This window comes from Drosophila montana, unplaced genomic scaffold (genome assembly GCF_035044405.1).
Source record: "Drosophila montana isolate Dmon_TW-CO22-7 unplaced genomic scaffold, ASM3504440v1 contig_3848_1, whole genome shotgun sequence".
In the NCBI taxonomy this organism is placed as follows: Eukaryota; Metazoa; Arthropoda; class Insecta; order Diptera; family Drosophilidae; genus Drosophila; species Drosophila montana.
Genome location: NW_026998720.1, coordinates 4,088,935 through 4,332,727, shown reverse-complemented (window position 1 = coordinate 4,332,727; position 243,793 = coordinate 4,088,935). Strand labels below are relative to the sequence as shown.

General features: G+C 39.7%; 43 protein-coding genes, 5 long non-coding RNA genes and 1 other non-coding gene across 65 annotated transcripts; 29 read left to right on the top strand and 20 right to left on the bottom strand.

Annotated features, from left to right (window-relative positions):
* Positions 1 to 358: 358 nt before the first annotated feature.
* Positions 359 to 1,112, bottom strand: LOC135438695 (uncharacterized). The gene is made up of 2 exons (XM_064697105.1): positions 1,025 to 1,112; positions 359 to 965 (listed from the first exon to the last, which is right to left on the bottom strand). The coding sequence occupies exons 1-2, from the start codon at positions 1,073 to 1,075 to the stop codon at positions 513 to 515; spliced, it is 504 nt and encodes a 167-aa protein (XP_064553175.1). The 5' UTR covers positions 1,076 to 1,112; the 3' UTR covers positions 359 to 512.
* Positions 1,113 to 2,966: 1,854 nt separating this feature from the next.
* On the bottom strand, positions 2,967 to 3,949 carry Npc2c (Niemann-Pick type C-2c). Its single transcript, XM_064696935.1, has 3 exons — positions 3,789 to 3,949; positions 3,611 to 3,724; positions 2,967 to 3,542 (listed from the first exon to the last, which is right to left on the bottom strand). The coding sequence occupies exons 1-3, from the start codon at positions 3,874 to 3,876 to the stop codon at positions 3,256 to 3,258; spliced, it is 489 nt and encodes a 162-aa protein (XP_064553005.1). The 5' UTR covers positions 3,877 to 3,949; the 3' UTR covers positions 2,967 to 3,255.
* Positions 3,950 to 13,774: 9,825 nt separating this feature from the next.
* Positions 13,775 to 14,540, top strand: Npc2d (Niemann-Pick type C-2d). Its single transcript, XM_064696648.1, has 2 exons — positions 13,775 to 13,928; positions 14,003 to 14,540. Exons 1-2 carry the CDS (start codon positions 13,823 to 13,825, stop codon positions 14,428 to 14,430), a joined length of 534 nt encoding a protein of 177 aa, XP_064552718.1. The 5' UTR covers positions 13,775 to 13,822; the 3' UTR covers positions 14,431 to 14,540.
* A 1,492-nt stretch (positions 14,541 to 16,032) lies between these two features.
* Positions 16,033 to 17,478, bottom strand: Npc2e (Niemann-Pick type C-2e). The gene is made up of 3 exons (XM_064696647.1): positions 17,327 to 17,478; positions 16,554 to 16,661; positions 16,033 to 16,481 (listed from the first exon to the last, which is right to left on the bottom strand). Exons 1-3 carry the CDS (start codon positions 17,394 to 17,396, stop codon positions 16,096 to 16,098), a joined length of 564 nt encoding a protein of 187 aa, XP_064552717.1. The 5' UTR covers positions 17,397 to 17,478; the 3' UTR covers positions 16,033 to 16,095.
* Fancl (E3 ubiquitin-protein ligase Fancl) lies at positions 16,115 to 19,362 on the top strand. The gene is made up of 3 exons (XM_064696643.1): positions 16,115 to 16,285; positions 18,199 to 19,142; positions 19,205 to 19,362. The coding sequence occupies exons 2-3, from the start codon at positions 18,216 to 18,218 to the stop codon at positions 19,241 to 19,243; spliced, it is 966 nt and encodes a 321-aa protein (XP_064552713.1). The 5' UTR covers positions 16,115 to 16,285; positions 18,199 to 18,215; the 3' UTR covers positions 19,244 to 19,362.
* ohgt (ohgata) lies at positions 19,358 to 22,002 on the bottom strand. Of its 2 annotated transcripts, XM_064696637.1 has the most exons (6): positions 21,749 to 22,002; positions 21,250 to 21,684; positions 21,090 to 21,191; positions 20,531 to 20,963; positions 19,965 to 20,467; positions 19,358 to 19,901 (listed from the first exon to the last, which is right to left on the bottom strand). In XM_064696637.1, the coding sequence occupies exons 1-6, from the start codon at positions 21,768 to 21,770 to the stop codon at positions 19,594 to 19,596; spliced, it is 1,803 nt and encodes a 600-aa protein (XP_064552707.1). In that variant the 5' UTR covers positions 21,771 to 22,002; the 3' UTR covers positions 19,358 to 19,593. The 2 variants fall into 2 exon arrangements, with proteins under 2 accessions (XP_064552707.1, XP_064552706.1); XM_064696636.1 differs by having other exon boundaries at positions 20,531 to 21,191; positions 21,749 to 22,000.
* A 237-nt stretch (positions 22,003 to 22,239) lies between these two features.
* On the top strand, positions 22,240 to 23,294 carry LOC135438351 (uncharacterized). Its single transcript, XM_064696645.1, has 3 exons — positions 22,240 to 22,504; positions 22,624 to 22,720; positions 22,778 to 23,294. The coding sequence occupies exons 1-3, from the start codon at positions 22,385 to 22,387 to the stop codon at positions 23,185 to 23,187; spliced, it is 627 nt and encodes a 208-aa protein (XP_064552715.1). The 5' UTR covers positions 22,240 to 22,384; the 3' UTR covers positions 23,188 to 23,294.
* mtTFB2 (mitochondrial transcription factor B2) lies at positions 23,215 to 25,099 on the bottom strand. The gene is made up of 4 exons (XM_064696640.1): positions 24,482 to 25,099; positions 24,157 to 24,296; positions 23,783 to 24,099; positions 23,215 to 23,728 (listed from the first exon to the last, which is right to left on the bottom strand). The coding sequence occupies exons 1-4, from the start codon at positions 24,999 to 25,001 to the stop codon at positions 23,290 to 23,292; spliced, it is 1,416 nt and encodes a 471-aa protein (XP_064552710.1). The 5' UTR covers positions 25,002 to 25,099; the 3' UTR covers positions 23,215 to 23,289.
* A 49-nt stretch (positions 25,100 to 25,148) lies between these two features.
* On the top strand, positions 25,149 to 26,105 carry LOC135438352 (protein NDUFAF4 homolog). Its single transcript, XM_064696646.1, has 4 exons — positions 25,149 to 25,391; positions 25,457 to 25,548; positions 25,610 to 25,844; positions 25,905 to 26,105. Exons 1-4 carry the CDS (start codon positions 25,247 to 25,249, stop codon positions 26,039 to 26,041), a joined length of 609 nt encoding a protein of 202 aa, XP_064552716.1. The 5' UTR covers positions 25,149 to 25,246; the 3' UTR covers positions 26,042 to 26,105.
* Positions 26,089 to 27,520, bottom strand: LOC135438348 (superkiller complex protein 8). Its single transcript, XM_064696641.1, has 5 exons — positions 27,368 to 27,520; positions 27,022 to 27,313; positions 26,731 to 26,969; positions 26,480 to 26,667; positions 26,089 to 26,420 (listed from the first exon to the last, which is right to left on the bottom strand). Exons 1-5 carry the CDS (start codon positions 27,368 to 27,370, stop codon positions 26,147 to 26,149), a joined length of 996 nt encoding a protein of 331 aa, XP_064552711.1. The 5' UTR covers positions 27,371 to 27,520; the 3' UTR covers positions 26,089 to 26,146.
* A 416-nt stretch (positions 27,521 to 27,936) lies between these two features.
* Positions 27,937 to 28,792, top strand: Lipt2 (Lipoyl(octanoyl) transferase 2). The gene has a single exon (XM_064696644.1). The coding sequence runs from the start codon at positions 28,053 to 28,055 to the stop codon at positions 28,737 to 28,739; it is 687 nt and encodes a 228-aa protein (XP_064552714.1). The 5' UTR covers positions 27,937 to 28,052; the 3' UTR covers positions 28,740 to 28,792.
* LOC135438345 (tRNA (guanine(10)-N2)-methyltransferase homolog) lies at positions 28,736 to 30,440 on the bottom strand. Of its 2 annotated transcripts, none has more exons than XM_064696638.1 (4): positions 30,305 to 30,440; positions 29,455 to 30,247; positions 29,194 to 29,392; positions 28,736 to 29,133 (listed from the first exon to the last, which is right to left on the bottom strand). In XM_064696638.1, the coding sequence occupies exons 1-4, from the start codon at positions 30,431 to 30,433 to the stop codon at positions 28,779 to 28,781; spliced, it is 1,476 nt and encodes a 491-aa protein (XP_064552708.1). In that variant the 5' UTR covers positions 30,434 to 30,440; the 3' UTR covers positions 28,736 to 28,778. The 2 variants fall into 2 exon arrangements, with proteins under 2 accessions (XP_064552708.1, XP_064552709.1); XM_064696639.1 differs by having other exon boundaries at positions 28,995 to 29,133; positions 29,190 to 29,392.
* Positions 30,441 to 30,625: 185 nt separating this feature from the next.
* eIF3a (eukaryotic translation initiation factor 3 subunit a) lies at positions 30,626 to 34,698 on the top strand. Its single transcript, XM_064696635.1, has 4 exons — positions 30,626 to 30,767; positions 30,891 to 31,975; positions 32,035 to 34,297; positions 34,364 to 34,698. The coding sequence occupies exons 1-4, from the start codon at positions 30,719 to 30,721 to the stop codon at positions 34,411 to 34,413; spliced, it is 3,447 nt and encodes a 1,148-aa protein (XP_064552705.1). The 5' UTR covers positions 30,626 to 30,718; the 3' UTR covers positions 34,414 to 34,698.
* A 507-nt stretch (positions 34,699 to 35,205) lies between these two features.
* srl (spargel) lies at positions 35,206 to 42,742 on the top strand. Its single transcript, XM_064696493.1, has 7 exons — positions 35,206 to 35,522; positions 38,350 to 38,472; positions 38,537 to 38,645; positions 38,705 to 39,508; positions 39,581 to 41,487; positions 41,550 to 41,695; positions 41,769 to 42,742. The coding sequence occupies exons 2-7, from the start codon at positions 38,360 to 38,362 to the stop codon at positions 41,999 to 42,001; spliced, it is 3,312 nt and encodes a 1,103-aa protein (XP_064552563.1). The 5' UTR covers positions 35,206 to 35,522; positions 38,350 to 38,359; the 3' UTR covers positions 42,002 to 42,742.
* LOC135438250 (uncharacterized) lies at positions 36,367 to 38,203 on the bottom strand. Its single transcript, XM_064696494.1, has one exon. The coding sequence runs from the start codon at positions 38,079 to 38,081 to the stop codon at positions 36,528 to 36,530; it is 1,554 nt and encodes a 517-aa protein (XP_064552564.1). The 5' UTR covers positions 38,082 to 38,203; the 3' UTR covers positions 36,367 to 36,527.
* A 7,653-nt stretch (positions 42,743 to 50,395) lies between the features above and the next one.
* LOC135438527 (serine/threonine-protein kinase 32A) lies at positions 50,396 to 83,695 on the top strand. Of its 3 annotated transcripts, none has more exons than XM_064696868.1 (9): positions 50,396 to 50,547; positions 78,346 to 78,667; positions 79,765 to 79,820; positions 79,876 to 80,041; positions 80,291 to 80,361; positions 80,446 to 80,572; positions 82,144 to 82,269; positions 82,424 to 82,605; positions 82,665 to 83,695. In XM_064696868.1, exons 2-9 carry the CDS (start codon positions 78,613 to 78,615, stop codon positions 83,268 to 83,270), a joined length of 1,389 nt encoding a protein of 462 aa, XP_064552938.1. In that variant the 5' UTR covers positions 50,396 to 50,547; positions 78,346 to 78,612; the 3' UTR covers positions 83,271 to 83,695. The 3 variants fall into 3 exon arrangements, with proteins under 3 accessions (XP_064552938.1, XP_064552936.1, XP_064552939.1); XM_064696866.1 differs by lacking the exon at positions 50,396 to 50,547 and adding an exon at positions 64,156 to 64,311; XM_064696869.1 differs by lacking the exons at positions 50,396 to 50,547; positions 78,346 to 78,667 and adding an exon at positions 79,273 to 79,357.
* On the top strand, positions 64,597 to 65,594 carry LOC135438599 (uncharacterized). Its single transcript, XR_010437906.1, has 3 exons — positions 64,597 to 64,762; positions 64,885 to 65,497; positions 65,567 to 65,594. It is a non-coding gene; the product is annotated as an uncharacterized LOC135438599 (long non-coding RNA).
* LOC135438626 (ubiquilin-2) lies at positions 75,234 to 76,612 on the bottom strand. Its single transcript, XM_064696998.1, has one exon. The coding sequence runs from the start codon at positions 76,462 to 76,464 to the stop codon at positions 75,271 to 75,273; it is 1,194 nt and encodes a 397-aa protein (XP_064553068.1). The 5' UTR covers positions 76,465 to 76,612; the 3' UTR covers positions 75,234 to 75,270.
* LOC135438529 (uncharacterized) lies at positions 78,826 to 79,739 on the top strand. The gene has a single exon (XM_064696871.1). The coding sequence runs from the start codon at positions 78,909 to 78,911 to the stop codon at positions 79,335 to 79,337; it is 429 nt and encodes a 142-aa protein (XP_064552941.1). The 5' UTR covers positions 78,826 to 78,908; the 3' UTR covers positions 79,338 to 79,739.
* A 1,004-nt stretch (positions 83,696 to 84,699) lies between the features above and the next one.
* On the bottom strand, positions 84,700 to 88,872 carry lost. Its single transcript, XM_064696864.1, has 6 exons — positions 88,661 to 88,872; positions 86,536 to 86,706; positions 85,752 to 86,467; positions 85,621 to 85,689; positions 85,350 to 85,566; positions 84,700 to 85,284 (listed from the first exon to the last, which is right to left on the bottom strand). Exons 1-6 carry the CDS (start codon positions 88,722 to 88,724, stop codon positions 84,917 to 84,919), a joined length of 1,605 nt encoding a protein of 534 aa, XP_064552934.1. The 5' UTR covers positions 88,725 to 88,872; the 3' UTR covers positions 84,700 to 84,916.
* A 145-nt stretch (positions 88,873 to 89,017) lies between these two features.
* Suv3 (Suv3 helicase) lies at positions 89,018 to 92,255 on the top strand. 2 transcript variants are annotated; one of them, XM_064696861.1, is made up of 7 exons: positions 89,018 to 89,272; positions 89,541 to 89,870; positions 89,928 to 90,431; positions 90,486 to 90,795; positions 90,856 to 90,990; positions 91,048 to 91,677; positions 91,734 to 92,255. In XM_064696861.1, exons 2-7 carry the CDS (start codon positions 89,555 to 89,557, stop codon positions 92,140 to 92,142), a joined length of 2,304 nt encoding a protein of 767 aa, XP_064552931.1. In that variant the 5' UTR covers positions 89,018 to 89,272; positions 89,541 to 89,554; the 3' UTR covers positions 92,143 to 92,255. The 2 variants fall into 2 exon arrangements, with proteins under 2 accessions (XP_064552931.1, XP_064552930.1); XM_064696860.1 differs by lacking the exon at positions 89,018 to 89,272 and adding an exon at positions 89,332 to 89,362.
* A 955-nt stretch (positions 92,256 to 93,210) lies between these two features.
* On the bottom strand, positions 93,211 to 96,911 carry Syt14 (Synaptotagmin 14). Of its 2 annotated transcripts, XM_064696862.1 has the most exons (6): positions 96,662 to 96,911; positions 96,317 to 96,478; positions 95,927 to 96,256; positions 95,628 to 95,857; positions 95,038 to 95,241; positions 93,211 to 94,978 (listed from the first exon to the last, which is right to left on the bottom strand). In XM_064696862.1, the coding sequence occupies exons 1-6, from the start codon at positions 96,699 to 96,701 to the stop codon at positions 94,208 to 94,210; spliced, it is 1,737 nt and encodes a 578-aa protein (XP_064552932.1). In that variant the 5' UTR covers positions 96,702 to 96,911; the 3' UTR covers positions 93,211 to 94,207. The 2 variants fall into 2 exon arrangements, with proteins under 2 accessions (XP_064552932.1, XP_064552933.1); XM_064696863.1 differs by lacking the exons at positions 95,628 to 95,857; positions 95,927 to 96,256; positions 96,317 to 96,478; positions 96,662 to 96,911 and adding an exon at positions 95,362 to 95,484.
* A 599-nt stretch (positions 96,912 to 97,510) lies between these two features.
* trus (programmed cell death 2 like trus) lies at positions 97,511 to 99,650 on the top strand. Its single transcript, XM_064696865.1, has 3 exons — positions 97,511 to 97,686; positions 98,032 to 99,113; positions 99,169 to 99,650. The coding sequence occupies exons 1-3, from the start codon at positions 97,579 to 97,581 to the stop codon at positions 99,422 to 99,424; spliced, it is 1,446 nt and encodes a 481-aa protein (XP_064552935.1). The 5' UTR covers positions 97,511 to 97,578; the 3' UTR covers positions 99,425 to 99,650.
* On the bottom strand, positions 99,631 to 101,407 carry LOC135438528 (F-box only protein 9). The gene is made up of 3 exons (XM_064696870.1): positions 101,131 to 101,407; positions 100,389 to 101,075; positions 99,631 to 100,332 (listed from the first exon to the last, which is right to left on the bottom strand). The coding sequence occupies exons 2-3, from the start codon at positions 101,048 to 101,050 to the stop codon at positions 99,693 to 99,695; spliced, it is 1,302 nt and encodes a 433-aa protein (XP_064552940.1). The 5' UTR covers positions 101,051 to 101,075; positions 101,131 to 101,407; the 3' UTR covers positions 99,631 to 99,692.
* Positions 101,408 to 101,746: 339 nt separating this feature from the next.
* Positions 101,747 to 103,718, top strand: Polr3C (RNA polymerase III subunit C). Its single transcript, XM_064696970.1, has 6 exons — positions 101,747 to 102,098; positions 102,165 to 102,666; positions 102,722 to 102,827; positions 102,888 to 103,237; positions 103,301 to 103,468; positions 103,530 to 103,718. Exons 1-6 carry the CDS (start codon positions 101,824 to 101,826, stop codon positions 103,695 to 103,697), a joined length of 1,569 nt encoding a protein of 522 aa, XP_064553040.1. The 5' UTR covers positions 101,747 to 101,823; the 3' UTR covers positions 103,698 to 103,718.
* An 8,326-nt stretch (positions 103,719 to 112,044) lies between these two features.
* Positions 112,045 to 115,434, bottom strand: LOC135438532 (uncharacterized). The gene is made up of 2 exons (XR_010437893.1): positions 114,997 to 115,434; positions 112,045 to 112,368 (listed from the first exon to the last, which is right to left on the bottom strand). It is a non-coding gene; the product is annotated as an uncharacterized LOC135438532 (long non-coding RNA).
* LOC135438531 (uncharacterized) lies at positions 114,365 to 116,312 on the top strand. The gene is made up of 3 exons (XR_010437892.1): positions 114,365 to 114,571; positions 114,824 to 114,969; positions 116,179 to 116,312. It is a non-coding gene; the product is annotated as an uncharacterized LOC135438531 (long non-coding RNA).
* A 383-nt stretch (positions 116,313 to 116,695) lies between these two features.
* Positions 116,696 to 128,288, bottom strand: side-IV (sidestep IV). Its single transcript, XM_064696872.1, has 16 exons — positions 128,134 to 128,288; positions 123,156 to 123,664; positions 122,762 to 123,081; positions 122,483 to 122,686; positions 122,267 to 122,418; positions 120,434 to 120,578; positions 120,145 to 120,275; positions 119,918 to 120,077; positions 119,215 to 119,384; positions 118,913 to 119,036; positions 118,675 to 118,835; positions 118,064 to 118,205; positions 117,868 to 117,991; positions 117,419 to 117,804; positions 117,112 to 117,341; positions 116,696 to 117,017 (listed from the first exon to the last, which is right to left on the bottom strand). The coding sequence occupies exons 2-16, from the start codon at positions 123,521 to 123,523 to the stop codon at positions 116,784 to 116,786; spliced, it is 3,051 nt and encodes a 1,016-aa protein (XP_064552942.1). The 5' UTR covers positions 123,524 to 123,664; positions 128,134 to 128,288; the 3' UTR covers positions 116,696 to 116,783.
* Positions 128,289 to 136,791: 8,503 nt separating this feature from the next.
* LOC135438364 (uncharacterized) lies at positions 136,792 to 138,935 on the top strand. Its single transcript, XR_010437873.1, has 2 exons — positions 136,792 to 137,500; positions 138,596 to 138,935. It is a non-coding gene; the product is annotated as an uncharacterized LOC135438364 (long non-coding RNA).
* An 8,124-nt stretch (positions 138,936 to 147,059) lies between these two features.
* Positions 147,060 to 152,942, top strand: yrt (yurt). 3 transcript variants are annotated; one of them, XM_064696603.1, is made up of 10 exons: positions 147,060 to 147,965; positions 148,584 to 148,731; positions 148,792 to 148,968; positions 149,183 to 150,233; positions 150,294 to 150,428; positions 150,566 to 150,685; positions 150,770 to 150,924; positions 150,984 to 151,168; positions 151,384 to 151,989; positions 152,148 to 152,942. In XM_064696603.1, the coding sequence occupies exons 1-10, from the start codon at positions 147,747 to 147,749 to the stop codon at positions 152,301 to 152,303; spliced, it is 2,952 nt and encodes a 983-aa protein (XP_064552673.1). In that variant the 5' UTR covers positions 147,060 to 147,746; the 3' UTR covers positions 152,304 to 152,942. The 3 variants fall into 3 exon arrangements, with proteins under 3 accessions (XP_064552673.1, XP_064552674.1, XP_064552675.1); XM_064696604.1 differs by lacking the exon at positions 150,566 to 150,685; XM_064696605.1 differs by lacking the exon at positions 151,384 to 151,989.
* A 704-nt stretch (positions 152,943 to 153,646) lies between these two features.
* Act87E (Actin 87E) lies at positions 153,647 to 155,483 on the bottom strand. Its single transcript, XM_064696455.1, has 2 exons — positions 155,342 to 155,483; positions 153,647 to 155,116 (listed from the first exon to the last, which is right to left on the bottom strand). The coding sequence occupies exon 2, from the start codon at positions 155,093 to 155,095 to the stop codon at positions 153,965 to 153,967; it is 1,131 nt and encodes a 376-aa protein (XP_064552525.1). The 5' UTR covers positions 155,096 to 155,116; positions 155,342 to 155,483; the 3' UTR covers positions 153,647 to 153,964.
* Positions 155,484 to 158,027: 2,544 nt separating this feature from the next.
* On the bottom strand, positions 158,028 to 161,834 carry Ir87a (Ionotropic receptor 87a). Its single transcript, XM_064696827.1, has 3 exons — positions 160,453 to 161,834; positions 159,844 to 160,372; positions 158,028 to 158,546 (listed from the first exon to the last, which is right to left on the bottom strand). Exons 1-3 carry the CDS (start codon positions 161,832 to 161,834, stop codon positions 158,028 to 158,030), a joined length of 2,430 nt encoding a protein of 809 aa, XP_064552897.1.
* A 7,937-nt stretch (positions 161,835 to 169,771) lies between these two features.
* On the top strand, positions 169,772 to 177,315 carry yellow-e. The gene is made up of 4 exons (XM_064696832.1): positions 169,772 to 169,889; positions 175,373 to 176,072; positions 176,137 to 176,269; positions 176,335 to 177,315. Exons 1-4 carry the CDS (start codon positions 169,878 to 169,880, stop codon positions 177,107 to 177,109), a joined length of 1,620 nt encoding a protein of 539 aa, XP_064552902.1. The 5' UTR covers positions 169,772 to 169,877; the 3' UTR covers positions 177,110 to 177,315.
* A 2,749-nt stretch (positions 177,316 to 180,064) lies between these two features.
* LOC135438499 (protein new-glue 3-like) lies at positions 180,065 to 180,580 on the top strand. Its single transcript, XM_064696825.1, has one exon. The coding sequence runs from the start codon at positions 180,065 to 180,067 to the stop codon at positions 180,578 to 180,580; it is 516 nt and encodes a 171-aa protein (XP_064552895.1).
* Positions 180,581 to 182,312: 1,732 nt separating this feature from the next.
* yellow-e3 lies at positions 182,313 to 183,674 on the top strand. The gene is made up of 3 exons (XM_064696823.1): positions 182,313 to 182,690; positions 182,749 to 183,136; positions 183,199 to 183,674. The coding sequence occupies exons 1-3, from the start codon at positions 182,313 to 182,315 to the stop codon at positions 183,672 to 183,674; spliced, it is 1,242 nt and encodes a 413-aa protein (XP_064552893.1).
* A 212-nt stretch (positions 183,675 to 183,886) lies between these two features.
* On the top strand, positions 183,887 to 184,433 carry Dpm3 (Dolichyl-phosphate mannosyltransferase subunit 3). Its single transcript, XM_064696904.1, has 2 exons — positions 183,887 to 184,117; positions 184,185 to 184,433. The coding sequence occupies exons 1-2, from the start codon at positions 183,968 to 183,970 to the stop codon at positions 184,317 to 184,319; spliced, it is 285 nt and encodes a 94-aa protein (XP_064552974.1). The 5' UTR covers positions 183,887 to 183,967; the 3' UTR covers positions 184,320 to 184,433.
* Positions 184,434 to 184,855: 422 nt separating this feature from the next.
* Positions 184,856 to 188,085, top strand: GILT1 (Gamma-interferon-inducible lysosomal thiol reductase 1). The gene is made up of 4 exons (XM_064696902.1): positions 184,856 to 185,017; positions 187,117 to 187,251; positions 187,323 to 187,682; positions 187,741 to 188,085. Exons 1-4 carry the CDS (start codon positions 184,958 to 184,960, stop codon positions 187,918 to 187,920), a joined length of 735 nt encoding a protein of 244 aa, XP_064552972.1. The 5' UTR covers positions 184,856 to 184,957; the 3' UTR covers positions 187,921 to 188,085.
* LOC135438557 (uncharacterized) lies at positions 186,157 to 187,107 on the top strand. The gene is made up of 3 exons (XR_010437897.1): positions 186,157 to 186,368; positions 186,556 to 186,781; positions 186,861 to 187,107. It is a non-coding gene; the product is annotated as an uncharacterized LOC135438557 (long non-coding RNA).
* A 1,173-nt stretch (positions 188,086 to 189,258) lies between the features above and the next one.
* CCHa2 (CCHamide-2) lies at positions 189,259 to 196,357 on the top strand. 2 transcript variants are annotated; one of them, XM_064697140.1, is made up of 4 exons: positions 189,259 to 189,453; positions 194,052 to 194,132; positions 195,653 to 195,894; positions 195,965 to 196,357. In XM_064697140.1, the coding sequence occupies exons 2-4, from the start codon at positions 194,057 to 194,059 to the stop codon at positions 196,070 to 196,072; spliced, it is 426 nt and encodes a 141-aa protein (XP_064553210.1). In that variant the 5' UTR covers positions 189,259 to 189,453; positions 194,052 to 194,056; the 3' UTR covers positions 196,073 to 196,357. The 2 variants fall into 2 exon arrangements, with proteins under 2 accessions (XP_064553210.1, XP_064553209.1); XM_064697139.1 differs by lacking the exon at positions 189,259 to 189,453 and adding an exon at positions 193,339 to 193,473.
* A 617-nt stretch (positions 196,358 to 196,974) lies between these two features.
* LOC135438713 (WD repeat-containing protein 36) lies at positions 196,975 to 200,063 on the top strand. The gene is made up of 3 exons (XM_064697128.1): positions 196,975 to 198,243; positions 198,308 to 198,745; positions 198,807 to 200,063. The coding sequence occupies exons 1-3, from the start codon at positions 197,079 to 197,081 to the stop codon at positions 199,985 to 199,987; spliced, it is 2,784 nt and encodes a 927-aa protein (XP_064553198.1). The 5' UTR covers positions 196,975 to 197,078; the 3' UTR covers positions 199,988 to 200,063.
* Positions 200,064 to 200,893: 830 nt separating this feature from the next.
* On the bottom strand, positions 200,894 to 203,999 carry Droj2 (DnaJ heat shock protein family (Hsp40) member A4-like). 2 transcript variants are annotated; one of them, XM_064697136.1, is made up of 4 exons: positions 203,816 to 203,999; positions 201,821 to 202,947; positions 201,613 to 201,754; positions 200,894 to 201,556 (listed from the first exon to the last, which is right to left on the bottom strand). In XM_064697136.1, exons 2-3 carry the CDS (start codon positions 202,919 to 202,921, stop codon positions 201,644 to 201,646), a joined length of 1,212 nt encoding a protein of 403 aa, XP_064553206.1. In that variant the 5' UTR covers positions 202,922 to 202,947; positions 203,816 to 203,999; the 3' UTR covers positions 200,894 to 201,556; positions 201,613 to 201,643. The 2 variants fall into 2 exon arrangements, with proteins under 2 accessions (XP_064553206.1, XP_064553205.1); XM_064697135.1 differs by lacking the exon at positions 200,894 to 201,556 and having other exon boundaries at positions 201,578 to 201,754.
* A 145-nt stretch (positions 204,000 to 204,144) lies between these two features.
* mRpS21 (mitochondrial ribosomal protein S21) lies at positions 204,145 to 204,635 on the top strand. The gene is made up of 2 exons (XM_064697138.1): positions 204,145 to 204,383; positions 204,442 to 204,635. Exons 1-2 carry the CDS (start codon positions 204,237 to 204,239, stop codon positions 204,556 to 204,558), a joined length of 264 nt encoding a protein of 87 aa, XP_064553208.1. The 5' UTR covers positions 204,145 to 204,236; the 3' UTR covers positions 204,559 to 204,635.
* A 151-nt stretch (positions 204,636 to 204,786) lies between these two features.
* Positions 204,787 to 210,189, top strand: LOC135438714 (mucin-2). Of its 5 annotated transcripts, XM_064697130.1 has the most exons (10): positions 204,787 to 204,855; positions 206,238 to 206,339; positions 206,398 to 206,786; positions 206,898 to 207,338; positions 207,520 to 207,648; positions 208,618 to 208,924; positions 208,981 to 209,078; positions 209,141 to 209,270; positions 209,334 to 209,488; positions 209,547 to 210,189. In XM_064697130.1, exons 2-9 carry the CDS (start codon positions 206,252 to 206,254, stop codon positions 209,450 to 209,452), a joined length of 1,701 nt encoding a protein of 566 aa, XP_064553200.1. In that variant the 5' UTR covers positions 204,787 to 204,855; positions 206,238 to 206,251; the 3' UTR covers positions 209,453 to 209,488; positions 209,547 to 210,189. The 5 variants fall into 5 exon arrangements, with proteins under 5 accessions (XP_064553200.1, XP_064553202.1, XP_064553201.1 ...); XM_064697132.1 differs by having other exon boundaries at positions 206,931 to 207,338; positions 209,334 to 210,189; XM_064697131.1 differs by having other exon boundaries at positions 207,529 to 207,648; positions 209,334 to 210,189.
* Positions 210,190 to 210,341: 152 nt separating this feature from the next.
* LOC135438716 (uncharacterized) lies at positions 210,342 to 210,834 on the bottom strand. The gene is made up of 2 exons (XM_064697137.1): positions 210,702 to 210,834; positions 210,342 to 210,631 (listed from the first exon to the last, which is right to left on the bottom strand). The coding sequence occupies exons 1-2, from the start codon at positions 210,794 to 210,796 to the stop codon at positions 210,415 to 210,417; spliced, it is 312 nt and encodes a 103-aa protein (XP_064553207.1). The 5' UTR covers positions 210,797 to 210,834; the 3' UTR covers positions 210,342 to 210,414.
* A 2,072-nt stretch (positions 210,835 to 212,906) lies between these two features.
* On the top strand, positions 212,907 to 214,327 carry Lip3 (Lipase 3). The gene is made up of 3 exons (XM_064696495.1): positions 212,907 to 213,051; positions 213,107 to 213,826; positions 213,894 to 214,327. The coding sequence occupies exons 1-3, from the start codon at positions 212,968 to 212,970 to the stop codon at positions 214,272 to 214,274; spliced, it is 1,185 nt and encodes a 394-aa protein (XP_064552565.1). The 5' UTR covers positions 212,907 to 212,967; the 3' UTR covers positions 214,275 to 214,327.
* On the bottom strand, positions 214,260 to 216,363 carry CheA87a (Chemosensory protein A 87a). The gene is made up of 2 exons (XM_064696501.1): positions 216,114 to 216,363; positions 214,260 to 214,647 (listed from the first exon to the last, which is right to left on the bottom strand). Exons 1-2 carry the CDS (start codon positions 216,333 to 216,335, stop codon positions 214,330 to 214,332), a joined length of 540 nt encoding a protein of 179 aa, XP_064552571.1. The 5' UTR covers positions 216,336 to 216,363; the 3' UTR covers positions 214,260 to 214,329.
* A 148-nt stretch (positions 216,364 to 216,511) lies between these two features.
* Dic1 (Dicarboxylate carrier 1) lies at positions 216,512 to 220,568 on the bottom strand. Of its 2 annotated transcripts, none has more exons than XM_064696497.1 (3): positions 220,416 to 220,568; positions 217,237 to 217,659; positions 216,512 to 217,175 (listed from the first exon to the last, which is right to left on the bottom strand). In XM_064696497.1, exons 2-3 carry the CDS (start codon positions 217,635 to 217,637, stop codon positions 216,674 to 216,676), a joined length of 903 nt encoding a protein of 300 aa, XP_064552567.1. In that variant the 5' UTR covers positions 217,638 to 217,659; positions 220,416 to 220,568; the 3' UTR covers positions 216,512 to 216,673. The 2 variants fall into 2 exon arrangements, with proteins under 2 accessions (XP_064552567.1, XP_064552568.1); XM_064696498.1 differs by lacking the exon at positions 220,416 to 220,568 and adding an exon at positions 217,729 to 217,857.
* Elp6 (Elongator complex protein 6) lies at positions 218,022 to 223,613 on the top strand. Of its 2 annotated transcripts, none has more exons than XM_064696499.1 (2): positions 218,022 to 218,180; positions 222,766 to 223,613. In XM_064696499.1, the coding sequence occupies exon 2, from the start codon at positions 222,795 to 222,797 to the stop codon at positions 223,548 to 223,550; it is 756 nt and encodes a 251-aa protein (XP_064552569.1). In that variant the 5' UTR covers positions 218,022 to 218,180; positions 222,766 to 222,794; the 3' UTR covers positions 223,551 to 223,613. The 2 variants fall into 2 exon arrangements, with proteins under 2 accessions (XP_064552569.1, XP_064552570.1); XM_064696500.1 differs by lacking the exon at positions 218,022 to 218,180 and adding an exon at positions 220,732 to 220,887.
* On the top strand, positions 222,321 to 222,394 carry TRNAI-AAU (transfer RNA isoleucine (anticodon AAU)). The gene has a single exon. It is a non-coding gene; the product is annotated as a tRNA-Ile (tRNA).
* Positions 223,614 to 243,793: the final 20,180 nt, after the last annotated feature.

Genomic DNA, 243,793 nt, shown 5'->3' with positions numbered 1-243,793 from the left:
ACGTATCCTTTGTTCGGTGCTGCACTTGTGTGTGTGTGTGTATGCGTGTATGGACGAGGCAAGCCAGGGAGAGTAGTGCAAGGTTTTCAAACCATATATCAAATTTTAATTCAAGATATGCATTGAAAACTTTAAGAAATCGATATTTATCGATATTATGCAAAAAAAGGGGAGCGAGTTTTTTAAAAATTATGGTTTGGTGTAGGAGAGTAAAAATAGCGAAATTTGATGTTTCTTGCACGGAATCTCGGCTTAAAATCGGTATTTATCGATTTTGAGAAAATTTGGTAGTTAGGAAAACTTTATTAAGGAACTCTTAGTGAAATATTCTAGATCTTTGTATACTAACGAGGGGCAACATTTTCAAATTAGTGTTCGTCGCTTTTATAAGTTCTAAAATATGATCCGTTAAAATCGATTTCGCAAAACAAGGCAATTAAAGCTACGTTCCTAATTTCAAATCCTTCTGCCTCCACTAACAAAAGTAGAAACTTTACTTCTTGTCGCATAACTCATTTTATTTGCGTAGTCAACTGCATGGCAAACACTTTGGGTATCTCGCCCGTGACCTCGACTATTTCCGTAAAGAATTTGTAAGTGCCTTTGACCATCTCCTCCGGTTTGATTACACTAATCACACTTATGTTTAGAATGGAGTAGTTGCCCACGCGTATGGGACACTCCAACACTTCGCGCAGATGTATGGAGCTCATAAAGAAATGTCGATAGGCAGGATTGTTGAGAAATGCACAAAAATCCATGTGTTTCAGTTCGAAAAGCTTTATAAAATCCATGTCGTTCTCCAATTTTCGACGTAGGCTTATATTCATAATAAGATAATTGCTGCCCATCTCTCGATCGAGCTTTACATAGATATCGAAGTGAGTTCGATCCTCGTGTATGTGGGCAGCAGCCTTCATGAAGTGCCGATCCCCGTGGATTCTGATGCGCTCAATGTGCACAGTCTGTAATGCAATTTTATAGAAACAATTTTAAATGCGCAGCAAAAATTTTGATCTATTACCGTAGTTTCAGAGGCTTCTTCGCTTCCAGACGAATCATCGAGGTTTCGCATGTGAGCTAGTGCGACGAGCCACAAAAATACTAGTAGCTGTTTCATATCGAAGTGATATCATGCTCCGAATGCATGAAATTATAATCACAATTTTATTTGACATGCTTAATTTAGTTTTTTATTTAGCTGAGCTGATGGGTGCACGAACGAAAGTTACCCTACAAACTAACCTAAACAGGTTAGTAAGATCTTAAAAAATAGAATTCATAAAGTTATTTTATTTACTGCTTAAACTCTGTTCACAATATGAAATAAGAATATATTAGGTTTAAGGGATTTGGCCATATCCAAATCGTATTATATATCGTTATATTATCTAAATGATCTTATTCTCAAATAACGATTTTATATGTTTACTCTTTTAGGGCAAGCTTCAGTTTATAATTTGTTTTAAATATATTTTTTATTTTTAACAAATCATACAGGTTTTTTATCTGTCGCTTCCCAACCAAAGTACCTTCATAAATATATCGAATATCTCTTAGAACTAAAGACTGACCTTCAGTACATTATCACGCCCTATATCTATACTGAGTTCTCAATCCATACATATATGTTATACAAAGTTGTCTATTTCAAGCTGCTTGTGGTGATGCGGCTTACTTCAGATAATTTTCTGATTATTTCCTTAAGTTGAGCTCTACCAAATCCTATTTAATAATTATAAAACTTTAAAATTACAGTAAATTTTAGATGTATAACTTATAATTCCGATAACTTTTGCGAACTTTTAAGAATGTTAACGTAATTAAGTTCTTTTTGAAGGCGCTTTATCGTGTTTTCTAGTTTATAGGCAATTTGTCAACTACACGTATTGCCATAGTATGTCACCACCTAGTCGACGTCTCAATTAGCTAACCGGCGGATATGTGCGCAATCAGGGCTCATTCATTAAGCGAAACAAGAAACAAACGACTGTGGAACAACCCACAGCTCGTAAATATATGGTACACACACACACACATATATATATATATATATATATATATATATATACATATGTATGTATATATATATCAATATATGTATTTATATATAGTCAGTCAGGAAGCAGCAAAGTGTTGAAAAGCCAATTAGCGTTGCTTTTGCCAAATGACAGGAAGGAAGCCATAACCACAGCGACAGCCACATCCAGTGGCAGAAGCAGAAGCAGAAGCAGCTGCAGCTGCAGCAACAGTGGCTGGTTGTGCGTGTAAATTGTGGAAATGGCAACTGTTTTGAATGAAAAGTTGAAAATTTATGAAAAACCGCACGCAGCGTCAACACCTCGATAAGCCGGAGTGTGAGTTGTGACCACTCAGCCAGCCAGTCAGTCAATCAGTCCATCCCTCAGTCAGTCAGTCAGTCGGCCAATCAAGCAGCTCTCAGTGATGCTCAACTGCTGCGTGCTGCGTGCTGCTGTGTGACAGCTGCAGAGATGGGCGCATGTAGGAATTTTTGAACACGACGCAACAACAAAAATTGGAAATAAAATAATCTAAGATTCAAACAACAAATCAATAAAAAAAACAGAAAAAAATGTATAACAGGTATATTCCCTGCTTTTGCTAGACTAACATTTCTTATAGTTCCTATATAAGCAATAGATATAATATTAGAGTCTGGAAAATATATCTCTTTATTTTGGCTAATTTATGTTAAGGCTCGAATTTTTGACTATAAAAATAATATAAACTGCACTGGATATAGTCGTTAACTCTTGTCGTCGAACACGCGTTCACAATTAATGCTTGAACAATAGCACGTCGTGTGGAGTCTCGATAGAAATCACGATACGCGCTCAGCTCTAGAAACAGGTGTTGCGTAATTTTCTGCTTCATTTAATTAAGCCGCTTCCATGGGTGAATTTTAGGGGGCGTTTGGAAGGTAGGGGTGGAGACTCTTGTTGTATGACTGGCGATTGGGCTTAGGCGGCTTAGACTGCCTGCCTCACACATGCACATGTGGGCGCGCTTTAGTAATTAACTCACATGTCCATGTGCATAATTCATAATGTTTTGCCTTAATTATTTATTCATAATGTCTAATAGTGCCGCCAGCAGCAGCAGCTTAAAGGTTAGCAGCTTAGTTCCTATTAATTGGCACAAACAAGTGCCCCGAGACCAGCAATACACACATTGATACAATGTTCGATAAACACAAAGATTAACAATAAAAAAAACTTAGTCTATATAAAGTTTCTAGGGTTTGCGTACGCGTGTGTCGGCCAGAAAACAGGCGACCACCTGATCTGATTGTTCCGCATCGTGGAGCGAAACCTGCAGCCGGGTGGGCACCTCCGGCTGATTGCTGGCGACTGGGAGTAGGAGGCGATAGGTGACATCCTCCCCAGCGTCCAGTGGACAGTAGGCGCCATGCAGCAAATTTTTGCACACATTGCTGCGCTGCCCCTCCAGTTCATAGGGTATGGTCACGCCCAGCGAGGTCAGGTGCACCCGAGCCGTCAGCTGATGCATGGAATTACGTGCTGAATTTTCAGTAATTTTATAGATTAAACAAATATTCCTTAATGGGAAACGTTTTCGGCTTACTCACTGGCTACAAACTGTATGGCTATGGTGGACTCCAGACCCTTCAGCAAATCACAGGGTAGCTCATCGCAATCATCTATTTGCACCATCAATGGCAGCGGATTGTTTGTATTGGCACCTGTGTATGCGGAATACACCTAGTTAATAATAATTGTGTAGAAAATTGCATCCTGTCTACTCACATTGCCGGACGGGCGTATCAGCGATGGCAAATGTCCAGTTCAGTGCGCAGATCAGGCACAAATATAAACAAACTTGATTGGCAGACATTTTGGGCTTAAATTCTTTTTTTTTTTAGCAAACAACAAACAAATTTCTTTCGGCTATTTTAGTTGTGCTCCTCCAAAGCTGATTGCGTTTTAATACCATTTTGAGGCATTCGCTGGCTTTTATAGCAACTGGAGGCAACAGCTGGGTAGCATAGTTCGCCTGCACTTGCTGCCTAATCTAATCGGCCCAGTTTAGAGAATATTTTATAGTACCATATTTATTATACTGATTTGCTAGGGGCTTGCTAATCTATTGCCAAATACGCTTAATTGTTTGTCTGCCATTTGAATAAGAATTCAATGAAAACAAATAATTGGGGAACGCCGAAACTAAGTTCTCAGCTCAAATAAAAAAACGTTTTTTTGCTAAAATTCATTAGAGATCTAATTCATACTCTACCGAAAATGAAATTCACTGCGAGCCCAAGGCTGTGTGTGCAGAAGCCCAATTTTCTTTCCAGTCGCTAAATTCTTATTTTCGAAGTTCTACTTTATTGAAAATTCCAATTCTCAACGGGCTCACAGCCTAATAATAAATATATTTTTCCGAGATTTTGGCAACTGATTTTCTGATAATGAATAAACTGAATAGTATATTTTATAAGCAATTTGTTAATAAAGAAGACTTCAAAAAGAGACTGCTTTCTTACTTTTAAATAAATCCATGTAGATTAAACTATTTATTAAAATTCATAATAAGTTAAAAGCAAAAGCTTGCAAACTTTTCAATTGGAAATTTTACCTTAATTTGTATTAATATTCAAATAATTGCGTATGAATCATAGTTTGTATGATTATGGAGCTCTTAGGATATAAAACTTAACCATGACTCATAGCAGTTACGTCCCAGTTTCTTGAGCCAAACAATTAAGTACTCTTACGCCTACAAAGAGCCTTGTCCCCTTTTAAGATACTACGAGTACTGCTGAACTTGAGTGCCTGCTATTTCCGATAAGATGATGAACCCAACACCTGTTGGTTCCTAACTAGTCCGAGTACAGGCAAACGCGCTATTTGCGCTTATCATTCGGTAGCGATAATAAAATTAGCAAGCGATTAGCGATAAGCGAAAGCAACAAAACAAACGAACATTTTTCTAGCATATTTTCAGGCGGTGCCACGAGAAAATCCCTCGCTCCATTTGAGATAGCTACCTGAACTGGCGTCCTTGCTTATTTATGTATACTTACGCGGGCAGCTTGAAAAGTAATCGGCCTTAGCAACGAGAATATATAAAATATATTTTCTATAAGCCCAAAATGGATCAGCTTCAAAAACATAGTCGATCCTAGCACTTTCGCCTGTCTGTCCGTCTGTCTATCTATCTTTATGAACATGTCGATCTCGGGGAATATAAGCTAGAGACTTGAAATATTAAACGTAGATCATGGCTCAAGGCATGAGCAGTTCGAGTTTATTTTAAATCATCGATATCTAACTCTGTTTGTACGAAATCGATCAAATCGAGTCTTATAATTGGATTTTTGACCATATCTCGGAGCGTGTACGAGCCAGAGACACTAAATTTGGAGTGCTAGTTCTTGTTGAACATCAGATAATCAGCTTTTTGGATACATCCGCGCACTCCCTCAAAAATTTTAGAGCATAAGCGAGCTTTTCGGTTTGATACATACATACTTTTCTCATAATAATCGAACTGTACAGTTTAACCGGGACGTAAGATTTTCCTGTTGGCGCCGATTTCTTTTCAGCCTACCCTCGTATTTATGTTTGCCCGTCGTCGACAACACATTAACGTCAATTTATATGCATAGGCAATTTGAAACAAGTTTTATACAATTTCTTACACCCACTTGACTTTACAAGTAGCACCACCAGCAACAGCAGCGGAAGCAGCTGGATGTCAAGGGGTGAACCACTCGGCGTGCACTTGTGCCCAAATTTCATCAATATTCTCATATTTTTCATAAATTTCAACTGTTTTATATGCAAATTAGCTGAGCGATTTTCCACAGATTGCGAGTAAGTTGATTTTGTTGTTGTTTTTGAAAATTGATTTTTAAATGTTTACGTCTAGATTATTAAAATGCTTAAATGATTGGCATGGCTTGTTTTTAAGGGAGCGTTGCAGTTTTTTTTTTGAGCATTCAAGTTCATGGACAATTATTTTAATTTGCATTTACTTAATTAGTTTGCGCGTCAATGAAAATTGAAGCGATTTTTCAACAGAGCTTTGAGCTGGTCTTGGATTTTTGTGATGTTCAACGGGATTGTTGTACTGATAAATGTTATACTCTATTAAATGTATTATACTCTATTATCCTGTTAAGAATCAAACAAACATCAACAATCTTTTGTGGTTTTAGTTAAACTGCTATAGGTGAAATTTCCCAAATCGCAAAAACAAGTTTGAAGCAAATCGGACACAACTTAAAACTTCGCCCAAAAATCTTTGAACCGCATTTTCCACCGCGAAAGCTTGGATTCTGCGAAATGTGTGAAACACGTCTCAAATGATTTTTCGTATAGATCTTTGGAAATAAATTTGAATCCGAAGCATTACCCACCAAATAATTGAATCCCATTTCCACAAAGGAGGAATGAGTTTTTCGAAAAGTGTGAAACATCCCTTAAATGAATTTTAACAAAGATCTTTGAAAATGAGTTTGAAGCCGATCGGATGGTAATCAAAAAAGATTAATACAAACGTTTTCCGCGATATTCCCACACATGCGGGTGGAATTTCCAGAGACCCCGTCTTAACGTGCACCTTCATCACATAAGGTAACTACAGTGAAAATTTCAGTTTCCTAGCTCTTACTGTTTGGCCCTGATCTCTAATGAGTCAGTCAGTCAGTCAGTACAAACAGTCTTATATAAAGAGATTAAATACAAAATAAGAAAAAAACTGCAAGTATATCGATTATTTTCTTTTGGTTTTTATCGATATGTAAATATAAATATCAAAAAAATTGATAAATTCTCGACTAGCTTTTCTTTTCTTAAATTTTTGGACCATTTCCACTACGAAACATGCCCTCGAACCAATTGGAATATGTGTTTCATAGAATTGCATGCAAATTCAACTGCAATTTTCTGCATCAAAGTTGGTTTTTTTCACAGAAATGTTTCAACATCCAAATGTAAAATTACAAAAAAAAAAAAAAAAATGGTGCTAGCTGAAACTGAAATTATAGAGCAGTAAAAGTCAAATCACTCGCATTATGTGCAAAAGCTTCAAAGTAAAATTTTAATTATGCATTGGCCTCACTTTAAATGCACAAAGAGTTCCACATATTTATGCAAATAAAGTAACATATTTCTCTGGCTTGCGACAGGCGAATGTTTGTGCACAGTTTCAGGCCAGCAAATTGAGTGAAGGGTAAGGGTTGAAGTAAGGTGCAAGGGTGCGGGTTACATTAAATGCCAACACGTGAGCCTTGTGCTGAAAGGTAAAAATTGCTCGACAGCAAACTTGTCGAAACGCATGTTCTCCTGATTTCGGGAAACATGAATTTTGCATTCATTTAATTACAGCACCCAAGCAAGGCATTGCTGGGAGCATGCGGTGTGCAACTGGCAAATTAATTAGTGCTCCTGACTGCTTGGAAAAAATTTAATAATTTTTGCATGACAGCCTATGCAAATTGCTGGAAAATATCAAAGTGCGCGCCAGGGCGGAAAACTACGCAGGTGAAAATTGCAAGTGAATAAAGAAAAACGCTGCTCAAGGGCAGTTGGTCATCTGACCAGAATAGACCAAGTAAAAGTGCTCTAATCGAGAGTACCCAACTAGCAAATACCCTGCATAAATCGACAATGCATTCTATAATAATTACAGTGTTTATAGTCTGATCTTTATACGGTGGTTAAATATCTGATATGTACCAAAGCTCTTTATATACCTTTCTATATCTCTCTCTCTCTCTATACCTTACTTTAGATAAATTTAATATTAAATAACTTATTCTTCTGAATAGACTCAGATTTTTGTCATTGGGTTCATATATGCTTCCCTTTGACCGTTAGATACGTTAGCAGAAAACCCTTATACTTTTCCGTAAACATTCACTGGGTAAATGGTATAGAAGAATGTTAGAGAAACCTCAGAAAAATGGTTTGTTAGATTGTTAAAATATATCCAGTTGAGCGCACTCGTCAGCTACAAACTATGGCAAACTTCTACAGAAGCAACATGAAATAAATCTAGGGGTGGTTTGATCATATGAGAAGGGTTGCTCGCTGCTCAATTAACTCGTCATTCAGCGCACCTGTTGACAGGGTGACCAACGGGCGACAGGCCGGCTGAAAATTGGGCGTGACAGACGAAAATTCCTATATTAATTGACAGCACACGACCGGATCATCAAATATGCTTGTAAAATTTAATGAAAAATTAACAACACGAGAAATCAAATTGTCGCCTAATTGAGACACAATGCAACCAACTGGCAGCTATTAAATTACGTGTAAACAAATGTCACATTGAGCACGCCTCGAACAGCCCCAGCGATTGCCTCTGATTGAGGCCAAAAGGCCATGAGGCGAGCAGGCGAGCAGGCGACCAGGCGACCAGGTGAGTTGAGATCAGGCAGTACGCGCCTTGGCCAGGGGCTTGGCTTGACAAATCGCTGGGCCCTGACGCTGGCATTTCACGTCAGCTTTGATTTGACAAATTAATTGGGTTTTTGCTGAAAGAAGACTGATACCAAACAGCTTAAATCTTAAAGTCTCGAGAGAGACACAATATGTTCCAAAATGTATTTTACGCAAGAGTATAAAACGTTCTTTTAGATTTCAGAATTATTGGAATATAATTATAAGAATTTTTTAACTATACTATATACAATTAAAACGAATTTGAAAAACATAATGAAAATTTAACATATTAAGTGCAATACGGGTATTATTTTTACTATGAAAAAGTTGCCTAAAATCTGTCAAATGGTTAAAAATTAAACATTTTTAAGGAAAACTTAGCCCCCCGGCATATAAATATATACAAATAACTTGGGCACCCACCATTGTAATTATCTAATCATTTTAAATTGTTGCATACGAATTTTGAAAATATTATAGAATAAACCAAGGTCTTAACCAAAATCTGAGTTTATGGAAGTGTAAATCAGGTTCTCTATCCGAACCTAAGGAAAGGCTCGAAATTATCTTTATTACCCAGTGCCGACCAGTGATTTCTTATAAAATATTAATATTTCTGCTTCTGTAACATCCAAAACTTAATTCCCAAAACAAAATCAAAGACCACGTTTTGTGAGTTTATATATAAAAGTTTAAATTTTGACTATTGTTTCCTCTGGGAGCCATATGATATAGTTAGTAGTCCAATGCTAATCATATTATCCATTACTAAGTTTAAGTGACTACAATACAGAAATACAGATATGATTCGGATAGGGCACAGCAAAAGGTGTGTTGATACTAGAATGAAGAATATAAATATATATATATATATACAGCCCTGCGAGCATGAGTTGCATTTTTCATGGCCACATTAATGCGATGGATGTACAAACTTTTCCCTTCATTTGCCTTTTTCGCTTGAACCTATGCACTCCAAAGATTCTCTGTGTTGAAAACGATGAATCGTTAATCCAAATTACATAAAAAAGTTGAGAAACTGCCGAAAAAAAAGGCGAGTTGGCAGCTCTCACCAGGTCGTATTATCGATTTCAAAAGGCACATCGCCCAGCTAAGCCCGATTAATACTTTGGGGAATATGCAAAAAAAAAAAAGAAAACCCAAAAATAAACTCGCACAAAAGTGCAAACGGAAATGGGAAATGGAAAATGGGGTAAGTAGCTCGGCTGTGAAAGTATGCCGTTAAGGTATGGGAACACGAGCAGCTCGCTGCTCAGATTTTCCGGTTCAGATAATTGCATTAGATGGAACTGAAAATAGAATATCGCACATATACGGATGTACATATATATATATAAATAAGTGCGGCAAAAATCAATGCATGATGGTAATCAAATATTGCGGTTCCATTCGCAAAATAAGAAGCTAAAAGCCTTGACGCTGATAAGCACACACACAGACACACACACACACACACAGAGAGACACACATGTGTGGCAAGGACAGTCTGAGGACATTTTGTATAGGATTTTGGCATTGCTTTGACATATTAAATAATGCCACAACAATTACAACTGTGCAGCATCTGACAAACGACGCCGCTGACATCGAGCATCTCCGCAGGACGCACGTCCAGGTGGCAGGGATGGTAGCAGGAGCTGCGACCGACCCACTGCCAGGGGCGGGGGCAAGCCGTAGAGATTTCGGAAGCATATATGCGGAAATCTCATGCTGCGCTGCCCACATGTCAACCCACCACCCGCAACGCAGCATTGCAAGATTTTCCGTTTTTGTTTTTTTTTTGCGAAAAATAAATTTGCGACGGTTGCCAGAAATATTTAGTAAAAATTTATTGCTCATATTTGATAACGAGTAATATTTTAGGTATCGAATTGGTTCCAGCTTGAATTGCGACTTATTTCACACTATGAAACCGGAACCTGAACATGATCCTGAACAGAACCCTGTTCACATTATTTTTAACACAATTGGTTAGTGGGTATTTTAAATTTTTTTTTTTTGACATTCGGCTTACAATTTTCTCAGAACAATGAAATGTAGAACTTATAAATTTTAATAAATTTAAAAATATAAATTTTATCAACTTAAATGTTTTACACAAAATTGAAAATGTGATTAAGCAAGATTTAAACCGAAAACTAGGTTCATAGCTTTGTATAAAAAGGTTCAAGATCCAAACCTAAAAAGACAAATCGGTTCTTTGAATGGAACCACCAGCAATTATTTTTTTTTGCAATCAATTTCCGAAAAAGTTTGGTTATTTGGCAATTATGTACTTTACATTTGACAAACTTTACGAGCACACCTCGCGCACTTACCTTTGGCAAATTTTCACTCTGTTGCGGGCAAATTATATTTTTCAGCTTACTTTTAGTCGGTTTCTTGTAATTTTTTTTTTGAAGTTTTATTGACAATGGCTTTGGTTGGAGTACAAATGTCTGTTTCTGGGTTCCTTTTGAGTTTTTAGTTTAGTTTTTTTTCTTTTTGTACTTTTATCAGTAAGCTTGGGCGTCTGATTTTCTAGTGTTCGAGGATTTTTTTCGCTGTGGCTTTGTGGTCCCATAAAGTACTTTGGACTCAAATTTGTCGTGTTATTTGCAGTGCATTTCTAAGTATTTTCAAGTGAGAAGAAGTTATATACTTTAACTTTTTTAAAATCACGGAAGGTAATTTAAATTACGTTAGTATTGTATTCTGTGCATTGAAAATATTAATAACAACATCTAGCTAGTAGATACATTTAGCTTGCAACTAGTATATATTGTAGGTTTTCCATAATTCAGTCCATGGATTAATCGATCAAAGAACATAAAGAAACAACAAGTATGACGGCTAAGAATTCGACTCACACAGTTCTTTGCTGCCGCAACTCAAATTCTTTCTTAGATCCATACAAACATATTTCTTATCTGAAAATTTATTGAAATGTTCAATCTTAAATAACTTACAAAACTTAAAACTTTCAACACTTAAATATGATATACACATGTAAACGTAACTATTGTAAGCACTTAAATCTAATTTGAGCTTTAATAATTATTTGCCACTTTCATATATTTTAAAGTATTTTGTGTCTGATCCGTCAATGTCGCCCATATAAATCGATAGCTATCGATCTCAACTATCGTACTTCTTAATTTTAATCCCCAAACGTATGTTGCAGGAATCGCTGTTGGCAGCTTTAATGTGCCGCACAAAAGTAGGCAATACATTTTAACCCCAACTAGTTGCAGTTCATCATCATCATCACATTGCGTTTTAGACCCCTAAACAGAAAGTTTTTACAAATCTAACCTTATAACTTATCAAAACAGAAGCTTTGTTTAATAGCTTCAAAGATTGAAATTTAAATGAAAAGTGAACTAAATATATTTCGATATATTACAAATATATTAATATAAAAATTAATTGCGTTTTTCAAATCTATGACTACAATATAAACCTAAAAAGTTAAATATATTCCCGAGTCAAGAATCTACATAGTGAATTATGACACGTCTTATAATCGCCGACAAATGCTTACTGGAAGTTCTTATATATTGATTTCGCAGATTTTTCGATAACATGAAATAAGCTTGATTTGCGCATGGTATATATATATATAAGGTTGTTTCTAGAAAGGCGGACAGATTAAAAGACAGAAGGACTACGCAGACGGCCAAGGCTTTAATATTTGATCTTTAAAATTATGTATAGCACATTATAGAATCGAAAAGTTCTCCTTCTGCTTGCTATATACAGTTGAACAGATTGGGCCAATACGCCAAGTACATCAGTTTAGTATGTATTTCAAATACACAGGCTATAACAAGGAATTTAACGGTTGATCGACCTTAGCAAATCCAATTTGCTCTATAGTACTTACATCTGCTACCACATTCATCGGGTTAGTTGTAAATTAAACATTGTCGAGAATGCTAAAGTACCGCGCATTGTTTTTGCTGCTGGCTTTATTCTGTGTGCTGGCTAAAGCCAGGCGACGGAATGTCGGAATATCGAAGAAAACCCTGAGAATTGTGGGTGGAAGTACCCTTATAGAATCTATAATGTATTCTGCAGTATCGATACAGATTAATAAAATCCATATTTGTGGTGGTTCGATTCTGAACTATCGTTGGATCCTAACGGCCGCGGAATGTGTAAGGGACAGGAATTTTGAAATGGTGATGGGCATAGATGATCTGGAGGATGAGAAGCAGGCAGTGAGGCACAAGCCACTTGAAGTGGTTATTCATTGTAACTACGACCAAACACAAGCTACCAACGGCATTGCGCTAGTGAGAACTACTAAAACGATTGAACCCAACTGGCATATCCGATACAGTAGGCTGAAGTTAGAGATGCCGCCAGAGGGTGGTAGAATTCGTTTCGCCGGCTGGGGTGGCTCATCCAAAAATGAGCCATTTACAAATAAACTAAAGATGCTAAGTGCCAAATCCGTGTCCCATAACAACTGTCAAGATAGCATAGATCCACATTATATTTGTGCACATTTTCCAAAAAACATGGGCGCCTGCAATGCGGACACTGGCAGTGGTTTATTTTACTTTGAGGATCTGATAGGCGTGGCCGGCTCTAAATTATCGTGCGGTGGAAATAGAAGCGATGAATTTGCCTCAATTCCATACTATTTTGACTTTATACGCACTACTATTAGCACTTGTGATAAATTTCAGATTGGAGGTTTTCGCCGCAGTAATCAATAAAAATACAATTATTAGTGCACTTAAAGTAAAAAAATACAATTTGGAATCAACATTGAGAGGCCTAAATATCAATTTGCAAAGGATCTATATGTTATTAAATGATATTTTAAAATATTATTCAAAAATTTGTTTAGTTTTTTAATATGAACCGAACCACTGATCATTTTTGTTTGTTTGTCAGTCTAGCTTTTTTATTTGTATAATAAACTAAATTAAACAAAAGTATATCTAACATATAAATAAAGTCTTTTCAAATCGCACTACTACATAATACGTTTTCGCATGTTTGTCGGTATAAATATATATCGCATATCTAATGTATGTGTGCAGGAATATTATAATCTTCTCGAAAGTAACTCTTATTTGTTGTTAACTTACAAACTACGAATTTGGATCGCCTGCTAATGAAGAGTATATCTAATTTGTGCCTTGTTTTCATGCTCGAAGCACATTGAAGCAATGATTGGTGCTCCTTTAAAGAAAAACTCAATAGTTTCCGAGCCAATTTCGGTGTTAACAAATCAAAAAACGCGTTCGATCGATAAGATAATCGTTGGCAAGAATCACTCAAATCAAACTCATGTGTTGGCTATAAAAACGAAGTCCGTACACTAATTCGCTAAATATATTTGGCAAGTGCTCAAAGCAAGTTATAAAAAAATGCAGCCGAACACTTTAATTAGCCTAAGCATTTTGCTGTTGGCTTCTCTACTAAACGGGGTCCAGGGCGACGACGATAAGATACCCGCCACAGAAGTCAAACGCTGTACGTTGTTAACGTTTGATACAATCCAAAGGCAGAACCTATTAACTATGGTAATTCTCTATTTTGTTTTCCAGGTTCGGGCAACAAGCCTTTTCCGTTGGAGGTGCGAGTTAGCGGCTGTGTGGTGCCACCATGTGATGTAATCAAAGGGACTGTTCAGACCTTTGAGATTGATTTTGCTGTGGACAAGTATATTACGAGTGCTACGGCTCTGGTAAAGGCCACTACGCTGGGTATCATAACGGTGCCCTATGAGCTGCCAGAGGATGTGGCCGCCGTCTGTCCGAATCTAATGTATGGCGCCTACTGTCCACTATATCCCACGGAGGATGTTACCTATAAATTTGAGTTCCCGATTGGTGAATATCCCGAAATTGGTGTCAAAATTGAGATCAATCTGGTGGATCAGGATCGCGATATAGCCACCTGTTTTGTGTGTGATATCAAAGTGAAGAAGGGCTCTGCAGGCTCTCAGGTCTACGAACTGAACTACCTTAACTAAGAAACAACACCATGTTCAACTCATTTATATATTGGCATAATATACTGTGATACATACAAGTTTTTTTTTCAATAATTTAAAAAATAAAATACCAATGCTTAAAAATGTAATCCAATACACTTTCTCTTAACACTTGTATACACAAGAAAAACTTTTCCGCCATAAGGAAAAGTCTTCATTATTAATAAGCACATGAATTTACTTCTATATTTACAACACCCCATCATATGCCCATAAACGTAATCACTGACGATTTAATTTACGCCTGGCTAAGTGCAATCGATCATAAAGGTTCGACGCACCCTACAGTAACTAGTGTCAAGTTAATTGAGACGCTAAGCCAAACGTAATACCCCATATTGATAAGGCCTAAGTACTCGTATATGGGCCTAGCACACCTGTTCGCGCATGCAACTAACTGTTTCCCACCCGCTGGAAAAGTAACCCGAAGGCCGCAGTGAAATGTACCGGAGCTATCAATACCCAAACAATGATTGACTGAAGACCTTATCAAGGTACATTTCAAGAATAAGAATCACCGTGCACTGTACGAAAATTTAATAACACCACAGACAGAATGACAACAACAAATTTTTATTTGTTTGAATCTTTGAAGAATATTCCATAAAAATTACTTAGATGTAGAATTTAAATAAAATATATAATTTTTTTGATACTTCCATCGAAAGATTAAATAAGTATTTCCCACTACGTGGCTCAGATGCTGTAGGATGTATGTACTATATGCTCGGGGCTTCTTGCATATATTTCCATTTCTCTTCATGTCACATTCGTAAACGTTTCACGTATACTTTTTTAATTTTAAGCTTAAGCATTTCTAAAATCCCTGAAAATTCGCTGCGGCATATTTATCTTTTCAAATATAAACGAAAAAATCGGACAATATTTTTTGTTTAAAGTTGCTCCAGACCCTTTTAAGCAGGACAGTTTTTTCATCTTCTTTCCAGATCAGCTTAAAATATTTCGATTAATTTTAAAATTAGGTATTTTAACATGTTCTAATTTAAATTGACCTTACCATAAAGTTAGTAAATAAATAAATATATCCATAACAAATTTCTTGTATCCAAAATAAATAAATAAATAAATATATATAAAAGAATAAAAATCAAATTATTAACAATTTTTATTTATTATTAAATAATACTTCTTTTAACGGATATTTAAAAAACATGTTTAAATTTAAACCAAATAAATTGTAAAATGTAGAAGGCGAATTAAATAAAAGTACGAACAACAATAGAAAATTTGTTTAAAAGTTTAGCAGAAGGAATATTACTGCTTGATTTCTTGGAGTGTTGATTTGCACCTACAAAATCTAAACCCTATCAACCATAATTAAGACCTGTTGACCATATGGCCAATTCATGAGGCCTGCTGCCGGTCAATAAATGATTATCATAACGGATTTTATTAGTATGTGAGCTACCCAGGCAATTAAAATTAATTTATAATTTGAGTGCAAATGGCAACGTCACAAATCTTATCAATTGAATCGCAGCTCGTTAAGGCAAGCGCTGATTAGGCGGTACACTGGAAGGCCCATAAGCGATGACGTCGAATCAGTAAACAAACTTGGGCTATCAGTTGAGAATTCGAAGTTTATTAGTCAAAAATATGACAGGCGACCAATTGCTAAATCAGTTAGTCTAGAAGTGTCGTGTCGGGTACAGCTACATTTAAAACGTTTGCCTTCGATATGGTATTGGGCTCGGGCGAATCCAAAAGCAGCTCCTCGTGCCGCGATGAGGGACCTTTGCGGATTTTACAAGTGACCACAAAGCAGGAGATTGGATTGTCATTGGCATCGTTCAGTGTGACGGTAACATCGGCGGTAATTTCGGGGAACGCGGGCTCCACGTAAAAATTAAATCTATACGTAACATCCTCGTCCTTGTCAATGGGGCAGATGGCGCCATACAACAGATTGATGCACACATTTGATACCTCCTCGGGCAGGTCATAAGGCAAATTCATGCCAAAAACTTTCGCGGTGACTTTTGTTGTGATACGCGCAATATTGTTCTTATCTGTTAACGGGAAAGTTAAAGGATTGATTCTTATTATCAATACTCCGAGTTTCCTTTTCCTAACGCACTTACCGCCTAAAAACTGAACATCCATTATAGCGAATTGTCCCTTATAGACCACGCACGGCGGCTCTTCGCAGTCTTGGACAGCAACGCTTAGTGGAAACGGTTTATTTTTACCTGAAATTTAAAAGCTTTTAGTGCAGTTCTTAAAAGTATGCTACGGTTGTTTTAAAAGCTTTGCACCCCTTGATTAGGTTTTTTTTTGAAAGCCTTATCGGCTAAGTGATAGCTATATTGATTTAATTGCTATACGCATATATATATACAAATTATATACATCCTGATTTAAATGCTTTCAATAATGAATAACGTTTTTTTTTAATCAACAACAAAAAAATACCTAAGGCGTATAGATAGGCGATTATCAGGTAGAGGCGCAAAATTGAACAAAAACTTGCAGAAGCACATGAGTACTACGAGTACATGAGTACTTGGAGGAACTAACCTGACTGTCGAGGCGCTACGGGACTTTACCTTGAGAAGCATATTCATACTTAGAGATTATTTAAATTTTGCGAACATTTTTCAATTCGTACTTAAGAATGTGATCAAATTTTAATATCAAAAGTTCTTTGCAAATGCACATGTATTGAAGCAGCTTATCCCAGGACAAAACGGTTTTTTATATCCGGAACAATATAGATTATAATTAAACTTTGAAATGTCTCATCCCGAAGCTTAAAAAAATATAAAGATTAAAAGCTTAAAGTTTAAAATTTTTGTGTTGAATACAACTTTTGTTTTGTAGTTGTTCAGGATGTAATTTTTAAATTAATACTTACATTCCTTGACAGTGGTAGCGCCACAAAAAACGCACAGATACGCTAGCGTTAGCAAAACAACTCGAAACATTTTGATAAAATTGAAACTTCTGCAACAAGACAATATCGCCAGCAGTTAAATACAGTGAATGAAACTATTGCCTCAATGGGGGAACGTTAAATAGCAAAAGTTTAGGACTGATGACCAAGTTGTGTGAGGTTTATCAAACGCGACGCAGATTGCTATCGAGGGCCAGGTGTTACAAAGAAAGAAAACAAAATAAAAAAAATTCATAATGATAATGATGAAAATACAATGTATTCTGCAGGTGTACGCCTGGCTTCGCTTAAATCAGTAAATAACGTAAAATTTGACTGATAAGTCTACGACCAGCAACTTAACGCCAATACGCAACAATTAATAGGCATTTGAGATAGTTGACAAATGCCGAGATTAGTTCAAAGTATTAAATAAACATTGCCGGCACAGCTGATCAAATGCATGACCTCAGTATTTCTAAAATTGCGTGAATCATTAGCTCAAGAAACACTAAGATTTGAAATTAACTGGTAATTTGTTTAATTTGCTATCGTTGCAGAAGACGATTTACCAGCTGCCTATCGACCATCCACCGCAACTTATCGATTACTTCGATAGTCTTAGCGCTTAAAAGCGGTCATACTTTTTAGGCTGGCCAAACTTGTCTTTACATATTGCATTTAAATTTCTTTTCGAATGACTTTGGAGATAAATAATTTGAAGCGGGATTTGGCAGTCCAATACCCTGGCTTGTACATTGAGTGCAGAAAAAACAGCGCCCATAGCATATACGGGGTTATTTATATAAATGATAAGTGGATACGCCTAAAACTTTATTTACCGCATTTTCCAGAACTGCGCGACTTTCAAATGCATGTGCAACAGCACTTGGAATACAAAAGCTACAACAGCGCCAATTTCCAGATCCAGACAAATTGGCAACTATCGGATCTACTGGCAAATCTGGCACAGCTTCTACCCGAAACAGTTGCCTTGGACGCCTGCCCGAACCAACAAAAAACTAATATCTATACCGAGATTCTAGAGCTTCACAAACCACAGGAGTATCGCCTTCAACTGAATGAGAGTTTCTCGCGCATTCGCTTTTGTAGTTTTGCCGAGCATGAAGCGCATTACCTAGAGTTGGAGCTGCCCACGTTGCGACTCATAGAACACAGCCTGCCTGACTGCGTTCAACTGGCAGATATATTGGCCAGCAGCTCGCGTTCACTTACGGACATATTGCATCTCTATCTGAAGCTGCTGGAGGATCTGCGTCCCTTTTACGAAAGCTTTTCCAGCATTGATGAGTTGTGCGATGTTATACAGCCTTATCCTATTACCACTAAAAATAACACACGCGTATTTCCACTGAAAGAGCGTGTCTATCTCAAACTAACCATAGCCGATCCCTTTGCTAGCTATGCTTCCATGGCTGTGCAGATTATAGGACCCACCGAAGAGGTGGCCCAATTACGCCATGTGCTTAGCGATGGACTCGGAAACTGGGACATTGAACTGGACATGCATAAGAACCTTTTGAACATATTCGATTTGTGCTACTTTCCTATGCCAGCTGATTTTGAAAAGCCGCAGAAGGATGAGTACGAACAGCAGCGTTGTAATATTTGTTTTGTCTATCGTTTGGATAGCGGCGAGGTGCCAATTGTGTCATGTGATAATCCGCGCTGTGTGCTAAAATGCCATGCTGCCTGCCTGAAGGAATGGTTCGACACGCTGATCGATGGCAAAACCTTTCTGGAGGTGTCCTTTGGCCTATGTCCGTTCTGCAAGGCAGTAAGTATTTACTAACATTATGCACATGCAAGTAGTTTTCTAATCTTTACGTGACTTTTCAGAAGCTGTCCACCTCTTTTGCGGCGCTTTTGAAGAACTGAACCCATTTTCCAAAATATTTTTGTTTTGATTGTATTTATGTATTTACTAAAATACAACATTAATTAATTTAAAAAGAAGAAAGGGTAATACACATAATTAATCACGCCGATATCTTAAATATGAATTAGTTTTAATATAACTTGGTAAATCAATCTTTATGTTTGCATACATACAATCCCGTCTATTTGACGATTTCGGTTGCATTTTAAATGTACTAGACGAAAGTGTGAAACGAATTTGAAATGCTCTGTATAAGCTAGAGATTACCCAGCTCCTGAGATGGCCGACGACGAACGTCAGACCGTCGACAACAACAGAAGCCGCCAACACGTTTCACCAGTCGCCAACCTCATTCTAGTTCTCTGGAAACGAGGCGCAGCAGATTGCGTACCACAAATGTGCTGCCATGCGTGGGCGTACGTTCACTGGTTTTGCCAATACGGACACTGGAGCCAGCCAGGCCAAAGAATACCTTGGGGGCCAGATTTGGTTTAACTGCCTTAAATTCCCAGCCCACATGTTGTGCGCAAAACTTGCAGATAATTATATGCCACTGATAGCCGGGAAACCAACTAAACTCGATGGATGGCTCACCGCTATAACCAATGGCGTGTGCAATGACACGATAGACCGTATTGGTCTCGTGAATATAGCCAGCTGGAAGAGAAAGGAATATATCAGTTGATGCGATCTTTCAGTAAATGATCACAATCAGCTCACCCGAATTGCAATATTGCGTTTGGACGCCATGCTTGGACATGGCAAATAAATCCGAACAATAGGCCAAACTGCTGTTGCAGTAACGGCAATAGAAGAGCGACTCCTGCTTTAATGTGGTATCAATGATCTGCAGTCTTATATTCACCGAATCCGTAAGAAATGTCAAACGCATCATTTTCTCTGTGAGATGCAAATTGCGCACCAGCCAAAATGACAGCTGTATGGGACACTTTGGCATGGTATCAATTTTATGTATTTCTAGCTTTTGGCGTGCCTTCTCCACAATATGCTCAAATGAATACTCTTCGCATGCCTCGTATGGCCACGGTGTGCTGGTTAGTTGATAGCGTCGAAACTTTTTCTCCATCGAGGGTATATCACGAAAACGATTTAACGAACCCATATCAATGCATTTGAGCGGCTCGGGCAAAAAATATTCTGGCAATATTTTAACCTTGCTGTAGCACTTCATGGTCGGGTTGCGTGCAATGTATTGGGGCGGCCTGAAAAAGATTTTCCAAGATTAACAAAGATTCACCGCAGGATTATCATCCAATGGCCCTCACCCTTGTATATCGTCGCAGTTGATGACGATCCGTTGCAGTGCACGGGACTTGTAAAAAACATGCTGTCGTCCACTTTCCCCTTTCTCATAGATCTGGCAAGTAACACCGTAAAGCTTATGTGGGTTATCGTCCGGTGGCTGCATCAGTGGAAAGCCGACGCCAAATATGACGCCATCGCGACCACTGTCCTGGATCTCTTCATCGATAATGCTGCCATGAATCATAAACGGCAACACCTCGCCGGGGAAAAGTATATGCTGATGCATAAATATAAGCATGCGATGTGTGCTGCCAACTTCCAGATAGTCCACGCCGGGCACACGATTTAGATTTGTGCCAAAATATGAATGCTCCGCCGGCAGATTTGTGTCAAAACGTACGCCCTCCTCCATGTCAACATCCAGGGGAGCTGGCGGTGATTCTGGGGTCTCATCTGGAACAGTATTGATCACATCAGCGTTAGCCTCATCGCTCGCTCTGCCACGAATGCGATCCTGGCTAAAAACCATGCTACGCACGCGCTGCAAAAAGTTTTCACGTCGCAACAGTGTTGCAATACCTCCATCCCGATTGCGCGCCTGGGAGACCAACATGTCTACCGCCGAACGAACACGATTCGCCGGTATCATCCAACGTGGCACGGCCTCCGCATCTGAATCGTCTGTTTGTGAACGTGTAATTGTGTTATTTAATCGGATTCGTTATGTCCTTTGACCTACCTTCACTGCCGGGACTGTCCAGCGACATGTCACTGCCGCTGTGCCTTGAGCTGATGCTCGCCCGGCTCGGACTGTCATTGGGCAATGAAGCCTGTTCCTCCTGTTGCTCTGGCTGCTCCTCAACCTCAGCAGGCGGTGTTGCATTTGGATTTTCCGGCAGTGCAGCCGTACCTGGGTCTTCTCTCAGTTCGTTGGCACGACGCATCAGCTCTGTCACATCAACCATTAACTCACTTACCTCCTCGAACATGTTGTCCACCTCCTCAATCATATTCTCAAGCCTCGCACGACTATTCACATGGACCGTTGACACGGCGGCTATTGCACTAACTACAGCTCCATCTCCACTACCGTTTTGTGGCATTTCCTGCTGCACTTGCTCTGGCCCCAACTCTACCTGCATTTCAGCTGCAGCCGAGTTGGTCTCATCGATTTCTGCGCATATAGTTGGCCACATTTTAATGTTTTATTAAATTGAGCATTGGTTGTTTAGACCTACCTGCAGTCTCTTCGTCATCCATTTTCTCTAAAGTTCAGTTTAGATTGTGTATTTTTTTTTTTCGTTTAGAAGAGTTAAAATTTTATGATTTTCGTGCTGTTTTCTGTGTTATTGATATGTATACAAAGACACAGCTGAAGGTTCTCAGACAGGGTTGCCAAGTGTCCCACTGTGTGCGATTAAAAATTTTTTTTTATGTTAAAGGCGCCGCATAATTGGTGATGTGATTTAAGAAAATATTCCAAATTTTAAGCGAATAATTCAAAACAGTTTAGTGGTGGATTTTATAATTTTTTTAAACATATTAATAAAGTTTATGCTTGCACTGCATAGTTGCTTATAGTAGGCTGACAGCTCTAGCAGAGCATTAACATTTGTCACCATGTACACCGACCCTTTAACATGATCTTTAACATGCAAAGTACATACTAACACATGCTTGTAGCTCAGCTTAAAGCTGCTGCTCAGCGCTCCCCAGCCATAGCTCAGTTTTAAGTATTTCGCTGTGGGGACTGGACGTAAAATCGCCAGCAAACCCTTTGACCAAAACGAGATTCCAGCTGCGCGCGCCAAAGCAACCGTCTGAGAGGCGTTTTAATTTGCATATCGAGTCGAAACTAATCAAAACAAGCAAAAATGTTCCAATTGCATTTTTTGCTATTTTGTGCATTGTTTCTGATTGTCATTGGTGTGGGCTGTGCTCAAATAGCATATGTGGAGGATGCGGACATCGATAAGAGAAAAATGAATCTGGAGGTAAACGATCAACACGACCTTCTCAGCTGATAAGACGAGCAAAATCAACATTAAACACAAACAAAACCTTGTATTTACGCACAATTTCTCTCTCTCTTTCTTTCTCTTTCTCTCTCTAGGGCCGCAAGCCGCTTTACTCGCCCGCTCGCTGCGCCCGCTATCAACTCTTGTACCCTGGAGATCAGCTTAATGACTGGATATGCGATTGCGCACCAGGTGAGCAATGACATAATAACAATATTCAATTATAACGCATGTACATTACATTACCAGCGGCGCTTTATCATCCGGAAACCGATGCCTGCTATCCGGCGTACAGGCAAGGCCCATGCAATGAGACCGAAATGCTGGTGCTGTACAAGGAAAAGATCATACCCGAATGCGTTAGCAATCCCTGTCGTCAAGATGGTCATTTTCTGATACGCGATAAATGCTTTGAGTTTGGTAACGTCAATAACAGTAACAATCCCTGCCCCAACAAGGAATACACCTATGTGCTGGGCGTCAATCCAAAGACTCTGATGGTCGACTGTGTCCAGCTGTCCATGCAGCTAGAAACGCGCATTTCCGAACAGGAACCCAACCAACCAGTGGCTCCGCCCGATTACCACATTGAGCTGGCCGAGAAATGCGCACGCGGTAGTCGCCTATCCACTCAAGGGCGTTGCTCGGCTGCGCCCTGAAAGTGGGTCAAATCAATATACTCAACATGATTTTTAACTTTTTAGTTGATAGCAACAATAACAACTACTTATATATATGTTAATCGCGAGATGTTCACGAATTTAAACGGGTGATTTGATTTTCCTACGACTCTTTATCTGTTTCGGAGCAGGCTCGTCTGTCACCTCAAGGAGCTCATCTATGCTTTCACTGCTGATATCATCCTCTTCGAGCAGATTTACGCCATCCTCCAAGCTCTGCTCATCGTTGACTGTTTCCAGCTTAAGCAACGTGTTCTCCATGGAGGCCAGAAACGAACTCTCACTGTATTCCGGCCATTGCCGAAACTGCGTGAATAGAGTCAACATTTGACTTGGTGTCAGATCACCAAATTGTGTGTATATGTTAATGCCAGGATAATAATTGCGGCTACTCATGTTGGTGCTCTGCATCGTGTACTGCGGCAAGTGCTGAGTGGATTCATCGGCATAGATGGGTGAGACGTTTTCCAAAGCGTTCTGATTGATTATCAGCCGAGGCCCGCAGCCGGGTACCCATTTCCTGGAGGGAATTCAATTGTTAAGTGCATGGCATGTAGCTTTACAGCGAACTCACTCTAAATTGGGTATAATGCGGTTGCGTCGACTCACAAAATTTTGCTTGATAAAGTACCATAGAGCAGGCAGATCCTGAACTGGACATATTTCATGCAGGTTGCGACGCGGCACAAATTTAACTAAATACAAATACTCAGGATTAATGGACCTGACCTTAGCCAATTTGCTGCCTTTGCTTATATTATATTCGGCCTGTACCGGTAGAAAACTCTCGCGTGGCAACTTGGCTATAAAACGATGCTCGAAAAGTATTTGAAACAGCACCGAGGCGGAGCGATAGATCAGATAACCGATCTCATTCGAGCAGGTCAAATGCTATAAAAATAGTATAGATAAGGAATTGGAAAGGGTATAGCATGTAGCAATACGCACAATATAAATTGGGGGCGGCAGCGCCAGAATCATTTCACAGCGTCCCCAGTTGTAGAGGCTCGTCTGGAATATTATCGAGTTGATCAAGTGCTTAAAGAACGGATAGGAACCCACGGCGCCAAATACAAGCATGTTAACATCTGCAAAAAGAAGCCGTATAGAATAGTTAATCGAAGTGCCAGAAATTAAACACATATTCATACATAAAACTGATCAGCAATACTTGTTTCCATGTTAAGCCACAGATTGATTTCTTATAAGGTATACAATAATGGGATCGGAGATGCTGCCTTCTATGTTAAGGATTGCTCAGAAAATCACTTGCCTTCGTTAAATGCGCGCTGTGGTGCGTCGCTTAGCAAATCGACCAGGCGCGTGCCGCTGTCCATCTTATCCATGAATGCCAGCTTCCATAGTGAAACAAAATCGCCGTGCCGCACCTTGACACGATCCGGATACAACGCATGCAACTCCTGTAGACGGGGCATAAAGTGTTCCATCGATTCGATCAGAATGATCTTACGAAACTGTGTTTCCCGGTCGAGCAAATGCTTTGTAAAGTGACCCGGTCCGGGATTCAGTTCCAGCACAGTGTCACATTTGGTTTGCCTCAAATGTGGCTCCAAGCAATCATTGATCTGCTGAGCTATCTGGGCATTGGCCACATACATGTGGGGGGCACTCTTTTGCTTTTTGGTGAGCAGCTTTTCTGGAAATTCGCCGCTATAGCGTGTCACCCGCTCCGCCTGCTCGGCACGCTTAGCCTTCGTGCTTTGATAGCAGTTGCTCAGCTTTTGAATGCTTCTCGTGCTGCACAGCTTTAAGCTGCAGCGCAGCGACATCATTTTAGTTAAGTTATTCAGAGTAAATAAATAATTCTTTTAGAATTTCTGCGCCGTACCATCGGTCTGTTTTTGTTTGTTTACAGCACTCACATCTTTTTGGTCTTCGCAGCACTGCATCGGTACTTTTCCAACACTTGTTTTGTTGGTTATGTTTACAAATACACCAGTTTTACAGCTGCTTGAGCTTTGGGCAGAGAAACCAATAAATTTAATTTAATTGTTAATTAAAATAAAACTATTTAAAAATGGGCAAGGCCATGTCTATGGTGGCACGCAAAGCTAATCGTTTTAATGTTGAGAATCGTGCACATCGCTTGCTGGAACGCGAAAAGCCGACACCGGCACCAAAATATGAGTCCAATTTGCGCGACATGGAAAGAACTTTGGAATGTAAGCACTCCTGCCAGCTAAAAGAATATGTTTTGTACGCATTTTGACTTGTTCTCTATCTGTAGTGGATCCAAAATTTGTGGACAAACTCAACACAAAGGACGCTGGCTTGGACACACGACTAAAAGATGTTTATGTAACATCGCAGGATCAATTTGTGGGTTAAACAAAATTCATGCTACGAGCTATTTAATATAACCATGTTAAAATGTAATTAGATTCAACGAGTTCTGGAACGTCAAGAAGCCGCTACCAAAGAAGAACGACCGCTGCCTTTGGAGCGCACCACACCCGATGATTTTGAGTATGGATATATGGAACCAACACGCACCTCACAAGGCCGTTGCACTCTGCGGCAGGCACTGCAGTTTATCAACGATCATCAGCTAGATCCCGAAGAGTGGACAGCTAAGAAAATAGCGAATGAATACAAAATAAAGGAGTCGCACGTCGGTAAGTTTAGCGAACTTTATCTGTATCTGAATGCTAAAGGCTAACTCACTTTTCCTGTAGAGAATATACTTTACTATTTCAAGACGTTTAGCGTCTATATACCTGATCAGAAATACAAGGACAAAATGTTGACGCAATCTAAACCAAAACTTATACAGGATAAGCCAAGTATAGTGGACGATGATAGTAAAACTTAGTTAGAATGCAAATTCGAAAAAATCGATTGTCTTAATAGTTAAAATACTTGTTATTAATTTAAAACTATGTTTTATTTTACAAACTGCGACTGCGCTTCTTATGGATCACACAATGGCATTGGATGGACAGTTATAAACGTTGAGAGACTTGTCTTCTGAAGCTGATATTACTTTGTCGTTGCTAGGGCTGTAGCGTACTCCCCAGACTTGATCTGTGTGCTCATTAAAGGTGTGCAGACATTTACGCTCCGCTGTATCCCAGACTTTTACACTGCGATCACTGGACGAGCTGGCAAAGTGCTTGCCGTCCTCCGAGAAGGAGACGCACAGCACCCAGGAGGCGTGGCCAGAAAGTGTACCAACCACATCGGAATGTGCACTGAAATTTGGATAGCTTTAAAGTATTCTGCTTGACTGAAAAGAAAGAAATTAACTTACACATCGTACAGCTTCATGTGTCCATCATCAGAGCCGGTTAGCAACATTTGGGAGTTTGGCGAAAAACAAAGGCTGCGCACAGGCATGGCGTGGCCTTCAAGCGTTTGCGCTACTTTGCCAGCAGCCACATCGAAGATGGTAATGATGCCATCAATTGCGCCATTTGCGATGTACTTGCCATCAGGACTCTAGAAATGTAACAAATACCCTTTATAGTAGTTTCCGCCAAGATAAACAACTTGTATACATACATATGCAATGCTGAGAGTGTATTTGCCATTCTGGGCATCCAGCACTTGTTCGGCTTTTCCAGTTTCCACGCTGTACATAGAGATCTTGCCATCGTTTAAGCCAGAAATGACATACTTGTTGCACGGCGAGAAACCCACCGTCCACAAATCAACTGGACCGAATGTTAACATATGTTTCTTATCGCCAGTCCTGGCATTCCAAAGGCACATGCTGGAGTCCAACGAGCTGCTGGCAATTGCTGTGAAAATATCTATTGTACATTATCCTTTGAATTATCGACTAGCGCTTACTTTGACCATCAGAGCTCACGGCAACGGACACGACACCAAGAGCATGTCCCTTTAGCTTGTGTCGCAGTTTCAGTGTATTATCTTCACGTACATCCCATACTTTCACCAGGTCGTCCAGACCCCCGGTCACAATGAAATCCGTTGGTTTTCTCTCTTTTTTGTCAAAATCAAAAGGATTTTCTTCCTCTACCACATCCTCCCCGTCGTCACTAGCCGGCTCCGGGTCGCGTCCCCAGGCGCATGCCCAGAGTGCATTGTCGTGTGCATTTTCCTCTTTGTGTAACAATGAAAACTACAAAACAATTTTTTACAATTTAGTTTTATATTTGCCTGGTATATCACTTACCATTCTTAATGGAAATGCTTACAACTATTATATTTTGGCAAAATTAGCTTACGACAGAGTTGCAAGAATAGTTCACCAAACGAGTCACTAAATTGAACTAAATCATTAGAGTCGATTTTTGGATCTGGAGCTGGCATCAATTTATCGCATCAATTTATTTTTTTAAGCCCATAACACAATAATTTTTATTGCAGAATTGTAAAATAAAATCAAATGGTAGCTGTCTATACTCATAAATTGTTTGATTTCAGCCTTAAAATATTTTTAACAATGGGGGATTATACCTGACAAAAGATATTAGGGTTCAAGAGAAAGACTTCTTTTAGGGCAACGGGGTTTGTCCCACTGTTGTACAAATATCTTAAGCACGGCCCAATAAATATTGATAGTTTTGATAGTTCGAAGGTTAGATAGGTGATAGCGTTTAATCATTGTCTCTGAATTAAAAAATGTAATAAATACTGAGAATCTATTTGCCCATATTAAAATTCGAAAACAAATGAACATAGAACATAGGCTGTGAATAATTTTGTTTTGTACAATTTTCCATCAAGATTTATTTGATTATGTACTTAAAAACATCATTAGATGATTCCGGTTCCGGAACCAACTTCGAAATATCGACGCAGAGACCTACGCTAGTTTGACGCACGTAATTTGACCCACATGTTGTAAACAAAACAAAATGCCTACAGCTCAGCCGATAGTAACTGTTGTACGCGCTGGACGCCAAAGTTACGCAGCTGGACTGCGGTTGCAAGAAGAGCTGGCAAAACAAAATGTCTCGCAGTATGCGGAATTTCGTAATTTTCTGCTGCTCCTGGAACATGATCCCGTCTACACCATAGGCATACGAACCAAAGGCTACACATCGCAGGACGAGGATCGACTGCGCAAGCTGGGCGCGGATTTCCACCGCACAGATCGAGGCGGTTTGATTACATTTCACGGTCCCGGCCAATTAGTTGCCTATCCAATTGTAAATCTGCGTCAATTCACGCCAAGCATACGCTGGTATGTGGGCACGCTGGAGCGCACTGTGATTGAAACCTGCCGTCAAATGGGCATAGCAAATGCGACCACCACGAAGGATACGGGCATTTGGGTGGGCGATCGTAAGATTTGTGCCATCGGCGTACACGGTTCGCGTTACGTCACAACACATGGCATTGGCCTTAACTGCTCGACTGATTTGAAATGGTTCGATCACATTGTGCCCTGCGGAATTGAGGGCAAAGGTGTAACTTCTCTCAGCGAGCAGCTGGGACGGCACATCAGCATGTCCGAGGCGACTGAAGCGTTGCTGGACAGCTTTGCGAAGACTTTTAAATGTTGTGTGCAAGAACAAACACAGGCACGAGTCACAAATTAACAATATATACCTATGTTTTTGTGTATTTTAGTAAAGTATTTAGTTGAACCGAGCTTTGTTTAACTCGCATTTCTTAGCACGCCCATCGCTGTGAATTTTACCACGCATTTCCATTTCTTGGCGACCCTGCTCTCGCAGTGCCGCTTTTCGCATGCGGCGTTCCTGACGTGACTCCAGTGCGCCGTTTGCATTAAAATAGCGGTCTCTAAATTCCTGCGTAGACGGAGTAGCGAGTTGTGTTACACTGTCACTGGAGCTAGCTTCTTCAATGTATTCCATATGTTTCTCATAAGTAAGCAAACGACGCGCTGTGTTGCCTGCCAGTTGTTGCTCCGAGTTGGCTACTAGGCGCAGATGTGTATGTTGAGGTAGCATTGTTTCGCTGTAGTCCTCACTGCAAGCAGGTTTAATTAAAAACTTTAATTCGCTTGGATTTGGAGACTAACGTACGCACCGGTGAAAGGGCAGCCAGCAAACAAGTCGTCCGCCAAGTTTTAAGTGTGTTGCGCCAAACTGCAGCAGATCTGCATATAAATGCTGAAGGGAATAATGTGAGGTTGAGGGATAATGCGCCATGGTTGCCGTTCTTGTATTCTCCTTGGGGTTAAGCTTATTCTCCACTTTTTCAGTTGCCTCGCGTATTCCATATGGAGCTAACAATAAATAAATAAACTTAAGTTCTACTAAATAGCTAGTCAACAATCGGTGTACCTACGATCGGTGATGATGCTATCAAAGGTAATGCGTCTATGCCAGAGTGGATTCGAAAAGTCTGCGACCAACACATCCATGTAGCGATCCGCACAGCCATACTGCTGGAGGTTGGCGCGTATGCTCTCATCTTTGTCGCGCACTTTTTGAGATATGCGACTGGGCCTGCAGCGTGCATGCACCATCATAAAGTCAATATCAGCGCCTAGGACATAGCCTCCAAATTTCGCGGCACTCACCAACAGCGAGCCGGTGCCCACAAACGGATCAAAAACCAGGTCCCCATCACGCACCATTGCCTGGTTGGCCATAAGAAGACTGAGTTGTGCATCCATGCTGGTATTGCCAATGAATTTGCGTTGCTTTAGCGAAAGCTGCTTAATTAAATGTCGCTGGCCCTGGGCCATCATGCGTCCAAAGAGAATATCTTCGGGTGTAACAGGCACAGCAGTAGGATCCAAGCCCCAAAACTCCAGATACCACCACTCGACTTGTGGATTCTTAAGATCGACTGTTCCTTCGATTGGAAGATAGTCCATGGTCTCGATCTTTTCAACCTTTTCCTGTTGGCTAAAGTGCTTGTTGTATGTTTCTACAGTAATCTTAAAACTTTCCGCTTTGAAACACTCTTTAAGCGGTTCTTGATGCAAGTCCACGTGAGCTCGTAAACGTCTATGGAATTCAGGTAACGTGTGCGCGTGCGAGAATAGCTCGATGATAGACCGCAGTGCAATCGATCGGGAGGCGTACTGCAGTGCTGTTTCATCATTGGGAAACTCCACTAGCCAAAAAGGTTTCTATCAAATATTTATTTTATTAAATGATTTTCAAATCGAGAAGGCGTTGTTAGTTACCAAACGATGTTCCGACAAATTTCGAAATTGTAGGCCAAACAATTTAACAAGCGATTCGAACTCTGCGACGCGAAAGTCAACGTGCTCCTGGGCAAACCAAAGTATATATTTTTTCCATAACTTTGTCATTTTTTCTAAATTGTAAATATTATTATGAGCATTAGCATGTGCATTTGTTGTTTTTTCTTTATTTAGCTGTCAAAATATCGATATATTCGTATGAGCTATCGATTGCACGGATAACGTGCAACTCTGTCAAACATCAACTCGGTCATTTTGCATAAATTTCGGAGGCACACGTAGGCGAGCTGAAGATTTTTATAAATTTTCTGCTACATCAAGCCTCATAGCTGCCCAATCATAGTGAAAAATACAAGTTAAAGTGTCAGTGCATTAAATTGTAATCAAGTTAAAATGGCACGTTACACTCAACGTCCTGAAAATGCTCTGAAACGAGCCAATGGTAAGTGCATGAAAATTTTCCATGCGGCAGCGAATTAGCTGACCAAAGCGAAATGTCAAAAGTGACACACGCTCTATTGTGAATGCCAATTTGAAACCGTTTCTTTCTCTTTCTATTGTGAAGAATTTATTGAGGTGGGAAAACCTTTGCGTGCCCTGGACACGTTGCAGGAGGTTTTCCGCAACAAGAGGTGGAACTATGCCTACTCGGAGACGGTCATTGAGCCGCTCATGTTCAAGTACCTGTACTTGTGCGTGGAGCTCAAGAAGTCGCATATCGCGAAGGAGGGTCTCTTCCAATACCGTAACATGTTCCAGCTGGTCAATGTGAACTCACTGGAAAATGTGATACGCGGCTACTTGAAGATGGCCGAAGAGCACACTGAGGCGGCTCAAGCGCAATCATCGGCCGCCGTCGCGGTGCTGGAATTGGATGATCTGGATAACATTGCGACACCGGAGAGCATCTTGATGAGCGCCGTTTGCGGCGAAGATGCCCAGGATCGTTCGGATCGCACCATTTTGTTGCCATGGGTCAAATTCTTGTGGGAATCTTACTGCCAATGCTTGGAGCTGCTGCGCGTGAACACGCATTGCGAAGCACTCTATCATGATATTGCGCGCATGGCCTTCCAGTTCTGCCTGAAGTACAATCGCAAGAGCGAATTCCGGCGCTTGTGCGACAAGCTGCGCAAGCATCTTGAGGACATTTGTAAGAGCAGCAATCAAACAACGGGCGTTTCTATTAATAAGGTCGAAACGCAGCAGCTGTGCCTGGACACCAGGCTCTACCTGCTGGACTCGGCCATTCAGATGGAACTGTGGCAGGAAGCCTACAAGGCAATTGAGGACATTCACGGCCTGATGGCCATGTCCAAGAAGACGCCGGTGCCCAAAACCATGGCCAATTACTATCAGAAGCTAGCTATGGTATTTAGCAAGGCTGGTAATCAGCTATTCCATGCAGCCGCTTTGCTCAAACTATTTCAGTTGACGCGTGAGCTCAAGAAGAACTTGACCAAGGATGATCTGCAGCGTATGGCAGCTCATGTTTTGCTGGCTACGCTATCGATACCATTGCCGTCAGCGCATCCGGAATTTGATCGCTTTATCGAGGCGGATAAGAGCCCACTTGAAAAGGCACAGAAACTGGCTGTGTTGCTGGGTCTACCCCAACCACCCACACGTGTCTCCCTTATTCGTGAAGTTGTAAGTAAATAGACTTGCATATTGTTGTTTAGTATTGGTTTTACCATTTGTTCCTTTAGGTGCGTTTGAATGTGCCGAATTTAGTGTCGGACGAGTTCCGAAACTTGTACAACTGGCTCGAGGTGGACTTTAATCCACTCAACCTATGCAAACGCATTCAGTCTATTGTGGACACCATTGAGAGCAGCGAAACAGAGAATACACTCCTTACGCCATACATTCAGTCGCTAAAGGATGTGACTATTATGCGTCTGATTCGCCAAATCTCACAAGTTTATGAGAGCATCGAGTTCAAACGACTACTTGAGCTGGCGCCTTTCTGCAACATCTTCGAGATGGAGAAATTGTTGGTGGAGTCTGTCCGTCACAACGACATGCAGATACGCATCGATCACCAGCGCAACAGCATTTATTTTGGCACCGATCTAACTGAGAGTCAGCGCGAATATCGTCCTGATGGACCGACGTTGCAGTCGATGCCATCAGAGCAGATCCGCTCGCAATTAGTCAACATGTCAACTGTATTGACCCGAGCCGTGTCCATTGTCTATCCAAATCGGGAGCGTGATCAGAGAGCCAAGCTGCGCACCCAAATGGTACAGCACTATCATGAGATTAAGGATCGAGAGCATCAGCGCATTCTGCAGCGTCAAAAGATCATCGAAGATCGTAAAGAGTTTATTGAGAAGCAGAACAACGCGCGTGAAGAGGAAGAGGCGCGTCGCCACGAGGAGGAGTCGCGCAAAGCGAAGCTGGCCGAACAGAAACGACTGGAACAGGAGCAAGAAGAGCGCGAACGCAAGCGTCACGAGAACGAAATCCAGGCCATCAAGGAGAAGAGCCTTAAGGAAAAGGTGCAGCAAATATCACAGACTGCACACGGCAAGAAAATGCTATCCAAGCTGGACGAGGAAGGCATCAAAAAGCTCGATGCTGAGCAGATCGCGATGCGTGAGAGCGAGGAGCTGCAGCGAGAACGTAGGGAGCTGCAGTCCAAGCTTAAGTCGCAAGAGAAGAAAATTGATTACTTTGAGCGTGCCAAGCGCATCGAGGAGATACCGCTCTTTGAGAAATATCTGGCCGAGAAGAATGTCAAGGACAAAGAATTTTGGGAGGCTACAGAACAAACTCGCATTGAGAACGCAATTGCCGAACGCAAGGATGCTGTCAGTCAGCAGGATCGCCTTAAGCGCATGTACCCCGATCGCGATGAGTACCTCGATGCACTCAAAAAGGAGCGTGCTTCCCTTTACGTGGAGAAGCTTAAGAAGTTTGAAATTGCTCTCGCCGAGGAACGCAAGAAGCGTCTGGCTGATCGTGTGGTGCGTCGTCGGGAGGAACGCCGCCAGGCATATCTGCGTGCTAAGGAGGAGGAACGCTTCCGCAAGGAGGAAGAGATACGACATGCTCGCGAAGCTGAGGAGCGCGCCGCAGCCGAAGCACGTCGTTTGGAACGTGAGGCCGAAGATGAGAAACGTCGCCAGCAATACGAAAAACAGCGTGCCAAGGAGGAGGAAGCCGAACGCAAGATCCTGGAAGACCGCGAACGTCTCGCCCGCGAAGTCGCCGTCGAGCGTGAGCGCAGCGAAAAGGAGCGTGATGGGTGGCGTCCACGTGCCGACCGGGCTGAGCGCCCCAGTGCTGCACCAGCCGGAGGTGCCAGCGAGTGGCGTCGTAATGCTCCTCCAACTGATCGCAATGAACGCACTGATCGCGGCGATCGTAATGATCGTAACGACCGTAACGACCGTAATGACCGTAACGACCGTAATGATCGTAATGATCGAAATGATCGAAATGATCGCAACGATCGCCCCGAGCGCGCAGAGCGCAAGGATAACGATGGTGGTGCTGATTCGTCTTGGCGTGTGCGCCGCGAACCAGAATCGCAACGTGGACCGGGTGCTGGGATGGAACGTGCTGAGCGTGGTGGTGGCGGTGCTCCATCTGGCCGCGATGACAAGTGGCGTCGTGGTGGTGAGCGCTCCGACCGTCTTGGCGGTGACCGCGATCGTGATTCCTTCCGGCGAAACGACGGACCCCGCCGTGACGATGATCGCGGTGGCTTCCGTCGCGATGATCAGCCCCAACGTGAAACAGGCAGCAACTGGCGCGATTCGCCACGTCAGAACGATCGTGATAATCGCCGTCCGACTGGTGAGAGACGCGATGTGCGCGGTGCTGGACCTAAGGAAGGCGGTGGTGGCGTCAGCGGAGGTGGTGCTGCTGGTGGTGCTGGTGGAGGTGGTGGTAATTGGCGTACTGCTCCATCTCCACGTGAGGAGAAAGCCCCACCCAAGCGAGAACAGGCACAGGACAAGGGTGAGTTTTAAATAATCCAATATCATAAATACACAAAAATTAATATAATTTGTTTTTCCTTTGCAGAAAATAAAGCCGGCGACGATGGCGAATGGACTAGCGTTAAACGGCGTTAATTATTTATATAAATATCTTCCGCATTGTCGTTAAACACACAGCAGATTAACCTGTACCCACTTTTTTTAATATAATATATGTACACATAACGTATTCTCATTGAAACGAAATATGCGCTAATCGTCCCGATAAAATGTTAATGCTTTGGGCACATTTTTAAAAAGCTCTGCCCAAAAGCCTAGCAATTCCTCTTTCAAAATATTTATATTCGTATGCCAGTAGCCCGACCTTGTCTCTCTGTCTGCCGAATTAAAGTCCATACTAATAAATCTGAATAGCAACAACTTTCGAGTTTCAACGAAATTATAATTATTTTAGATAGGATAGATTTCAGGAATACATCTGGGTAACTCCCAAAAGTAATGAGTATAACTATGAAGCGGTGTGAACAATTTTTGGAGTTCATAAAAAATCGTATTGAGCTCAGAGAACGTTATCGTTGCTTGAGAAATGGAGCGTTAATATACGCCACGTTTTATTATATTAATATTTATTGAAACAGTGAAATATGCATTTACCAGTTTTGCTCTGTTGTGCACATGTTATTCATGCCCATGAATTGCTCGCAAATTAAAATTGGAGCATGTTTTAAATCACCTTTACATTAATGCCATTTTGAAACAGACTGCAACAAAAATAAAAAAAAAATCTGTTAACTTATAACGGCAGTTTTCCCCTTTTTTTACAGTCGCTGTTAATAGCAGTTCAGTTGATGTTATTGAACAGGTCGCTGTCTGAGAAACAGCTGTAAAGAAAAACAGAGACAACGGTCACATTCTTCAAATAAAATTATTCCCCGCGGTTCGCGTCCACGTGAACACATTTCAGCAATGTGATTCGTAAAGTTATTAGATAAAAATCCTATAAAAACTGTGTAGTGTTTGCTAATTAATTTAAACTTAAATAATAAACAAAAGCAGCAACAAAGTCTTCAATCTTAATCAATTTAAATAATTGAAATAGTGTGTGCGTTGGCGTTGCAGACGCGGCGCTCAACATGTGAGGTTAAAGCAGACAAACAGACAACGGCAACAAATAATTCAAGACAATTTAAAAACATTGATTTACCTATCAATTACAACATAGGGTAATACAGCATCCTTTAAAGGTAATATACTATTAGTGTTGAAAATCAAACATGGACAGGTGCTCCTGCCGCCAGCAAGTGCAAATGATATTAGAGCTTAAACAAAAAAAAATTCGCTTGGAACTGCTAGCGATGTAGAGGGCTCGCATTTCGTCGTCTGCCATCTCCTGCCACTTATTTATCATGAAAACAGCTTTCTAAACAAAACGCTTGAGTGTAGTGAGTGTCTGAAATGTGATAGTAAAGTTTAACGAATATCGAATAGATTGTTGTTGAGCATCAGCATACATATGCGTGCACCTACACAGTCGAATACAAATATTTTAAAAGCAAAAGCACATGGTGCGGCGGCGGCACTCACACACACGTGGTCGTGCCATTAGCGTTGTGTGTGTGCGTGCGTGCTGTATTTGCCTATGTATGTATGTGTGTGTGCGGTGTTTGTTGTTATTGTTTTCTCTGATGCTAGTCGGTTTGCTCAAAAATGATTTATGAATTCCCCTTAAATGTGATCACTAAACTTATAAATTGTGTCCATTTTTAAGATATAAAATACTTTAAAAACAAATATAAACATGGGGATGCGGCATTTGAATTGCGGCATCTCGAAGGGTAGAAACAACAGCATGTTGCTTGCTAAAAACGTGCCACGCTGCTTTTTGCCATTCCTTTTTGTGCTACTATTTGGTGCATTTTCAGCGTTGCCAACTTGTTGTCGTATGCGCGCCTAAATGAAAATGTTATCGATTTCGAAATTACATGCACGTGGATACAACGGATACGGACGTCTTTTGAGTGGACCCTTCTCAGTCACAATTCAATTATTTACTTATTATACCAGGCGCAGAGTGGCTACCCTTAAAAATTACCAAAATAGAAGTTTAATTTCAGTTTGTCATACATATGTAAAAATTTGGAAGTTTTCGTGTGTATTTTGGTTTGTGGTTGACATATTAAGCAACATATATCTGCACTGTAACCATTGGTAACATACAATTGCGTACATCGTCATAAATTTAATTAAATTTAAGTATATTTGTTTGGTTCCTTTGAGTGTCTTTGGCGACGGGTGGCTATCATATCGTGCTTAGTCCTCATGCGTTGCATCAGCTGCTCGTGATTTTTCTCCAGCTGCTCCAGCTGTTGTTCCAATTTATCAGTCACGCCCGGCTCCAGCACCAAATAATTCTGGACCTGCACGTTTCTAGCTGCCAAACTGTTGAGCTGCGAGGACAATTGCTCTTCGTTGCCGGTCAAGATAAAGTAACCAGTATTTCCTATAATTTTGGGTGGAGGTGCATCTACAGGTGCCACTGAGAGCTGCTGGATGGCAGTCGATATGTCAGCCACTTTGGCTGACTGTTTGGGTTTGTTCGGAGGCTTTGAAAATTTTGGTCCTTCGTTTGCCCTTACCTTCATTCCTGTGTTAGCTTGCATTTCTGCAAAGGTATCACATTTTTGTGTTGTCTTGGTTGTGGCAACCAATTGCGCGGATTTTGTTAGTTTGGTTGATGCAATTTGTCCTGTGGTCTTATTTGCAATGCTTGGCTTATTTTTTTGTTGCTTTGCCTCGTTTTTCTTTATTAGCTGTTCCGTTGCCTTAATTTTGGAGTTCTGCTTGTTGAGTTGTTTTATTTTCTTGAGCACATCCTTCTCCAGCAGCTTCTCCTTTTTCTCCAGCATTTGGATTATGCGCCGCCGAGTCGCTACCGAAGGTGGCTGCGTGGTTTTGCTGTCATCTTCAAATTTGGCCTCCACTGGCAGCCCTATTGGGTTATTATCATTAGTGGTATTATTATTATTGATAATATTATTTCGTCCAGGCGATAAGGAGCGCAGATGGTTGGGTGGGAGACGCCTGTTGGCATTCTTGCAGACTTTCTTCTCATTTGCGCGTTTCTTGCCCGCCAAGAGCTGATTTAATACCACTTTGCAGAACTCGCAGCTACAGGTTTTGTTTGCTTTATTATCGCTGCCCGGGGGCCCACTGAGAGCAGTCTTCACGGTCTCATCCAGTTGAGCGCTTGATAAATTCATTGGTTCGGCCACTTTAGCTGGTGGAGTTTTGTAATTCATCTTTTTGTTGAAAACTTTCGAGAGCTTCTGAATTTTGGTAAATGTTGCAACCGCACGTCGGGTTAAGGACTTGCTGAACGAGCCCTGCTCATTGGGCGGTGGTGGTGGCGGCATGGCGCCCTCTGCTCCGTTGGCAACCTGCTTCTGAATATTCTCATCGACGAGCAAATCGAATACTTTCTTATCCGACTGTGTGGTCTTGTCCTTAACGATAATTGTCACTGTCGTCTTGCCCTCTGGATTTAGTTCTGCTCCCTCTGCTGCTGGCTGCTGCGATTGGGTGGTCTTTGAGCTGGTTGGTTTTGCAGATGGCTGTTTGCCGGCGATTTTAGGCTCCGGCTTGACACCACTGCATGACGGTTTGATATCCAGCGTGTTTGTCGCCAGCGGAACAACATTTCCATTTCCATTCTGAGCCTCCGGCGAAATACGCGCATTTTTCTCGGATTGGCGCTTTGCCTCTGCCGCCTTGCGCTGACGTCGAGTAATTACCTTTTTGGGCATTACACTCTTTTTTAAAATAAATTTTAAAAAAAATTTGGATATATTGCTTGAAAAATCGACTGCGCTATAAATACTTGTTGTCTGCTGCGCTCTTGACGTTGGTCGAACAAACTCACAGATTTTCAGCTATTATATGCTAAGGGATATTAAATACCAGGCCTACTTGCTTTTTGAATTCTTGCTTTTTATTAACTAAAAAGTTGAATTATTACAGTGTAAGTTCTACTATTTTACAAAAAATTACAGTTTTTCTCACTTACAATTGCAGACCTACTTTTATGAACTCACCTATTATGGATTCACGTATGCTAAATGTGTTTCACGAGGATCATTACGAGGGGAACTTTGTCAAATATGATCCAGAGCCTAGTTTCTGGTCAGCCAATGATGAGTATGTGCTTGCTTTACAAATAAATACCACATTTACTCATGTTTATCTTATAATCCATAAACAGTTTGCAACTTACGGACACGCTGAATGGCATTCTGCCTATTGCGCCCACAGATGAAACGCTGCTCAGTCCAAATGAGGCCGAGGAGCAGCTGCAGCATAGAAAAAACTTGGTAATGTCTGGAATATTCATTTTATAGAATCACTCTAATTAACCTGTTTTCGACCGCAGCTCATCTATAGCGACTTTGTGGAGCAAGAGCTAAGCGACGATGCAAACGGGCTCAATGGTCAGGTCTATAGGGCCATCACAGACTGCGAGGCCGAGGCGGCTTTTGAGCAGCAGCGTCAGCTCAGCGCGTTGATTGATTCTGATGACGAGGACGCCGCCCGAGAGCCGGAGGACGACGATATACTGAGCCAGTGCAGCAATTCCACATTTCGCACACGCACCGACAGCTCTTCAATAGGGGATTATGAGTCACACTCCAGCGATTACGATGAGATTGATGAACGCCTGCTGCCTGTTGAAGCATTTCCCTTGCAGGAGGAGCGCAAACAACGCACACTTAGCACAAACACTCTCTGCTCTGAATCGGATGCTCTGGGACTGAATATTGATGTGAATAATTTTGATTTGGCTGAATTTATCACAAAAGATGATTTTGCCGATAATTTAAATGCACTGTCTACGAAGAATGCCCACCATGTAAAACCCATGGTAGACGCAGCAACTCCTATTAATTTACAAACAGCTTTAGTCGAACCCAAGAAACCACAAGTAATTGCAGCTGAGAGGCCAGTCGCAGTGCTCCCGAAGCCTGTGATTATATCATCCAAGAGTCGTGATTCCGATTATGACTCGGACTCAATTATCGATGTAGAGACCGTCGATGTGATCGATGTGGATGAGTCTTTGTGGGTGGCCAAACAAATTGAAGAGCCCGCCGCCACAGATGATTTGTGCTATGTGGACAATGTAAAGGCCGATCCATCCTGGTGTCCTAAGCAGGCCAAGCGTTCAGTTACCGCTGAGGTGAGTACAAAAAGGTGTACAATAAACATTTTGAAGCATGTTAATCATTCTTCAAATGATGTCTCCACATAGCACAAGGCAGCATCAGTTCACAATCAAAACGCAGCCAAGGCAGCGAGCGTTGTAGTTCCTCCTGCAGCAGTAGCGGCAGTGACAGCACCAATTTCACAAGCAGCCGCTGTCAAAGCGAAGCCAAAGGCCAGCCACAACATTTGCCTGGTGCCCAACAAAAAACAATGTGACTTTCTAAAGCGCAAAGTGGGCGCCAAGGCAGCAGGCGCAGTCACGACCAGCAAGTCCAAAGTTTCGACTAAGAAAACTCAAGAGGCTACCAAATCCCCAACTTGCAGACAGCAGCCATTGACGAGGCCCACGGAGTCGCAACCAATTAATACGGGTCTTGGTCTGGGCGGCAAGAATTTGGCGCTGCTAAAGCATGAACGTGATGCGGCGACTGCCTCGCTCAGCGCTGTGGCAGCAACGCCTGCGCCCAAACGCAAGCTCAATCTAGAGGAGTACAAACAGCGGCGCTGTGGTGCAGTTGTACCCACCAAACAGTCGTCAGCGTCGGCTTCCGCGCCTGCCAAGCAAACAAAAGTGGAGCCTTGCAAAGTGATGTCACCAACACTTGTTCAAAAGGCACAAAAGTCGCCGCATAAAGCAGCCATCAGCAGCATTGTGAACAGTCTGAAGTGTCCGCCGAGCCAGGTGGCAGTTGCCACAGATCCCATAACTGTGGCCAAGAACAAAGTTCTACGCATGCTGGAGATGAAACGAGCACAGCAGCTAAAGATTATCGATTCGCGGGTGACGGCCAAGGTGCCAAGGGTGACGAAATTGCCGCCTCTCAAGGATATTGTTAAGGACACATACTGCATGGAGACTGAACCGGAGGTGGAGCCAGCACAAACTGCACAGGTCGTGACCAACAGTAAGATGCAGGCGGACTATGAAGAGATTATTATTGTTTCGGTTAGCTGCAACACGGATATTACGATACCGCCGCATCAGGCAAGCGTTGCGCTCAGGGACAATAGGACAACAACACCCTCATCGCGCTCACTGTTAAAATCGTCTGTGCTGTTGTACAACATCTCCAATGGGAGCGAGGCGGGCAAGGACATGACCAACTCGCTGATAGCCAGTATACAGAGTGAAGTCGTCAAGCAAACGAATTGCGAAGCGCTGACTACACGGATAGCAAAAGCGACGACGACAGTAGATCAGAATGCACAGCATGGCGAGGATATGGTCATTATGCATCTGCCCAAGAATCGCACACGTAAGCCCATGGCCAGCATGGGCACACAAACTGAACTGCAACCCGAATTTCCATTGTTGACCTTGCCCACGACGAGACAATCGCGTGAGCGAACTCGTCGTGCCTATCGTAAACGTCGCACCGCTGATTCCGCTTCGAATGACTCGAGTTGCAGCTCATCCTCGTCTTCAACTTGTAGCAGCCTCGCTTCATATCGTTCACGTTCTAATTCAAATTCAATTGAACGTTTGCGTCACTCTGACGCGACGCCGGCCTGTGGCAGCAGTATTGGTGGTGGCGGCTACTCTTCGCGCAGCACACGACGCCATCGGAGCTCGGTCAGTTCCTCGTCCTACTCGGAGGCGGGCAAATACGAACGCCAGCAGCGACAACGCCGCACTAGCTACAACAAGCGGCGTTCCAAAAATCAGACACGGGACAATTGCTCTACCTCGGGATCAGAATACAGCGACCGTGAGCGAAGTCGCAGTCCGCATAGGCGCTCGCGTTCGCGCTCCACATCAGCTACGCGGTATGGCAACAATAACAACAACAGACGTGGCTATGTCGATCGTAATGTATCACAGCCAGCTGTTGAGGAGCGTCGCATTGTTTATGTGGGCCGCATTGAGCCGGATACCACCAAGGAGTTGTTACGTCGCAAATTTTTGCCCTATGGCAGCATCAAACAAATAACCATACACTACAAGGAGAATGGGTGAGTTATCAGAATAACGAAAAGTTAATATCTGATACTAATTCAACTCTAAAATCGAACAGCATGAAGTACGGCTTTGTGACCTTTGAACGTGCGCAGGACGCCTTCACGGCAATCGACACAAGTGCCAGAGATGCGCAAATAAACATGTATGACATTAGCTTTGGCGGACGACGCGCATTCTGTCGCGCCTCCTATGCAGATTTAGGTGAGTTGATATCTAGTTAATGTATTTGACTATTAAGTTACATTTAATTATAAATACATTACACAACTTACAGACAATGCGGGCATCAACAACTACCATTCGTATGTGTTTCCTAAGGCAGCGCCAGCTGCCCCACAGCAGGAGGATTCCTTTGAAGCCCTGCTGCTTAAAGTGAAGGCAAAGTTAAATGCAGGCAAGCCGTCAGTAGCAACAGTTCCAACCACCCCAGCTGCCACGGATGCAGCGACAGTTGCCACAGCAGATTGCAAGAGCAACAATAACGATTCGGTCATAGGTCAAATTTGACATCTTTATTGTAATTTGCAAATGGATTTACTTTTATATTTATGATTTGCTAGCCAACATTTTGAGTTTCAACCTAATATCCCTATATTATTATGTACATATATATGTATAGAGCATGAAGTTTCTAACTGTCCAACCGAAAGCCTGATTAACATTCATAAAAAGTTTCATTATTTATTGTAAACTAGTTGGCAATAGCATTGCAACCCACATAAAACTCGTGCCACTCCTGACAGTGGGCGGTGTTTTCAATTTACAGCGAATTGATAACAAATATGGAAATTATTAAATGGAATTGTGATAAAAAATACAGTCATTGATTGCATGTAAGTTAGCTGAAGCCACAGACAGCAATTAATATTGTAAAAAATAAAGAAGAAAATAATATAAAAATTTAATGGAAATTGAAGTTTATAGCCATAACGTAACAATCGAAGCAGCAACCACACAAACACAGACAGCAAATAGTTAAATACTTACAACATGCAACAGCTATATGAAATATACAAATAATATATGTACAATGTATTAACTGTATAGTGCTATATAGAGAGAGAGCAAGGCACGCGCATGCTGCATGCGACGGTCACAAATTAAACTGTTGATAACAAAACTTTGATATTAGTTTGTAAAAGGAATATTTTGTACGTACGTAATTTTAATTTACTGGATATGTTTTTTTTGTATAGCAATGAACCAATCAACAAACCACAAACAAAATAAAAGCTGCCTTGATTAATATTTCTGCCTGTCCATAAACATGAAAGTCAATACAACAACAGCAGCAACAACAAAATTAATATTTATAATTTAGCTTTCATTGCCTAATTTCGTATGAATTAGTAATTGTTAACTATTATAAATATTTGTATAAAATCTGGCTGGATCAGCCGTAATATACAGGCGCCGGAGCCTAAGGCCCAGCTAACTAATGTACTTTCTCTTAGTTAATTGCAACTGCCCATTCAGAGAACAATTAATTTGTTTGTTAGCATAAAGCAAAATTCTTAAAAAGATGCAAAACTAATTTCCTGATTAAGTTAACTCAACTATGTAATTAGGTGAAAACAAATTTTGTTTAAGTTCTTTTTGTACTACTCTTTTTGGATAATTTAATAAATGCGTTAGTTGCAGCATATTGAAATTAAAGTTGTTTAAACTACTCTTTAAAAATAAATTAAACTAGCTGCAGCGGGTCAACATTTGCTTGCAATACTGTTGTGCACTTAACGTTCTCCAGAGTCTTTTGCATAATATTAAAAAAAATAATAGCACGTTTAAAGTCTTTTTGTCGGGAAAAATGTCTGGCAATATGTTAAAATAACTGCAGCAGGTCAACGTTTGCTATATTTAACTCAAAAGAAGTCCCTACACACTTGCAAAATGTTGTGCACTAAATAATCTCCAGAGTCTTTTGCATAATATTAAAAAAACGATATGTTTGGCACGCCGATGATTTAATACCCTTGTTGACAGTTGCCTTGTGGAAAGAGTGATGCCTCGTAAAAGCTGAGGCTGATGAAAATATCTTGAACAACAGCATATTGATTGCCACACAAAAACTCATTTTTCTACCCATTCTTTCCAGTGAACTATATAATATAGTAAGATTTGGCTCATATTCAAGCAGCCTAGTTTAACTCATAAATGTCGGGATTGGTCTAGATATCTTGAAAAACATGGAAAGGACCTACTTTCGACCGATCTTTCCTATGGCAGCTATATGGTGTGGTTGTCCGATGTCGATAGGATATGAAAGTGCATTGTTGTTAAACTAAACTTGGTCAAGTCTTGATAAACAAAAACGTTTAGACAGACGAACGCTGATATATGAGGAGGGAGATTTCTCCTTCTATGCGTTACACATTTCATGACAAAATTTGATACCCTCTATAACATTTTATTAAATGCAAGGCTTAAGTGTTTGTACGGAAAAATGTCTGGTAGTAAGCTAAGAGCCACTATTGACAGGGCTTATTGTTTTCATGAAAATGACGTTTTAGTTGATAGTAATCTAAAGTTCTTTTATTTTTCTACCCCTGGAGAGGGGTCACGAAATGTGCCGTCAGTCTGGTATAGTTGCTGCTTAAATAATAACTCGTCACTTATTTTTTTAAAACCGTCTACATAGAACTTGGCCCTGTGGTCCGTCTTTTTGTTGCAGGTCAGTTGGCCAGAACGGACAGTTATTCCAAATGGTTGACACAGGAACAGTCCGTCGGAAATGGAGATAAAGCACATATCCAAGGGTATTAAATGTTTGGCTTTCTGTGCTTAAGCGTAGACTTTAAAAATAGTTTTAAACGGAATATGTGTGAGCCGTGCCAGCCGCGTTCTCTTTAACCAGTCAGTCGCCCTGGGCTATTTGACGAATTGTGTAACTGTTTGCAGTATGTTGCAACTAGACAGAGTGTATTTTTCGCATGATAAAACAAATCCTTCATTTACTTTTACAAGGACTTTGGTAAGCTTACCGTTTGGCTGCTGCCTTTCAACGAGTTCCCTCGTCAATATGTCAGCTTTAAACTAAATCTGGTGTTCCTCACGGCAGTCATTTTGGACCTTAACTCTTTACTCTTTTTATAAATGATTTCCCCTCGGTTATATCACATGCCCATGTACTTACTTATGCGGACGATGTGAAGCTTATTCTATCATACACTAATCCCCTACATCACTCTCGTCTACAAGATGATTTGAACTTCAATTGTACTACACCTCATCTTGTCAGTTATATAATCGACAATACTCCATTGGAAAGTATACTAACAGTTAAGGATTTAGGCGTTCTTTTTGATTCTAAACTTTGATTCAATCTTCATAGAGCTACCATCGTTAATGAGGCCAAAGGTGTACTCGGATTCATTAAGCGTTGGTATACAGAGTTTAACGATCCTTACATAACCAAACTCCTACACTACATCTTTCTTCTTCGCCCTATCCTTGAATAATCTTGCTCTTGCACCTGGTCTCCATAATATAACAATAGCCAGTATCGTGTTGAATCTGTTCAGAAGCAATTTCTGCCTTTTGCCTTACGAGGTTTAAATTTGGACCGCAATCTTCGGTTGCAATCCTACTTCTTACCGCTTTACAGCTTCTTTTTCTTGATCTTCCGTCCTTAACCAACCGTAGGACGATGTTGTCTTTCTACATAAGTTGATTGTCGGCGACATAGATTCTTCTTGTCTGTTAGGGCGTCTTCAATTTTCTGATCCTTCCAGATCTTTCAGGAACTATCGCCCCTTATTCCTATCCACAACAGTTTACGCTACGCACAATTCTTTTCACGTGTAATGCAAAAATTACAATACTTCGTATCACGTTTTTTCCACCGAACTTTCTCTCCCCCTTATAAAATCGTGGATTTTAGGATACCTACGGGAACTTACTGACCATTCCCAGCTATGAGCAGGGGCATAGCTTTGCCGGAAAGGCTATAAAATTTCCCTCTCCGGGTCGGTGATTTCCCATTACTATCTCTTTATCCTATCTATTTAACACTCTATATATCTAGTATAAATTTCTTTACTTTATTCTTTTTTTTTCTATCTTTTTTTTTTCTATTTATTGTAATTTCTTAAATAATATAGTAAATTCTGCTTTTTTCAATGTTTCCTTAAGAACACTATTCTACTACTACTAACACCTTCCTTCTTAGCTGTAGGCTCTAATAACGTCACTGGCAAAATTGGCTGTGAAAAGTTGCATAGCTGGCCTAACGGGCGAATAAAACACCTCCATCGGTCGGTGATGCTATTAAAAAATTGTGTATTTTTAATAAGGCTTTTAGCATTAAATTTTGAGAATTTGACGTATGATTAAGAAGACACTCATTTTGGTCGACCATTAATAAATAAATTCCACATAATCCAACTGCGGTGGCTCAACACTAAAAGAAGCACCTTGCCGCTTAGATGCAAAAGAGCTGTATACGTGCACTGTATTTTGCCAATATGGCTTTATGGAGTGCAGATTTGGGGGATCGCAGCCAAATCCAATTATAAACGTATACAGGTATTGCAGAATCGGGTACTACGTCAGATAACGAACTGTCCCTGGTACGTACGTCCATAAAGACCTCAAACTGCATACAGTCGAGGAACAGATTGGAAGGCACACAAGCAGATACAGCGAAAGATTGCTGAGACACCGTTCCCTGCTCGCAAGAGGACTACTCCCTGCCCGACCTTTAAGGCGACTTAAACAAACGGCAAGGTTTTTTGCCAAAACGATTGGACGACAGTAAGACTACCCGCATCTAAAATCTTCATACAGCGGTATGGGGTTCGGTTTTTAATTACATTTGCCATCCACTTAATAGAAATTAACAAAAAAAAAATATTTAAATGTTATCCAATTTAGTTAAAAATGGGATAAAAAGGGATTGCATCACAATTCTCAATATAATATTATATAATATACATAATATTAAGATTTGCTTATAATTCAACAAGCTAGTTGGAAATGGGATTTATGTTTGCAGTTAAGATAAATTATATTTTCGCTCGGGGATGAAATAGATGTTTATAGTATATGATATAATATAAAATGCGCTTCATATTGGTTGAATTTAAAATGATTTTGTTTTTTTTTTTTGTGTCGCCATAAATATTTATAGCACGGCCCAAGCACAGTTGCTGTCAAAGCACATTAACTTTGCCAACGTAAAATTGCCTCATTAATTTTGTTATAAAACATCGCTTTCCTATAGAGATAGCATATTATATTGCCATCAATAATACCTACGCATATTTATATAATATAGCTTCACTTGGAAATATTTTCATTATTTCACTTTTGCGCCTGGAGACTCTCAGCGAGTTTGCCAGTGTCGGTTTCTAGTCAACAGTCGCAGCCAAAATCGATAAAAAAAATTAAAGAAAAAAAGGAAAATCATATTCAGTCGAGCAAAGGATACATCAACAAAACGGCAACCGTTGTTGGCGCCATTTACCGACGCCCAAGGCCCAACGCCCAGCGCACATTTGCATATTTAATTTGAAATGTCAAAGAAATCACAACGTTTTGCCTCCGCCCACCCTCCGACGATATTATGCCGCCATGAATATGCGTCTTTAAACAAGCTCTAATGATTATAGTTCGAGGACCCGGCTTGAGCAGGATGCGAGTGCAGGCACTCGCTTCAATTCCTGTTCGTGCGGTGGATTTCATTAAAAATTTAACATAAATTCCCACTATTTCTGACGTCTTTGTTTCTAATGTGCTTCGCTCGCGTCGTTGGCCTGGCCTGGCCTGGTGCTTGGCTCTTTGTGCAATTGATGATGCTCATGTGTGCCACACTTGAGCCCAAGTTATGTGACAATGACAGTGGCAGCCATCAAAGTGCACACGATGTGACTTCACTCACATCCTTAACATCCTGACAGTTCGCGTTGTCCTTGCCGTTGTCGCCATTAACGTAATTTCTGTCTCGTGTTCATATTTGCGAGTTCTCATACCCTTGTAGGGGGTACTATAATTTTGTCATGAAATGTGCAACGCTAGACGGAGAAATCTCCGACCGCATAAAGCATATATTTTCTATGTCAGCATTCGTCTGTCTGTCATCATTTTGAAACTTTGCATAGTTCCAAGTTTCTCTTGCAGGGAGTATTTACGTTGGAACCGGCCGAATCGGACAACTATATTATATAGCTGTCATAGGAAAAATCGGTCAACAAGTATATGGAAAACTTTTTTGTTTGCCTAGATATCTCGACCTGGCATGAATTAGTAAGTTTACGGGCTTCACCCTTCTCACATATCTGCAAAACTGTAAGGAAAATATCTACAAGGGTATTAAATATTCGACATGCCGAAGTTATCCGTACTCTATCGCTTTTTTTATAATTCTATATTTCTATAATTTTAATATGCTCCTTTTCAGCTGCTGTTACTCTTCACATTTTGCCTTGCAATCACTCTCGTTAGCTGTTCCAGTCAACAGGTTGGTTCGCCTGACGACAACTTCAAAGGCTCGAAGCAAACCCAACTGAGTTGCAATGCTTTCCAGCCCGGTGCCCGTGGCATTGCCTCCACCTGCTCGACACACAATAAGGACACCGAGGCAACAGCGAAGCCATGCGAGTGCCCCATACGGGACCCAAATGAGTATAGAGACGTGGTCGACATATTTTGGTCCTAACTATGGTTACCCTTTTGAGGATGTCCTTTTGAGCGCAACTCGTGTCCTGTCGATGTCTGTGGTGAGCATTAATGTATCGTGCGTTATTATTGTCGGATTTAGTGTGCGCCCAGTCGACAAATAATGCAAAACAACTGAGCAGACAAAAGTTAACTGGACGAGTTAGCAAGACGGGAAGATACTCTGTACTCCGAAGATAGTAATAGGCGTTTCCTTAAATGTAAGAGAATGAAAACTAATATGTCAAGAACCTATTCAAAAAAAAAAATTGGAGAACGTTGAATCTTTTTCTTGGTCTTTAATACAAAAGGTTGCTTGAATGATATATTATTCCTTATTCTAGGGGGTCACAAAAGCTTGTTAACGCTTAAAACAACACAATGTGGGCCAAGTCAAAGGTTTCAGTTGCTATAGAAAATTTTTTATAGTTTTTGTTTTGGCACGCAATTAAATGAGGCGTGTCGACCTTTGCGCTGCTTGGCTCAATGTCAACTAATGACCAAGTCAACAAATACACAAATATAAGCACACACACACTCTCTCTCTCACACACACACACACACGCAAACACACTCGCAGAAAGAAATAAAACGTCTATAAATGCAATCGCTTGACAAAAGCATATTTATGATATTTATGCAACGATATTAAAAACAATGACACCCACGGGACGTCAAACATTTGCAGACGTCGGGCTGCAAATTGTTTACGTTAAATCGCGCCGCACCAGCTGCCGCAACTCACATGAAATGGTGTTATATTTGAGTTTAGAGCACATTCGCCATTGAAATGCCGTCTGTGCCAACTCTAATGATTGGCATTTCAATTGTACAATTGTCTGCGGCACACACTACGTATACGCAATGGAAAATAAATAACAGCGACTGTGCGGCGCGTTTGTCATTGCACAAACAAAATTATTGTATTTGTGCAGTCCTCTCAAGTGCACATTAAATAAACAATGGCAAGATATGTATATACAGAGACACACACACACAAACACACACCTGCACAGGTGCCAATGGAATTGTTGCTATTGGTGCACTCTATAATTACCACAAAGAAATAAAGAATAGATTAAGTAAAAGTTTAGATTAGCTAGATGCACATATTTATAAACAAAAAATTATAAAAAAAAATATATACATTTAGCAATAGTAATATAAGCTATATGTAAGTATTTTCAAGTTGGGCACTCTTAAAAAATAAAGAGAAAAGCGCATCTTCGGTTTTTATTATTATTTATTGTTACTTTTATTTAATTTATGAGCTATATCGAATGTGCGCCAGCAGCAAGTAAATATTGTTTTAAATACTCTAGACGTTTTCTTTTGTTTAAGCTGAAAGCAATATAAATTTACATGCATTCAGCAGATAAAATGAAAATGCCGCAAAATAGTCAATTTTTTATTTGCTTTAAAGCAAACATTTATATGTTCATCTTTTTCAATTGACCCTAGGCAGCCGAAATAGTTGAATTTGTGTCGATTTAATTAACTGTCCAGCGCAGCCTTTTCAATTGTTTATTCGATTGCATTGTTTTTAAACAAATGTGTGAATTGAATGGAAGAGAAAATGAAATTAAATTGTGTGTAATTGCCAGGCTCAAAAGCTAGATAAGTGTAACAACAATTTGCTATGAAGGGATTTCCTTCCTGGCCACGCCAACAGGAACGCAACGGCAAATACATGCGATAAATGCCTGGCCAATGTAACAAGCCGTTAAGAGTTTGGCCAAAACAAGTAAGCAAAAAGTGCACATATCAAATGTGCGGATGTACATGACTAGTAGATACCCAGCATATAAATGCTTAAGCATTTGCTTGCTTTGACTTTCGGTTACATGCACTCAACAAAATTTACAGAGTATTGCGGAAAAAAACGACAGCAATTATAGCTTGTTGACTGCTTGTATAGTTCCGGCTATTGCAATTGCTGTTGCCACAATCGCTCAGCTTCAAATTGGGCGCCCAGCAGCATCACCTCCCCCTCCCCTGCCCCCCTCCCCCCATTGAGCCGCTCTTTCGCCCTCTCAAGCGCCTGCGCGTACTCCCGGCTAATGGCATCGCCCGACAAGTGTCTGAATGTACGCTTTCAGTTTGTTTTTGGACATGGAACGTGGCGGTACCAAATGTAAGCACACCCACGCATTGTCGGACATTTAATAAACGTTACCAAAAAGACGACAACGCGACAGTCAAACTGTGTCTGCGTGGGTGTGTGTGTGTTTCGAGTGTGTCAGACTCTGGCGCCAGCAATGTGCAAATAAATATCACTTACACACATAAACATCTCAGAAACAAGCCGAAGGGGCTTGAGACATCCACTGGCGCCGCTCTGCATGCTAAAGCAACTTAAATACACGGCTCCAACGAAATACGGAACGGAATAAGCAAACGTGAGTACGAGTCTCTATGTGTGCACAAATATAAACGGTTTTGGCATTGGCAATCAACAGGACCAGGTCCAATTTGTGCTGCTCTAATAAGTCTTCTGTTTATTTGCAGCTGCCTTTTGTTAGCCAAATTGGCACAGAAGTTGGCCCGTTTTGTGTACCTTTTTTGAGCCATATACGAGATGCCAAATACATGGCATTTTAAAGCACTTCAGCTAGTGGCATGCCGCAAATTCAATTAAAGCCTTTGCTGAGGCACTCACAAAAGTGTCGAGAGCCGGGCCGATGGGGCGTGTATGTGCTTGCGTGGGCCACACTTTCAGGCTGTGCACTAATTGAATTTGGCCAGAATGTAGAAAGCTATGCTCACAAAAATAAAATAATTATTTATTTCGATGAGGCCTGGCCTGCCGCCACGAATGGCCCACCTAACGCCCTTTATTTGATCAAAAAGCTGTATAGCCTTTGACAACTTGGGCAGGTTAGAAACTGATAAAAAGGTAAATGCCCACAAAATTAAGAAAAAAAGTTAAGCATGATATGCCAAATAAATAATGCTCAGCACTAGAAAAGTGTAATTTAAATAGGGTAAAATTTATTTCGCAAATAACAAAACCTCTAATGTTAGAGCAATATAACTTAGGAGCTGATTATACTCTGCTTTACAAAGTTTAAAAGAGTTTATTGATGTCGATCCCGCTTCAGCTTATGGCTTCCTCTGAAGATGGGTTCAGGTTCGCTCCCACCACAAGAATACATACATAAGTTAGGGTCAAAGTTAAAAAGTAGCTGTCTGGAACTTCGACTTCGTCCGACTTTCTGTATGCTATGATTGGTACTTGACTCGTATGTGTGAAACCTGCCCCTATATCCACTCGTATCCAAAGAGTGAAACCTAATACCTAATACGCCCCTTTGACAAGTCTACGCACAGCGTATAGCAAAGGTTTTTAACAAACTGCACACGCGTCCTTTGATTAATGTGCGCCATTAGTTTAAGCTAGCGGCAAGTTTTAAAATCCGTAGCAAGCTTTATGGCGTCGCAAGGTGGGTGGCTGGAATTTTCTTTTTTCGAAAGCTTGTTGCGGAATTTGTGGGGAAAGCGACACGAAACTCATTTCCCGTCAGGCCGGGCCATGCAAATTGTTTACGGTGCGGTTAGTCTTAAACAGGATATTGTTTTCCTAACTGCTTTCGCTTTAAAGGGAAATTAGCATTTAATGTAGATTTTGGCTCGGGCCGCAACATTGAATATGGTCAAAATACTTTGAAGTTGGGCCCACTACAGGCGTGAACCATGTTTTTGACAGTTTAATTATCAGTCAAAGGACTCGGATGCCTGTCTCACCAACTCACCTACTCCAAACACATCTCTATCTATTTAACTAGGGCTTTCAAGCCCTTAAATGTTGCTGCTTTGTGTTTTGGTTCTATTTAAATGCGAATATTCAAGTTTAACCTCATCAACATTGCCTTTGTTGCTGTGTTTTGAGTGAAAATTCAAGAGTTAAATAAACAGGGCAAACATTGAAAAGTTAACTTTCCTATTTGTATTTGCATATTCCATTCGGTTAAAAGAAAATGCTGCTAACACACTTTTGACAGTAAGTGTAGCACTTAAAGTCAGAGACCGGAGAAATACCAATAGCATCAGCAAAAACCAATGGCAACACGTACTTCTTAGGTAAACAGTGCGAAATTCAAGTTAAGACGATTGCCCAAGATTTGGGATATGCTTTGCCGCCGTACTCACCCACCATTTTAAGCTGTGGCTGCACGTGACTCAACTGTTGGACTTGTTTTTTAGGGGGGCAAATGAACTTGACACGGCCATAAAACGCAATATGAAACAACTGAATGTGTTTAACTAGAGCTTAGTTGACTGGTCAATACCCTGTAGCCAGGCTTTGAGCTAGTATACTTAACCAACCTTTCATTATGCAAGCTTTTCAAGCACTTATGCTTTCCTGACTCTTAGCTTAATTAGTCGATAAAAGGTCGAAGGTCTCTCTCTGTCTTATGCTCTTTCTATCTCTCTCTTTGCGTCGTCATGAAAACTTGAAATCTGTAAGATTTTGTATCTCTTAGATAAAATAGCCGTTAAGATTGACAAAATGTATACTATTATGGCAAGTGGTTTTTATGACCTCTTCGGTGGTCTCTCTCTCTCTCTCCCTCTCTCTCTTTGTAACACAAGTAGAAAAAAGTTAAAAGGTTTCAAATTAATTAGAATATTTGACGCAACAACCCTGCATTAGCCGGTGGCTTGAATCTGGAACCTTGCTTTGTGTTTCATGTAGATAATTAATTTATTGATGACTGACTGTACACTTAATAAGCTTGACGTTATTTACTCCCGTTTGTTGCTCACAACTTAACATCCATAACAGCCGATTTTAATGACTACAGGGTATATGCAATAAAATGTAACAATGCCGCGTGGCGATTGTTTAATGGCCTGTATGTACCTAAACATATATTGAATTGGATGAGTATCAATGGCAGTTCGATTTGTTGATAGCGCACGTTGCGGCAATTTCGTTCTTAAATAATCACAGGCGTGCTTCAAAATTAATGGCCAGGCCAACAAATTGGCCAAAATTGTGGCCAAAAGAACTTGGCTAAGAAGTTTGAGCATAGTAAAAAACTTTGGCAGGCAATTACTTTTAAGTTTTCCTCGAAATCCTAGCAATTGTAAACAACTTATATTCAATTGTCTATCTTATCAGAAATATGATGAAAAGCATATCTTGAAAAAATTTCAGTAAGACTTTTAACTGAAATAGTTATCAAGTTCAATACGGCAAACTTTTCTCTAATTCACAAACTGAAATTGATATTTTTATAAAGAGAGAGGGGGAGAGAAAGCGACAGGCACATTCGTTTCGGTTTGGCAAATATTTGTGTTTTTCCTTTTCGTCTATTCTGGCAGGGAACTGTCAGGCTGAAATGTTGACATTGCTTTCAATTACGTCAAGCATCAAATTGGCCAAAATGAACAAAGTGGCCAATTGGTGTAGTCTGGCTTAAACGCTGTGCAAACAAGTTTTAAATGCTAATTGAATCTATCCTACATTTTTTGGACTGACTGCTGCCAAATGAGCTTAGAGCTCACATACTAAATTACCGTGTCTGTGTGCGTGTCTGTCTGTATGTGTGTGGTTTGTGGGTGCGAGCTAATCACTTTAAATCATTTAACCAGCTAATTTGCATAACACGGTACCATGTCAACGGACATTAATTAACCATACACACACAACTCCAAAGCCAAAGTCTTTCACCGGCATTTGGTTAGAATTCACTGAAATTAAACATAATTCGTTAAAAGCAAGTTTGAGGGTTTATTCTGTTTTCAAAAGATAAGTAACTATCCCATTCTGCGGACTTTCTAGCATTCGCAATATGAATTTAGAGCTTTTTCGCACAGTAAATAATTAAAACTAACATTTTTCAATTTGCTAAGTGCAACACACTAAGTTTCAAAGTTTGATTTTCTAAAGTTACACGAAAACAAGTTTTTGGGCCCTAGGCAGGGTTGCCGGCTACTTATTATACACATACATACACTCATATTTACATACATACATACACTCTAAGCAGATGTGGCTGCTCTTTTTCCATTAGCCTCACACTGTAAATAATATTTTCTTTACTAACTTTTAAAACACTTTTCTGATAATTATGCAATTTTCCGATTTTAAGCTTATTGTCCTTCAAATGCATGTTTCTTTTTTTTAATTTGGAGAAAGTGAGTGGTGAGATATTAACAAAGCTAAATATATATATATATATACATAAATAGACATAAATACTGTGGCTAACATCTATATTTATCGATTAGTAGAAAATGGAGAAGAAAATCTTCAGCATGTTTAATCTTTATAAGGGGTATTAAATGAAGTATATTTTAGAGGTGCGATGATAACATCCGTTCCCTGTTAGGATAGAAGGCTAGTGACGTCACACTATCCATGGCTTGCTTGCACAGAGGTTCATACGGTCACTCTGGCAGCAGGTCCCATTTTTGTTGAGAATTATGTTACAAGCTTTAAACAAAAGAGAGAGAGAGAGAGAGAGAGAGAGATCAAATAGTGAACGGAATTTACAAACATTAAAATAGACATATATAAAAATAAATCAAACCTCACACAAACACATACAAGACAACAATGTTTTAGGAATTTAAAATGGCTGCAGGATATAAACATGTTCACTATGTAAATCGTTTTAGTTATGACAAAGCTTTGGCATTGCGTAAGCTTTAAAATGCTTTTTGGGCTTAGTGGATGGTATCGTCAATATTTTTAAAACGCCTTCAGGACATAGTTTTAAACACATTATGGTTGACAAAACTTAAAGTTTTAAATAGTTGTTATTTGCGAAATTTGAACTTCCTAACTTTGCTAACAGTTTTTGATTGCTTTCAGCTGAAACTAAATCAAAAACCAGCGATCTCGTAGTTTACTCTCACTTAACACACAGTGACTGTCGCTGCTGTCAGGCTGATGTCCTTTGGCAGGATTTAAGCGCCAGGTGTCAATAAAGTTCGTCTGCCATTTATCGTTTGTCAAAGTGAAACTTTTACTGCCTGTAAACACCTGCAGTTATTTACTTTGCGCTTTGTTTTTTTTTTTGGCCATTCTTAAGCCTGGAAACATTTTAAAGTCGTTTTTTGCTGTCTGGCAAATATTTGGGATGCTGCTCTTCGAAGTGTCGGGTTTGAGATCTGATACACAGAAGAGTCAGAAAGAGAGAGAGAGAAAGAGAGGGAGAGGGAGGGAGAGAGAGAACAGCATTAATCTTATTTCTAGTTTATTTACTTTTTGCCTTTTGCCTTAGACTTGGTCTCTTGACTGTTGGCTTCAAAAAACACACCCGTCTCACTGAATTGAACACCCTACCCTGTTGAGCAGAGAGGGGAAGAGAGACATGACATCACGTTCGAGTGTTTTGTTATTTTAGTGGCACAGCAAACAGAGGCACAACAAGTCTTATTGCCAACGACATATCGACTTTGGTAGCGTGTGTACATGGCCTAGAATTGCCTTTGGGGCGAAAATTACACACTTCAGTTGGTTTGATGCCTGTGCGCTTCATTAGATTAAAATGAGTCTAGGCCCTGGGCATATACCGGTGTCATATACTTAATGAAGAGAGTCTTAGCCCAGGTTGTTCAAGCAGCTGCCACTGCCGCTCAGCTTATAAGCCAGCCCTCAAAACGCATTAGCTGGTAAAATGTGTGCAACCAAATACAAAATTACAGCTAAAGAGCTTAATTAGTCGAACTTTGAAAGGCTCACTTCTGGATGCAAGCCATGCACTCGCTTGTAGTGGCCTAGTTTGGGAAAAGTTTTGCCCGCTGGCTTGGTCAGATTATTAACAGTTTGCCAAAATTTTGCCCCGAATGTGGCTAATTATCTGATGTATTTATTAAAAAGAGCAAATAGAACAAGCGCACGTGGCATCGCGTTTAATGGAAGTTGGGTACACAAAATGTGGCATACGGGCTCTCGAAAATGTATTAAAAGCTTGCGGGTATTACCTGGCTTTATACGGGGCCAATATTTTAAGCTATCAGTTAATTACCCATTCTCATTGGAACCCCATTTTTACCAAGAGTCGCTAGTGTTTCGTAATCAACTCAAACGATATTTTAAATGGATTTGTATACATGAGCTTAAAGTTAAAAAGCCTTGGTCCACCATTTTCCACCAAAGGGATAGGTTTTATGAAAAGTGTGAAACACTTCACTTGCACAAAGATGACACGAGGTTATACACAGAGAAAATAGACTCTGGCTTGCACACTTTGCTTTTCTGCGTCACTTGATGCTTGCAATTCTCAACAAGTTAAAGCTTCGCAAAGGGACAAGGCGTTTGCTATTCAAGACTGCACTGCAGAGTCTGCTGATAATAGAACTTCTTGGATAACCTATTAACTTTTGTTGGCTTTTATTTATATAAAAAATAGCCCGAGGCATCGAGTCGGCAAGCTTAATAGGGTAAAGAGTATCTTCTAAGCTTGAATAACATGTTAACTTCCCATAAGTGTATTTAATCTTCGGCTTGCTTTGCTTTGATATTTCCTCTTTACCATTTTATTTTTTTTTGTGCGCCATAATTGTATGCCATGCACAATAACGCGGCGCGTTAGTCGTACTTGTAGTCAAGAGTCCTTTGGGTTCCGTCTCAGACCTCGAACACAACAGTTTAATACTGGAAAAGAAAACATGTTGCGGGTATTTGCGTGTTTTGAATGAAAAGCTTTTCAGCGGCAGCCTCTTTAATGCGCTCTGCCAAAAGGATCGCCGCTTTGTGCAAGACAATCCCTTGCCCCTGCCCACCTTCCCTCACCCACCCACCCATACACACACACACACACATACAATGGAGCACACTCTGTTCTTGTGCTGGCATTATGTGTGCATCTCATTAACGGATGCAATGAGTGTGGCCAAATGTGGGCGGGATCTGTGAAATCCAGCACATAATCTACTTATTGAGTGCAATGGGTGGATAAATGTAAGTATAATTGGCAGTGAAATGATTAAATAACAAATGGTTTGGACGGAAAATAGTAATTAGCAAGACGGCAAATAATTATTACTGTAAAAATGAAGAACATAATTTCCTGTATAGTTGCCCAATAAATCGCTCAGTTGCATTTGCGTTTCCCCAAGTTTTCTGAAATACTAACAAAACTCAGTTATTTGTCCCTAAAAATTGATTAATATCATAAAATATTATATTATAAACTTTAAGCATTTAACTTTGTGCCTCGATGACTAGGAGCTCACTTCTAGATCCTAGATAATATTGCAGTAAGAGACCCTTAAATTAAAATTAATTCTCTTGTAGACTGAACACATGTTTCAAATAAAGATATATTTATTTTAATATTTTAATTCTTTTTAAAAACAACTCCAAATTAATAATAAAAAAATACAGTTTATTAAAAGTTTTAAGGTATCATTGAATTTTCGTAATATATTAATATAAGGCTTAATATTTTTATATGCAAGAAAAATTGTTCTCATTTTATGGCTGAAATGCGGATTGGTTTTAGCCGAAGTTAGCTTGGGCATTAATTCATATTATTATTATTTTTTAAACAATCTTTTCTGCGCTAACCAATAATAATGATTGTGGATGTGAAATAGTTACTCATTGCTTTCCTCAATTGAACCAAATAACCTTAGATATAGGATTGTATAAAATCTTTACTGCGTTTTATTCAATTCAGAGCGTTTTTATTTGTATTCATTTCTACAAAAGAGATATATTATCACGTAAATTGTGTGGAAATGCCACAAATATTTGGCAATCGATCAATTGCATAGTCAAGCAACTTAATTAAGTATTTATGAGGTAAACGCAATGAACGCTAGAAACAAGTAAAAGAAAAGGAAAATAATTTATTCGACCAGCCCGTTTCTTGGCTCTGTCAATTATGCATGTGGAAGTTGTGTGGAAGCTGCGTGCTACTGGCCATGGCCATAAGCCTGCTGGCCATTTAGAGCAACCAGCTGGTCAGCAGCCGTTGTTGCTATCATTGCTGCGATAATTGTCTTTAATGACATGCCAGTTAGATAGATGGCTGGACAACCATTTGGAGTCATACATGCCACTCACTGATGCATGGCCATTGAATATTCGGTCAGAGATGAATGTGACCATCATATGAGACCCATATGATAAATGCAACCACCCCAAATGGTCGGCAGCAGCGGGCACTTATTTCTGATATGTGTTAGCCCCACACGACAATTCTGCGGGCCTTATCAACGTGCGTGCCGCTCTGAATGGCCATGGTTGTGTCTTTTTTTTTATGTCGCCGGCGGGCGATTATTATTGCATATGCTTGGCTGTTATGACATCTGTTTCGACCACTTCCCGATCCCAGCGTGATGTGAAGAAGACAACATAATAAAAACGGCATGACCATAAAAAGGTTTGTTTGCTTCCAGCAAACGGCCACCACCCACAATTTATTGTCCATTGGAGTCCTGACTCTCTTGTTTATCACAACTGGAGGCGTTCACGCGACCGTTGGCAAAGTTCAAAGCTTGTTTGCCATTAACCAACAACAACAACAACAACAAATTTAAATCTCATTTTGACTGCTGCCATTTGGCCAAAAAGTGTTGCAATATGTGTTACATGTGCTCCAGGGACGTAAAGTGCCGCAAAATGTGTGTGCCTCAATTTCAACATTGTTGCAAAGACAAACAGAAAATTTGGACAATTTTTCCTGGCATACGTACTACATATGTACATATGTATGTTGGGTAATAATTTGAGTACAAAATTCTGCTGTTCAATGAATAAAGTTACGGGGTGCCATCAAATCCTTTGTGAAACTGACTTTAACTGTAAATCAAATATTATCCCATTACACTCTGTTCTCTAAGTATAATAGAGTATATTGGTTCTATGCAATGTGCTTATAACAGTAAATTCGTACATTTATCTGTTCGAAATTGACGCAATTATTTTGGCTTTAAACTGGGGGTTAAGTCTGTCGGTATGTATGAACTCAAGGATCTAAGAACCTATAACAGCTAGAGACTTGCAAGTTTAGCTGTTGGTCCTCCTGGTGCCCGCGCAGATATAGTATGTTTCCGATATTCGATAACTTGCCCCGTTTCCAATTAATCGATAAAAATCGATATCGAAATCCTGTTTTTTGAGGAATTTTGGTAAATAATAAGATCTGGAGTCACCAAACTTGACATGCAGCTTCTAGAATAGTATATATATATATTAAGTATCTTTCATTTTATATCTGTCATCATCTCCCCGCTACTAACTCATAGATTTAGATCAAATAAATACACCAATTTTTGTACCTCCCTCCAATAAAAGCCACAATTTAAATGCAATTGTCATTTTGAGAATACACGAATATTCTATAGCCCAAGATCTACAGTAGAAAATTTCATTAATGATTTCATTCATGCGCGTCTTCTTTGAATTCTATCAACAGCATTGCAATTCCGATTGTTTTGTTATCTGTGCTGCTATTTTAATCCGTTTTTTCTCATCAAGACTCAATTATTGGAGTGGCTGTTGAGTAGAGGCAGTAGCAAGTAATGCGGTCAGTTGCGGGTTCGAACTCAACCGTGGACATTATTTTCTTTTTAATTTATTTTTATTACTAGTAAAGCAAGTTGCATTTGTTGGAATATGAGGATTCAGGGTATCCCCTAGTCGGGAGCTCCCGACTAGAACCTCTTATTTGCTTAAATTAATATTTGTTTAATTTAATTATGTATTTTCAACACTTTTCACAGCTTTTGTTTAACAAACAAATGAACAAAAAAATATCTATTATTAATTAAAAATGTATTGCTGTACTTGCAGCTTTCATCCTGTCTGGCTTTTTATCCTGTGTGGATAAATAATAGTTATAAATTAAAGTATATTCATGAACGTCAGCCAAGTAATTTGAGTAAACAAACACGGGCTGGCCACCATCCACAAATAAAACTACAATTAAAGTTGACTTTTCAGATAATTATTGCAGGTGTGGACTTTGCGAGCAACTAGTTTAGTCTAGCTCCTCCGTTTTGCACAATCTTAATTACCTTGATTACATTCACACTGACAGCAAGTTGTTGCCATTAATATTTAATGCAATTAAATGCATGAATGTAAATACTGTTAACGACTCGCAATTGTGGTCAGCGCTAGAAGAGGATTTGGTTCGCACTTTTAATGTTGGTTGCATCATATAAGACCCTGATTCAAATCCATGCAGTGGCAGCGTCTAAAACAAGGTCAGAGATGGCAAAAAGTGCAACATAATATGAAAGGATTCCGTGGAAATAGTTTTTTGTGAGCCTGCGGTGCTTGTGTACCGACTAGAGTGCACTTTTTTGTAGTATTTGTTGAGCTTAACGCTGCCAAAGTGGGATGTAGTTGGCTGCTTGCTGCAAGGCAAACGATCCACTCAACGACGTTAAATCAATTGAGAAATGGCTGGAAATTAATGCATTTAAGGGCCAGAAATAACGCGTTGAACTACGACGCGCTGGGCTACGAATTAATGCAATGCAATTACCGCGATGTCGGCTCATTAAACATTTTTAAGGCCATTTAACCATCTGTCATGAGCTACGACCAAGCTTAGCTCTCCGCCAATTCATCGTGCGGATTTCAGTTTCCAACCAATTTCTGAATAAATTAAGCAATTTTACATGGCTTATGCACAGCATTTGTTAGCTGCGCAGCAATTAAAAATACAAAAGGTACGCCACAGTTCTGCTTACAAATGTCAGTCGAAATAAGGGATTGGGTATATGCGACGGAGAAGTACCCTGCACTCAGCTTTCAAGTGAATAAATTACACCCAGAGTGTGGTATAATATCATATCCTGGTTGGCAGCAGAAAACAAATTGTGGCTGGTTCGATTCGCGTTAAATATGTGGTGTCTGCGACGGGGAGGTGCCCTGTACTCAGCTTTTCAGAGATTTAATTGCACCCTCTGGTATATAATATTATATAATATAATATTGAATTTAATAAAGTATCTTTTCCAGTTCAGTTCAATGTCTCGCTTGAGGCAAAAAAAAAAGAACAACTATGAAATTGCAGGCTAACCCCGATTCTGCTTGATAGCAGCTTCCTGCTGATCCAAAGGTACACAGACTTTGTAAATATTTACCAAAATGTACAATGTACAAAATAATGTAGCGATTGATTGGTTTGGCAGGCAAAAAAGAAAAACAATTGTTCGATAGGTAGTTGAGTAGTAGATGTGTTTCGGTTGTATTTTGACTGGCATTCTCCATTTTCACACACTCAACACAAGTCAAATTCATCATTCGACAATTCCCATAAGGAATTTCGCTACACTTTTTAAGCAATGGCAGAATGCATGGCAAAACCCCAAGCGAATGTGAAAACAAGTTTTGCAGAGAAATTCTTTCAAGGAACAGTAAAATGTTTGTTTTTGGTTTTTGTGCCGACAGCATTTCAATTTTATTGGATTTGAGTGTATTCCAAGGTTGAATCCATTCGATAAACATTCGCTGCACGATTCCATGAATTTAACTTAATTTTCTGGGAGGCACACTGATTTTTCTCGTTTAGCGTCGGGCTTATTGTTGATGGCCGAAGCACGGAAAGTGCAACTGTTTCTGATGTCGACTGTCCACAGAACATGCCTCATGCCCCATGCCCCATGCCCCAAGCCCACTCATCAAAGGTGGCTGTTGCAGCAGCAAAACTTTGTCTGGCAATTTCAAAGCAACATGCAACTTAATTGGTATTTTCCTTTGAGGCTTCGTTTATTTTATTTTTTTTTTTTGTTTTTTTTGTATGTGTATATTTTTGCTATGTTGCGGCTGTCATTTGGAGTGGCGCGCTCAGCAACATGCAACACTTTAACGCAGCATTCAACAAAGAAAATTAATAAGGCTTGCCTGACTTTGACGCGACCTTATTCTTTGCACTTTTCTATATGATACGATAAAGGGAGCTGGATAAAGCAAAAAATCAAATATTTTCCGCTATGAAGCACACGAATAACTCGTTTGGCCAAGCTTCGAGCTGGGAATTTATTAAATTCTCAAATTTCTCAAGCACTTAAAGGGGAAATTCTATTACAGGGCTGGATCTGCTAGCATGAGAAAAATCTCCAATAAAAAGTAATTTAATACTTAAATAATAGAATAAAACATGTTCACAAACTTCGACTTGTTTTTATTTAATAAATACGCTGCCATGTAATATAATACTACAACAATCTGGCTGAAGGGTAAAACATTCAATTCTGGCTTAAAGGACTCATCGAGCTGCTTTATGTGTCTTTGCTAAAGGTCTTGGCAAATAGCTCGTTACAGCCAGGTAGCAAAAGCAGGCGAATCGGGAGGCAAATGCAAATAAAAGCTTGAATACGGTTCTCAATGCTAGCGGCAAGTACGAAATGCATTCAAAATGTTAAAAGAAGTTAAGAAAAACACAAGTACCGCGCCCTCAATTCGGTTTATTTACATTTAAGGCAACAAATTGAATTAATTTACGCCTCAAATCCAGCTGTTTCTAATTTATCTGCTCGGCAACGGCAAATCTAAAATTAAAAGTTTACATTTTCTTTTTGACGTCAATTTTTTATGTCACCTTCCATGATAAGCCCAGATACAGTCTATGTCGTCTGCGGGCGACGTTAAAACAAAAGCAACAACGACATTCGACCTAAATCTAAGGGGAAAACAAAAGACAATAAAAAATACACCTAACCTGATACTCTTCAGTCGCTGAATTTTTGCATACACTTTGATGTAAACACGATAACTCTTGGGCGAAAAAACAAAATTGACGAAAGCTAGCTTTTTGATATATATTGCGTTTACTTCAAGTAAAGCTAAGTAAAGTCTGAGTTTGACTGAGTTTTATGCGGACATTTTCAAAACTCATAAATTTAAAGACTTGAAATCCGAAAACATGCACGTCCAAGCAGATAACAAATTCAAATGCTCTCGGCAAGGGTAGAAAAAGTTGGCAAAACCTCGGATAAAGCATTTCCATGTGAGGCGCACACAGACGCAGACGGCCACTTGGCCGGGCTAAAAAAATGGCGCTTTAAGGCCCTTTGTTGACACAGACACACACCAACACGAACGCACACACCAACACGAACACACACACCAACACACAGGCACCCGAAGAGGCTGTAACACACTTTAACCGCATTGGATTATTGGGCTTGCCGCGCATCGGGCACACAGTTTCCGACTTGACGGAAATTAAATTCAACTTAAAGCGGGTTTGTCTGCATTTATTTGGTGTTTTATTTTTATTTTAATTTTGGTCTGCGAGGCAATATCAAGATAATCAACAATGAAATTGTGTAAACAATGCGTGCTGCGCACAGAAGTATGCTAATAAAAAAATTATGAATTAAAACGAATACATTGGCCAAAAGAAAAGATGGCTGGCACACCTGAGCCCAGGTGGCACGACGCACCAAGTCCAACATATCGCTTACGCAGAACAAAGTTTCCAAAGCAAATAGAGCTTACAAGAGCTTAACACACATATATGCATAAGTAACGAGAAAATCTACTCGAAGCATCATTGGATTTGACGCACCTGCCACCCCTCAGCCCACACAATATGTGAGATAAGACATTTACTTAACTAATGTAGACAAAAATGTCGTTAAATATATTAGCAATCAATTTGCGTTTAAAGCACAGCAAAGCAGCTAACCCAATTTCTATGGCCGCCTTAAGCACAGGCATACGAATAATAATAATAATAATGATAATAAAGCCTGGCTAGCCAACTTGGCTAATTGGCGCTCATTCATAAAGCGCGCAGTCCAAAAAAAAGAAGAAACCACACAAACGATTCTCTTTGACTCTCTTAAAAGCTAAGAGTCTGCGTGCTAAGCTAACGTGTTGTGCGCACAGTCTGGCAACGCTGGCAGCATAATAAATAATAAACAGTCAGCGTGGCAAACAACAGTTGTTAGCTGTGCGTTAGTTGAATTTTGGCAGCTCCCACAAACGGTACTGCGGCGCATTAGCTTAAGCAAGTTTCACAATAACGGTACTTCTGACAGTGCGTGTGTGTGTGTGCGCGCGTAAGTGCGTGTACTTTTCTTAACAATCGCGTGACTTTAGCTGGCAGAGCACAGTCACACCTAAGCGGGAGTTCAAAGTGAAATAACAGGACTATGTTTACGAATTGTTGTGGCCGCTTTGAGACCGCCTGACATGCAACAACAGCAAATTCGCAACAATGTTCACGAGTACAAAGGTACACTTAGAGAAAAATGAGGCTCTTAATTGGAATTCATATCGTTTTGTTCACATAATTTTATGTGTATATATTTAATTCTTAAATGGATTTTATATTAGAATTGATATTTATTGTTAAAAATGCGTTATAATTAACACTTGAAATTAGTATAAAATGATTCTTACGAGAAGTTATTTATCAGAAGTAAGCGCAAAGCGTTTTTAATGACAGTTCTAAATTTAGAATATTTAGTAATCCTTGATTTCGATATTAAACATTATTTTTACAAAAACACAAAAACCTTCGCTTAGATTAGGCTTAAAATTCAAATTACAAGAATTGTCATACTTATATATACATATATAAGCATATAGTACTTCATATAAAATTAAACCCTTTCTTAGATTGACTAGTCCATAATTTTAAAGTGTACCATAATTGTAACAAAAACAATAAGAAGAAGGATCAGGTAATATGTATCGAACTTTTCTAAGATTCAAGTCCAAATTTGGTTTTCAAATTAAGAAACATTGTACTTGATATGATTTTTCTGTTAGTGTATGTAAATCTGCATACCATATACTTACACAGAAATAGCTAAGATGTAACGAGTGCAATTTGAATAACTTAACTTGTGCAATTTGGATACTCGGTTAATATGCATATATGAGTGGCTTCAGCTACCCGGTAATGCCAATCGATAAATTCTGAAGGCGAGCCCTAACCACAGCCAAGGGCCCCAAGCCACGAAGCTTAAGCGTTTACTCAAGTCATAAGCATAAGAATCTCAAATGGCGGAGCTGCCATATCAAAAATATTTTAAAATGTGGTCCCGACTTAAGTCAATTTTGTTTTCTTTCCGCAAATAAGTGTACGCATACATGTAGAAGCGGGTGTGTGACTGCGATTATGTCTCTGTGTGTGTGTTTGTGTTACGTTTTCTTTTTTCATGTCATTGAACCCTGGTCCCCTGTTTTTGGCTGTCTCTTGATTTTTAGAGCGGCAGCGCCTGGTGGTTGCTTTGCGCGCCCGTTGGGGTTGCTAAGTATTCTAATCCATGTTGTGGATTGCCGTTTGTACCTTTGACATGCGATTAATGGAGCATCTTCAGCCGGATAGGTTTGGCCAGCAATAGCATTTTGATTTATCTATGCCCATTTAAAAACGTGCTTGGCTTCAAAGTGGCGCAACGGATTTTAAGACCGTAAGCTTTAAAGGACTTTTCCGTTTATACAACTTATTTTAAAACCCACACACACACACTCCGAGAAAGAAAAGCACAGCAAGCGGCGACTCTTGGGGATTCCTATATATATCTATATTTGATTGTTAATATGGATATAAGCATTCAATTCGCGCTCTTAGGAGACTGAGGATGACGTCATCAAAATTTGTCATCGTTGCGGATTTATTTTTGCCGTACAGAGAAAAAAGTTGGTAGCTGGGTGCTGAAATACGAACATTAATAGAATTAAACAGCAATCGACCTTAGGTTAAACTGCAGAGAATGAACTAGTACATTACTTAAATAAAAAACTGCATTTCAAACAAAGCTTTTTAATATTTGAGATGCATTTTAATACCCTTGTGAAGAGTCTTATAATTGTGTAATGAAATGTGTAATGCCTAAATGATGACATCATCGATCCGTTAAAAAATATATATTTTCTAGATAAGCATCAAAAGTCGAGTTGATTTAGCCATGTCCGTACGACTGTCGCTCCGTCTGACTGTTTCTATGCGAACAAGTCTCTCAGTTGTAAAGCTATCCGGTTGAAGGTCCGTCTTTCTGTTGCAGGCAGTACATACGTTGGCTCGGACCTCTATATCATATAGCTGCCATAGGAACGATCGGTCGAAAATTAAGTATTTGTATGGACAACTTTTTTATTTATCAAGATATCTGAAGAGTTGATTCTGATGTGAAACATTTTTTTCTAAATTAAGATATCTTGACCAAAGTCGGGCTTTATTAGTTTCATTATGATTCTCATCTCGCATATGCGAGATCTTATCAACATCGGACCATCATATCATATAGCTGCTATAGGAAAGATCTGTGGAATAGTAGGCTCTTATAAGCAAAATATTCTGTTTCAAAGATATTTCAACAAACTCAACATTACAAGGGTATTAAATCCTCGGCGTAGCAAGATATCCTTAGTTTCTGTTAAATTGCCAAACATAAACTTTGTGCAATTTTCTGTACACAGAAAATTTATATACTAACAGCTTTTCAATTATTTGTATTAAAAATATACTTTTTAAATAAGTTATTGAATTTGCAAAACTATGGGGTTTCCGTAAAATCCAATCAATATTTTGTATCAAATGGCGCAATCAGAACTGTCTTTCAACGACAACAACAACAACAACTGCAACAATTCACACAAGTGGCAAAAAATTGGATTACTTATGGTACATCTTTTTTTCATATGAAAAGCCGCATCAAAGTTTCAGTGCTGAACAAAAAACTCATGCACGTATAAGCAACCAAATAAAAAAATTATTGTTTATTGTTTTTTGTTTTGTTTTTCATTGATTGATGCAGCTGTGCGGAATCCGGAATCCACGCACATCGTGTGGTCAAGACATCGTAAAGCAGCATGCATATGCCATCAAAATTTTAAACAACAAATCGCACATGTCAACAGAACCGTTAACAAGTAAAAATGCTTCAGTCGGGAATATGCGATTAGCAGTTATCCCGTACACGGCTCGAGCGAGAAGTGCTCGCTGCGTCTGCCAAAAAATCAAATTGCCAAAACATCTTAATCGAAAAGCTATTAAAAATTATTTAATTTATTCGTAGGGAATTTTGGCAGTTATAATACCCGAGCGAGCATACAATATTTAATGGGTACAGGGTATGGGAACGTCAGGCATAATGTGAATACCGCTTATTTAAACCTGAACCATAAACAGAAACTGTCATAAAACGTCGCCGTTTACGAGCTTATTATACAGATTTTTTGTGGTCCCATTTAATATGGAACAATAACGAACTTCTACATAAAGCTGTGAATATTCAGTCTTGAGATATCGGGCTTAACGGGCAATATCAGCGTACATCAATCGGTTATAAATAAGTGCAGGTATTGGTTCTAATGCCAGAACGAGAGCACGTATCGCCAGATAATCCAGATATACACACACTATCTTATCCAGTTGGCAGTAAACTATATTGCCTGATATCAGCAACCATTTTATTATTTTAGCCCATATGGCAATAAAGCACATTTATTTATTTTATTTTACGCAGCACATAAATATGAAATCGAAAAAAATAAAACAAAAAAGTAAGGTTATTACGGCGCGCCGAAGATTCAGTACCCTTGTAGACATTTCCCTTTGGAAAATATATGTGAGTTTATTGAAATATCTTTGAATACAGAATATTTTGCCACTTAAGATCCTGCTATTCCACCGATCTTTCCTATAGATGATACATGATAAGATCTAGCAAATAAATAAGAATCATAATGAAACTAATAAAAGCCAAGTTTGGTCAAGCTATTTTAATATAAAAACAGGTCTCCATATCAGAACCAACTTTTAAGATATCGCTATAAGCAAAAACGTTTCCCATGCAAGTACTTAATTTTCGACCGATCTTTCCTATGGTAGTTGTATGATATAGTGGTCCGATCCGGCCGGTTCTGACATATGTACTACAAAGTTTCAAGACGATAGCGTTAAAAGTGAGAGACTAGTTCGCACAGAAACAGAAAGACCGACAGACGGACGGACATGGCTATATCATCTCGGCAGTTGATGCTGATCTAGAATATATATAATTTATTTGGCGGAGATGTCCTTCAATGCGTTACACATTTCATGACAAGACTATAATACGCTGAGAAAGGGTATAAAAGCATGTTGATAAAATGAAATTCTGTGTTGCCTTTTAAATTGATGTCCAACATATTCATTAGGGCCATACAAATGGATATGGAAATGTCAGCGAGTCGTCAGGCGAAATGCAAATTTTCAATAGCTTTTTTCTGTTAGCAGGGAGATAGAGGGGTGGGGGGCACCCCTGCCCTTGTCCTTGTCCGAGGGCCCTATTTAGCCCGATATGCCGTCATAAAGGGTTCAGGCACGGCTCGTTGGCCACAACTCGAACGGGCGGCTGCTGGCGCCAACAGCTGTTTAATTAGTTTTTCCGACAAGAGCAACAGATTTTTGCTCCATGACCTAATGTAAATATGGCAAAAATAAAAAAGGAAATGTAAAGCCGCCATTAATTAAGGAGTCCTTTCCAATTCGAGCAGGCAACCGGAATGCCAGCGGGTTGGCGAGTGTGGGCAATGCAAAGGATCAACAAAACTTAGAAATTGTGCCGTCATTTTGATTGATGTCCCTTCGTTTGTTTTGATAGCAGCAGCCAAATGGACGAGTCCCCCTTTTGTTTGGTTTTTTTATGGGATGAATAATCATATATTCTGCCTACGTAATCTTTGATTAATGAAGCCTCGCGTCTTCGATTACACATACGTCTGCTAACAAAAAGAATTTGATAGTTAATCTCTAGCTAATCCACACTGAAAATATTTTATATTAAACGACAAAAGTAACTTTATGAATTATTCACTATTTAGACACCAATTTTACCCTTGTAGACATTTCCCTTTTGCAGATATGTGAGTTTATTGAAATATCTTTGATAACAGAATATTTTGCCTTATTAAATCCTATTATTAAATAGATCTTTCCTATAGCAGCTATGTATGTGATAAAGTGGTCCGATATTGTTAAGATTTTACACATATATGAGGATCATAATGGAACTTAATATAAAAAAGGTTTCCATATCAGCTATATTATATCATGGTCCGATCCGGCCGGTTTCGACATATGTTGTCGTCTGCGTTCCTGGAGTGTCTCTCATGGCTATGACACCATGTTCAGTCGGCGTTCGCCACACGAAATAATCATCATAATCCATCTAGGCATCCCTGTCATACTTATCATAATTAAGTACCACTTACTCATAATGACGACAACAATAATGTGGCAGGTAACAAATATTACCACCAACATACATAATGCTTCATCATCATTTCATCAAAGAAATTCATTCTTGAACGTCAATAGCTACAAACTAATGGATTTGTGTGATTAGAATATACCAATAAAAACTTTAGCTCCAAAATATGCTTGTGCGATTGTGAAAAGAGAAACATAATATGTACTGCCTGCAACAGAAAGACGGACCTATGTAAAGTTTCAAGACGATGGCTTTAAAATTTAGAAACTACTTAGTTCGCATAGAAACAGACGGACAGACCCACGGGCATGGGGTCGGAGGAGGAGACACCTTCATGCATTACACATTTCATGACAAAACTATAATACCCTCTACAAGGGTATCAAAAAATGTGAATGCCAAAACTCGTATAAAAAAGAACATATAGAGTTTTGAAAACTTCAAAAACGGTTAAAAATTTGGATTTGAATAGTTCCCAAAGCTCTCTTAAATACACTTTGCCTTACAATATGTAAAAAACTGATTCAATTAATAACTTTGATCTTATCTTTGCTTTGGTACCGTATTTGTCTTTCATATTGATGTGGCTTTCAAGTATTAACCATTTATTAAATGCAATTTCAGATATCTTTTTCTTAGGGTCTTTTTCCTCATCCATTTTGGGTTAAAAAAAAAGGAACGTTTGAAATTGAATACCTCTGAGCTGCTGCTTTTTAAGGTCAAAGATGTCTGCTTATCGTTCTTACATAAATTTTCACGACTTTTTAATACCCTTTTTGAGTTGAGTTGGGGGTATAATTACGCGTAGACACCACCGCTCATCGACGTCCATTATTGAGCTATTTTGGCGTACCCAAATCACACAATTGTTAATTATGTAAAATCAATAGGCCAGCCGCAGCAGGGAAAGGCAAACAGAAACGAAAACAAAAGCGGCTAAGTAAGGAAATTCAGTGAGAGGGGGGACCATTGATTTTTGTCAAGCACTGTGGCGTAAAACATGGCATTGACTGGATTCTGTGTGTGTCTTGCTTTGAGTAAATCTAGCGAAACTTGGCTTAAATCCTGCAATTTAAAGCCCAGGCATGCCCAAAATATACTTACACACGAGCTGAACGTTGGCTCGCCGTGAAAGAGAGAAAAAAATATATATGTAAATACACTGGACTTAGAGCGGGTTAAGGCCAGGTAAGAGTTTGGGGGGAGGGTAGGGGTAAACTAAATGAAGTGCTTTGCTCAAGCACCTGAGGCGCCATCCTGCCAGAAATACTGGCAACGAATCGGAAAGCAAAACGAAACAAAAGATTTCAGGCAAAATCCTTTAACCCTGCTCTTCCACGTATTTCATCTCCATATAATGAGTTTAGAAATCGGCTGCAAGCACATGCTAAAATTTTGTTTTATGAGTCTTGGGGGGGATTACTTACGGCTTCTCACTTCCCTGAACATAAAAAAAAAGGTGAAGAACACGCGCAAAAGGATTTCCGTGTAGTCAACTTCAGTTGAAGTCCGCATCATGAGTATATACTTAAATAAATACACACACATAAATCTTAAAGTAAATAGAAAACGTGTTTTTTTTTCAGTTTTTCCTTAAGACCGTTTGCTGCATAGAAAATCGAAAAAGTTTTTACTGGAAAATCATAAGCTCAACTACATAAATCGAAGAAAAAAGACAAGTAAGAGGCTATAGTCGGGAGTTCTCGACTAGGGGATACCCTGAACCCTCTTCCACCAATCATAACAACAACTCACCTACGATGTGAAAAGAAAAGCTATAAATACTTGTGGCGTTGATAGCTATAAAAGTTAAGATACTTGACACATATATATACTATTCAAGAAGCTAAATGTTAAATTTTATGATTCTAAAAAACAGTATTTCGATATCGATTTTTATCGATTGCTTGGAAACTAGGCAACAAACAAACTCGTACTGCTTGGGCACTAGGCGGACCTATGTTCCAAATTTCTAGTCTCTAGCTCTTATAGGTTCCGAGATCCTTGTGTTTATACACACGGACAGACGGACGGCTCGTCTATTGATGCTGATCAAGAATATATATGCTTTATGGGGTTGGAGATGTTTCCTTCTGCCTGTTACCGACATTTGCACAAATACATTATACCCTTTTTACCCATTTTTGATGTGTACAAAATATTTTCCTTTTTTCAGTTTAATTATCAAATCGATTTGGCTTAAAACAAGTACGCAACCTTGGTTCTTCTTGATAGAAATATCTTTGTGCATCCCAAACAGCTGTTTTTCTGCTGTCTGCAAATAAAACATGACATTAATGTTTCTTTGAAATTGAAACCAGCTCTAAGGACTTGGCAAAACTTTGCTTATGACACTTTAACGTTTCCGCAAAGGAGCACACAACTTTTTACACTGTCCGGTTACCAAAGCCGCACTCCGGAGGTTTCTGTCCGGGCAACAAACGTTCGCTGCTCAGATGCAGATGCCACAATCTTGGTGGGGGGCCAACTGCAGATGCACTGACTCAATAAAAGATGTTGGCAAACTAAATAATGGCTGTCAGCAACTGAACCCGGCGGATGCAGCAAATCAAATGTATCCAGACTCAACCAGAGCCACGTCAGTTAACATCTCAAGGTGACACTTGGCCCCTGGCCCCTGGCCCCGCTGCGGCTCTCAATACCGGCTGCTGCCTCCTCCCCAGGCTAAGACTCCTCCTCCCCATGCTTTATCAAGCAATCACATTAAGCAAATGCTACTCTCAGTCCTACTGTTGTAGTGTCCATTGTTGTTGCTGCTTTGTCATTTTCATAAAATATTAAAATGCAAAAAATGAGCGGTAAGACAGATGAAAAAAACCAAGTCAGAGAAATCAGGCGGGTATTTTCCCATTCACGTTACACTGCTCGCTCGCAAATTAATGGTGCTCAAAGCAAAAAAAAAACTTTTTAAATATCATAATATTATATTCATTAAATTTATTAATTACTAGATATCTAGACGTTTTTAAAGTTCTATATTGAAGTAAGGAAAAGGTTTTGCTTAGAAATAAACTTCAAATGAAAGGCAGGGAAAATACTTGATTTTTTGAAATATTCCTATTTCTAATAACTAATAATTATATAGTTATGTTTTTGGCAGTTAAGAGCGATGCAAACACGGAATAAGCAAAAATTACGTTTGTTTTTGATTGCTTGAGAAGTTTACATATGTAAAAATAATGAGAAAAGCCATTATGAGAAATAGACCTACAATTCTAGATATGAAACATTTTCAAACTATGAAAAATGTTCTAAAGTTAGGTCCAAAAAAAAACTTTTAATAAATATAGGTAGCGAAAAATGTTCTAAGGTAAAAAAAACACTGAAGATAGTCTAAAATTTATGAGAAATAATCCTAAAACTTTACTTCTAAAATTTGTTAAACAGTTGAAAACTTTCCAAATAAAGTTAGCAAAAAAGTTTACATGTATAAAATAAATTCTAAAAAAAATTTTTTATAAATTTTAGAAGTATTTCTAGTTTTTTAAATATAGTTAAGAGTTGTCTGCTGTAAAAAATAATACTGAAAACAAGCATAGTCCCAGAAATATTCCTAGATTTGCAGTCCTACAATTTTTTACTTTAAATAGGTAGCAAAACAGTTTTATAAGTATAACAACAATAATGCTGAAAATAGGCATCCATTATGAGAAACTAAGATGTTAACTTTTCATAACTTTCAAAACAAAGGTAGCAAAAAGGTAAATTTCACTTCGAAACTTTTCTTTATTTTTAAATCTTTCTTAATATAAGTAGCAAAAGATGTTTTTATAGGTACAAATATTGAATATAAAAATATTAATTCATTTCTGAATTATCAACTTTTAATAACTTTCTAAATATAGGTAGCAAAAAAGATCTGAGGTAAAAAATAATATTGCAAACAAGAATATTTCTAAAATTTTATTTATAAAATATTTTAGCCCTTAACAAATTTTTAAATGGAGGTACACAAAAAAGTTTTTAAAGGTAAAAAATACTGAAAGCAAGCATATCCTAGAAATATTCCTAGAATATCAACTCTAAAATTATTTTAAACTCTTTAGAAAACAATTTTTTTATATACTTGCCAAAAAATAATGATATATAGTCCTAGAATTTCATGTCTGAAATTTTTGCAAAGCTATTGACAACTTTCTAAATATAGGTAGCAGAAAAAGTTTTCAATCTTACAAAACAATACTATAAATTTGTAATTTTTTTGAAAGCTATTTCTTAATATACTTAGCGAAAAAATTATGAGAAATAATCCTAGAATTCACATCAACATTTTTTTTTACGTTGTTGAAAACTTTCTTAATATAGGTAGCAACAAAATAATTCTTGATTTTTCAAAGAACTTTTTAGTAACAAAATAAATTTGTTGAATTATGGCCTAAGATGTAAATTTATTCAACTTAAGGGTGCAGAGATACCTTAGCAATTTGTAAAACCAATATGCTTCTTTGTCCTTTGGAAACAGTGTATATATACCAGCGAAATGTGTACTGTTGGTGTATGTGTGTGTGTGTGTGTGCGTGTGGGCTTGTAAGTGTAAAAACTCCGCAGCTGCCGCCGTCGTCGCAATGTCCGCCGGACACGTTCCTTCCGCGCCATTTTGTCACCTAAGTCGCCTCCCCCGAGATGCCTCCACCGAGCTGCCTCCCTGTAGTGTGCGTTTTTTCTTGTTCTTGTTGTTTTTGTTGCTCCCCGCTTGTGTATTTAAATAGCATTACAGCATAAATTGCTAAATCTTAAGTTTGGTTTAGTTAAACGAAAAGGTAGTTATAAAAGGTCGGTCGCAGTTGTGGAAATGCCTGAAGTCATAAGCTGAAACAGATGAGAAGCATATATTAAAGGCCGTGTTTTACTGCTTTTTGAAATACTGCATTTCTGCTCATTTCATTTTAAGCTGACCCTTCAACTTGAACTACCTTCAACTGCTCAGTTGGCAGCACAAAGTCCGGGATTATCCATGACAGGATAATATTACTTGCATTCGCAAAAGTTTTTCCCAGCAATTTGCAGAAAATTAAAGTTGTCGCATAGTTGAAATAAGCAAACGGCTAGCAAATTAATTTGCTTAAATTTGAAAACTCAGCACGGCGTAAACAATTAGCAGCAGGTGCTAATTGGAATACGGATTAATCAATAAACCGCTGCAACTCAAAGGCAAAGTTTGCAACAAACGTCAAAAATTAATTCAAAGATATTCAAATACAAAAATATGGTATACTCATAATACAGATACCCTATTGCGCATATGTGTACGACAGTTTGTCAAGGTATTGCCACAACAATTGATATGTTTGCGGCCATAGAAAAAAAACGAATGAAGAAAATAATAAGGAAATCGAATGCGGCAACTTGCGGCACGCGTTGCTGATGGAAACTGTCAGGACATTTGCGGCAGAGGCGCATTGATGGATGACTAAAAAGGATGACTAAAGCATTGCCCAGCGAGACAGAATTGTTTCAATCAATCATAAATGAAATTGCGACAGCAAATGGACGCGCAAGGATTTGTGCGAAAAACTGGAAAACAAACGAATCGCGTATACTCTAACAGAAGTTCTAGGTTGACAAGGATTTGTCAAAGTAAATTTGTGCATCCCAAAGTATATATAGATATATATATTTCTATGGTTTCTATGGAACGCTTCGCCGTTCGCCCATTGTCTGAGAGGGAACTGGGAAAAGGGCTTCCCACAAGTTTTCTTTCAGACACACATTTGCACAACTTTATTTGGACCCATTTAAAGTGGGTTGCGGGTACAAAAAAAATAAAGAAAAAAAAGAGAAATTGATAAATATAGATTTATCATTTTGAATGCTATTGCAATTGCTATTGATTGACGGATACAGAGCCAATGCACCAAACCGGAGCGTCTGAGCGACAAAAAAAAAGGAATATGAATGGAAATGGGGGGAAAAAAAAACTATTGAAACATTGTGTAGATTGATTCCAATTTTGGGATTACTATGTATTAGCGATTCCACTGCTCCAATAGCTTGACGGCCGTCTGTATGTCGCCAGCGGACATCAGCAGGGCGCATATGTTGCGCTGGCGATCCGTGTGGCCCAATGTGGTCAGCTGCAGCAGCTGGGAGCGGAAGCGCTGCTCCCAGCGGCTATCGTTGCTGGACATAAAGTCAAAGAGATTTAGCGAGGACACGGCTGGCGGTGCGGCGGCAACTGTTGGTGCCGGCGGTGCAGCTTGTTCGACGGCTGGTGCCAGACGCTTTCGGACGCGTATATCCAGCTGACGGCGCGCATTGTCCGCCAGCTCGTTCAGTTGTCGCGCATGTTCGAGGGTTTTGTTAAAGTCACCCAACTGCAGGGACTGCATCATGTGATCGCATTTCTGCGTCAGATCGGCAACCATGCGCTCCGCGTTAAGCGCAAATCCATCAACCGTTTCCGGTTTGGTTTGGCGCCAGGGATTCGGCAGCGGCATCTTATTTTCACGTCCGCGCTGTGGATTATCAACGCCACGCTTGCAGTGGCATGTCACCGCCTCCTGATAGTTCATGGCCACATTATCCTCATGGGCCTGACGCATGAAATAGTTGAGCTTGCCGAGCAGGCTGTAGCCGCCAGGCACCCACTCCATGCGCATTATGTGCATATCACGTTTGCGTCCCAGCTCCTGAACCTTGGCTGGATTGAAGACCGTCGAGAATAGCTCACGCAAATTACGATCACTGCTGAGAAAGTGACGAAACGATGCGTTCTCATCTATCATGGTCTTGATGCGTGTGTCCGACTGCAACATGTCGCGCAATGTGCCCGGATCCTCGAGCAGCGGCTTGAAGATGTCTCCGCTCTTCAGGATCCAAGTGCGGGCGTTCGATGGAGCCGACGGGCCAGAGCTGCCGCTGCCGTTGCTGCTGCTGTTGCTGCCAGCGGCATTGCTGCAATCGTTCACAGGGGACGCACCCTTCGACAACTGACGGAAGACGACATGCACAGTGACGCCCGAGATGATGCCATGGCTATCGACGGTGCCCTCGTCGCGCAGCACCTGTCCGCCAAATACCAGAACAACAATGTCTATGGCCTGCTCAAATCGCACCGCAACAAGGACACGCAAATTGCTGATCAGCTCGTTCTGGCGCACGGAAATGACAGCAGAGCCGCTGCCGGTCTTGGCAGTTATATCGATGGCCTTACAACACATGGCCACAGGATGCGTATCGAATGCAGACGGATTCCAAAGCAGACGCAATCGTTTATTTTAATTTGTTGTGTTGTATATTGTATAAATAAAAATGTTTTACTGATGAGTCTGCATGACAACTGACTCAGTTGCCGAATGTTCGAATGTTTTGCGTTAAGACGAAACGTTTGCTGCGGTTACTTTGTGCTGCCCTTTTTCGAAATACATAAGCACATGGCCAAGCAGGCCCCATTCGAAATTTTCGAAATCGTTAACTTTTCGGAATTAGAGATGGACGCTTATCAGAATTTTCCCATCACCGCACAACACGACACGACAGCTTCAAAGCACGCACACATATGTTTCGTTTTGCTTTCGTATTATTTTCGAGATCAAAATCATACAATTTTGTCTAACAAGAGCTTTTTAATAATTTGTATTCTCTTGTAGAGGGTATTATAATTTTGACATGAATTGCGTAATGCATAGAGGGAGACATCCTCGACCCCATTAATTATAAATATTCTTGATCAGCATCAACAGCCGAGTTAATATAGCCATGTCCGTCTTTCCCTCTGTACGTATGTATGTTTCTATCTGAACTAGTCTCTCAGTTATAAAGATATCGTCTTAAAACTTTGCATAGGTCCGTATTTCTACTGCAGGTAGTGCATATGTCGGAACCGGCAGGATGGGACCACTATATCATACTGCTGCCAAAGGAACGATCGGTCGAAAAGTATGTTTTTGTATAAAAGACTTTGGTTTTTTAAGAAGATATGTTGACTAAACTCGGCATTTATTAGTCTCACTGTCCTCTTCATATACATATATGCAAAATATTAACAAAATTGGACCACTATATCATATAGCTGTGTGGAAGGCTTTACTGTTATTCTATCGAATAGCAAATCAGACACAGCGTAGCTCCTTCTACTTCTTAATTGTTCGTCGTGCGATACAGAACTGAACTCTCTCGTACACAATAATGTTATATAGCGTGATAATGTTAATGCTTATGTTAAAGTGTGTGAATGACAATGTTATATGGGATTGACTGATGTATGTATGTATGAATGTATATCTATGTTTCTATGTGTGTTTATCCTGCTACAGCTGCAATCGGAACAATGGAACGAAAATGAAATTCTTATATGGAAAGCTTGTTTTTTATCAAGATATCTTGGCGAAACCTTGTACTAGTACTAGTTAAACTATGTTGCTTATGAAATAAATCTTATCAGGATCTGACTACTATTACTATATTATATTTTTATATTGGCTATTTAGGAAGAGTCGTTCGAAAAATGCATTTTTGATGGCAAAGTATTCAATTTTCCAAGATATTTTCGTCAATCTAAGCATTCACAAGCTTCACTCTCACATATCTCTAAAAGTGTTAGGCGATATTTACTAGCCGATTAAAGTTTGGGTTTTAAATTTACTATTTTACGCTTCCTTCCTACCTTTTGAGGTTGTCAACTCTTACTAAACTTTAAACTCCGACAAGTTTATCTAACATTTATAAATTGGTTTACTAACAATAGTGTCTACAAACAACTAGGTTGTCATTTTTCAAATACAATTTAAACTTACTTAACATTATTTTTTAGTTAAATTGTATGCAAAAATAGTATGAAAAGAAATTTATTTGCGTAGGTAAATGCAACTGTATATTTGTTGTTTAAACATGCCAAAAAACTACAAACTAATTTCTGCATATAGAACAAATATGTAAATATGCATTAAAGTAAATAACAGATCCATTAATAAGAAACAAGACCTTAATTAAAAATGCAAAGCGCCTTTATTATCGAAATGTTTACAGATTATTATTTAAAAAAAAAAAAAAAATGTGGCTTTATTTACATCGATCTCTTGCCATCTTTTGTGGTCTTTTAGGTGCACCGCAATGAGCTGCCATAATAATAACATTCTCAATAACATCAACAAAGAGCTGGCATAGTTAAGCTCGTGTGGCACATCCAGTCCGGGGCAGGACATGACAGCGAATCAATTGAATTCAATCAAATTGCCACAAACAAGTCTAAAGGGAGACAGAGCAGGAGCAGGAGCAGGAGCAGCAGACGGAGACGGAGACGAAGACATAAACAACATCAAATAGATAGTAAAACCGTCAGGAGGGCGGCACATTAATGTAGCTACAAAATGGGCGCCAGCTCGTCGACCAGATCCGACACAAGTCTGCACCAGGATGATGATGGTGAGTTTGGCACACGAAATATCCATTAGGATAACGAGCACCGGCTTAAGTCCGGTATTCTGAGTTTATATACATAATATATTATACTAACTTAATAATTTAAAAACCATTTGACAAATCAATTCTTAATCAAAAAATCCAGCCAACTGAGTAGCTCTGGGCTAGAAATTCAAAGAAATAAAAAAGTATTTGCAACACAGTCGCTCGCAGCGCAACAGAGTTTTGAAGTTGGGAGTCGGCCATGGAGCATCTGGACGAGCTGTGCCTGCAGCAGATATTGGCATACCTCCGACTGCCCGATCAGCTGGCCATGCTGCAGTGCGATGAGCGCTGCTATTCGCTGCTGAGCAGCCTCTGGCGCCGTCACCTCACCCGGATTGAGCTGAATTTGCTTCAGGTGCCGGTGTGCTTGGAGCACTTTGAGTTTTTGCTGCTCAATGCCTGGAAAGAGCTGCGCGTGCTCAGGCTCAACTATTTGGATAAAGAGAAGTTTGAGGTGCTCGTCAGGCATAGGTTTCCCAAGCTACAGATGCTCCAGATTGATGCGCTGCCTCCCTTTTTCCTCTGTCATCAAAAACAGCAACAACTCAGACGGATTATGATCCTAAGGAAATATGAGGATAATGCCGCTGGGGCGTGTGTTGCCCAGCAAACCCAGTTGACCTGGTGATGACTACAACAAAATAAAAAGTATGCCCACCAAATAAGTAGGAGCTTCCAATTTTAAGGCCATCTGCATTGAGCTTCATTCGATCGTAGGGTCTATCTAACGTCTACATCTAGATTTTGACCCGAATGAGAGATTGACTGACTGACTGATTGACTGACTGACAGCTCCATTTTTAACTGAAGTTTTCTTATGAGAACAAGTGCAACATGCACTAAGACAGGGTCTTGGAATATTCCTCCCGGTTGATCATCCGATCTACTTCAAATTTATTTGCATACCTCCTTTAAATATTTATTCATAAGGAAATTGGTTTAAACCTTTTCCTTTCTAAAGAAAAAGTATCTAGGCTGGTATAAACAGCTGCCAGGACAAAATGCATTAATAAATGACAATAAGATAATATTTTAAATATCTTTATGTATTTCAGTTAATTTCGATCATTTTCAAATCCTGCGCGCCATTGGCAAGGGCAGCTTTGGCAAGGTAAGAGACTTCCTATTAGCCTTCTGTTCAGCTCTAAATCTGTGCATCCCTGCAGGTGTGCATTGTACAGAAACGGGATAGCGGCATCCTTTATGCCATGAAATATGTTAGCCGCTCAGTATGTGAATCTCGCGGCGCTTTGGGCGGTGTGATCAAGGAGGTGGAGCTGCTGTCCTCATTGGAGCATCCATTTCTAGTGAATTTATGGTTCTCTTTTCAGGGTAAGTGTATACACACACACACATACACACACACACACACACCCGCATTCACACACAGACTTACATATGCAAATGGTTGAGCTACCTGTAGAGCGAGTGCCACCGCCGCTGATTGGCAATCAAAATGCAAATTAACTATGTGCATTTCTTTTGATGTCTGAGCATTCACTTCTAGCGCGTATCTTGTTCATGTTCTTGTTCTTGTTCTTGTTCTTTTCTGTATGTGCTCCCAACGCCCAACAATCATAGATGAGGAGGATTTATTCATGGTCTGCGACCTGTTGACGGGCGGTGATTTAAGATACCATTTACAAAACCGAGTAGGTTGTTGTTGCCGCTGCTGCAAAGTTTGCGACACTTAGCCAACATATGTATTTCGTATTTCTCTAACACTCTCTTGACAGGTGGAATTCTCCGAGCAGAGTGTGGCCTTATTAGTGTGCGAGCTGGGCAGTGCCCTGGAGTACCTACAAACACAGCGTGTGATCCATAGGGACATTAAGCCTGATAATATTCTATTAGATGATGCAGGTGAGTTCAGCAAATAAGCACACAAACACACACAAACACAAACACACGCACACGTACACAGTCAACAAGAAGTTTGGCAGCCAATTTCAAGTAATTTTCCGGCCAAGTTGCCCAAAAGCATCCATAATTCATTAAATTGTCCGATGTCCGTGTTCAAAAATTTATTGATTTCATGTGCAAAAAGCAAGCAAAAGTTTTATGCCCAAGTGAATACTTGAGAGCAGGTTCAAATTATTCATATGTGCCCCCGCCCTGTCAGGCTAAGCATCCGGCCGTCTGCCGCCTGCCGCCCCGCTGTCCGCCGCCTGTCACCTGCTCCTTAACTACTTAACATATATTATTTATTTACCTACATCGTATTTACATATAGGTTTACGTTTGTATGTGTTAAAGCATCTTGTTTTATCTGTGTTTATGCTAAAGTTATTTGGGCAGTGCAAGTTGTAGAATAATTTCATTATTGCAATTTTTATGCTATTGTTATCTATTGGTTAACAACAAATTAATAATAGAGAAAGCTTTAACATTTAATTTATAAGAAACCCTTGGTTAAGTGCAGGAAATTGATATTGATATATGTACATTTAAGCAGCCTACATCATTATAAGCACGATTAACACCTTAAATAATGTATTTATATTAAAAATTAGCAAATGCAAAATATAATGCTTTTTACTTTTTAATGCTCTTTGGCCCACACACCAGCACATATTACTTTTTTTAATAAGGTACTTTTGTTAAAATTATCTTTACTATTAACTACGTACGTTTGTGTATCCGATGTAAACGATGGTAGGAGGTTTTGACTATAGACGATAACCCTGAAATACCTTAAATTATCCATATTTGCAAAAAAGTGAAAAAATTTACCTAAATAAAAAGTCCTCGTTTTGGTACATACATGTGTACGTATCACATGAGACAACATTGCGTTGACTTCTTGCATTTGTTTACTTTATACCATCCCTATGATAGTAATTTAAACTTATTTCCATCACTAAAGTAAAGCAACAAAATCCTTAAAATAGTTCGCTCGCATTCGAACTGATTCATTTGAACATGACATTTTTTTGTCAACTTGTAATAGGTGTATGTATGTATATATACATATGTATATCCATATATGTATATGTATTTATGCCTAATTTATGCTTTTCACAATATTGAAGAAAACTAATGTTTACGTTCAATATACATGCATATAATTAATTGTTCCTCTTAACGCAAATCATTAAAAGCAAGTCAAATTGAGCTGATCAGGAGAACTCGACTGTATGCTGGCATGTACTCTGCAAAAAATGTGTCTTGAGATATTAAATGAGGTTCGGATATGAACTTCTGCCTGTTAAATATAAATTTCATTAATTTGTAATGGGCTTAAAAAGGATTTATGAAATACACACACAATATATTACTGGAAAAGGAGAAACTATTACAAATATCCAATTCAATTAACTTAAAATGTCACACATACCCACACTTAACAGACACACACATACATACACCCTCACACACACTGTTGATATTGGTATATGGGTAATTGGAAACCAATTACGTGCGCTTAATTGCAGGACACGCTCATTTGACTGATTTTAATATTGCAACGCGGTTGCAAAAGGACTCCCTCGCCTGCAGCATGTCTGGTACGAAGCCATATATGGCGCCAGAGGTCTTTATGTGCGCCTTGGAAGAAGTTGGTAAGTTGAAATTGTGAGCACAGGACGGACGAGGGTATGTCATCTATTCCGGGACGACAAATCAAATTAAAGCTAGAACTGATGCTGTAGCAACAACAACAAAAAAGAAGATGCTTAATTAAATGTTTCCTGTCTTTGGTAATCTAATTTGCAGCTGGATATAGCTATCCAGTGGATTGGTGGTCCCTGGGTGTTGTGGCCTACGAGATGAGGTCGAACACACGGCCATTTGTCCTGCACTCGCACACGCCGCTGGTGGAGATTAAGAACGTGCTGAACACCTCGGTGCACTATCCGCATTACTGGAGCCACGAATTTATAGATCTTTTGCAAAAGGTGGGTGGCAAAAAAAAACTAGCATCTATTATATCTAATTATTTGCATCTCTCCTTTAGCTGCTCTGCGTGCATCCTGGCGCGCGGATAAGCTCACAACAGGAGCTACATCAGACGCCGCTGTTGCGGCCTACGGATTTCCAGCAGGTGCTTGAGAAGAGTATAAAGCCCGCATTTAAGCCACCCGAAGATCATCTTAATTGCGATCCCTGCTTAGAGCTGGAGGAAATGATTGTCGAGACGCGACCACTGCACAAAAAGAAGAAGCGCCTGGCCAAACAGCGTTCTGCGCAACGGGACAGCGATCCCGAAACCGCGCTCGTCAAGGAGTTCATAGTGTACAATCGCTTCAAGGAGCTCAAGCGCAAGGCCATGGAGAAAAAGGAGAGTGACTGGCAGCGCGAACTGGAGCTGGCCATGGCCAATTCAATAGTGAACAGCCTAGCGCCCATAAAGGAGAAGCCAACATCGTCCCTTACCACAACAGTTGCGCCCACAGCTACTGCTTTAAATGTTTGTGCACGATGCACAAGCTCTCCCCCCGCACAAACCAAGGATAGTGATAGTATTGAATTTATAGACCGCACACCGTCTCCACAGGCGGCTCAGATGACGCCAACGCCGCGCAGATTCTGTTGCAAAGCGACGAGCACTGTACGGGAATAAAGACCCAAATTCGATATTTGATCTCCAATGCACAAACTAGTCCTACTTAATGCCGCAAGGTTTCTTGGCCAACACTCACGTATAGCTTGAATAGCAAAAGGAAAAAGCCTGCTGTCAATCCAAAAGATACAAAAATTAATACATATACATCTGAGCTACCAAAAACCTTCTACAAGGATTTAAACAAATATTTTTCGAGCAAAGAAAACCTTATATAGTACTTTGTAATCCACATGAAACTAACACCAACGCCGGTTTGCACCTTTGTATGTACATATTATAGTATTTTATAAGTATTGCGATCGCCTGGCTCCAACTGTACATTTGATGTAATGTATTTCGATATTGATGTACCTATTTTTTAGATGTTAGCCGAAAATCAAAATAAATGGTAATGTCCTCTAGACAAGCGTTAAGAATCTTCATATATATATATTGGCATTGGCATTAAAAGTTAAAATTCGTTAAATCTTTATTGCAAAGGTGACGAAAAAAATGAGTTAATTACAATAATAAGCTTGGCCAATTCGATTTTTTTGTTTTCCATTTTTATTTCAAGTTATATTTCATTCATGTTTCACATAAGTTTTTATTTGCTTTAATGCGTTTTCTTTGTATAAAAAAGAGTAAATAATTACGGTTTGTATGTATAAATTTTTTGTTTTTCACAAATTTGTTGATCTTCATGTTTGTTAAAATATATATAATAATTGTATGGGTATTGGTATTGGTTGTTTATGTGTGTGTGTGTGTGTGTGTGTGGGAGGGGGGCAAACACTAACCAAAATTACAATAATAATATTTTATTGTTCGTTTCTATGTTGGTTTCATTCAGCAAAAATGCAACATGTTAATAGTTTGTTAATTCAATTTCTTCAATCCACGTTTTTTTTTGTTTTTTTTTTTTTAAATTTTGTATATATATATTTTTTGTTTTTGTGGTTATTTAGAATTCACGAATAATCAACATTTGTTACACTAATCTCCAAGCCATAAACTGTGCGTGCTCCCAGCGATAGCAGCTCAACTGTTTTCGGGGACGCACGCATTCAGCTGCTGGTTGGGGCCATGTATCAAAGGTTGGGAGAAAAATGTATAGAAAATCGTAAAATATGTAACATATTTTTTCGGTCTTGTCGTTGAGAAAGGACAAGTTAGTGAAGTAGGGTTAATAACCTAGCTTGAAATGATGATCCACTTGCAAATGTAGAACGAGTATTCCATAAATATTATTTTTGTTTTTTCATTTCATTTAACGAATTTTTTTTGTTTTTCTTTTTAGCAAAAACAAATGCAATTGTTTAAAAAAAGCGTCAGAGTTTTCTGTTGGAAAAACGAAATTTAGCTGTCGCTTGTTTGTATGTTAGAACGAGAGAATGAGAAGAAGAAACTACAAGCTGAAAATTATGTAAAATTGTGTGGGTATGAGTTTTTCTATTTTTTTTTTTTTAGTTTGATTGTATGTGTGTTTGTGTGTGAGTTCTTTGTGTTGCTGGAGCTCAATTCAGTTTGTGTTTGTTTTGTTTGTGTTAGTTTTCTGTTGTGTCTAAACAAAATGTTACTCTTTTTCGTTGAACTCCACACGTGGCGCTGGCGGCGGACATCCGCCTTGGCCGTTTTGTGGCAGAACTACCGACATGGTCATACTATACTGTGGTTGTGTCCACAGACTCAATACGTGAAGCGGCTCCTTCACCGGCAGCGGCATTGCCGTCCTCACCATTCACATTAGTATTGCCACCCTCGCCAGCGCTGGTATTGCCACCGGCATTCTTTTTGGCGCCAAAGTTAAGTAACTCTACGTTGACATTAATGGTTTTCGTTTGCACTGGTGCATTCACATTCTCAACTGGCGGCTCTTCTGCGGCTCCAGCAGCTGGTGCTGAGTCGCCACCACCGGTGGTAATGGTCAGCGAGAGATCGTTCAGCGACTTGAGCACCTTGTCAACATCATCTTGGGTGCTCGGAGCGCCATTGCGATTACCAAAGTGCAAGAAACACTTTCCAAAATGACCTGTAAATCAAATACTTCAATAATTAAATACATTCAGCGTGGGGTTATGCCACTTGGCTACGTACCCTTCCATGTAATCGACAATGGATTACATTCGCGCTTACGCAGCTCGGACTTCAGGTCCTTGACGCGAATGTCGCGTGTCAGGTTTGTCAATTTAACACAGAAATCACGATGCGGGCGATTCTTCTTCTTCGGGCGACGTTCACCCGCACCACCCTCATCAAATTTACGATCTTCACTCTTAACACCAACCTCGACTCCAGACTGATCGCCCTCAGACTGCAAACAAGAATAGTTAGCCAGGGCTTACTGAATTCACGGGCTGTTGCTTACCTTGTTTGTGCGTCTGCGACGGTTGATGAAACGACCCTTGCGGCGTGGTGTGCGCTTCTGCGCATTATCCTAAACAAGAGAAATTTCCATTTGTTTATAATAAATTTTTTAAATATATTTTCCAAACATACGCCTTGTTGTTCGTTGTCAGTCTGTGAGGTGGTGCGTCCTGGGTTTCCTCGTTGGAAGCGACGACGCAACGGTCCACGACGGCGTCTACTGTTCTGATGCTGCTCAACATCGGTATCCTCCTCCTTCAGGGTTATCTTCTTACCCGCTTTCTCCAGCTGCTCCTTGAGTTGCTGCAGCACAGGCAAAATCTTCAAGCGACGCTCGGACAACAGTTCCCAGAAAACACCATTTGGACGCGGCAAACGCTTAGCCACACGTATCACCTCGGTGGGTGTTACAATAATGTCCACTGGTGTATCGTATTTTTGGAACAAGTTAACGGGAAGCGTGTCAACGACCTGCACATCATGCACAATTGTTACAATGGCCGTTTCCGGCGTTATGACGCCCAGCTCAATGAGCAAGCCAATGTCCAAATCAGCAAAACCGTTGCCACGTCCAATGCGATAGCCATCACGTGATACCACCACCGAACCAATGACAACCAAATCAAGCTTCAATTGGCTGTCCAGACCAATTTCCGAACGGAACTTCTGTATATCCTGGACGCGCAATGCTTCTTTTTTTTGCTCATCGGTGGCATCGGCCGGCACATCGACTTTAAGGCAAAGCGCGGGCGAGTCCCGTGTGCTGGGCAAATATACGGATTTATTGGCCAGCATTGACTGTTCCTTAAAATCATGCAAGGCGCGATCAATGTTCACTTTGATGTGCTCTATAAAACGAAAGCACATTAAATATATATTGTTAAGCGAAATTTCACATGAGCAGAACGTAACCTACGTGCTTTCTTGAACTCCTCCTCCTCAATGAGCAATGCAGCGGCCTTATCGGCATCAACGAACGCAGGAATACGGTTGAATATGCCATTGAAGCCGATTCCAACTTTGCCCTCCTGGATTTTCTTCCAAGTTTGAACGCGCAGCGAGCGCTTTGTCGGCTCTGCGGGCTGAGCTGTTAAAGACACGCCCAGTTATTAACTTTTCATATTGGTAGTTTTTTAATACAATAATTAGAATGTTATGCAAAATCCATATTTATTTCGTATTTACTTAGGTGGTCAACTTCAAAAGAAAGCATATTTGCATTCATACTAAACGTTTATATATTCCAAAGAACACACATTCTGTTTTGGTTCAAAAAAAAAAAAACAATAAATAAAATTTTCCGTTAAGACTTTTCAGCTCCAAAACAACGTTCACCTGACGGAAGCCACATTTTTTTTTTTAAAAAAGATTGAGTCAAGAACATTAAATAGAGTTACAAGAGTTCGGTGTATACGAAACTAGCGGAACAGTCAAAAATGATTCCAAACTTATAATATGCAAAGGTGGTCAATCTCACAGGTTTTATTGAATCGAAAATTCTAAATTTATATATGCATTAATTGTGTGCCCAAGCATGTTGCTTTCGTTGTTCATGGATGGTGTATGAGGGGATCTAAAAATAAACACAAACAAATGCGGCTGCCGCGGTAGATTAGAAATTTTGGCGACAAGAGAGAGAAAAAATGAGCGGCGGCTAAGCGAGTGACTATTACATGGAGAGAGTGAGTACAAGATCTCGCATTACCGGCAACAAAATCATTTTGATTTGTCAGCAGTTGTTTTCTTATCGCTGACCCGTGATTAACGCATGCATGTTATCACGCCAGGTTCATGTCGGACAAAATATTTCTATGTATAACTGATAAACCGGTTTTCACGCCCAGCAAAGATATTTGACGTAGACTAACTAGCACACACAAACAGAATTATAGTCAAAGGCAACAATTTAACTAAAAAACGTTTTTAAATAACATTTGGAATCGCCACCGAATAACTACAAAAAAAAAAGAGTTGCCACTTGACCGAGTTACTATATGCATGTAGCGTACATACTTACACATATCAAAATTAAGACAGTAATTAAAAATTCAGAGCAGAGCAAACACCATGTGTGTGCGTGTTCAAACATCTAATAGGCAAAACATTAAAAATATCGATATTGACGTATGACCAATAAGTTGGCAACGCTGCGACAGCTCACACATACACACAAGCGCGCGCTCAGTCCTAAACACACACAAACTCAAATAGCATTTCTCAGCGATGAGCGCATCAAGACGCGCGAATTTTTCAATTAATATGTATGTACATATGTATATGCAAAAGTATAGTTTTGTTGATGTTTGCAGGAGGAGCCAGGGGTCTGTGAACATACATACTTACATACACTTTTAGTTCGACTGACATTAACGCAAGAGCGCAGAATGAAAAAAATAAAAGAAAAACATTCATATGGGCCAAGAGCAACCAAAATGGTAACCAAAATGATTCACTGCGTACTATTTGGGAGTTCAACTTAGTAATTGCAGCACTTGTAGCATTTTGAGCATAAAATTGCGCGCAGCGATGACGTAATTATTAGGAGAAAACACAAAAATGAATTGTCGAGCAACAAAATAAGTGCTCATATATATACATATATATGTATGCATGTACATACCCACATATGCACACACATACATACACATTTGTAATTTGTTGTTCTTTTTGCTGTACTTCTTTTAGATTCTTTGCTCGTTTTCTTTACGTTTTACAGTTTCTAGCAGCGAAATGGCAGACATTGTGTCAACTCTCATTTACCGCTAGAATCAATCAGGAAAAAAAAAATATGAAAGAAATATGGCGGCAATTTGACAACTTTATGTCATTGCTATAACAAAAATGGCTGTACGAAAATGCAGGAGCGCTGCGTCTTTGCCCTTGATCCAATTTTAATGCTCAGAGGGGAAAATCATAATATTGAAATAAATATTCAGCCCGGCAAATAAGTACTTAAATACATACACATCTATATATTTATATGTAGATGGGAATGATATGCTCGCCAACAGAAAATTCTTTCCCTCACCCCGAAAACTTACTTGTCGATGATACCTCCGCGGCGGCGGCAGCGGCAACGGGAGCTTCGTTGCTTTGATTTTCCATCGTTTTTCGTTTATAAATTGTGTACTTAAACTGTTCTTTCTTAGTTTTTCTTTTTTTTAACAATTATTTTTCTTTCACAAATTTACACAAGTTACAGAGCAACGTCTACCTTCTCCGGCTGCTTCCAACAAACCACGTTTCTGTCCCGATGAAATTGTATTATATCGATATCGGTTTGTATCGACGGTCTCTTTTTTTTTACCACGCGCGAAACAACCGCTATGGATTTCAGTATATTTTTCAATTGATTTTTAATGTTGAGAAACAAAAATGCACAATCAAAAATTAAAAAATAACACAATTTTAACCGGAACAATCAATCACTAACACGTATTGCGATGTTATGAGAAACTAATGCAATCCCAATTCAATTCAGGTTGACAATAAAGTCAATGGTAATTTGTTCAATGTGATATAGGATTAATTTTAAACTTCTGCTTGTCAAGTTAACGCCATATTTTTTTGTATAAATCACCCTACCAATGTGATAAAAATTTTCTGTCAAAGTCGATAATATATTTCGCGATCAACGATTTGCCGATAACTGGGTATGTAGCTTAAATTTAAATAAAAGTGGTAAAAAGAATGCTGAATGGCGGCATAAATAAACAAAGATATTCCGATGTCGATAGATTCATGTGTGTGGTATTGTGGTATTTTTCAACGGTGGTATTTTGTACAACAAAACAAAACAAAAAAAGCCGCGAGTTGTGAACAGCGTACAGCGTACATTATGTCACAGCTGTTCTTTACACAACGTGGAGCGGTCGGTCGCTCGAGAAGTTTATTATTTGAATTTCTTCAATTAAAATCCAGACGGTACGCGCTCGATGCAAAACCCGAGGCACTATGCAATATCAACTGGCAGGCGTCTGCTCTGCGCAGTGCGCTTGAGGATCGGCTTTGGTTCTGCCACCGAAGAACGTTGCGTCCATCGTGCTGCAATTCACTTCTCGCGTAATAAAAAACATGAAACGAATGTTTCTGCACTATTTAAGCCGGTCCAGGTGCAGGCCAATATCGATGACGAGGATGTGGGATCCGAGCTGGTTGGCAAGCTTGAAAAGTCTGAGCTGTTGAAGATTCTGAACAAATTCGCGCAACGTCGTGAAATCAAAGCCCTGTGTAGTGAAAATGGGTTGGATTGTAAGTTGTTTCCGATAGTATCCAATTGTTCCATTGTGTTTAATGCCTCCCCTCCAGCCTACCTACAGCAACAGGCGTTTGGCTCATTTCGTCGCTTCTGCATTGAGGCAGAAAATCTGCCAGTCGACGTGCATATTATTTTCAGCGACATAATGCAAGGTGCTGGCCACATAGACGACATCTTTCCCTACTTCTTGCGTCATGCCAAGACTGTTTTTCCTCATCTAGACTGTATGGACGATTTGAAAAAGATATCAGATTTGCGTCAGCCGGCCAATTGGTATACCAATGCACGTGCCATTACACGTAAGATCGTTTTCCATGCTGGACCCACAAACTCTGGCAAGACATATCATGCCATGGAGAGATATTTGGGTGCCAAGACGGGTGTCTATTGCGGACCACTAAAACTGCTCGCCACGGAGGTATATAACAAGGCCAATGAGCGTGGCACACCCTGTGATCTTGTCACTGGTGAAGAACGTAAGTTTGGCATCAGCGAGAACTCACCAGCAAACCATGTGGCATGCACCGTTGAAATGACCTCCGTGAATACACCTTGTAAGTGAAAGCCTTTAACGCCTTAAACCTAGCTAACATTTGATATATAAATAGATGAGGTGGCGGTTATCGATGAGATACAACAGATGCGTGACCCACAGCGCGGCTGGGCTTGGACACGAGCATTTCTGGGACTGATTGCTGATGAGGTACATGTCTGTGGTGAGGCGGGCGCTCTGGAGTTGCTAGAAAAAATTTGCGAAACCACAGGTGAAACGGTCGAGGTGCGTCGCTATGATCGCCTCACGGAACTAACTGTGGAAAGTTCAGCGCTAGGTTCCCTGGACAATGTTATGCCTGGAGATTGTATTGTTTGCTTCAGCAAACATGATATCTATACGGTTTCGAGAGAAATTGAAGCGCGGTAAATGTGCAGAACATTTTTTACTTATCCATTTGCGTAATATATGAATTGAATTTATAGAGGCAAAGAAGTCGCTGTTATCTATGGTGGTTTGCCACCGGGCACAAAACTAGCTCAGGCTGCTAAGTTCAATGATCCAGAGAATAGTTGTAAAGTAATGGTGGCCACTGATGCTATTGGCATGGGCTTAAATCTGTAAGTTTGTTGGATTTCTTACACTTTTTACTGTTATATTAAAGTATACACTTACAGGAGCATTCGGCGCATTATATTCTACTCGTTGGTCAAGCCCACGATGAATGAGCGTGGCGAACGTGAAATCGACACAATTTCTGTGTCTTCAGCTCTCCAAATAGCGGGACGTGCTGGTCGCTATCGCACTCAATGGGAGCACGGCTATGTAACAGCCTTTAAGTCTGAAGATCTGCAAACCCTTCAACGTATACTTAATCAAACGCCGGAGCCTTTGAAACAGGCAGGCCTTCATCCCACCGCTGATCAGATAGAGCTTTACGCTTACCACCTGCCAAACTCAACGCTAAGCAATCTAATGGATATTTTTGTGAATCTCTGCACTGTAGATGATTCTTTATACTTTATGTGCAATATCGAGGATTTTAAATTTCTTGCCGAGATGATACAGCATGTTCCTCTGCCACTGCGTGCACGCTATGTATTCTGTTGTGCGCCCATCAACCGTAAGATGCCTTTTGTGTGTTCAATGTTTCTGAAGATAGCTCGGCAATATAGCCGCAACGAACCGATTACATTTGATTTTATCAAAAGAAACTGTGGCTGGCCCTTTAAGCTGCCAAAGACTATACTGGATCTGGTCCATCTGGAATCCGTGTTCGATGTTATGGACTTATATCTGTGGTTAAGGTAAGGAGATTTGTTCGTTTGTAAGATCTTGTCTAATTATTTACATTTCCTTATAGCTATCGATTTATGGATCTGTTTCCCGAGGCCGCAAACGTGCGCGAAGCTCAAAAAGAGCTGGACGAGATCATACAACAGGGAGTCTTTCAAATAACTCGGCTGTTGAAAAACACAGAAGCAGGACAGGATGGCGAAATACCCAACTATACTATGCGGCGTGTTACACAAATAAAGGAGCCGCGCTTGCCGAGCTCATCCCGTGGGCGCCTAACGGAAAGACTGTTAGCTCAGGGACTACTAACACCTGGCATGCTGAGCGAACTGCGTAAGGAGTGGGATGCCCAGCACCATTCACAGCCACAAGCAGCGTCAAGCCTTAAAGACTCTCAGGAGTATAACACAGACAGCGACGATGATGATAATTGTTCAGCAAACTCAAAAAAGACGCGGCGAAAACGCAGAAAGTAGTAGATTGTTAAAGTAATATGGAGCCATAAGCTCCAAGTAGCTGTTGTTATGTTATCATTTTATTTTAAGTCACAATTATGTAATATTAAAATTATTATTTTAATAATCAACAATGACAATTTAATTGCTTTAAATTGAAAAATAGAAATTTGTAATCTATTCCAGGAAAATCCAATCACGTCATTCATTGTTTTATGGAGGGAGTTTCTACAAAGAGGCTGAAGTACTTTACAAATAAACTTCAATTTATTTGCATGACTTTCCACTGATGTATCATAATAATTGGTTAAAGTTAGATGCACACATAGAAGCTTGTATAATAAATATGTTTTTATAAAAATGACTTGACAAGATTTAAATATTCTTTATGTGTTCCAACTTCATTGGTTCTTCCTCAACTGTACTTAGCCCTCCAAACTTATCTATGTATTATTTAGATTAACTTTTAATATCGCAAAGTTCAGTAACAACGAACACATATTCATATTGAATTTGTGATAATAAAATATTGGACATCGAAAACATAGAGATTTTTAAAAAGATACAAATATATGTAATAAAATATTTAAACTATCTTTTAAGGTTTTTAGGTTGTTGCATATGAGCATTTGTTGTACATAGTTTAATACTTGCTTTGACAATTAAAAAATCAATTTAGTACCGACATTTATTAAAGCTTTCAATTTTCTATCTGTAATTACATGGTTCGACCCATGTACTCAAGGTAAATGCCTTCCGAGCAGCCCGATAGTAAACATGCCTCACTAAACTCTTTGGTTAATAGTACATAGAATTTGTTCTTTGCTAACTTCAACATTTAATGTTGTTTTTATAAATATTTTGTTTATATTTTTTCATATATTTTCCAAGCAACCTGCATTAAATATGATTAAATGGTGCTGGATTTTCCAATTATATTTATAAACTTGATCTGCCTCTTAACATTCACTCGGATGTACAATAGATTTTTGTGCGTATTTAATTTGAATCCTAAGGTACTGGTATTTAATATATCCATATAAAAACTGGAACAATACGCAATGATTTTCTTGTTAAAAATCTCAAGAATTTCGTTTTTTTTTTTGCATTTGTAATGTGGTTTGCGTTGGCTACAATTGTGGCTGTTTTGCTATTTATTTGCAGATCGTTAGCCAGAACACTGTGAAATGTGTAATACGACGAAACATTAGTAGTTATATAGCTGTGTTTATTTCAATTTGGTTTATTCTGTTTATTTTCTTTCACTAACCATTCCAGATGTTAAAAGCTATTTCTTTGTCGTTGTCACACATCCAAATGTTCTGTCTAACACACATGTTTAACAATGCTAGTATGTATGTTTGTATATAATTAGTTTTTGCTTTTCTTATGGATTTCTTAATAATGGTAATAAAAAAAGTGCTAGTCCTTTGGGACCATCAAAACCTTTGCGGTTAGATATATTGTGTTAAGTTGCAGAGAAATAGTAATTACAAAAAATTGACATGCGAATACATGTCGCTGTTATTTTGTCTTTTTCATATCATATCGATTATCACAAACAATTATAAAGTTTAAATTTTAGTAATAAGTTATGCATATGCAGTTGCGTACAAAATTTTAGTATTCTAATTAATTGTTTTTGCTTATCTGTGTTGCTTCTTTTTATCTTCACACATTTTATAAGAAATGTGTGCCAAATTTGATTTGTTTCCAAATTACAAAAAATTTGTTTAGCCTTCGTGGACTAACATCTGGCTGCTAACCAGACTTTTCAAAAATTACAATATGTAGTTTTCGGGGGAACACAATGTTACCAATGTTAACGATCAAAATATGCTCCACTTAAAAAAACCCCAATCAAAATGTTTAAGGTTACCAACCGGTTACTAGAACTGACCAAATTCTAGACAAAATCAAGCTCCAAGCCGGGCTCAATGTCGACTGCAACCGCATTGTCTGCAGGGAATTGAACCTCATCCATCTCCTTACGCGCTTTATCCTTGGACTTGTCCTTGAACGCAGCAAAGCCCAGTTTTTTGAGCGCCTTACTGCTGAGTCCTGAGGACTGTCCCAACTGCTCGAATCAGGAATCCACCAGTACATGCCAACGCGCCAGCATCTCTCCCTTGGGCATTTCGCAGACATCTGCCCAATGCGCACACTCCTCCGGTCCTGATGAGTTTAGGCCCAAGCTAAACCAGCCGACCATCTCGTTCTTCTTCATGTGCCTTTTGGCATACACCGAGATCATGAGCGTCACATCATTCAGCTGGAACAGCGCCACTTGGAACGCAAATGTCTCCTTGAATAGCGGATTGGGCCCCCTTCGTATGGACGTTTTGGCGCGTGAAATCTCCTGACCAATGCTGCTAACCATACACAGCTTGACATATGTATCCGGCGCCTTGTTTAGCATTAGGCTGCGAAACTGGCTTCCCTTGATAATCTCCACACTAAGTCGACCCGTCACACCGTTGTAGCTAAGACCCAAAAGCAGTTCCGAGACACCTCCATGTTGCATGGAGGATGTGGAACCAGCACTGTCCGATCTGGCCAAGCTCAATAGGTCGCTTGTTGATCCCAAAAGCGATGTTGTGTTGCGTGGCTCCAGCGGCAGCCACAGATTAGTCTCTAGTTCCAAATCGACAGTAGCAAAACTCACATAGGCCTCGCCTATGAGACGCTCCTTACGCAGCCGCTCACATCCATACAGACGCACCCGAAGGCCCATGTTGTTGACATCCTCGGGATTTACACGATGCAGCAGAAAACTTTCCATATACTGTGGGTTCTCGCCACTGCGTATCTTAGTCTTGTGCTTTTGCTTCTTGTTGGGCAGCATCAGAAGGCGCACCTAGAAAACATTAAACACTTGATACTTTGACTTGATTCTTAGCCGAATTAATTACCCACCTGGGTGTGCGTCTGCTGGCCATTACCCAATGGTGGCAGGCATCTTGCCTGCATCACGTGCACCGTCATTTTACGCATGGGCGCATCGTACAGCAAGGACATCTCCAGTTCAATGGGTCCTCGCGGAGCTGTGCTCTTCGGATCGTTGATCAGGATATCATCGGACTTGATGGAACGCAAGTCGCTGGTATCGAAAAGAGGTTCCTTAAAGAGAATTTTATACAATTAAGAATTAAGTTCCGACACATCATTGTTATACCCTCAAAGAGGTTATTATCAACTTTGCATAAAATGTCTAACACATTTAAGGATAAATCTCCGAACCTGTAAAGTATATATTATTGTTCAGCTTTGTCCGTCTGAGTGTCTATAGGCAAACTAGTGTATGTTAATGGGAGTCGACCGCTACGGATCGCAATCCAAGGAACTTTTGGTCGAAAGCAGAGCATTCGTATGAAAAGCATTTGTCTCTTTAAGAAATGTGAGCCAAACCAAACAGGGGAAAAATCGGGTATGAAAAGTCTATTATATGACTACTATATCCCTGCAAGGGTATTGAATCTTCGGCATTCCAATAATATTAAACTTACATCATCGTTGTTGTTGTTGCTGCTGCTGGTTGTGGTGGTGTTGTTGTTGTTGCAGCTCTGATTGTAGTTATTGTTTGCAATGCTATTATTGTTGTTGTTACTTAAGCTAGCAATTGGAACCACCATCACGCTATCCCTCTCTTTCTCGGGCTTCGGTGGCAGCACGTCGACTTTGTGCTGATATTTCTGTGACTTGGCATAGGAGTTTCTCAGTGATGCTACCGGAACAGCTGTGAATGGAATATATAAATAAGTATATTGTATGGGCATCCACTTGAATTATAATCACGTATTTGTACCTCTGCTTTCGCCTGTCAAAATGCCAGTGTGACTGTCAACAGACGCCTCGATGGAATCATTGGAGCTGCACTCGCTGTGCGATGAAGGAATGCCGACCTTGCCCCGCTCAGCAACTGCCAAAGGGTCACGTGTCACTGTGACCCTTTGCAGGTCAGCTTGATGATAATTGAAATTGTGACCTGTCAATGGATTCCTTTGGTCAATGCCCATGCCATAGCCGACAAATTTGCCATTTGGTAGAATGTTATTATTCTGCTGATGCCAGCGAAGGCGTCGCAGCATATCCTCCTCAGAGTCGGAGCTGGTGTTCTCATAGCGACGTTTCCGTGCTGAATAGGCAATTGTTTTAAATTATTAATCCTATGGTGCTCCTCCATTAAAGAACTTACTAATCTTCTGCACACATTTGGCCGCCAAGTGTCGCTCGTCACAGCAGTTGATGCCATGGCGATGATGAAAGCAGCATCTGCGACTTATATAGAGGAACAGCAGGAGCAGTAGCACTAATACGCCAAAAAATGCGCCCAAAAGAGTTGTGACCTCAACAGTACCTTCAACAATAGACAAACATTTATTTGAAAACCAAACCAGTAAAAACAATCCACATTCATTATCACATCAAAAGGCAACCAATGGAAGCCGACGTGCGCACAACAGACCTACCCCACCATACCACTCCGTCGGTCACCCAGTAAATAACAAATGAAAACTGAAAATTGACATTGACAACTTACCCAATGAAGCAGTGCTATCCACACCAGATGCAACAATCATGTTGGTTCATGCGTGAGATCGTGGTTATTTAAAGCTTCCTTTTAATTAATTTCTAGAATGCTTTAATCATATATGTAGCTTATACAAAAATCGCGTTTGATTTCTATTGAACTAATTTAGAAAAGCTCATGAAATGACAGCACAGAGTGTACCACGGTAGAAATTCAATCGATTTTTCACAGGACAATGACTGTTTTGCTCGACAATTTCTATATGACAGCAACCAATAATAAATTTTCAAATTTAACCAATTACTGTAATTAGTTTTCAAATACTACGTTTTTATAAGAATCTAGGTACACTATTAATACAATATTTTTACAAGTTCAAATCGGACTTTTACAATTAAAATAATGTATTTCGTTTAATATAAACATTTTTTTCCGCGTCAACGGGTCGTGCGGCACCGACTGTAGTAAATTTTCTAATAATTTTACACTGGCTCTTCGAGCATTTGTAATATTTTCTCACGTATAGCAATCACGGTAGCAAATATACGTGAAAGGATTCGAAAGCTTTCCCCCACATCCTTTGTGTGTGTATAAGTAACAGTGAAAGCTTTAGTTCGACAAGTGTCATGTCCAAACAACTGTTGCATTGTTATAAATAATTTCGGTTATTGAATTAAACAATAATACTTAATATAACAAAATGACTCAATTAAAAAAAAGGAATTTATGATTGTTTAAAAACGGTCGCTAAAGTTGAGTTTAAGCGCAATTTTTTCCGTTTTATATATCGATGTCAGTGTGCCACCACTTATCGATGATTTGCTAACATCGAAGTATCGATAGGAGCCACACCGTTGGACAAGTATGATGGCTGAGAGGGGTAACATTTTTTGTGTCCAGCTAAAAACGATTTAAAACATGAAAAAATGGCAAAGAATAAATCAACAGTGTATTTAGGCTACGATGATGAAGAAATTACGGCCAAGCAGGTTGCGTTACTCAATAGCTGCACAAATAAAATAGGTGGAGAACCCGTAAGTACAAGCGATGAGCGATTTTGTAGTTCCTTTCACAGGATTTTAACAAATATAAGAGAGTGAATAAGGACCTATATTTACGTATGTATGTATATAGTGGTATATTTATGTTATGGGACATAATTTACACCGGTCATTCATTTTGACCCATTTAGTTGAATCCATAATTATTCTGTGGCTGCTCACTTAGCAATCCTTGTAGGTTGTCACAGCTATGCAAATGAAGCTCATCTTGCACACAGACATAAGTACCATGCACATACATACATACATACATACATACTTACGTAGTGAAGCACATGCAGAGACAGCACATAATTAAAATTGATTTTTTACCAATAGAATTGGCCGAGACATGAAGTTACCGTGCCCGCCTGCCCACTGTGCGGCATGGTGCGTCCTTTAATCGTCCAGATGTATGCGCCCCTGGACCGTTCGCAATTTCATCGCAATCTCTATGTATTTGCCTGCGTGAGCCCAGCTTGTTCGCAGAACCAAAGGAGTTGGGTGTGCGTGCGGACTCAGCATTTGGATAATCAGTTTGATGTCATCAGCGAGCAGTCGCCCAAGTCGGTCAGCAAGCTGAACAAGAAGAAGAACAAGTCAAGTGCCTCGCCAAAGGTGAACTGGTGTAGCGGAGCTGATGACTGGGGCTGGGGCGAGCCGGAAATCGTGGACGAGGCCATGGATCAGACGGCGGATGATGAGCAGAACGAGCGAAATGGCAATGTTCGGCCAAGTGCCTTGCAATATGAGAAGGCCGATGATGATATCGAGATCTCAGGAACTGGGGCGCACGATGCAGCCAAGTTGGGCGAAGATGATGATGACGATGAGAGTACCTCTCTTGAAAATGATTTGGTCTGCGGGTTTGGTCAAATAGATATGAACTCACCAGAGAAAGCTGGCGAGGATCCGAATGCCAATTGTGCTGCTGCAGTTGTGGCTACAGCGAGTGGCGATGTAGCAGGCGCAGGTGCCACGGCATTGATATGCGCGGAAATCGAGGGACCCGAAACGGATGTTGTGTTAGTCGATACACCGAAAAAACCGGAACGAGATCTTATTGCGCTGCTGAAGCATACCTCGTTGCCGGCCACCCTGGGACCCCTGTCCCAGATCAAGGACCTCACGCTAAAGCCCATTTACATTGCTGTGGATGTCGAGGCCAATGCGAAGCAGGAGGAGTATGAGAACTATGGTGGTTTACTTTCAATGGATCACATTCGCGATTTATATCAAGAGTACAAGCTGCAGGATGAGAATCCAGCGCGCTCGCCAATTGCCGACGTCGCATCAGTTGCGGGCAGCAGTGAGGCGTGCGAAGAGCAGGAGGCGTACGAGAAGGCGCTGCCCGCCCATGGTGATGTGGTGTTTCACAATTTTATCACAACTATACAGCAGAATCCAGGCCAGATATTGAGGTATGTATGGAATGCTTAAAGTAAGCGTTTGCTAAATATACTAAATCCTTTGCAGATATTCCCGTGACGCATATCCACTGTTGGTGGCACCGCTTAACGAGCCGCTGCCAAAGTGTCAAAATTGCAAGGGTGAAACCATATGTGAGGTGCAGCTGCTGCCCACGCTGATCCCAAAGCTGCGATTCCAACAGAATTCCTGCAATGCGCCAATCGAATATGGCAATGTGTTAGTTTTTACTTGCCTCAAGAGCTGCTGGGATACGCCCGATCAGATGCGCTATGAGCACGTAGTGGTGCAGTCCGAAACATAGATCAATTACGCAGCCAGTCCAAAAACGAAAACAATTTATTTCAATTGCAAATTGCATTAGCTTAGATAATGAAAAGCTAAGCTTCTTCACTTATCCTAGGATGATTTTATGCTCTAGTTGTTAAGAACGTTGTACGCTTTTAGACAGCTAATGCCGAATAATCGCATAGTTGCTAACGACTCGTTATTTCCATTCACACTAAAAACTTTTAATTAGAGAAACGCTATGCAATTTGTTTTATTAACGTGGTCGAAAGTCAAAGAAAAATTTAAGTCAGCGGCGCATCTGCATCCAGATGATAGCTCTTAACGGCGGAGAACCACAGCGGCGGATACTTGGCAGCAGTTAATTCGAACGCAGAGCTCGTCTCCACTTTATTACGCTGCTGCACCAAGGTGTAATTGGACCACACCAACTGGGCAAATCGTCGCTTGGGTGAGTTCATGATACGCAGCTCTATCACATATTGCGTATTGTTCCCCTCCTCGTCTCCGGGCAAAAGGCTACCACGTCGATGTCGCTGTGTTGTGGCCCTCGCTTGCTGTGTTTTCTGCAGCACCAGGGTGACAGTGCTTCCAAAAAGTCGATAACGACCGCGCAGTACATCAGGACGTGTATGATATATTTGTTTCAGTTTATTAACACCCTGTGCAGGCTCATCGGCATTGGTCATCATGAGCACCTTGCCATCGGGCAGAAAGCGTATATAACGATAATATTCAACTAGCTGTAGTGGTCTATAAAACTGATCCTGAAAACTATTTTCACCCATGCGCAAGTAGGTTGTTTTGCTTATGTAGCAGCCATTGAAGAGCACACGTTCACGCCGTAAAAACATGTCGCGCCAGGTCTCGTAGCATGCTCCTCCATCCTTGGCATTCAAACTGCCCACATTGCTACCCCACACTCTGGCAGATAGATAAATTATTTAACTTTTGATATGATTAAAAACCTTGAAACTCACTTCACGCAAGCCAAACGCCACAGCTCCTCGTCACGTCCATACACATAGAAGCCTTTGCATACGGCCGAAAACTGTTCCAGGGAGCGCATATCCAGCTGCGAAGACACCACCCAGCGCAGTATATGTAGTAGAATCTCGGCTGGTAGATCGGATATATGTAGGTTGCTTCCCGAAGTCAGAACATTCGTATCGCGACTGTTAATCAAGATTTTGCCACCGTAGATTTCCTCGCAGCAAAGATCGCGCTGGAACTTCTCGTACAAACCATCAATTGGTACGACATCCTCTTTAGCCTCCGTCTCGTGCAGATCGAGATTCTTGCTAAAATTGCTGAGCAGATTGTGGTACGATTTGTTGACATCGTTATTCAAATTTTGCTGCTCATAAAACTTAAACTCAATATCAGGTACAATTTGGGTGGCTTTGCGGTAGTAGGCCAGAGCGTCATACACTTTGCCCCGCTGCTCCAGCTCAACAGCAGTGCGATATAAACTCTGAGCCTTAGCTTCTGCCGGCTGCTCTCCCGCCTCGGCCGGCATACGCGATGATTCGTTTTGATCTTGTAGCTCGCGCTGCCAGTTCACGCGGAATTCATCGAGCGCACGGCTTTGATAATCGGATGAGGTGTCCGGGTCGGCCATACCCAAGCCGCTATCCGACATTGAGTTGTCCAGTAGGGGGAAATATCTGGTGAAATGTGCATGAGTTATGGGCGCTTATCTTATCTAATGCAATTTCTAACCTGTAATTACAATTTGGTTTTTTAGTAACTCGTTCGATCCAGCTTTATATATATATCCGTGTAAAAATCAAAAGCGTTAGACACTATAATAAATGGGCGAGCGTATTGTTGATAACGGCCACACGTTTTGCTACCCATGGACTTTAAAGTGGTTTTCTGCTGCATGGACAATATATCAGGCAGTCGAATTATTTGGCACAAAAGCCCCACTAGCCGAATATTTATAGAATAAATATTTTGCTGCGCAATGTTTTTCTTTACTAGTATCGATACTTTTGTTGATACAACGAGTTTTGCAACATGTGGTACGAAAAGTGGTACTTCTTTTATTCAATGGTACAAAGTACAAATTGGTTATATTTTCAACTTTGAAATATGTGAAAGCTTTCGTATTTTTAGACGCTTATTTTCTAAAAAGGTCATGGAGAACAAAATTGAAACTTGTTTTTATTTTATAAAATTAAATACTAAAAAAACACATCAAGAGGTACTTTTATATGCGAAAATTGTACATTGTACCATATGTGGTAAACATTTATTTTGTTAGTGCTTATAACACTAAAACAGCTCGAAAATATGACTATCGATGTATCGATATATCGCATGGTATCTCGCGCTCTATATTGCCGGTGGGTTTGTTGTTTATTGTTTTGGCTGGTTAAAAGTATATTGTGATTGTTTGGTAGACTTAATATGTCTGCTGATTACGCACACTTGTGCTCATCTATTCTCGAGCAATGCTTTGGCAAAGTGGTGCAGTCCGTGGCGGATTGCCTGTTTTCAGCCACCACGCGCACACTGTCACAAATTGTGAGCAGCACACATTTCTCGCGAAAGGAAGTGATGCTCGCTCTGGCAGTACTCATCAAATTTCGACTGGTCAACTTTGAGCCATCCAAGAACAATCCATTTCTGCCCGAATATTCTCTCCGTCGGGAAGATGTAATATGCCTGCTTCGATACTCCCGGTGAGCTGGAGTTATATTGTAAAATATATTTGTTGTGGGAAATATAACCATATGTTTATATTTTAGCTACATACACCTTGTACAGACCAAGTACGGCAATGTTGGCGCTTCTATAGCGGAGGAGCTGCTGAATGCGGGATCGGAAACGGCAACCGGTTTGCTGCTCAAATGTTTGTCTGATGGTGAAAACAAAGCGGAGAGTGCTGAAACTTACAGGGACACATTTATAAAAATGATAGCCGATCATTATATCATAAAAATACCGGAGCTAATGACTGGTGACGAGTCGGAAGAGGCTGTACCCAAGTTTCAGACAAACGAATGCGATTTCTTTGTGCCACCCAACATAGATCTGCATCTGTTGGGCCAGATACGCAAAGGTGAAGCGACACTGTCAAAGGCATTGGATGGGGCCATCGTCTGGAGCCTAAACTACGATCGTTTTCATCAGGAGTTCCGTGATGACATCATGAAACTCGCCATTGAGCGGAAGCTGGGGGAAAATGCCGCTGAATGCTTTAGTTTCATTCTGAACCTAATATATAACACCACAGATCCGTGGCAGCGGGTATGCGTTCGATGTCTAAAAAGGCTCTTAACATGAAATATTCATTCTTTTATAGAAAGCTTCTAATCAAATTACATTCGTGGAGATAAAACAGGCAATTGAGCGCAAATCGAATAATCTGGAGTTGATGAAATTCTTGGATCAATATATATGCTTGATAAGTAAACAAACCTCAAATAGATATAAAAATAGTTTTATTAAAAGTGAAAAACTCCTTACAGCGGATGATTCACTTGGTTTTCTTCGCAAAGTGGGCGATATGGGTGGTGGGCAGTATTTGGTGGACATGGAGAAAGCATTCGAATCGCTGGCTCTTGCCTGTGTGGAGTCTGTTATAACTGAACGCTTTGGCTCGAAGGCGGCACGTATATTTCGCGTGATACGCTTTAAAAAGTACATCGAACAGGAGGATTTGCAAAAGGAGGCTATGATACCCGCAAAGGAGGCTAAATCTCTTGCTTATAATCTGTTCCAGGAACAATTCATACATGTTAAAGTTATCAAGAAACCTGGCGGGGGCGGCAGTGGACCGGCCAAGGCTTTTTATCTTTTCCAAATCAAAGAAAAGGATGTAAGAGAAAACTGTGCCTCAAGTGAAATATTAGTTTTAATAATCTTCCGATTTCTATTGTAGACTGTACGAATGTTGTTGGACAATTGCTTCAAGTCCCTGTACAATACAATAAGACGGTCCAACTATGAGAAAAACGAGCATAAAGGCTTGATTGAGAAGTCTCAAAGACTGGACAGCATAGTTGAGACCATGAAGGAACGCGGGGAATCGGACGAATATATAGCTGAGGTATTACGTTTCACTACTAAAAATGTGTTTAAATGTGTTCATTAATTGTTTTTTATTGTAGATTGTTGAGACATTTACGCCGCCCGAATGTGAAATTTTGAAGAAAGTAAAACATCGCATCAAGACCTTGTCTAAAGCTGAAATGACACTGGATGATACGATATTTCTATTACAAATGTATCAGCACCATTGTACGACACTTCCGACCGGCATTCAAAAGTTTAAATAAAATTTGTTTGAAAACAAGGAACTCTAGCTTGTATGTTAAATCGTAATGTAGGTAGGTGGGTAGAAGTGGTGGTGGTAATGGGTAATCGTATTATGGGTATCGTACTCAACTTACATTTTGAAAACGAGGAACTCTCCAACTTGAATGCTAAATCGTATTATAGGTAGGTGTGTAGAAGTGGTGGTGGTAATGGGGTATCGTATTATAAGTAAGTGTAGACACTAACCTTATCGTACTCAACCTACATTTTGGAAACGAGGAACTCTCCAACTTGTATGCTAAATCGTATTATAGGTATGTGGGTAGAAGTGGTGCTCGTAATGGGTAATCGTATTATAAGTAAGTGCAGACATTTACCTTATCGTACTTAAAGTACATTTAGTAGATTGTGCGCTAAAACTTTAAACCTGTATTTTTGAAACTTACGATATTTGACATTTTTTACGACATGCATTTTAGACAATTAGGATATTTACATACTTTTAGAACTTTTGCTATTCATGCTATTTAGCTTTTGTTTGCCTAGTTTTTGAGCAATGCACTTTCTGTTTATAACAACCAGCTTATTTTAAGTAGCTTTAAATAGTCTGGCAGCACAGATAACCTAGATGGCAGCACTGGTCTAATTTGAATTTGAATTTTAAAAAATGGGAAAATCGGCGTACTAACTAAAATGTTTTCTGTATTGAGAACTAATAAATACATTTACAAATATATGTTTAAAGAGTTAAAGTAATTATATTTTCACTTTTATTTCTGCATTGACAGTTAAAAAGTATATATAGTAAAAATAAATATTTAATAAGTAAATCTTACTTAAGTTTAACTATCAGTCACACTCGAAAGCTCCACAATGCATATATAGAACTATTAAAAATCCAAGAAGAATATAAGATACATTTTGAACACAATAATAGCCGAGCCCTTTCGTTCGCTTTGATACCACATAAAAATACATTGTTGGCAGCATGCGTTCCATTTATCTAACGTCAACCTATGCTAGTTGGCGTCGAGGTGTTAACGAGCATTTGATTTACTTATTTTTTACACATGACCCTTGACATAAGCTCGCTTTGACATGGGCAGCATATGCATGTGCTGGTGCCCGTTCAGCAAAAACTGCTCACTGGAAGGTACGAATACCAATAAAAGCGTAAATTAATTAACAATATCGTATTTCCATATGCTCCACAGCGGGCATGGCAAAGTCAAGAGGACCAGCCGCAGTTTGTCAGCGGCCACACGACTTAAACCCGCCCACAAAGGCAGCGCCCACTCGCAGAGCCTATGTTTATTTGCATAAGTAGCTCAGTAGCTCGTGTCGCACTCGTGCTGGAGTGTGTCCAGGGGGGTGGGGGTGGGCCTGGAGCTAACACGCTTCTCGGCATGTGCGTACAAATTACAGGCGCAAGGAATCCGCCTGGCCAGAAGGAAAGCTGTGCCTCATAATAAGCGAAGCTAACCAGAATCTTGAATAAAGAGAGCAAAGCCGTTGCGATTCCCTTGCTGCCTTGCTGCTCCTCAGCTATGACACACAAATCGTATGTCTAAGCGGAAATATATTTGTTTTCAGACAGTTTTATCTTTTGGTCACAAGTCAAATCATATGTCATCTTCAACGGTAGCACATTTTGCAATAACAGAGGATATCAGGAGCCGAAAACGGACAGCACAGACAGCCCGGACAGGGCAGGTGTACAGATTGATGCCCGATGCGGAGAGACATTATTAACAAACTTTGCATTTGGCTCGCATTGGCATTGGTAGCCACCACTGTGGTTGGGCTTTATGTTAATCACGGCACACGCACAAAAGGATGGGATGGCTGGGGTATCCAACATTTGACAAATTGCTCACTGCGACGACTGAGGGTTTGAGAAGAACTCTCTCCCCCTCCCTCTCCCTCTCCCGCTCCCACCCTCTCTCTCTCTGTGTGTGTGTGTGTGTGCGTGATTTATGTGGATATGAGAGCATGACTTTGGGGTTTGAGATTAACCTTCTACCTTAAAGGTAGAGGTAATTAGGCGCTGCCACAGCACTGCACAGCTTTTCCTTTCTCTAAATGGTAATGTGTATGTGAATTTTAGCACGTACAAACGTGTGTTGCAACCTAATTAAAATTATAAAAAAAAAAGAAAAAAAAAAAGAAAAAGATGGAGTCCAAGTCCTTGACACGAAATGCCTAGCCAGGCTCGCTAGCTACTCATCTAATGCGTCACACAAAGTCAAATTCGTGGCAGCCCAAAGCCAAATGCCACTCAAACCATTCAGGCACGAACGTAACTCACATCTGAGTAATACGAGAAGGGATAGGGGGATGGGTTGGGGAGGGGGGGGGGTGGCTGGTGTCATCCACAACGAGCTGAATACTGAATGCAGCATACAGCATGCAGCATGCCACATTCTGTCTGGGGTGGTTGCTTCCTGCGGCTCCGTTGTTCTTATGTGCGGGCTGCATTAATGTGGCTTTCACAAGGCAATTTCATAGCCAGGCGGACATACGCCTGCATATGCAGCACACAATTCCCATTCAAGAGGTGTTTCCCGAGAAGTACCTACTATTTCTAAATAAAGGACGTTAATTGCATATGGTTTGGACTACAAGTCAGCCGATTACCCACGGCGAGAGAGAGACAGAGAGAGAGAGAGAGACTGATTTATGCTATGGCAATGTAAAAATCTTATTCTAAAAACTGAAGTTAGTAAGGTTTTAGCCAGGCCACACAAGCTATGTGGCCCACCTCGCGGCTCACCCTGATAACCTGTAGGGAAGGCAGATGAAAGCGATGGAGAGCTCGCAGGACTCAATACGTTGAGCTACCAAATCAAGCCTTTGGATATAAGTAGATCTAACACAATAAAACTAAAAACACCTAAAACACCTTTCAGACTTAATCATTAACAACAAAAAGGCCCCCTTAGTGTGCCGGATTTGCTAGCCTTGTCACCCCTTTGTTGTTTATAATTCATAAGTGGTTCTAGCTTGAAACCGAGGAAAAGGGCTTGCAAGTGAAAAGAAGGTAACAAATGATGATGGCACTAGAAGTCTCTTGATATACTTGCTCAGTTGTGGCTTTTGTGTATTTAACCTGTTATACCCTGTACCTATTGAAAATGTTTAAAAAAGGATATATTGCTTTTGCAAAAAGGAGGGAGTCGATCCCATTACGTATATATATTCTAAGACAGGACGACAAGCAGAGCAACTGGAAATATATAAAAGCTATTTCAAAATATCGATAAAAATAGATTATGAAACTTGGTTTTTAAGGCACAACTCAAAACCTATAAAAGCTAAGTAGTTACACGAAATAGGCAGCTGCTCGTGTACTATTAAATTTAGTTCAACATATTCGGACTATTTCAAATTTTGCTAAAAACCAAAGAATTATATTGACCGAGGCGCACAGGGTATTTGGTAGTCAAGCACACGCGACTACAGAGTTATGACCAACTCTAATCCAGAGCTACTCAGCTTAAAAAGTAGTTTAATTAAACTTAATTAAACCTTTGCATTAATATTGAGTATGTTAAACTCCTTGTTGTACAACTATTTTGGGCAACTGCCAAGGAAAAGTATCAATAAATTTATATTAACTTTCTATGTATATCATTGTTGTTCCTTACTCTCTTAACTAATACACCTAAGTTCACTTTAATTCTGATCCATAGGTATTAAGTAATTCATTTTAATTTTAGTATTAAGCGATTTGCTCATTGCCCTAACAAGACAGATTGCAGATACAAATAATATGTACACAAAAAAAGTATGTTTTATCTAAATAACAAAGTAGTTTGCTTATTTATTTATGTGTAGAATAGTTTAATTTAACCCTAGAAAAATAAAGTGCTGGCTGCTGAGGTGTATAAAATAACAAAATGAAACTTAAAGTAAATATAATTTAAATATATGTGCTTTATTTTGCCAAGACTTAAATAAAAGACATAATTGCATGAAGACCGCAAATTGTTATTTAATCGAGCTTGTCTAAGCCCGAATTTCTTATTAGGCTCATAAAATATTTAACGCAAATTTAAATTCTAAGCCTGCAATATTAATTTGTATTTTAATAACAGTCAAAGAGAGAACATGTATGCCAAATCATAAATAATAAAAGCTCTAAGAATTTCGTAAACTTATCTAATCAAGTAACTCATCAGCTTAAAGCCTCAATCAAATTACCAGAATGAAAAATATTCAACTTTTTGATTTAAAATATTCAATAATAAAGATGTTTTAGTTTCAAATGGAATTGGATAAAAATGGGGTTAAGCAAGATTTAAACCTGGGAGCCTGGGCTGTATAATATAAACAACCTGGTTCACGAAGTAGAGGGCATTGTTATATTGTTAACTTGTATACTATATTTAAAGTATATTTAAATAGCGCAACTGATGTATAACTATTAAGCTCTTAAGTGCTGACAATATCTGAATGCATGCCAAAAGACCCTGACATAGTTATAAGAACTTCTATACAAAGCATGAACTTATCCACATAATCGTTGTCCATGTATCTATATCTATATATGTATATATCTATATCTTGATATGTATGCACATATACCTTTCAATCTATCAAGTACAAATTGGTTTTTGAGTTTATGTAGCTTTTGGATAGCTACGAACGGAGGCATCGTTGTCGAACCCATTGCCGTTTGTCTGATGCTCTCTGATACTGTACTGGCATTGTAGTCAGGTGGTCGCCCACTCCCACGATTACAATCAATATAAATCACATTTACCCAAAGCGAAAATGTTTTCTACTTCAGCGGAGAAGCCAAAAAATTCATACGCAACAGGGGAATTTGCTGTTGGCCCTCTTTTTTTTTTCTACTTTCTTCTCATTTTAACATACATATGAAGTTACGTACATACAACCTATAACTGCTGATAGAGCCGAGAGAGAGAGAGAGAGAGAGAGAGAGAGGGAGGGAGAGGGAGGGAGAGAGAGTGTGTTTTTGGCTGCCACCTACACAGCTGGCAGCCCCTGCTCCTGGCACCTAGTGAGCACGTCTATTTTTTTACATTTGGCCAAAAAAAAAGGGCAACCAACCAGGCACAGGCGAATATGCAACAAATTCTCATTCAAAACACGCACGCAAATTTCTCCAATTCGCATACATGGCAAAAGGCGAAACAGGGACCGTGACAGGGATGGGGTGCGGGTGCGGGTACGGGAATGGGTACGGTTAGGGGGAGGGGGGGGGGTGGAACTGAAACCGAACCTAAGTGTAATAGAATGAGGATCGAAAATGTACAACAAAGGATGGCATAATAATAAAAAATTTAAGATGTGTAAAAAACATAAAAAGAAAATTCATTTGCGCCAAATTTGTGGATTTCACCTTAATCTTTGTGTACCTCCCTCCCCTCCCCTCCTCACCGCACCCCACCCCACCCCACACCTGCGTAATCTGCTCCTCTCTTTGCGGCGACCCGTCGACAACAATGTATGCGAAAAGTCGTTGTAGTAGTCCAATGAGTGGATTCTATGTTCTGAGTCTGGCCCTTCCGCTGATGCTCCCGGCTGCCCGGCTGCCCGGCAAGGGTTTAGCCCAAGTCGTTCCCTTTTATAGGTTTGCGGTGAAAGCGCCACGTTTAAAACTCGTATTTGTAGATGCAGATGCCTATGTCTATGTGGGACTCTCTGTGCGTGTGTGCGAGTGTGTGTGTGTGTGTGTGTGTGTGTGTGAGTGGGTGGGCTTAGCTATAAGAGCTATTTAAGTTGACTTGCCCCGGCCCTGAGTTTTACAATCGCTTACGTGCCGCATGTACTCGCCTGTGTGTGTGTGTGCGTGTGTGTGTACACTCGCCTATTAAATCATGTATGCGCCGTAATAAGGAAGCCGCATCTTGTATAATGCACATACTGAATCTTAAATTCAGATTCACACTAGAGCGAGAGCAACGCTGACCAAATTAATGTCGTGCTGTCCCCGATCTGGCCCCTCCACTATTTACTTACGTACTTGCCCATCCAACTTTCAATTGAATTAATTGAAATTCTTCAGTCAACTGTATGTAAAATACACATGAATACGTCTGTCATAAGTTAAAACGTACGTTTTTAGGTATACATAGATACTAGTATACAAGATATACTACAAATATATGCCAGTTATTAGATATAATAAATTTAAATATACATTTATTTCACACTACATTTCATACGTTTAGAGACAACATTGTCGAAAAGTTTTAAAGAATTATCATGGGTAATAACTGGACTATTTGACTATTTTGTTATAAGGATATATCCATTGGCTGGCAAAAAGCTTTGATAACTTTTAATTTATAAGCAGAGGCGAAGTATACTGAAAACTTGTTTCACAAGAAGACTTTAACAGCCTTTACAAACTAATGTAAACTTTGTGAACTTACGCGCTGACAATTGCTTGCAAAAATTAACATATTTTATAAAAGAAAATGTGGTCACACTCTTCTATCGGCCTTTTAAAACTGTCGCTTGTGGGTAAGGGTTATATAGAAAAAAACATATTAGCAATTTAGTCAAAAGTATGCTTAAATAATTATTTATTTATTGATTCTATTTATTTTTAAATATATAAAATACACCTAAATATATATAAAATATAATATATCTATATATATAAAACTGTTTGTTCTGACTGAGTGACTGATTGGTGAATTTGGGAATCTGAAATTTTCACTGCTATCAACTTATGTGATAAAGGTGCACGTTAAGTCGGGGTTTCGGGAAATTCCACCCGCAAGTGTGGAAAAATCGCGAAAAACGTTTGAGTAGATCTTTGTTCAAATTTATTTGAGGGGTGTTTCACATTTTTCGCAAACTCAAAGCAATCTCGGTGGAAAGTGCGATTCAAACATTTTTTGATGAAGTTTTGCTTCAAACTTATATTCAAAGCTCTACATAAAAACTTAATGAATACGTGTTTCAGCGATTTGGGAAATTTCACCCGCAACAGTGGTAAATTGGCGGAAACGGTTGTATGATTTGTTGTTTGTTTATTGTCCGATCAGTGTCAATATCATTTTTAAAACTTTTTGAAAAATTTTATTTTATACGTACTACGGGCAAGGCCGGGTTATATCCGCTAATATATGTATATATATATGTGTAAATATATAAATAAATGAAAATATAAATAAAGAAAAAGGAGTATTTCATGCAATATTCAGATTATAAGTTATTATCGAAGCAACTTTTAGATAGGACAAATTAAATTGGAATATTCCTTAAATTAAAGAGTCTGCTTGTCTAAGGGCAAAAAGTTTTTTGTTTAATTAAGTTCGTTCATTATCGAATTTTGTGTATTTTCAACAAACCCACGCGGCTTATGGCTATAATTAGACGTTTGTGTTCTAAAGGGAAAAGCATCTCTAACCAAAGAAGGCTAAAAAGTTGGCCATTCTGAGACAGTTGTAATTGTTAACTTTATTAATTTTCCTATACACCAATTCAGAGCTAATTATATTAATTTTCTTTAATTAAGATTTTCTTTCTCCATGGCAGTGACCCTTGGTGCGGTATACCCATACATTTTCGGGTGTTTCCGATTGACCCTCATGATGCCCTTAGCCAGAGTGCATATTATTCAAGAGAATGCACACGCCCAGCAGCTGGTTAGCAATTGACCAAACGTGTGGAGCAATTTGATGTGTGTGTGTACATAGGGGATTTCGCACTTGGGACCAGCCTATGCTATAATGTGGCATACGCAAGGCAATCTGTATTTGAATCAGACTCAGAATCTAAATCTGAATCTGAGTATGCCTGGCTGTCTGTCTGTCTCTCTGGCTGGCTGTGTGAAAAGCCGGCAATGGTGGCGATTTAAGATTGAAAAAATAAACTGTAACAAGCTGCATTGAGATAAAATAATCTCTAATGAAAAGGGGGCTGCTTTTCGACGACTTCTATAAATGCGGGACATTTGCCGGGCTTAGTTAATAATCAACTGCGGCTGTGCCGGGCGGGTCGGTCGCTCGTTCTTTTTGTGTTGCGGAATTGAAGTTGATGTCGTACATCATCAGATACATTTCTATATGTATGTATATATGAGGGCGGCGTGTCGGACACACACATCTACACAATCTCACACACACACACACGACTGGGGCTCGGTATTGAATTGATGGTTATTTTCAAAAATCCAATGACTGTCCGAGCGATCGCTGCACAAATCAGTTGAAGAATCGCACTCGAGCGACAATGTTCTCGGTCGCGCGTTGTAAGACTCAAACCCGAACTCGAACTTAGATCGTGCCCAACCAGAGTAAAAATAAATATTACATTAAAAAAATATTTAAAATTAAACTGTGCTTCAAACTTCTGCTGGGCAACAGAAAATATAAACATATTCCATGCATAATAATGATATGTATTTCAAAAATAAAATATATATAATCTATATGTATTATATATTGAAGAACGACAGAGAGGCACGAGCAGCCGCTGCTCCTACGACGACGACTGGTCAATTCTCCGTGCGGGGTTAAGACCCCGCAAAAGGCGCGATAATCACAATCGTGTTGTCGCCGACAAACTTGGGGGGGAAACTGTGTGAGCCCTCGCAGTCCCCAGACCCCGTGCAGTTGTGCGCTTAAGGTTCTCAGACGCGTGGTTGCTCTGTTCAACACTTGGGATTGTGCTATTCCAAAGATTCTAACATATTGCAACTGAACAGTTCTGAAAACAGCAAAAAAAGGAGATTAAAATATCGAATAACCAAATTTGGTCTAGTTTCCTGAAGGTTTGTGGTAGATATTTAAAGCAATAAGAACTCAAATCTAAAGATGTTTTTTACTATGTTTTTTACTTGTATCAATTTGTTGCACTTTTCTTAAAAGCTTGTCAGGTTGTGAAAAATATTAAAAAAAGTTTTATCGTAGATATAAATTTGATGCATATTCAGAATTAAAAGTTCAGTTTGAAAAAGAAATTTATAAGTAGAAAAGTTTGTCAAGAGACTAACGAATTAAATTTAATGTAGTAATTTCTGCAAAAAAAAAAGTTTGTGTTGCTCTCGTGTGATGAACACTCTTAATACCCTGCATTTAATATGTGCACAAAAAAATAAGATTAGACAAAAGTCGATGCGATTCAACTTTTTGTAGAGAAAATATATTGGGTATCTTGTGCTTAGCTTTCTTATAAATATCGATAGGATTCCAATTTTTTTTTACCAAATCGATAATTATCAATTCATAGCTCAGCTCAGAGTTTGTAAAAGCTAGATATATCGAACTTGGTTGCATTACATACACATATAAAATTGTCTTTTTTTTACCTTTTTCGATATTTTTCGCTATTTTAACAACATTAAAAGACAAATCAAATCATATATGATGGCTAGATATATTATTTATGCAAGCACATTTGACATAATGAATCTTACAGGGTATCTTGATGACTAAAAGCCTTTCTTTACTCATTTGACATATCAATATTGCAGGCGGAGCAGCACAGGAAATCGTCTTAGTCATATGTTGTGCTATCAATTGATACTTGTACGTATTAATCCATGTTTTTCACTTCAAATGTTATACATATATATATATATATATATATATGAAGAAATTTGCATTTATCTGTTTGGTCATTTAATATTGTTGTAGCCATTGTGCTACATTGTTTGTCGCATCTTGCAACGGCAATTTGCTGCATATTTTTGGACAAGCTTTGCTACTTGACGCATTCAACAGAAAACTCAATCAAATGGAGGCAAGTGGTGGCAACAACAACAGCAACAACAGCAACAACAATAAGATTCCTGCTACACATTGTGTGTAGTTTTATTCGTTTAAATTCAATTGACTTTGAATGCTCCACAATGAAGGCAAACAAGCGACACACACATAGGCACACACGCACAACCAAACACAACAGAGACAGATCTGATCCAGAATCAACGTTGCCGTCGTTGTTGCTATTGCTGCTATTGTTGTTGCTGTTGTTGCTGTTGTTGTTGTTGTTGATGTCGTTGAAGCGCACCGAGCGGCGCAACGGAAAACGAATGAGGGTCAATTAAGCCAATTTAAATTTAATAAACTTATGTATTATGTGCAAGAGGTTACTAGCCATAGCAATATGCCATATATGACTTGTTATGATACACAGACACCGAGAGATGGGTAGAGAGCAGGGGATAGAGAGAGAGATAGAGAGAAAGGGAGAGAGAGAGAGGCAGGCAGTATTCCAGAACTGTTTCTGTATTTAATTTTCTTTTTTTTTTTTTTTGGTTTTCGGGGGTGGCAAACAAGACTTGATATATCTAAGTACATTTCAGACGCGGGCTGCACATAAGGTTAAGTATATATACACACATATATATACATATATATATATATATATATATATGTATTAATAGCATCAAACTATATAAATTATAAAGTGCATAGTTCAGAATACATTACTATGCCGATGGCATATGCAGCACTTACTTAAGCTGTCATTTCAGAGGGATTGGAGTGAGCGTGGGGGGAGGGGGGGTGGGGGCAGGGGTGGTGCACAAATATTTGATGTGTGATGCCATGTGGTATGTAAATACCTACCATATACATACATACGCATATGTAACTCATCATTTTAATATCATTTGCATAGCTCTTTCACTCTCACATGGATTCGCGCTGACGAACTTGCTCTAAGTGCGGGAAATTAAAGCTGAAGAACTCACTTTCAACGATGGCGAATTAAAGCTAGATAAATTATTCTAATTAGAGGAAGATTAAAATTAAAAAACTCTCCCTGAAGAAGAATTTATTCTGAGGAAGGCACTTCAAGTAAAGGAAGATGCAAGCTGTAAAACTCGCTCAAAATGCAGGAAGATTAAAGCTGAAAATTGTTCTCTTATTGCAGAAGGAGTTAAGCTGAAGAACGCACTTCAAGTGTAAGTATATGCATGCTGAAGAACTCGCTCTTACTTCAGAAGGATTCAAGTTGAAGAACTTGCTCCAAATGCGAGAAGATTCAAGATGAAAAACTCGCTTTTATTTCAAAAGGATTGTTTTAGCTGAAGAACTCGCTCCAAATATAGGAAGATCAGAGCTGAAGATTTCGTTCCAATTGAAGAACGATTAATGCTGAAAAACTCGCTCATATGTAATATGGGTTTAACCTTAACAACTCACTCCATTTGCAGAAGAATTAAAGTTGAAGAGCTCGCTCCAAACGCAGGAACATTCGCTCTCATTGGAGAAGAATAAAAGTTGACGAACTCCCACTTCAATGCGGAAGGATTAAGGCTCGCTCTCTATTGATGCTAGGACATGGTGTGACTTATATTTGGTATATATAGTACTCCATAGAACTTACTTTTAGTTTGTGTCCAGGACATATCGCTTTCCTAAGTACTAGTGCCGCAGGAGTTAGGTTTGTGTCCGCAATGCCTCCTGCTGCCCAAGTGCTTATTAAAGCGACGAGTTTTCCACCAGCAACAATCAAAAATGTACTTTATTTTTTTTATTTTATTTTCCTTTTATCATTTTATTACTTTTAATTGATTTAATAGTACTTTTTTGAATAGCTATAAATACTATTTTTTGTTGACAATTTATACTAATCTTTGCAGTTTAATTTTATTTTTTGCTTTCAGCTTAAAATTAACATATTTCTGGGGCAGAAATTGTCTAAAACACGCACACACACATACATTAGTACTAATTATCTAGACTGTGTCGCCAAGAGTGTTTTCTTCGAATACGAAGACTATACATACATATATATATATACATATATACATATATATATACACATATAAATATACATATAAATATATATATGTATGTATGTTTGTTTAGGAAGTCTGTTTATGTCAATTCATTAATAAATTAATTCATTACGCAATGCAAATTTAGTTGAGAACACAGTTAGCCTTTAATTGTTCTATATGCATATATATATATATATATATATATATTATGTATATATACATATATATATCTTAAATACTTAACATTTTATTCTGGTTTTCTTTTCTAGTTTTGGGTAACCTTTCCACAGTTAAAACTATTTATGCAACAGCATCGAAAACAATATATTATAATAGAATTTCATTTATTTACAAATAATTTAACATTATCATTGCGTTTTAGGCATTACACAAATAAATTCCGGGAAAACATTTATGCTGTACGAAGACTTTTTACCATTCGTTACACAAACTAACTTAAGACTAAACTAAATGTTTATATATACAAGCCTTATTAGTTAGATATGTCTAGTTATAAATACACACACATAAGAAGTAGTTAACTAGGGCGAAAATCAATAGGTAATACTTTCATAGACTTTGAGAATTGGACATACTTATGTACATGGATATATATCAATATATATATATGTATGATATCTCAGAAATGTGACTCCCGCAGAACTCTGTTGGGTCTGGCAGAGTGCAGCTCCTGTTTAGATAAATTTGATAGCAGGGCATAAATTAATTGGAATTGTTTCTTTTCTGAAAACGATTTTTCATTGATATTCTTTTATATTTTTTAGGTAGGGCTCACATTAACCACATCTCAGGGATAAGCATTATTCTGATTCAAGCAAAAACGTTAGATATGATTTGCAGTTTCTGGGTTTGTCCGGGATATGTAAGTATGTAAATGTAAATATGTATGGATTGCATCGAAAAAAATAAACAAAAAAGAATATGATAAATTAAACAACAGATATGCATGTACATATATATGCTGCATCATTAGGTATTCGTTCAACGTTAACGTTTAGAGTATTAGGTCTTAATTACAACAAATGACAGCGAGTTAAGTATTTACAAAACGAGTGGATTGCAATTACACATTTGGCATTGTTACCTAAATAAATAATGCAACAATTACACAGAAATGCTTAAAGTTAAAGAAGTCTTGCCTCAAACCATGCGAGTAAATATCTATATACATATGTATATAGGTGTATATGTCCAGCTGCTAGGGTATTACGATATTTATGTATTAATACAATTGCATTTGTTTTTACACTCACACACAACTACATTGATCTCTATATATATATAAAGTATATATATATATATATATATATATATATGTATATGTATAATTATTGTATGCAGATATGTAGCTTTAATGCATGTATGAAGCTTATATACAACTTTCCTGTATGCGATTCGAAGTGGTGACTACCTCGGGCCGAAAACGATATTCACTTAATGACGAGGTCACCGATGCATTATTCGGACTGAGCAGACTGACTTCCATTGGCTGCGGTGTTAGATGATATGATGATGAGGGCGTCGATGTACTTATATTATATGTCAACGCACCCAGCGGCGGGCTACACGTGGTTATGCCCTTCTTATTGAGTGTAGCATAGCTCTGTGGGCGGTAGCGATAGAGGGGGTATATTTGAGTGCCGGCTAGCATTTGTATTATCATGTAATGTACGCCGATTTCGATTTTAGTTACTTACAATTTGTTTACTTGGCCGGAACGTATAGTGCAGCACCTCGTTGCCTGAATTGCTCAACAGGCCAATGGTATTGGCATCCGTGCCAACCAGACCTGCCACCACACCCACGCTGTCCGCATTGCTCTTGAGCAGCTCCGCGTCCCGCCCACCACAATAATCGCGATGCGTAAGCCGCGTCGCGGGACTGGCAAAGCCCGGTGATGCGCCCAAGGCTTTTAGTGGGCGTTTCTCTGTGGGAAAATAATAATAATGGAATGGAGGAACAGTTGGTTGCAAGGACTTGGGGAATTCCCATTGGAGCACGTACCATACTGATTGGGTATAACATCTGGATCGGTGTCATCTATCTCAGCCTGATCGCTGAGCACTTGTGCATTAGCCCGAGTGCGCGCCGTGGAGCGCATCGTATCGCCGCCCATGGAGATGGCCAAGCCCTGGCCACTTGGCGATGTTCTCGTGCCACTGTCTATGCTTACCTCGCTCAGTGTGCCACGTTCGACCGCATTCCGATTATCACAATTAATTGGAAGGAGACTGTGGTGCGACTGGTGATTGGACTGCTCGTGCTGTGCCTGTCCTTGCGGCTGGCCATGGCCATTTGTGTGGGGGTTGGGATGCAGCGGGTCCAGCTGGCAGTCAGTCGGTATGGCCAATTGTGTGTGCTTTACGGCCTTCAGATTATTATCGTTGCGGCTGCAATTCAAATTTGTGCATTAGGCAAACTGGTTGCCCATTAAGCCGTGCAATTAAACATACCGATTTGAGAATCTTCTATATATGGCGGCCAGTATGATGCAGGATATGGCAAACAGCAGGCCACAGACGAGCGTCAGGCCAGCCAGGAATGGCGACAGCGGCACACTTAGCCCCGTGGAGCTGCCTGCAAAAGTTATAAATCATGATTATGAGGTTCAGTTTCAAGGCATACGCTAGTTTCAGTTTTCGAACTGACCGGTTAGTTTCGCCACGCCCTTAAAGTTGATGTCGTCTATAATGATCGGCTCCGAGCGACCCTTGACATTCACAGCAAATATGATCATGCGATAGGTGGCTGCCTGATCCAGGTTCTCGATCACAAATGTCACAGGTGTGTGCTACATTTGGGCATATAGAAATAAGGGGTAATTAATATATTATTATATTATATTATGCTAGGGAATTTCAAAAGACGACACGAAATACGAACTAGCTAATTAACTAACTAGTTAGAAATTGTATTAACTTTTATGAATTACATAAATACAAGAAAAATGCAGGCTTAAGCGACGCCAACCCCTAGAAACTAATATCTAGCTAATAAAGTCAAAAGTTTTCTATTTAATTAAGTTCTGAAGAAAAGATAAATAAATGAATCAAATAATTTATTTCTTTACAAATTTCTTTGGCATTGCGAGTAAAGTCTTGAATTATTGAGCATTAAGCAATGAAAAGTATTTATTGAAATTTATGTGGAAATAAATTATATTAAGAATTTTGTGTAAAATTGCATGCGCTACGCAGTGAAAGCGGCCACATCTAAAGTAAATATATATTCTATATATATTTAACATTTAATATACTTACGTTTATTGTTATATTTCTGGCCAGGCGCAGCGACTGCAACTCGACCAATTCGAGCATAAAGCTCTGTGGCAAGCCACCATCGAATCCCTCGACACAATCCACCTGCAGCGAATCCACCGACTGATTGCTCACCGTACAGTTTTGCAGTGGAAACGGACGCCCTGAAGATAGATCAGATCATATCACATTATAGATATATCGTATATATGTATATGTTTCGATAATGGCCGGGACCTACCCGCTGCGACAATTTGAAAGACACAGGGACTCTTCTGCAGGCCAATGGAGTTCTTGCCCCAACAGGAAATGGTGCCGTAGTCCAGGTCCGAGCTGGGCGTATAATTCAAGCGTGACATGCCCGTCTGCAAGGACAATTTGCTATAGTATTTGGTTGACCTAAGAGACCAACACTTGTGTGCCAAGATGATCAAATTAACTAAAATCCGTAACTTGAAATGCTTTGGCTCTTAAGCTCTTAAGCACCTCAATCATTTGAAACATCTTACAGTTAGGGGGAGGAGGGGCTGAATGGGGTCTCACCTCGCTGGAGTGCAGGCGGGCGGGCAGCTCCGTTTGCTCCCCGGATGAGTTGAAGGTCCAGTGGAAGGAGTCGGCGGGCGGGGAGGCGTCCACTTCGCACTTCAATGGCAACGTCTCGTGCTTGAGGGCGCCCAACAGCTCCTCGTGGTCGATGGCACAGATGGGCGCGTCTATGGGCGAAATAAATAATTAAAGCATTTTATTGAAATATTTAATGCCCAGCCGAAAGTGGCTTAAATAAACCGCACAAATATGGGCTGCGGTCTTTAAAACTTCTATGAATTAATTGGGGACTGCAGTTGTTGCCCGCTCTCATTTGGGATACATGAGCCCATTCGCGCTGGAGCCAGAGGCAGAGCCAGGGACAGAGCCGTGGCTGGTGCCAAGGCAGGCCATGCATTCATTGCGCCATAATCTTGGTCATTAACGTGGTGTATGGGGGCTGGTTTGGGGCATGGGGCGTGGGGCATGGAGCTTACACTCAGTTACGCCCACGCCCACTCAACTTTGGTGCGACGGCATTTGGACTGCGGCCAAGCCGGCAATGAAAACCCCTTACGTAAATGCATTAAAAGACATTCAAGCTCAAGGATTAAATTGTAAATTACATAGAGACGTTGGCCAATGCCAAATTGCCGTGGCACCCAACCCAACTCGGTTCCCAACAGTTCCCAGTTCACAGATTGTCCGGGCATTTACTTACAGCGTATGCGCAATGTGACCGGATTACTGAGGCCTTTGCCCTCCGAGTTGACAGCCAGACAGGTGTAGTCACCGGCGGAGGCGCGCGAGACGCTCTGCAGCACCAGGGATTGATCCGACAGGATGATGCCCACAGAGATGTTGTGCTGCAGCTCCTTGCCCTGTGCAACGTTGTTGATGGTTGCGTGAGTTGCTTTATCATTGCCAAACATTATAATTATAGCTTACATTGTGAAACCAAGACATCTTGTAGGGCTTCGGGTTCGATTGCACGATGCACTCGAAGTAGGCATCATCGCCCTCCTTAATATCGTCCGGATTCAGCGAGGAGCCCATCTTCAGCAGCGTTGTGGGCTGGTCTGCAAAATGCAAACAGAATTTCTCATTGTCTTCTATCACAGCCAGGATCTCTGAGTAATTAGAAATCGCTGCAGGTGGCCCACACCGCCCACACCGCCCACAGCGCCCACATCCCCAACAGGCAGCTTCGTCCTTAAATACCTAACCAGCCACTTACAGTGCACAATGAGCCGCCATTTGTCCTCGATGGAGCTGCCATCGATGAATTGATTTTCTGCCCGACATGTTAAATATTTGCCATCGTCCTCCCGGGTGGGCGTGAACGTCAGTATACTTAGGGATTGATTGTCTGGCTCATTAAACTAAAAAAGAAGCGCAAACAGAGTCCATTACGAAATGAATAATGAAAAAGAAAGCTGAGGCGAGAGCAAAAGCCCAAGTGTAACAGAAACAGATACAGACACAGAAACTGAAAGCGAAAGCTTGACCGTAACTCTAAATGAAAATAGCTGCAATTATAAGTACACTTAACGCCCCGAGGGCCGATCAATACGTAATGAGCTTACATATTTACTAACGAAACAAATTATCCAAATTTAGCAACATCACAAAACTAAAACTTTACTCGCAGTTTATTATTTATTCCGTTGAGCCGAGGTAAAGTTTTGTTTTCTTAAATTATTAAGGAGCATAGCTGCTCGTAGTATTCATTATTTATCGACCTTAACTTTAAATCAATAGAGTTTTCTGTTATCTTTTAAATAACTTCGAAGTGCCGAAGCTTGAATACCCTTACTCTAGTTCTTAGCAGGCTTGCGATAAAAAGCAGACTTCATTTATGATGGAAAGTTTGGTGCGATTTGATGATATATATTAATTGTTCGGATGTTTATTTAATATAATTATACATATCTAATGCAATAAATTTTAATATATAATAATATAGATTAACGTACAATAATATAATAAAAATATACCTATAATAATTATAAATATAATTAGCTTATATATCGAAAGGATAAGAAATATATTAAATCAAGATTCTTTTCATTTTTGATTTTAATAAATTAATTAAATCAAACAAACAATTTGGTTTATAACTGAGGTATAAATGGTTAATGCTTGGTTAATGCTTTATGAATTTTATGAACTTCTTAATTTTATATATTTATATATTATTTAAGTTATTAAGTTATTAAGTTATTTATTGATTTCATATATATACATATATTTTTTATATATTTATTTATTTATAATTATTATATTTTTAAATATATTTAAGACTCTGAAATTTTTGGAAAGCAAGCCCATAAATTTGAATTAATTTTGATAATTTAAATGTTTTATAATTTAATAAATAATATATATATATATATATATATATATATACATGTATATATAATTATTATGTTAATGTTGAGGGTCGCATTTATCTACTTACATCAACGTAATTAGTACGCGCAAAACATGTTAAGCCCTCTGTTCTTTCCTAAATCAATAAAATGGCATTTTGGAAGTGAACCCAAAAATGCTCGTAATTTAACCTAATTAGAATCAATTCGGTTATTATTAATACTCTTAAGAGTTTGCTTAAGTGGGTTATTTAGTTAGTTAATTAAGTACTTTTCATATACTTAAACTAACATAAATATATTTAAAAAAAAAATAAATTTAAATTACAAAGAGAATTAAAAACCTAACTTCTCGATAAGATAAGATCCCACTTACACATACATACATACAATATATAAAATATAAACATGGAATATAAAATAAAAGCAAAATACAAAAACCTTTCTGTAACTTCTAGAGTAAACCCATAAAATGTTAATAAATTTATTTAATTTGAATCAATTTTGTTTTCTTTCTTGTAAATGGGCTAATTAGTTATTGATCTAAACTAACCAATACACATACACACATATGTGTGTGTAAGTACACCATTATATTAATTATTGTGTTTTCTTAATATTAATGAGCGCGTGTAGTTGTACATATTGAATGGGAAGCGTTTATTTATTTTGAAGGGCGGGGTGGTTGAAATACTTACATTCTTGGTGAGTTTCTTTAGCTGCTTGTTGCCCTTCCACCAGGTGATTAAAGCCGGCGGCTTAGAGCCGGAACTTTTGCACTCAATGTCATAGGTACGATCCGCGGAGACAAAGCGATCCTTGGTCAGGATATGCACGGCAACAGGTTTCACTGTGGACAATAAAAGCAATGGATGAGCATCTAAGCCAGACATTAATCCAGCTGTTAGACCCACAGTTGACATCCAATATGACGACCTTGTTGTTTGGCGGCGTCAGATTCGTATTGCTGGCTACGCACACAAGTCGCGCATTCAGATGCTGTCGGCCAATATTGGGATAGGATAAATGGTTTATGGTTTTGCCATCGGCGCGCTGATCAAATGACTCATCGATGACCGTGTTATCCAAGTACCAGGTAACATTGGGGCGCGGCCGACCTATAAACCATTTAATAAATCAATTAGATGCACGGCACCCGGGCGCTGTAGGAGGGGGAGGAAGTTGACCCTTACCGCCGGATACCTCGCAGGCCAGCACAATATCGTTGCCTTCGTTGAAGGACTCCACATTGCTGGTCTTGTCATGCCTGTTGGGCTCATAGATAATGGGTCTATCCGGTGGCACAATAACAGTCAGGTTTATCTTCAGATTGCGGGTGGGCGAGTTACGAAAGTCCACACGACACCGATAGGCGCCCTCATCCTCAATCCGCACATTGTCGATTTTCAGCTGCGCTGGATGCGAGGTGCTGCTGAAGTGGGCCCGCGTCCCGAAGGCCAGCGGCGAGGACCAGAGACGCGCCTGCCCGAATTGACGACCGCGCACATCAAAGCTGCAAATATAGAGTTTGGACGCATGCCGCTGCAAATGGGCCAAGTTGCTAATTAAAAACTCCGCACGACTCACTTGTAGATGGGCTCGCCATCGCCCTCGCGAAACCAGAGCACCATATAGACGGCATCGTCGCGTTCCAGCGGCGTTATATCACACGGCAGCATTGCCTGCCTGCCCAGGACACCCTGCACCGATGTCAACGGCACCGGTCTGTCCAGCTCGTGTATGAGCTCGTCCGGCTCCAGATAGGAGCACGCCGTCTGACTCCAGCAACTGGCTATCAGCAGCAGGACAACTAAATGCACCGATGCCATCTTTTCATTCTTACGCAGCGGGTATCGTTGACAGCTGACGTTCTGTTGGATCTGTTGCTGATCCAGCTCCTGCTCCTGCTCCTGCCGGCAATTGCAATTGTAATCGTTGTTGAGCTCAGAATGCATTTCTCTGCTTGCTTTCCTTTGCCTATTAATTCATTTATATATATTTCACTCGTACTCCTTTAAGCCTTCAAGTGGAGATTAAGTGCCCGTGTCAAGTTGTTGGCCATCTTGGGCTCGGTTACGAGGGGGTTGCTTCTCTTTCTGTGGGTAAAGCGTAAATGCATTCAAAGCACATATATATAAATGAAATGTGTTTGTGGCAACACTTAATGAAATGCTTCAAACACACATGGTCAAACTATTTGCATTTCAAAGGAAAAATTAATTATATTATTGACAGAAATACCGGAGGAAAACTATCTTTAAGTTTAAATACTTTTATTGAATTTCAGTTTCAGGCAGTTTAGCAAAAGGTAATCCGATCCCAGTGCCAATTGTAAGCCTGAAATATTACCTCTTTTATATGTGGATTAGCTGAATTGTTATCAAATTCTGGGGAAGAGACAATTTGTTATACAATAAAGTTCACATTTGCTCCGCTCTCAGTTACTGAGTTTATGGAGCGCAGTCTATAGATGTAGTTGTATCTAAAGCTGATTGTAAATTGCAATTAGCGATTTTGCTGCAATTATCCGTGTATGCAAGAAGTTGCTGTGGTTGTATCCACAACAAAACATTCAAAATATCGCAATGGGCAACCTAAATCTACCAAAACTATCTTGAACTGCACTTTCTAAGCTATATCTTATATAGATACAAGCATATAAATGAGTTTGAAGTAGAGCAAATAAAGAACTAAAAGTTGGCATCATCTAAAACTTGCCGCCCATTCCGTCTCTTGGTGAGATTCTTGAAGTCGAAAATTAACATTAGTTAATACTTTTCACGCAGGAAGTTAGGATTTTGCGAAAAGCGTGAAACACGTCTTGAATAAATTTTCTTAAAGATTTTGGCAGTATATTTTAATCCGCAACTTCACACCCAATTCTTTAAACTTCATTCCCCCCAAAAAGGGGTGAAATTTCTGAAAACTGTGAAAAAACTATCAACAAAGATCTTTGAAAATGAATAAGAAGCTGATTGGATGGTGGATTCCACGAAACAGTTTAAAAATTGATTTGAACAAAAATCTTTTAACATCAATTAGAAGCCAATCGGAGGACAAATAAAAGTTGTATACAACAAAAAAGTTTGAAAGACGTCTCAGAAGAATTCTCAAAGAGATATTCGGACGTAAGTTTGAGCCCGAAGCGTCGCCCAGCAAATCTTTGTAGTGTACAAGTGTAAAAGTGTACAACAAGTCCCAAATGAATTTGAATACAGATTCTTGGCAATTCATTTAAACGCGAATTTTTACACTTAAATCTTTAATACTCATTTCCACCAATTGGGGGTGAAATTTGCGAAAAGTGTGAAACAACTTTTAGATGGAGTTGAACAAGGATCCCCTAAGAATAAGTTTGAGTGTGCACGGATTGTAAACAAGCAAAGTTTCATGCAGCCAATTTCCACGATTTTTGCACACTTGTGGCTGGAATTACCCAAAACTCCGCCTTAGCTCGCAGCTTCATCATATAGGATAATATGGAGTAAAAATTTCAGCTCTTAAGCTTCGGGCTGTCAGGACGAACAGTTTTATATATGTGTAGGACACAAGTTTCTGTACAATACTAGGAAAAATCCACTTTCGAACATTTCTATGACAGCTGAGTATGAATGATGAAAAATCTTGAAGCGACACCAAAAATGAAATCAAGTGCAAAGCTTTTTTCAGCAATCAACAAATTTGTTTTACGATTGGTCAAAATGTTATAATTTTATATAAGATTGTTGATAACATGCATTTTGTGGCTTGCCAATCCTTTCGGGCGTACAATTCTCAAATTGAACAGTCAACAACAATTGTGAGCAATGCTTGCCAGAGCAAAAGCAAATGTCATATGAGTTCTGTTCGAAATCTTTGTTTTTGATAGATGAGCTCATGGGCATGAAAATGAATTCATGACGTTATTGCGGTCAATCGTTCAATATATATATATGTACAAATATTGGTGAAATTCTTGCTCTTGCTGCTACGTTGCCAGGTGCTCTGAATCGCTCCAGCTCAAGCTCAACTGTCAGCATAATATCTTTAAAAATGTAGAGTCATTTATTTGGCACATGGTCCGCATTGCCAAAAAAGCAAAGAAAAAACAGAAAAAAAACACTGACAACAGCTCACACAAAATAACTTTGTTACTCAGAGGTTATGACGAAAGTAAGCATGATTGGTTAGCTTCCTCCAACTGCACATTCCCATTCCCCAATCCAACTCTCGCTCATCTCGACCATAAATTGTGGCTATGGAATGTGACACACACACACACACACACACATAGTCAAAGAGCAAAATCAGAGGCTACTCTGGATTAGGCCATATGGGTATGTGCATATGTGTGTGTCTCTTACGCTCTCGACTGCCTTATAAAGGTATTAGATCTCTTGGCTGATAACGGAGAGGAGAGTTATGGGTTTTCACAAACTTTTGAAGATGTCGTGGCCAATCAAGCATGGCTCATGATCGTATATCCACAAGCACTCAAAGTTATGGCCATAATGCCCCTTTATGGACATTTAATATTATAACTTAATTAATTATTACGATATTCTAGACAAGGCAAAACAAAAGCAAAAGATATAATGCTGTCCGTAAATATGTATGGCATGGCATTCACAATTTGACTATGAATATGATTTCTGATTGTTTTTGTTGCGGCCAACTCCGACAATGGGCCTATGGGCCAGCTTTTCAGCCTTTCAGCTCGATTATTTGTTTTAAATGCCAACGATTTGTACTGAACCGGTTCTGGCTAATGCGAAACATACATCAATGAACTTGAATTCTTGCTCATTGTAAATTCATTAGGTTTTATCTGTTTTTCTGTGGCCACAAAAAGTAAAAAACGAAATAAATAATAATAATAATAATGAACAATAGATGCGCTGATTTATTAATTTTTTGCTTTAACAAATTTCGTAAATTATTTTAATGTGGTTTTAAACAATTTAAATGGCAATTTCCCAATTTAATTCATTAGCCATTTGCTTTTTGCACAATCAGACAAATGAGTTACAAATGAATCACAGCTGAACTTTGATATTTGCGCGTTGGGCAATGGCTGAATTGAAGGGAATTTATGTAAATTGAAAAACACTCAACTTACACGCATTTACAATTAAATATTTCGCTGCTGCAAAACGGGCATCTTAAATAGTGCTAAGCGTTTTCTAATGGCGGCAATTAAAACGCTTCCCGCCATAAAAAATCATTTTAAGTGCGGTGCACATGTATGTCTGGCGGGGGGCTGGCTGGCAAAGGGGTTGGCTGGTTCTTAGGAGGGGAGGTTGAGGGTTTGGGGAATGGGGCGTTGCCCATTGCCACATCTCGCATCCAAGGTGCGAATTTGTTTTTCAGCATGAGAGCAGATCAAAAGATATTTGCATATTAAACGCAGCCAAAGGTGCCAACATACGCTTCACAAAGAACAACAGCGGCAACAACAAGAAATGGAAGTTCTCTTTGTGTTGCCGAAGTTTAAATACCCTTTAACTGCTTTTCGCTTTTGAGAAATATAAAGGAAGTTTTTCCTATTAAATTAGCAACTATTTCTATCTCTCTTCGGTTTATGGACAGAAATTAATTGAAAAGAAGAGAAGACTTTGCCATGTTTCAGCAAGCTTAACTCAAGCTGAGCGCTTTGTTTGCCTAGAATAAGATGGACAGGTGGGGGGGCAAGGCGGGATAGGCGTGATGAACCCACCTGTTGAGACTGACTATTAATGTATATATCTATAGCTATTGGTTTTATGCGTAGCACAATGGGTGACACACTTACAATACCCAGCGCAAGGGTATACTTACAAGTGCAGCTTGTCATTTAGCAGGCTCCTTTGGGAGCGCCTGTGTTTGCTCAGATACTTGGTGCATATATCTTTTACATATTTAATATATGAGCGGTTAAGTTTGTTAACTGCTTGATGGGCAGCCGGTTATAAAGGCAGGCGTGTCGGCCGCTTTGAGTGCGGTTTGTTCAAATCGCCCGTTGTTTATTTGCTGGCCATTTTCAACAAAAACACCTTCAGCTCCAATACAAAATACTTATAATACAAACCGGTTTCCCTATTTTTCTTCACAAGTTTTTTTCTTTATATTTTTGCCTTTTGATTTAACAAAAAAAAAATTGTACACGACGCTTTAAAATGCTAAAAGATGTTTGGGCCGAGTGCTGGCGCTGTGGCTCGAACGCTCTGGTGTTGCTAATTAAGATTACAGACATTGATACTTTACGGTACGCAGTGGCACGTACAAATACAGATACAGATACGGATACATAGTAAGCAGGTAGTATACAGGTACACAGCTATATAGTATATAGTATAGTGTGTGCTTGTGTGTGTGTGTGTGTGTTCCTGCCTTAGCTTTGTAAAGTTTTATGAGTGCTGCCCAGCAGCAGCAGCGGCGGCGGCGACAGCGGCAGCGGCAGCCAGTTGATGGGCATATTAAGGTGCTCTATCAACAACTGACAGCAAGGTAAGGGCCTTTTTGGCTTATTAATTATGTAGCTTAATTTGCGATTATGCAGATATGAGCATACATTTTCAAGAATTGTATTAGCTGCCTGATAACTCACCAGTTTAATATATGTGCATACTCGAAATCGGTTCATTCAATATTCCATGTTGTTTTTATTTTATTTTATTTAGTTTTTTTTGTCTTCTTATTGTGTTTTAGCTGAGCTTAATGCTTCAACTGTTTTGTTATTGTTTCTATTTTTGTTAAAAGGTTTTTTTTTTAATACCAGCTGATCAGTTTATAAGATCAATGCGCGACACGCCGTCTGAGCTGAGTTTGAAATTAAAAATATATTTAAGTATATACTTATATAGAGGTTAGGGTATATGCATGTGTCTGCTTTAATAAGACACTGCCTAACGAGCGCACGCACTTAATTGGCCAAGATTTAGGTTCACACTTTTGGCCATATCATTTAGCACTAGACCCACGCAGGAGCACAATAAAAATACATTTCTCATATTGTTGTGTTGTTGTTGTTGTCGTTGTCGGCGCTGCCAAGTGTAATCAAGTGCCACTAAAGATCTCTCGAATCTCTCTCGTTTTGACAACTATTACCATAACAAATCAGCGCGCCTGGCTCTGACAGGCCAATTGAAGTGCACAGCCCAGCAGCAAACAGCCGGAACAACTGCAAAAAAACGGCGACAACAACGACAATGTACAAAAAAAGATATTTACACGGCACACTATCGAGGGGGGGAGGGGATTACGCGGGGTGTCGCGGGGGGTGGCAGGCACAGCTTAGGTAGTAGTCGACAAACCGCCAACGCCAACCAGTCACTGTTAACGTTACCGTTACAGTTACAGCGTCACCAAACAATTCCCGCAGCGACAGGGGAACGGGTACGGGTTTGGGTAGGAGGCGAGGGAGAAGGGCGACAAAAACGTTGACGAGCAACGAGAAACGAGCCAAAGGAACGGCTAGGACCACGTTCACGGGCCGTGCTTGGGCTTATCCTTGTGTCTGTATTCGCCTGTTTTTATGCCACAGTCGTAAATTCCAATTATCGACGAAGTCGCAGCACGGCGGCAACAGCGCCAACTAGCCCCGCAAAGAGCCAACAGGAGCAAAAGCCGGCCTCGAGTCGACTCGAGTCGAGTCGGGGCAAGGTGAGGTGAGGCGAGACGAGACGAGTCGAGCTATGTGAAGTGGAGCGTTTTTCAAAGTCAGAACCCGGCACGCGGCGCACGAACCCGGAATAATGTTATTCTTGTTGTTGTTGTTGTTGTTGCTGCTGCTGCTGCTGCTATTTTAGTCACTGTTTTGTTTCGTTTTCATCAATATATTTAAATTTTGGTAATCCTTGTTGTGTGCCATCAGGTAATGCAATTTGTATTGTGAACTGCGGAGCACTGTAACTGAAATTTAAATTGGAATTGCCCGAGCACTAGTGAAGGGGTCAATACAAATTATATGCAGGACAATATTGAATCAATTGCACTCATTACATTTTTTTTGGGTTTTTGGTTAAGCACTTAGGCAAGGCGAAGTCACTAAAATATCACAAATACCTTAACAGTCTTTACACACACACAGACACAGATGCAATAAAATTTAACATTTGTGCGTGCGTTTGAGTTTGCCTGTGTGTGTGTGTGAGTGTACGAACGTGTGGGTGTGTGAGTGTGCTTGGTCTGCGCTTTAAACGGATACCCTAAAGCGAACGTATTGGGCTACATTTCAGCGTACGAGCGCAGAGTCCGTGTGCAACATGTGTACCGTTATAGCTTCGCGTATCAACTGGATACACGACTTCGCAGTCGTCGCTGCGCTGGTCTCGTGCTGTCGTCGCGTCGCTGCGACTCTGCTTTGATTTTTCGAAATTCGAGTTCGCGCTCTAAAGAGAAAATCGAACTGTGTACAACAGCAGCCCAAGCAGCCGAGACGGCAGCTAAAGAGCTCAGCAATTTCGAGCTACTTGGACGTGCCTTTGATTTTATTTGTGGCAGCATGCATTTATCAAAGAAATTATGGAAAAATGTATCAAACTTTTTAAATTTCTTTTTTGCATACAAATAAATTTGTATATGACTTTAAATGTTATTTACTTTGCTAATAGATACTGGCTCTGGGATGCTTTTAATATACGGACAAAAAACAGTAACATTTAACTATATTTTTGTGAATATGGACTTGCCTTTGATTTTATTTGTGGCGGGCATGCATTTATCAAAGAATTTAGGTAAAACTGACCAAGTTTTAAAAAACTCTCTGGCATATTTAAGTATGAACAATTATATACTAGCTCTTAGATGCTACACTTTGGCACCTTCAATAAGCTTTATTCAATTTTTAAACAATACCTTACACATACGTATTAGCATCTCACAGATACTTGTGTATCTTATTGATAAGTCTGAGCTCGATCGTAAAGCGGCATCTAATTCAATAACAGTAATAGGAAAAATTAAGCTAATAGCATAACATGCTATCAGACTGCGCTCTTCTGTTAAACGAGCATGCTTCAGCCACTGCTTTGATTTTTCGAAGCTCGAAAAAGAGCGCCTAACATTAGCCACAGCACAGCTGAAGAGAGGTAAAGCGTGTAACTTGGCGATATTCGAGTTGTATGTTAACATTATTGAATATCGTAGATGCTTGATAACGGTCGCTGTGCCTAACATGCGGCTGTTAGAGCTCGAAAAAGTCTTTAGTGGGAAGTCCTGTGTAACAATATTGAAATATTTACTGTAATATTTATTAAAAAACAGTCTTCATTCGACACAAAAACTGTGTATGTTTTTCAATCGTACATACTGCGAATGAGAATTTTATTAATAAATACTTCTTTGGCAACTCTTGTGGTTGCAATTAAAAGAAATCTGTATTAAAATAAGATGTATAAAAATTCATAATTAAATACTTTTAAAATTTGTACTATATACCAAAACAGGTTTAAATCAGCTTAGAACCATTTATGAAGTGTTTTATCGTCGAAAATACATAAAAAGATTATATGCCATCGGCGACCATATTCGACAAGTTTTTAATTGGTTTTGGAGTTGGTGCTAATTAAATACTGAATTTGTTTTCAATAAACCAAATTGATTAAATAAAATGCTGAATTTATATTGAAACGGTTTTCAATTGAGCATTGTTGTTTGTTTTTATAATATCATAACAGAGAAAGCTAATTATCACTGCTCAAGTGCCTGAAGTTATTTGAGCATCAAATAATATGTTTCTGCCCATATGTATCTACTATATTTAATCAATTAATTAATTAATTATCACATGCACATTAGCATAAGTAGATGCAACGTTGGCTGGTCTGGTCTTAATTAAAAGATGACTTGCCAAATATTAGGCCTAATAACTCGAATCGACAGGTTTTGGATAGACGGCAGTGAGAACAGACACATTATTGACATTTCTGGCAAGAGCTGAGAAATTATTGAAGCCACAAAATTGTTGGCAAACAGAACAAGTTCCAAATAAATCCGTTTGATCGGCAGCGTATATAATTTGGTATCAATCAATATGTTGAGCTGCTTTTATAAATAAATTCTTCAGCCTCTGAAGGAGAAGTAGATTTCCATAATTTTATTTTCTGTGTGCTCTCTCTCCCTCTATCTCACTCTCTGTCTTTATTATTTTGCAGAAAACAATTCACTTTTATATGGCCAGATGTTATTCATCATGTGGCTTTGTTGTGCCTTATCGTGTGATTGATGCGCCATATTCACACGATTCGATGGCGATATCGGAAAGGAAGTAGTAAAGATGCTCAAGCAATTTACGAGTACAAACACAGCGTCTTACATATGCACACTGAGAAAAAAACGATGAACGAAATTGTAAAATGAATATGCCTTAATTAAGAAATTAACAAGTACAAACAAAGCGGCTTGTATATGTACATATATATGCTTATACACTCAGAGAAAGACGATGTTCGAGATTGTTACATTAATATGCTTTAATTTTCAAAGTGTCCTGCAATCAGAGAAAAAAGCTGTTCGAAGTTGTAATTTAAATGTTCCTTATTTAGGAATTTACGAATACAAGCATAGCTTCAAATATATATAAGTTTATATACTTGTACACTTAGAGAAAAACTAAGTTGGAAAATGCAAAATGAATATTCTTAAATTAAGAATTTACGATTACAAAACACAGCATCTTACATATATGTCGTATATTTGCTTATACACTCGAAATTGTAGAATTTATAAATTTTAATGAACCATCTTTGTAATATGAATATTATTTTTATTAAGAATGAACCATCTTTGGTATAAAAGCTCGAAGGTTTATTATACAAAAAGAACTTAACACATTTTTACAAGAGTTTTTGTACTTGAATTAAGTCTGAAATGGCAGCATAAAATTCCATAGATTAATAGACTTTAGCTTAGTTTATTTATCATTAAAAAAAAGTTATTTAAAGCAGAAATACTAAAGATCGTTTTATTAAGCATTAGATAAAAGTTAATTATATTTGGAAGAATTATTTAAATATAGTTAAACTAGAATTAGATAAAGTTAATTAAGGAAGAATTACTTAATAGTAGTTAATTTAGCACTCTATAAAAGTTAATAAAAGAAGAATTGCTGAAGATTTTTTAATCTAGCATAATATAAAACTCAACTTTTGTGGATTCTTCTTTAAGAATTACCTAAAATTAGTTTATCTAAAATTCGATAAAAGTTATTTAAAGAAGAAGTACCTAAGATTAGTTAATCTAGCATTTGATAAAAGTTTACAGCATAAGAAACTTCAATCTTTGCAACAATGAGAATTTCGCATTAATCTAGCATTGAATAAAAGTTAATTAAAGATTAGATGAGAGTTAATTTTTAAATAAATACTTAAGATAATTTAATTTCGCATTAGCTTGAAGGAAATTAAAATATAGCTACTTAAGATTGGTTAATCTAGCACAAGATAAAAGCTTATAAAAGAAGAATTAAATAAGTTAATAAGTTAATCTAGCATTATCTAGCGTTAATTAAATAAGAATTACTTAATATTAGTTACACAGCAATAGAAACTTCAATTCAGGCAACGTTAAGGACTTAGCCCCAAAATTAGTGAGCACTTTTTCTCTAAGTGCGTATGGCATATGCACTTTAGAGTACATTATGACCACCCATATATATATATATATAAAAATGTCGGAGTGCAATCACCTGGTCCACAATCGAAACGGGTGCATTAAATCGTTAAAGTAACATATACAAATTAATGCAAACAAATACACGAGTGCTTCCAACAATTCTTCGTTTATTGTTTCCCATTCCCATCCCCATCCCCATTCCCAAAGAGCCAGGGACGGGGGGCAGATCTTGTCAATAGTTACGACTTTCTGATGTGCCATGGAATGCAAAGCAGATCAAAAGCCCAGGCACGAGCGACAGAGGCACGAGGTGTGAGAATTCTCAAGTGAGCTGGCCGTGCACTCAGCTGCCGCAGACGCAGTCCCAGGCGGGACTGCAGCATCTCGGACTTAACACTGGGGATTTGTGGTTTATTTTTGGGCATTCTGCTGGCTGGGCGAGCTCATAAAATAGGTGTGGTCATATCATCAATAAATATTCTTTGGCTGCTTCAATAAAAAGAAGAGCGACTAGCAAATTAGCTAGAAAAATACAGAAACAAAAAGGAAGACAATGTTTAGAGCTGAAAGCAGTTGCATGCTGTGTGTTGCAGTGTAAAAATAGCTGCGTCAATGGCATGCGTATGTAAACAAAAGAAAATGCACCGCATGAAATGTATCTGCAGCTGCAGCCGTAGCTGTGGGTGTATCTGCATCTGTATGAAATGCTCCGATCGCGTGTCCAGGCTTATACGAATGGGAACCCGAGACGATTGTGCTTTGTAATCATTTGCATTTTGTTAGGGCCATCAACAGTAACATTTTCGGCATGTATCTGCGAGATACAAATGTATCTATGCAAAACTGAGGCTGCTGGTGGTGTAGCGTTTAAAAGCTCATTTCTACATGCGTTACATGTGTTCCACTCAGCACGAACATTTATTATGCACAACGCCAAAAGGAGTGCCTCGTCACAGATGTATCAGTATCTGTATCTGTAAATGTATCTATGGCTGTGGCTATGCCTGTGCAATTTGCATAGGACATATATTATGTTTTCTAGGTTTTTTTTAATGAATTGCTTGTCAAACAGCAATTAATGGCAGCTGGCTGTCAAATTAGACACAGCATCGGCTATTGATGCCTTAATGACAACTTCCAAATGGAAGCACAAAGAACTTAACAAATTTATTAAATTTACAATGAATCGAGACTGAGATATGTATTTGATAATTTGGCCAAGACAACAATTTGCATATGAATGGCAAAATATGTCGTTTTTTACACAATATTTTAGCCATCTACTCGCAAATGGCGTGCTTTAGGCCATTAACGTGAGTTCGTTTCGGTTTTTATTCGAATCGGATGGGGGAACAATGATTCTGGCCTGGTCATGGGCATGTCTGTGGGTGCCTCTCAAATCTATATGCTCATCGATTTATCGTTGAACTCACACACACACTTACACACTTACACACTTACACTCAGGCAGGCAGGCAGGCAGAGCCACGTGCTTAATACGTGCTTAAATGTTAACATTTCAATTTGCAATTCGGAGCGTCTGTCGCTCTTCTTTCTCTCTGTCCGTTTGTCCGTCTGTCAGTCTGTCTGTCCGTCTGTCTGTTTATTTGCGTGTGCTTATATCGCATGGTCTGGGCAACCGTTACGCACTCGCCACGCCCAGCGTGCTAAAATGTTTTCCAAACATGCAAAGATCATTTCCACACACACAGCTGACCCAGAGCTAACCAAACCCTTTGACATGTATCTGGTTGCTGGCTCTCAAGCCCAGCCGCACATTTAGATACATTTTATACACATGTATAATCAGAATTCAAAGGCACGCATTATTGAATAAGCCCCGAAAGAATATGTATATATATATATATGTATTTATATATAATATATGCCATATAAGAGCGCTGCCATGAGTATCCGTATCCGTGGCCATCGCCCGCCGAATGTGTGTGCCCAGATAAGATACTTTATTGACATTGCGTGTCTAAACACTTTACCGCTACGCTAGTTGTTGTTGCTGTTGTTGTTATTATGGTTGTTGTTGTTGTTGTTTCTTGATTGTGATTGTGCGCTTTAAGCTTATTTGCATACCCATAATTCTTTATTCCGTGAGGTGTGCGTGTGTATTGTTTGGCACGAGCATCGCATAGATACATTTACGTGTGTATCTATCGGAAACACACAATTTTAATCAAAACACAAAAGTTCGCTGGAATTGCCGCGCATTTAAATATATATTTGGATATTAAGCAGTTTCAGATACATATTTATGCAGCTCAGCTCAACTTGGGACACACATCGATGCTATCTGTCACCTTTCTAAGCCCCAACCCGCTCCCACACACAAGCCCAATGGGCTGTTAGAGTTCTGATCATGGCTTAATCTCAGGTGAGGCTCTTTTAAGCACTTTTGTTGACCTATTCTCCAAGCAATGTTTGATTTTGGTTTTTCTTTGTTTCACATATGTCCTTTTCAGAGAAAAGCCTTAAACAAAATTTTATCATATATTAAACATACTTAACACAGCTAAAGCTCTGATTACAGATAGCTCCTATAACCGGACATATTTTGTAGACACAAGCTTTTCATAATTTTTTCTATACAAACTGCATTCCCATAAACGGACATGGATTAGGCATCTCCCATAAGCGAACACAAGCAATGATGCTGGAAAACTGGAATTGTATTACATTTTTAGTTAGAATTTTTACCAATTGCTAATGAATATTTCTGATGATGCGAAAGAGATTTGTGTTTCCCCTTTCGACAACAAATGTACAAATTCATGCCTTAAGTCTTGAGGCTGATATTCATTATAATTTGCTAATTATGAAACCTAGTATGTTATTAACTCTATCAGTCTATCTATCTATCTATTTATAACTTTGAATATGGCTTGTAAAAACAAATTTGTTTAGTAGGTTTTATTGGCAAATTACAGGCAGCTCATATGAATCATAATACAAATAATATTATTATATGGCAACCAACTGCCATAAATCTGTAAATACATAGCGACGGCGAGTCTTCGGCTATGGCAGCATTCACTGCATTTGCTCGGATTCAAAAAATATGTAACAAATTTATAATAAATACCGGACCAACAACATATCTTCATAATCAAAATGTTTTTTATACAAGAGCCTGATTTTCTAGCGATCGTTACTATCGCAGCCATATAATATTGTTGTCCAATCCGGGCATTTCCAACATATATACTGCCGGCAACAGAAAGAAAAGCCTATGCAGAATAGAGAGAATAGTTCGCAGAGAAACAGACAGACTAGATCAACTCCTCGTTGATTCTGATCTAAAATATATAAGCCTTATGGGCTTATACGTTACACTTCAATACTAATAACAATATTACGCTCTTCAAGGGTATAAAACCAAAAGAACATTTTACAAGACTATGGCACTTACTTTGCTTTATATTTAGGAATTTTATAAACAAAGAAACAAAACACAAAAAAAAGCTTTCGCTTTGTTGTTTGCTTTTTATCGCTTTGTACGCTATAATTCGCAACACGTTTAAGCTCGGAACTGAAAGTAAGGTGTATGCTATTATAGTTTGAAGTTGTTGGCAAGTGATGTTGATGATGGAACCAGGCAGGCTCTTGAAATAGATCTACTGACAATCTGCTCACCTTTTTTTTTTGACAAAAAGTCAGTAACTAGAAAACAAAAATGTTAATTTAAAATAAGTTAAGAAAGGCTCTCATTTATTTTTTGTCACTATTCATTTCTTATATCCTTATATCAAGATCCTTACTTCTTTCTAAACGTCTTCCTACGCCAAATGTAAATACTTGGAAATTCAACAAATTGAAAAACATGCGATGAGCTCGTGCATGGCCCAAATATTGCCCACATTTTTCTCTAGAAATGCGATGGCAATGCGCATTTGGTTAAGAAAAATACCAAACTTGAAGCAATCGACCACAAGACAAGTGTCTGGCCATGATGATGATTGAGCTGATGGCGATGATGATGATGTGACTGTATCCGTGTGTATTTGTGTGTGTTGTTGTTGCTGTGGTCGCCCCAAATCATTAATTTGAGAAAACGTGACTTTTTTGCCATATTTTGAATTCTAATTCCACTCATTAGTCGGCGCTGTCGCCGTTGCCATTCTAAACATAACTTCAAAAGGTGCAGACTGCACTTGTGACACGTTTCGTAATCTCTTGGCTGGGTTGGCTGCCTGCTCGGGTTGGCTGGCAAAGCCTTTTTCGCAATTTTCCATAAGCAGGCAACAACATACATTGCACTAGAAGATGTGCAGCTGTGACTGCCAAGATGCCGCAGCCGAGCAGCAGATACAGATACAGATGCTAACGCTAACCTGCAGCTAAGTACACCTGTATATATGACTGCCTCTGTGCGTGTCTGTATGGGTGTGTGTGTGTGAGTGTGAGTGTGTTGAGGGGCAACGTCAGAGTGCATTACAAGCTCAAGTACAAGCTATTTCCGCAACGGAAGGCAACACATTTGAGTTTGCCTTTTGTGCCCGAACCACCGGCTCAGGCAACAGAGCTGCGTCGTCGCCAGCTCGAGTCTAATTAAAATAAGCATGAACGCTGCAAAAGGTCGACGTTAGATAGTTTTCCAGTATGGGTGTATGGGTGTATGGGTGTGCCGACTGCCTGTTTACCCTATATGCAGTCAGAGATTCGGCATTCGGCTGCAGTTGGCAACACGTTGCATAATTGGCCATTTCTGTGTGCAGTTGCCGCACATCATGCTCAATCTTAATTAACAAATATACAAGAAAATAAAAAGAAAAAATATATATACGGAAAGAGGCGAAAAAGTGTAGCTCGACCAAAGATGCGACATAAAATGCAATTTACGACTTGTCATAAAGGGAGAGCCCGCCATATAGTAAATCATTTTTTATGTAGCCAGTTCGCAGCGACAAAGCACGAGTAGCTGGGGCTACTAACAACGCAAATAAGCCACGGTTAGGCCGAACATAAAATCCTTTAGCACCTTTAAAATGGCCAGGCCGCAGCCGGAGCCGGAGCCGCAGCTCAGCCCAAAAGCCAAGGGCCATTCGACAGAGCAGGACGAATGCAACTGCTAAACAGCGAAATTTATACAATCAACAAATGACATAAAATTTTAGCTGAACGACGCAAGAACAAAAAAGTGGAAAAAATGGAAAAATGGGAAAAAAATTACACCAGAGAAAAAATAAATTGCATGACAAATTCCTGTCGAGGGTCGCTGGTCCGCAAGTCGAAGTCGAAGTCGAATAAGGATGCCAAGAAATGATGGACGATGATTATATGAGAGGCAGGCAGAGCGCACGCTGTCTGAATGCTAGCAGGACCTCACCAAGGAAGAGAGAGAAAGGGGGGGGGGGGGGGAGAGGTAGGGTAGAGCGGAGCAACAATTTAAGTCCTCAAATTCCAGCATGTGGAGCAATAATAATAATTTTATTGTTTTAACACAGGTAACAAACAGAAAGTTATTTCAGCCACAGCTGAGCGGCTTTTAAAAACAAATCGTAGGGTGAAGCCAGCGAGAGCCAGCGAGGACAACAGCCAAGCAGCCAGTACAACAGGCGCAGGAGAAGGCAGCACCCAAACAAGGATAAGCGCCAGGCAAGCGTAAAGATACATATAAAAGAGGTTTTCGTTTGCAAATGCGACGCAGCAAGGTGTACGCTGTATACAAACAAACCAATCCCACACACACACACAGACATGGAAAGAGACAGTCACACACACACACACACACACACTCGTAACTTGAAGAAGAAACAAATAAAAATGGCGAAATAAAGCAGAAAAGATCTGCAGCGAAATATTTTTATTGCCTTTTTGGCAACACACACACACACACACATGGCTGCCCCCATCGGTGTGTGTGTGTTTGCTTGTTTATTGGTGGATCTCTTTTGATATATAAGCAGACAGCGGGGGATGGCCCCACGTATAACCCAACATAATTTACGCTCCCATAATTTGTCATAAAAATCTTCCAGTAATAATTTAATGTTGAAATGCAAATTTTTAATACATTTTCATACCCTATACGTACAGGGGGCACAAAGGATAAATCGGATACGCATTGTTGCGCAATAAGAAATTAAATATTTTTATTTAAAAATCATATTTATTCGCAATGCAGTTTGTATGAAAATATAAAAATCAAATTAATTAACAAGAAATTCGAATAGTTGCAGACCTCTGGGAATATCAGTTTTACAGAAATAAAAATGGAATAAAACAATTAAGGTAAAATAATAAGAGTGAATAAATATGATATTCGCTGCGCTGTTTTTTCTGCTACGCAGGATATCCTTTAGTCGTGTACCTCACCTGGCAACTTTTAGCTCAGCTGTTTGCTCTATAAATTTGGCCAACACACATTAAATAATTTATATCTATGTGGTACAGCTGTGCCATATATTGCATTGCCATATCTTGTAGGCTTTGGCTTTGCTGGCTTACGATTTGGCCACTTGGGCCGAGGCAATTGACTGAAATAAGTTAAGTCCTGCTGCATTTTCCATTAGTTCAGCAGAAATTTGTTATTTTAGGAGGCTAGTGACGTCACATTATCGATGGCTTGTATTCACAGAAGTATACACGGTCACACTGGCAGCGAGTTAAATAATTATGTTAAGCATTAGTGTTAAGAAGTGTCAGTCAGTGTGACGGGCGTTTAACAAAAAAAGAACTGCGAAACTAAAGAGAGAATACTTACAGACAATAATATAGTATTTAATAAAGATACCAATCTTTAAACATTTTGCTGCACAATTAAAATAGCGATTAGCAAATACGTGCGCTATACACAAATTTCGTAGTTGGAGTTGAAGTTTTGTGTGATTTACCAGCAAAGATTTGTACAACTGCCGCGACTGCTGTCAGCCTCAATTGCCACACATGAGTGCGTTGTAAACATTTTTATGTACAATCGTAAGTAACAAATATTTAAAGAACTTTACAAGATGATATGTGAGCGTGTTTTATGGCTGCTGATGCTGCTGATGCTGCTGCTGCCTGGGAGAAAGACAAATGGTTACTTCATCGCTGTTTAATCTTTATGGCGCTTAGGACCGAACCCGAACCCGAAACCGAATCCGAATCTGAACCCAAAATCCCAATTCAAACTGGAACTAAATCATAATCATGGCCAACAAATACTGCGTGTCATTTGAGCGCACACATCATAAAGCAGCAATTAAGACAATGTTAAAATCGTAAGCGTCAAAAATGCCATAGAAAACTCTGACGCTCAATAAAAAGAAAAAACTGTCATAAAAGCAAAACAGAACGACAAGGCAAGAAAGGACAGAAGGAGAGAGGAAAGGGACCCCAGCCAGACGTTAGCTGGCAAAAAAGAAGAAGTCAGTATCTTGCCGTCATTGGCAACGCGGCTAATTGCCAGTCAAAATTCTATGCGAAGTAAAAAGATGAGATAAATGCGTGGTAACAACATTAAATTCCTGGATATGAGCTCTTGGCAAGATATAAAAAGTTTCAATTTATCTTGTTACAATTGCAAAGAACCAAACGCTACAACAAGCTAGCATTTGTCTAAGACGTTCTCTTTAATTTTAATGCGAGCAGTACAAATTTAAAAATTTTTTTTCGTTTAAATTTCTTATCAATATAAGCTATTACAAATAAGCCAAGCATTGGTGTAAAATATAACTAATTGACAGCAAATGTAACGCGCTTTTACCAACATATCCATGCTTGGGCTTACATCTGTTACAAGTTTCTATGTTAAGCTTAACAGATGTTAATCGCATGAAGCGCTGTTAAGAAACACCAATAAACTTTTCACAACTTTTTACTAACTATTTTCTTAAGCATTCATAGAAAGCTTTAACATGTATATATTTAAACATATATTAGTTTTTTCTCGCTTTTACCCTTTCATTTTAATATCTGCTTGTTGCTCTTAGAAATGGATCAGAGAAAACAAAATTGCTTTTGTTAAAATAAAAAATTGTATTTTGAGCAATTGTTACGTGGCTTTAACATTTCTATGTTAAGAAAAACATCAATAATAACACATATTAATGTAAGTATCACGACTTTTACTAATTTTTCTATGTTAAGCTAAACATGTTTTTATTAACATTCATAAATGGCTGTTAATTATGTATATTGCATCATTTAGCAGTTGTTGCGCGCTTTTATCCATATTTATATTTAATCTATTAAGTCAATAATATAAATATCATTTATATCATTTTTTGTGTCCTCTTACTCTTATTTCTATGCTGAGCTTTACCTCTGTTAATAACATTTAGATCTGTTAAGAAACACACAAATAATGGAACAAAGTATCACGACTTTTTACTAACCTTTTCATTAACATTAATAGCAGTTATTTGTCTAAATTTCATCCCATAACAATTTTTAGGCGCTCTTAACCTTATTTCTATGCTGAGTTTATCATCTTTTAATAACATTCAGTTCTGTTAAGAAAAACATCACAATAAATATATATAATAAACTATATATTAGGCTAAACCAGTTTTCATAAACATTCATAAAGAGCTGTTTCTTATATATATTGCACTACTTTTCAGTTAATGCGAGCTTTTATTTTTGTTTCTGTTAAGTTTAACATATGTTGATTACATTTATATTGCAAATGTTTATATGAAAATAGAATTTTAAGCAATTCTTATGTGCCTTTAACGTTTCTATGCTAGGCTTAACATCTTAATACACCAATAAAGTAAAATTGTATGCAATTGTTGTGATTTTAAAGTTTTTATGCTATGGTTGACGCCGTTATTTACATTCATTGCACACCACAGTAGTAAAATAATCAAGCAAGTATGTATATACATTAACATTCATAAATAGCTGTTACCTATCAATATCACTTATCACTCGTTGCGCGCCTTTAACATTATTTATATGTTAAGCTTAACATCTGTTAATTACAGTTACAGCTCTAGGGCTTTGTAAAAGCACAACATTAATTTCCTTTGTGGTCAATATCAAAGCATTTTGTTATGATGGCTTCTAAACTATAAACAAAAAGTCAATTAAAATGTTTTTTTTTTTTTAACTTTTTCATATTTATTGCAGCAGGTACTCCAGTGCGCGCTTGCAAAACTTTGTTATTAAAATCTTTGCTTTAACAAAAACAAAAAGTTAATTTATACAATTTTTTTTTGAGTGCTTAGTTTATTAAACTGCTGATCTTATATACATATTTCTGTTACGAAATGGAATTGCACAAATCACAGCGATTGCCGCAAGAACCGCACACATCAAACACATGAAAAACTGATTCTGTCACCTTAGGGGTGTGTGTGGGTGTGGGTGTGGGTGAGTGTGTGTGCGAGGGGGTGTGTGGTTTTGAGCCTAACTAGAGTGTAGGGGAAAAACGGAAATGACTCTTAGGAGCAGTTCTGGCCGCAACCGATAGCCGGACGTAAAGCCAAACCATTCAGCGTACTAATGCAGACCTAAGGCAAATATAATTGCGTGTGTGTGGGTGCAATGGTGGTTGTTGGATGGCGCTCGATGGGCCGGGCCATTGTGGGCTATTTTCTGCACAATGTTACAAGACATTTGCATGCAGGCGCCATCTGGTCGGGGGTTTGGGCTTTTGGGGTATTTGTGGTAAGCGTATGGCCAGAAAGACAACAACCAAGCATTTGACAATTGTGCTGATGTCGAGCATTGGTCACCACCGACTTAAATACACAGACAATCCCCAACTGCCTCAGCTGGCCAAAGACGGCTGCTGCCACTGCCACTGCTGCTGCTGCTGTTATTGCTGCTGCATACGTGCCCAACAAAATATTGATTTAAATGAGTTTCAGTTTCGGTTTTCATTTCCTATCCCCAAAAATTCCAACAATCAGCAAATTGTGCTGCTCAATGAACTACTTTTTCTGCTCTCTCGAGCCATTCTAGTGCTACTCGTTAGATGATGGCCAGGCAAACTGCATGATAAGCAAAATATTGCACATTGATGATGAGCTGCTTCTCGCCAGCTAGCTGGAACAATGTGGCTGTGGCAAGTGGCATGTGGCATGTGTTGTTGCGTGCTGTTGCGTGTCCGCCCTGCCTGCAGAGCTAAACGCAAGTTTTGGTCTCACACATCCTTGAACTCGCGTCCTGACATTTAAGCCAAAAAATTGAATTCAATTTATAATTTATACATATATACTTGTCAAAAACTAAAAAAGAAATGCAATAATATAATATGATTGAAAATGCGAGCGAAATAAGTATCAAATTAAAAAATAGAATTTAGTTAATTTTATTCAGCTTAAGCTTTAGATCATAAAAATAATATAATATAATAACAAATAAAAAAATAATATAAAAAAAATAATAGTTATAAATAATATAAAAAATAAAATTTCCGCTTGCAGAACTGCCTTAAACTTATCTGAAAGGCAACCCAAAAATATGCTCATTGTGCTATTATTATGGAAAAGTCAGTTTGCGTTGCCAAGCAAAAACACACATCAATAATATAAACTACAATTTAAAGTTGATAGTTTTATTGTTGCCACATCCCAGGGGTGGAATCTTGGGGCAAGCAACTAATGCCAAACAGTTTTTGCTGTTTGCTGCCAGTGCCAAACCTATATACATACTATATATATATATATATATATATATATGTACATATCTGTGTGTGCGTACATATGTCCGAATCAAGTGTAAATAGCCAGAAAACCTTTCAACTTCTTTGGTTTTGGGCAAAAGTCATTTGAAGTCATTTCAGAGTCGCAGTCACCCGAAAAAGCCGCAGACAGTCAAGCAAAGCGAAACTGTTGCAGAGTATAAAAAAAAAGAGAGCCGAGTCCTGGGCAAAAGTTTTGCCTTAGTTTCTACCTAGTGGCATAGAAAAAATATTTGAATATATGTAATACTCATTTGCATATTGTTTGGCCATCGTGTTATAAGAAACCAGCTTCCAACCACACTTTAAGTTCAAAGCAAGTTTCGGCCGAGTGCCCTAGAGCTGAAGCAGGCGCTTGAAGCGCCCAGCTCTTGGGCTGGGGCTGGAGCTGGGGCTGGGGCGGGGGCTTGGGGCACAACGCAGTCAGCTTGATTGCAGCTACAAAGCTCTTAAAGTAATTAGTGGCATAAATTAAATCCCCTGGCTAAATAACAATGGCCAATTGTTTCAATGACCCTTGTGCCACTTTTAATTGTTGCAATGCTGCGAAAAGTTTTAGACCTAGCTGCCCGACCGGACCTGCTCGCTGTTCCCGTTCTGGCTTAAAGCCGCTGTCAGGCCAAAAGAGTTGCTAAAAAAGCCGCTGCTTTCCCTCTCTCACTCGTTTTTCGGTGACACCACAGTGGAATGGCGTTTGGCGGAGAAGCGGTTTGGGGCTGTGGTCACTAAGCGCCAACGCCCCAAATGGCGTTGCAACAAAAGCTGCCCCAGGGCATAAATAACTTTTTATACATTTCATATGTTTTCTTTTTATGGAAAGGTCGCAGCGTTAAAAAAAAGTTGACACATTTTAAATTGTATGTGAAATAAAATAAATTGTGCATAATTTTGTAGATTTTTTGCAAACCAAACCCTCCTCCTCCTCCTCCCCAATTGCGGGGGAGAAAAAAAAGGCCCGCCCTCGCTTAAACTAATTATTTTGCAGTCAACAAAGTGTGGCAAAACATTTGCAACATTGATTTTCAATTGATTTTGGCTTTTGTCGCCGCTCATCATAAAAAAGTGCTCATCGAAAATTACAGGCCAGAATAAAACAAGCTGTTGACTTGCCAAATAGCCGTGAATTATTCCCCCAGGGCGTAGGTGAGCGCAGGTAACGGGAATCGCTTAGTTGGCCGAGAATTTGCTGAGACAACAAATGTTGTTGTGCCGCAGTCCAAACTCAATGTCCCCCCCTCCCCTTCATTTCTTTTGCTGAAGGCAGCCCGGACGCCATCGCATCCTGTGCTTGTCTCCTGGCCGACAATAACGAGCCGAGTGTCGAGACCGAGCGCAGCGGCAGGCAGGATATCGTAAAGCGACATACAATCACACATAAAATTTTACAACACGAGGATGTTTTTTATTGCAATGACTGGCGCTCGTTCTGGCACCCTCAGCCACACCAGCGTCAGCATCGGGGCCATGTCCCTCGTCGACGTCGACGCGTACCAATCGAGAACTTAAGTAGCCAATTACTGGAAAGTTCGAATTCCTTGCTATGGATATCACTCCTTCGCTGGCATTCTGGCCTTTTGGCGAGTTTGTTAGCGTACACAGCGAGTAAATAGCAAAACATTTTTCTATTTAATTAAAATGAATTTACCTTTTCGGTTGCCCGAGGCGACGCTGGCAGACTGATTTATGGATGGCCACCAATAAATTGCGACGACGCCTCAGCCGTAGCAATTTAAATCACGAGCTGCGGTTTTAATTAAAAGGAATTTATTTTGCACTCAACTGCAGATAAAATGCACAACTTTACGCGCGCAACACCAAAAAGTACAATAATACATTTATATACCGGAACACCCCCACAGAGACACTGTCATGCCAAGAATACGCACGCCTTGCCATTATCGATAAAATTTTACAAATACAAACTGGAGGGGGGTGGGGTGGGCCAAGTAAAACCCTTTGTAAACACGTCTATTTCAGGCAAAAGGCAACATTGGCCATTTCCTAATTGTGACCACACCCATCAAAGCAAACCATTTAGCTGCCTGTCATAATTACGGCCTACGCATGTTGGCCCGGCCAGTTTCATGGCCAGCTCTGCTTGTTGGCTGGAACATCAAGCCGTCTTCAAGTCGCTCACTCGCTCGCTCGCTTTGTAATTACGAATAAGTCTGAAGATACCAGTCAAGTTGGCCACAGATCGGGTTTCCTTATTAGCCAGTGATTAATCATGCACATGCTATAACGGCCGTTCTGTAATTATGCTGTCATATCTCTGAAATGCATTACATCTAAGTGTAAATGCATATCTGCTGGGGCTGAGTGAAAATTGATAGCCAATAAACGTAGATTAATCATGCTATTGCGCATGAATAGTTTACGCTTTTAGCAAATGTTATAAACGAAAGCCGAGCCAACAAACCCAATCCTACATCTCGGGGGTCCACTATAAGCTCGATATAAATATGAACCAACAGTTAAGAAGGAAGAAAACAGTACACCCACACACACACACACACACACACACACACACACACACACACATGAGCATACGGAAATTGTCGGCGATAAATCTCCCATTTACCTTTAAACTCGAAATACTGCGACCGATGGGGGTTGTGTGTGCTGGCTGACTGCGTCGCTTACAGTTACACTTCCAGCCCTAAATCCACTAACAAATAAAGGAATAAATTGCCCATAAAAAGGATTTTCAAATGCCGGCTGCAACTACAAAACCCCCTTGTGCTACGTATTTACAGCTGTGGTGGGACTCTTGTAACTGTAAGTTAACTGATAGTTTTCTTTTGGTTCAAACCAAAGTTAGTTATATTAATCATAAAATGTAGACAAACTTTGTCTTTATTTTATATCGCTGGGGGTTATTATTATTTTTATTACTCTATTACTCTTAATCCATTTGATTTTGATTTATTTGGCATAAGTCACTCTAAATGACAATGTGTTTTCTGAATTGTTTTTGTTTTGATTTTATAAAGCGCGCTGCTTTTTGAATATGATAGCAATAATCGATTAATTGACAATCGAACAAGTGTTGGTGAACACGCAAATAGTAACGCGACCATAGCAGAAGTCTGCCACAACCAATAGATAACGAAATTTAGATGATCTATTGCTAACAATTTTTATAAACACTTAGCATTTACTTAAGCTATTTTAAAAAAGGTTTAAGAGTTCAAACAAAGATGTGACCAGCTGTAAAACAGTGTGAAAATACTGTGACATCGAAAATTTGCGTTGCTTATCGATACATAAAAGAACAAGAAACATTTTCGGCTTAACGTGGCTCGGTCACACTACGCAGTTTACCATCATCGCATAAAAGTTTGGTTGAAAGTACAGCAAATGTACAATTTACGGCACAATATCAAATATATTTACACATTAACATTTTACGACTCACGCCTACTAATGCTATAAAACGACGCGCTAAAAACATTCGACTGTGGAGAAAGGAATACCGCAGCCGTCGTCGTGTTCTCTGGCAGGAACGAAAGGAACGGAACGTGTTTTGGGCGGACTTGTTTTTTATGCCAGTGCGGAAAAGGGGACGCCGCTGCAACTAACTGTGTTTTGGGGAAAAATAGCCGCGCGGCTACAGGAGCGCCAAGCCAGCCCCAGCTCAACCCGATTTATCAGTGGATGGCCAAGTAAACGGGGGGGCGTGCGTGTATCTGTGTGTATATCTGTTCCGTACAAGAACAAGTTGCAGCGCACTTGTATGCGCTTGTCTGTGTATTGGTGTCTTCAGTTCGCTTGTGCTCTGCAGGTGTGCGTGCGTGTGTACGTCTGTGTGTGTGTGTGTTAGCGCTGTGGTCTTGATGTCTGCGCTTTTTCCCAGACGACGGAGACGCGAGCACACAGGTGAATTATTGGTGCAATACGCTGTGTTGGCAACAAAGCCAAAGCTACCAACAAAAGACGACGACAAAACGACATTTGGGTAGAACGACGGACTGCAAAAAATGCTGCGTTTTCTAAGTCGGCGCAAGGTGCGCAACAACTACGCGGATAATGCGAGCAACGTGCGTGGTGGCGGCGGCGGAGGAGGTGGTGGAGGCGGCGGTGTCATCGCAAGCAGCAGCGGGTCGCAGATAAAACCCCAACGCATCGTGGTTAACAAAAATAAAATCGACTGCCGTGTTATACTGCTGGACAATACTGACCTTTCCATCGAATTATCGGTGAGTATAGAATTACACTTTGCTTATCTACAGGGACATGCATGATTCGGAAAAGGGGTTTTCGCGTTGTAGGGGGTGTCTTGTGTCTGTTTGATTAAGGTGGAGTACAAACATTCCGTGATTGCATGCTTGTATCTGTGTGTGTGCATGTGTGTGTACGTGTGATAAACACAAAATTTACTGCTGATCGGGCACATTATTTAAGAACTCCCCAAAAAAACAAAAACAAACGTGATTAGTTCAGGGCCACACTTGATACTTTGCCTTAGAGATGGGCGCGTGTCGTGTTATCTTTCATGACATAAGCCCGCACGAAACTGTGTAAAGAAATTTGAGGAGCTTATAAAAATCCAGTGAAACAAAGAAAACTTAAATATTTATTAAATTTTAGAGAATGCCGAACGATTACAGGCCGTAAATCTTGATTAATTATTTGTTTTCTAAGTAAATAAGGACTTGACAGCTAATATATATATATATATATATATATATATCGTCCGTTTCGTGTTGCACTTTATAGAATAGGTTTTTCACCCCGATTTCCAGTCACGTGCCATCTCTACTGTGCATGTCATTTGCGAACATTCATAAATTTTAATTTGGTTTCATTCTTTGCAGAAAAAAGCGCTCGGCAGCTTCCTCTATGAACAGGTATTCTATGCCTTGGACATTATTGAAAAGGATTACTTTGGCCTGCAGTTTATGGATGCTAATCATGTGAAGCACTGGCTAGACCCCACCAAGCCCATCAAGAAGCAAGTGAAAAGTGAGTGCGCAACGATTTTTGCACCTGCGCTTTGTTTTTAATGTTTTATTTAAATTATAGTTGGACCACCGTACACATTTCGTTTGAAGGTCAAGTTCTACTCTTCGGAGCCGAATACGTTGCGCGAGGAGCTAACGCGTTATTTGTTCTTCTTGCAACTGAAACAAGACTTGCTAGAGGGGCGTCTAGACTGTCCGGATGACAAATCTGCTGAGCTCTGCGCGCTGGCCTTGCAGTGTACGTGATTCCCACTGAGTTGGCAATTGTAAAAGAATATAAAGTTATATACAATGTACGCTCAAAAAGTTGAATGGCCACCTTTGCTGTGACCTTTGTAGACGCAAAGGTTGGGCTAGATCAGCAACGGGTTAATGGGTTGCTTGTGCGCATTTTTTATAACTGTGTATTCTTTAATTTTGTATGAAAATAACACTCAGTCTTGCATCCACAGCGGAGTTGGGCGACTTCGATGATCAGGTGCATTCGGCAGCTACCGTCTCGGAGTTTCGTTTTGTGCCGGAACAAACGGAGGATCTGGAAATCGCCATATTGGAAGAGTATAAGACATGCCGTGGTCTAACGCCGGCGCAAGCGGAAACGGCTTTTCTGAACAAGGCCAAGTGGTTGGATATGTACGGCGTGGATATGCATACAGTGCTGGGCAAAGATAGTTGCGAGTATCATCTGGGCCTAACGCCTACTGGCATTCTGGTGTTTGAGCGTGATCAAAAGATTGGCCTCTTCTTCTGGCCCAAGATAAGCAAATTGGATTTTAAGAAGAAGAAACTTACGCTGATTGTTATTGAAGACGATGACGAGGGTCGCGAGCAGGAACACACCTTCGTTTTTCGACTGTACAATGAGAAGGCCTGCAAGCATCTGTGGAAGTGCGCCGTGGAGCATCACACATTCTTCCGTCTGCGAGCACCTGTCAAGGGACCGTCGGCTCGTCAAAACTTCTTCCGCATGGGTTCGCGCTTCCGTTACTCTGGCCGCACTGAATTCCAGACCACGCAGCAGAGCCGGGCCCGGCGCACCGTGCAATTTGAGCGTCGGCCCTCGCAGAGATTCGCCAGTCGCCAGTCGCATTTGTTGCGCGAGCGTCAGAAGGCTTCGCAGGAATCGGCAGCCTCTGCCGTTGCCACGGTCAATGCACGTGCAGCTGCCGCTGCAGCTGCAGCAGCCGCAGCTCAAGTGTCGTCAGCGTCATCTGTTGTTCCTTCCGTTTCCAGCAATGAGAACAATAACGAAACATTCGATTCGCTCATCTCCGCCGATCCGTTTATTACCGTTACCCCCTCACCCTCCGTGCTGACTGTTATACAAAATTCGGCCATTATTGAGCCGGACGCGGCGTGCAGTGCTTCCATTAGCTCTTCCACTCAAGCAGCTGCCACCTGCCCCTCACTGGGTCGCAATTCCCTCAAATCCAACTTTAGCAATGATGATCCGGCCTACAGTAAAATTGGATCCATTGGCAAGGCGGCGGGTCTTTCAGTGAAGTATGCAAATTAAGTTGCTTAAAGTTGCCAAGCGTACTTATGCTTGTTTTATTTTCTTAGGTTGGAGCCGGAGTACACGCCACCCTACTCACCGAATGCCACCAAGAACTTTGACGAGACGAATCCATTTAGAAGTGCGGCCACATCGCATCATGGCAGCTTTGGCAAGGCCTCAATTAGCTCAGGCCAGCTCAGGTGTGTGCCGGAATTGTCTATTGCCTTGCCATGCCACTTGTATTGCTTCTCTATTTTCTTTTGACTAATACGCATTGTTTTGTATTTCTCACGCATTTTTGTGTTATGTTCTGTATTCTGTGTATATCATTGTGCAGTGTTAGGAGCGGCTTATCGGATAAAGATAGAGAGCTAGATTCATTACTTAAGTCCATTGTTAAAGATCCATCCCCATCAGTGCTTGCAAATGAAGCCATTAATGATGCTAACAGTATCAGGTAGCGTAAATAATATACATAAATTATCATAAGTTAAACATTTGTAATTTATAATATTAAATTTGCATATCTCTGTGCTTCTAGGGTAACCATTAACAAGACCTTTGACATGGATCATAATACGGAGACTTTGAAGCGGCTCTCAAATACAAATGAGAAGCCCAACAATCAAGTGAAGATGGCCAATGTGGGCGCCACTTCCCTTCCACCGGGCAATATCAAGTGCAATATACTAAAAGGTAAGGTTGAATGTGCACTTTTTATTGGATTATTTCTGAAAATTGGTTTGTTTTCGTAGCGCGCGTGGAGGAAGAGATGGGCGCTAGCAGCGGCAATGCTAAGCTGACCAATCAAATGTTTGTGCCCGCCGCCCACTCCGGCAACAGCAGCAGCAACATGCACGCGAACAATAATAACATCAGCAGCAGCAATCATTCACACAGCGATGGACCGGATTCCCTGAATGCCACCTACATATCAGTGGTGAGTTGGATAGCAAACCAGTTAGCCCCATGCCTTGCACTTTTTCATGCTTTTTCTGTAAATTTATTTTTTTTTTTGTTTTATTTACATTCGTTGTGTGCACTTTGTGTTTTGTGTATGTGTTTGTCTGTGCGCGTGCTGTTGTGTGGTTGTTTTCGATGTGTTTAATGTTTGCTTGGCTTTGTAAACGCTTAAAACACACAAAATAAAAACAGGGCGGCGATAAGCTGACGCTCAGCATACCGGAACAGAAGCCGAGCAGTGGCAACGGCAGTGGCAGCAGCAGCTCGAGCACCATCAATAGCCATGCTAATGCCCGGGCCAGCAGCAACTCACCCTCACCCTTCAGCAATGCCACCTTTGTATCTGCCTTCAGTGGGCCACCAACGCCGCCTTCATCGCTGCCAGCGACAATAAACAATACCAACAGCAGCAGCATGGCCACCAGTGTGACAAGCATTAACACGCCGACCAGTACAGCTGCCGGCGTTAATGCTACTGCCAGCAGTAGCGGCAGCAGCAGCACTGCCACGGAACTGGCCGGTGCTACCAGTGGGACTGGCAGCTCCTTGCTGAGCAATGCCTCGGCAGCCGAAATACTCATTAATGAAATTTTCATTAACAATATCATAAACAATAATGCGACGGCCAGTAACGGCGGCAACAACAAATCAGAGACAAAAACAAAATCCTCAACCACATCAACGCCCAGCGCTGGCACGCTGCTCTTTTCCACGCTCAGCGAACAGGAGCGCTTGGAGGCGCAGAAGGCGAATCAGCAGCCCAACCAGAGCGAAGTCGATGCGCCGCAAATCGAAAAGGTTTGGCCCAAACAGAGTTGGGAAACAGCATCTGTTCTTTAAATAGCCTTGCAAACTAACATTTGTTTTCATTTCAATATGCACCTACTATTAACCATGTCTATAACAAATTTTCTTTATGTATTATATACAATTCTAAAACTCTTAATTATCCACAGAAGCAAAGCAGCAATCTGCAGGACAACAATCGCATTCCAGCCACTAGCAACAGGGATATGGTCTCACCCTGGCTGGTCTCCTCGGAAATTGTTTCAGCGCCCAAGGGACGGGAGCCGACCATAATACGCAAATCCGTTATTACAACACAGTTGTAATTATTGTTTAAATTTAAAACTTTTTTATTTGATAAGACTATTTATATACATAAGAATATAGCTATGACAACCTTAGACAACATTCTTTTAAGCATTCCACATGGCAGCAACATTAAAGACAATGAGAGAGCAGGTCCAATCAAAATGTAAACATAAAACTATATCGAAACTGAATATGTTATCTGTCCATTAAATGTGCCTTAAATTATATTAACTACATGTACGTTATGTGTACTCGTCAGCGTGAAAAGTGTGCTTAACGAAACAGTGTACTTAAATCTTACATAATGTATTCAATTAAATAATAAGTGTATAGACTGGATTTTTAACCAAGCAAAGTGATGTCTTTCTGCTTAATATACAACGCTCTATATTATAGCTAAGAAAATGTGACAAATGAATATATATTTTTTAAAATTGCAGTATTCCAATTAACAGAGAATGAAAAAAAAAGTCAAAAAACAAAAATTAAACAAAATGAACAACGATATTGTCGCAGATTTTAAATTGAATTTTTTATATTTATATTGTTGCATTCAATTTTAAATCTGGAGTCAAGCTCATGCCGGCTAAATGACAGCTAACTGAACAACTACTCATATACAAACATATACATATATACTATATATCAATTGTTAAGTGCAAAGCGAGCATTTCCAATTTTTGTATACAACTTTAAAAAAACAAATGCATTTCTATAATTAAATGTAAAATAAAAGTGCATATATGGAAATAATTTTTGGGCTTGTTTTTTCAATTAGGCGGCCCATTCCAGGAAGAGTCACCAGCTGCCATATGACCTGCTATGTTCAAGTACACACGCACACACATGTGTGTACTTGAAATTCCAAGATATTTTCGCAGCAGCCGAGGGTCGCATTGCGGCACTGCAATTAGAAGACAGCCGGCAGGCACTGTTTAGTGTTTAATGTTGTTTCCAAAAGTCGTCGACGCCAAATGTCTGCACTGGTGTGTGGTCATGTATGAATTTTATTTTCAAGAAAAACATTTTGTTGTATGCCTCGCATCGTGTTGTTATTTTCATAGAATGTTATTTTTAGCCTTCTCGACTAGGGGGGGAAATATGTATGTAGCTGCATCTGTTGCGAGTTCTTGGCTGAAATATGAACATTTTTGGAAAGCAACGCGAATATACTTATTTACATGCCTGGTGTATAGATAGGTACACCTATGGCCAGAGTGTGTGTGCGTGCAATGTGCACTTGCTGGGCGTCAGCTACACCTTAGCATTAGGTGGGGGTGGGTCTGCGAAATTACCGTAATTTCCTGCGTGGGCTAAAAATAATAAGTACTAAGCAAATTCAAAAAAGGAAATCGGCAAATACTTTAAAATGGATGCTATTTATTTGTAAGACTGTAAAATTTCGATTGTTTGTTTTTGTTTTTTTTTTATATGTTGTTTGTTTTTTCTCAATTTCTCCATTCGTCATCTGCGACACTTCCAATAAATATTAATATAAATATAATACATTCCATTGCTGTCTGATTGGTCGATAAATGGCTTCTATGTCCGTCTGGTTGGCAGGGCAGCAAGAGGTTTTGACTTAAAATTAATCATTATTAAGCTCTAGGCGCCAGGTCAGCGACGCCAGTTGTTTGTTGTGTGTGTGTGTGTGCGTTTGCTGTGTGCATGTGTGTGCTTAGAAGCACTTGCGGTGGACAATGCCTGGGCCGGATTCGTCGTACTCCTGCTTGGAGATCCACATCTGCTGGAAGGTGGAGAGGGAGGCCAAAATGGAGCCACCGATCCAGACGGAGTATTTGCGCTCAGGTGGTGCAATGATCTTAATCTTGATGGTGGATGGCGCCAGGGCAGTGATTTCCTTTTGCATACGATCGGCAATACCTGGATACATGGTGGTGCCACCGGACATGACAATGTTGGCATACAGATCCTTACGGATATCCACGTCGCACTTCATGATCGAGTTGTAGACGGTCTCATGAATGCCGCAGGATTCCATGCCCAAGAACGAGGGCTGGAACAGGGACTCTGGGCAACGGAAGCGCTCATTGCCAATGGTAATGACCTGACCATCAGGCAACTCATAGGACTTCTCCAGCGATGTGGACGCAGCAGCGGTGGCCATTTCCTGCTCAAAGTCCAGGGCAACATAGCACAGCTTCTCCTTGATGTCGCGCACAATTTCACGCTCAGCGGTGGTGGTGAACGAGTAGCCACGCTCGGTCAAGATCTTCATCAGATAGTCGGTCAAATCGCGACCAGCCAAATCCAGACGCAGTATGGCATGGGGCAGGGCATAACCTTCATAGATGGGCACGGTGTGGGAAACACCATCGCCGGAGTCAAGCACAATACCGGTGGTACGACCGGAGGCGTACAGGGAGAGCACAGCCTGGATGGCCACATACATGGCGGGTGCGTTGAATGTTTCAAACATGATCTGAGTCATCTTTTCACGGTTCGCCTTGGGATTGAGTGGGGCCTCAGTGAGCAGCACCGGGTGCTCCTCGGGTGCGACACGCAATTCATTGTAGAAAGTGTGATGCCAGATCTTCTCCATGTCATCCCAGTTGGTGATGATGCCATGCTCAATGGGATATTTCAGTGTGAGGATACCTCTCTTGGACTGCGCCTCATCGCCCACATAGGAATCCTTCTGGCCCATGCCCACCATAACACCCTGATGGCGTGGACGACCTACAATCGATGGGAAGACGGCACGGGGCGCATCATCGCCGGCAAAGCCAGCCTTGCACATACCGGAACCATTGTCCACGACCAATGCGGCAACTTCATCATCACACATCCTGGCGACTGATCTGTTTTACTGCAAAAGACGGCAATTACATACACTTAGATGTTGGTCGGTTATTGGAAATTCGAAACGAGACTTCTCGAGACAACAGTGTAAAATAAACTACGAATAAACAATTTGAATGAACTACAAGATTTTTGGGAAACGAATGACGAGTGAATCCTAAACAAATTCGATCTGAAATTCACTCTATTTTGATTGATTTATGTTTTTTTTTTAATGGTGATTTTTACTAACCGTTCTGTTAAGAAGGAAAAACTGTAAACTTGTATAGCAACACTTTCGCTGTAGAACTGCGAGTGGCTGCTGGACTGTAATGAGCTAATATTTATACCATTCGGGCGACCCTCAGTCAAACAGATTTTCCACACAAATACAAAAACAGAGGCACACATACGCGTACACAGCCACTGCCACAGACACAGACACGGACACGGACACAGATACAAAAAGACATATGCAGCACATGGATGCACATTTCGCTAAAGGGGAAATTTTGAATATCTTTAAAAATAATTTGTTTCTTTCATATTTTTTTCCGAGCGAGCAAAACAGCCGTCGCTGAGCATAGGGTAAACAAAAATTGTTCACACACACGCACACAGTCACACATGAGCAATATATGTACACACACAGTCGATCCTCCGTGGAGGCGTCGTAGGCGTTTTTTCGTGTGTGCGTGTGTGAATATATCGTTCTTTTCTTTTTGTTTTGTCTAATTTTTAATCAACATTTGCACGTTGGTCCAATCCATACATGGGGATGCTTGGAGCACACACACTCTCTCTCTCTCTCTCTCGCTCTCTCTGTCTCTGGGCAAAGAGCGCACTCGTAATTAGAAAAAATAAAAGAATTCTTAAGCAAAACAAAAATTTAAGTATCGAAAATATTCTGTGCTACAATTCGTTGGGCGTGAATGTGGGTGGTGGATGATAGAAGGTAGATGGTATGGAAGAGGTTGGAGGGAATGGATGTGGAGGTGGAGGTTTCGGCACCATAAACACAAGTCGAAAATTGTTAATAGATCGCACATTGCATTTATAGATCTTACAAGCTGAAAATTATTGCATTTATAGATCAAACAAGCTGCACATAATCAATTATGTGGAAATGCCTGAGAACTGAGTCAATAATTGGGAAGATTGTTTCAGCTAGTTTTCGCCTTTGCTCAATATCAACTCGAAAGCAATAACAATAAATATTTGTTTGTTGTTTACACAAGAACTTTTGCCTTTATTGTTGTTCTTCTTTTTAAAGAAAATAAAAAAAAGAATAACAACAATAACAACAAATTTCAAATATCGTGCGCTCTCACGTTTTTGCATAAGATTTTTTGACGCTGACGCGCAGATACGAATGGAAATCTATTTATATGAACAGATTTTGAAAATGTTGTATATATATATAGTATATATTTTATTTGGGTATGTGTTTGGCCAGATAATACAGGTGCAAACACTGTGCGGGCCGTTAACGGCTTGCTAATACCCTATGCTGCATGATATTACTCGACCCTACCTCAATTTATTGTAGTTTCAAATCTGTGATTAAATGCTGCTCGTTAGTTGAAAAGGAAATTGACTTATAAGCTATATCAGAAGAGATGTATTTATTTATTTGTGGTATATTTCTTAAAACATTTGATATTGTTTTTAGTGGGGGACATCTTAAGGTTGAGCACAATCGAATCGATGTTATTTTTATTACTTATTTGTTTTATGATTTTATCAGCTGATTTGACCATAATGTTTAATTAGCTATGCATATTTAATAAACTATAATAGTTTAATTGCCTAATTATACAGATACTGAATTTAATAAAAATATTTTTAACGAATTGGAAACTTGTTCTTCCAAGGTCTTCCTAAAGTTTCGTGTTTTGATATTGGTATGTAGTACATGTATATATATATATATATATAAGAGAACTAATTGATCAATATACATTCATTCTAATTCGAAAATAACAGTATAATAGTATTCAATGAACATGGCGAAAAACTCATTCAGTCAAGCGGATCGCTCGACCGTTTGGCTCTATACACAAGCAGCTGATTGAATTGTGTTGGCCAGCAACAACAAAAAGATGCCAATTTGATGATACCACAACAAATGTGTTAGTCTAAAAATATGTTTGTTATAAAAAATTATGAGCATATATTAAGTATATCTAGATATATGTGTATTATATTTGTGTACGGGCGCAGCCGGCGCAGTAGGCCACCACCTTTTAAGGATGCGCCAGCAAAGGAGGTGACGACGACCAAGCACAGTGGGGCAATTTGTTAATCTGTTAATAAAAATAAATAAAAGCTTGCCAACGAATATAAATTATTTGGGATGTGTAAAAATAATCAACAGTTTCTGCTCACAATTCACTTATAGTTTTGATGAAATAAATAACCAAAAACAATTTTAATAATTTAAAAAAAATAATAAATGACAATAAAATAAAATAAACAATACTTTTGAAGTTTCTAAGAAATGCTAACATTATATATAATAAATTGCTAAAATTGTATATAAAAAATTTAAGAGTTCCCCAAGATGATATTAAGCTGTCTATTATAAAATGCATTCCAAGTTTTTTAAATTTATAGCTAATTTGTTTCAGCTATGTGCCCCTTATTTTACGCTTAGAAGCCACTGTGGAACGTCGACAACTTCTGGGATTATGACAAGCAGCCGCAACGGCAACGCTGCCGTGCATTCCACGGCAGAATGCAGTTCTGTATTTTTAAATTGAATAATGTGCCAAGAAAATATGAAATATATATAAGTACATATATGTACTATATATATATATATATATAAATTTGAGAAAGAATTTTTTGCAATTTGTATATTTCAATCCGCAACGTTTTCCCCTGTCAACGCATCCACTTGGCGTGGCTGCGTTATACGCTCAATACAAGCACGCCGCCTACGTCCTGCCGTAAGTCAGTCGGCGGTGCAGGCAGCGCAGTAGCCGGAGGCGCGTGCGCCACCTAACCACCAGGCAGTAGACCAGGCACTCCAGGACAAAGACGCCGCTGGCCAGCAGCAGCAGAAGACTGGCGAAGAGAATGGCGCCGTGAAAGGCGGCAAGTGTCAGCGCCTTGAAGGCATCCTCCTGCACGCGGGCGATCTTCTCCTGTATCATGCGCACCATGTCCAGATCCCGTGCCCACTTCTGCATATGACCCGACTCGATAACGTGCTGTATCACCGCATTGATGTGGTGCAGCAAATGAAACTTCTTGGGCAGCAGCATGGCCACTGGGTACACATACAAGGATTCCCGGCGATCGAAACAGTAGAGCCTATTCCGTTGTATGTGAGCATTGTAGAACGCGTGCTGCCGGGACACAACCACGGCGATGTGCTCGTTGTCGGCAGCGTAATTGAGGCACTCCACAATGTTATAGCAGATCTGGAACTTTTCGCGTATGTACTTGAAGGTCTACAAGAGAGAGAGAGAGAGAGAGAGAGAGAGAGAGAGAGAGAGAGAGAGAGAGAAAAGAGAAATATATATAGTATATCTCTATATATAAAACTGTTTGTCCTGACTCAATGACTGACTCAACCGAACTTTCTCTACCCCTAATAAAATCGTTGCTTTCAGGATACCTTCGGGTCACTGACCATTCCCAGCTATGAGCAGGGGCATAGCTTGCCACCCACCGGGTCGGTGATTTCCCATTACTTCCCCAATACTATCTCTTTATCCTATCTACTTAGCACTCTATATATCTAGCATACAATTCTATTCTTTATCAACAATCTTCTTACTTTCTTTTCTCCTATTTATGGTATTTTCTTAAATAATATAGCAAATTAAGATTATTTTTAATTTTACTTAAGAACACTTTTTCCCTACTTACACCCTTCTTCTTAGATATAGGCTCGAATAGCGTCACTAACAAAATTAGCTGTGAAAAGGGGCACAGCTGGCCGGACTGGAAAATAAAACGCCTCCATCGGTCGGTGATGCTATTAGAAAATTGTGTTCTCTAACTAGGCTTTTAGCATTTAATTTTCATAATTGTATATATAAAGTATTGAACAATTAGGAATACACTCGTTTTGTCGACAATTAATAAATAAATAAATAAATAAATAAATGACTAACACTACGCACACCCCAAACCGAAAAGTGAGAAAGAGATTGAGGTAGAGAGAAGAGAAGATAAGGACAGAGAGAAAGAAAGCAGGGAAGAGATCAGGACTGAACAAAATCATAGCAATTTTACAGAGAGTATCAAGTGCTCCGGTCGAAAAAGCTCGACTAGCAGATACTCTTTACAAACGTGTCCAAAACGTAAACGAATTAAGTTATATTATATATATATACTATATGAGTTTAAATGCCATATTTGGCATCTCTACCCCTTAATATCTTTGAGATACGCACAATAAGCATGTCTTCTATTTTGTTTTTTCGATTTTTTTTGATTTTTTCGATTTTGGAGGAGTTCTGACAATTGTTGATAATTTTAAATAAGCATGCTCTTAAAGTGAACATACAACCTACTACAAAAATGTAGTCTCTAGCTCCTAAAATTCCCGAGATTGAAGCATTTATATAATGGAGCAGACAGACATGGCCATATGTTTATGCTGATCAAGAATATATATGCTTGAAAGGTTTGGAGAAGCCCCCTTTTGTATGTTATATATGAAAAATGCATCGATTAATATTGAAAAGAAGCTCATTTCAATTGATTGATTTTATTGATTATGAAATATTTGTCACTCACCTCGCCTTCCTTGTTCAGATGCCGCACATTTTCGGAGCTGACCATAATGGTCATGCGTTTGCCATAGATCTCTTCCAGTTCGCTTATTTGAGCCTGGGTGGTCGGAGTTGTGAGTGTGCTTATCAAGAAACTCTGATAGGTGTTGCTAAAGAAGAAGGCCAAAATGAAGGCAGTGAAGAAGAGCAATCGCAGCGCCAACGACAAAGTTCGGGTATTCACATTAATAGCCTGGGTTAGCAGTATGCCCAGCATGCGCAGGCAGATGGTCAGATAATTGTGCTGATTGTTGAGCTTAAAAGCGGAAACATGCTGTGCCACCTGCACAGCCAAAGAGCTGACAATGATGAACAGCAGCAGCAAGAGCCAAGCACTGGTATCAAAGCTGGCCAGAAAATTGAATAAACTGTGCTCGCGCTTCGCCTTGGCCACGCACCAGGTGAGCTCATCCTGATGATACGATGTAGAGCTGGACACAAACTGGCTAATGCTGGGATCCTCATCGATGCCGCCGACAATCATTTCGATTTGACTAAGAAAAAGAGTATTTAGATAAAAAATTTTGGGTTTATATGCAGTTAATTTGTTTGAATTGAAGACAGCTTCACTTACCCCTCAATCAGCTGCTGGAACAGATGAAACACATTGGTGCTCTTCGTCTTGAAATCGATGCTTATGTGCAGTCGCTGGGCTATGGTCTGCACCAGCTGATACTCGATGCCAGTCAACTTGGTGAAACCCAAGGTTTCATCGGTGTCATGGGCGCCGGAATTGGCATTCTCAATGGTATAGTCTTCCACATCAATGCCCTCGTCGTAGCTTATTTCGGTTGCGTTAGCTGGATCACCCTCCTCGTAGTATGCCGTCTCCGGTGCATTGGTCTCCGCAATGGTAAATATGTAGGGCTCCCAAGGACCACGGTAGGCAGCTCTGATGGGACAACCGCTCAGATCACTTGGAAACTTATCCTCAAAGCGAGCGCGCAAATATTCCTCGACTGTTGTCTCGGGCTGAGTGCCATTTGTGTTCGCTGATCCATTGACGTTGTCCCTCTCAGTGCTATTATCCATTGTCGATGACTCCATGGATGCCTCAGCGGCAGCATAAGATTCCAAATCGGGGATTGCTGTTGCATTGAATCCCTCTTGTTCATCTTCGGTTGTTTCAGTATCATTCACATTGTCTGTTGGCATTTTTTCAACACTTTGATTTTCATCATTTGCTCCAGCTTCATTCTCCTCCTCGGAGCTTGTCTCCTCGTCGTCATAGTCGTCACTGCCGTTGTCAGATTCTTCCGCATCCACATAGCTACAGGCATCCAAGAGATCTATGGCAATCACACGATTGCCGCAATTATTATCAGGATGGTATGGAAATACCGTCTTGCCATAGTAGAAGCTGTTCTCTTCGCTCTGGCCAAACACATTCACGTTGTAGAGCTTGTTGCTCATAAAGGTCAAAAGTATCTCTACCATCAGGTCGGTCATCTCCTCATCTGTTTCCTCTATAGATGCCAAATAGACCACAAACTGTGCCAAGGGATTCCAGTTGAGCATGCGCCGCCAATGGCCGAATGTCTCCTCCAGATCCTCATCGTCCAGATCCTCCACAATGAGAAAATAACATTGCGGCTTCTCCTGCATGACCTGCATATTGGATTTGGACTCTTGTTTCTCCCGCGGGCTTGTAACCAGTATGCTCCACGTGTAACTCTGGTCCAGATCAAAGGCCCGCATCAGCTGATCCAGCACATCGGGAGTATTCTGTGTGACACTCACGCAGAGCACGGCTCCGGACAACGCATCGCCGGAATGGAAATATTTTTGAAGCAGCGCCATGCTGCATGCGGCCTGAGACTTGTCCTCGCTGGGCACCTGCATCAAATTGAGCCCGAATCCTTGCGCCACAGCTGTGCGCGCTTGCAGCTGCAGCAGCAGCAGCAGGGCCACAAAAATGTGGCCAACACTCGAGTTCCGTAATTGTGTCGTGGACATGCGAACGACAACTGACTGTGACACGCCCCGAGTGGGGCACGCCGCCTTGCGACGTACTCTGAGTCACAAGGGAGCCCCGGGCCTCCCCATAGTTATTATTAACCAATTACCTATGCTAATTTTCAATTCATGAACTGGCCCACGGCAACAATCTGCCCAGCCAAGATCATGATTACCTCTGCTGTTTGCTTAGTTATGGAGCTGCTTAGATTGGTAGCCTGCCGGAGCCCTGCTGCTCCACAAAGATAAAAGTCAGTCGCATAAATCAACAAACACAACATTAAGTGTAGGCTGTATTTAGTGTACGATATTATTCCTGCCACACCCAGACTTTTACGTTCACTAGCTGGCATAGAAAAGGTGCGTAAAAGAAACTGGATATTCTACTACACATAAGTGAAAAAGTGTCTAAGAAACAAATAAAATTGCGTGCCCCAAAAAACGACGTGAAGTCTGACAGCATTCATATACGCAAAATTTATGTACTTATTGCGACATCTCGCATAAGAAAAGGGGTTTTTTGCAAGTGCGTACAAAACGAGAAGTCATTCACGAGCCAGACATGCACGACTAACAGTTACCCTATATGGGCACTTGCAGAAAATTATACAAAATTTTGATTTTACTTTTAACTTCACAGAGCATGTATACAATAGTTTTTAGTTAACATAAACCTTTTCTTTCGGCTTATACTCTCGTATTATCTGCTGGCAGACAGCCAGCGCTCAGGTCTGATTTGCTCTATCATATATTAAGCTTACATAAATATATATTCAAATAAACGATTGAATTTACCTGCATATTCACGTTATTATATATTTAAGTCTAACAGTACAAAAGAGGCATGCTTTAATATGTATAAATCGCTTAAAGAACAAAGAGCAGAATAAATATAGGGGAACCAATTGAGAAAGATATAAAAGGGGATAGAGAGTTAGAGAGAGAGAGAGAGAGAAAAGTGCCAACATATGTTAAACAAATATATTTGTAATCCAGATAGAAAAACCTGCAAGCCTTGTATTTATGAGAATCGCATAGTAGGGCAATATATAATTTTTTTTTCCTTAATTTGCACTAGAATATATATTTGTATATTCATATATTTATATATTTGCATATTTATATATTTATATGTTTAAGGATATATTTATATATTTAAAGATTTATATGACATATTCACATGCTCATACAAATCTATTTGACAGTCTCGAATCTTTGAGCTCTTTCAAGACGCATCCAAGACAATTAATACTCATCAGCTATAAATATTTCTTATAGTCCCGCAACTGCCAAGAGCGGGTATAACATTAAGACTAACATGTTTGTGCACGTACTTTATAAACCAGTCCAGGATATGCTCGTATATATATGGGTCATATGTAAACAAGTTGCTCAAACAAACTTTTGATATCACGAGGGAAGTGAAGTTTATCTGAATGATAAAATTGAGTTCAACTGCAGCAAGGTCCATTCGTTTTTAAATTGCATTTGTTATGGAGCTACGCACAATTTAAATTAATCGTCAACAGATAAAACTTAATGTCAAATTTACAATTCGCCTTTTCGTCGATGGTAAAAGTGCAGCCGGTTTGCAATGAGCTACAAAATATGTTAAATATTGTGTGTACACTAACCGTAAGGGTATATACATTGCAACAGTCTCTTTGTACAAATGGCAACTGGAGCTCTATTCAATTCCGGGTTTATTATGCTGTCATCAAGCCTTTTATGCTATGGCAAATTTAACATAAAAACTGATATGATAAACAAAAAAATATATATGTATTATATATAATAAAAGGAAATGACTTTCACTTTGTGTGGGCTGATGCGCAAACTTATATATTACAAACGTGTTATATGATATAACTATATGGAATTTAATTACTTTTTTTGCATTATTAAATATCTATTTAATTTTTTCTTAAGTGTTTCGTTAGTGTGTTCGGGCTTCTGTGCAGGCTTTAACGTTTGACATTCAATAGAAAAATGCAACTTGCATATCCACTTCACTTTGCACCACCATGCACACCTCCTGGTGTGTGGGCCAGCAGCGTCAGTGGTGCTGTGGCTTTGCCGTGGTGCTGGCCTTCACTCAAGAGAATAGAAATATAAATATATATGTTGGTTTGTCCATGCTCTGATTTATGGCTGTCAGAAGGAGTGCATACAATGGCAAACTGACCGCAGCTAAAAAAAGAAGAAAGACAAAAAAATAAGACCCGAATAAGACTCGTATTGTGTTCGTATTTGAAACTCATGGCCCGTTGGCTACTCGAGGTATATATCGAGGTATATACATATATAAATATATATATATGTGCTATCGATAATCTGGCCTGGTCTTGTACGGGAAATGAGCTGAAACTGAAAGTACAATGCGACGACGATGTTGGAAAACCGGCTGTTGGCGCGCCTCAACTGTGGAGGTGGAGTCTTTCAAAGCCGCAGACAGCTCTAATTGGTTAAATGGGCTACTTTTATAGAGATCTTGAGGCGCGCACTCTTGAGGCGCGCATTAGGGGCGTTCAACACCACGGCTCATGTGTTGCATATTAGTTAATTGAGTTTTATGCCGAATTTGGCATTTAGAATTGTTCAAGCGCCAGGCTAACAGAAGCCAAACAAAAATAACAAAAGCCAAAATGCTTGAAGTGCTCGGCAAATTCAAGACCTTGTCAACACACCGAAACCATTAATGAAACTGGCCACAAATGGGTGGCCGCAACGGATCGGATTGGCCATTAAAATTCAGTCAGTTGCACAAAATAAAGCAATGACAATGCTGATGAGGTGATAATGATGGCAAGGTATGCGTATGTGTTGCTTGGACGGGCACTCGAATAGCCCAACGCAACGAGTACAAATCAAGTCCTAGGGCTCAACTCGAGAGTATCCGACTCGGCTATACCCAATTTCGAGCTGCTGTTAGCTATATTCCAACTTTCTTCTATGCAAACGAAAAACAATAGACTTTAATATACCTCTTAAAATGAGTACTTTTTATACCCCATTCTCATTGAGAATGATTGATGAAAGGGTGAACATGTTTTGTGTAAATGTATGTTACAGGCAGAAGGGGGTTTATCGGACCCCAATAAGTATAACTATATATATAATCTTAAAGTATAAGTATATATAAGCTTCTTCATGACAACGATCAGAGTCCATTTAGCCAAGTCCTCCGTCTCTCCGTCTATCTGTATGAATTATATTTTCCTACACCTAACCAAAACTAATTTGGAAAAACACTAATTATTGATAAAATTATAGCATTACTCAGAAACAATAAGAGGTAGATACATCAAATATTGTATAGGACTCTCGTATACACAGATTATGAATATTTCATTTCATCGAGAACTCCCCCATTATTCACAAAATGGAGAAACGAAAAGCTAGAACTTTGTGAGTTTATATATGCACACACATTAAGATGCCATATTTATTGTTTTCCAAGTTCATGATTATCGAACAACAACCATTGAAGTTATTCAACATTTAATTTCTAATATTAAGGAGCAGGCGGAAGAAGCAGAGCCGCTGCATAAGTTGGCCTCAGATGAGTTTGTGAGTTGTGCATAAAATGCAGCTATGGGGACTTGCAAAATTTTTCTGGAATTCATATTGGACCATATTTTAAAATTTGAATAAATGAAAGCGTGGTGCTAACAAACAAAATATTATATTGACTGAAGTTTACAGGGATTTTCGTAGTCATGCACATTTGAAATCAATTTTAGGGGAAACTGGATAAGGTAGTGGAAAACTGAAATGTGCTTGATCTACAGTAAACGAGTGAATGCCCAGGAAATCTGTTGTAGATCACGATAAGCACTCGTCCATAAATCTATACATATCGATATCACAGAAACTGGGCGAGTTATCGTTAGTTTGAATTTGATTGGAAATGTCTTCTATTGCCAGTTACATGCATTTGGCCAAAACCATGATACCCTTTTTTAGCCATTGTGAATGAGTACATAATAAAATCATTGGCATACTAAAAGTTCATTTCGTAATGTCAGAGCAACAGATACGCTAGTTATAAGCGGGTCCACTCGCATGTACAAATGTGGAATCCAATCGCCACATTATGAGAGATTGGGCTTGGGCGCAGGCCTAGAGCGCATTGCTTTGCACAGATTTGGTTTCTCTATAAATTTTGTTCACTTTCGAAATACCCAACAGTTAATGAGCGACTTTTGAGGGCATTGCTGTTGTCGTTGTGAAAGGAAAAATGAGGGGCGATGCCACCTACAATCTACAATAAATTGGCCGGCTTGAGCTCTCAGCTCTCAGCTACAGCTCCGGCTTCGGCTCGGATGTCGTAATCGTAATCTTAAGCGTGTTATGGTCAAGTGCAGGTAAATTTCATGCAGCTTGAGTAGCGGTTATATCACATGTGGCCAATTAACATATGCAAATACCGCGCCCAGCCTGGTAAACTGACCTTGACTTTGGCCTGTGTTCGGGGTGTGTGTGTGTGTGCTTAGAATCGGCAATCATTAGGTACTTAATACTATATATACATATAAGCTCCGCATAATTAGTCGCTCAGCTATCTATGAGCGATTAAAACGAAGTGAATGTCTCTGGGCTTGTCGTATTTGGCCAATTAAACTCACGCCGGATGAACTTTTCGGGAATGTCTAGAGACTAGACATTGCCAAGCCACACAGTGTGGCGGTGTGTGATTCATGCAACCGAAGCTAACATGCCACATGCCTACAAGTACCCAAAATCCGCGGCAAGTTGGCTAATTCTGGCGGCACAAACCAGTTTAAATGTCGTTGTCGTTGTCGTTGCTCTTGTTGTTATTTTTGTGGCCGCAACAATTGCTTTTTATTTATAATTTTTTTTTTTTTTGCATAACCCCTTTGCGGATTAGCTGCAGTTATTTTGATGACATTTTGCCACAGAATCTAACAAAAGTCGCAATTAAATTCGATTCGAGACCTGGATTTCATATGTGTGTGTGCTTTACTTTTCAATTCGATAACAATTTTTGTTTTCGGCTGTCAATTTGGTCGAGCGCTGGCTATGGGCAAACAAGTTGTTGCTCTAGAGCCAGGCTCTGGCTGGGCTTTCACCATTCTCCAAAAGTGCTGGCCACCATGTGGCCAGTTGAGCGCATATGCCCCGCAAGTCTTATGAAATCCAGTTGCAGTACATCCAACGAGCACCTGTTTTGGATTTGTATCTTAAACATTTAGACAAAGGGTACAGCAGTCAGGTTTATTTACTTTTAAAATATATTTATTTTACTTGTGTAAATCAGCTTCAAAGTTGTTTATGTTTTCATTTTTATAGCCTTGAAGAGGGCATCAACAAAATTGTAGCATGATTCGAGTAACCTTCAAGACAGTTGGGAAGACAGTTGATATAATTTTAAATAAAGGCGTTTATCAAGCTAGAAAATAATTTAAGAATTTGCATTTGCATAAAGCAAAATGTTTTGACAGCGTATAATGAAATGCTTTTTAATCTGTTCTGTCTTGTGTCATAACAATGTGTTTAATTAATTAACTAATTAGTCATATTAACACCAGCTAAATGTATGTGCTATATATCTTTTTTAATTCCCCAATTTAGAGAAGAGTGTGGTTAACAGTAAGATATATGTTTTCTTGACTAATATGCTGCATGTACATAAACAAGTAAAAGCCTTAAATAGCTGGGAATGCGCTTGTCGAGAGTGCACGTCCTGTAGATACCCTGCTGTCAGCCTTTTATACTATTTTTTTTTTGCTTATTAATCAACAGGAAATCTTTAATATACATTTATAAATAATTTAGTGCAAAATAAATGATCTCTCTTTTGTCTCTTAAAGTCAGATTGTTAATAAATAAATAATATTTACAACATATTCGAAGATGTTTTTGTTTTTCATACCAAAATAACTGGTTCCGGTTGATTACTCGCTTAAAATTGTATTGTATGAAACTAATTATATGTTTATTACGTGCCCAACAAGTTGATTGGTTAACAAAAGCCAACAGACTCAAGCGATTCTGGACGGATTTGCATAAGAATTCTTAATTGCAGATAAACAGGTTTAAATATTTATGTCTCTTCCCGTGGACGAGATGCGGCGCATTCCACCTATATTTCATCAAAAACCGAAACCGAAATAAACGTTACAATTTGGTTAAGCTTGTTTGTCTTGTGTACAATTTATTCAATTCGTTTGCAAATTATTGAAATGCAGCCAGCCACGCGCACATAATCGACATGCACGCTACTGTAAAGGTTAATTTATGTACGTCAGAATTTTGTTTAAATTTATTATCATGAAATTGCGATAATGAACTTGTAAAAGCCAATTACATGTCGCAAAAACAATCACTCACTCGCAAACAGTTTAATGCAAATTCGCGGAAGATGTGCCGCCAGCCAAAAGCCCAGTTGGAGCAGAAGTCGCTGCAATTTTCAACTCTGGCCAACGGAGCGTATGAATAATCGCCGCGTCAACACGTATAAGAGCGCCAAATTGCCACTGCAACAGTTTGGAGCTGCGACCGATTTTATGGCGCCAGACATTTTCTCGCCGTTTATCTAAAAATATACCCTGTAGAGAGGCCAAGCAAGTTAAATTTTTTAATTTTTAAAGAAACTTAATTTATTTCCACGTTTTAAATTGAATAACACACAATTGGCAATTAATATATAACATAAATAATAAATATATATGCAGTTTTGATGTTTCAATTTATTTTATTTTAATATTTATTTTATTTTTATGTCTTGATTTATATTTGATTTATTTCCTATACTTAAATTGATTATGATGGCAATAAGTATGTAAAATAAAGTTAATAAAAAGTACATACCAATATTATTGGTCTTTTAATGAAACTAAATTCATTCCTCGTTTTAAATTGAAAATTTCTGCAACATACCATGGCCATTTACACAAAATATATTTAGTAAACAGATTTAAAGTGTTTCAAATTTGATTTGTTTTCTACATTTAAATTAAAAAATTACGATAATATATATTCAGATAAATAAGTATATACAAATATTTTTGGCTTATATTCATATCTATTTTAGCAATGAACAGAATTTAATTAAAAAGAATGCCGGAACTTAAGTTAATAATAAAGAAACTTCATTTATTTTCCCGTTTTAAATTGAATAACGTATATTAAAATGGATGTTTACATAAAATATATTTAATAAATAAACATGCACAGCTGCTGTTATATATATATATATATATATATAACATATATTATAATATATATGTAATAATAATACAAATAATTGGATTATATTATACAAAGAATGCATGAAAAACATCAATTGAAAAAATGTTTTAAATACATATAAATATTAAATATATATTTTATATATTGCCCGATTAGAAGCGATATATTTTAAGTTATTCCCTAATTTAAAATTGAATGGCAATAACAATATGGCAATAAGTATTCAAATAAAAAAGTTTATAAAAGTATTAAGTTACTATTTAATAAAAAATATAATTATTCGAAATATACAACAAATTGGCGAAAGTTTAATCTATGAATTCTTAAAGAAACTTATTTTATTTCCACATTTCAAATTGAATATTTCTGCAAAAAGTGTGGCTATTAACTTAAAATATATTTAATAAATAAACATTAACGTTTACTTTTTTATAGGATACAAATTATTGCATATTCTCTAAAGCATTTAATTTCATCCATTTTAGTTGGTAAATTAAAACAAATTTCATTTATTTCCAAGATTTAAATGGATTTATATTCTGGTCTTAAATTAATTATTAATGCAATCAAAAATATACAAATAAATAAAGCAAATAAAAATAAATCATTAATTTATAAATGCCCGCTTTTTATATAGGGTATGCTTGAACTCTAACGCTTTTGCATGCAACTTTACTATTTGATATGTGTTAAAAAAAAGCTCTTATAAAATTCGGTGTGGCTGTGATACGAGCGCAGTCGCAAAACGGCAACCGCAACGCTTGGACGTGTCGCGAGCAGCAACAAATTAAGAAAACGAACACGAATACGCTTGGAACAGCAAGCTGAATGTGCCTCAAAGTAAGCTAATGTCAGATGAAAGCCTCTAAAAGAGCTAACCGCTAACAAATTGGCCAGCGCGCAGCGGCGAGCGCAACGAGCAAAACAAAAGACTTAGGCAACGAACGCGAATGCATTAGTCTGTTTGGCACGGGGCACGTCGTCGCCGTCGCTGCCGCCGTCACCACTGTGATTTTTAACGGTTAAAGTGGCAATTGCCATGCATTATATTAAAGTGCGGTGCGCTATTGGATTCGGATCGGTTTGGTGCAGTGCGCGGTTCGGTTTTTAAGGCATAACCAATGTTCCAGTGCGCCGCCGCCCGAATGCGACTCTCACCATATCCGCATGCATTCTGCTCGTTAATGCAAGAGCACAAAATCGATTGCAACAACAACAAAAACATATATACATATATACTTATATCCAATTAAGCTATCCGTAACCAAGGGTATGCAGTTGGCCAATAGCCTTGTCGGTCGCCGTGCTTGTTGACTTGTTGCACTTCTTGCGTGCCCAAAACAAAGAACTGTGTTAATTAAGTTGGCTTGCAACGCGTGTGTTGTTGTTGTTGTTGTTTCTTTTCTAACAACTAACATCGATCGCGACCAAAAAGTGCGAATCGGTTCGTGCTGGCATCCAAACTTGGACGTGTATGTGTGTGTGACTTATTAAACCTTTGCAGATTTTGTTCAAATTTTGACGCGACTTGTGTTATGCGTGGAAGAAAATATCTTTCAAGTCATCTTTCAAGTGTATTTATATGCTTGATAATTACGACGAGCTGAATCGATATAATTTATCTTTTTCTATGCAAACTATTGTCTTAGTTTTAAAGATCAATCCAGTAAATATGTCAAAGTTGGCCGGCTTGAACCATTAGAACGTAAAATTGCCAGTTCAAATTAAAACTGATTTCAAGTACGAAATACATCTTCTTTTTTTTAAATATATGTGAACCAAATTGAGATATGTTGAACTTTATTGTGCCTCTGAGCAAAGTCTTATCAAGATCGGACTTATTTACTTTAATTGATTTATTTATTGTTTAATCTGAGGTTCAAAAGATATACCGCATGAAAACTTTATTTTTTTTTTTAATTTAAAAAGAGCTGAGCCTGTTTAGTCTCTCATATATCACACTGCTGCCATAGCGAAAGCAAACGATTGTGTTGCCAGATATACTCCGACTGTAACGCACATGTGATATAGGGTATTTACCTCGGACTACGCTAATCTCTCGCATTTCATTATAAGGAAGCAACACATCATCACGTTTGGCCTGACGTTTGGCGCTCAACTTTGTGGCAGTTGCAATTTTCTTATTTTGTTGGCCATTGGCAATAATTTGCATTCATGTGCTAATGTGGCAAGAGCTGCTCTTCCGTGCGACCCTATATTAGATCAGCAAAACAAAAATATTTAATAATCAAATTTATATTTTCACACACCCACACACACTCACACATATATAGAATGCTCCAGATGTCGCAATTAAACCTTTTGCCACATTGTTGCTTTGGGCCTCTATTGCGGGCCGTTTGTCTGTCTGCGTGTCTGTTCATTGTGCCACGCGTGAGAACACGTACAGGAGTGTTGCATCGGAAGGGGGTGCGGGTAGGAGGCGGCACAAAGTGCCGCAGATAAGGCTCCAACGGAGAGAGATCTAGTTACCAGCTGTGGCGCCTGCCTGTTAGCTGTCTTTGCTGCAAGCGCACAAAAACATAGTTGGACTCAATTTGTGTGTGGCTAACAAGTAGTTCAATTCGCCAGGGAACCAAAATCCAGCTATTCAGTTCTGCCATGACTAAAGCCCATGGATAGTTCCGGCACCAAACAAATTGTGTTTGTGTGCATTATTGAAAGTAAATGCAATATTTGAGCGCTTTGTGGCCTTTGCTTTGCTGGCTTATACAAGATTATAGCTGCTGCCAGTTACGAGTTCAACAAACAAGTTTGCATTATTTTATTTTTAGCTGTCAAACATTTACATATATTTACATACATTTTATTTGTGTCTGAAAAAAAAGGCGACATGAATTATAACGTTTATTGTGTTAGAAAACGGGGAGCAGAAGAGCTACGCCCTTTCGCTTTTGTGGCATTAATTTTGAGCCCGGCCGACGGCTGTCATCGCAAACGCATTGAAGGCCGCGCTTCGTAAATTAATTGACAGCAGGCCTAATTCGCTGGCCAATGTCAGACGACAGTCAGACAGTTATTATGATTTTTATTATTTTTTGGGATCAAAATAAAAATTATACAAATTGTTCGCATTTCCGCTTGGCATTGCATAATTCTTAATTATATCAAAATGTGTAGAAACTCATATTTACATTTTTTATGTGCCACTTGACATTTGTCATTTATGTAATTTATCAAACTCGTACGAGCCACAAACTCAATTAACCTGGCAGCTTATCTTGAGATCAGGCCAGGCGTGTGGCAATTACCAAAAGAAAGTGAAACAAAAATGAAATTAGAAATGACCAAGTTACACGCGTGTGTGTGTGTGTGTGTGTGCGTGTGTACAACAACAACTTATTGTAAATCATATGCAATTGATTAAACAAGCCGAAATAAAAACTAAAAACAAACATTTAGTTTGCCACTTTGATAGAGTCGCGCATTTATTTAGTTGCCAAGTCAAAGAGCTGCTGGCTAAACGAACTGTCAGCTCATTTTAAAGAACTGCAGCACATGCTGTGCACCTGCTGCGAGGGCTGCCTTTAATATACATAACAGTACAAATATATAATAAATATTTCCTTTGGTAAGTGCTGACAACTTATTGCTCAGTCATGAGCTCTGGTAGCTTTGCTAACTTTTAGTCACGTATGCTGTCGGGGGACTCTGGAGCGTCTCCTCTGTCGTAGCTGGAGAAGGTCGTTAAACGATCTTCGCAAAGTGGGCAATGGGCTGTTGGAATTGAGTAGCCAGTTGACCTCAGGCGGCACTGCGCCTCTGAGCGGGTGGCTGCCCTTCATCCAGACCGCCTGGCACATTGAGCTTGATGTTCAACCTGCGAGCCCAGACCTCAAGCAGGTGAATGTGTTCCTGAGTCCCATCAGTGTTTTCGTACAGTAGGCGGGATAGAATATTGCCACGATGACAGCTATATGATATATTAGTTCGATCACTATATATTAATGATAATGGTATTGGTCTCTTAAAAGCTGGAGCTTGCAGTTTGATATATCGATCACAAAAGATCAAAGAATTAAGCACATCAAGAAATTTGTCCAAAAACAAAGCATAAGACATAAACAATACAAATTTTAATATATAAATATATGTTGACAAACTATAGACTTAGCGTAAACCACAAACGTTTCGCATTCCAAACAATAATTTTATGGCTTACGCACTCAACAAGATTTAACTAAAGTGGAAATTCCTAAAAACACCTTCTCTTTAAGGGCATCATAATTTGTTGTTCTACCTTGCCTTGCTATCTGCTTTTGTTTGTTTTCACTGTTGCTTAAACAAAACAGGATATTTTAGCAAATATTTGCAGTTATTGTTAATTGACACAAAAATATGTTAATTTTTTATAACAATTTTTTAAGCTTCTAACCACGCGCGAAGCTAGCAAAATTATCAAAAAATTGGGTCAAGGCTGTGACGCGTAGGTATACATATAAAAATATTAGAAGTGAATTGTTAATATTTATTTTCATTTACAACTCAAGGCGTCGAAAGCCGAGAGATGAAGTAATTGCAATCGTGGTTTAGTAAAATATTTGAAGTGCATTTCTAATTTGTATTTACCAAGTCGTTTGATGAAAAGTGCCTCGTGCAAAAGTAAAACTGGGACGCACAATTTAACAGGCAGCCCTCGTAGCAATATGGCATTTCAATATGAAATGGAGCACAGAGTGTGTGAAAACGAGCCCCACAGACCCACAAATGTGTGTTTCTCCTTTAGATACAACTGCTCAATCTTAATCACAGACCCGACCCCGTCTTAGCCGCTGTCACAGCTGCTGTCAATTGGTGCACACGCTGACGGCAGCCGTGCGAGACCAGATATTAACAAGGCTAAGCATTGGCAATAGCCAACTTCATTTGAATACAATGCCATGACAATTTCAATTGTAATCTGCAATCCATGGAATTGGCTCAATAATAGCTATATATTTATACATTATAACCATATAATAGAATTATTAGTATTAGAAAAGGGCCCCGTGCTTGAATAGATGTGGGAAAAAAAATATATTGATATATATATATACTTGAATACTAAGCGCTCAAAAATGCAAATATACTTCCGAACATTATTCATTAAATCACAGAGTAAACAAGGGAATGACCTAGCGACTTGGCATTTAGCTTGAATTAAGAAACGATTTTTGCTGCATAACAGAAACTTATACTAAAATATTTGTACAGAAATGTTAATAAGCTTTAGATCGAATTAAAGATATATTCAACATTTCATAGAATTTGAGAGGCTGTATACAGATTTATAAAAACAAAGTACAAAGAAATGCACTGAAAAGAAATGAATTAACGCGAATATTTACCTAAACAAAACTATAGGAATAATTTGTTAAGGAATCGATTCCTTTCTTTTATAAATCAATTAATTTTACTCTACAATCGGAAGAGCTTGACAAATTATTCATATTTCAATATTTATCATTAAAAACTAGTTTCACCTCATTGTAGAAAACTATTTTATTTATTCAAATCATAGAAAATTGATTTCACCTGAAATGTTTCACTGTTATCTGTAGAAATGTTCACTTAATTTGTTTAATTTAATTTATTAATAGTTTGTTTTCTTTATGGTAGAGAACTGTTTACTTTACTCATGACAAAGTAATTATATTCCATCTGAAAGAAATTTCTATTGTCTGTAGAGCTGTTTACCCAATTGGTTGCTTTAAGTTTATTAATAGGTTATTTTTATATTATAGAACATTTTTATTTATTTATTAATATCTCTGAAAATTGATTCAAACTGATAGCATTTTTTATTACCTGTAGAAAGGCTTACCCAACTTGTTGAATTTAATTTATAAATAGTTTCTTTTATATATTGTAGAAAAATATTTGATTGAAATGTTTACTCAAAAGAAAATATATTCCACCTGAGAGAATTTTTTTTACTCAAATTAATAAATCATGGATTTTAATAGTTTGTTTTATATATTGCAGAAAACTCAATGACTTATTTAATTTTTCTATTATCCTTCTACTCAAATAATTGAATTTAATTTATTATTATTTTTTATAAAAAAAAGTATTTTTTATTCAGAAAAATGTACCTTTTCTCATTGCAAAGACATTTCACAAGTAATTAACGTGAATTGTTAGTGGCTTTTATTGAAATGATTTACAGAAAACCTGACAATGAATCGTTAAGTTGTTTATTGCCTACATAAAATCAAATTAAATGCATCTGTATTTAATTTGAATGATTTTTTAATTGCCTCGTGGCCCATAATTTCAGTTTATATAAACGTTATTGTCTGTTTGATTCTTCACTCATTTAGCCAACTCTCGCCATGCACAGCATTCTCGCCACAGCCCTTTGCCTGCTGCTCTGGTCGGATGGGCGGCTGCCTGTTGACGCCCAAGCGCCTGGATTGCAGGTGGTGAAGCATTGGAAGCTGCTTGGCTACAACTTTGAGTCAAATGCACGGGCCAGAAATCCGGACTTTTATAATCCAGAGAATGTGCTCATCACGGGCATTGCCGTCACAGAGGATCGCATTTTTATTGCCACGCCCAAGCTCTTTTCGGGCGTCTCCTCCACTGTGAATTGGGTGTCCAAGGCACAGATTGGCGACTCGCCCACGCTGCAGGCATATCCCGACTGGTCCTTCTCCAACACAGCGCGCTCCAATTTCAATTGCAGCGATCTGATATTGACTTCGGTCTATCGCCTGCGCATCGACTCCTGCAATCGCCTGTGGCTGCTCGATGCGGGCATCTCGCGCTCACTGGAGGACTACGAGATCACCTGCCCGCCCAAGATACTTGTGGTCGATCTAAACACGGATCGTGTCGTGCGTCGCATTGATTTCCCGCCCGAGGTGTTGCGTGGTGAGACGCTGTTCACCAACATGGTCATTGATGAGACCACGGCCAAGAGCTGTGACGATGTCTTTGTGTACATCACGGATACCGTGGAGCCGGGCATTATTGTATATGACAGCGGCAAGGATGTCACATGGCGTCACTCCCATCCAGGTATTATATATTTAAGTAGGTCCAATAAATTTCCTTTTTATTTATTTGCATATCTCCCGCACAGCCATGTATCCCGATCCGGATTTTGCGCAGTCCGAGATTCACAACGATCGCTTTGTGCTGATGGATGGCGTTGTGGGCTTGACCTTTGATGAGCGCAAGGGCGTGGTCTACTTCCAGCCACTGGCCACAGATCGGTGAGTATAACAGAGCCAAATATATATGGTCTTTAGCAGCTAATCCTGCAACGCATATCCGGCAGAGTCTTTTCGGTTCACAAGAATGTGCTACGCGGCGGTCCGCTGCCGAGTGGCCAGATGCTGGATGTCAAGCTGGTGGGCAAGAAGTCCTCGCAGGGCATTGGCTTGGCGGTGTCACCGTTCGACGGCAGCCTGATCTTTAGTCCGCTCAGCGAGACGGCCATTGCCTCCTGGAATCCAAGCAACAATCAGCAATCCGTGCTGGCCCACGATCGCGACAAGCTGCAGTTCGTGGCGGACATGACGACAACCCGCGCAGAGCCGGGTGTCATCTATGCCATATCCTCCAAGTTTCATCGCTTCTTCTTGAAGAATCTGAATCCCAATGAGTACAACAACCGCATAGTGCGCCTGGAGCTGCCGCACGCCAAGCCCGGCGGCCTCAAGAGCCCCCTGCTGGGGCATCCGCTGACGCTGACCACGGCTCCAGCCCACAACAGTTTGCTGCACTACAATTTGTACAATACTCACGTGCACGCCCAGAGCTCCACAAATGCGCTGCAAACGTACTTTACGAGTCCGGCGCTAACCACGCCCCTCACCACCAAGACACCCTACAAATTCGAGAACGCGGGCATTGTCAACTATGGACTGCGCAATCCATTCACAGCGCTCAATCAAGGTGAGGCCTTTCCGCCCACCAAGGCTACACGGGACAACTATCAGCGTTCCTATCTGGACACCCTCGTGGGTCCCCCCGTGACTACGGCGGCAGCAACAGCACCAGCTGCGCCCACGCCCTACTCCAGCCGCCACAGTGGTTACTACTATCATTAAAAACGTATTTATAAATGTTTAAAAAACAGAAATCAGCTTTTCTATTACATTTCATGCTCTTTATTCTTATGTGTAAATATTTTTTGTTAATTTATTTTCCTTGTAAATATTTAAAGTTGTTTTTAAATAATTGGTTTTCTGTCCAAACATGAACTTTTCACATCAAAAAAAGAAATCTTTTAAATATACATACACATATTGATGTATACTTATATACATAACCGTTTATTTTCACTTTGCAACCGATTGACGGACTGAGTTTCTCACTGCTAATTCCACCCGTAGCTGTGAAAATGGGATATGCAAAGTGGGGGTGTAAAACATTATGGTATACCGATCGGACTTAGTCTACGTTTTATAGATCTTTGTAAAAATTCCCTTCAAACGTGTTTCACACTTCCCCGAAAATTCACTTCACAGGGTGGAAATGGGACTTATATGAGTACAGACAAATTTCCTTTAGCTCACGTTTGGGAAACGGGTGGAAATGTGAAACGATTAAAGTTCATTTACCCAAAATAAAAAAAAAATTGACCGGGCTTACTATGTATTTATAAAGTACATACACTCGAAATACTTGCGAGTTTTTAACTAATATAAAATTTGATTTTTTTTGACCTATCTTAAATCTAAATTGTAGTCGCCAATTGAAGCTATAATAAATTGATTAAACAAATTTAACTAGATAATTAAATTACAATTTTGACGTGTTGAGCTCTGCCGCACTTAAAGCTGACATTAATGAGCCATAAAATGACGGCTTAACCAGTTCTAATAAAAATTAATTTTTTTTATTTCTTGGCCAACTCATGGAGTTTTTTTCTGGGCTGTGGCTGCGTTCTGCTTGGTTCACCTGAACTCAAGTTTCATTTAGTCTCTGCTGGCTTTAATGATAAAATTAAACGCGAACAACTGCAGCTTATTCGGAAATGATTGGCCGAGTGCTCAATATTTTTAATAGTTTCGAAAAGCTGTTTGCAAACCTAATGATAATTAATTTTTTCTGCATGGCAGCAGACCCAAAGAGTGCGCTTGCCTGACTACGAGATACCCTGAACCCTGTGCGAGTAACGTTTACTACAATTCTACAATTCTAGCTTCTCCTCCTTCTCTCTTACATCCTTCCATACACTTTTCACTTTGCTCCACTCTATCGGAAATTTGCTCTTGAATCGCGTCGGTGCTTATAGTCCGATCTTTATGAAATTGTTAAATGAATCTAACTTCAATTTTGGGGAATGGGAAATAGTTTCGATTTTCATAATCCACTCATTATAAAATATCCAGGGAATATCCAGGGAATGAGAAAGGTATCAAGAAAATGAATAAGTCCCAATCTGTATATATTATACGATAGCCTAAATACCAAATTTGTCGTCCCTAAATGTCCTAACTTTCGAGTTATGCTTTAAGAACCAAGTCCCGAAATCGATTTTTATAGATAATATGAAACTGGGAGAAGATATAGAAACAAAAGTGTTAGACTCGCGCTGCGTTTGGTTGAAGAGAATATACGCCTTTTATATGTCAAATCTCTAGCTTTAGTAGAAAGACAGTCGGACAGACGGACGGACAGATGGACAGACAGACATGACTATTTCGATTCTTTATGGTTTGCTCGTCTTGATATTAATGTTTGCTCAAAACGGTATACCCTTCTTTTTCTCATTTTCAATGGCATTTTCGGTGATGCTTTTAGAAATATTTGTGTTCTGAATTGGATTTAAGCTTTTCATTTTTATATTCTTACGTATTAAATACATAGGTTGACACTCGATTTGTCTACTATCTCTTTATATAAAACTGTTTGTCCTGACTGACTGACTGAATGACTGACTGACTGACTGACTGACTGACGGACTGACTGACTGACTGACTGACTGACTGACTGATTGGTGATCAACGCACAGACCAAACCGTAAGAGCTAGGGAAGCTAAAACTTTCACTGTAGCTACCTTATGTGATGTAGGTGCACGTTAAGACGGGGTTTCGGGAAATCCAACCGCAAGTGTGGAAAAATCGCGAAAACGTTTGTATGAAACTTTTTTATTTACCATCCGATCGGCCTCAAACTCATTTTTAAATATCTTTGTTCAAATTCGTTTGAAGGGCATTTCACACTGTTCGAAAAATGCATTTCTCCTTGGTGGAAATGGAGATCAAACATTTGGTGGGTGACGTTTCGCGCTGAAATTCATTTCCAAAGATTTAAATGCCTCACATTTTTCGCAAAATCAAAGCATCCTCGGTGGAAAGTGTGATTCAACGATTTTTTGTGCGAAGTTTTAAGTTGTGTCCGATTTGCTTCAAACTTATTTTCAAAGCTCTACATAAGAACTTAATGAATACGTGCTTCAGCTTCAGGTGGTGGTAAATTGGCGGAAAACGATTGTATGAAAGTTATTTGTTATTTGTTTACCGTTCGATCAGTTTAAAAGTCATTTTCAAAGCTTCTTAAGAAAATGTATTATGTACGCGCCACGGGCAATGCCGAGTTATACTCGCTAGATAATAAATAATCTATTAATATAACAAAATAAAAATAATTTATTTAAACTTGTATTTTGAATAAAACAGTTTAGTGCACAAAATTACATAATAAAAAGTTGTTGTTGTTGTCAAAATCTCATCGGGCCTCTTAGACTCTAGACTTTATTGTTTGAACGCGTTTGTGGGTTTAGTTCTCTAATAATAAAACAAGTGTTACCTTTAAACAGCTGAATACACAGAATGAATGCGCACAGGCTCTTGCATAGGTAATTAGAAAGGAAAGTTTTAACTTGAACCTCGTAGACAGAAAATCAACTAAACAAACAAGGGAATTTTGAAACTTTACACATCAAATATATGTTCACAGCTGCCCAAACGGCGCAGTTAAATATGTCTAAAAATTTGCTATATAAACAAGTGTCTTGGTTTTCAGCCAACATTCCAAGTAATCTACTTGCCTTGAGATGAGAATCCAAACTGTGCTCCTGGGCTGCGCCATTCTGGCCACTTGCTGGCTTCCATACAGCGAGGGTGATGATTCCACAACAACGGCAACATCTTCCGATACGACAACAACGGCAACATCTTCCGATACGACAACAACGGCAACATCTTCCGATACGACCACAGTGGCATCGGCCACTTCTGATACGACCACAGCGGCTAGCTCGTCTGACACAACAACAACCTCCAGCAGCAGCTCAAGCACAAGCTCCAGCTCCAGCTCCAGCTGCGCGAAAGCTTTGAAACGGCTCAGGCGCCAGATCCGGCGTCTGAAAAGGCAAGAGCGCCAGAGGGCCGCAAGGAGAAAGGAATTGGCCGCCATACGTCGAGCTGCCAGAGGGCGTAGAGTTGTGCGCGTACCCAGGAACTCGACCAGGGCCGCAAACAGGAGAAGGGTCGTCAACACGAACAGGACCGGCAACAGGATCGTCACCAGGAGCACGGTCGCCAACAGGAACAGGCGTCGTACGGGCTAAATTGAAATAATATTCCATACTTTTACAATGTATATACACAAATAAATGCAATCTAAAAAATTCACTTTCACTTTCGATTACAATTTAAAATATTAATATTCAGCTATATAATAGCTGCTGCTTTTCCAAGGGTGTTGTCAGCTTAGCTGTTTTATAGCTAGAATAAACGACTTTGGTTATGCAACTGCCAGAAAATTTGAGAACGTGAACGTTAAGATATAAAATCTGTCTATTTTACAAAATCATTTGATTTCATAGCTTTCCTATCGAAGGGAATTTGTATCGTCATTTTCTTTTGGCTAAAGCAGAAATGAAAACTTAAGATAAAATATTACAGAGTAAGCATAGGTAATTTATCTGTCGCTAAACTCTCCAAATGCTTAATTCATTCCACCCAATGTGAATAAAAACTATTTAACAAAGATTTTTGAAGATATGGTTGATGCTCATTATATATATTTAGACTACGAATTTAAAAGTTGAGCAGTTAAATTTTGAGTTACGGCAAAATCCATTTGGTCAAATGGGAAAATATTACTGACTCCAACTAAAATATTACTGTCAACATTTTGGGTACGTTTTTAGAGTGCAAAGATGCCGGAGATGTAAGCCGGTGCAAATGGGTTTAAATCTTAGTTTTAAACAAAGCTACTATAATTCTAATAAAACAATTTTTAGCAAAAATTAGCATTTTTTAAAAAGCATTATTAAGTATTTTGTCAAAGCTATTTCTAGCTGTTTTTTTAGAAAGAATCTAGCTGTTTTAGAGTCAGCCTTAAAAGCCTATAATAACTGAATGAGTTCTCGAAATGTTTTAGGTATTCCTGAGATTCTTCTTGGTAAAATTTGACGCATTAGGCGCTTATAAGCCTCAAGCCGAGGAGAGAAATCGATATTTATCGATTTGTTTATCTGTTTAAATACTCGTGGTGTAACTGGATTGATGTCTGTCAAGACGAGTGCCTCTCGTCGTGCTGTTTAATATACCCACTATCCACTTTCGATGCTTACAGGGTATACACAAATATTAAAATAAATGCAAATGGAATGTAAACGCCATAAAGACATGCCATTAAACACGATGGACATGTGCACTAACATAAATACATAAATATTGAACGTTCAGTTTCGACGACAAAGTCCGCCCCGTTGAAAAAAATTTCACTGGCGATCCTAAAACTGGAAGACTAACTGCAGCCCGTTGCCGGTTTCTCGTTGACATTAAAGTTTTGGCCCGCAACAGCGCTCATGTCCACTGGCGAGCGGCCGACAGCATTTTCCGGCAGACTCAACCGCCGAGAGATCAATTATCGCGTTCGCTGTTGACACGCTGCGACGAGGCGGGAGGCAGGGTGGCAGGGGCAGGTCGCAGGAGGCATGGCGCATGTGCATGTTCTATGGTCTATGTAAATCAACTTGCAGCATCCAGAGAAAAGGTGGCCATAAATCTAACAAGTATTAAACGGCACTAAACTCTGTCAGAGGGCCAGCGCGTACCTGTGCCGCGAGTGCCTTTTTTGTCTGGGCTCTCGAGTCGACAGCTCGACTGTCCATTTGGTCAATTAGGGTTTGTTAGCACCGGTTGGGCAAACACCTTAACGTCGCAGTCGCTGCGGCATGGTCCCTACCTGCTGCTGCTGCTGCTGCGGCAGATCAGTTTTCACGCGTCGCCTGAACGGTTAAGACGGGATTTCTTTTCTATGCTGTCGGGTCAACATAAAAAAGAACGAAAATGTTTCAGACCAAATGCATCCTGTTGCCTGCTGTTTGTCTGCTCTTGGCCAGCGCCTGTGCCCAGAAGTTGCGCATTAAGCAGCTGCACACGCTGCACAAGTGGAGCAATCTCAGCTTTGGTGTTTTGGGCCAGAGCCAGGCGAGCAACAGCCAATTTCTGCCCGTGGACATAGACATTGAGTATGGTGATGAGGGACGTCACCGGACATTTCTAACCATACCCCGGTTGAGCACTGGCACACCCTACACACTGGCCACAGTGGCGGCGGCTGATAATGGGCTGCTGGAGAATCCACGCCTGGAAGCCTATCCCAGCATGGCCTGGCATCTGCCAGCCAACAACTGCTCCGGCATTACATCTGCCATCAGAACCCATGTGAGTGCAGCCTCATCTACGAAAATTCCAACGCACAGAACTCTCCCTTTGTCTGCAGATTGATGAGTGCTGGCGTCTTTGGGTGGTGGATTCGGGTCAAGTCAACTCCATGCAGCTGTGCGCGCCACAAATTTTGATATTCGACCTGGTCAAGGATGAGCTGGTGCAGCGGTCCGCGCTGCCCCCACACATGTACACGCCCAGCATATCGATTTTTACGGCCATGGTCGTGGATCTCTTGGAGAGCAGTGCGCCCAGCAAATGCTTGGGCGGCATGGCCTACATTGCGGATGCTTGGGGCTATGGCTTAATTGTGTTTGATGCGCTCACCGGCAAATCCTGGCGCATCGAGCATGAGTCCATGCAGCCGTCGTTGGGCGTGCGTCGCTTTGGCAGCGCCCATGCTGGCATATTTACTGTCAGCCTGAGTCCCAGTCTGGCAGCAGGTAATTCCATTGATAATGTGGCCACTTTACGCGCATATTGCATAGATTCTGTTGAATTTCAGAGCGCTTTTTGTACTTCCATACGCTGAATAGCTTTTTTGAGATTGCAATTCCACTTCACCTGGTCAACAATGCGAGCATCTGGCGGCAGGGCTCAAGCGAGGCGGTCAGCAAACACTTTCGTATTCTGGGTACGCGTGGCACCCAGTGCGAATCGGAGGTCATGGACAGCGGCGGCAATCTCTACTGTAGTCTCATCAGCCTGGGCGCTTTAATAAGTTGGAGCGAGCATTCCAATTACACTGCAGATGCTATACGCGCCGTTGCCTACAATCCGCAACAGCTGAAATTTGTTACTGGCCTCAAGATCAATCGAAACTCAAAGGGAGAGAATGAGCTTTGGGCGCTGAGCAGTGAACCGAATCTCTTCGTGGGCGGCACCTTGAAAGCGAATGAGATTAAATTTCAAATAATTGGCTGTCGCACAGCTGACTTGTTAGCCAATACGCCGTGCACAGTGCATGCCATGCAATTATAATTTAAGATCCGATTATTAATATTAGTTTAAAACTTAAGAAAAATAACTTTTGCTTTCTGATTAAAAATTACATTTTAAAATGTAACCACTTTTGATAGCGCGCGAAAGCTGCTTGACATGACACGCAGTCAGCTGATTGTGCTTATCGAATAGTCGATTTTCGCTTATCGAAATGGCTATCTGCGTCAAACTATCGGCCATCCCTAGGCCGGCCGCTTGTTTACGTGTTGCAGTACAAGTATTTTTATTAATTTAAAAATTCTATATTTTAATTAAAGGTATAAACACTGAACATGACAAATCTACAACGTTGGCTATTCTATGCTACGCTCTTCGCTGTGCCTTATTTAGCCATTGTGCTGGGCACAGTGCAAACGGCGTTAACAACAAAATACTTTTTTCATATTCAACTGCTGCCACTGCTGCTGTTAGTTCTGTTTGGGGTAAGTTTCCTAAGGAATTATTACTATAATGAACTATTTCAACAATATACCTGCTATATGGTTATAGATTTATTCCGTGTGGACTGTGCTGTATCGTACATTTACGTTTAACGACTGCCCCGAAGCAGCTAAGGAATTGCAGGCGGAGATATTGGAGGCTCGCAAAGATCTGATTGCAAAGGGATTCAAGTTTCGCGACTGATGCCACAGAAAGTGCTTTTAATTAGACAGTCTTGTTCATGTATATACTTGCAAAACATATATTTTAATTTGTAATTCCATTAAATATAAAGAAAAAATGTGTATGTAAAAATAACTGTGTTCCCCTGAGATTTGTTCAACATTCAGATGCATGCAAAACTTTTTCAATTAGAATTAACATTATTCAAAGCGCCAAATTCCCATTGGAATCAAGCGTTACACGATCCAATAAGCTGTGCTGCTGATTAACATGCACCTTAGAGAGCCCCAAGAGCAACGCGCTGTTAAAGCTGTACTTTAACATAAAGCGCATCGGTTTTTTCCAATTGTACTTCTGGGCTCCACTGCTATGTTTCGGCATGGGCATTTGCTACAGACGATCTGTGCACTGGAATATGCACACACACACATGTACGCATACTTCTTTAAGACCAAGCCCAACCCAAGTTACGTTAGCGTTCTCTCTCACGCTCAGACTGGAAAACGGTAGAGCCGCTGCTTCTGCTGCCCAAACCAAAAGTCGATGCTACGAACAAAACAGTTCACGCTTAGACGTCAGCACGTTCACAACAACTAGCGCTTAATTCAGTCCGTGTCAGCATATCATATAGAGCCGAAAACAAAAACAAAACCAATAGCATGAGTCACAAATTTGTACTTTTGGCCTGTCTGGCCGTCTCTGTGTGCAGTGCCGCAAAGGTAAGTTTGCAAAATCACAACAAATCTAAGAAAAAATCAATTTAAAATGCAAGGAATATGAGGTGGGTGCCTTTGAAATACGCGTTTACATAGTATCAAAGGATAAGCAATATCAAAATCACGAGTGTGGTTTGGCCTCATGCAGTGGGTCAGGGTTGGCAGAGTCTGAAGAAGAATGTGAGTTAAAATACGCCTCGCGCCCTTTTCAAATGCAGCAACAAGTGGCGCGCCCTATAAAATGGGTTGAATGAACTCATGTCGGAAAATGCCGCAGCTCAAAATATTTATCATATATACATACATGCGTATGCACATATGCATGTATGTGTATGTGAGTTTATACATATATATGTATATTCGTGTATGCATAATTAATTGTATGAATTCAGTTTTCTCTGCTAGCTGCCGACAACATCTTGCTTTGTGTTTTTGTTTTGAGACCCAAAACCAGTTTTTAATGCCGACCAGTTTCCATTTCATTGTATTTGGCTGTGTTATGTGTGATGCATGTGGGAATCGGTGGTAGTCGCCGGCCACTCTTTGGAAGCCCCTTCCAGGCCAACCTGTTGTTGTTGTTGCTGCTAGTGCTGTTGCTGCTACGCGCAAGAATGGAACTCTTAGCTGTTCTACTGATGTGTTTCCACTACACAAAAAGCGCTGACTATTCTGTCGATGAGACCTTCAACTGAACAAAAAATAGGGGGGAAAAACAATAATAAGCAAATTTAGCTGAAAAGAGATGTATATTAATATGTACATATGTATGCATGTACATATATGCGTGTATAGAAATGAATGCAAATAAACAGTAACTCGCGCTGGCCGTTTTTTGTATTTAATACTCGTTTTGTCTATTGCGCATCATTTGTCGTCTTAGTCACGAGAGAGTTATAATTTATTTAGCGAGTTTTTGCACAATGTTTGGCAAAAATGTGTTATTAAGATCACGGAAAATTGCAAAATACGAAAACCGGCAAAGCTCAACTTATAAACTATATAATCAAATGTAGTTTTGAGCATACATATGTACATATAATTGTTGAGTTTTTATTATAAATTTGTACATATCTATGTATGTATGTCTATTTTTACATGTAGTTTTAACGATCCTTTTTTTTTTACTTATGAATGATTTTTTTGTCAATATTTTAAAAGCCGCTTTTATTCTTTAAATAACTTGCAGATACATACATACATACATTTTATTTGAATATGTTGGCAACTGTTTACTGTAAAGATAAAAAGCCATATGTGGAAAATACACAAAAAAATGCAAAGTAAAATTATTTTCAATATGGCGGATATTTAATACCCTTACCAGACTAGCAGTCGCAGATTTGAATATATAAAGGTATTTACCCAGCTCAATAAAATATTCAATGTGGAACACATTTCGCAACACAATCACTCTTTAAGCTAATAAAATAATAAATAAATAAATAGTCATTTGCATGTGATTGTGCATACATCTGCTGATAATCAGCAGATTACGTAATAAAAATCAAATCATATTTACACAATACCATTATTTAACAGAGATATTTTTAACGATCTGGCAGCACGAATATTTTATACACCTGTCAACGGAGCGTGCAGTTTTACTTGATTTTAAAGTCAACTCAATATTTGTATTTTATATTTCAAAGTATTATGGGTTTTTATATTAGTTTTAATTAGACTTGTAAAATTAATTAAGCATAAATTGAGGTACATAAAAGATAAATAATTAAAATTAAATTTTTTATCTATTGAGGATATTTTGTGGTCCAGTATTTATGGTACCCTTACGTTTTTGAGACTTAAAAATGTTCTGTTAATTTTGAATATTTGGCTTCCTAATTAGAAAATGAAAACCCAGGGGCTTGCTGCCTTGCTTGAAATCGGGCAATACAATTTTCGGGTGTGTCCACTCACTTAAAACTGATTTGCATGTACAGTAAAAATGCAAATTGCCCCATTTGCCGGCCACAGAAAATGGCAACACAATGTGAAGAATGCATTATACTAAAACAGCCAGCTATGCCCATTCCTCTGTCCTCTTCTGTCCCAGCCCAGCTAGCATGAAAGAGACTGAAATGTTTTGTTATATTGTTTACCAGGTGCCCATTGCCATTTACTACGAATCCCTGTGCCCGGACAGCGCCAAGTTCATTACGGAGCAGCTGTATCCGGCTATGAAGAGCGAGCTGAGTGAAGCGGTCGAACTCACATTTGTGCCCTTTGGCAAATCCCACGTGAGTGAACGAAACGTTTTAGGCCCAACAATGCCTCATTTGTGACACATTCACATTTGCACTCCATGCAGTTCCAAACACAAGGCTCTGAGGTAACCTTTACCTGCCATCATGGTCCCAACGAGTGTTACGGCAACAAGGTGCATGCCTGCGCCATCGAGCACATTCAGGCCAACTCCTATCAAAATGATTACACACGCGAATCGCTTACCCTGGACTTTATCAACTGCCTGATGAAGGCGGGCAAGAACTTCCCGGACAATGTGTATCCGGGCCAGCGTTGCGCCGGAGAGAGTCATGTCAACAACTGGGAGAACATCAAGACTTGTGCGAATACCACCGATGGCAGCGTGCTGTTGCGCAAGGCTGGCGAAACCACCCAGAGGCTGAAGGAGCCACTGACCAGTGTGCCCACCATTCTGTTCAATGAGGTAAACCCAATCTGTTTACAAGCTAAACATGTTGCTTATTCTTATTCGCCTTTTCCAGCAATACGACAAGCAGGTCAATGAGCGCGCCCAGGTCAACTTCATCGGTACCCTCTGCAAATATGTCTCGGCGCCCCAGCCACGCATCTGTGCCCAGCACAACGGCGCATCGGGTCTGGTTGGTGCCAGCGCCCTTCTGAGCTCCCTCTTGGGCATCTGGTTCATACGTCAGCTTTACTAAGGGCCCAGCTTTACTAAGCCTTTGGGGACAAATTTATAATTGCTTTACCTTGCAATCACTTTGAATCTCTATAATTTGTATATTGCCTAACTGTTTTACACTCATTCTGAATTCCATACCGTCCAAATATAGAAGCAAAATAAAATTAGAGCTTTAAAATTCAAAGATTGTTGTATTTCGTACAGATTCGAAAATAATAACAGTGGGGAATCTGCAAATTTATTTCAGTCAGACAAACCGAGTCTGAGGTTTAGGATAGTGTATAAATATAATGCCGTCTTAACTGGAAGATCAGAATTATCTTTAGCTATTGAGAAGTTGGCTTGGTAGCTTGTGACTTTTTCTTAGCTCTCCTAAATAATAAATATAATTTAATATTTCCACATTAGATCCTAATATGTAATTAAATTTCGCTTAGAAAATTACCAAGTCAAGAGGCAGCCCTGCGGAAATGCACAACAAGCTGTTTAATATAGATAGTTATAAAATTGATACGAGCTTTGTGTAGGGGTGTAGCTACTGTTTGATGTCAAATATTTTGATCTGTGAGTTCGGGGCAGCAACAGCTGCTTATCGACGTAATTTTTCTAGATGCGATAAGCTGCTGCTTTAGCAACAATTGAAAATAATTGTTGTAAACAAGTCATTGGCAAATCAATTTGCGTTCCGTCTGCTCAGACTACCCAACTATGTATGCAATGCGATTGTGCGAACTGCATTGCAAATCAAAGGCAAATTACATATTTGATTAACATCAAAAGCCAACGCAGCCTCCCACACGGCGGGGCAAAGGACAAGCGGAAAAGTTGGACTTGGCTTGCGGCAAAGATGGCCACGGCACAGACGTCAGCAGATGCCAATTGAATCCATTCATTGATTAACTCATATCTATTCACATGACGCACTGCTGGCCAAATAAATCTGAGCAACTCGCTAATTTGACATCCCAGAAGCAGCTGAAGCGGCCGCCCTTTAGTCTATCACGGGGCATGGCAATGGGTGCTTTGGGCCTGGAGCGGACTGCGTTGTGCCAAGGTTCACAGCGGATGCCTCCGCCTCAGATTTCGGGAACATTTGCGTCCAAATGCTGCAGCACCTACGCAAATTAATGGCACAAAAAGGCCATTGCATATAACCAGGCGGCGGGCGGTTGGCAACGCTTCGGGTATCATTCGGCTTGCCGCGCGCTTCTGATTGGCTGCGCAACAGTCACAACTACACCCACACACGCATGCACCCACACGCGCACACACACGCACGCAGTCGTCCTGCTGTATAAAGCTGAGCCGTGTGCTGTTAACGGCCTCAAACGAATTTTGGCTTTCATTCGAGCGACATCAACACCAAACGCGCAGAAAAAGATTCAAAATATTAGTTACAACTTTTTAAGGTGCAGTGTGGCAGCATTGATTTGCAACTACCAGATCTGATTATAACTAACTAAAACAAGGTGTCAACTTTATGTTAACAACTTTAGCTTGGCTGAACCACAACCGTATACTCAACAAATAAGTTAAAAAAAAAAACAAATTGGTAAGTGATTTCCGTCCCTTGGCGGACTTTACAGATTTTCTTTTCTAATTTGCAATTTTAAGTCCAAATTTCAATTGCTTCTTCAGGCTGGCAAAATGATTGTTTGCTTAAGTTGCAGCCCACATTTCCCATAGAACCTCTGGCCCCCAACTCACGCACACACACACACACACACACACACACATAAACTCACGCACGCCCATTTTAATTGCCCCTTCGGTCATATTTTGTGGCCATGTTTATTTGTTCAATTTAATTGAATCAAATTAGATTAGTGGCCATTTGATGTGGCTGGCTTAGTTCAGCTTTGCTTTGATTGCGCGTTTCAGCCTTGTTATCATCATGTTGCGTTTAACTTTGCCATCCTGGTTGCTTTGATTAATTTTTTATAAGCCGCCAGGGGCTGCACTTGCTCTCGCAAAGTTGAAAGTTGTGAATGCCGCCCACATTTGCCTAACACAAAATTAAACTAGAAGGCAAACAACTCCTACGCACCAGCTGCATAAATCCTGGCATCCTGGCGAATACTTAAAAAATATAAGAAAATAAACACTATAATTCGCTGTAGTTGCGCTTTTCACCTTGCCTTGGGAAAGCAACTTGTTGCTAACCCCATCAGTGCACCTGATGCATGAAGCATAACTCAATTGATTCTTAAAATTTGCTTGTACATTTGCTTCTACACAAAAAAAAAATTGGTTCCTAATGTAAAAAGTAGTAAAATATTAATTTCCTTCTATACCAAGTGGCTCAAGTCAAGTGGGTACTAAAATAGTTAAATGGCAAAAATCTAGATCTTAAGAATAAAAATGAAATTTGGTCTACATAAGCTCAGCTCTCTTATCTTATCTCTTTGAAATACTCAGAAAACGATTTATATATTCTTGATTTACAATTTTGAGAATTTAAGCTTAGCAAACCAGATAAAGACAGAGCTTATAAAGTAATAAGTAGAAGGGGATATTTGTAAATTTGGGACACGCACTAGCTGGAGTGCAGGCACTTCTCGTTTATTTTGGCACAATTTCAAGCCATAGACCTATTTCAGTATACTTATATCCTAGTCGAGCTATTTCAACTAGACTTTTTCTTGTACACGTATTAAAATGCGAGACACATTCTCTGGCATAAATTAAATTGTAAACGATACAAGAACACAAAAACGGCTTCAAGAGCCTTTAAGCGTTTATTTGGTAATTGATAATAAGCTGCATTTTAAAATGAAAGCATTTTAAAGAAGCGAGTCCTCTCAGACCCAACTAGACGTGTTATCTGAGGGCAAATGAACAAAGAAGATACACTTCAAACCTCAGGCTAGTTATCTGGAGGAAGCATTGACTTATCCGGAAGGCACATAGTTAACTCGTGATACTTAACTGCATTCCATACAAATAATAATAATAATATTAATAATGGTTATGTAAGTATACGCTTTTTATTAGCAAATAAAATAACTCTTAAGGCTTCAAATTGGGTTTGGTAAAAATATTAAAATAAATCATTTTATTCCTATTTGCTCTGAATTGCCTTTATACATTTTTTATTTGTACCCATGTATACATGGTTATATGTATACTAAAAATTTACATATGCACACCCACGATTATTTTATTATTTGTAATTATTATTAAATATACATTTGAATTAGAGAACAAAATAATATAATATTATATAAAAAGTAATAAATCAGAATCATTATAAATATATAGCGGGTTAAAGTTAGAACAAGGAAGAGTAAGAAAAATAGAGAGGGTACAACTTGATAATATAAGACTTATCAGACGTTTATTATTGCCTGTAAGCCTTACTTGAACTCATGAGAATCGCATAGTAGGGCGCTAATAAATAATACATACATACAAAAAAATGTTATAAAATTACAAACTAGATTACCATATCTGAATAAATAGTGAGATTCTCAAAAAGATTGTATGCTTATTTTAAATTGCAGTAAGAGCAAAAGAGAGATAGAGAAATATATATATATTTTGAGAGTGAGGGAGAGAGACAGAAAGAGAAACGGAAATGGGTACAACGATACAGTACAATTAGATCGCCAGCACAACTCGATAATATAACACTTATCACCAAAGCATACAAATCTGTAAATCTTTATGAAGGAGATACAGATATATTTGGAGAAAGAAAAAAGCTATGGAAAGAGAGAAAGAGTATACAAAAGATACTCTTTATTGGATCGCCTGCACAACCTGATAATATAAAACTCATCAGCAAATTATAAGAATCTGTAAGTCTTACTTGATCTCATGAGAATCGCGTAGTAGGGCGCTATTAAAAAATATAAGCATACGAGAAAAAAAAATTACAGACTAAAATACCATAACTGAATAAAAACTGGGGTCACATCAAAATTGTATGCTTTTATTAAATTGCAGTTTAACTTAATTTACAATTAGTGTTAACTGTTCCAAAGTTGTTCGACAACTAAAAACTACAAGAGACTGCAGCAAATTTAAAACGCAAATGTTTTGAGCAGGCATTTAATTAGCTGACATTTGTTTTTCCACTTGCTGAAGTAAGGCACAAAATGTAGCTCCCCAATCAGCGCCCGGCTTGTCGCTCTTAATTCGACTATCAGCACGGCCTGAACTAAATGGAATGCGATCTGTACCGATCAACACCGATCAACACCGATCGGCCACCCGCCGGGCCAGTGAGCCGCAGCCGTAACGCATGCCGCAGGCACACTTTCAAAAACTGCGCGGGTATTATTAAGATGCCCATTATTCAAATATATACGCTCACATATAGTATATGTAGAGGTGATGTTTATATTTGCATTATCAGCTTGCTGCTGATTAGAAAAATTTCACACGGAATACATAAGGGTGCATGTACCTGAACTTTGCCTGGGCAGATGTTGATCGCGGATATTCGTTGCGATGCGGCCGGGATTGGGTAAGGGAATGGGCTGAAAAGCAACAGCACCTGCTGGAAAGTTTTTCGAAATTGATTTATGTGGGCCAGCAGCCAGAGAAACGGATATTAGTATATGTATTATGCATAAATGTTTATAGATATAGATTGGCAGCAGCAGCTCATTAAATCGTTATTAGCTGACACTCTGCGCTGGGAAAATTGATAAGCCGCGGGCGGCAGGCGTAGAGCCCCATTCCTGCTGCCCATTGAAGTTGACACATGGCGCCGCTGTCCGCGGGCAGATTGATAAACAAAGTAATAACAATAATATTATTGTTTTTTCAGCGTGTAGGTGGGCATTGTTGATTTTTATTACTACTTTGCAGTAGCAGCACGCACACACACCCACACACCCACACACACTCACACACACACACACACACACACACACGCAAAGACTGCACTTATCTGTGCTTATATTTAGTTCAGCTTGGGCCTGAAAATAAATCCCATCTGCGACAGAGCTTCAGAGTTGGCATATTTTTAGTCAAGTCTGAAGAGTCTGCAATTTGCAATGTCTGGAATCGCAACGCGTGACACGATTTCAATTGCGATTAACGCGTCGTGATTTGTGTCTTATCAACCAGCCCAGAGTCGAGAGTTTTATATGGATTATAAAGCGTTCTGTCTCTGGCGCTGATGAACAGTCGCACAGTCGTTCAGTCGCCGGGCAGCGCTTGAAAATGTGAAAACGTCGACTCGAATTCGTGGGCAGCTAGAAGGCAAAGTTTGGTGTTGCCGTCGTTGTGCTTAAATACAAAAATAATAATTTACAATAAAAAGAAACAAGTCAAATTCTATAGAAAATCCTGTAAAAAACCCAACTCTATCTGTGATTATATATATTTATATATATACATTTACAAAACGTACAAAGTTCCCCAGCAAGCAATATATACATACACACATACAAATATTTAGTATATATTTAATATAGCAATTAAATTGAATATTAATTATTGTGCTGCGCTGATAAACAAAGCAACTTGAAGTGTTATTTTTTTTTTTTTGTTATGTTTTATTTGACTTGTTAGCTGTATATAAGCCAATAAAAATATCAACTGATCAGTTAAAGCTGAGGTGAGTTTCTCATTGCCTATTGCGAACGTACTGCACCTGGACACGCGACCTGCTGCGTTTTAAAAGAACAATAGAATTCGCTTGGCACACATGTCGTATGATTGATGGCACATACCAGAAGACATTGGTAACGCTTTTCACATACATACATTTAATTCGTGAGAAATCCAAAATGAATTAGCTTTTGTCTATGCATAGTCCTTTGTAAAATAGTTGCAAGCAGCTTGCTTAAGAAATTCAAAGCACGTAATAAACGCACATTTGCTTAAGTTGTGCCACACACACGCGTACACACACGCACACTAATTGCCTGTATGTGGGTGAAACATAAATCAAAGTTCAAAAGTTTTGCGCCCAGGATTAACTACTTAAATGCATGTGACTTGAGGATTGGATGTGTGTGCCGTGCTTTTCTAATTAGTGTAGCATATCCGCAGGGGCAGCCAGCCCATTGTCAGCAACTCAACAACAGGTGGGCGCCACCACGCCCACTTACACACACACACACACACACACACATACACCTGTACAAGTATGCTAGCTATAATTGCCTGCCGTTTATTCTGTTCTCCTTGCAGTTAATATGAAATCCACAATTTCGCTGCTGCTGGTTGTCATCTGCACCGTCGTCCTGGCCGCCCAACAGAGCCAGGCCAAAAGTGAGTATTTGTTATGCATGCGGAGGCTATTCGAAATGTATTCAAACATTGACTTATATTGCTTGCCACATGCCACTTAAGTTGTTATTCCAATGCGCATTGAATTTAAGCGCAAAAAACAAACCTATAAATGCCTGACAAGCGGAAGTCACAAACACACACACACACACGTTACTGCTGGCAGCTTCAATTGTTACAGTTTACATTTAACGGAAAACAAACAGAAGCTTCGACCTCGCGTTGACATCGTTGTCGCCATTGACATTGCTCCTTTGTGGCTTTGTTTATGCAGCTGCTACCTCATCAAAAGGGGTCGAGTGAAGCGAGGGGAGGGGGCGTGCAATTGCCACACGCAGCACAACTTTATTATGCATAAAAGGTGGACTGCATATAATTGGCTGCACTTACTTTCTTATCATAATTTAGCCAGGAATCCAGAGGCAACTGATACAAAATGCACAACAAGAAAAACATCAAGTATTTGCAACTTAAAAGCCATTAAATAAAATTAAATTTATATCTTAGGATAAAGTCCACAAGTTAAAAAGTTTAATCTTATTTCAAGTACGATTTCAGAGTTCCAAAATCGGAAATATTAACCCATTGAAAATGGGTAAAAAGGATATAATGTAAACTGTATGTAAACAGGCAGAAGGAAGCATCTCCGACCCCATTAAGTATATATATTCTTGATCAGCATCAATAGCCGAGTCGTACTAGCCATGTCCGTCCGTCCGTCCGTCTGTCGATCCTGCTTCTTCTAGGATTTTGTTGTGCTTATTTGCAGTAAATCGTTATAAATCCAATATAATCAGAACAATTAAGTCAGACTCTTTCATTGCCAGCCTTCGATTCGGCAAGTGACATTCAAAATATGTTAACAAGAAGTTGTTAATGCTCCCGCAGCGACTGGCAGCGAGCACATTAAGCCCAAAACAAAGTTCAAATGACAAGAAAAAGCGCCAACTCCCTCGTGCAGCTCCCTTAATAAAGTGCTGTGTGCGAGCGGAAGCTCAAAAATAGCATCGAGTCAACAGTCAAAATAAACTCAGACAAGCAAAAAATAAAATACAAAAATAAATACAAATAAAACCATACTCCGAATAAAATATCACATACGCCTTGTCACGCAGGTCAAATGCTTATCAAAAGATGTCTCTCCAGAGCATTGGCAAGCGATTAAAGATTTCCAGTCCCACAGACCTGGGCACAGTTAATGTTTGTTCATCGAATTTTCACATAATGGTACAAACTTTGCCCCTCTCCTGGGTATTGCAGCCACGCATCGGGTTTAAACTTTTCGAGCCAGCCCTAGTCGCAGTTAATAAAGTGTTTCAGAGTGTGCGTATGTGTGCGAGTGTGTGTGCGTGTGTGTGTGTGTGCGTGTGTGTGTGCGTGCGTGTGTGTGTGTGCGTACGTGTGTGGAAGTTATATCGATTACAGTTTTTGCTTGAAGCAATCTCTTGCCAAAGTAGATGCTAGCTAATTCATTTTGCGATTTTGCATTTCGCATTTTACAGAAGGCTGTCAGGCCTATGGGCACGTCTGTTACGGCGGACATGGGAAGCGGTCCTTGAGTGCGGCGGGCACCAGGGCCGGCAGTGCTGCGTCTGCCAATGCCGTTGGCCTGGACCAGGAGTTTGTGCGTCCAAATGGTCTGCTGCCAATGCTGGCAGCAAATGAACAGGCGCCCGCTGTGCCCGAACCGGAGTTCGACGATTATCCGTCGCGTCAAGTGCTCTACAAGATAATGAAGTCGTGGGTGGGTTAATAAACACCTAAATTCATAGCATGACAAATATCTTAGTGCATATCATTTTCTCTCCTTACAGTTTAACCGCCCGCATCGACCAGTACCTCGCCTAGGTGAGCTGGATTACCCGCTTTCGAGTTCCGGCGAAAGTTTTAACCGCGAAGTTGCGCTGAACGCGCTCAACTAAGCTCAAAATCCAACTTGGCATTAACTTCAGCATCAATTGAACCAAATGAATCACTTTCCCAAACTGCAACAACAACTTACACAGCAACAACAACAACATTATCAACTACTTATTAATGTTAATTAAAATTGTTTCATAGGTGTCTACACATAGAGCAAGAAATTATTGCTAATTGCATAAACTGTGAAAGTTGAAAATTAACTGAAATTTTTAAGGGCTGGTAAAAATTTCGGTGTACAAAAAAAATGAACAAAAACGTTTTCAATAAAATACAAGAAAATGCTATGGCAAATGTTTTTTATTGCTTTTATTAACTTTTGTATGAAACAATCGAAAGACTATACACATACATATGTAGTTGGTAGTATTACTTATTACAAATTTTATTTCAAAATAACCAAAAACTTTAAATGGTCACAAGAGTTTTTATTGAATCTATGTTTACGAGTACGCGAGTTATTTAATAAAATGAAATTCAAAATTGAAAAATATTTAAATTGAGCGTTTAATTTATTTAAATTAGTTCTTGTCTGCAGAACTATTTTTGGGCATTTAAATTAAACTGTCATGTTCGACGACAAGGAGTCGATATCTCGATATTTTTATGTACAAATGTACACACTTCGATTGTTATCGATAGCTTCAACAGCTGTTTAATCTTCCCGAATGAAAAAAATTTTAGTTTAACACTCGCATTCAAACAAAAGTATTTTAGTACACATATTATAAATATCACGGCTTGTTGAGTGTTTGATACATTTTTTTAAGTTCTTGAAGTAAACTTATACATTTCTTTGACAACAAGTATTGTAGTTTTTAAACTAACCGACTAACAGTTTTGATAGCATTGCTCTGTTATGTTAACATTGATTTACAGTTTTGAATGTACTGCTTTCAGGGTTTGGAAATATTGGTCTTAACACACGTGCTCTGATGTTGCGGGTAAACATGAGAATCGCGAAAGATTATTAAAATATAAAAGAAAAAGACTTGAGTTTAATTAAAAATGACGCATCTGCGTGCAGAGGACAGCTCGGTAGCGGAGGAGAAAGAATCCCGAGGAGTTATTAGGGAGAGCAGCCAGATATTCCGACGGAATCGCGCGCTCGGCTATGTCAGCAACCAAGTGCCGGCCGTGACGCGCTATGTGCAACGCCGTCGAGACACGTTGCTGATTACATGCATCGGCCGCTCCTTTCAGGTGTACACGGCCAGCCATTTGCGTCTGCTGCACGTCAGCGGACTGCACCCCGACGATATAACTGCCTTGGCCACGGACAGACTGCACACGTACACGGCCAGCAACAAGTGTATCTATGCCTGGCGCGCGGGCAAGCACATACGGCACGTGTATCGGGGTCATGAGCGTGATGTGCATCTGTTGCTGCCCTTTGGTAGAAACCTGATTGCCGTGGATCGTAGCAATGTGCTCAAAGTGTGGAACATACCCACAGACGATGTCTATTTAGATGTGCCCTTCAAGGAGGACGAGTTCCTGATAACGGCTCTGGCTCATCCGCCCACTTACGTCAATAAAATTGTGCTGGGCTCACAGCAGGGCCAGCTGAAGATCATGAACATCAGTAAAAACAGCATTGTGTGCACGCTCAGTCGCCATCCCAATCGGGTGACTTGTATTGAACCGGCGCCAGCACTGGATGTGGTGGGCGTTGGACATGCTGATGGCACAATTATTGTTTTGAATCTGAAATTCGATACAGTGCTGATGGCCTTCAAGCAGGAGTGGGGCTTAGTCACCCAGCTGGCTTTTCGTACAGATGGTCCGCCCATATTGGTATCCGCCTGCAGCAACGGTTATATGGCCTTCTGGAACTTGGAGGAGCACAAATTGGCTGGTCAATTGCAGGCGCACGAGGAGCAGGTGACCACGGCTATATGCCTGCCCAGCGAACCGGTGGTCTTTACCACATCGCCGGACAATTCCATGAAGCTCTTCATATTCGACATGTCCGACGGTGGCGCACGGCAGTTGCGCATACGCGAGGGTCACACAAAGCCACCGCTTTGCATACGCTATCATGGCGGCACCGGCGTTTCCATATTGTCCGCCGGTGAGGATAGTACCCTACGTGTATTCTCTACCATCTCGGAGTCGCTGAACAAGAGCATGGGCAGAGCCACTTACAATCCCAAGGCGACCAAGAAGAAAAGTAATTTAATCAATCGGAATTCTCTCTGTTCCTAATTAACTGCTAATTCACTTACAATTCACAGATCGCTTTCAGTACGATAAGCACAGCATGCCGCCAATTCTGGAGTTCACCTCAGATGTGGCTCGCGAAAAGGAATGGGACAACATTGCCGCCATACATGCGGGCATTATACAGACGACCACCTGGACATTTCACAAGAGTCGTTTGGGCGAGCATCGCCTGGTGCCGAAACAATTTCAAAATAAAAATCGCGTCAATTTCCAAACCGAGACCACATGCATCATATCCACCAATTGCGGCAATTTTGTCATCATTGGCTACAGCAGCGGCGATGTGGAGCGGTTCAACATTCAGTCCGGTTTCCATCGCTTAAGCTATGGCGGATTCCATCCGGCGCATGAGGCAGCTGTACGTGGCTTGGCTTGCGACAACTTGAATCAGTATGTGGTTTCTGGCTGTTCCAAAGGCCTAGTCAAATTCTGGCCATTCAAGGGCAATTGTGAGTGTGTGCTGAAACTGAATTCTTGACCAACGAACTCAAGCCTTTGTTTATTCCGCAGCTCAAAAGCCGACTGCCATGCTGCGTTTGGCGGACGGCGTTGCTCTGATGCGGCATCATCGCGAAAGCTGCATGCTGGCCATTGGCCTGGAAACATTTAAGATCTATGTGGTAGACATGGATACGCGTGTAATTGTGCGCAAGTTTATTGGCCACACAGCAAAGCTCAACGATATGACCTTTAGTCCAGACAGTCGTTGGCTTATCACCGCCTCCATGGACTCTACTATCAAAGTGTGGGATATACCTTCGTCCTATATGATTGATCACTTTCGTGTGGAGCGTCCCTGTATCTCGCTGAGCATGTCGCCCAGTGGCGATTTTCTGGCCACGGCGCATGTCAACCTGCTGGGTATTTACCTGTGGGCAAATAAGACGCTGTTCAATCAGATTTCGCTGCGTTCCATTGATCCAAACGAGCCTGCACCATATGTGGGTCTGCCCACAAATATTTGCGATGCCATGGAACTGGAGGACGCCATGCAGGAGCTGGGCATTGATAATGATGAGGATAATGTGGAGCTAGGCGAGGAGATTGATGCCAAATACGAAACGCCCAAGCAGCTATCGCCTGAACTGATTACACTGTCAGGCCTGGCTGCCTCTCGCTGGCAGAATCTGCTCGACCTGGAGCTGATTAAGCAGCGAAACAAACCGAAGGCACCACCCAAAGGGCCCAAACAAGCGCCCTTCTTTCTGCCGACGGTGTCAGGCCTGGAGATGCGCTTTGATGTTAGCAACGCACCTGCAACCAACGATGGCTCCCGAGTGCTGCAGGCCTCCTCCTTCAATAATCTAACCGCCTTTGGCAAGCTGCTAGAGGCAACTGCCACAAGCAACGATTTTGATCCCGCCGTGCAGCACATCACTCAACTGGGTCCGTCAATGGTGGACTTTGAGATTAAATCGCTGCATCCCGACGCTGGCGGTACTATGCTCGCCATGCGGCAGTTCCTCAAGCTGATCGAGTTCATGTTTGGCACGCATCAAGACTTTGAACTGGCGCAATCCTATCTAAGCGTTTATCTGCGCTCCCACGGCCTCAGTCTAACTGAATCACCAGAGCTCGTCAAGCCCCTGCGGAGCGTCTCGCAGGTGCAACAGTTGGCCTGGGAGCGCATCGAGAGCAAACTGATCTACGGCACAGGCGTCGTCGCAGCACTGCGTAACTTTGCGCATTAGTTTGAACTATTATTATTGCTCTAATTACTTTTTACCATGTTTGTAAATAAATTGGTAACACATTTTAAAAACTAAACTATGGTGTATTAGATGAGAGTCACATAAGGTCATCAACAAATAGATCAGAATGCGGGATCATATATTTTCTAGATAATTCAAGTCAGCTGGTCCAATGACATACATTTTTGGACTTGTGCGGATCAGGACTATGGACTCGCATTTAAAAATAAGCGTTGAGAAATTTGTTAACTTAAGATAAGTCGTAACTTAGTAGATGTACTGTAAAGTGTATCTAGAATAACAATTTAAAGCTTCTTTAGTAAAGCATTTTATTTAGCGGAATCGCCAATTTTTCAACTGAAATTATTCTATACAGATTCACGAGGCTATGGAGGTATATATTTGTTAAATCGGACTTCAATATTCTGGGCTAGTTGAGTTTTATAAGTAAATTAAAATATATCAGCTAAAAGGTCTTTAAAAATATACATTTTCAGACAGTTTTACCTAAATTTCAATATTCAAAACAAAACAAATATTAACCCCTGATAAAACTTCAGTTTACAGTTAGCGCACCTGTCGATCAGCCAGGATAGTATACATATTTATTAAAAGTAATATTGTACGTAATCTGGAAAAATACCGCTGTAATATATACAGCTCGGAAATTTGATTTTAAAATTATTTAGAATTTCGATCAGGAAAATAAAGAATGTAGAATATTCCATTTCATTAATTTTCTCATTAAAAAATACTTTTGAAATCCAACTAAAATTAGTTTTCAGTTTCTAATGAATTATCCGAATTTTTGCATATGAGATTAACTCGGAAGCTGAGCGTCCGCTGTATTAAGTTATTTCCCAACACACAAAAAACAAACTGAAATTAGAAATTGGATGCACACAGTTTTAGGTTGAAATTGTGTATTAATTATTTTATTTGTTATATCCGTTTAATCTAACGCTTTTATTTATTTATGCTGGAATTAAATAACTTAAACTTGTTCCTAGACGCGATCGTGCGCGGACTTTTAATATGCGGTTCTAGTGGCGACTGATTTAAGGTTTATTTTTGTTTTTCATGTTTTTTTGTTTTGGGGCTCCTATTGTCAACTCATATCCAACTCAATATAAACGGAATAAAACAATATACTTATAGTTTTATATATATATAGTTTTCGAACCACGCGTTAAAAATGTGCATATTTTGATAAGTATTTTTGTTTGTTTTGTTTTTATACCTAAATATCGTAATTAGCATATCTCGTAGTCTGAAGAGCATATCTCTGATCCTAAGCCATATAACTTCAAATTTGTTTCTTAAATTTCGGCTTCTTTATGTTAAATGTTTGCGAGTGTATTTTGCTTGGGATATTACAATGAATGCGAATGCCACTCGAATGGTGGTACCGGTGCTATAGTGGTTGGTGTTGTTGGAGGTGGTGGTGCCAGGTGTTGTTCTGTTAGGCGCCTGTGTTCAGGGGGCAGCAACTGGTTTAGATTCAGGGTGTTAAGACGTCTTGATTTAGGTTACAATAGAACGCAGGGCGAGCGTATACACTCCATATCGCTTGGATTGGATATAGACATGTTTTTTTTTTTTTTTTTTTTTTAGATTTTGTTTACTTTTTGTGTTGTAGTTTTAAGTGTAGGCCGCTTAACTGGATGTGCACTGTTGAACGCGCGGTCCATCTTGATAGCCACCCTCATCCTCGTCGTAGGCCATGCGCTGGTGTTGCTGGCGACGTTGTTTGGGATCAAAGTCCTCCTGCAAATTAGTAGAGAAAGATTACATTAGTTATGCTACCCGGTAAAAGAGCTCTGTTTGACTTACCAAAACTGTATGCTCTGCATCAACTGGAATGTCAATCTCTGGCGCCGGTGGCAAGCACTGCTTGAGCGTCGGTATAACTGATGGGTTGATCACATCGGGGAAAATGACCTCAAACTGAATGATTAGCGTGCCCTTCTCCATGGGATTCTTGAATATGGGCATGCCCTCCTCTGCGATACACTTAGTCATTTCATGTCGTATAACTTCGCCAGGTTGCGTGGCCACGAGCAGATCGCGATCATCCAGCGTCTTGACAATGCGCTGGAACCCACACAACGCCTCGACCAGCTGGAGTGGCATTTTCATCATCAGATCCGTGCCGGCATGTACAAACGTTGTATGCTCCTTTTCGTCCAACAATATTATGATATCACCCGGTTGAGATTCGGGCTCGTGATCGCCCTCGCCTGTAAATACAATCTTCTGACCATCCCGCATGCCTTTCTCGATGTGCACTTCCAACACCTTGCGCTCCCGCACAGTTTTACGTCCGTTACAGTTCTTGCAGCGATCCTTCTCCTGTATGGTCTCACCGGTGCCGGAACACTTTCGGCACACCTGCTCGATGTGTTGCACAATGCCGGGCGCGATCTGTTGCACGCGTGTCTCGACACCGTTGCCGCGGCACTGGACACACTTCTCGATGCTGCCCTTCTTGCCTCCGCGACCCTCGCACTTGTCACAAATCACATTCTTCTGCAACTGCAGTTTGCGCGTTGCCCCATTGTACAGCTCCTCGAGCTGCACGGACATCTGGTGAACCACATCCTTGCCGCGTCGTTCACGACGACGACCGCCGCCGCTACCGCCAAAACCGGCGCCAAAGAACTTCTCAAAGAAGTCCATGGGATTGCGGAAATCACCGGAATCGGCGCCACCCTTCTTGATGGCCGCCTCACCGCCCTCATCGTACACCTGACGCTTGTCCGCATCGGAGAGCACCTCGTACGCCTGCGAGATTGCTTTGAATTTCTCACCCTCATTAGGATTCTTGTCCGGGTGGTATTTCAGCGCCAATTTTCTGTAGGCCTTCTTCAGCTCATCAGGTGTTGCGTTGGGCTTCACGCCCAGCAGATCGTAATAGCCCGTTTCTTTGACCATTTTAGCTGTTGCTTTTTAAACTTTAACTGCAAGCACAAACGATTACAAAATTTCGATTACTCAGGTTGCCATATATTTATAAATTTTTGGTTGTGCGTGTAACTGGTGCTTCCGGCATGCAAAAAAAAAAAATAAAAAAAAATCAAGGTCAGTAGATAATGCGCTGGCAAAGCACCACGTTTTCTAGAAATTTTCTATTTCAATTCGCTTTTATGTTCGTTTTTTGGATACCACTTCGACGCCACACAGCTGACTCTGCCCCTCTCTCGAGCACTCACACTACTCATTGGCGCACAATTATATTGACGCAAAAACACCAACACACACGAGCATAAGTATATATGTACATAAGCTTCTAGAAAATTTCGTCAGCATTACGCAGCCCTGGTCACCGTAACCGTTGCCCCTGCGCGAACAGCGGCACAAAGCAAACGCATGACAATGTGAAAAAAGTACACCAACACAATGACGAGGTGAAAAGCAACGTGCAAAAAAAAAAGAAAACGCTGTACAATTTTCTATTGATTTATGTGCGATTTTCGTAGGTCCCTTGTCAATTGTGCAAGCTGCAGCGCCCTGGCAGACACATGCATGTACATACTTACGCGTTTGTATGTGTGCACAAGCTGAAACATGTGCCGCGCAGGACGCTGCGTCAGAGGAAAGTAATTGGGGTAGAGACAAAGAAAATTCAGCTATCGTCAACGACTTGAATCGATTTTGCAAAATGTGCAGCAGTGCATCGACGCACCAAAGTTCACCTACTGCTTGCGTAGGAAAAAATTGCAATTACCTATGATTACTTAACAAAGAGTGGGCAAAAATGTAGTACCAAATACACACACAATGCAAATGCCTGCGGAAATAATTAGTTCATTGCTTAGTGGCTCTCACCTTTTATAGCAGTAGTTCGCCGAGTATTCGAGTATTTGTTCTAATAGTTATATATATATATATATGTATACCGTTTTTCAGTACGCTTTAAGAATTACACTTTTACTACAATTTTTAATCTATTTCGAATACTTTTTCAGCAGCCTGCTATCGCTATATGAATCCGCCACGCTTGTTGTATGAAAGATCGAGAATATATTAGGGGTGGGAAATAAAACAATATTTATAGGTAATAATACTGTCATAGTAACGAGTCATTTATCTGCAGATGCAGCCCTGCTAAAAACGCGCAGTCTGGCAGCCCCATGAGCTTTTAACGGTACGGTCACACTTCTTACAACAGCTGTCTATTGCGACCTGGTTATTTAACTCGGACGAAGTAAACAGCCAATTAAAAACTAAAGTCTAAATAAAAATCAAAATGAGACATGCTCAATTTTTGGCACGCACAGTGTTCGTGCATAACAACAACGTGGAGGAGGCGTGCCGGTTGCTAAACCGCATTCTCGGCAAGGAGGAAATCTTTGATCAATTTCGGCGCACGCGTTTCTACGAGAAGCCCTACCAGGTGCGTACACAATCAATGTGAAGTTTTTAAACATTTGCTAACATTTTCCATTTTACAGGTGCGCCGTCGTGTAAATTTTGAAAAGTGCAAAGCCATCTACAACGAGGACATGAATCGGAAAATTCAATTTGTGCTGCGGAAAAATCGGGTGGATCCCTTTCCGGGCTGCAGTTAAATGTTATCGATTATCAATTTTGTGCATTTGTTTATAAATGATAATAAAACATAGTTAAGAAACGAGCGCTCGATAAACATTTGTAAGCACATTTATCGGAGACTCAAGCTTTCAACTGAGCTTTTGTCCTTGCAGCGTACGGATTTTAACCCACTGGCTTTAGAGGGTTATAACGCTTTAGCGGCAAGAGCGAGCTTTCAATTTTTTGGCCAAACAATATGCAAGTAGCTCTCGGGTCAGAGTCTTGTCTGCTTTCGTGCGGTTAGGACGCGTTTTATAGAATTATACGGTACTAAGGTAAAAGTGTAAAACTAAGCTGTAAATTTTCTACATTTTGCGCTGTGAAAACATATTGTTATGTTAAAATGTTATTTATGTTGTAAGAAAATATAGCACTCTTTTAAGCGTTGCCTTATCGTTTTTTTTCGCAACGCCTTTGTACATGTACATGTACTTAGTGCATGTGTGTGTGTGTGTGTACATGTATGTACGTATATGTGCATGCTTGTGCTGCATTTGTAACATAATTTTGGCAGTGGTATCATTTTTGCTGCCCTACTATAAAACCAAGTGGTTTCTAAGGCTCGAACGTGCTTAAGTGCTCCCGAATGCATCGATAATACGCTTTTGCGGCCAATCCACTAAATTAACTGCGTAAGAGTGTGAGTCTGTTTGTGTGTGTGTGTGTGTGTATGTGTGTGTGTGTGTGATTGTGGGTGGTTGGGTGGTTTAGTTGCGGACCACAGCATAAAGTTCACTTTACATCAAAGTTGGCGTGTTTCGCTTTTTCAAGCCTTGTCGCCCCCATTGACAAGCCCCAAGCTTGTTGTTGCGGCCCCTTGTTGTTATACCCTTGCAAAGGGCATACTTATTTTGTCACACTTTATAAAGTATACATATTATATACATGTATGTATAAGTAAGCCAAGTCGATATAGCCTCTGTCGGCATGTGACTTTCTATGTAAACTAGAATTTCAATTACCGTGATTAAAGTTGGCTTACATATGTATATATTTTTGTTGTGGTTAGGATATTGTATATATTCGGATATAGCTGATATTGGAATTATAAGCAAAAAGCGCCGTTAACCAAACATAAGAAATATGAGCTGTATGCATTTAATCACAACTTCTATATCATTGGAATTATCTTTTTAAATCTAGACCAAACTTGGCACTTACTAGCTTTACTTTACTGCTTTATTCTAAACGTCTTGATATAGAAGCTGCCATTGGAACTATCTGCTTAACTCTTGACCAAACTTGAAATTCTCTTTGCTTCGCTTTTCTGCTTTTATCCATATTGGGGTACTAATGTATAGCTCTTATATCGATCACTCGACAATTGTATCTGGCTGTGCCTGATATATGTATGCCAGCAAGGGTATTTAATATTCGGCATTAAAAAAATAACTGTTATTTCTTGTAATTTTTTGTTGTTTGGTTTAGCTTTGGTTTCGCCGTTTTTACTGCCGCTGTTTTATCGATTTCTTGTGTTATTTTTAGCATTATTTATTTGCATTTTTGTGCGTGTATTTGTGCTCTGCTCTCTTTTCGGCACACACACACACACACACACACACACACACAGGCAGAGACACACTTTGCACATATGTATGTATATGTAATCAAATTTTTGGCAGCTAATAAAATGGATTACGTCGAATGTAATTTTCAGCTCGCGCTTACGTTATGCTCGGCAATAGATTCGTGGCGGCCGTCTTGGTGGTCAGCTGCAGCCTAGCTCAGGCCTATCCAGCGCTCTTGCCATATATCTACAGTAAGTAGGCTACAAGTATCTACATATATAATATACAAATATATATCTGTATGCTTAGCTCCTTCGAAGCGCGGCGATGCAGCCTTTCCGCTGATCGAGGACGATGTGGTCGAGCTGGATCAGCTGCGGCAGGAGCCTCAGCCTGTCGTGGGCAAGCGGCAGCATGATGGCAGCACGGTGCGCACAACAACCACCACAAAGGAGAGCATTGAGAAGGTGATTGCCCCTCCGGAGGCGGGCAGCAAGGATCATAGCTTGCATCTGATGCCCGACCTGGAGCGACAACTGGAGGTGGCCACGCCGTTGATGTCAATGTCGACCACAACCACCACAAGCACATCGGCCACCACGACTACGGCGGCCTTCAAGGATGACGGCGAGCGTTCACAGCTAGAGGAGCCGAAAACGGCTGGAAAGCCAGCGACCGAGCCGGGCGCACATGCCAAGGTAAAAGCCCATGCCCATGCTTAAGTCCTCTCCCATTTGCCAATTTATGTATGTATGTATGTCCATTCTTGTGCCTTGTAAATGCCAATATGTGTCTTTTGAAAATCCAAGTGTATATCCACGAAACCACCCAAAAATCAACAGGCTTTCTACGGTGCAGCGCGTCTAGCGTTTGGCCAAAATCCCGAGGTGTTGCCCACATCTCCCACGTCCACAACAACGTCCACGTCTACGTCTACGTCCACGTCCACGCCCACTTCCACTTCCACTTCGACAAGCACAAGCCCAACAACAACAACTGCAACGCCAGCTTTCGGAGCAGAAGCGGCATCAGTCGAACGCGATGCCCAACCTGTCGAGGATTTGGCTGGCGAGCCAGCCGAGAATGCCGCAGAGACAGAGGCAACAGCGGCCACGGCTGATAAATTGCCTGGGTCTCAGCATAATCACGATGTCAACAAGGAGACCATTGGCGACATATTGATCGATCAGCTAGAGACGGTGGCCAAGACCACCGAACGGCGCTCCGGCATGCCCCATATGACGGCCAAGGTTCTTATGACTACTCAACTAATCCATACAGATCGGCAACGAATTGGCTAACCCAACTAAATTCATGTGTCTATTCAAAACAACCCGCACTTTTGTGTACACCTCTTTAACTACTTTGAATATTCCCTGACACGGCTTCTTCTTCTTTCTTTCTCTCCCTCTCTCTCTCTCTCTTTCTTAGACCGCTCAGAGTCTGTTGCGCAATCCGAATGGCCAATACTCCTCCTTCGATATGGCCCAATATGTCTTCTGGACTGGCGATGAGACGGGCGTTGCCAGGGCAGTCGAGGAATTTATCAATGAGAATTTGGTAGGTTTTAACACTCTTTGTATCTATAATATCTATAAGTCCGGCAAGCAAACCAATGTCTGGACTTCCACATTAATTTTCACACTAATTATCTTACCCATTTTAAAACAAGACAACTCCCTGTTAAATAATAGATATACTATCGAGAATAGGTTAAAATATTGATTTTGTGTAAATCTAAATAAAAGACAGAAGGACTGTAATCACAATAGGAGCTGGAGATATGCTAGAGAAATGAGAGGCTGTTCGAGTTGAGTTTAAATTATCGATAGCTCAACTCGTTTGCATAAAATCGATAAGAATCGATATATAAGCATATACCGGAGCTTATAAGAGCTGGAGACACCAAAGCTGATATGTTCACACTCGTATAGTGTACACAGATTAAAAATAGTTCACTTCCTGGGTAACTTACCCCGTTACCCATAAAATTGTATTACGTATTTTTACAGGCATTGTCTGGGGATTCAATATGTGCTAGAGAAATTTGAGGCAGTTCGAGTTGTGTTTAAATTATCGATAGCTCGACCCGTTTGCATGAAATCAATAAGAATCGATATCGAAATCCTGCTTTATTAGCATATCCCGGAGCTTATAGTATACACAGATCCAGAACAGTTTACTTCCTGGGTAACTCACCCCGTTACCCAAAAAATTTTAAAACTATAATATTTACAGATATTTGAATGGTATATGTAAATATGCCCTGAAATGGCATAAGGATCGAACAATAAACACGTTAGTTAATCAGGAAAGCATTATCCGTAGTGCGGGGCTAAGGGAATAAGAAGCACAGCCAGTGCGTGTGTGTGTGTGTGTGTGTGTGTGTGTGTGTGTGTGTGCGTGTTTTTGTGTTTGGAAGGAAGCTAGAATATTTTGGAAGGCAGCTATATATCAGGCTATATATCTTATATAGTATCATATATTTATATCCAAAGCTTATCTATATAATCTTTGCACCTTTTGCAGATTACCAGGGAGAGCGCTCTGAAGTTTTTGCGTGATATACGTCTGGGAATTGAGTTCTTGCAGCGCTCCTATGCCAATCGCATTTTTCCCGAGGAGCTGCGTCAGAATCATTTGAAGCGCAATAGCTTGCCCAGCAGTACAACCACATCGACCACAACAACCACAACTAGCACGACCACGGAGAAGCCATTCGTTCACCTGGACATCGATTCGGAGGGGGTAACACCTGAGATAGGCCGAGGCAAATCGCTGGACAGCTTCACCTTCTGGAGCAAGCTCAAGGCGCTTGAGAATGAGAGTCCTCAAGGTTAGCGGAAATTGAAAACAGTCAACATCTGAATTGATACCAAATATATTTTGCAGATCTTACGGATTATGATGATACCATGGGTCGCGCCAAAATCGTTGAGTATTTGTACAATGAGTACAGCTTAGAAGAAATACTGTATAAATTAGCCAAGGTAAGTTGCCAAACGAACTTAGCTGCCGGAACGCATAGTACATGGTAACTTTTATCCTCAAGGTAATGTTTGCCCAGTCCCTGGCACATGGTTCCGATGAGGCTCAACAGGAGTTGCAGAAGCTAACCGAGTTCCTGGAGCGTGAAGGCAATCTGGGTGTTATTCCTGTTGATTTGCAAAAGAAAGTTTTACGTGAGTTAAATGTTAATAATATTAAGAAAATGAATTTGCATTTAATCAAGACTTATGCTCCAGGTGTGCTGCTCACCGCATTGTCGGACACTCTGACCGAACATCCGGAGCTATTGCCAGCTGCGCGTGTTAACTTGGCCAATCCATTTTTCAGGCTTCCAATGCATACTCCCAGCCAATAGAGCGTTTCGATCGGAGTTTGTAAGCGTTATCAGAAAGTATATACATATATATACACTAATAATCTATATTAAATATTAACTAAGTTATTAGCAGATACACTGAACAGATCCATATACTTATTCTGTTCCAATTTGTTTAGCATAGACAGAAATGCGCTCTCTCGGAATTGGTCAAAAATCTAAATTTCTATAAAAATGAAAAAACACAATTTAATTTCGCTCTTATCAATTGTAAAATAGCAAAAAACTCTCGTGATATTTTTGGCAGGTTAGAAAGTGCGAGATAAAGCAAGATTTTTATATTCAAAATACTTATATGCAAAATGTTTGAAAGCAAGGAAAGAAACGGAGCATGTGAAAATCAAGCAAACAAAAGAGAGACTTGCGCTATTTGAAGCTATATAAAAATCGAATATATATAAATATATATGTATATGTATTTGTAGAATATTGGTATGCTTGCTTATATTTGATATGAGTTAGTTGGCAACACTTAAGAGGTTGAAGTTGATGATAATATTCTTTGTTAGTTGAGGCATCGTTTTTTGCTCCCCCTTAAATACTTAAAATGAAGCAGGAAAGGGCTTTAAGTCCGCATATATCAGTAGCAAATAGAACTGCTTATATACATACCCATATATATATATATACTTTTTTGTTCCCTATCGTAAGTCCCCAGATATATATGTACCCTATCGAAGAAATACATAGCTAACAAGTTGCTTATTGATTGAGAATTGATTAATTATTTGTTGAATTACCTTTTTTTGGCCAATTAATTTAATTGTTCAAACGTAAATCGTGTATGTGTGTATGTAGAAGAAACAAACAAAAGAATTATTGTTTCAAATATACATTCTAATAATATATATGTGCTGTATATTGTTTAAAAACAAATCAAACTCTTTTTTTATGATATACTTAATTATTATTAGTATTAGTGCTAACTTTATAGTCAGTAACTACTGTTGCTTCTTGGGCTCTGCGTCTGCGGGCCTCGAGCCATCCAGCAGCTTATTTATCTGCTCCTCTGTTAGGGGCTCGTTGCTGTCGAAGATCTTTTCAATTTCGGCACGCTCCTCCGGATCCATGTCCTTGCCATATTGCTTGGCTATGGCTTCCAGTCGCTCCTGGTTCTGCTTGAAACGCTTGGGCAGCCAAAATATCGTTTGCACCATTCTGAAAGATTTCAAATGTTCGTCTTTCAGTCCAAAAGTCTTACTACCATATATGATTGGAATTGGCTAACCTGAGGAATATATAGCCCGTTATGGCCAATAATATGCAGAGTGCAGACGTCTTCAACATGGTCCAATAGTCCACAACAACTTGCTGATGCTTCATTTTGATGTTCGATTCCAATTGAATCCTTTCACGCCAACGCAACAGTATCTATTAAATTGTCATATGTCTAATTTTCGGTCTGCTTGAGGAACAATTTTGAATGTTGTGGCCGCGTCGTCATGGATCCGTGTCAAATATGTGACATATACATATGGAATCTCTGAAAATCAATATAATAATATTCCGGTTGCATACGTGTCTCGATGATATGTGCGAAGCGTTGACCTAGACCCGCAGCAGGTGGTCTGAGGATATAAAAAATCAATAACAGGTCAATCATTGTGTTCCCGAAATAACAGCATAGATAAAAAAGGAAATATATCTCAGGATCCGTATGTTTATGTCTCGATTATGTTTTTAATAATAAAAGAGAAACAGTCTTGATATTAATTTAATTAAATATTATTGTGGATGCATATGTTTGTCTCGATTAGGTTTATGTAAAACGACCTGTGACGTGGACCCAAAGCAGACGATCTGAAGGTACAGAAATCAATAGCAGGTCATGTTCCCGAAATAGCAGAATAGATAATAATATAAAGGAATAAATCAATATATGGCTTTAATTTTAGATGAATATGTTTAGATATCGATTATGTTTATGTGAAGCGTTGACATAGATAGTAGACGGTCTGAAAGCATAGAAATCAATAGAATATTTAATTGATGTTCCCGAAAATAAAAACAGATGAAATATATATTATAAAACTTGATTTTAAGGTAATTAAACAATAATTTAGATGCATATTTTCATGGCTCGATTAGGTTTATGTGAAGCGTTGACCCAAAGAAGAGATCCATGATGATATTCCCAAAAATATTTTGCTCCAAGTCAGAACAGATAAAATAATATTGATTATTTTGAATTACAAATTATTTTGGCTGCAAACGTTTGATGATTTTGACAAAACGATTGAGATTATGGGAATAGTTGATCGGGACTCTTAGCAAAAGTATTGTAGATGCATATGTTTGGATCCCGAATATTACTTCAGAACAAATCAAATCAAAACAAGTTAGAGTGATCTAGTCATGAGTGCCCAACTAGGGTATGCCCTGAACCTCACTCAAGCAACACCAAATGCAGCTCGAGCTAAGCGCTTGATTCCTTAAGCATTATTAAAAATAGCTTATAAAAAAGTCTGTTCCCTCAGCCGGAGTCGAACTTGAACTCGGTAGCTATAAGCTGAATGATACTTGATCTGCATGTACTATTCTAGAAGCTACGTGTCAAATTTGATGACTCTAGCTCTTAAAACCCAAGAGAATTGCTCAAGAAAAGAGAATTTCGAAATCGATTTTAGTCGATAGCTTGAAAACGCGGCAAGTTATCGATTATCGGAAACAATACTACGTGAGCACTAGAATATCCTAAGTCCAAAGTTTTATAGGTTCACAGAACTTGCATTTATACGGACAGACGGACAGATCCTTGGCTAGATCTACTCTACTATCGATGCTGATTAAGAAATATATATACGTTATGGAGACGGAGATGCTCTTTTCTGCCAGTTCCATACATTTGCAGGGCTTAATGGTTTAATAGTTCTTGATTTTAATTGAATTAAATAATATTTTAAATGCAAACGTGTATCGATTATGTTTATGGGAATCGATTTATTAGACCCATAACCTGTAGGAATAGAAATCAATGCGTACACCATGATGATTTTCCCAAAAAAAATATTTCTTCAAAATAGTAAAAATAAATAAAACAATGAAAACTAACATGATTTTAATTTAACCAAAGGTTATTGCGATCGTAAGATTGCACTTATCTGGCTATTTATTTATAGTACCAGACTATAATATAAGCACGATAGAAAGAATTCTGCAAAAAAAACAATAAATAAAATATAAAAAAAAAAAATAATAATAATAATGACGATAAAGTTAGACATGTGCTGAAGTATCAGTAGGATCGGGCCATTGTAAATTAGACACAGAAGTGTCTAAAATCAAAAATAAAAACTGATTAGGGCCCAGCTGCGCATAGCGTACAATTCGCGGGGGTTAACAAAGTGCACACTTCTTTGACTCAGACCCATGCCTGGGAAGGAATACTATCAATAGATAGCACTGACTACTATCTCAGATATTCTATGGCCGATAACAGATACCCTATATAAGGCAATGGACTTCGCAGTTCATACATAGATCAAGAAGAGACCATGAGAAAGTACATCATCTGCGCGTCCATGCTGTTGGGCGTCCTGGGCCTGGCCCTGGCTGGCCAAAGACCCATCTCCGATTGCGTAAGTCTCTGGTCAGCTGTTAAAACTGTAAATTCCAGCCATAAATTGTGTGCAGGGCGAACGCATTGAGGACGATGGCTATCCCATGGAGCGGCACACGGTTGTCACCGAGGACAACTACATTTTAACCATGCATCGCATACCCTACTCCCCGAAGACGGGCTTCACTGGCCAGCGACCGGTTGCCTTCCTCATGCACGGCATGTTGAGTTCCAGCTCTGATTGGGTCCTGATGGGTCCGGGCAAGGCGCTGGCCTACATTCTATCTGATGCCGGCTACGATGTCTGGATGGGCAATGCCCGTGGCAATACGTACTCGAAGGCGCACAAATATTGGCCCACATTCTGGCAAATCTTCTGGAACTTCAGCTGGAACGAGATTGGCATCTACGATGTGCCCGCCATGATTGACTACGCTCTCGATGTGACCGGCGAGAAGCAGGTGCAATATGTTGGACACTCTCAGGGCACCACTGTCTACCTGGTCATGATGTCCGAGAAGCCCGCCTACAATGACAAAATAAAGTCCGCCCATCTGCTGGGACCTGCCGCCTATATGGGCAACATGAAGAGCCCTCTGACCCGTGCCTTTGCCCCGATATTGGGCGTGCCCAATGCCATCGTTGAGCTCTGCGGCTCCATGGAGTTCATGCCCAGCAACAAGTTCAAGCAGGATATGGGCATCGAAATGTGCCAGGCCACCTCACCCTATGCCGAGATGTGCGCCAACGAGATCTTCCTCATTGGCGGCTACGACTCCGAGCAACTGGACTATGTAAGTGATGCATCACCTCCAATAACTAGATGAATGCCTATAAATGCTAGTGTTTGATTTTCTGTAGGATCTGCTGGAGCATATTAAGGCTACTTCGCCGGCCGGCGCCTCGGTTAATCAGAATCTGCACTACTGCCAGGAGCACAACTCCGGCAAGTTCCGCAAGTTCGACTATTCCGTCATTCGCAATCCCTACGAGTACGGCAGCTACTATCCCCCCGAGTACAAGCTAAAGAACGCCAAGGCTCCTGTCCTGCTCTACTATGGTGCCAACGACTGGATGTGCGATCTGAGCGATGTCCGGAAACTGCGCGATAGCCTGCCCAACATGGCACTCGACTATCTGGTGCCGTTCGAGAAATGGGCACATTTGGATTTCATTTGGGGCACCGAGGCCAAGAAATACGTTTACGATGAGATCCTCAGCCAGATGTCCAACTACGAATGAGCTCTTTATTTATTTTGGACCTGCACAATAAATTCGAGCAACAACTGAGCATATTTTACTCCACTTGAAATTCCGCCAGATACTCTAGCTTGAGCTCCTCGTCCTTGACCAGTTGGCCAACAACGCGATAGTCGCCAGCTTGCAGAAATTTTCCCAATTGCGAGGAATTTATAGGGTAATCCTTGAGATGAAACTTTTGCGGCGCCAGGGGACAGTCGTCGGGATGGGGCGCATTCGAGTAGTCCTTCAGCTTCTCATAGAAGAAGTCCTTATAATAGGTGCTCATCAGATCGCAAGACCCAATGACAGGCAAGTCCATAAATGTGCCATACTTATCGTCTTCGCTTGCCTTTCGATAAAGCGTAATATTCACCTACGATAACAATAGTTAATTGTGTTTTAAGACATATAATATACCTATATAGGAATGTTTGATTCGACCGACTGACGTAAGAGATAGGAAGAAATTTGTACTCTAGCTACCCTGTGTGATTAATGTGCAGCTAAGACGGAGTGTTTGAAGAATTCCACCCGCAAGTATGGAAAATTGGGGAAAATTTCGCATAAATATATTTTTATTACCATTCTATTAAGCAAACAAACTAACTTTCAAAGGATCTTTTCATTTAAGACGTGTTTCACGCTCTTTTTCAAAAATCACAACTCCTTGATGGAAATAACTGAGCAATGAGTGAGTTAGTATGTTTCACGCTTTTCGCAAATTCCACGCCAATGTAATATAAAGAGTGGGCGTCCGGTTGTATGGGCGAAATTTCGGCCCATTTGCAAAGATCTTTGTGAAAATTCATTTGAAACGCGATTTACACTTTTTGGGAAATTCATGTTCCTGTATGGAAAATGGACATCAAAGGTACTGTTGCAGTGTTTCAAATTTTATCCGATCGCCTTCAAACGTATTTTCAAAATTCTAGATAAGGACTCGATTTATATGTTTTTTCCGATTTTTATTCCACTCGCAACTGTGGAAAATTGGCGGGAAACGATATCATTTTCAAAGATATCAGTGAAAGATCATCTTTTCACGTGGATGGAAAGTGCAGGTCAAAGTTTGCATGAACGAATGTTTGTTTTTCGTCTGCAGGCTTCGCACAACCGGGCAAAATTGGGCGAAAAATGTTGATTCCAACTTTTGGTACTGAATGGGATTCAATAATTTATGTAAAAGGTAGGAGTAGATTTAAATGTTCCACGTGCAGCAAATTGGTGGAAAATAATTTTTGAAATTCGAGAAAAGAAACGTGGACCAGGCAAAATAATGGTTATTATGCAGAAGTTCACTTTTGTTTTGTGTCCACAATAAATCGGGAAATTCCTCCGGCAAGTGTGAATAATTGTCGGAGAGCATTTAATTTTATCACATTCAATAATTTCCATATATGCGAAAATTTATTTTTAGACTTGTTTTAAGCTTTTTGAGAAATACTTTAATAAATAAATAAACAGGACATTAAAAAATATGTACGATTTTAATAAAATTTTGATCATTGCGCAGAATTGTTGATCAAAACATTTTCATTTTCATCCGATTTCCCAGATCGGTGTAAAAATGTATATCAAGAAGAAAAATTAAAGTTTCCAATCAATCGGTTTCCAGATCGATTTTTAAAAATGTAATCACACATTCGGAAAATATGTTCAACATTTTTTGGATTCGATTTTTATATATTAAATCCAAAGATGTATGGATAATCTAATTTCAAACGGATAAAATACAATTTAGGGCAATGTGGTCAAGTTTTTCCACTCGTTTTTCGCTTATAGAAAAAGGATCCGGGCAAAGCCGGCTAAAGCCGCCTCTTATAAATATATTTGACTTACCTTCCAATCGTTATCGAGGGTCACTTGGGTTGCTATCTCGCCACTTAGCTTAATGTGGCCCTCATCATCGGGTTCCCCGAGCTCCACGCTGCTTTGGAAAGAGTTTTCGTCCTCGTGAACCTTTTTAAATTTGCGCAGCTTGACAATGCGATTGCTTTCAGCACGAACCAGGACAAAGCTGGTGAGGAGCAGAAGGCCCAGATGCACAGAATACGCCGACATTGCAATGGAAAATGATTTGGCAATCGCTTAGCTCATTGGGTTTATATGTGATAAATGCACGAATATTGCGCATTCGCCACGTTAGCCGATGTTATCCAAACAGGAAACGGAAGCTGGGACATGTTTTTGTGGTGTTAAAACTAGAAACATTTTTTTTAAATTAATCTGTTGCGGAGTATTTTCCACACAGGCAAAACAACTTTTAATTTTGTTCATAATACGATCAAAATTTAGATAACCCCTCACATTTAAAAAATATGAGATATGTGAATTTTAGTAAAATCGCCACAGCAGCAAATTTTTAAATTAGCATTGTCTAAAACTACGTCGTGCTCGCTTCACATTGTTGGACGAGTTGCAGCTGGAATGTTAGCACTACTGACTGGACGTATTGTGCTTTTCTTCTCGTAGCCAAAATTTAATCGCAGCTGCTCTAGGAACATAAATGTCAGTATCGTTTGCGGCCCAAGTCGCACAAATGCCGGCACATAGCCCTTGAAGAAGCCAAGTGGGCCCAATTTGGCGGTGTGGAGCACAATATCCCATAGGCCCTTGTACTCGCCCGGCTTGGCGTTCATCGAACGCGTCTTCAGCACATCCATGGGCTGTGTTAGCGTTGTGGCAATTGTGCCAGCCATCAGTGAGGCCGTGAAGTGTGTGATCAGATTGTCGTGGAAATAGGGCGTCGCCAGCAGAGATGACTTAATCTGATCATAAAATGCAATCTGGCCGATGGTCATGAAAATGCCGCGAAGCGTTGCTGTGCTGCCGCCAGCGAAAAGTTTCCTAAAGCCTTCCGTTCGGTACACCTTAACAATGCCATCCGATCCGCAGCGGTAGCTGTTGGCACACAGAAAGAATTATAAGATTGTAGCAAGACAGGATCTTTGTTATCTCTTACTTTCTTCGCAGCTCCGGGGGCAGCTTGACATCGTTTTGCATGCGCACGTTTATCATATCGGCGGGAGTGCCAAAGATACCACCAATCATACCGGATAGTCCGGCCAATGCTATTTTGCCGCCAAACGTGTCCGTGTTGATATAATCTTTGCCCAACTCGTATGCGCCAAATCTCGTCGTTGAATAGGTAAGCTGGCGTAATATCGAGGCGGATAGACCATTGTAGAATGCCAGCACGCCCTGCTCCCGTATGACTTTTTGCACCAGCTTTATTATAGACAATTTGCCCTGTTGTGTTTGTAGTGTAACCTTCAGCAAGTCCAAAGGATGTGTTGTACATGCCGCGCCGACGCTGGCAATGCCACCGAAGTACCAACGTGCGTGTTTCTCGGCGGTGGTCATTTTGTGAAGCTTATTGACCCGACTGTAAACCAAAAGATAAAATATAAGCAACCATAATCGTTTTGTTAATTTTTTTGTAGAAATGTCGCACAATTTTTCTATACTCCGGTTATCAAAAAATGATACTTCTTCATTTAAATAATCCGTTCGCGCAACATTTTTGCACGATGCAGTGGCCGAAAGGTTACATCATCGTGGTTACGCCTGAATTTATGAAAAGCTAAGGATAATAAAAGTTAACAACAGCTGAGCCATGACGTTGACGACTAGCAGCACAGCTTGCGTTGTTACCCGCGCCTTTGATAACAGGCACTGCTCAACACTGCTGTAAGCCTTGCCACATCAACTAGAAACGTAAGATGACTAGTCACAATAGCCGCTGCCAAGTGGCAGCACTGCTCGCACAGCTGACTGCCAAATGTAGCCATTCAGAGTTCGTTTGTGTTCGCTAGTTGTTTTGTGTAAAATTACAAAGTATTTTTGTCGAAAGCCGCCAGGAAATCCATAACACTGAGCGGTGGTAGTATATGTGTCATTCAATTTGTGAGTACATTGCATAAATATTTATTTATTTATTTATTTACTGTTTACTTGTTAAGCACTTAGCGTGCATTAGGACGCGTCAGCCTCTGCTATAAAGTTGCCGAGCAATTTGTTAATTTTGCATGCGTCTCATGTTACTGCGAGCGGCTGCATTATGTGCGGCTTTTTATTTCGGCATTGACATTGAGCTACACGTGGTCGAAGCCAACCAAAATACACACATATGCATATGTATGTATGTATGCATATTTGTTTGTTTTTATTTCGACTTAGAGAGTTGCGTGATTTCATTTTTTGTATTTTTATGATAAGCAATTTGCACACCTGGATTTTAGGTGAGAACAATGTATTTGTGTGTGAACGTGAATATTCATTCGAGATTTTGTTTAGATGCATATGTACTTTTTTTTAATCATATCCGTTTTTGCACACATAGACATGCCACCCTATTGATGTAAGTACAGTGGTCGCTCGCAAATAAGAACCTTTCGGTTCTGACTATAATTTGTGAATATTTTCTTGCACTTCTTGATTTCTGTGCAAAATATTAAAATAAATGCTTGCAGCAAAATATCTAAATATTAATATTTATACGGAACCGTTTCTAAGGGCTTGCCAGATCTGATAAATTAATAGTATTATATTAATTTATTTACTTATAGCATATTTGTGATGTTTTATATTTGATGATTCGATTTTATTAAGTTGGAAAATTCAAATTAAAAAAATTTAATTAATTAATTAAATGATTTATATGTGCCAAATGCTTGGAGATTAACACATTCTAGTTTTAAAGCCAGTTTAAAAACAAAAAATTCACATTTTAAGTGTTAAAAGTGTCGATTCCAATCACGAGTCAATACTAAATTCTGTAAATTCTAATTTGCGAGAGACTACTGTATCCAATTTTATTGGATTTCGATTCACTTGCGTGTTCTGTTATCGTAGACCCAATTGGAAATTCTAATTTTTTCGACTCAGAACCTTCTTTGATGTAGTATTAAAGTAGTTACATATTTAGTTTATTAGCTGCCTTTTATCTCTAGACAACCTATTAGCTAACATTATTTTGTGTTTAGTCATAAAACAAAATGTGACCCTATGTGCCGGTTCGGGCTTGAGCTAATCGACTTTCAATTTGTTGCCCGCTTGCCTAGTGATAACAAATTTCATAAAAGCAAATCGCAAAAAAATATGTAGCTATAATTCGTGTTTCTGATGTTGTCGTTTATTTAATATAAAGACATTTCGTGTGAACCACGCCACGTGCACCAATTGGTCTATAAATCACACGATGTCTCTGCTGTTTGGCCCAAATACTAATGGATTTTGGTTAAAACAATATATTTTATCTCTTGTTTCGAATATGCTTCTGATAACCGGGGCTTATATGGTTAGAAATTAAAAAATTATCTTTTTTACAAATGCCCGAAAGCTGTTGCAAATAAATATTTTTTAGAAAATTGTTTGCTTATTACAAGTAAATATTTTTTTGAGAATTTACAACATGCAACAGATAACAGTTTTAGGGTATTGATAAGTCGATAGAAACAAGAACCAACTTTTATTCGCTTAATTTTGCTTGTTTTTTGTTTTTATCGGACCATATAACTGAATGTTCCATGAGCAAAGGTCAAGTAATTAAAACGTATCTAAAAAACAGCAAATATCACATGATCCAATAAGAAAAACATGCTTATAGATTTATATAAAGTGCTAAAGCTGCCGCGCCCCCACTAGAAAATACTCATGTACATATGTATGTATGTGCGTACATGCATATATGTCTACTGCTATGGAACAGCTGATTATCACATTTTTCCGTAGCCGTAGATCACGAAACGTTGCGTGATAGTTCCATTATTTCTCTCACTGTTGCTATCAAAATGATGTCTGTATAAATATTGGTAAGTCATGTTTGCCGCGCACACAAGCTTAATTTAATTACATACATGCATATATGCAGGTGTGTACATATATGTATGTGTGTAAATTGTAATTTACTGTAAATCACGGCAATTGCTGCATTTGATATCGAATTGACGATTCACCCAATTGAAAGTTTTCCTTGAAATTGAGAAATAAATGTTGTGGCGCGTGTTGTTTACCGTTATAAAATGTTTTAACAAGTTCTATATTTTTGGCAACACCGATATACACACACACACACACACACAAAAGCACACACACGAACAGACACCACGCGCGAGAGCAAGAACTTCAGCGCTTCATTACCACAATTGACGGCGAAAAACTGGTCTGGATAATATGAATCGTTCTTTGCCCAGCTTTTCCTACTCTCTCGTCTGCTGGAGGCGCGCACCACACGACGTCGTCGTCGCTTGAGCACTGAATACGTACTGATCGTAGCTGTCAGCAGTGTGTGGACTGAACGTCAGACAAAGCTTCGGCCAGCGTTAGCCGGCGTCGGCGGTCCAAAACTATGCCACTCTCTCTTTTTCTCTCTATCTCTGTCTCAGTCGTTAAATTGTTTGGCTTTGGATTTGTTTTATCGCCGTTTAAGTGACAGCGCGGTCAAGGCGGGCACTTTGGAAATGTTTCCAGAAGTGTGGCGGGTTCGGCTTAAGTTAGTCAGTTGTCAGACGCTCCGGCAGCCACAATCAAATTCAAATCCACCCAGCTATAGGGTGAGAGCGTAAGAATTGGGAGAGCGAAAGAGAGTGCTGCGTGCGTTAAACATAAATTGGTGAGAGCTTTTTTATTTATTTATTTTTTTGTCATAACCTTCGCTTGCTCGCACTTTGTTAGTTTGTGTGTATGTGTGAGTTTCCATCCACAATTGTACAGTGATACAGTAAATGTTAGTGTACATTATATGCAATGTAAGCGCAGTGAACGGTAGAATTTGCTCTACGCCCGACAAAGTTTGCCTACATTTTGTGTAAACAGTAGTTTCATACATTTGTATACATTCGTTTGTATGTGTGTTAAAAGTTTTCATGTCGTCGTCCAAATCGTTCATCGGCTGACCGCTCATTATCGCTCCTAAGTTTTTTTGTTTCTAATACCCTGTGTCTGAATGTAATCAAATCGGTATGAATATTGTATGTACGGTAGCTGCAAATTAAAACTAATAGAAATTAGAATAAATGGATAAAATTGGTCTTGTTTTTATTTTTAAAAATAATAATAGATGCGCATTGAAACAGATGAGCATTAGTATAACAGGTGTGTTCGTTTTCAATAGTTCATCTGAGGATGAAATGGAGGTCAACTTTATTTCGTATTTTGTATTTTGTGTTTCGTAATACCAGAAAGCAATTAAAATGATGCTAATTTGTTTAGTATATATTAACACATATAGAGGAGCGGAAGCAACCAGATCTCACATATGTGTGCTTATATACTTTCTATATATTAACAAATTTTAGTACTACCTTATGCACACGCGAATTAAGTAACGCCACCATGCCTGCAGGGTATTCCTAAGTCGCGCATCATCCTTATTTTTTGCTGGGCTTATTGAAATTATGTATTTGAAATGCCCTTTATGTAAGAAATAAAATATCAACGTCGATCGGCCATGTGGAGGCCAAGAATAAACACAAAATATTATTGATCAGCTGTTAGGCGCCACTATAAATATATATATATATATATATATGTACATGAACAATTCATTTCAATTTAATGCGTTCATAGCTTTTACTAATTATGCTTGTAATTTAAACGGCATATTTCCATTAAGCAGCAATTCGTATTGTGAGTCAAGGTTCAGTTAGAACGTTTATTTGCAATTAATTTGCAGCACAAAATACACAAAAGTTTTCAGCGTTTCGAGCTCGATAAACAAGCAAGCGATTGCATTGGGCACAACGTGTTGCCAAGGCAGAGATTGGAAATGGGAAATATCAGTCTAGATAATTCGAAAAGCAAATGCAATATTTTTTTAAAACGATTTTATTATTTGCATGCTGAAAAAATGGCGGAAACACGTTTTAACAGCTTTTTAGCTGTTCTATTCAAATATTTTATTTACCGAATTAAAGTTTGCTCAAAATATTTACGCATGCATTAAAGGCAGACAAAACGCGTGCAAGCTTTAGCAAAAGCTTTTATTCAACGGTGCTTTAGAGTGGTTCACAGTATAACTGGGCTTTTGGCGGCGCATCGTTCAATGGCCCATTAGCTCAGTTGGTTAGAGCGTCGTGCTAATAACGCGAAGGTCGCGGGTTCGATCCCCTCATGGGCCAAGACACTTTTTTATTTTTCTTTATTTTTTTTGTAATTTTATATTCATTTTTCTCTTATATCAACATTTAATAAATTACTTGGAGTGCTTTATTTTCATTGATTGCCGGGTTATTGGCTACGTGTGCTGCTGACAGCCATGATGAAGTGACAAAATGAAAATGTTTGCCCGAGTAAATAAATTAAAAAGAAAGTCTGAAAGTCGCCGCCGCCGCCGCCGCTGGTCAAATTGTGTAGCCCCAAACATGGGGCACGTGGCACGTGACCCGTCGCCAAATATGACCCTGCTAATTAATTGAATACATTTTATGCCATTTACAAATTGTCCAAACATATTCACTTGAGTTGTTCTTTTGTTGTTTTGCAATTACAGCTCCAAACAACGCACGATTTGTCTGAATTATGGCTGCCTCAGTGCTGCTCGCGTGCGGGTTGAATGAACAGAAGTTGCCCGGTTTCGTGCACATCAGCGAGGAGTCCAACGTGGATGGCAGCTTCCTGATTAGCTGCATATTGGGCCAACGCTTGCGCATCTCTAACGCGGGCACGCTGCTCGTCTGTCTGCAGCATCATTATCAGCATTATTTCAATGCGGGCATGCGGCTCGGCTACAATACGAATATCTTTCTGGACAAGACGCTCAATGTCATCGATGTGCTCAGCGATATGGCGCGACACGGCCTCAGCTCCAAGTGGCTGCGCTCCCCGGATGGTCTAACGCTTACCGAGCAGCTGGTGAAGGATATACGCAACCAACTGGCCAACAACTTTCCCAATCGCAGCAGCTACACCATATTGATTGACAATCTGTCAATATTATTCAATTTGGGCGCCAGTAAGCAGCAGGTGCAACAGTTCTGCCTGGATCTGGCCGACCTGGCCAAGGAGCATGAGAATCTGACGGTCATCACCAAGCTGAGCAACAGCGACATTCATCAGCTGACGGACAATAATGTGGCCAAATTGGGACATGTGCGCATCCAGGTGCTGCGGCTCAAGAGCGGCGTCTTCCGCGAGGTCGATGGCAGGCTACTAATTGAGCGTGTCCTGGACGAGGGAAGCTATGCGTGCGAGCAGTCCCGCAAGGAGGTGCTCTACAAGGTCAACGATCGCAATGTCAAGATCTTCAATCCAGGCGAAATCGGCGTCAAAGTTTAAGTTAAAATTCGCATTGCTACACTTTTGTATGGAATTTATTAAAGCCATTTTGATATACCTAAACCCATCGTCTTGGTGTACTTGTGAAATCTGTTGCTCCTTGCACACGATCCTTGTCCGTTTGGCTTGTCAACGTCTATCGAATGTCATGTGCCAATAACATCTGCTGTTTGTTATTTTCTCGTACATTCTAATTGCGTTGTCTTCTTTGCTTTGGCATCTGTTGACGTCACGCCAGCTGGAGTCCAGCACCAATGACGGACGCATAATGATGAATTCATGTCTGGTCATGACTTTACGGCGCTTCGGCAATGTAAACCAAGGCGGAGCTCAAATATCCTGTGGACGCAGCGGTCACCAAAGATAAGGGACAATGTTAAAACTTAGGCGAAAGAGAAACAAGTGAAAGCGTTGCAAACGGACGCCAACGACTGCGCAATACTCTGTTCTCAGTAATAAGAGTTTTCGGAGTGACAACAAAACTGTAAATCGAAGAGGGTGGTTCTCAAACTGTGACTTTGGGAGGTTTTTTTTTCAGTTTTTTTGTAATTCGGACGTGATCATTTGTGTGAAAGTCAAGTTGTCGAAAAGAACATAGACAAACGTACTTAACAGCTAATATACTCTGTTCCGCTTTGTAACCAGTGTATCGAAAGCAAACAGAATATTGAATTTAAGCAAAACGCCCCCACAAACTGATGAAGTTGTGTCTGCTCTGTGAATAACGATAATTTTCAATATTCACAGCATCAGCATTTTTACGCAGTCGAAACTTTTTTGTAATTCAAACCTTTTTCAACGTCTTAAATGATCCATGCATAAAGTGCTTCGTTTTGTATTTTTTAACATTTTTAATTCGGACCATTTTTTGTTTTTACCGCTAACAGCTAACGAAGTTTCTGGCAATGTCGCCCTGTCAGTGATAGGCAAGGCAAGCAAGCTGGATCTGGCAACTCTGGAAACGCCTTAATTAATTGCATAGATGGTTGGCTTTTGCGCAACCGTTCGCTAAGTGTTTAAATTGAAAGTCAAAGGACACGTAAACCGCAAACTATTTGTGCGTGATCAAAAAGGATGCTTAAAGTGAGAATATTTTCCCCTTTTAAAAGGAAACGTGGACTGCTAACCAAACGGAAGATGGACTAATACATACATATATATATATATATGTATATATGTGTGTGTCTCTCAGCAACTTCAAAAGCCAATAACAACTTTTGTTTATGTAATGGTAATAAACTCCTGCTCGCAGATAAAGCACAAGAAAATATCCCTTTGATTAGGCCAAAAAATTGGGCCCAACAGTAGCCGGCAGGCTTAGCAATTTGTGTGGGCTGGCTAGCCAAGTTAATGACAGCGTTGTGGACAATTTAATGTGCGTGCGGCCAATTTCGTTGCATACATCGAGCTGAAAAATATTTACGCCCAATCACATGCACCACACAAACACACACACACACACACACACACACTCATACAGACTGTGACAATGGCATCATCATGCAGAAAAAAAACGAGCCATAATTTATTTTCAGCTATGGGCTCGAAAAATGTGCGCTGGCCCCCATAAGACCGACTCGCCTGGCTACCCTTTCATCACTGATAATAACGGCATATTAGTATGGACCAGGCTGAATAGATTTTGCTGCGCAGCTCTTAAAAAAATGCACACACACATAGACAGCAGCCTTTTTTTTAAAGATTTTATTCCGCTGCCTGCCAGTTGATAGTCTCCTCCCACTCCATCGCATCTGTCGATTTATATCGCCATTGTGTCGCCCTTGTTTGGCGCACATACTCATAATTTCTCTGCGGGCGCAGCAACATGGCGTATGCGTAATATTTATTTAACTGCCGCGATTTGCGCTTTAAAGTCTGTTCAGCTAAAAGGTTTTTGCATTAGCTCCTTACAGCCAGCGTTTATTTATTTGATTTGCCGCTCGAAGTGCTGCAGCTTAAAAGGATTTCAAATTATATTAAAGTAATGAAAACAACACGAAGGACTAGAAGAGTTGGCGAAATTATTAAATGAACAGCACTACGTGGCACAAGCACATGAGTCTAAAGTTTACCCTTCATTTGCTTTATGGGCCTTATGTCGCTTTAAGAGCTGGAGAGTATTTATGTAAATGCACAGGTCCCTATATCTGTTGTACGTGCGTAGACTTTTAAAGTGCCTGCCTTTAAATGCCTATTGAAAACTGCTCAAAACTGGGTATAATGAAGTTAAACATAGGCATGAAACAGGCAGGGGAAGGCATTTGCAGCGAAAAGACATACACAGATCAGCATATTTATAAGGGTCAGAGATAAAGTATTCATGTTATCTTCAAGCTCTGAAAACTTTATTTAAATCGCACAACAAACAGAGAAGTTTTTTGAATATGAAATTTTTATATCCTGTGGGGTCTAGCTAAAAAGAAGCTCGGAGAGGTGTTGAATGTCATCTTTAAACCTCGAGTCAAACTGAGAAATTATTTAAAAATTTGTTTTTGCTAAAGTGCAAAGCCTTGCCAAGGTGAAACCAAGCTGAAAGTGTTTTAGGGTATGCACAAAATAAGGTGCAAATGTGTGTTGCAGAGGCTATCTTATAGTCAGACAGACTCGACTTGTTAAATTCACTAGCTCAAGCCAACGGGCAAGATAATGCTTTAAAGCTTCGTTTTCGGCATCATAAGCAATTCAAGCCTAAAGCATGACATTTTATATTTAAAAGGAAATGAACTTTGCGCAAATGCGGGCCCGCAAAATAGAATATGAATAAAGCAACGGATGACAAGTGGAAAAGACTAGCATAAAGTGGAATTCTTATGAAAAGTGTGTTGATTGAAAAAATAAAGAAATATTTAAACAGAAGCAGAGATAAGATTAAAGACGAAAATGTCGGTTCGCTTAGACTCCTCCAAAATGCTAATGCATTTGGGGTAGTCGCAGCCAGATGGCCAAATTGCTTGATGGAAGTACATTTGCCCAGTTGGCATTTTATTGTTTAATTGAATTCGACACAGAACTGAGCACAGGCAAAAGTGAAAATTGAGAAATTAAACATGAACATTTGAGTTTCGACAAAGCAGAGCCCAAATGACCGTGAGAAATAGAGTTAGATAAAAGTTGGAAAACGAAAAAGAAAACTTGTGCAATTGTCATATCAACGCAGTGCTCGTCACATTTGAGTGCAGCCAATGAGCATTTGGTTGTGTCGTGCTTTTATCTTCACATTTCTTTTCTTTTTTTTTGCGGTTCCGGACAATTAAGGAAACTGTTTTCTCGACGAATTTAACATTTTGCCACACACTGCTGTACAGCATTGCGCAAATACTTTCCGCGGGCAAATTAAAATTGAATTTGCTGGTTTGAACATTTTTTTTTTTGCTAATTAAGTTCTCTCTGGATACACTCGAAATTCGTATGAGCTTTGCAATTTGGTAATCGCACGAGCCACAGCTGATAAACCAAGCAGAAGAGAAAAAACATTTAAATTGATTACGTTACGTATACGCAACATTTGACGCCCGAACGCCTCGCAGTTTATGGCTTTCCAATTCAGATGCGACAACCTTGAACGGCACTTTTCTATCATAAGCATTTTTTCTCTTCGACTCGATTTGGTCTCGAGTTTTTGGCCCAAAGTGCTTTACAATTTTGTCAGCGGAGTCGCGGCTTTGGTTAACTGTCGCAACGGGGCCATGTTTCGGCTGACAGGCGAACGAGTTCACGTTAAGTGCTGCTCCTGTTTGGCACCTACGCATGCCGGTGTAATGAAATTTCCACATAATGGCCCCTCAATCTTTCAGGATATGGCACACGCGCGCCTGAGCCTGAGCCTGAGCTGTGTATGCTGCCCACTCAGCTCATAACGCTTGTCCAGGTTTGTGACATAATTTGCTTTTCGATATCCATAGACAAAAGTGGCACGTAATTCAAGACATCAAATGAAGAACATGTTTGAACAGCTATATTTGGCATGTCAAAGATCAAGTGCTCTCGCGAACTGAGGGACGATTATTTTCTTCCTTGAGAGCCATGTGAATAGAGATATTAGTGCCTAAGATATATTGAGAAAAACAAAAATGATGTTTTTTATATAAAATCTAACTCCACGTCCTTTAGTCCATATTTTAGCTGTCTACTATATATTGATAAGATTTTGTTGTAAGTTGATTTGAAGCCTATTTAATCTGAGAAAACCAAATAGATTATCAGGCAAGAACTCGCAACTAATCGTTGGATCGGGCATATAACATATATCTTAGGAGCTGTCCCTCTGCACATATCGTGATGAGTTTGTAATATCCTTTGGCAAGTGCTAAGAAATACAATATGGCCGCGTTTATGTTGTTGTCGCTCGTTTGCAGCAAATTGCATTAAAATGCTGCAAATGCCCCCGATTTGCTTTATTTGTCAGAATACTTTTTATTGCTTGCCCCAAGTGTCGTACGGATGCGTAGATGCTTTGTTGTGCTTCTCGTCGTCGTCGTTCCCGTCTGATTATTGTTGCCACACATAAAGTAAACGGCAAGTGGCAAGGACAAATCTATGGCAACAACACGTGCCGCATGTGTTTGGAATATTATGAATAGAATTTACTGTTACTGATACTCGCCCCAGTTATTGTATTAGCATCCGCATCCACTCACTGAAATGTCTGACTGCACTGTGTGTAATACCTGTTGTTTGCGCGGCGCAATATCGACCGTACGTGGCAGCAATTGGTGGCACAGTTGCAACAACCTGGGCGTGTGTGTGCTTCAATCAAGAAGGTGTTCAGAAGATTAATTAAGGGTAATAAAATAAAACACTCTGGTTATGGAGCACTTCGTCAAGATTGCGCCTAAAGTCTAAAGTTATGTTATTAGTGTTCTGGATGAATTCTATTTAAGCTCCAATTTACATTGGAGGTATAAATTATATTTATCCATGTCAATAATATTTATTTCACAACTGTAATTTAGGCAAATTTTATTTTCATTTTAAGAGAAGAACGTAATTAACATCATATTCTTTGACTCTGAGAACTTGAACTTTGTTAGGGCTACAAATTCAAACCAAAATAGATGAGAATTTTTGGTTTGCTTATTTGTTTGCTAAGGGCTTCAAATATTTTGTACAAAATCAAACCATAAATAACAAAAATCAACCACTTCTCAGCATAATGATGCTCCAGATTGGATTTGCACAAGGTTTTTTTTTTTATTTTTTCTCTTTTGTAAAAACTATAAACTTTATTTGAATACAATTGTGGGCGTCAAGATAAGTATAAAGCGCTCGCAATTAAAAGGAGAAAAATGTAGAAATTTGATAGCTCGAAAGAGTTTATTTGAATCCTAATTGCAATTGCGAGTACTTTAGCTGCCGAAAGTTGCTCTACTTAAATTGCGCTGCCAAGCCGTTGGTTGTCTTGCCTGGCTTGTGGCGGCTCGAGCTGCCACAGAAAATAACTAAAAAGTTGTGTCGAGTTTTTGGTGCTCGGTAGGCGTTTGGATTGCCTCCTCGGAATTGTTATGGCTGACCCAAGGATTTGCATTTGGGTTTGCCCCAATGGCCCAGTGCAAATTGTGCGCCAACAAATGCGTTTAATTACGCTTGTGTAGAGCTCAGATTGACATTCCTCTCTCTCTCCCTCTCTCCAACTCTCTCTCTCTTTCACTCTCGCTCCTATTTCTCTAAAATTCTGCAACTTAGCGAGCTGCTAATTTGGCTTCTGCTGACACCGCTAGCCAAGTTTATGGCTGTAATTTTGCTAAAAACTTTGGCATTTCAGTAAATGTTGCGCACAGCTCGAGGCGCTGAAATGTGGGCGGCAAATTGAAAGTTGTGCGAAAAGCGAGTAATGGCAGGGGCCTGTCGAGGTGCAAAGGGCAACAGGACATCAACATCAACATATGTGGCCAGAAGTAAACACTGGCTGACAGCCAAAGCAACGCCCACTCACACACATATATCAATAAACTCAACGTAAATTTTACTGTCAGCAGCCATGTATTGCTATACCCTGTATCCATTGAAAATGCCTGAAAAAGGGCATATTTAGGAAACTTAGAAGAAAAAATAAATTTAAGTACTATGCAATATTGTGGTTTAATATGACAATTCGTTCTTGTTGTCCTCAAGTTTCTGTAGTCTTCGATGTGTGCATATAAAAATTGGGACTGCTTATCGATATTTATTGCTTTGGTGGATTGGAATGAGTACGCGTCCATCTCTTTAAAAAGCATACCAAATGCTGTGCCTCTAGCTCCTTTAATCTTCAATGTATGCATCTGTAGCTTGGAACTGCAAATCGATATTTATGTTTTATGTTCTCCGTCTGACTTTCTGAATGTCCATGTATGCTCCATCTCTGAAAAAAAAACATACATATATCAAATGTGATGACTTTGGCGCCTTTACCCTCCGATATATTCATCTTAAGCTTGCGAATGTAAAGCGATATTTATCGGTTTGGCGGAATGGAATGAGTCATGATGTACATCTGACTTTCCGATTATCGATGTACGCGTTCATCCGAATAAAACATACCAAATGTTGTGCCTCTGTCTTCTTTAATATCTGATATAATCATCTTAAGCTTGGGAATGTAAAGCGATATTACTCGGTTTGGTGAAATGGAACTTACTGACTGTCTCTATACGCGTCCAACTCTGAGAAAAACATACCAACTGTTGTGCCTCTGGCTACATTAATATCCGATATATTCCTGAAACTTGGGACTGCAAATCGATATTTAGTGGAATAGTATTTGGTGGAATCGAATAAAAACCTGTAGACGTCTATCACTTACAAAAAAAAACATACCTTCTTGCGTATTTAATTTTCGATATATTTATCTGAAACTTGGGCTTGCAAATAGATATTTATCGGTTTGGTAAATAACAATAAGTTATCAAAAAAGGTTTGAATTTTCTCTGATGAGAATGTTTCGTTTCTTAAGTATTTGGTTATTTGGATGGAACTTAATAGTCAAATTCTACATCCGTTAACACAAGTAAAATATCTCGATTTAGCAATAGTGCTTTATTTATTATATACCAAAAAGAGTTAATATTTATGTAGATGCGTATAAGCTGAAGGTTAGAGAGCTCGAGCTAGAAAAAGGTTGTACGTGCTTTTTTGCAATATGGTGAAATTCAAAGTTAGTGTAACCAAACTTATCAAAGAGAAAAAACTTAAAATGTATCAGTTCCTGTGCTGCCAGATCGCCACAGTACCCCCTTCTAGACTTCAAGTTGTGAAACGAACGGGGAGTCTAATTGTGCGGCGAGGCCTTGTAGATTGTTGAAGCGGTATAGGTGTGTTGGGAGTATCCTTGGATGCGACCTGTTGTTGACCTAATGGCGATGTTGTTTCTGCGTTGGTTGTCGTTGATTGTTGCTGTGTTTCCATGAAAGCAGGTTTGAGGCGATCAATTGATACTTTGGTATCGTGACCATTGATAAGTATGTTGAAATATTTGGTATGTTTTGATTTTACTTCAAATGGTCCGTCGTAGGGCGTCTGAAGCGATCCACGTACCGTGTCGTTACGCAGAAAAACATGAGTTGAATCAGCTAATTGCTTGAAGATGAAAGGCTTTGATGAGTCGTGGTTGGATGTTTGAATTGGTCGGATTTCGCGCATCATCTCTGTTAGATCCTTGGCGAAATCAGTTTGTGGTTGAAATTGACTGGAGTTATTGAAAAATTCTCCAGGAAGACGAAGAGTTGTACCGTAAACAAGCTGTGCTGCTGTTGTTTGGATGTCGGGCTTATATGCTGAGCGTAGGCCGAGGAGAATCATTGGCAGTTTGGATGGCCAGCCGATCCTGTTGTGACACATTATAGCTGCCTTAATCGTGCGGTGCCAACGTTCGATGATTCCGTTTGCCTGTGGATGGTAGGCGGTTGTTCGTAAATGGTCAATGCCGAGGAGGCGCGATAGCTCGTTAAATAACCTGGATTCAAATTGTCTGCCTTGGTCCGTGGTAATGCGTGCTGGAACTCCAAAGCGAGAAATCCATGTATTGATGAGTGCTGCGGCTACTGTTTCAGCTTGGATATCCTCGATGGCGACTGCATCTGGCCATCTGGTATAGCGATCGATAATCGTGAGACAATATCTAAATTGACCAGATTGAGGAAGTGGTCCAATGAGGTCTACATTGATGTGTTCAAATCTGCGTGAAGGCAGAGTGTATTGTTGGAGCGGTGAATGAACGTGACGTGTGACTTTAGATTTTTGGCAAGGGATGCAGTGTTTGACGAAGTGAGCTATATCTTTATGCATACAAGGCCAAACGAAGCGCTGTTTGATGAGTTTAATTGTTGAACCAACTCCTCCATGGGCAATGCCATGTATCTTGCTGATAATATTTTTTCGATGTGGCTGCGGTATGAATGGTCGCACTGTAGAAGTAGAAAAATCGCATAAGATTGGAGTACTTGATTGCGGTAAGTTGATAGATTTGATTTGAAGTGAAGTTGTGTTGTCATTAAGTAGCTTTTTTAGCTCTGGACAACTTGCTTGTGCAACAGCAATCTTATTGTAGTCGATGATGTTGGCTTCAATGGTTTCGATGCGAGAGAGTGTATCAGCAGTAATGTTATCGACACCTGCAATGTGTAGAATAGATGTCGTGAACTGTCCGATAAAATCTAGCTGTCGAAGCTGCCGTGGAGAAGCTTTTTCAGATTTTTGCGTAAAAGCGTATACCAATGGTTTATGGTCAGTGTGGACATCAAAAATTTTTCCTTCGAGCATGTAGCGGAAATGCTTGATACTAAGGTAAATTGCAAGAAGCTCTCGATCATAAGTGCTGTACTTGCGTTGTGCGTCAGTAAGTTTAACGCTGAAAAATCCCATTGGCTGAGGTTCATTGTTGACGATTTGATGCAGTACAGCGCCAACGGCTGTATCGCTTGCGTCCGTGCTGAGCGATAACTGAGCATCTGGAGCAGGATGTACCAAAAGTGTTGCTGCAGCTAGAGAACGCTTGCATTCCTCAAAATGTTTCAGCGTGTCACATGTCCAAGTTATTGGAGTTGAGTCGTTTTTTTTGTTACCCGGTATTAATTGTACCAGTGGTGCTTGATGCGTGATTGCTTTTGGCAGGAATCTTCGATAAAAGTTAATCATTGCCAAAAAACGTTTCAGTTCTTTTGCGACTGTGGGCAAGGGAAATTCGATGATGGTTTTCACTTTGTCTGGTAATGGTTTGATGCCACTATGATCGATCAAATGCCCAAGAAACTCGATTGATGTTTGACCGAAACGACATTTGCTAGTGTTGATTTTGAGATGAAAACGTCGAAGTCGTTCAAAAACTTGCCGAAGATGGATTTGGTGTTGCTCCATATTGTCTGATGCAACGGCGATATCATCTATATAGACGAAAACAAAGTCTAAATCCCTCAGTGCGGAATGCATGTACCTTTGGAAGGTTTGTGCAGCGTTGCACAATCCAAATGTCATGTGTGTAAACTCAAATAATCCAAATGGTGTGGTTATTGCAGTCTTTGGGATGTCGCCTGGTTCGATGGGGATCTGGTGATATGCACGGTTAAGATCAATTTTTGAGAATATTTTATATGTGTACAGTCTTGTATGTGTGAAAGTGGATACCTATCCGGAACAGTTTGTGCGTTGAGGGCGCGGTAATCACCACATGGCCGCCATTCGCCTGTTGGCTTGCAAGAACTCGAATTCCATTTTGGCAGCCCTAAATTTGTCCGGAGTGAGTCGACGAGGTCTTGCGAATGTTGGTGGGCCTTTTGTCTCAATGCAGTGAGTTACACTAGATGTTGTGTGCTTCGGTGATAAGGCATTGAGTTGTGTGATGTCCTTGAATTCCTCCAGCAGCCGGGCGAACTCACAGGATGCGTTAAACGTTTTTAACGTTGTTATAGATCGAAGACTGCAGACACCTTGACGTGCTATCAAAGTTTGAGCGTCGATTAATTTACCATCTTTGATATTGACAAGAAGGTTATAGTGCTGTAGGAAATCTGATCTAATGATTGGAAATTTTGTGTCAGCAATGATAAAATTCCATGTGTATGGACGACGTAACCCAAGATCGAGAGTGAGACGGGTTGAGCCATATGTTTTAATGGTAGTGCCGTTAGCAGCAAAAAGAGGGTTTTCGCTGGTGGCTAAGAAACGTCGGTTTATGGCTGCAGAAGGTATGACTGACACATCAGCGCCAGTGTCGATAAGGAACTTTTTACCAGACTTTGTATCTGGAATAAATAGTCGATTAGAGGTTGTTATACTGTGAACGTTTATACTAAGCTTGGAAAACTTTTTTATGGCATGAACAGATTGGCCGTCGAAGTGGCCAATTTTATTTTCTTCGACGGTGTTTGCTAGTTTTTTTGGTTGTTGGTGTTTTTTCGATTAAAGGAACATGGTGCAATGCAGTGTTGGGCACTGCAGCCATACTTGTTATGATACCAGCAATTTTGGTTTGAATCGGCCTGTGCGTTCGGTGCATTGCTGCGGTTGGTTTGTGATCGATTGCGACTGCGAGTGCGTCGATTTCCGTCGTTTTTATTGCTGTTGAGCAGCTGACCAAGTTTTGTATTGATGTTTTGAAACATTATGTCCTGGGCATCCAGACGTTTTTCTATCGTACTGATGCGGTTGTCCATTTGATGCTCAGTTGCAGTGTTGTTACGGGAAAGCACTGCGACGTTATCACATGAAGTATAACTTAGTGTATCCATTACGGCGTCAGCGGCTGTTGCAAGTTGCGATAGTGTTGTATTCGGGGAAGTCTCAAGAATACCTGCGCTGACAGCGCGAGCTGCAGGAGGTAGGCGTTTAATCCAATAACGACGTACAACTGATTCGTCGTTAGTAGCGTTGGTTTGCTGTAGTTGGCTGAGGAGATGGCTTGGACGTCCATCACCAAGTTGAATGCCAGTGGCAAGTTTGTCGAGGCGTGTCATCTCTGACTCAGCGAACTTTGCCAGGATGGCTTGTTTGAGTGTAGTGTATGGATTTGTTTGAGGCTCATTTTGAACAAGATCGTGAACTTGATCTAAGTATTTGGGATCCGCATATGTGATGACGGCTGCGTACTTTTCGTGTTCCTTCTTGACGAAAACAGAATTTACATTGTTTGCAGCTTCTGCATTGCTGTTCTCAATGTGAGCATTATTCTCGTCCTCCATTTTGTATTTTAAGCGTCATGTATTTCGTGGAACTGCGCAAAATGTCTATCTTTGTGTGAGTATGTCGCAGCAAAGCTATGTATATGAGTGTGTCAATTAGCTTATAATTCTAAATTGAATTGGCGAAAACTTTAGTATGATCTTGAAGTATGCCTGCTGGTGATGATTGCAATTTAAGTAGGTGCTCCGTCTCTTCTGAGTTGCGCACACTTTGGTTATTGTCGGGGGTCACCAATTTGGTTATTTCGGTGGAACTTAATAGTCAAATTCTACATCCGTTAACACAAGTAAAATATCTCGATTTAGCAATAGTGCTTTATTTATTATATACCAAAAAGAGTTAATATTTATGTAGATGCGTATAAGCTGAAAGTTAGAGAGCTCGAGCTAGAAAAAGGTTGTACGTGCTTTTTTGCAATATGGTGAAATTCAAAGTTAGTGTAACCAAACTTATCAAAGAGAAAAAACTTAAAATGTATCAGTTCTTGTCCTGCCAGATCGCCACAAGTATGTACATAATTATAAGTAGTTAAGAGAAAAAATAAAATTTCAGGGAATCTCGTAGTTGGAAACCCCTTACAAGTTACTGTTGTTGTCTTTTTGCCAGCAGCACTGAAACGCATTTCTTTCTCTCACTTCCTGCCGTCGGCTTTCCATGGCTTTTAGGCAGCCGCAGCCATAACCATTGTTAATAGAGAGCATTAAAGGAGATTAAAGCCAAAGCGGCAGCAGGTGGGCCTGCCCAAACTGGAAAAACTGAATCAGCGCTCTTCTCAGATGCCATAGAAATTTCTATGCCAGTCACGAGTGCGTCGCCAGGGCTCGTGTTGAGGAAGGTCGTCAGGTTGTATTGGCCACAGGCCACAAGCTGTTCGCTTGTTTGGGCTAATTTTAATTATTTCTTGCAGCGTTCTTCATTAGGCCAATGTCAAAGTGGCAACACGAGCCACACACACAAACACACACACACACAACAACAACAGCTAAGAAAGCAAATGCCTCCCTTGGCAATTTATTTAATGAAATCATCAAATTATACAAAATGTGCCGCCAAAATGTAACTGCAAAGCAAATTGTGTATTGTTGTTGTTTTTTATATTTCTCTTGTTGTTGGTGTTTTTGTATCTGGAGTTATTATTGTCGAGCCACATGAAATATGAGACCAGCGCCTCGACATGCTCCATCGAGCGCTTCCATCCAAACACAAACACACTCGCACACACAAATGAGATAGTTACGTGTGGAAATCTTCAAGCACGGCTCGACACGAGCACGAGGCACTCACCACTTTTTTGAATATTTTCTTGCTATCTTTTCACGCGCCCAGCATAAACACGCGGATAGCTTAAATTTGTCCAGTTCGCAAGACATAACTGAAATGTGCTGCCAGATGCTTGGGGGCCAGCGCGCGTCTCAGCTCGGCAAGCCACGTGGCCAGCCACAAAAATAACTTTTTGTGGCTCAATTACGCAATTAATCAGAGCATTTGCAGTCGTATATTAAGCAGCTTGAGTTTCACTTACTTGTCGCTTAGCCCAAGTCCATAGATTTGATTTTGTGGCCGGGCAACTTTTGCAATTAACACAAAATCATGCAAATTGTGTGTGGGATGCCAAAGACCCTTTGCTGGTCTCTGCTCCGCCTCGGGCCCGCCGCACGGATGTGCTGTAACTGGAGCTGCTGGAGCTGTTGGATCTGCTGGAGTTACCCGGCGACCAAAATTGTTGAACTGCCAAAGTTTACATACTGTTGCCATAAAAAGTAAACTTTCTAAGTTGTGAGGTGTGTCGGTTTCTAAGGCGGTAAAGTGGGGTGTGGAGGGTACATGAAGGGGAAGGGGGGAGTTTCCCACCAAAGCATCGCTAATGGCTTGCAATGTTAACGCTGTAAAGAACAATGCTATAAATTGAGTTGAAATTATACAAGGGTTGATCCTCGAGTTATACCTATTATTGTAAACCGCTTTTCAGGAATTTTGAATTATTATAAAATCTACTTTAAATTGTTTAAGTAAAATCTGCTGATGTAATTAAAAAAATAAAACATCTTTGAATATAAAAATCAATTGTGCGAAATAAAATCCTTCGATTTAGAAGGCTTTGTTACATAGCTTCTTCGAAGTTGCTGACCGCCTTATAAAACTTCTTTGTAGCCTTTGAAGTTCCCATCCGCCTATAATACCTCTCTATAGCCTTGCATCGTGTATTTTGGCGCGAAATGTGTAGCACATTGAACAATTCAGCTTACATCATAAAAGAGATTTATGTATTCTTCATCAGAATAAACATACATGGCGATAAGGCCGCGTTCCTCTCTTGTGTCTGTCGTACAGCTAACTTGATGAAACTTTGCATGCTTTCACAGCAAACTGTCAAATGCCTCGGAAGGTTCAACAAGCTCGAATGTCTCTATGCTCACAACAACATCAATGTAAATAACTTATTGTAAATACCCTTTTATTGTTTATACCCTATAGGTTAGAGAACCTTGTAACCACACTCCACATTCAAGGTCTGTCGCTTGGTAGAAATCAGATCAGATACTGATCGATCCTAGAGCACAAGAAAACAAATTGAATTAAGAAATAATTCATATATAAAGAATTATTAAAAAATAAGAATAACTGTTTTTCTATATTATATAGCTTCTAAGAAAAGAGTTGGCTATGCAAATTAAATCCGAATATATATAGTATAGCTTCTAAGGAAAGCGTCGCTTAATAATTGTTTTTTTGTTGTTTAAATTACTTAAACTACTTTTTTTTATTATATATTTCCGTAAAATTGGAATACTACATTAAAATACATCTAAGAATCGCTTAAAAATTGAATTTGAATTTTTCTAAGAACAACTAAATTTTTTCAATGTATATTTAATTAAATCGGAATACTAAATTATATAGGTTCTAGGAAAAAATTTGGTAAAAGAAGAAAAAACTGCTTACATTAGAAGTTTTCTATTAATACATTTTTTGTTTAATATATATATCAGTAAAATCGGGATTGTAATGAAGGAACAAATGTGATTATTTGTGTTAAACACTGCTACCTTTTACATTTTTCCAAGAAAAACAATTTTTGCAAAAGTTTGATGTGCTTTTATTCAAAAAATTACAATTTTTAAACGAATGTTTCCTTGGGAGGTCCCAAGGAATAGTATTATGGCTTGCATAACTGTTCCTTCTGGTTAATTTAATAATAATGATTTTTATCAATTTCTACATTTTAGGCTGTGATTTATTACTTATGAAGTCAACCTCGCAGCCTTGGGAATAGCTGCGAGTCGTGTACAGCTAAACGTAGTTAGTCGACAGTTAATTTTGTGGATGCCACAAATGGCAGCAGTTGCAATATATTCACATAAATATATGTACAAAAGGGTACGCATAGCTTTATTCCAATTTCCAACTCGAGTCCTGGCTAGCCATAGACAATGCACGAGCTGGCAATGGCAACGGGAAGCCAAGTTGCGCCATTCATCAGACTGCGGTTGCAGCATTCCTCCTCTTCCACAAACTCCTCCCTGCTCTTCGTCGGCAACTTTTGCTAACTCTTACTCAATTGGCACACGCGTTTCTTGGGAACTCGCCGCGTCTCGTTGCGCTAACTTAGACGTCTAATTTACGAACTGTGCACAGCACAAATGATGCATTGTTTCTATATGTCTGTGTGTGTGTGTGTGTGTGTGTGTGTGGGTGGGTGTGCAAGTTTGTGCCGTCTGTCTGGGCGTCAAAACTGCCGCTGAAATGCGACATGAATAGACTAACTGACGGCAGCGTCTACAGCTCTTGAGCTGAAGCTTGGAGGCGTAATTAAATCAGAGCACGCGCTCACCTGCAAATGATTTAATTATCTGACTGCCCAAGCAATATAATTCTAGATTTCGCTTTCTTCTCAAATTCAACTCCGTATGTGCACTTGCGAAAAATATTTATAATACAGCCAATTCGAAACGGCTTCAAGATGACACTCCGTTCAGTTTTGTCACTTTAAAGCTAACGTTGAAATGCCCACAAACCAAACAATATTCAAAAACAGTCCAAATAATTTAGCCCAAAAATTATTGCAACATTTCTTAATATCTACCTTTTCACTTATGAAAGTAAAACATATAATGTGTAATATTTATTAAAAGTGAAACAGAAAAATAATCTTTCATTTATTAAGCCTTGATCCGTTATTCATTCTAAGAGCGATGGATTTCCCGACATAAATTTTCATAAATATCCCTGCAATTAATTTGAAACCGATGCGATGGTAAGCAAAAATGTTCCATGCAACATTATTACGTTAAATTTCCACAGTTGTCGGTGGAATATCCAAAATCGCAGAGACACCTACACATTTAGTTTTTATGTTTTGATTTGAAAACAAGTTTTAGGGCGATGTGTCGAAACTAAGAACATCGCCCTTATAACCTTTCACCCTTTTTTCTCACCCAAGAGCGGCGGATTTTGCGAAATGTGTGAAACACGCATTAAATAATTTTTTACAGCGATCTCTAGAAATGATTTTTCAGCCGATCGGTACATAGGTTGAAATTGCAAATATCGCTGAAACGCGTATTCATCAAAAAGTTGTATACAAATGAGATTTTTCCACACTTGCTGGTAGAATTTCGCAAAACCCCATCTTAGTGTGCACCCCCATCACATAAGAACCTACGGTTTGGGCTGTGCGTTGGTCACAAATCAGTTAGTCTTTGAATCAGGACAAACAGTTTTATTTATAGAAATCACTGAAAGAAGAGAATTGCAGAGATAATGTTTATTAACTTGCTTCTTTTTTCAAGCCGCCGCTTCCTTCATAGTTGAGGTCGCCGTCTCATCCATTGTTCAAGCTGACACCTCCTCCAATATTAAAGCCGCCGCCTCCTCCTTTGCTCAAGTTGTCGTCTCCTTGAATGTTAAAGCCGCCGTCTCCTCTATTATTCAAGCCGCCGCCTCCTCCTTTGTCTTAGTTGTCGTCTCCTCCAATATTAAAACCGCCGCCTCCTTCTTTGCTCAAGCTGTCGCATCCTCCTTTGTTCAAGCCGTCGCCTCCTCCTTTGTTCAAGTTGCCGTATCCGCTATTATTCAAGCTGTCGCCTCCTCCAATAATAATCAGCCGGCTATAGTAGTTGTAGTCTATGCGATTTACTTGAATTTATGAGAATCGCGTAGAAGGGAATTAGTTAGGACTTTTTTTTTTAGCAGCTAGGGTAAACTTAGTCTAGCATATAAACATATGCATACATTCATTTACATATATAAATGTCTACATGATACTATATATACATGCAAACATAGATAAATTATTATACACAAACATACTTACATAGATACACGCATACACACACTGATATATATATATATATATATGCATACGCACATACACATGCTAAAACATATATTCGTACAAATATCACTAAAAGACACATATACATACACGCATGCATATACACACACATACGTGCATACATACATATATATACATACATACATACAAACATACCTACATACATACATACATACTACATACATACATACATACATACCTACATACATACATACATGCATACAGACATACATACAGATACTCACATACAGATACATACATACAGATACATGCATACACACACGCATACACAATGTACATAAGGTAACTAAATTACCCTGCCCTTCGGTTGTTTCAACACGAAATCTGCTGGACAACCCGCCGACTCAAGAGAAGTCATCCGCTTAACTGGCCACTCAGGGCTTTCCTGGATTAATGAAGACTCAACGAGAGCCAGCCATGCCATGCCACCAAGCTCATTAGAGTGGCGATAAGCTATTCTGTCAATAGATGTTTTCCAATGAAATTTACTCAATAACTCCAGATGTCCTGTATTAAATGAAGTATCTATATCTTATAAAACAAAAGTCCGTGCATGTTTAAACGTGGACCACACGATTAAGCAATATTTTTTGTAGGCGGTAAGAACCATTTCAACAGCAAAAAATCCTTCGTATCCTGCAAATTATCAGTGCGATTTAAGTGTTCTTAATAGATCTGGTCCTTACAAAAATAGGCCCGATAGAAAATAGTTGTTGTATCCAAATATGTAATATTTCTTGCAGGAATGGGAATATTTTATATATGATAGGATAATTTTCTTTTGGCCAATGTGGGCCAATGGAACCAACTGAAATTTTTTTGTCGAACCCTAAAAATCCCTAAATATTTCGTAAGCTTCCAGGTCCTTAAAATTTTGTGTAGCATAAATTAAGTCAGAGTGTCGCGAAATATCCTACATATACGTCCTCCTCATGGTAAACAGGAATAATGGAAGCTAAAGAGTAAAGTGGCATGCATGCCATTAAATGCGAATGCAAAAGAAAAGAAATAATGAAAGTAAATTTTTTTTTCAAGTGTAAATCAGGCTCAACCTCTTAAATGATGTAGTTCTTAATGTAATTGGAGAAAGTGCTGAGCAAAGCGAATTCTAGAAAGGGAACAAATACAACGGCGGGCGATTTGATGTCGCGGCGACTTTTGCGGCGCGTAAATCCAGTTGGGATTGCGCGAAAACATTTTGTATTTTCAACTGATTTAATGTTGATGTTGTCTATTTGTTATGTTCATATTCTGTTGGCAATTTGGCAATGTTGGTTTTGTTTAATAAAATTTATGCACGCTACCTGTGCCCACTTTGCATGTTACTTAAATTTATGTGCGGTAAATATTGCATAATGCGCAGAAAGTGTAGCACACTTAGAGGCGTTTGCTTTTGCGACTGTTTAGCTTAGTTTTATTTGGCCTTTTTAGCATTGATTTATGCCGGGAGTGATTGTCCTTTTTTTTCTTCTGCTGTGGGCGTGTCTTGTTTTTGCCTGGGCTTGATTTGTGGCCGCCTGGCACCTGGCAAAGGTCACGTTGACTCATGTGAACCTTAAACTCTGGCGCCTCAGGTTGTGATATACACGTCCATGTGCAAGACAGCAAGGAATCGCTTTTAAATATCGTCAGCGCCAGGCCTCAATTAAATGCCATTTGCTGCTTATTTGTGCGGGGTCCTGTCGCGTTTCTTGTTTCTCCGTTTATTGCCTTTCATTTCACTTGACTGCTAATTTTGGCAGCAGCAGCAACCACTGCGTGGGATTGTCTTGGCATGCTCCACTTCCTCCTCGCCTGCCGCTCGACTGGCCACACAAGCACGCAGACAACAGCTGAGCTATAGCAAGCTTCGATGCGCACCCAAATCATTTCAATTAGCGTCGACTTAGCCCCATGCAAATGTGAGCCACATGCGGCTTCATATCAGGGCTAACTGGTAACTAACATATATGTGGCTTACAGTACAACAAAAGCATAGCCGAAAGGGCCACTATTCCGCTTACCATGGAGCTCTTGCTGCTCCAGCAGACCGTAAGATACGTCTATTGGATAATAGACGGCAACAACAACATCAACAGCAACAACAACAGCTGCCACATCAGAAGTCAGCTGAGAATTCCCTTTGCGTGTATTACAATTTGTTTGTTGTGCGATTTGTAAAACGGATGTGGCCCCTCCCCCCACCCACCCCTCCTCACACGTCCTGCGATATGCTGACACATGTCGCTTTAACAAGCGCTCACGGCTCTGTATCCCGCATTACATTTTAACATTTTCTTTTATCGAAATAACTCAAATATTTTGCTGCAATTGGTGTTGCATTTGACGGGAAGTTCTGGGAACTGGAATTTCTGGTCAAATATAATAATGTTATAAAAAAATATGCAATTGAAGTAGACAGCTTGTAAGATATCTGTTATTAGGTCTAGGCTAATTTTTAATTAATACTTCATTTTTAAATATTATTGGTTTTGGTCTGACTTGGGACTAATTTTTTTTAAAGCAGTTAAAGAGTTCTTTAAATAACTAACAGTCGCGAATAGTATTTTATTATTTTTATGGGAATTCATAATAATAATAATAATAATAATAATAATAATAATAATAATAATAATAATAATAATAATAATAATAATAATAATAATAATAATAATAATAATAATAATAATAATAATAATAATAATAATAATAATAATAATAATAATAATAATAATAATAATAATAATAATAATAATAATAATTATAATAATAATAATAATAATAGTATATATATTAAAAGTAGATGTTTATTTAAGTTCGATATCATAAATCCTATATATTACATTATACATATATATATATATTTTATATATATCTTTTCTTCGTCTATATCTAAATGTTCTTCGACATATTTATTTAATTATTTAGTAATATTGTGCATTATAAATCTTACTTTAGCTGGCTCGAGGTAGGCTCTATTTATTTTAATTACTTTCAAAGTTATATTAATTTATTTTTTTAATAGAGGTTGAACAAACGAGTGTCAATCCAAGTATTTTCTATAGATAAGAAGGAATATGTAAGTCTCAAATAAATATTTTTAAGTAAAAATTAAAAATAAATAATAATAAAATAGGTTTTTTTTTTAGAAAAATCATAAATTGATATAAGGGAAAAATTAGAAATTTAATAAATCTGAATAAAAGGTAGAAACAAGTTATATAGAATATTAGGTAGATAGGGTGAAGAGATAGTTACCCCTGACTCGTCGGGGGTAATTTTAAGCCTGTCCGGCAGGCTATGCGCTTACTCAAAGCTGGGTATGTTCAGTGAGTTGCCGAAGGTATCCTGAAAGCAAACGATTTTATTAAGGGTGGAGAAAGTTTAGTGGAGAAAACGTGGTACATTCTGCTTTATCTTTAATACTTTAGTTGTCTTCGTCATATTTATTTAATTATTTGGCACTATTATCTCTAAATATAAAACTGATTATCTTTACTGACTGACTGATTAATGATGAACGCACAACCCAAACCTTAAGAGCTAAGAAGCTTAAATTTGTAGTGTTATCTTATATGAAGTACACTATGTTTTTGGAAATTCCACCTTCAAGTGTGGAAAAATCGTGGAAAAGCAGTTGAATGAAAGTTTTTTGGTTACAATCCGATCGGCTACAAACTCATTTTAAGATATGTTTGTTAAAATTGATGTAAAATTTGGGTCTAAGGTTTGATTAACAAAAGTCTATTTTTCGGCT

What these genes read in the sequence shown, in the direction of transcription:
- LOC135438695 (XM_064697105.1), bottom strand. Translation starts at nt 1,075, where the DNA reads ATGCGAAACCTCGATGATTCGTCTGGAAGCGAAGAAGCCTCTGAAACT. An exon ending in AAGAAGCCTCTGAAACTACG is followed by an intron (nt 966 to 1,024) that starts GTAATAGATCAA and finishes ATTGCATTACAG; the next exon opens with ACTGTGCACATTGAGCGCAT.
- Npc2c (XM_064696935.1), bottom strand. Translation starts at nt 3,876, where the DNA reads ATGTCTGCCAATCAAGTTTGTTTATATTTGTGCCTGATCTGCGCACTG. An exon ending in TGATACGCCCGTCCGGCAAT is followed by an intron (nt 3,725 to 3,788) that starts GTGAGTAGACAG and finishes CCGCATACACAG; the next exon opens with GTGCCAATACAAACAATCCG. An exon ending in AGCCATACAGTTTGTAGCCA is followed by an intron (nt 3,543 to 3,610) that starts GTGAGTAAGCCG and finishes CTGAAAATTCAG; the next exon opens with CACGTAATTCCATGCATCAG.
- Npc2d (XM_064696648.1), top strand. Translation starts at nt 13,823, where the DNA reads ATGCAGCCGAACACTTTAATTAGCCTAAGCATTTTGCTGTTGGCTTCT. An exon ending in CGCCACAGAAGTCAAACGCT is followed by an intron (nt 13,929 to 14,002) that starts GTACGTTGTTAA and finishes TTTGTTTTCCAG; the next exon opens with GTTCGGGCAACAAGCCTTTT.
- Npc2e (XM_064696647.1), bottom strand. Translation starts at nt 17,396, where the DNA reads ATGTTTCGAGTTGTTTTGCTAACGCTAGCGTATCTGTGCGTTTTTTGT. An exon ending in CGCTACCACTGTCAAGGAAT is followed by an intron (nt 16,662 to 17,326) that starts GTAAGTATTAAT and finishes TTTAAATTTCAG; the next exon opens with GTAAAAATAAACCGTTTCCA. An exon ending in GGATGTTCAGTTTTTAGGCG is followed by an intron (nt 16,482 to 16,553) that starts GTAAGTGCGTTA and finishes TCCCGTTAACAG; the next exon opens with ATAAGAACAATATTGCGCGT.
- Fancl (XM_064696643.1), top strand. Translation starts at nt 18,216, where the DNA reads ATGCATGTGCAACAGCACTTGGAATACAAAAGCTACAACAGCGCCAAT. An exon ending in TATGTCCGTTCTGCAAGGCA is followed by an intron (nt 19,143 to 19,204) that starts GTAAGTATTTAC and finishes GTGACTTTTCAG; the next exon opens with AAGCTGTCCACCTCTTTTGC.
- ohgt (XM_064696636.1), bottom strand. Translation starts at nt 21,770, where the DNA reads ATGGATGACGAAGAGACTGCAG. An exon ending in GGATGACGAAGAGACTGCAG is followed by an intron (nt 21,685 to 21,748) that starts GTAGGTCTAAAC and finishes CTATATGCGCAG; the next exon opens with AAATCGATGAGACCAACTCG. An exon ending in AACGCAATATTGCAATTCGG is followed by an intron (nt 19,902 to 19,964) that starts GTGAGCTGATTG and finishes TTTCTCTTCCAG; the next exon opens with CTGGCTATATTCACGAGACC.
- LOC135438351 (XM_064696645.1), top strand. Translation starts at nt 22,385, where the DNA reads ATGTTCCAATTGCATTTTTTGCTATTTTGTGCATTGTTTCTGATTGTC. An exon ending in AGAGAAAAATGAATCTGGAG is followed by an intron (nt 22,505 to 22,623) that starts GTAAACGATCAA and finishes TTCTCTCTCTAG; the next exon opens with GGCCGCAAGCCGCTTTACTC. An exon ending in GATATGCGATTGCGCACCAG is followed by an intron (nt 22,721 to 22,777) that starts GTGAGCAATGAC and finishes TTACATTACCAG; the next exon opens with CGGCGCTTTATCATCCGGAA.
- mtTFB2 (XM_064696640.1), bottom strand. Translation starts at nt 25,001, where the DNA reads ATGATGTCGCTGCGCTGCAGCTTAAAGCTGTGCAGCACGAGAAGCATT. An exon ending in ACAGCGCGCATTTAACGAAG is followed by an intron (nt 24,297 to 24,481) that starts GCAAGTGATTTT and finishes TTCTTTTTGCAG; the next exon opens with ATGTTAACATGCTTGTATTT. An exon ending in CGCATTATACCCAATTTAGA is followed by an intron (nt 23,729 to 23,782) that starts GTGAGTTCGCTG and finishes AATTCCCTCCAG; the next exon opens with GAAATGGGTACCCGGCTGCG.
- LOC135438352 (XM_064696646.1), top strand. Translation starts at nt 25,247, where the DNA reads ATGGGCAAGGCCATGTCTATGGTGGCACGCAAAGCTAATCGTTTTAAT. An exon ending in CATGGAAAGAACTTTGGAAT is followed by an intron (nt 25,392 to 25,456) that starts GTAAGCACTCCT and finishes CTCTATCTGTAG; the next exon opens with TGGATCCAAAATTTGTGGAC. An exon ending in TAACATCGCAGGATCAATTT is followed by an intron (nt 25,549 to 25,609) that starts GTGGGTTAAACA and finishes AAATGTAATTAG; the next exon opens with ATTCAACGAGTTCTGGAACG.
- LOC135438348 (XM_064696641.1), bottom strand. An exon ending in CGTGAGCTCTGATGGTCAAA is followed by an intron (nt 26,970 to 27,021) that starts GTAAGCGCTAGT and finishes ATATTTTCACAG; the next exon opens with CAATTGCCAGCAGCTCGTTG. An exon ending in ACACTCTCAGCATTGCATAT is followed by an intron (nt 26,668 to 26,730) that starts GTATGTATACAA and finishes TTACATTTCTAG; the next exon opens with AGTCCTGATGGCAAGTACAT.
- Lipt2 (XM_064696644.1), top strand. Translation starts at nt 28,053, where the DNA reads ATGCCTACAGCTCAGCCGATAGTAACTGTTGTACGCGCTGGACGCCAA.
- LOC135438345 (XM_064696638.1), bottom strand. Translation starts at nt 30,433, where the DNA reads ATGACAAAGTTATGGAAAAAATATATACTTTGGTTTGCCCAGGAGCAC. An exon ending in ATTTGTCGGAACATCGTTTG is followed by an intron (nt 30,248 to 30,304) that starts GTAACTAACAAC and finishes AATATTTGATAG; the next exon opens with AAACCTTTTTGGCTAGTGGA. An exon ending in TGATAGCATCATCACCGATC is followed by an intron (nt 29,393 to 29,454) that starts GTAGGTACACCG and finishes ATTTATTGTTAG; the next exon opens with CTCCATATGGAATACGCGAG.
- eIF3a (XM_064696635.1), top strand. Translation starts at nt 30,719, where the DNA reads ATGGCACGTTACACTCAACGTCCTGAAAATGCTCTGAAACGAGCCAAT. An exon ending in TCTCCCTTATTCGTGAAGTT is followed by an intron (nt 31,976 to 32,034) that starts GTAAGTAAATAG and finishes TTGTTCCTTTAG; the next exon opens with GTGCGTTTGAATGTGCCGAA. An exon ending in AGAACAGGCACAGGACAAGG is followed by an intron (nt 34,298 to 34,363) that starts GTGAGTTTTAAA and finishes TTTCCTTTGCAG; the next exon opens with AAAATAAAGCCGGCGACGAT.
- LOC135438250 (XM_064696494.1), bottom strand. Translation starts at nt 38,081, where the DNA reads ATGCCCAAAAAGGTAATTACTCGACGTCAGCGCAAGGCGGCAGAGGCA.
- srl (XM_064696493.1), top strand. Translation starts at nt 38,360, where the DNA reads ATGAACTCACCTATTATGGATTCACGTATGCTAAATGTGTTTCACGAG. An exon ending in TTCTGGTCAGCCAATGATGA is followed by an intron (nt 38,473 to 38,536) that starts GTATGTGCTTGC and finishes ATCCATAAACAG; the next exon opens with TTTGCAACTTACGGACACGC. An exon ending in TGCAGCATAGAAAAAACTTG is followed by an intron (nt 38,646 to 38,704) that starts GTAATGTCTGGA and finishes TTTCGACCGCAG; the next exon opens with CTCATCTATAGCGACTTTGT.
- LOC135438626 (XM_064696998.1), bottom strand. Translation starts at nt 76,464, where the DNA reads ATGTGTTGTAAGGCCATCGATATAACTGCCAAGACCGGCAGCGGCTCT.
- LOC135438527 (XM_064696868.1), top strand. Translation starts at nt 78,613, where the DNA reads ATGGGCGCCAGCTCGTCGACCAGATCCGACACAAGTCTGCACCAGGAT. An exon ending in GCAAGGGCAGCTTTGGCAAG is followed by an intron (nt 79,821 to 79,875) that starts GTAAGAGACTTC and finishes GCATCCCTGCAG; the next exon opens with GTGTGCATTGTACAGAAACG. An exon ending in TTATAGATCTTTTGCAAAAG is followed by an intron (nt 82,606 to 82,664) that starts GTGGGTGGCAAA and finishes TCTCTCCTTTAG; the next exon opens with CTGCTCTGCGTGCATCCTGG.
- LOC135438529 (XM_064696871.1), top strand. Translation starts at nt 78,909, where the DNA reads ATGGAGCATCTGGACGAGCTGTGCCTGCAGCAGATATTGGCATACCTC.
- lost (XM_064696864.1), bottom strand. Translation starts at nt 88,724, where the DNA reads ATGGAAAATCAAAGCAACGAAGCTCCCGTTGCCGCTGCCGCCGCCGCG. An exon ending in CGCGGAGGTATCATCGACAA is followed by an intron (nt 86,707 to 88,660) that starts GTAAGTTTTCGG and finishes TGTCTTTAACAG; the next exon opens with CTCAGCCCGCAGAGCCGACA. An exon ending in ATTGTCGATTACATGGAAGG is followed by an intron (nt 85,285 to 85,349) that starts GTACGTAGCCAA and finishes TTTGATTTACAG; the next exon opens with GTCATTTTGGAAAGTGTTTC.
- Suv3 (XM_064696860.1), top strand. An exon ending in TAGTGAAAATGGGTTGGATT is followed by an intron (nt 89,871 to 89,927) that starts GTAAGTTGTTTC and finishes CCTCCCCTCCAG; the next exon opens with CCTACCTACAGCAACAGGCG. An exon ending in ATTGGCATGGGCTTAAATCT is followed by an intron (nt 90,991 to 91,047) that starts GTAAGTTTGTTG and finishes ATACACTTACAG; the next exon opens with GAGCATTCGGCGCATTATAT.
- Syt14 (XM_064696862.1), bottom strand. Translation starts at nt 96,701, where the DNA reads ATGATTGTTGCATCTGGTGTGGATAGCACTGCTTCATTGG. An exon ending in GGATAGCACTGCTTCATTGG is followed by an intron (nt 96,479 to 96,661) that starts GTAAGTTGTCAA and finishes CTATTGTTGAAG; the next exon opens with GTACTGTTGAGGTCACAACT. An exon ending in GCCAGCAGACGCACACCCAG is followed by an intron (nt 94,979 to 95,037) that starts GTGGGTAATTAA and finishes AATGTTTTCTAG; the next exon opens with GTGCGCCTTCTGATGCTGCC.
- trus (XM_064696865.1), top strand. Translation starts at nt 97,579, where the DNA reads ATGGCAAAGAATAAATCAACAGTGTATTTAGGCTACGATGATGAAGAA. An exon ending in ATAAAATAGGTGGAGAACCC is followed by an intron (nt 97,687 to 98,031) that starts GTAAGTACAAGC and finishes TTTTACCAATAG; the next exon opens with AATTGGCCGAGACATGAAGT. An exon ending in AATCCAGGCCAGATATTGAG is followed by an intron (nt 99,114 to 99,168) that starts GTATGTATGGAA and finishes AATCCTTTGCAG; the next exon opens with ATATTCCCGTGACGCATATC.
- LOC135438528 (XM_064696870.1), bottom strand. Translation starts at nt 101,050, where the DNA reads ATGTCGGATAGCGGCTTGGGTATGGCCGACCCGGACACCTCATCCGAT. An exon ending in TGGCGTTTGGCTTGCGTGAA is followed by an intron (nt 100,333 to 100,388) that starts GTGAGTTTCAAG and finishes TCTATCTGCCAG; the next exon opens with AGTGTGGGGTAGCAATGTGG.
- Polr3C (XM_064696970.1), top strand. Translation starts at nt 101,824, where the DNA reads ATGTCTGCTGATTACGCACACTTGTGCTCATCTATTCTCGAGCAATGC. An exon ending in TGCCTGCTTCGATACTCCCG is followed by an intron (nt 102,099 to 102,164) that starts GTGAGCTGGAGT and finishes TTTATATTTTAG; the next exon opens with CTACATACACCTTGTACAGA. An exon ending in CGGACGAATATATAGCTGAG is followed by an intron (nt 103,469 to 103,529) that starts GTATTACGTTTC and finishes TTTTTATTGTAG; the next exon opens with ATTGTTGAGACATTTACGCC.
- side-IV (XM_064696872.1), bottom strand. Translation starts at nt 123,523, where the DNA reads ATGCATTCTGAGCTCAACAACGATTACAATTGCAATTGCCGGCAGGAG. An exon ending in CTTTCAAATTGTCGCAGCGG is followed by an intron (nt 118,836 to 118,912) that starts GTAGGTCCCGGC and finishes ATCTATCTTCAG; the next exon opens with GGCGTCCGTTTCCACTGCAA. An exon ending in GGGCGTGGCGAAACTAACCG is followed by an intron (nt 117,992 to 118,063) that starts GTCAGTTCGAAA and finishes TAACTTTTGCAG; the next exon opens with GCAGCTCCACGGGGCTAAGT.
- yrt (XM_064696603.1), top strand. Translation starts at nt 147,747, where the DNA reads ATGCTGCGTTTTCTAAGTCGGCGCAAGGTGCGCAACAACTACGCGGAT. An exon ending in GCGGCGGGTCTTTCAGTGAA is followed by an intron (nt 150,234 to 150,293) that starts GTATGCAAATTA and finishes TTATTTTCTTAG; the next exon opens with GTTGGAGCCGGAGTACACGC. An exon ending in ATGCGCCGCAAATCGAAAAG is followed by an intron (nt 151,990 to 152,147) that starts GTTTGGCCCAAA and finishes AATTATCCACAG; the next exon opens with AAGCAAAGCAGCAATCTGCA.
- Act87E (XM_064696455.1), bottom strand. Translation starts at nt 155,095, where the DNA reads ATGTGTGATGATGAAGTTGCCGCATTGGTCGTGGACAATGGTTCCGGT.
- Ir87a (XM_064696827.1), bottom strand. Translation starts at nt 161,834, where the DNA reads ATGTCCACGACACAATTACGGAACTCGAGTGTTGGCCACATTTTTGTG. An exon ending in TTCCAGCAGCTGATTGAGGG is followed by an intron (nt 160,373 to 160,452) that starts GTAAGTGAAGCT and finishes TCTTTTTCTTAG; the next exon opens with TCAAATCGAAATGATTGTCG. An exon ending in ATCTGAACAAGGAAGGCGAG is followed by an intron (nt 158,547 to 159,843) that starts GTGAGTGACAAA and finishes TCTCTCTTGTAG; the next exon opens with ACCTTCAAGTACATACGCGA.
- yellow-e (XM_064696832.1), top strand. An exon ending in ATGGCGTCACTCCCATCCAG is followed by an intron (nt 176,073 to 176,136) that starts GTATTATATATT and finishes TCTCCCGCACAG; the next exon opens with CCATGTATCCCGATCCGGAT. An exon ending in CAGCCACTGGCCACAGATCG is followed by an intron (nt 176,270 to 176,334) that starts GTGAGTATAACA and finishes CATATCCGGCAG; the next exon opens with AGTCTTTTCGGTTCACAAGA.
- LOC135438499 (XM_064696825.1), top strand. Translation starts at nt 180,065, where the DNA reads ATGAGAATCCAAACTGTGCTCCTGGGCTGCGCCATTCTGGCCACTTGC.
- yellow-e3 (XM_064696823.1), top strand. Translation starts at nt 182,313, where the DNA reads ATGTTTCAGACCAAATGCATCCTGTTGCCTGCTGTTTGTCTGCTCTTG. An exon ending in CATCTGCCATCAGAACCCAT is followed by an intron (nt 182,691 to 182,748) that starts GTGAGTGCAGCC and finishes CTTTGTCTGCAG; the next exon opens with ATTGATGAGTGCTGGCGTCT. An exon ending in GAGTCCCAGTCTGGCAGCAG is followed by an intron (nt 183,137 to 183,198) that starts GTAATTCCATTG and finishes GTTGAATTTCAG; the next exon opens with AGCGCTTTTTGTACTTCCAT.
- Dpm3 (XM_064696904.1), top strand. Translation starts at nt 183,968, where the DNA reads ATGACAAATCTACAACGTTGGCTATTCTATGCTACGCTCTTCGCTGTG. An exon ending in TGCTGTTAGTTCTGTTTGGG is followed by an intron (nt 184,118 to 184,184) that starts GTAAGTTTCCTA and finishes ATATGGTTATAG; the next exon opens with ATTTATTCCGTGTGGACTGT.
- GILT1 (XM_064696902.1), top strand. Translation starts at nt 184,958, where the DNA reads ATGAGTCACAAATTTGTACTTTTGGCCTGTCTGGCCGTCTCTGTGTGC. An exon ending in CTGTGTGCAGTGCCGCAAAG is followed by an intron (nt 185,018 to 187,116) that starts GTAAGTTTGCAA and finishes ATTGTTTACCAG; the next exon opens with GTGCCCATTGCCATTTACTA. An exon ending in CCACCATTCTGTTCAATGAG is followed by an intron (nt 187,683 to 187,740) that starts GTAAACCCAATC and finishes CGCCTTTTCCAG; the next exon opens with CAATACGACAAGCAGGTCAA.
- CCHa2 (XM_064697140.1), top strand. Translation starts at nt 194,057, where the DNA reads ATGAAATCCACAATTTCGCTGCTGCTGGTTGTCATCTGCACCGTCGTC. An exon ending in CCAACAGAGCCAGGCCAAAA is followed by an intron (nt 194,133 to 195,652) that starts GTGAGTATTTGT and finishes CGCATTTTACAG; the next exon opens with AAGGCTGTCAGGCCTATGGG. An exon ending in ACAAGATAATGAAGTCGTGG is followed by an intron (nt 195,895 to 195,964) that starts GTGGGTTAATAA and finishes CTCTCCTTACAG; the next exon opens with TTTAACCGCCCGCATCGACC.
- LOC135438713 (XM_064697128.1), top strand. Translation starts at nt 197,079, where the DNA reads ATGACGCATCTGCGTGCAGAGGACAGCTCGGTAGCGGAGGAGAAAGAA. An exon ending in CAAGGCGACCAAGAAGAAAA is followed by an intron (nt 198,244 to 198,307) that starts GTAATTTAATCA and finishes TACAATTCACAG; the next exon opens with ATCGCTTTCAGTACGATAAG. An exon ending in CTGGCCATTCAAGGGCAATT is followed by an intron (nt 198,746 to 198,806) that starts GTGAGTGTGTGC and finishes TTTATTCCGCAG; the next exon opens with CTCAAAAGCCGACTGCCATG.
- Droj2 (XM_064697136.1), bottom strand. Translation starts at nt 202,921, where the DNA reads ATGGTCAAAGAAACGGGCTATTACGATCTGCTGGGCGTGAAGCCCAAC. An exon ending in ATGCAGAGCATACAGTTTTG is followed by an intron (nt 201,755 to 201,820) that starts GTAAGTCAAACA and finishes ACTAATTTGCAG; the next exon opens with GAGGACTTTGATCCCAAACA.
- mRpS21 (XM_064697138.1), top strand. Translation starts at nt 204,237, where the DNA reads ATGAGACATGCTCAATTTTTGGCACGCACAGTGTTCGTGCATAACAAC. An exon ending in TCTACGAGAAGCCCTACCAG is followed by an intron (nt 204,384 to 204,441) that starts GTGCGTACACAA and finishes TCCATTTTACAG; the next exon opens with GTGCGCCGTCGTGTAAATTT.
- LOC135438714 (XM_064697130.1), top strand. Translation starts at nt 206,252, where the DNA reads ATGCTCGGCAATAGATTCGTGGCGGCCGTCTTGGTGGTCAGCTGCAGC. An exon ending in GCTCTTGCCATATATCTACA is followed by an intron (nt 206,340 to 206,397) that starts GTAAGTAGGCTA and finishes CTGTATGCTTAG; the next exon opens with CTCCTTCGAAGCGCGGCGAT. An exon ending in TGAGAATGAGAGTCCTCAAG is followed by an intron (nt 208,925 to 208,980) that starts GTTAGCGGAAAT and finishes TATATTTTGCAG; the next exon opens with ATCTTACGGATTATGATGAT.
- LOC135438716 (XM_064697137.1), bottom strand. Translation starts at nt 210,796, where the DNA reads ATGAAGCATCAGCAAGTTGTTGTGGACTATTGGACCATGTTGAAGACG. An exon ending in ACGGGCTATATATTCCTCAG is followed by an intron (nt 210,632 to 210,701) that starts GTTAGCCAATTC and finishes GAAATCTTTCAG; the next exon opens with AATGGTGCAAACGATATTTT.
- Lip3 (XM_064696495.1), top strand. Translation starts at nt 212,968, where the DNA reads ATGAGAAAGTACATCATCTGCGCGTCCATGCTGTTGGGCGTCCTGGGC. An exon ending in AAAGACCCATCTCCGATTGC is followed by an intron (nt 213,052 to 213,106) that starts GTAAGTCTCTGG and finishes AATTGTGTGCAG; the next exon opens with GGCGAACGCATTGAGGACGA. An exon ending in ACTCCGAGCAACTGGACTAT is followed by an intron (nt 213,827 to 213,893) that starts GTAAGTGATGCA and finishes GATTTTCTGTAG; the next exon opens with GATCTGCTGGAGCATATTAA.
- CheA87a (XM_064696501.1), bottom strand. Translation starts at nt 216,335, where the DNA reads ATGTCGGCGTATTCTGTGCATCTGGGCCTTCTGCTCCTCACCAGCTTT. An exon ending in CCCTCGATAACGATTGGAAG is followed by an intron (nt 214,648 to 216,113) that starts GTAAGTCAAATA and finishes TTGTTATCGTAG; the next exon opens with GTGAATATTACGCTTTATCG.
- Dic1 (XM_064696497.1), bottom strand. Translation starts at nt 217,637, where the DNA reads ATGACCACCGCCGAGAAACACGCACGTTGGTACTTCGGTGGCATTGCC. An exon ending in CCCCCGGAGCTGCGAAGAAA is followed by an intron (nt 217,176 to 217,236) that starts GTAAGAGATAAC and finishes GTGTGCCAACAG; the next exon opens with CTACCGCTGCGGATCGGATG.
- Elp6 (XM_064696499.1), top strand. Translation starts at nt 222,795, where the DNA reads ATGGCTGCCTCAGTGCTGCTCGCGTGCGGGTTGAATGAACAGAAGTTG.